This window comes from Protomyctophum bolini, assembly GCF_963924005.1.
Source record: "Protomyctophum bolini genome assembly, chromosome: 3".
Taxonomy (NCBI): domain Eukaryota; kingdom Metazoa; phylum Chordata; class Actinopteri; order Myctophiformes; family Myctophidae; genus Protomyctophum; species Protomyctophum bolini.
The window spans coordinates 37,036,875-37,325,232 of NC_137864.1; the positions used below are offsets into that span (position 1 = coordinate 37,036,875).

At 42.4% G+C, this 288,358-nt stretch overlaps 11 protein-coding genes across 14 annotated transcripts in view; 8 read left to right on the plus strand and 3 right to left on the minus strand.

Annotated features, from left to right (window-relative positions):
* LOC308312601 (alpha-1,6-mannosylglycoprotein 6-beta-N-acetylglucosaminyltransferase B-like) overlaps positions 1-43,603 on the plus strand; it is a gene marked incomplete at its 5' end in the record, with an annotated part of 137,918 nt that extends 94,315 nt beyond the window's left edge. The window contains 9 exon segments of the mRNA XM_080759265.1: positions 24,833-24,964; positions 31,322-31,455; positions 32,230-32,360; positions 35,219-35,377; positions 36,066-36,212; positions 37,083-37,199; positions 41,267-41,341; positions 42,120-42,403; positions 43,013-43,603. Of these exon segments, the coding sequence (XP_080615391.1) occupies positions 24,833-24,964; positions 31,322-31,455; positions 32,230-32,360; positions 35,219-35,377; positions 36,066-36,212; positions 37,083-37,199; positions 41,267-41,341; positions 42,120-42,403; positions 43,013-43,211 (1,378 nt within the window). The 3' untranslated portion in view covers positions 43,212-43,603.
* A 9,585-nt stretch (positions 43,604-53,188) lies between these two features.
* On the plus strand, positions 53,189-54,343 carry LOC308312402 (WD repeat domain phosphoinositide-interacting protein 2-like; the record flags this gene model as incomplete). Its single annotated transcript, XM_080759007.1, has 1 exon — positions 53,189-54,343. One exon carries the CDS (start codon positions 53,189-53,191, stop codon positions 54,341-54,343), a length of 1,155 nt encoding a protein of 384 aa, XP_080615133.1.
* A 56,376-nt stretch (positions 54,344-110,719) lies between these two features.
* Positions 110,720-117,763, plus strand: LOC308312604 (CCN family member 1-like). Its single transcript, XM_080759269.1, has 6 exons — positions 110,720-110,952; positions 111,601-111,817; positions 113,492-113,739; positions 114,237-114,378; positions 114,744-114,916; positions 116,415-117,763. Exons 1-6 carry the CDS (start codon positions 110,902-110,904, stop codon positions 116,718-116,720), a joined length of 1,137 nt encoding a protein of 378 aa, XP_080615395.1. The 5' UTR covers positions 110,720-110,901; the 3' UTR covers positions 116,721-117,763.
* A 363-nt stretch (positions 117,764-118,126) lies between these two features.
* On the minus strand, positions 118,127-125,426 carry LOC308312646 (ATP-dependent RNA helicase DDX39A-like). The gene is made up of 10 exons (XM_080759309.1): positions 125,321-125,426; positions 124,045-124,253; positions 122,544-122,671; positions 121,857-122,133; positions 121,569-121,687; positions 121,258-121,389; positions 120,607-120,716; positions 119,866-120,010; positions 119,240-119,387; positions 118,127-118,380 (listed from the first exon to the last, which is right to left on the minus strand). Exons 2-10 carry the CDS (start codon positions 124,250-124,252, stop codon positions 118,364-118,366), a joined length of 1,284 nt encoding a protein of 427 aa, XP_080615435.1. The 5' UTR covers position 124,253; positions 125,321-125,426; the 3' UTR covers positions 118,127-118,363.
* Positions 125,427-127,506: 2,080 nt separating this feature from the next.
* evi5l (ecotropic viral integration site 5 like) lies at positions 127,507-167,973 on the plus strand. Of its 2 annotated transcripts, XM_080760565.1 has the most exons (20): positions 127,507-127,643; positions 138,873-139,289; positions 143,353-143,542; positions 148,093-148,317; positions 148,442-148,516; positions 149,877-150,002; positions 150,258-150,401; positions 150,839-150,928; positions 152,453-152,550; positions 152,801-152,861; positions 152,981-153,034; positions 153,918-153,950; positions 154,396-154,536; positions 155,562-155,678; positions 156,594-156,734; positions 158,182-158,340; positions 159,769-159,915; positions 160,029-160,124; positions 160,336-160,431; positions 163,370-167,973. In XM_080760565.1, exons 2-20 carry the CDS (start codon positions 139,042-139,044, stop codon positions 163,694-163,696), a joined length of 2,568 nt encoding a protein of 855 aa, XP_080616691.1. In that variant the 5' UTR covers positions 127,507-127,643; positions 138,873-139,041; the 3' UTR covers positions 163,697-167,973. The 2 variants fall into 2 exon arrangements, with proteins under 2 accessions (XP_080616691.1, XP_080616692.1); XM_080760566.1 differs by lacking the exon at positions 153,918-153,950.
* Positions 167,974-168,527: 554 nt separating this feature from the next.
* LOC308312548 (N-acetylmuramoyl-L-alanine amidase-like) lies at positions 168,528-173,824 on the minus strand. The gene is made up of 5 exons (XM_080759167.1): positions 173,714-173,824; positions 172,195-173,061; positions 171,557-171,767; positions 170,219-170,516; positions 168,528-169,568 (listed from the first exon to the last, which is right to left on the minus strand). Exons 1-5 carry the CDS (start codon positions 173,784-173,786, stop codon positions 169,539-169,541), a joined length of 1,479 nt encoding a protein of 492 aa, XP_080615293.1. The 5' UTR covers positions 173,787-173,824; the 3' UTR covers positions 168,528-169,538.
* An 836-nt stretch (positions 173,825-174,660) lies between these two features.
* On the plus strand, positions 174,661-176,883 carry trappc5 (trafficking protein particle complex subunit 5). The gene is made up of 3 exons (XM_080759295.1): positions 174,661-174,744; positions 174,946-175,219; positions 175,956-176,883. Exons 2-3 carry the CDS (start codon positions 174,950-174,952, stop codon positions 176,250-176,252), a joined length of 567 nt encoding a protein of 188 aa, XP_080615421.1. The 5' UTR covers positions 174,661-174,744; positions 174,946-174,949; the 3' UTR covers positions 176,253-176,883.
* A 779-nt stretch (positions 176,884-177,662) lies between these two features.
* Positions 177,663-196,077, plus strand: mcoln1a (mucolipin TRP cation channel 1a). The gene is made up of 14 exons (XM_080757573.1): positions 177,663-177,845; positions 184,149-184,423; positions 185,630-185,797; positions 186,123-186,279; positions 187,256-187,337; positions 187,730-187,826; positions 188,661-188,760; positions 189,430-189,542; positions 190,280-190,429; positions 190,673-190,774; positions 190,872-190,994; positions 191,579-191,785; positions 192,302-192,432; positions 192,979-196,077. Exons 1-14 carry the CDS (start codon positions 177,812-177,814, stop codon positions 193,013-193,015), a joined length of 1,776 nt encoding a protein of 591 aa, XP_080613699.1. The 5' UTR covers positions 177,663-177,811; the 3' UTR covers positions 193,016-196,077.
* A 2,225-nt stretch (positions 196,078-198,302) lies between these two features.
* Positions 198,303-236,294, plus strand: prr36a (proline rich 36a). Its single transcript, XM_080759805.1, has 6 exons — positions 198,303-198,481; positions 214,908-215,632; positions 215,882-215,963; positions 224,952-225,205; positions 226,484-229,006; positions 231,704-236,294. Exons 2-6 carry the CDS (start codon positions 214,972-214,974, stop codon positions 232,891-232,893), a joined length of 4,710 nt encoding a protein of 1,569 aa, XP_080615931.1. The 5' UTR covers positions 198,303-198,481; positions 214,908-214,971; the 3' UTR covers positions 232,894-236,294.
* An 812-nt stretch (positions 236,295-237,106) lies between these two features.
* Positions 237,107-241,044, minus strand: cUnh19orf67 (chromosome Un C19orf67 homolog; the record flags this gene model as incomplete). Its single annotated transcript, XM_080759008.1, has 7 exons — positions 237,107-237,278; positions 237,933-238,094; positions 238,268-238,492; positions 238,736-238,836; positions 239,497-239,641; positions 240,616-240,823; positions 240,933-241,044. 7 exons carry the CDS (start codon positions 241,042-241,044, stop codon positions 237,107-237,109), a joined length of 1,125 nt encoding a protein of 374 aa, XP_080615134.1.
* Positions 241,045-247,284: 6,240 nt separating this feature from the next.
* The window catches only part of pkn1a (protein kinase N1a), a 79,712-nt gene continuing 38,638 nt past the window's right edge, over positions 247,285-288,358 (plus strand). For 2 of the 3 annotated variants that reach the window (XR_013963834.1, XM_080759892.1), the window contains exons 1-5: positions 276,256-276,355; positions 278,433-278,627; positions 280,314-280,419; positions 281,224-281,372; positions 283,527-283,647. Coding sequence is in view for 2 of the 3 variants with exons in the window: in XM_080759892.1 (XP_080616018.1) it covers positions 276,314-276,355; positions 278,433-278,627; positions 280,314-280,419; positions 281,224-281,372; positions 283,527-283,647 (613 nt within the window). In the remaining variant the exon portion in view is untranslated. Of the gene's footprint in view, positions 248,260-276,255; positions 276,356-278,432; positions 278,628-280,313; positions 280,420-281,223; positions 281,373-283,526; positions 283,648-288,358 lie in introns of those variants that run through there. The other variant, XM_080759893.1, reaches the window with a different exon arrangement.

Genomic DNA, 288,358 nt, shown 5'->3' on the forward strand with positions numbered 1-288,358 from the left:
TGTTTTTCATAGATCTTACTATGGAACTGCAATTCTGCACACATTTCCATAGGCTGTAAGTTCATGGTCTCACACCAACCCATTGTAATTCTACATCAATATTTGAAGTCAAAATGTAATTGCAGTGATTCATGGCAAACATTAACCAGATTGCATTAACAGTGTTATTCAAATACTAGCCTCGGTACCCAGGCTTTTATTTTCCTTCGCATTCGGCTCAAAAAGAAAAGCCTGGGGAAACGCCTGGGGAAACTTTGTATTCTGCTAACCAATAACAGTGCAGAGGGGCGTCAATCCAAATTTGGTGAGATCAGTGTTCTACGTTGTTTTCTACCAGGGAGGGGAGGGGAGGAGGTGGCGGGGGTGGGCGCTCAGATTGCTGAACCAATAGGATCCATCGCCATGCTCACGTCGGCACCAATAGGATTCTGCCTTGTATTCGCTGGCAACTGCGCCTCTAGACCAGAAACCACACAGGCTGGGCCAGGCTATTCAAATACTGACTACTTGTGGTTATAAACCATACCATGTTGTACACACAACACAGCACAGCACAGCACAACACTTTTTCACCCAGTGTCAATTATCTAATGTAATACTGGGCTCTACACTCCCTCCGCCAACCTGGGGAGAGCATGATGCTTCCTTCAATGCATGAGCATCCCAGCCACTTCTCTTCACCTGACAGGGGGTAGTTTGGCCGGTTGGACGTACAGTAGCGCATGGAAGGAACACGTTATTCCAACCACTTCCTCCGCAGACATTTCTGCGGCGTTGCTCAGAGTCGACTCTGAATGCACAACACATGCATCAGCTCTAGGCTGAGAGTGATAGTGATATAGTCACACAACGGGCAGGTCACAGTGATGCATAGATGTGTGTGTGTGTGTGTGTGTGTGTGTGTGTGTGTGTGTGTGTGTGTGTGTGTGTGTGTGTGTGTGTGTATTCTGCCTCTGCTGTGATGGGGCAGGAACACACCTCAGTCCCCGAACTGTCACTGAGCAGATGGATGGATTGATGAACGAGTACACGTGGAGAAGAAGGTTGACGGGAGATGGGGAAAGGATATGTGCTGAGTCAGTGGGGTGTGTGTGTGTGTGTGTGTGTGTGTGTGTGTGTGTGTATGCATTTAATTTGTCTTAAACTCTGGGTTTATTGCCCCACCACACCTCACTTCAGATGTGTGAGCTTTGTGTGTCTTGGGTAAAGGGGGGGGGGGGTCATCATCTTAGTGTGGGGGGAGCATGACAGCTTCAACTGATACATTTGCATGAAGCACCTGCTGTGCCGTAGCAAGTATAGCTGAGCATCAATTTGAATGCCGGAAAACGGAGCTCGGAATTGTCAGCAAGTCAGCATTTTTGATTAGATTGCTGACGAAGGGCAGAGTGCTCGTACCCATCAATGCCATGCATATAGCAGAGCCAAGCTCTTAGCATAGCAGCACATTTACTGCCCTGTGTGTCCATTCAATGTGATGTTAACTACCTACATGTTTGGCTATCGCAACCCATCTATCTGAAACGGTATTTACTGAGACAGCATTTTGCCTTGTTCAGCTGGGTTGTATCTGAAATGGAGCCAGTTAGTCTTGCAATTAAAAACATACCTCACACAGTGTTGCTCTGACAACCACAAGCAAAGCTAAAATTGTGATTCGGTGAATTGATTTTGAGAGGCGTGGCAACCTAATGGATAGATTTTAGGATGTAGTATATTTTTGTACGGTTTCTATAGTTGACACAAATGTATGTTAACAAGTCAGACAGAGAATCAATGCATATCAGGTGCTAACATGATAACAATCCACTTCTGTTCAATTCGACCTGAAACAAAAATGTGAATGCCATTTCGGAAGCATCATCACTGTCACCAATTTAATTTCCTTTTATTTTATTTCCGTTGGAAGACGACAAAGTTTTAGCTGTTGACACAACTGCATCTATACTGTCCAGGACCAAAGGATCTCAATAGCAGAGCAGGTAGACAAACTACAACCACTGCATCTGTGTAGTTAGATTGTAGGCTAGTTCACTAATAGTTGTATTATATAGAAATTTCACGAAATACCTTTCGTTTATGGGTAGGTTTCCTTCAAAACCTAGCTGCAGAACATTATTTTATGTGCTCCCAGGACAGAAAATTCAAGAATTATTCTGTCCTGGGCTCTTAGGGGTGACGTAGGAGGCTGCGCCCACGCCGTATAAGACGGACGTGGCTACGTCATCCCTCATTCGCTTTTCTTCTGCTATGCTGTGAGAACGAACTTTAAAACTTCCCAGTGTGTGCAGGGTCATATATCTCATAAATTCGGCCGAGAGACTAATTCTTTAGGACCGTGAGATCTCTGACACACTCTCGAAGCAAAACAGAAGGATATTCTTCTCGAGGAAAAAGGCCGAACTACTTTACAAGTGAGTTTTAGTCAACTTCGTTGCTACTCTTTGAAAGCTAGTAGCTCGCGCCTTTTTCCTCTCTAGCTAAGCCAGCTTTGTTAGCTTAAACGCTATCGATAGTTAGCTCCGCGCTACTAGGCAGCTACGCCTGTGGTATTATTATCTTCTACACTCCACGAGGAATATAAACCTGTGGGTGTTAAACACTCGGACTCCTCTCTCGACAAGCAACCATGTCGCTGCCGAGGGAACCCCAGCCCGAGGAAAGACGACGCCGCCGCGGAGGAACCGAGGCGCCGGTCGAAACCCAGAAGACATGTAGCACCTACGGATGCGGCAACACCATGTCTGGTAGGGACGGACATTCCGAGTGTATGTACTGCCTCGGCAGCGGCCACACCCGCAACGTCTTGGAGGAAACCGGTCCCATTTGTCCCCATTGTGAGGACATGAACGACGACATCCTAGTCAGCAGGCTCAAACGCGTCGAGAGATATTACGAAGCATTCAGAGCCCGAGGCTACATGGAAGGGAGCCCCGATAGGAGCCCCTCCCCCCCTCCCGCGAGACGGCCTAGGCAACGATTCACCGGGCAGGGACAACGGCCTACCCCGAGACAGAGGCTCGACTACCCGGGCAACAGAGCCCCAGCCGAGGCCTCCTCTTCAAGAGCAGCACCCTCCGACGCTAGTCGAGACAGGTATGCTAAAACAGCTTCTGCAGCGAAGGCTGACGAGGCTTGTGGAGCGAGACCCAAGGCCTCCACACGACAGCATGTCGTGCAGGCCACCATAGAGCGCCCACCCAGACAAACAGCTAGGCGCAGACAGCCTGCTGTTGCACCCAGCTACATGACGGACCGCCTGGACTACTCCCCAGACCGCCAGATGTCTCCCAGACGTGAGCATCGGTCCACCAGGGAGGAAGGGGAGCTTTGTGAAGACGAGCTACCTTCCTTCCAGGAGGCTTCCAAGGCCTACCACGTCCTGGACGAGGTCCATTCGGATGAGGGAGATGAGGATCTCTCCCCCGATGACCGCAGCGGCTTCCCCCGTCGCCGCTTCGACGACCTGGACGTCATGGATACAGGGGAGCGCCAGCAAGCGTCCCCGCCTCCTACACTCCCCATGGATGAATCCAACATCTATGATATTTACAAGAAGGCTTCCGCACGGTGTGGCCACATATGGCCCACCTCAACTGTCGAGGTAAAAGCATGGGACGGCATGACTGCTGACTCCGCCCCTCCCATAGCACCCAAGAGACAGAGGATCCCTCTAGCCACGGGCTTCGAGGACGCCATGATGCACGCCTGGGACAAACCCCTCCTGAAGGTGGAGCTTCCCAAGGCCAGCGTGAAGGGGCCCAACGACGTCCCACATCAGAGCCAGATAGACCTCGCCTTAAACGTCATGCCAAAAATGGACACGGCTATCGCGGCCTACCTGGCCAACCCAGCAGCTCCTAGAGTGGATCACCACTCCAAGGACCACCAGCTCATATCCAGCAGCGTGAGGGAGGCCTCAAAAATAAACAAGTGGCAGTACGGACACATGTCCCTCTCGGCAAGCGCTCTCAACGCAGGAGCACTTCTCCAGGGCTCTACTAAGCGCCTCCTCATTGAGATGGGACGGAAATCCATGCCTCTCCTGATGGCAGAACTGCCCGAGGACCTGGCAGAGCTACGCCGCCTGAACCATGAGATGGCCACTCTACAGAGGAACACCACTCACCACAACGCCAAGGCCATAGCGTGCTCCATCCTCCAAGAGAGATGGCGTTGGGTTGATCAGACCAGCGCCATCTCTCTTGAGACAAAGAAAGAGTTTGTGGCTGGAAATATCCACCCAGACAACATGTTTAAGGACGCTCTGTCCAAAATGTCAGATTCCATTCAGCAGCTCGAGGCCTCCACCAAAACCATGAAGGCGCTCGAACCACTGGCCAACCAGGCCGTCCCGGCAAGCCGCCCCAGGGCCAAGAAGACACCCTGGAAGGCCAAGGCTGACGACAAACCCAGGTCCCAGGACCGGAGCGGAGACAGACAGCGTCACCCTGCAGGACGTGGCAGAGCAGAACGCCGCACCTCTCCACCGCCCTACAAGGCCAAGAGCGCTCCCAGAGGCCGAGGCCAGGGGAAGCGCAAATGACCTGTGGCCGGGCCATCTTCCCCACATTCAGAGTTCAGGGCCAGAGGTGGGGATCACGGATCTCACCTCAGAGCCTGCGCTAAAGCGCTTAAAATGGGCTGTACACAGTGCTGTGAGCACTGCTGTACAAACCCAGAATGTTGTTCAAATGTGCAATTCACCACATGTGCCTGTTTTATGTTGTTCAATAAAGAAAACAAAAAAACAAAAAACACAAAAAACAACAATAAACCCAACTCTGAAGGGCTTATGCCCAGTGGGAGAGATAACCCACTCTATGTCAGCAAAGGCTGGCATAGGCCAACAAATCCACGCCAAAAAAAATCTTCACTACCAGAAAAATTCACTAGAGGGCGACATTTCACACATGATGAATCTCCCCCTAGGCAGGCCATGTATCACGCTGACAAGCACAGGAAATCCCCTGTCACGTCATCTGTCACAATGGCGGATATCCGGGGCTTCCCCATGGATCATCCGTACCATACAGACAGGATACAGACTACAATTCGCCTCGAAACCGCCCACCTCCAGGAGAATTATATTCTCGGAGGCGAGCGGGCACAAAGCAGCCATTTTACAAGAGGAAATAAATTCCTTGATGCAAAAAGGCGCAATCACAGAGGTGTCCCCCGATCAGTCAATGAACGGTTTCTACTCCCGTTATTTCTTGGTAAAGAAAAAGGGGGGCGGACTCCGTCCCATTCTAGACCTCAGGGCTTTGAACTGTCACTTAAAAAAACTGAAGTTCAAAATGCTGACGCCTCCTCTCCTCCTGCGCCTAATCCGCGAGGGGGACTGGTTCACGTCAATAGACCTGCAAGATGCTTATTTCCACATTCCAATTTACCCCCCGCACAGAAAATTTCTGCGCTTCGGGTTCAAAGGGAAAGTGTACGAATACACAGTCCTCCCCTTCGGAATGTCTCTGAGTCCGAGAGTTTTCATAAAATGCACGGCGGCAGCTATTGCTCCCCTGCGACAGCAAGGGATCCGTCTCGCAACATATGTGGACGACTGGATCCTACTTGCAAACTCTCCACGAGAAGCACTGTCGCACACACATCGCGTGCTCAGTCATCTCGCATCACTCGGGTTTTTAATAAACCACGAGAAGAGCATGCTTATACCGACGCAGTCTATAGACTTCATAGGCATAACGCTGAACTCAGTCTCATACACGGCCCGCCTGAGCCGAGAGAGAATACACGCAACATTGCAGTGCGCGGCATCATTCAAAAGGGGACGCTCGATTCCCTTTCATGCATGCCTCCGAATGGCGGGGCTAATGGCCTCAGCAGTCTATTTAATCCGCCTAGCAAGACTACATATGAGACCTTTCCAACAATGGATAGGCTCTCTACATGTACCAATGCACCGTCGCCACCAGAAGGTAATAGTGACGTCACAATGCATACTAGCCCTTCAATGGTGGTCAGACAGAAAAACCCTTTCAGAGGGCGTCCCTATGGGAAAGCCTCTGATCAGGAAAGTCGTCACCACAGACGCCAGTATGACAGGCTGGGGAGCCACACTGGAAGGATTTACAGCCAGAGGTTTATGGTCGGGGCCACTACGTGCCCTTCACATAAATTACTTGGAGCTTATGGCTGTCTTCCTCGCTCTGAGACACTTCGAGCAGCGCATCCGGGGTTGCCACGTCCTAGTCAGGACAGACAACACCACGGCCATGTGCTACATCAACAGACAAGGCGGACTCAGGTCCCCTCGTCTTCATCAACTGGCTCGGAAATTAATCCTGTGGTGCAACACACGCCTTCTCTCCATAGTAGCGTGTCACGTCCCAGGCCTTCTGAACACAGGGGCAGACCTGCTGTCCAGAGGACCTCTCCGCTACGCAGACTGGTCGCTACATCCTCATGCAGCATCCCAGGTCTGGAGCAGGTTTGGGAAACCCAGGATGGACCTCTTTGCCACAGAGGAGAACACGAAGTGTCCCCTCTTCTTCGCAATCACGGGACCATCAACATCGGGACTAGACGCTCTGTCACACCGATGGCCCAAAACCCTTCTCTATGCATTTCCCCCTCTATCCCTCATCAGCCCCACTCTGGACAGAGTGAGGACTCAGGGTCTGACGGTGCTCCTAATAGCTCCGTTCTGGGGGGTCTGGAGGTCGGAAATAACCCCTCTCCTCTACGACCAGCCGTGGAAAATTCCCCTCCGAGCGGATCTCCTCTCCCAAGCGAGAGGGGAGATATTTCACCCTCACCCCCAGGACCTAGACCTCTGGGTCTGGCCCGTCAAAGGGCGATGTTGACCGCCGTGGGCCTACCTCTGAATGTCATCGAAACGATTCAAAAAGGCAGAGCCCAATCAACAAGGGACCGTTATGACACAGCCTGGCGCGTCTTCGAGCAGTGGTGCTCACAAAGACCAGACCAAGTTGTCCCATACCAGGCCTCAGTGATCGACATCCTGACATTCCTACAGGAGCTCCTAGACAACGGTCTAGGCCTCTCCTCAGTCAAGATCCACCTGGCAGCAATTTCCGCTTGCCACCTGGGCCTTGATAACCAGACAGTGTGGAAGCAACCGCTGGTAAAACAATTCATGAAGGGTGTACGCAGGGAACACAGGACATGCAGATCCCTTGTCCCCTCATGGGATCTGTCCCTGGTTCTAAAGGCTCTGGCTACAGCACCTTTTGAACCACTACAAACAGTGAGCCTCAAGCTCCTAACCTTGAAGGTGGCTCTCCTGATCGCCCTCACGACGGCAAAAAGGGTCAGCGACCTACATGCACTCTCGATCTCCCCAGACTGCATGAGGTTCAATGATGGGTCGACCAAGGTCACCATAAAAGCAAACCCCGCCTTCATTCCCAAAAACGCTCTATCAGCGTGTGTGCCAGTGAACCTACAGGCTTTCCACCCCCCGCCGTTCGCCTCTGACGAGGACAGGAGGCTTAACTGCCTCTGCCCAGTCAGAGCCTTACGCATATACGTGGATAGACTGGCTCCCTTCAGACAAGGAAGCCAACTCTTTGTGTCCTGGGGTGCCAGGACCAAAGGAAAGCCCGTCACGAAGGTCACTATCTCCAACTGGATAGTGGAAGCCATCCGCCTGGCCTACACTACCCAAGACGTGGATTCCCCTCAAGCCCTGAGGGCCCACTCCACGAGAGGCGTGGCAGCTTCCTGGGCACTCTACAAGGGTGTCTCTATTCAGGAAGTCTGCACAGCAGCAAGCTGGTCTACACCCTCCACGTTCACCACATACTATAACCTAGATGTGGCAGCGCCTTCGCTAGCACACGCAGTCTTGGGTGCAGCGGCTCAGTAGAACATCAGGGCAGCATAGCGCTGCCTCCTGTTCTCCACAAGGACTAGGTTCTGGACCCAAAAAGGTCCGAGCCCCTCCCAAAAGACTTACCTGGGACCCACTGGAAGTTCAGGGAGTTCACGGGAGTTCATAAAGTCCCATAAACGAAAGGTATTTCGTGAAATTTCTATATAATACAACGTTAAAGGTTACTTTAGTAACCACGGTTGTATATATAAATTGAACGAAATACCTTTCGTGGAACGCCCTTCTGTTCTCTATAGCAGAAGAAAAGTTCCGAATGAGGGATGACGTAGCCACGTCCGTCTTATACGGCGTGGGCGCAGCCTCCTACGTCACCCCTAAGAGCCCAGGACAGAATAATTCTTGAATTTTCTGTCCTGGGAGCACATCAAATAATGTTCTGCAGCTAGGTTTTGAAGGAAACCTACCCATAAACGAAAGGTATTTCGTTCAATTTATATATACAACCGTGGTTACTAAAGTAACCTTTAACGTTACGGATGGTATCTTTAAAATGTTTGATCATATAGGAATAGTAATGCACGCACGCACGCACTAAGTAAATGCACTTAGTGACTTTCCACCACTGTGTTTAGGACATCAGTCATATCAGGCATTATGTGTGATTCAACCTCTGCACTTCTAAAAGTATCTGTCCCAGTGATACACATACTCAGAAAAGCTTTAACATTTGAAATATTCATCTTAAACATTTTCTGTGTATGTTTATTGTTCATTTATGTATTGTTTGATATGTAGGGAAGCAACATAACAGAGAGAGAGAGAGAGAGAGAGGGAGCTACTGTATGCATACATGCTGTACACATACATTTGGCAAGCAACATAAAGAGATAAAGAGAATGACTTTGTATTATTCTTCCCATTTTCTACATCTGCTTGTGGGCTTGTGTGTGTATCAGAGAGAGAGAGAAAGAGAGAGAGCAAGTCATGCACTTGAGACAGGGATTACACAATAATGACTTCATGGCAGGCCAGGTCACGGTAAATTATATGGAGCATGCACGTGACCTATAGAAAAACTGAGAGAGAGAGAGAAAACGAGATGAATATGCACGTGTGGGGTATAAGCATGTGTGAGTGTGAGTGTGAATGGCTTGAATATAGAGTCTGATTCTTCGTTGCCCCTCTGTATGAGAAAGAGAGAGATTAATGAGTTGAGGGAGCTTCAAGATGCGCGTGGGACTCTGTGCCGTGAAAGACAACAGGCTAAATGGATTACAACAAGATGGTCAGGGTCAGAGCAGTGCAAAGGAGGAGAGAGAGAGATGTAGGTGAGGGAAATGGGATCAGAACAAGTGAGTGATAGTGACCAGTGACCGCAGTCTAGAGGTCTTCAGGCGTCCAATACACGTGCTAATACACTGTAGCCTAAGCACAATCTACAAATTGTACTGTGTAATGTGAAATTACATGTCCATATCAAATAAATAAACATAATGTGATAGGTAGATTAAATTAAACTCACAATAGGACATGGTGGGTAATCACAATTTAACCTTTTTCTCATGAAATATGATAAAGTCCAAGGTAAACTGTTCACTGTTAGTTCAAAGTTCATTGCAGCTCTCAAAAACATATTGGAAAAAAGACTCCACAAACAGCTTAAGGATAAAAGACAGAGACTAAGAAAATAACTTTTTCTGTCATTTTACATGCTCAATAAAGTGCTCAAAAGTACAGCAAACATTTTGGTTGTGCGACCATCATCATTGCCACATGAACCACAGACTGACACCACGAGACTGACACTGATAGTCGATGTACTGTACATTCGGCAGTGTATCGTAGTACCTGGCGCAAGCTGTGTCCTTTGAGAGCAAATCGTCCTTGTCACTATTTGAAATTATGATGATTTGTGTACAGTACTATGAACATTTACTCAATCACTTATGATGTGGCTAAACATTACAGCTCATGAGTGTTGCACAAAGCCTGTTAACTCTATTCAGCAACAAAGACAGAACAACACTTGCATTCTAACAGACTGTGTAACATCTGTTTGTCTGATCAGACTTATATTCACAGCTCAGGCGTCAATGTGGACTAAACAGAACATTGATTTGTCAGCTGGACAAAAAAATAAAGGCAGATGGAGATGGGAGATGGCTTTTACAAAATAGGTACACTTCTGTGTGGCATTACGTCATATCCTTGGATATTTCTTTTACTTTTCTTCTGATGCAATATGTACACAAGAACAGTACGTGACCCTACAGTATCTCTACTGGTAGTACCACGACGGGTTATAATGGTAGTGGATAGGAGATGCTGGAGATCTAAAACTAAAATGTAAGTCTCTCTCCCTCCCACTCTCCACCCTTATTTCATTGTTCCTTTATTTATTTCCCTGCCTCAATTTCTTTCAAATTTTTAGTTTTTCTGAAATTAACACTGCAACATGAAGAATGCGCTACAATACAGTGAGCCTCCACACAATACACAGGGGGTGTCCAAACTTTTTTCAAAGGGGGCCAGGGGTAAGATATAAAAAAAGAGCCACATACATAATGCATAATTAAATAGCTTTTGTTTGACACCATTCAGAATGAGACAACAAGGAACAAGGAATCTTGACAAATTGTACTCTGGGAAATGCCGGGGTTACTAAAAAAAGTCAATGTAAAAATGTCCCATACTGTGGGCAGGCCATTCAAAATACAATTCAGGTAAGCTGTCCACTTTAAACACCCCTGCATCCATGGCCTCTAGCAGTGCACGGAGGGCAGCGTGCGTTCTACACCGTAGTAATAAATCTGAGGTATATAATTGGCATCAAATTCAGCCTCATTTCCATCATGCTATATACTGATACAGCCCCCACGGACAGGAGTGCATACTCAGCAAAGCATAGGGTATGCAAAGGGGGCGTATTGGATTTATCCTGTCGGGATTGCATGCCGTGTGTGTGTGTGTGTGTGTGTGTGTGTGTGTGTGTGTGTGTGTGTGTGTGTGTGTTAAACTAAAGAGGCCTCGTTCCTCAATGAGCCTTCAAAAAAATCCAAGGCAAAAAAAATACTTGACACACACGCACACGCACACACACACGTGGGTTCGATGGGCCTTTAGGTGACCCGATTGGAGGTGGCTTGATAGGAGGTGGAGGTAGCTGGACTGGAGGTGGAGGTAGCTGGACTGGAGGTGGAGGTAGCTGGACTGGAGGTGGAGGTAGCTGGACTGGAGGTGTGGTCCTGCTCATGAAAGCTCCATTAGAGGAAAGGGCTCAGCATGCATTCCCGAAGGGCTTGACTGATCAATCAGTCAGTTCCTTAAGTCTCGTGAAACATTCAATAGGCTGCAAAATGGGTAATCCCTGGGTGTTCTATTTTTACCTTTCTCCACCTCCACCTAATCTCATTTCTCTTTGTACTAATCTGTCTGTTTCATGTATCTGACTGTCCCTCAGGCCACTATAGTACATTCAGTGTAGAAATACAAATCCTGAGTGTAGCGAGGAGGGGGGTTATAATGGCTGCAGCCTGTTGGTTTTTCAGCAAGTCCTCAGGTTTTTGGAAGCTGTTCACAACTGCCATTAAATCCTTTACTACAAAGTAAAACCCTCTGTGTTCATTTAACTTGCCTAGTATAAAAACACACACTCAGAGTTAAATTTACACTGAGGATTTTGACTATGTAGCTTTCTCCCTCCCTGCTTCCATTCTCCATGGATGTCTTCTCATTTTCTCTGGCACCATGCTTCAGCCCTGGAGCCACTGGAAAGCTGCAAACCCTTCAGTCTCTCTTCAACCAAACCAACTGGACCAATACAATACGAAAACCTGTGATGGAGACCTCTCGGTCTCACTGTCTGTCTCCCTCTCTCTGTTTGTCTCTCCTCTCTCTGTCTGTCTGCTTGTCTCTCTCTCCCGTCCATCTCTCCTCTCTCTCCCTCTCCCTCATAGTCACCCCTCCCCTCTCTCTCTCTCTCTCTCTCTCTCTCTCTCTCTCTCTCTCTCTCTCTCTCTCTCTCTCTCTCTCTCTCTCTCTCTCTCTCTCTCTCTGTCATTGTCACCTGACTAACACTCAACCTTTCACACGCACGCACGCACGCACGCACACACGATGGCCCCAGATGAACCCAACAACAATCTGTGGGAATATAGCCCCGTTTGTGCAGCTCAGTCCAATTATACCAAAATGTCATGCAGAGATACAAGTTGAAATTAAGAGTCATTCCCTCGTGTGACTGCTGACTATTTCACTTACAGCTGTGTGGTGGCGTGAGGGCCAACGAGAGAGATTATATTGTTAATTTTTCTTCTCTTACACATTTCCATACCTATACAGTAATTGTGACAGTCAGAGCCATTAAAGTACATAATAATCCTTACACTTAGCGAAGGGAACAAATCTATAAGTTTGTTCCATACATTTCTCTAAAAACAATCACAAAAATAAACGGATGAAAAGTACTGTAGGTCAAAGAAAACAGCAGGGGGGAAGCTTAATTGCTATGAATAAAGACGAGGAAAGCAAACTGCAGACTCCCAAGCGGTACGTGCTTCAATATTTTTTGTTGTGTATCACAACTCTCACAGCACTTAGCCTGTTTCTTGGATGGGAAGTCATTAATGAGCGGTTTCTGCGAGTGTGTGTGTGCGTGCGTGCGTGCGATGTGTTCTCCTTTGTGAGTTCTGTATAATCCATCTATTGATAGCAAGTCTACAGGATTCTAAGGTTACTATATCCACTGCATGGTTGCACTTTAATGTCAAGGAAAGACGGCAGGGAAAGGGGTTTAGAGAGAAACAGACGAAAGGGAAAGGGGTGTAGAGAGAAACAGACGAAAGGGAGACAAAGAGAGAAGACAATAAATATGTTGGAATGCGATCAGACTGAGGCACGCTGCTGACAAAAGCCAACCCCTGTAAGCACAAAGCAGGAAGACTGATGTTCAAGGAAACTGCAAACATTCAAGAGAACTTTCCCACGGAGGAAAATAATAAGGAGGTTCAAAGTAGAAGTACATGTAAAGAAAAGAGAGCTGTGTGAAATCATCAGTGTTAATTGAGCTCTGGGGGACAAATTTACTAAGCCCTTTGTACCTCATTTCGGATGCATTCTGTCTTTCTGTGCGTAACTGATCAAACGTGCGCGCCAGACCAGACTGGAAATGCAGTTTACTTCATTTTAAGTGCACCTGTAGTTATAACTAATTGAGGACGGTGGCAAATAATGGAAGGAGATATTATGGTAAGATTGTAGTGACGAAGATGGCAGTAAATGCAGGAAGGAGACTGTGGAGAATCAAAGACAGAATTGACAAATACTCAAAACAAAGTCTATAGATCAAGCAAGCACACAATAATTACTTATTGACCTTGAAAATCGTTCCCATCTGACTACAGTTGCATGACTGTTGCCAGATGGGAGCTCTTTGCATCTTTAGCCTTCGCTATGTGCCATCTGGATGAATAGAATCTACAACAACAGAACCTGGAATATCACAGCCCACATTGTCATACTTGTCCCAGGTGCACACGCTTTTATGGTGCACAGATTTCCCCACAATGGTGTCAATCAACAAACTTTTGTGCCGAAACGTATGTCATCTTAAAATAAACGTGTTTTGCATCATGACTACGAGCTGTGCGACCTCTTCTTCTTTTTCAAGTTTTGCCTCCCAGGGTCGACACCTCCCCACTATTGGTATGCTTTTTTTTTCATTGAATGCTCCATGGTGGAGCCCTGGCCTATAGGACGGAGATGTCAGTCCAGTCCAATCAGATGACCAATGTCTAATATTGGTGACCCTATAGCATTTCCTCTATAGCGCTATACCATTAGATCAACATTTCCACTCACACACTTTACACACTTGACTACTGTATCGCAAAATCACGTGCCGAGATAAATCATGCTCTGTGTTGTATGGAGCCACCCCTTGACCTTTCCTCTCATAATTTTCAATTTCAATTGCAGAATGAGCCCCAGTGATTTTGATGATGCCATATGGCCTTTCCTCTAATCTTTTGCCTTTGGCTGTTAGTGAGGATTTTAGACTGTTAGTCTTGAGGGCTCTTGTCTTGAGGGCTCCACAACACATCCCCACCAGTTCACTCACAACTCCTCTTACAGTAAGATCTGCTTCAAACGCAGAATGTGACCGATGTGTTGATTGTGTAATTAATTATATTATGCTTTAGTAAATCAGATGATAATTCCGCTCACCGCAGGCCACTGCAAATCACACTCAAGTCACTACGCCTCTGATGCAAATCTGTCCCTGAGAGTGTGAAAATGCCCCTAAATGGACCCGTAAGGGTGGAATGAATCCACAAGGGTCCATCTGGACTGGACCCATGGCAAAGCAATGCTACTGCTATTTTCGAACATTTTGGACCAAAATAGCAACACCAGGGTTAAAGTTGATAAATGAACACTGAGGATTTTACTGTGTGCAGACTGTAATATTTTACATGGCATTATGCAACGGTGGATAGACGTTTTTTGCATTCATCCCTTGTATAAATCATGCAAGCTGTCCATGCACCTAAGTACTGTATGGGTTTAGCATAGACACAGTCTTAGCCATTACAGTTTACTATTAATGCCATGGCCATTAGCCTACATACTGTATGCATATGCCTATGATTCTGCAACTAATAGTAATGTGTCCGTATGTCCCAAGCTTTCTCTATATATTCTGCTAATTCAAATATTTCATGTTCAAAAATCCATTCTCAGCAGCTCTGCGTCACTTAGATCAGATCTATATTTAAAAATGTATATTTGATTTATCTGTTAAATAACTTTTGACGTAGCTCATGATACAACGGGCAATAGAAAATAAAATGGAACTAATTCTCAATATAATTTATCACAATAGGTGCAAATACGTTCTTCTTCTGTAACTGTAACCAGTCTCAAGGTGCAAGGGCAAGATCCCAGAACGAAGTTGGGCACATAGAGCTTTGTCTTTTGTAATGGAGCACAAACGTACTTTTCACGTAACAGCTTTTTATCGTAACAAATGTTCTCAGCTTTGTACAATATGTCCTGTGACCATTTGTTCTGATATAAACTAAGTATGTGTGTGTGTGTGTGTGTGTGTGTGTGTGTGTGTGTGTGTGTGTGTGTGTGTGTGTGTGTGTGTGTGTGTGTGTGTGCGTGCGCACGCACGTGTGTGTGTGTGTGTGTGTGTGTGTGTGTGTGTGTGTGTGTGTGTGTGTGTGTGTGTGTGTGTGTGTGTGTGTGCGTGTGCTGTGTTCACGCGCATGGGTATGTGTTTGATAGCTTGTACGCAGATACTGTATGCGTCTTGTGTGCATACACCCGTGCATTTCCCAACTGGATCCCCCTGGCGCCCGCCTTCACAGTCAATGTCTGCTGTTATTCTTCATGATTTAGTGGGATTTGATCAAAAGTTGCTGACGAGGAGAAACAAACGGGGCCGCCTGACGCTTTGGGAGACAAAGCAGGAGCAGGCTTCATTACCGATGTAATGCATATGCAGTGTGTGTGGAGGTGTACACACATATGCCCAGGAGCCAAGCCAGCTTTAGAAAGTTTAGAAAGCTGTCTCACTCATTCTGCCTCACTAATTCACTCTTATTACTTTGTAAAAAGTGTTCTACCCCTCTCATTCCCACCCTGCCATTTCACCCGCTTGTATTGTTCACCCGTTGTGTGCGCGTGTGCGTGCATGCGTGCGTCTGTGGACAGCTAATTCTGGCACCGCTGGACCGATCGGGGCTATAACTGTGCACACACACACTCTCTGGAGGCCAGAGCAGAAGCAGATGCCCTTAGTTGGCCTGTTATAACGCCATTAGCAGGCAGACTTTTGCCAAACACATTATTGGCTATACTCCTACAGATTTTGTCCAAATATCATGCAAATCGGTACACATCACATTATCTCTATAGTCATGGGATTAAGATGGATCCTTTATATTCTATCCTGATCGGCTATGATTGGCATTGAAGTTTTCCGTCATGTTGCATTTTCTGTGCATAACAGTTTTTACTACTATGCCTACTCCAAGCATCAAACAAATTGGGAGGGACAGCGGCCGGCATGTGCCGGCGGCAAGCAGCATATGTGCCGGCATGTGCCCGGCATGTGCCCGGCATGTGCCGGCGGCAAGTGGCAGCTGGCGGCATATTGCCGGTTGGCAAGCGTCAGGTGCCGGCATGTGCCGGTGGCAAGCGTCAGGTGCCGGCAGCCGCCGGTCTGTGGCGGATTAGGAGGCTTTGCCGCTGGCAGAGGAGACACTGCCACGGCAGAGGAAACACTGCCACGGCTGTTGTCGGCGGCTTGCGTGGCTGCTGCCGCTGCCGGAGAATGCACTCACTGCTTCTGCAAATTGGTACACATTATCTCTGTAGTCATGTGATCAAGATGTATCTGTTATCGAATGACATTTTGTTTGACTACAATTCACTTTCAAAGTTTACGTTGGGGCCAGTTTGCACGTAATACCACAAGCATAGCTGGATTATTTTCCCTTTCCTTCCACCTCTCTCTCAACTGCGACTTCTCATCCAAGAAACTTTCACTTATTTATTTTAACAGAGGGTGTTCCTTGCTCTCTCCATCTGTTTATGATGCCTCGTGGATGTCTTATCTAGTTCACCCTGCTGACGTTGCTGATAACTGGAGCCTGCAGCAGCTCCCTGCTGCAGCACCCCTGTGTCCTTGCTTGTTATGTTCCTTGCTATCTGCATACACGTGCACGTGTGATCATGTGCCTGTGTGTACGTACGTGTGCATGTCAGTGTGTTTATATGTGAGAGTGACACAAATGACACTGAAACTAAACCACATGCACCTATACTGTAATATGCATCCCATGGGCATAATCAGAAGCAACTGTTGAGACAGAAGATTACATGGATAAGTCGAGTGTCTGATTCTAATGTGTGCGTGTGTGCACTGCTATCATTTAACTAACCACAAAAGTAGAGGTAGGCCTTTGTAAGTTTATTAACTCGCCAGGTGTGTCATTCGACTCATTCCTTATCTTCCATTCTCCACCTAAAATGTAATTATCTGGTTGTGTGTGTGTGTGTGTGTGTGTGTGTGTGTGTGTGTGTGTGTGTGTGTGTGTGTGTGTGTGTGTGTGTGTGTGTGTGAATTCAAATGTGTGTGTGTGTGAGAGAGAGAGAGAGAGAGAGAGAGAGAGAGAGAGTGTGTGCGTGCCGTTTGAGTCTTGGGTTTATCAGTTAGAGCTTACATTTAATAATAGAGAAAGTACGGAGATACAGTTAAAAACAAAAACAAACTGAAGCTCTAATTTTCACTGCATGCAGTTCACTATGTTATGACTGAACGGCTGCCAAGAATAGAAGGCAGGAACAGAACAACCAGATGGTGAAGGACCTTCTCCTCTCTTTCATACTCCTGATGAATAAAACTTTGTTGCTGATTGAGTGAGAATAAGTAAAAACCATAATTGCATTTTGACATGTTACAATGGCCCATTTTATTTTATTCCTTTTATTCTATATTTTGTTTGAAATGTCTTATTCCATTGATTGCCTTTTTATGCCTCATGGAACTTGCAGATCTCTCTCTCTCTCTCTCTCTCTCCCCCCCTCCCTGTGAATGATTGTGGACATTAGGGAGGCTGAGCCGATGCAGCCTTCCTGCAATTATCTAAACGCTCTATCGCTAGCCTCCAACTTCCCCCAAGACGTCTTGCATGACAGAGACAGACATGAGACTGATAGGCATCTGCAGGCAAACAACATTCTGATTGGGTTTTCATGTCATGTAAGGAAAGGATTGGAATTCAGTATGTTACTGTAGTTGTCTTGTGCATGTGTGTGTGTGTGTGTGTGTGTGTGTGTGTGTGTGTGTGTGTGTGTGTGTGTGTGTGTGTGTGTGTGTGTGTGTGTGCGTGTGTGGAAACATGGATTGTGATGTAAATATATTCAGAAATAGATTTGGGAGGAATATGATTGATATGATTAACAGATCGTATTGTCTCATTCTGGCATTATTTCTCGGAAATAGTCTGGTGCTCTCTTGCATTCCAATTATGTTCCAGTCTCACGGTATGAATAATGGACAATATGGAATAAAACGAGACTCCCTGCGTGAACACATATATATACTGTATAGCGCTTAAACGCTTTTATTTTGAAATTGTCAGGCTTTCCTGTGGGGGGGACCTCACACACACACACACACACACACACACACACACACACACACACACAACATATATTTCGCAGAATATTTGCCTATAATAATGACAATTGGGATACTACAGTATACATGGCTCATGTTGTTAAAGGGTAAGACCACTTTTTGAGAGGTTTGGGTTGTTTTCTTACCTTATTATGGGCAAACTATTCCATTCCATGAGTTATTTCGCTCCGTTGTGTTGTTTTTAAAATATTTAAGAAATAAAAATAGTCGCTCATTGACTTCCATTGCAACGGGGAAACAGCTCTCAAAGTCACTCTTTTAGCACATAAACCAACGCAACAAAAGCTGATTCTGACAGTTTATGACATCAGGAAAACTCATGCGGTCAAAACAAGTCAAAACAAGACAAAGTTGACATTTGTTATTAAAAATAAAACCGCATGAGTTTTCCTGATGTCATAAACTGTCAGAATCAGCTTTTGTTGCGTTCGTTTATGTGCTAAAAGAATGACTTTGAGAGCTGTTTACCCACTACAATGGAAGTCAATGGACCCTATTTTTTATTTCTTAAATTGCTAATAAACAACACAATGGAGCGAAATAACTCATGGAATGTAATAGTTTGCCCATAATAAGGTAAGAAAACAACCCAAACCTCTCAAAAAGTGGTCTTACCCTTTAAGTGCTTGATTGATTGATTAATTGATTGATCAGACTAGATGTTTTTTTCTGAATAGATGCTCCTGCATGTACACACACACACACACACACACACACACACACACACACACACACACACACACGGATTTGTTCAGCTAATTGGAGGATTTAGATGTGTCCGACATGTAGCTTTAGTACCCTGGGGACACAGTAACCCTACAGCAGCCGTATTACCAGTTATAATAAGGGGTCATCACCATTCACCATGCTGGCTTGTGGTGGACATTTTGTAAAGATTATATTTTTGCCATTGACAAAATGAGTAGACAAACACATATAAGTAAAGAGCTATAGCCCTAAATGACCATTACAGGTCTGTAACTCAGATATGTATGGAACCAAATGGACCTCAGAGTTATGGGGGTCCTTGAAAATAAAACAGTGACATAGTCTGTAGTAGGGGTGTAATGATACATTTTAACGATACGTACCACGATACATAGTTGACGATACGATACATGGACAATATTGGTTCATTATGGCGATCCGATACGATATGATTCAATGATTTGAAATCGATACAGTAACCATTTAAAATACACTGACATTATTTTAAATTAAGTAATGAAACCCCTCTTTTTCATTCTTTTCTACAAATTGCTAAATACCATGCACACAAATGTAGTAATGATACAATCAATTAATTGCATAGCAAAACGATTCGATATCGATTATTTCCATTGCAAAACAATTCCATACGATACATACTGTAGTCAATGTTGCCGTTTTCATTTCGATATACTTCGATTCTTGAAATTAAAATCGATTGCCACGGACACATCTGTCCATGTACGGACATATTGATGACCCCTAATTGTTTTAACTATGCTTACCTCTCCTCTAGTCTAGACTAATTTCCCGGTTGAAATCATTTTGTGCTCCGTACAGTGTAGCTGTACTGTAAATGTACTGTATTGGCATTGCATACAGATAAATTGTAGGCATGTTCGGGTGATGATATCGCTCGGCTACAAAGCGTGTCCAGTACACTTGTTATGTATTCACAGATTTTTGGATAAAAGTGTCAGGGAAATTAAGTCACTATGTGATAAAAGCTGCAATCTACTCATAATGACATTTACTGTGTAATTATGTGTCATGAAAAGAAAAAAAACCCTAGTTGGACATTACAAATTTGAAGTGAGATTGCTGAAACAATAAGAAACCATTTACAATTAACTCAAGAACAGAATTATCTGACTCGAGAACAGAAGAAAACATACTAGGCCTACACTTCCAATTACAGTTCCAATTTGTTTACTACATCAAAGCAGCTTCCCAGCTTCTTCAGTGCATGGAACATGCAGGGAATATTATTCTCATCTGGCCTACTGTTTATTGATGTTTCAAAGCTCTGTTTGCACTCTCCTCTCTCTTCTTTTGATAACTGCTGACTGACATAATCTCTAGATATCTCTGAGTCATCTGTAACATGCTGTAGATTCTGTGGGGAACATAAGCCTAAAGTAAGCTTGTAGATCAGCTATTTTTGGCAAAGACATTTGGTCTGACAGAAAAAAGCAGTCCTACAAAGGTCAGATTTACTGACAATAGAGGGTAAATAATTATGATTGTGTAATTATGACCAGATTCATATGGCAGAGAAAGGTGCAATTTAAGACAATAAAGCACAGAGATGTTTTGTTTTTTGGTTGCCACATTTGTATGTGAAATTAACTATAAGAATCTTCTCATTTTGGATAGTAATTTATTATTATGCTATTCTTCTCTTTGACTGCTAATATTGGTTCAGTCTGTATATCACTAACTGCCTCCGGATGTAGAGGGGACTTTTATTTTGAAGACACCAAATGTTTATTTTGAAGACCCCCACAATTCACCCCAAAGTGAACCGGAAGCAAAATGTGGCTACCGTCTTTTATAAGTCATCAGAAGCGTTAATATTGTCACCGTGAGATGTAGTAATGAGCCACTAACATTGCCGTTCTGTTCAAACACCTACAGTAGCTCAATCTGAGCCTCAATTCAGAGAAAGAAATGTTTTAAGATCACGCTTTTATAATGGATGGATGGTCTATCATTTCATTGACAGACCACAGCAGAGCAAAGTGTTACCTATAGCGACGGGGACGCTGCTGGCCGGAACATTCTGAATCAATAAAAACCTAAAAACACATGAAACACGTCAACGGCAGCGAGCGCCATTGGGAAAATATCACATGAAACACAGCATCGGCATTAAAGAGTTAATTTTCACACTTAAGCTATTCAGATGTGGTAAACAGTGCAAAGTACTCAGGTCATTCACCAGAAATAAGGATGTTTACATTTATTGCTACGAGCACATTATGTCTGGACGTTTGTTCTTGATCGTCTGCCTTGAATTCCCGTGCATTTTTGGAGGGAGAGTATGACCTGATGAATACGACTGTGTCGTTTCTTGTTATACTTTTAGTTGGCCGGGGATTGAACCCCAACCTCCCAGTCTAAGGGCGGACACTAACCAGGCCAGTGAGCCCTATTTCATTCTCAGGCTATTTTTGAAACATAGTGCACAATTCCTTTAAACAAATGGAACGTTTTGACACCATGTCTCCCTTTTATCCCATCACTTTGCACTGCTAGTAGTTTGTAGCTCCCAGGATAAAGTGAGTAAAATATATTGAATGCCTTGGTCCCTGGCTATACTGTACGTATATACTGTACTTAAGCCAGAACCACTCCAAAGTAAATGTACCATAGCGATATGAAATTCACTGTGGTTGTGACTTCTAGAACAATTCCATTAACCTTTAGCCTCATCTGACGCAGGGGGGGTCAAAGTAAAAGCCACCCGACCACTCACAGGTCAGGCGTCCAATAACAAGCCTGTCGGTGAGGTAACCAAAGGTCTTTAGTCAATCAATGGGATAGAAACTGAGCCAAACTGGATGCTGTACCCATAGTCACAATTACACCTCTGGGTGCAATGGACGTTGTGCAGTGTGTGTGTGTGTGTGTGTGTGTGTGTGTGTGTGTGTGTGTGTGTGTGTGTGTGTGTGTGTGTGTGTGTGTGTGTGTGTGTGTGTGTGTGTGTGTTCATGGGTAATATTTATTTGATTCTAGTGTATTCTGAGTGCAAACAGAAAAGAGAGTGACATTCTCTTGTAGCCACCAGTCTTTTCACCTTTTTTCGCTGTTCAGTTCAGGCTTAACTAAACCGCTTAATTAAAACTTGTACACCGCTAAATGGCAGTAGCAATAGTTAGCACAGGCCACCATAGATTTGTTCTATTTTTTTAGAACGAGAGTTGTAAGATACAGTCTTAAGTCATGATTATAATGTTATCAATTTAAGCCCCTTTAAAAATAAGTTAAAAACGTCTTTGGCCTGGAGGCACTTTGCGAAAAAGAAGTCAAATAAGTTCTTGGCCTAGAATGATAAGCAACTAGAAAGTTCAGAAGAGTGGACATGTGTGCGTCTGCGTGTGCACGTGCGCGTGCGTACTGTATCATATAGAGTACAGTGTACTGTATATGATACAGTATGCACGTACTGAGTAGTGAGTACACTATACTACTACAGTTCATTACTGTACAAACATTTCATTCATCTAGATGCGTTTAATAGATTTATTGTGAGAATTTGATTTGATTCATTAGACGTCACTAGATATAGACTGCAGCTCTCCCGGCTGTAGAGCACCGAGTCGGTAACGATAGAAGTTGGAGATCCATGCCCCACCCAGCTATGCAATACCAGTTGTACCTGTGTCAGAGTACCGGTTCTGTCTGTGTCCCTTTCATGCCCATACTGTACTGTATATGGAGATTTCTGTATTATGTCTCTCCCTTATGTCAGGCATGCCCAAATATGGAGTATTGTGATGTCAGAACAGGCCAGCTCCATATTTGGAGCCTGGGCATGGGCCCTATTCAGAGCCCAGGCAGAGGCCTTTTGCGGCGGTTCTGGACAACCGTGGTTCCGACCGACTCGACACCGGGCACTGCACTCCCTGTGGGGGTGTGGAACTTCGTCGGTGGGGAGAACGATGGGGAGAACGGTTTTCAAGTTACGTGCATTACAGATGCACGTACGTACACACAAAGACATGGTGCATTTATAGATAGATAGATGATTAAAAGAAAAACACATGCTTTTCAGGGAAACGTCAAGGATTAAAGTCAGTGACTTATTTCCATTGCGGTCCTTGGTCTGAGACAAACCAAACATTGCAACATAGAACAGGCAATGCAACAAGTGACCATGCTATTCTGCAACATTTTCTCAAAGCCATACTTTTGTCGGGGGTATAGCAAGTTCCAGCTGGGTCGGCAGCGTGTTGGTCCAACTCAGCCTATTACTAACCCAGCTGTCCCTAACCTTACCCTAACCCTCACTGCATTACTAACCCTGTCCCTAAGCCTCACTGCATTACTAACCCTGTCCCTAAGCCTCACTGCATTACTAACCCTGTCCCTAAGCCTCACTGCATTACTAACCCTGTCCCTAAGCCTCACTGCATTACTAACCCTGTCCCTAAGCCTCACTGCATTACTAACCCTGTCCCTAAGCCTCACTGCATTACTAACCCTGTCCCTAACCCTCACTGCATTACTAACCCTGTCCCTAACCCTCACTGCATTACTAACCCTGTCCCTATAAGCCTCACTGCATTACTAACCCTGTCCCTAACCCTCACTGCATTACTAACCCTGTCCCTAAGCCTCACTGCATTACTAACCCTGTCCCTAACCCTCACTGCATTACTAACCCTGTCCCTAAGCCTCACTGCATTACTAACCCTGTCCCTAAGCCTCACTGCATTACTAACCCTGTCCCTAACCCTCACTGCATTACTAACCCTGTCCCTAACCCTCACTGCATTACTAACCCTGTCCCTAAGCTCACTGCATTACTAACCCTGTCCCTATAAGCCTCACTGCATTACTAACCCTGTCCCTAACCCTCACTGCATTACTAACCCTGTCCCTAACCCTCACTGCATTACTAACCCTGTCCCTAAGCCTCACTGCATTACTAACCCTGTCCCTAACCCTCACTGCATTACTAACCCTGTCCCTAACCCTCACTGCATTACTAACCCTGTCCCTAAGCCTCACTGCATTACTAACCCTGTCCCTAAGCCTCACTGCATTACTAACCCTGTCCCTAACCCTCACTGCATTACTAACCCTGTCCCTAAGCCTCACTGCATTACTAACCCTGTCCCTAACCCTCACTGCATTACTAACCCTGTCCCTAACCCTCACTGCATTACTAACCCTGTCCCTAAGCCTCACTGCATTACTAACCCTGTCCCTAACCCTCACTGCATTACTAACCCTGTCCCTAAGCCTCACTGCATTACTAACCCTGTCCCTAACCCTCACTGCATTACTAACCCTGTCCCTAACCCTCACTGCATTACTAACCCTGTCCCTAACCCTCACTGCATTACTAACCCTGTCCCTAAGCCTCACTGCATTACTAACCCTGTCCCTAAGCCTCACTGCATTACTAACCCTGTCCCTAACCCTCACTGCATTACTAACCCTGTCCCTAACCCTCACTGCATTACTAACCCTGTCCCTAACCCTCACTGCATTACTAACCCTGTCCCTAAGCCTCACTGCATTACTAACCCTGTCCCTAAGCCTCACTGCATTACTAACCCTGTCCCTAAGCCTCACTGCATTACTAACCCTGTCCCTAACCCTCACTGCACGCAGCACCACATTGTCGGACTAATGCACCGTTGGAATTAAGAACGGATCCTGTTCCAGTTTTATGTTCCTCCATATCTAAATGAGCATTTTCTCATATCAGTTATCATATGAAAATGAACTTGCAGAGACGTGAAAGTTGCTTGAGATTCAACACACTACAGTAAATATAATCGCATGGCTATTCTTAAGTTTCATTTTAATACAATTGACAGTAAAGAACATAATAATTGCATTGCATAATAATAACTGTGGAGAAAATATAAACACATGCCGAGTCTAACAAAGTGTATTGGGCATTGGTCGGTATTGGAAAAGATTTCCACAGATGTAAAAAGAATAAAGCATCTATTCATATAGGAGATCTAGCAGAGCCAACTGTTTCCGCAGCGTGACACCATATACAAATGTATAAAATAGGCCTCATGTGGTTATTTATCTAATGCAGGGATGTTTGTGTGTGTGTGTTGCAGATTCCTAGGCGTGCCTCCAGGCAGGGGCAGTTGCCCTCTGACGGGTCCTCTACCCTTTGACCTTATCTACACTGACTACCATGGCCTGCAGCAGATGAAACAACACATGGGGCTGTCGCTCAAGAAACACAAGTGAGTATATGCACTTTTAAACGTTTAGTATGTACTGTGTGTACTGTACCTGTATGTGTCTCTGTACGTGGGCGTTACGTGCGCGTGTCTGTGTGTGGGACACACGCACAATTGCACATACACATGATACTGTACACACACACACACGCACACACGCACACGCGCACACGCACACAGGGTGTAGCAGTCCGCATGATGCATGTTAAAGACGTCTCTTGCAGCCCCAGGTGGTTTGTAACAAGTCTTTATGGGTTCATCATGGTCTGGTTATATGATGCACGTCAGTGACCAGCTGTCTTGTCATAACTCACCCCGCTTGTTAACAGTTAACACACTGTGTCAAATACTCTCTCTCGCACACACGGGATCACATTTACAAGGCTTGAGTATACACTGGCTACTGGTCCAAATAGCCACTTGTGCTGTAGTGAGATTGACAGTAATGATGTATCTGCGTCTAGTAAACAACACACACACACACACACACACACACACACACACACACACACACACACACACACACACACACACACACACACACACACACACACACACACACACACACACACACACACACACACACACACACACACACACACACACACACACAGTCCAGGGTCATCATCAGCATATGATGCATTAGGGCGGGCCCATCAATCCTTCAGCCCACTCTGCCGGTAATCACACAGATTTTTATCAGGTGTGTGATTCAGTGGAGAGAGGGTCAGTTCCTTTTTAATAGTGCCTAGAAACTCCACACTAGTTTGTTCAAGGACATACAGTACTGTATGGTTGACAAAGCAGAGGAAAGCAGAGACAAAAACATGAATCACAACTAGGCTAATATTACACTCTGCAGCTACAGTAGAATGCATGGACATGCTTGACCCACAGCCAGGCGTGATCGCAAACTGCAATACATGGAAGCCTGTGGGAAGATGTCATGTTAGTTAACATGCACTGATTGAATTCGTAGGGAGAGGAGGGAAGAGGAGCTCTGTGAGACAGGGCAAGTCCTCTGACAGTCTAGACCAGGGGTTCTCAATGTTTTTGACTGGGGACCACCAAAAATGCTTTGGCCATGCATGTCTCAAAGGAACGTTTTAAAGGAGTAATTCACCCAAAAAAGTACTCGCCATTGTAGATCTTTTGTTATTGGCTTAGGAATGTGACAAAAACATCTCCATGAATTCAAGGGTTCATGGGGTGTGTAATTGATGCATGATAAAAAAGAAGAAATGTACGTTGTCTGCTCGTCAGAGGTAAATAAATCATGTGAAAAGGACATACAGTATATGTGTCATGGAGCCTTGCACCTAGAAGCATTGCTTCTCTAACCTGGAGTGTTGAGGCCTGAGGGTTGTCTGCTTTGGCAGTGCTCTCTTCTTCTCAGTGTGTAATTGATAGAAAATAAGTCATTTTTTGGGGGTGAACTGCTCCTTTAAATGCAGAGAGGGTGTCTGCGATACTGTAGTAGTGTATAGTTAAAAGCTTATAAAAAGCTCAAACACCCAACATAATAAAACCTCATGCATACACTGTTGACATAAATCCACACACCATAGAGACCTAGTTTCAACCATGGGTATAATTGCATTAAAAACTAACAATAGTTGCTATGGCAGGCATTATGATGATGACAATATGCGGTTAGACACTATTATATATGTAGTAGCTAAATATAAAACTGTACATCCCAATTATTCCATGCTAATTATTATGAATTATAATATTATTATAATTATTCCAACTACTGCCATGGTGGCCATAATGGCATAAAAAAAAGTACATAAAAAAAAGTCATTAAACATTTGATGAATAGGGCCCACTTTATGCATGCATAATTTAGTACCTGACTTAATCATACTTCACAAATGCAGACTATGACAACATGCAATAACATAGTCACCATGATAAAAGCCAATATACTATATACTAGCTGAAAAACATCTTTCACTTCGGTCTGCTGTGGTCCGCCGATGACCATTGTGTAGTTGAAATACAGACACCAACTTTGGGAGATTTTGAGAGAAAGATAGCAGGATAGTTGGAATGAAAAGATCACAACAGAGAGAAGTGCCAGGATGTTGGAGCATACAGTATACCTGACGATGCTAATCCATGTATATTTAAAATCTAATTATGACAGAGAGAAACATGTTACAGGTGAGATTAAGCACTGGTTCTCAACGTGACGTCTGGGGACCCCCGGGGGGTCCCCCAGCTATAGTAAAGGATTGTGTTAGGAAGGAAGCAAATTAATCTCTGCACCCAGTATTATAAGAGACAATTCCTCAAGACTCCTCTTTCAGTTGAGCGTGCCTTCTCTTCACGGAATTGATCCGTGTAGGAGAGTTGTCAGAAACCAAATGGACCCTTACACGTCTGTATGAGGGTCCATTTGATTCCCTTTGTACACTCTCTGAGTAAAACTAACACTGAGTTAAGTCATATTTGACCATGGAATAGATTGACTCAAGTACTTTGTCCACAACTGGACATTACTAGGTTTCTATTCTATTCTATTTCACACTGAATGTACAGTATAGATTGGGGATCTTAATGCATCAAAATGGGCAAACAATTTAACATACATACCAACTGGTACCCTCTCTCTCTCTCTCTCTCTCTCTCACACACACATTTACAAATCTACAAAGATATCTACAACACTCCCTGTATATACCACAGGAACACAGTAAACCCATTAAGGTGCTACAGCTACACGCCAATAAGGATTCAGTAAAATTTACAACCCAATATATAATATGTTACACACGCCATTGATTTGCATTGATCCACCATACGGCAAGCAAACTCCATTACGTTTTATCTTTCCCCCTAATGATATTTTCCTCCCAACAACCAAGCATATTGCCACACAACTGCTTCACCCATTCATCTCAACACAACTCCTTATGCAAAGATCCCCAGAGGTATAGAAGGTCAGTGCCGTGGGTTCCCACCACACACACACAGACACACACACGCACACACACGCACACTCACACTCATAACCATACTGTACGTATACGCACACGCACTTTCTGTCTGCTTCATCAGGCCAGACCTGACTGGTTGAGCCCTATTAGCTGAAAGGCATCATTAATCAAGTCCAGAGCTCTGGGGAACTTTAGCTTGCTTTAATTACTTTTGCTTTATGTTACCCAGGACGTCCACGTTCATTTATTATGCCTGAGGAACGCTATAGGTTGTCCTGTGCCTGTGTGCGTGCGTGCGTGCGTGCTGTTATGTGTTTTTGTACACGTACATTATGTGTTGGACTGATAAAGATTCTGAAAGCCGATAGGGGATATAGCCTTAAATCACACCAGCCCATCTGATAGGACTGGTCTATTGATTGGTTCTGCATGCTGAATGTACTGCTCCGATAGAGGTGGACAAGGGAAAATATCTCGAATAATAGACATATACTATATTATACACCATACAAAATACCGAAAAGAAATGCCACATTTCTAAAGGGCAGTCCATACTCTCTCCGACCACCAAACTTTTCGTCGGAAAGCTCCGGTACAACTACAACATGACGTCACTCGCAACTTCTGAAACGTATTCCTCCTAATTTTTGTTCGGAAAGCTGCACTCCCAGATGTTGTGACTCTCCGAACTCTACTTTGGAGAAAAAATAAAAGTCTGATCTTTCCGAAGAAAAGTTTGGTGGTCGGAGAGAGTATGGACTGCCCTTAAGACACAAGTGTAGCCATGCAGGAGCGATGTTGCTATACACTCATAAAGTTGTTGTTGTTCAGGTTGGTTGGATAGTAAGCTCAGACATTATAACATACTGTAAGTCAGTTCAGCATAGTGGGACCATTTTGGATCAGTAGAACATGTTATTTTCATTTTACCAGTAGCATAGTAACACAATAAATGTAAGCTATTTAAACAACAATAAAACAGATTTTAAGTCATCTAAACTCCTTTAAAAGTGTTTGTTATGCCCATGGAGCCGACCACCAATCCATATGGGCATGGAGCCATATGGTGGCCCAAACTACACCAATGATCTTCGCCATGCAACTCCTTGCAACCAATCGGTTGCGAGTATACTTACATGCAACCATTATCCCCTATGGCAGTTGCAATGAGTTACATTGGTGCGACATGTTTTGTACTCCATATGTACTTTTACTATGTACAAGTACAATTCTGGACTTTTACTTGTAACAGAGTAATTATACTGTATATTGCAGTATTGATACTTTTACTTAAGTAAAAAATGTTTCCACCACAGGTGATAACACACAACTCTGCCATCTCCCTCCCAAGGGGACCAGTGAGCCCGGCTTTGCAGCTATTTAACCCAGATTAGAGCCACACTCTGATGTCCTGATAGATATTCAGCTCAGCACTATCCCCTCTGCTTACAATCTTTCACTGCCCACCCCACTCCCTTCGAGACCTGTTATCTAGCGTGTAGGAAAAGTGCCTGCTGTTTTGGAGCCAAAGGAAGGAACAGAGGAATTGAAGTAAATTAAGTAAAAGAACAGGAAATTCTCAAATTTCAGTTCAGAGCAAACAAAAATTAAGAATGCAGAAACACGGGAGATGTTTTAGGGTATAAGGTTAATATATTAAAAAAAAGGTATATTTGAAAAACAAAGAAGAGGTCCCACACACTGTCAGACACTGACTTTATTTTTGCTCTTGTGGCAAGTGTCTGACAGCGTGCGCTGTGCGGGACCATTTCTTTGTTTTTAAAAGATACCCTTTTTAATGCTCTATTGCCCTACGCACCTTTGATGAATTGAAAATGGTGGGCCCTATTGTAAGCAAGTGTAATGCTTTATGGGATCGTCCACTCACAGTTAAGTTTTTATATTGAGTTATACTTGAAATGTACTGTAATTCTGCAAACTGTTAATAAATCAATCAATCAATCAAACCTGTCACTAGCCTTTTGAGGTGTGCATCAGCCTTTTGCTATAAGGTCATCATCTGTGTCAGAAGTGAACAGATTGTCGCTATCCAAGTTTGGGGAAACTTTTGGTCCCTTCCTTGCACTGGTACAACTTACAGTTCCATGCCGTTACAGATTGATTGAGTTTAAGCCAAAATTGGACACTAGGACGCAAGTTCCCTTGTAAGATATATCAGATATGTCAATTCATAACTTTGATTCACAAAGTGTGTCACGGAAACTGTATCTGAAGAGCTGGTATCCTTACCACCAGCCTTGTTTATCAAATGTTTTGATGAACATTGCACTCATGATTGTATAGGAGCCATGATTGCATAGGAGTTTTTTGCTGACGAGGATATGCAATTGCACAAGGCTCATGATGCATTCAGAAAGCAATGAAGTGGCCCTCAAGAGGTATGCCATCATGGTAATGAAATGTGCGTAACTCCCGGCAGTCTCTCTCTCTCTCTCTCTCTCTCTCTCTGACAAACTATACTCTCTCTCTCTCTCTCTCTCTGACAAACTAAGATGCAAACACACATAGATGCATGTAGGCCTGATGTTATTTGCCAGCAGAGAGGCTCTGGCTCACTGGACTCTGAAGTCTATTATTTCGTTTTTGTTAATCCTCCTGAGCTCATCGAGTTGCCTGGTTTACTGTAACATACTCACAGCAGTGGCACGCACGCACGCACGCACGCACGCACGCACACAGTTTACTGTGTCCTTTCCACTAGTGCCACTGATGTGAATGTCATGTGTGGGTTATTTTTGGTTTCTATTAAATGATGTTTCTCTCATTGTTCAAAAAAAGTAATTTGGGCTCCCGTTTCTATTGTAGCCTCTTGTTGTCAATGTCAAGGGACAGCACTGAATGACAAAAACAGAAAAACTGAAAGAGTCAGTGTAATTTATAGAAAATGGTTACCGGTATATTATATATATTGGCAGATTTAGCCGCGGTTGCTGCGGATAACCGCGGTTGGCGGATGGTGCGGTTAATATAAATAGGATGATATCATTAATGCGGTTGGATAACGGGTACGTTGGGTTATGAGTTATGCCCTCATATATTTCCATTGTGGTGTCCCAAGCCAGTAGAGACCTGCGGATGGCGGATTTAACCACGGTTGGCTGATGGTGCGTTTAATATAAATAGGATAATATCATTAATGCGGTTGGATAGCGGGCGGATAATGCATTTGTGGTTGTGGTTGCGGGTGACAAAAAACTCCATCCGCAGGTCTCTTTTTGCATCCATGTCTACCAGGTGTTGTTAGTACATTACGTTTTCATCTGTAGTGTTCTGACACGATGTCACCAGTCAATGTTTTAATTGTTGTATGTTGTATTGTTGTATGTTCACTGGCAACGAATGTTACAGTGAAGGAAATATCACTGAATCTCGAATATCCCACCTGTCTGCTTAGGTGTCATATCCGGGTGATTGACACATTTGGAACGGAGCCGGCATACAACCATGAGGAGTATGCTACCCTGCACGGCTACAGGACCAACTGGGGCTACTGGAACCTGAACGCTAGACAGTACATGACCATGTTTCGTAAGTCTGGAACCTGAATGCTAGACAGGACATGACCATGTTTCGTAAGTCTGGAACCTGAATGCTAGACAGTACATGACCATGTTTCGTAAGTCTGGAACCTGAATGCTAGACAGGACATGACCATGTTTCGTAAGTCTGGAACCTGAATGCTAGACAGGACATGACCATGTTTCGTAAGTCTGGAACCTGAATGCTAGACAGGACATGACCATGTTTCATAAGTCTGGAACCTGAATGCTAGACAGGACATGACCATGTTTCGTAAGTCTGGAACCTGAATGCTAGACAGGACATGACCATGTTTCGTAAGTCTGGAACCTGAATGCTAGACAGGACATGACCATGTTTCGTAAGCCAGTCTTTCTGGCAAGTGGCAACTAAAAGTAATTTAGTAATTGTAAAAGTTTTTTGTTAGACTTGGTTCAACTTCAAAATTAGTTTTCACTGGGAGGCAAGACAAGGACAACGCTTTTTCACTAATAGCAACAGCATTTGTTCATTACAACCCTCAATGTTATTATACTTTCCATTTGCTTCAGACATGCCTCAGACTAGACTGCTACGTGCGCTGGCTCATTTCTACATAATAATATTGCAAAACAATCAAAATCTCCCAGCCAATTATACAGCTGGAGTCACTACTATACAACAATGCTATTATTGCTATTGCAGAAGAAGACAGTGACAGCTAATCTCTCTCACTGAATTTGGCAATGAAAATGAACAAAGATAACTTTGTAACAAATGCTATTTTGTTGCACGCACGCACAGCTCACACACCAGACAACTCGTTTATGGGCTTCGTGTCAGAGGAGCTGAATGAGACGGAGAAGAGGAACATTCAACAGAACAAGGTCAACACTATGGCAGTGGTGTACGGCAAGGAAGCTAGCATGTGGAAGGTACGGGTGGTAACACACGTGCACGCACACACACACACACACACACACACACACAGACAGACAGACACACACACACACAGACACGCAAATGCAATCGACACATGGCCCCTGCATGCATCATTTTGTGTGCACACACACACACACACACAGACACGCAAATGCAATCGACACATGGCCCTTGCATGCATCATTTTGTGTGCACACACACACACACACACACACACACACACACACACATGCACATTCTGTGAGCCTGCACATTGACACCAACATACATGCGCATTTGTATGCAGGCACATAAGCACAAATGTCAAATGTCACATTTTATGTATGTGCCTGAAATATGCAGAAAGAAATACACTAGGGGACATTTTCTGCTGTACTGAATCAAAACAAAGGGGAAATTAAATTCCTATTGACAATATATGGGCGTATAAATGAAAGCCATAAAACACATGAATCCCCATGCGCATTCACATACTGTAGCAAGCTATAAGAAACTAACACAACAATAAGACACGTGCTACAGTATACTGTAGCAACCCACCCAATCAACATGAGAACATTATAATGTTATGTAAGAACAAAATCTAGAAATTGCCACGGACAACGACAGGTCTCAGCTGCAGACACATTTGTACATGTACGGATATAGCTACGGACATATATTGATGACATTTCTGAGGAATGTTAACAGCCCTAGGTTGGATGACATGCATTTTGCGTATTCCATCTTACCCAAATCTCTTTAGACTGGCTGTTTTCACAGAATGTTTTACTATTATGTACAGACAGTACAGTATACAATGTTTGCCTATTATGACAGAACAGGTTACACTATATGGTTCATGTAAGCGGGGACTTAGTGGTACAGTAGAACGCACAATACAGCCTACTCAACATCTTCCCGCAGCTGTGCAAGTGACCCTTCATTAACGACATGAACTCTGCCTCTCTTTCTACATCTTGTTTTTACACAGGGATAGCAAAGCATATGAAAATCTAATCAAACACATTTTTATTTAAACACTATCTGTCTCTACAGTGTAGAGATGGTGTACTGTAGAGTCTACACCATCTGTCTGTCTGCAGTCTGTCTACTGTAAGTCTCTAAAACTATGTTTTGCTTATTCTCCTACCAATCTCTTTCTGTCTTTGCATGTGGGGTTTCGTTGGACGTGGCTGGATTGCCCTCAGCTTCAGGTAAGAGTCTCCCTGTTCCAATCCTTCATCCATCTTATCTCTGTATCGATTCATACCACCATATTCCCCTTGTTCATCATCTTATCATCTCATCTCTACACCCGGCCTGTTCCACCTAGATGCAAAAGTTACTCCGTTTATTTTTTAAACTAAAATGTGGGATGCATATGGGGTCATATTCATGCCAATAATGTGTATACTGTATACCATTTGTGTCCCAATGGGTTTTCCTTATTCCTTAAGGTTTTTTTAAATCAGTACTGGCTGAAGAGTCAAATTTGACATTTCAAGGTCTTGTGAGAAAATACATTTGTGGATGGGAAAACCGCATTAGCATTGCTAATCCAACCCAAGCTTAGTGAGGTTATGGAGGGCATTGCCCTGAGCTCCACATGAAAATACTGTCAGTAAGGAGAGGTAAAAACACACACACACACACACACACACACACACACACACACACACACAGGCACGTACAGTATACACATATACACGCACGCACACACACAATTGACACATGGCCCCTTCCATACAAACACGCACGCACGCACATCTGCATTACTATACTTGAGAAGACATTTTGGGACACAGACTTAATGAATGTATAGGGTAGCAGATCTACAAGCTCTCAACATGCTGCAATGCATTGTGGGCTTACAGATATTTATATGATGTGCAGCCTGCACACGCGTGAGCGTAGGCTACAGATGATCTCGTATATGCCCGGGCCCAAATCCAGGTTATGAACTTTGCCACTCTCCAAAGACTGTGTTTCTCTTACTGCTAATTCAGATTGTCTGCTGCACTTAGCGCTTCAGCTAATCTCCTAATTGGCTGGGAAAATCCTCACAGGGGACGCTATTGATCGTTACAGCTGCCCGGGGCCACACAGCAGCACAGCTGCTACAGTAAGCTGCTTAGCACAACTAGCCCGTCAATATTATGGCTTGGGGGTTATATGCTCCATTCACACCACTGTGTTTTGTTGTTAAATGGTAATGTGCTGTTTTTATCAGTCACTGTTGTTGGCTTTGACACAAGCGTGCCCTTAAAACACACACACACACACACACACACACACAGACACACACACACACACACACACACACACACACACACACACACACACACACACACACACACACACACGCACGCACGCAACTGTCAGCTACCCTCTGTTTGTTTTTCTCATTTGGAGCAATTCACTTATAAACCCCACAACAACCATGATTTCCTGAAAGTTATCTTTAAATGTATACGCACCTATAATTGATTAAAATGTACAGTACGCTAAGAAACAAATAAATCCCCATCGATTCACGGGATATACTGTATGACGTGTTAGATAATGAGTCTGACACAGCGTCCTCTGCCAGAGGCCAGTGATAGGCGGGAATTGAGTAATCACAGTCCAACCTCTTAAGATAGTAAAGGAGCTCTTACAGTAGAACAATGAGAGAGTAGGAGACAGGTGTTTGTCAGCCCAGGGGCCATGGCTGTAACAGTATGTCTCTCCATTAGGAGGACTACTGTGACACAGAAGCTATACCATCTCTGCTAAGAGGATTTGTACATTATGGGTGTGTTCATAAACCATTATACAGCATATACTATAGTTATCCGCTCGTCTCTCCCTCTCTTCCTCCCTCTTCCAGCAGGGCAAAGAGGGTTTCCTGCAGATCCTGCACAGATACATGGAGGTCCACGGCACCGTGTACTATGAGACCCAGAGGCCTCCGGAGGTGCCGGCCTTTGTTAAGAACCACGGCCTGTTGCCACAGCACGAGCTGCAACAGCTGCTGCGCAAGGCCAAGGTAAGGCACCCAACCAGTGTTGGGCGAGTAACTCACAAATAGATTGAACCAATATTTTATGATAGAAAGAATGAACAAGTTTACTAGATACTGCTACATTTTCTCTCCCTGCTCAGCACAATTTGACAGCCAGGGAGATAGATAGTAGATACACATTATCAACCCCCCATGGGGAACAGAACTAATAGCAAACAGAGCATAACAACAACCAGGAGTGCCTATGCAGAAGGAACGCAGGAAGAACACAGACTGCAGTGTTAATGTGTGAACCTACTAAATACAATTAGCCAGATATGAACCACATCAAACAGTTCTGCATACATAAGTGTGAATAAAACAATCACCGACCATTGGTGTCTTTGGAGGTAGAACCCAAGAGTAGTCTCTGTTGTTTAAATGACTGAAGCTCCATTCCTTTTAAGGTGCTCCTAATCAGGTAATGAGCAGCCATTTTGCTGCTGCATTCTGGGAGATGTAGTTTCTGAGGTCTGGGATGTCATTTTGACCATATTTGTGGTCCATTTCTGAGTTTTGACTCAACAATATTATTACTGTTTTGGAATTTGTAACAAGTTCTACTTCTAGTTACAGGGGGGACGTAATAGTAATACACTGAGATACCTGGCTTGTAAATCTGCTATTTTTGGTTTAAGTGGTTAACCTGGTTTCCTCCATTTCTGTCTATCAGCTCTTCATTGGTTTTGGCTTCCCATATGAAGGCCCCGCCCCTCTGGAAGCAATAGCCAATGGCTGCATCTTTCTGCAGCCCAAGTTCCGCCCACCCCACAGCTCACTCAACCATGAGTTCTTCAGAGGCAAGCCCACTTCAAGAGAGGTACAATTATATTAGTCCGGCAACCCTGTGCAGGCGATAACTTACTGATGAAGTCATTTTGGCTATTGCAGTTTTGAGTTGTTGCAGATGTATTCGTTCTCAATACATCTGCACAATTGTTGATTTCATCCACTAAAACTATGACGAAAAATGTTTGTCGACTGACTAAATCTAAATAAAAACTATGACTAAATATAGACCTAATTACAATTTCGGGACTAGTGGAGAAGAGATCATTTTATGTTAGGTTGCGCTTGGGTGTTGCACTCTGAAAATAGCAGATCTACAAGCTCACAACACTGCGATACGTTTTGAGCTTGTAGATCGGCTATTTTCACCATGCAAACAAATGTAAAATTAGGCATTACGACAAGATCAAGACCCGCCAAAATACGACTAAAATCTTAAGATATTTAGTCAACTAAAACTAGACTAAAGGTAAAACATTTCAGATGACTAAAATATGACTAAACGTAACAAAATCTGCTGTCAAAATTAACATTGATACACACCCACCCTAATGTATTCACACTATCCATTTGATTACATTTCCATTTGATTAATTTGTACACTCGCATAGTTAATTTAACACTGTGCATCCATCATTCAGTATGGTAATGAAATGGCTTTTTCCACACACACTCAAAAATGTAAATGTAATCAGTAAAGAAGATCTCTTATTTAGCAGTACATGTACATTGTACAGTATGCAACTTAAAGTGTGGGTGGCGGTTGGAAATGTATCACAAATGCAGACGAGAGAAAGCCGATTCTTCTCCACCTGGGCAGCATTTGTTGCATTTTTTAACACACTCACGGTCTCACCCCAACGCTCCCTGGTGCCCCAACGCTCCCTGGTGCATTCTCTAGGTGTCTTCCCAGCATCCGTACGCAGAGCAGTACATCGGCAGGCCTCACGTGATGACTGTGGACTACAACAACTCTCTAGAGTTTGACTCGGCCATCAGAGAAATCATGAGGACCAAGGTACTCTCTCTCCTATGCAGTGTTATGTAGCTAAGTACATTTACAGTACTGTAACATTTTTAGGTACGTTTACTTTACTGGAGTATTTCCAATTTCCAATACTTTTACTTCTACTCAGAGGCAAATATTGTATACTTTTACTCCACTGCAGTGCATTGACATTTTTGATTGGTTATGTGGGCAGAAGGTCAGCGATGACAGTGGACCTCATGCAGCAACATTCTTCTTAACTTCTTAGAATTTATATTACGTTTGGCAAGAAAAAAAAAGAAGAGCGTGAAATATGTCAACTCTAGATGCACCAAATGTTCTTAATATCCAAATCTGCTCTTATCTACAGTATGTGTGATGAATAATGCATCCCACTTCATGAATTGGAGGAGCATGGCAGTTAGCATAGGAAATGGCCGTCTGGGCACGATAATGTGCGTGCGTGCGTGCGTGCGTGCGTGCACATGTACAGTATCTCTCTTTCACTCTGATGTCCTGTCCTGTCAGACATGATACGGTTCAGCAGCGATGGCTGGCTTTGCACTCATATCTGTCGTCAGACCACTGACTGGAGGACAGCTGACAGTAAACCTCACCCTTCACTCAATACAACATCTCTCTCACGCACGCACGATGCACAAATCTATACATGCACATGCATACCAGTGCAGAAACATACAGTGAGTGCACATGCATACTCAAACACTGGCATGTGGCTTCCTAGCAAAGCATGTGCGAACACACACACACACACACACACACACACACACACACACACACACACACACACACTGTACATAGAGACCGATGTGCTCCCATTAAGCACAAGCCCTGCCAGGCACTCAAACATTAGTTCTCCTCTCAAACCTATTTAAACATGCAGGACAGGCACTTATACTCACACAAACCAAAACTAAAACACAAAGTGGATCACATCCATTAACTACAGCTTGCACACACACACACACACACACACACACACACACACACACACACACACACCTGTGTGGCTGGCTAGCCTTCGGCCCGTGACCTGTGGGAGCAGTCCGTGCTCAGTGAAGCAAGACAAAGCAATCTCTGGCAGGCTGACGCATCCTCTTGTTCCAATAAATCTCTCCATCTTTCTCTCCTCTCATTTTTGACTGCCCATGTTTCACTTTCTACCCTTTCTTTTTTTTTTTTATATATTTTTATCCCACGATTTTGTAACCCATTTTTCACCCCTGTGTCAATCATCTACTGTGATCCTGGGCTCTACACATCCTCCGCCAACCTGGGGAGAACAACGGACTTAACTCATGCTTCCTTCATGCTTGAGTGTCCAAGTTGCTCCTTTACACCTGACAGGGGGGAGTTTCCCTGGTTGGACGTAGCGCGTGGAAGGAACACGTTATTCCAACCAGTTCCTTTCCCCTCCATCAGGCGCCCCGGCTGACCAGGGGGAGGCTTTCTACCCTTTCTGTCTCCCTTTGTCTCCTTTCTGGCCCTTCTTAGTCACTAGCTGGCCCGTCCAGAATCGCTCTTTCCGCCAGTCAGTCTCTCTCTTTCAGTTCATTCACCCTGTATACTATGTTCTCTCTCTATCCTTCCTTTTCCCGCCGCCTTCTATATCTTCTATACCTTCAAACCGTTATTGTCCCCCACCTGATTAACCATTTTAACCTGGGACTGTTTAGGGAATATCAATATAGCCGAAAACCTTCCCAAATGTTCACAAAAAAAGGTTTGTTTATTTGGTTGTTTGTAATTAATGAAAGAGAATAGTTACAGTGGTTGATATTGCAGTGCGTATAGTCAGTGTTGCTGCATTATTGGAGCAGGACACGTACAGTATTAGCTTGTTTTGAAATTGGCATAACTGGAAGCTTGATTTAACTTTGGCGATTTTCTTAATTTTTAGTAATGTAGTTTTTTTGCAGTTCTTTCCAACTTGAAACATGAAGTATATTGTTATTTTGAAATCAGTAAAGGGCAGTGTTTGCAAGACACAAAACAACTTTTGGTAACACGGCTTAAACCCCCAAATTGACACTTTGTTGTTGACACCTTTAAATTAGGCTATACTGTATATATTATTTATGCAACGTTTCTGCAGAAAACAGCATTGGAATATAAGGCTGCGTAGCTATCATTTCTGTTTGTCCTTGCACTCAACTCTGTCCTAGATAATGTAGCCATTGTTGGTACAGTACAATGCCCTTCATGAATTTGAAAGCGGCATGTTGCCTTATAATGGTTTGATGCTTCAATGTGTTTTATTGGCTGTTATTCAGCTTCCTCGTGTGTGCACGGAGCAAGCAAGCCCTGATACACCATGGGGCTGTGTAAAGCAGGCTTCAGCATGGTGGGTTCTGATTATAAGGGATGTCACACTGGTTGCCAGGAAAGAGAACAGGCTCAGCCTTGTTGTCATCAATATGTAGGATCTCCGGTCAGTATCCTGGAATGGCACTGGGTGGCTCAACACTGGGTGGCTCTACACATCGACAAACTCCCTTCCCTTTCGGCTGCGTGTTTCAGCTTTCAGTCTTTCAGGGAAATAATATTCGTCCCACATGACAACCACTCTGCAGACATGCTCCAGCTGAGACAGGATGTATTTGTGAGAACACTTGCTGTGCGTAATCAAATAATGTCTTAGCAGCACCAGGCCATAGCATGTTTACGAGAGCAGCCCATCAAGTACTGTACTGTGGGTGTTGGGTGTATTTTCTTGTGAAAGAAGTGGTCCATCTAACAGCCCACCAATCTGACTTTGTACCAGTTCTCAGCTTGCCCATTTGCGACAATGCTGGTGCACATGTGGTTTGAACAGTCGCTGCAATGGTTACCACTGGACGCATCTAAATAGAACCACTGTTGTATTCCTCGTCCTGGAAAATGTGTATGATTAGTCACCAGAATCAAGATCATAGGCTGTCTAGAACCAGTTATTGCTCAAATAACAGCGTGTGTCCATTTTGAAAAATGGACAAATCTGCGATGGCCCTATAGCCAAAAATGTTCCTTAGGGCAAGCAATACAAATCTGCCAAATGTAATTATTTTATCGTAAAGTGCGCGATTCTATCAATATATCGCACTAAGCCGCTGGGCTATAGTCATTTGATTTTCATCAGATTTGTCTGTTTGTATAACGTTTCCAATTCGCATCAATCCCAGCTTTCTTTTGCCTCTCCATGAGTTCTTCTTCAGCTAGCTGGCTGACCATATTGATCTGGGCTTTGATTTAACATTGTCGATCGGAGCTATTGAGTGGCGTGTCATTTAGAAAGGTGCGTCTGAAGCTGTGAAGGCAGTTTGTGTTTGGTATTGAATGATTCTGGTCGAGGGAAATTGTCTTCCCGTTTGTTCTCATTTCTGCCGATTTAGGCTCATTTGAAATGATCCCCTCCATAAGTCATTAGTCATACAAAGAACTGTTTGTTTGAAATATCACAATGATAAAGTACTTTACGCAAAATCGCAAATCAATTTATTTTCATTATGCACAGACTAACGACTAATGAAAATGAAAATTAATCCTTTTTTAATTTCATTTCCAGCTCAAGATAATAATTTTACTTCCAGTATTGGATTATTGAATTTGAGTCATTGTTTTGTTTTGTTTTTTGCTTTTTTATTCTAGTCAGTCAATAGATGAGAATTGTGTGTATTATTTGTATTAGTTAGAAACAGTGCAGATTCACTGTAATTATGCCAATAGAAGGCTGAATTACAGCAATGGATGATCTATGCCATGCAAATAGTCCTAATGAGTTTCTGAGCAGTTACATATTGTAATTAAGCCTGACAATAGAAATCCATCTGCTGAAATTAATGAGAACTATAGACATTTTATTGCAATTAGTGTGAACAATCAAGTGACAGGAAAAATGCTTTAACATGTATGGAATGTGGAAATTATGATTCTGATTACGTGTGTATGTGTACGTGTGTGTGTGTGTGTGTGTGTGTGTGTGTGTGTGTGTGTGTGTGTGTGTGTGTGTGTGTGTGTGTGTGTGTGTGTGTGTGTGTGTGTATGTGTGTGTATGTGTGTGTGTGTGCTCGTGCGTGCGTGCATGCGATTCTTTGCAGGTTGAGCCATACTTACCATACGAGTATACCTGTGAGGGGATGTTAGAGCGTGTGCACGCCTACATACAGCATCAGGTATGCTCCTGTCCTTATGTCAGTGTGCAAATGTATTGCACACTGACATTTGACATTTGCTAATTGACTGTCTCACACACACACACACACACACACACACACACACACACACACAGACAGACAGAGGTACAGAGGAAGGGCAAGTACCGGTACTTTAAATCTCAAAGTACCGGTACTTGTCAAACAAAGTGCAAACTGACAGGCTCTCATGTCCTCCGTCCTTCGCCTTCTTGAGCTGCAGTTATGGCTCAGGCTCTAAACCCCAGACTATGTTGTCAGAACCACGCTGATGTCTGCTCTTAGCTGTTTCATGTGTCAGACCGCCACGTCTCACTTAACTGCGTCATGTCTGCCCTGCCTGTGGTGGGATTCATCTCTGTTAACAAGCAGTGTGATGTTACCGTGATATGTTTTGTCGTCTGGTCTGGAGGGTTTTTTGGTGCATTTGTGTGTTTCGTGTGTGACTTTCATTCAATGGACATTCTGAGACATCCTCAGCCGTTTCTATGTATTAGTCAAGAAATTGTGATTATCCCTCTGGTTACCAAAACTCAATTCAAATAATAATAATAATAAGATAAATAATAATAATTACTATGTAAAAATCAACTAAAAGCATGCAAGAGTGAAAAAATAGGTATTTTTTGTATTTAGCTCTGGAATTTGTTTGACCAATCACACTGCTTTCTTGATTGACACATTGAATGAATGACAAACATCCTCATTAATCGTACATTGCACCATAATCAGGTAATTACACCACATCCCTCCGTTCCAGGACTTCTGCACCCTAGAGCCTCAGTTCCATGAGGCCAACTTCTCTAAATCAGGGCCTGGTGGCGGCAACAAGATTCCGGGGCCGTCATTTGTTCCACTGCCCAATTCCACAGCCCTCGGCTGGGCACACAATGTGACAGCTCCTCCTGCCTGGCCTCCTCTCAGCTCCCTCAGGCTGCTTGTGTCCCGGGAGGGCCAGTCCTGCGTGGAGGCATGCCAGTTGGCTCGTCTGGTCTGTGAGCCTGCCCACTTCCGCTTCATTAACAACAAGGAGGCCCTCCGCCGGTAAGTCCATTGCCTTAGGCAACCTATCAAATGCCTGCTTGAACTTGTAATGTATTCGTCACACTCTCCCATAGAGCAATGTCATAACACAGCCCATACATTTGTAGAATTTAAGCCGAGCGAGTTGAAAGATAGAAAAATACATAGAACGCACATCCCCTGTGCCCCATTCACTCCTTGCAGTCTCAGAGTCTGAGTCTATCGTCCTAAGGCAAGGCTACTAGTGGTTCCCATTATCAGTGGTACTTTACAAGGCACCTCTCTCTCTATCTCTCTCACACACGCACGCACGCACACACACGCACACACACCCTCCCTCCATCTATAAATTCATACTTGCCTCGTTCTTTTAAGAAAATCCCTAATCCCTCCACTAAAACATATTTTACCTCGTTCTGTAAATTGTCAACTACAATGAGGTGATGACATTCTGTCCTACCTGTTCTCAAGTCACTCTCGGGTTTTGGTGTCAAGGTCAGACCACCTCATGGCTACATTTAGTAGCACCAACTGGGGTCATATGGGACAACTTACAGGAATAAGAGACTCTTTACTGTAATTCAACAACATAATACACATACTCTCTCTGTCTCCATGTTCCTCCCTCAGGCTGGAGGTCCAGTGTGACGTGGTCGACTCAGAGGTCAATCACATTCTGCCCGCCTTCTCTATGGTACGGAGGGAGTGCTCTCTGCAGCGGGATCCCCTCCTCTTCAGCTGTGCAGGACACTCGCCCAAGTACAGACGCCTGTGTCCCTGCAGGGACTTTCGCCACGGACAGGTGGCGCTGTGCGCAGACTGTCTATGATTATAGGAGCTGTGACACCCCAGGCGGGTAGAACGCAGGTAAAACGGAGAGAAAGAAGGTACATACATAGTCGGTCTGTACGGGCGAAAAGGGTTCACGAGAACGCAAATGAAAAAGACATTTTGACAAAGTAAGTGATTCCCTAGAGGTCCAGGAATGAGGAATGTTGAGGAATAGATTATGTTGGAATGTCGATGATTCGCCATGTGCTTGGGTTGAAAGGGCGTTGAATTATATCGCAGACCACAACTAGTCGATGCTAGTGAAACGAGCTATGAACGGAGGATTAGAAAGAAGGTTTGTTGACTCCCTAGCATGAGGACCACATAATCAGGTGCTTGGAAATCCAGAGAAACGTATTACACTGGAGGAAAACGTCTGAATAGCTTCTGGGACCGCAGGCGTTTTGTTAAAAAGAAAACAAAAAAATTAAATAAAAAGGCCTGGGCAAACAAGACAGAAAAAGTGGCATAGGAGTGGGAGTGAACCTTGTATTTCTCTAACCAATAACAGTGCAGAGAGGCGTTGCTTCATATTTGATGACGTTAGTGTTCTCTGCTGTGTTCTATCAGGGAGGGGAGGAGGAAGGGGCGGATGTGGGCGGACAGATGGGTGAAGCAATAGTATACAGGATGTTCGCCGGCATCTTTCAATCCGCCACTCTTGACCAGAAATCACACAGGCTGGGGCAGGCTAACGTCTCAATAAGCATCCTGCCCGCGTTAGCCCCCCTGACCACAGGAAATAACTGCTACCAGGATGTCAGCTGATGTTCCCCACGTTTCAAATGTGGAAATATATGCTGAACAGACTAATCCTAACACAGAGGTGAATAAGTGAAGATTCAGTACAGTATTGGGGGGCCAATTTCATGCCGTGACAACTGACAAAGTCTTCAAAATACCTTGACTTGGGGAAAGCCAACCGCGGGTCAATATCCAATCTCCGCTTCTCTCTCTTGGGCTCTGTGCGTGGACATTGGACAATGGATGATGGACAAGCAGATTATCTGCATCGCTCTTTTCCTCTCCCCCTCCAGTGATGGAGTCTTTTATCAGACTAGAACCAGAGTCTTGGGCATCCTCACAGTCAATGCAATCATCTCTGCCTGGAAAACAAAGGTGTGTGTGTGTGTGTGGGGGGGGGGGGGGGGTGAAAAAAGATAGATGATTATTTTTCAAGTGATTGTTATTGTTTAGCAGGGCAGAGCATTTTTAAGGAGCCACCATGGGCTTTGTGATGAAAATTAATAAGATGAAATAAAACAAATCAGTTGAATGAGCTGGGTGTTATTCTTTCCTCAGTTTGTCTCCACCAAGCCGAATTCATGGGGGAAGAGTATATCTTTTGCACTTCCGTCCGTGTGTCCGTCCATCAGCTAATCTCCGGCACCGTTGGCCCGGTCGATGCCAAATTTGCACACACACACTCCCCGGATGCCTAACCTCTGGCCTAGATTTTCCAGAATGGCCTGTTATAGCGCCACCAAGAGGCAGACTTTCACATTATTACCCATAACAGCACCAATCTGTGTCCACACTCCCTAGAGGCCATGGAAAAACGTTTGCATTATTCACATCTGCCTTTTATAGTGCCACCAGCTAGGCCGACCTTTGTAAAACTTACAAACTTAACTTTCTTATATTACTCCCTCCGGATTTTGGCCAAAAATCCTGCAAATTGGTACACATCTACAGTCATGTGATCAAGACGGATCTGTCCGATATTTCATATTCCATCCTAATTGGCTAACATTGTCTTCCAAAGTTTGCAGGATTCATTTTGAACAAAAAGCCTGAAATCATGAACGCAGCGTGCACTTTAAGGGAAATTGAGTCCCCATTTACAATGGGAAACCTGCCTAGCAGCGAGCGGCTGTCCCATCCGGTCTGTTGTTGTGGTCGGCACTTTGGAACATTTTTCAACACTACAACAAGCGATTACACCATTTTAAAGTGGATTTTCATGAGAAGTGGTCTCACAGTGGTCGGTTCCACCAGTCTAGCCTGAAAGACAGGCGTAAATTGTCGGCATTCAAGCTGTAAGGGGGATTTTTCATGCAACCCTTTTCACATTGGCCACCACCGCAGGTGGATTTTTGCACAACAATCTTTTGGACCAAAATGCCTCAAATCATGAATGTGAACATTCAATTTCCATCAAAAGGCGTAAGAAGAAAGGGCACCCTTTTCACACATTGGCCTATTAGCGACACCAGGAGGCCACAATAACCTGACCTGGTGGAGACCTGTGCTCCAAGGAGCACTTTTTTTTTCATTCTTCTTTTACCTCTATCCAGACAGGCAGGCATCCACCCACCCACCCATAGGGACATAAGGTATACAGTATGTGGGATATTTTCCTCAACTGGATGGATTAAAGGCATTGCTAAAAGGTGAAGAATGAAGCGGAGCCGGTGGGGGGATGAGGGTACAGATCAGATATTATGCTGGACCCCCAATGGGACAGGGTCTGTTGGGCGGATATGGGAAGGGAAGACAGTGCAGTGCTTTGCTCCCAAATTGGGATGCTTAGACAATCTAGCACAGTGGTTCCCAAACCACTTCAGGGGACCCTTTTTTAAGATTTGTGTTGTGAGCTTATAGATCAGAATTTTCTTTATTATTATGGCAGATTAAAGAAGAAAGGTGACAACTTTGAAAAGAAGAAAATATATATTTCTCTGTACTGTGATTCTGTGAAGCACCTAGATCAGCATATACGATCTATATAAGGCACTATACAAATACAAATAATTATAATCAGTATTATTATTTTGCGAGTGAGTAAAGGAATTTATAAATTTATTTGTTTTCAACATTTGAAGTAATAATAATGGATTGCATTTTCATAGCACTTTTCTAGGCACTACATGCTTACTCAAAGCGCTTACAATTCATTCTTGGGATGTGCAGCGGCGAACAGTCAACGCCAGCGTCCTCACTTCCCACATTCACACACCAGTGTCAGTGTCTTGCCCAAAGACACCTGTGAACAGGAGGAGCCAGGATTTGAACCACCGACCCACGGATCATTGGACGACTTGCTCTACCTCCTGAGCCACAGCCGCCCAAGTAACCTTCAAAAGGTCATGGTGGTGGTGATAAACACAAGGTTTCTCTAGTTTAAAACAAAAGTTAGACTAACACCAGTTACTCTGGTGTCTCGATATTCTGAAAAGTCACACATTTTAATTTTAAACATTATTATTATTACCAGACATATTCACCAAGGCAGTTGTCCGAGATCAAACTACACCACAGTTGAGGAGGACGTCTTTGTAATAAATAGTTATTTGATTAATTATTAAACTGTAAGCTGCGTGCGTGCGTGCGTGCAGGGACCCAATTGAGGATGCTCCGATTTGGAATCCCAGCAGAATACAATGTTCAATGAATAATAAAGTGTGAATGCAAGAGTGCAACAATCAATGTATCATTGACCCACACAGGCATGGGGGAAAAAAGTACCCGAATTCAACAACTCATGCTTGATTTCAATTTAACGGCCAAGTCGATTTAAAGTACAATTAATACTTTTAATGTCCCTGGAGCCCAATTCATCAATCTGCTGAAAATGATCATAAAAGCACATGGGTCCCTCACCGTCCCTGTGCTGAAAACCTATTCTTTCCAAGTCTGGGGGATCATCGAGGTCCAGACAGTGTAAAAGGTCTCAAATATCAATTCTACCTGTAATCTGTGATGTTATTAAGCAACTTGTTCTTAAGCATTAAAAGGTTAATTACTTGAGATTCCATGTGTCTGCATGTTTGTGCGTTGCAGAAAAAGTGAGAGATTAGCCCACATACCACACAGAACATACATGCATACATGAATCCCTGAAATACAGTCAAATTAATGGGCACAGATGTAATACAAGTTACAACCTACAGCAGGTATATGTTATAGTCCTACATTGTTTTAGTAAATTGAATTATATATTTACATGATCATTGTTGAGTAGGATTCATACCATTTCCAAGTCACTCTGGATAAGAGCATCTCCGAAATGCCTAACTGTAAATTGAAATATAGCCATTGTATCTTGATTGTACAAGAGAAACACATTTGATTTTTTACTTTAAGCAAGACATCACTTCCTTCCTTGACCAGCTCCAGACAGCAGACTGACTGACTGGGCCATTTCTCAGCTATATACCCCCTGGCTCCTCCCACAACACAGGACCAAATGATATGACATGTTATAGTCGCTCAAAACGGTCACAAAACACAGATATATATATATTTCAGTTCATTTGAGCTTGTAGCTCTTTTATTTCGCAAAGTCTTTAGTTTTCTAAAGTCCTTTTAGAATTCCAATGTCCCTCGGCGACAAGTAATCCTCCCCATCCGTAGACAGGAGTTGGTTTGGCCCAAATTGGCCCGATTAGTGTTCAGCTGAGCTGTCCCTATTTAAAGTGACAGGACCCATATTGCAGAAATATGATGATAGCGGTGTGTGATCTGTTTGCTGCTTGCTTATAGTTTGTCCATAACTATTTTTTTTTACAGTCTATGGTCCATACCCTACCTAAACAGTGCGCTATACTGAAAGGCATGCAAATGAGCAAACAGACAGTGACAGGGTGGGGTCACACTCAAGGTGACTTTCAAAGTTTAGTCATAGCAGGTATTACCAGATGGAGATATTTTTTAGCAGCTGTTTATACTTTTATTGGCCTCCATCAAAACCAGTCTAGGCGAAACTTAACATATGGCTGGAACTTAATTGCATGGATAATGTGGAAGATTATTGAAAATATTTGTTAGACGGATACACGGTGGTATAGTGCGCAGTAAAATGGGTACTTTTGCTTTTGGTACTGTACTTTAAGTACAAATTGTATTGATACTTTTACTTAAGTAAAACATTTAAGTACTTTATCCACCACTGCTAAACGACTAAGATTACCCTCCCTACCCGGCCTCCCACCCATGAAGGATCTAGTATTTGAGGAAAATATTCATTGATTTTTAAAAGCTGTCTTGTTCAAAATTCTTTAAGGAATAACAACAGACACCAGGTTCATCATGTGTGACTAAAGCTTTCATTCAATATTGCAATCCAGGGTTTGTTTCTGTTCTCTGGCAGCGGGGAGCTTAAATGGCTCTGGTACCACATACGTTTAATCTTTATTGCGACCATAGGTCTACTATGAAAACCTGCATCTACTGTCCGTTGGTTGGTCACGCCTCGTGACATCACACCTTGTGACATCACGCGTCATGACAGATATGGCCACGCCTCGTGACATCACGCCGTGTGACACGTCACGCCACCATATATGGCTGTCTCCATATAAGAAGATCACAACACTGACCTCATCAAACCCTGGATACATGGAGAAGACTGGATCATCACCTAGATCTGCATATACAGTATGGAGCCGGCCAGCATCTGACCTCAAACACTTAGATCTCCATATATGGAGCTGACCTGTTTGGACATTCCTTCCTTCCTCTTGTCTTCCTCTTGTGTCTCCTTTTGACTGATACCTGTCCATTCAAGCTCTAGACAGGCCCGCCCCAAAGTTAGTAGAGTTAGTTATAGAACAAAATAGTATGTGGGTCTTGAAAGATTACTAAAAATGCTGGCAGTGGCTGCAGACTTTTCTAGAGAAACTAGAGAAAAAGTGTGCTTAGCAAATATAGTTAATATACTGTACACCGGGAAGGATACCCCAATGCTAATAGCGATGTGTAGAATGCATCCTCAGAATGTAGGCTACTACAGCTCCATTGTATGGAAACTGCACCACCCACGAACAGAACAACCTATACCTACAGCAGGAGGTGCCGTCAGCCGAGGCGTGGGAGGTGCCGTCAGCCGAGGCGTGGGAGGTGCCGTCAGCCGAGGCGTGGGAGGTGCCGTCAGCCGAGGCGTGGGAGGTGCCGTCAGCCGAGGCGTGGGAGGTGCCGCCAGCCGAGGCGTGGGAGGTGCCTCCCACCAGGAACTGTACAAAAAAGGAGAGGCACCACTCTTTACACCTGTAAACCTGTGATGTGCAGTGGTGGAAAAAAGTACTCCAATGTCAAAGTATCAATATGGAAATACAGGCCTGTGGTGAATGTGGTTATATGTCTGTTTCTTGCCCTTTCCTGCCTTGTCTTAATTTGAAATAGGCTGTATGGTTGAATATTTATTTGTAAGTAGTCAAGCTGTTTTGAAATTGAAACAAACTCACAGGGATTTGAACATGGATTCGCTGTACTGAGAAGCCGACCCGACTACACCATCACTCACAGACTCGTAAATATGTCTCTTAGTACTGATGTTCATTATTGATAAATATAACAGGAGATTTTTTTGCTAGGTATTGATTCAAAACAGAGCACTCCTGCAAACTTTGGAAGCCAATCTTAGCCAATCAGGATGGATTATGAAAAATCTAAAGGCCCATTTTGTTCAGCTACAGAGAGACTGTGTACCATTTTTGCATGATGTTTGGACAAAATCTGTATGTGTACTGTCAATAAATGTGCAAAAATGGGCCTCCTGGTGGCACTATAACAGGCCCATGTAAAACAATTGGGGCAGAGGTTCAGCTCTGGCATCCAGGGAGTACATGCAGAGTTTGGCTCAGAGTCAAGCCAACAGTGCCAGCGATGGCCGTCCACAGATGGACACACGGATGGACACACACACACACACACACACACACACACACACACACACGGACGGACGGAGTGCAAAACATAGTCTCCCATGCCTTCGGCCTGATGGAGACAATAAGTCCAGAAGGGTTAGAACACCAAAAGGGGTTCCCGCCCAGAATGGGATAAGGGTACGTAAGCCTTTCTTTGTGTGCGTGTGTGCGTTTATGCACATGTGCGTGATGGGTGTGCATGATGATGACAAACACCCTCCATCTCTTTGTAGTGTTTTTCCTCATGTCTCCTGGTGGAGCTGTAATGAAGCCACCATCCCTTTGAAGTGGAGTCAGAGGATGGATTCTCTGCCTCCACTAGGGCATGCGGTCAGATCCCCACTGGACTCCTTCCTCACGTGGAGTTGGAGTGGGCTGTGAGTTATCTCTGCCTCCTTTCACTTTTCATCTCTCCGTTAAAACTCTTTCACTGCCAGAGTAAATCATTATTTAATTCACCCAGTGCCAGCGATTTTCCGTTTGTCCTTACCTTTCAAGTAGTCACAGAATATTTACATCCACTACGATCAATCAAGGTTTCTGGGCTTTGTGTCGACAGTCGAGACTTGCTGGAACTATAATGTTGAATGATGAGCTGTAGTCCACAAACAAACAAATGTTGTCATCCAGCTGCCTGTCATCCAGGTGAGAGAGGACGGTTTGAAAAGTCGATGGATCTGTTTTGGCGGAATGCAAACTGCCATGGGTCCAGTGAGTGACAATTCTCCAACTATACATACTTCCCCCTTTTTTTCTTAAATTGTTCTTCTTTTATTTTGACGCTTGCTTGAGCAATGTAGCCTAAACATAAGGTTTTCTCATGCCTATAAAGCTCCTTTGAAATATGTTCAAATAAATTAGAGGAGGCATGTGGCCTACTGGCAGCACTCAGCGGTCAAGCTGCGAGATAATGTTAATCAATGAAGCCTTGATTGGGAGCTTTTGAAAAGTGTGCAGACTTTTATTTTGTATCCTGTCTTGATCCACGGTTGGTCCTGCACCTGCCGTCCAGCAGATGTGTCAGTTGTATTTGTTCTGGAGGTTGTTGATATGATGTCATGACATCACACCATTCTGTTCAACTATATCATACCATACCATACCATATCATTATCATACCATATTGTTCATATTTTATTTTGACGCTTGCTTGAGCAATGTAGCCTAAACATAATATGTTTTCTCATGCCTATAAATCTCCTTTGAATTGAATTGAAATGAGACATAAAGGAGACAGAGAGAGAGTGAAATGAGACATAGGAGAGAGAGAGAGAGAGAGAGAGAGAGAGGTTGGTGATGGTATTCCCAGTATTGCAACACACACGTGCGCCCACACTCAAAAGCGATAAAAGTCAAATTATCTCCCTGCAACACTGTGTATAATGGCTCTAATAGCTCTGATGGCTCTAAATGGCACTGTAGTCACATTGCCACATTTGTCACAGTACCTATCCTTAACTCATGTTAAATGATCCATTTGAGGTTGACAAACATCAAAACAAAGACGGGTGGAAAATAAAAGCCAAGTCAAATGTGTCGCCTCTGAGGGTTTATTCAGGAAAAACCCATTAATTGTCTCTCTGCTGTCTTCTCTTATTTTGAGTGTTTTTTTAAATGTGGAACAAAGGGTGAGAGAGCTAGACAGAGGGATTGTAGAGATGACAATTAAGTTCTCTCTGCCCTACAGTATGATGCAAAAGATAGATAATGTTTAAGATTCTTCTGTGTGGCGATGGCACTGGAACTCTGGAAGGCCGGGTGAGAGATCTTCCTCTAGGTATTTACTCGTGAATGACAGTTACCATATCATACCATCATGATCAACCCTACAATCTTTAACACCCCACCCTGGGGGTCCTGACCCACAGGTTGAGAGCCACTGGTCTATAGCTCTGAAATAAGGTTTTTAATTACACGCATTATTAGGAAGTTGCATGCGTGTGTACGTGTACATAGAATCCCAATGAAAACAAACACACAAACAAATGTGCGCCATCTGTACAGTATTATGCATGATCTTCAGGCTTCAGAAGACAAATTATGTAACCTTTTTCATGTCCACCAGAACAATGAATTATCTTTAATTCTGCCATCTCACTATCACCAACCCCAACTTCAACCTCTTTAAATGACAATCTATCATTTCAATTAAATAATTCTATTGTTATGGGTGTCACTGCACTTGTTAAGGTAAAAACTATCTCTTGTAAACAAAAAGGACCACATGGAAAAATCTGTACAAATCCAGAAAAGAGAATGCCGGAAGGCTGTGAGCAAATAGCAACAAGCTAAATCACAGCGAGATCTGTCATCTCATCTAATAATGTCAGTTGTATGACATATTTATTCTAAAGCATGACTCCAAATTTGGGTAGGGTTTCAGCAATCAGCACAACCACAGCACCAAGTGACTTGAGTTAAATGTTTGCGAGATTATGTTAATCAATGAAGCCTTGATTGGGAGCTTTTGAAAAGTCTTAGGCCTCATTCCACGTACCAAACACCAATCATTTGTGTTTGATTGCTGATTGCTGGTGGTGTTCTGCCCCTCGTCAAACCATGTGACTCCCATTGGAAAAGCATTGTGGTGGCCATAAAAAAACGAGGCCTTAGTGTGCAGACTTTTATTTTGTATCCTGCCTTGATCCACGGTTGGTCCAGCAGATGTGCCAGTTGTATTTGTTCTGGAGGTTGTTGATAGTCCCATGATGTCATGCACCTAGTGGCATGAGCCGTTATTGGTGAACTTTTGAGGGTACAGACGACATACTTTACCGACAAAACCTATTACAGACGTCTGTGTACTACTACACTGTGATCGATTATGTAGTATTCTGCCATTATGCTGCCATTCTGTGAACTGTTGAAGGTCACTTTTTTATGCTCTGTGTTTTGCCCAGATAAGCTCTGGTGTCTCCTCTGCCATGAATCATCCACAGCAGTGTTTGGCACCAGAGTTTCATCCATGTTTTGACATGGCGAGTCCGTTCCACAGAGAGGTCGTTTGCTATGAACATTCAATACCTGGGCTGGTGGCTTTAAGACTGCCTTGTGCACCACATCACCCACCAAATATAGGCAGTCTACCCGGTCACAGCGCGTCACAACATGACATGATGTTGTGAGCTTGAAGATCTGCTATTTTTCGGTATACAACTAAGTATAAATCACGCATTAGAATTCACTGGTGGAGCAGCAGCCCTGCTGAAAAACAACAATCACTGGAACAAGACTAAAGAAGAAGCGACGGAAGCCTTTGATCACAGTCACAAACCTCTGCCTTAACTGCTGCTATATTTCTCAGCAGAGCTTAAATGGTGTCGAGCTCATGAACCTGGCCAGTCAAAGTGGGGATGCTGGCAAAAGCCAGCTCCTCTTTGCCAACTTCAACCAGGACAACACATTCTTAGCTGTTGGTACCAAATCAGGATACAAGTTTTTCTCCCTCTCATCTGTGGACAAATTGGAGCAGATGTACGAATGTAACACAGAGGATGTGTGTATTGTGGAGCGTCTATTCTCCAGCAGTCTAGTGGCTATCGTCAGTCTGAAGGCGCCCAGGAAGCTCAAAGTTTGTCATTTCAAGAAGGGAACAGAGATCTGTAACTTCTCCTACTCCAACACCATACTGGCTGTCAAACTTAACAGACAGAGGCTTATAGTTTGTCTGGAGGAGTCACTGTACATCCACAACACCTGGGACATGAACGTCCTGCACACCGTCAGAGAGACCGCACCCAACCACACAGGTGTGTGTGCCCTCTCCATCAGCAATGATAACTGTTACCTTGCCTACCCTGGCAGTGCCACGATAGGAAAGGTCCAAGTGTTTGACACTGTCAACCTGCGGGCGGCTAACATGATCCCAGCCCATGACAGTCCTTTAGCTGCATTGGCCTTTGATGCTAGTGGAACCAAATTGGCTACAGCTTCGGAGAAGGGTACAGTGATTCGTGTCTTCTCCATCCCAGAGGGACAGAAACTCTTCGGGTTTCGTCGAGGAGTCAAGAGATGTGTGAGTATCTGTTCGCTGGCGTTCAGTATGGAGGGCCTCTACCTGTCTGCCTCCAGCAACACAGAGACGGTCCACATTTTCAAACTGGCGACGCAGAAGGAGAAGCATGTCCCAGCGGAGGAGCCCACCACATGGGGAGGGTACTTGGGGAAATTGCTGATGGCGTCGACCACCTACCTGCCAGCCCAGGTCACAGAGATGTGGACCCAGGAACGAGCCTTCGCCACCGTACGACTGCCCTTCTCTGGACACAAGAACAGATGTGCCCTAGCTGTGATCCAGAAGATCCCACGGTTGCTAGTAGCGGCCGCTGATGGCTACTTGTATCTGTACAACCTAGACCCTCAAGAGGGAGGAGAATGCACACTTGTGAAACAGCACAGGATAGACGACAGCACCGAGGCGCCCAACAAGATTTTGGAGCAGGGATCACATGATCGCTCTAACCCTAATCCTAACCCAATTTAACCAGGAATTTCAAATTGATTCTTTGCTCCATGTTTGTGCCACCTTCAGTTGCGTGACAGAGGGTAACAGCAGTGTAGTTACACACCAGCCTTGAACAGAAGCACAGAGTGAGACAAGTGAGCAATATTATAGCAGAATAGTGGGCGAGATGTTGACATAAGTGGTTGCTCAAGTAGCACTGAGTCTTGAGCGTGGCTGACACATGCAGTTACTTTTCTGACACACTTTCCAGATTGGCTGAGCACTCCAACAAACAGAACCAGTTCCTTAGCATGTGCTAAACATTCTCCTGCTGAAGCTTCTCATTCATTACCCCGGCCGAGACACATGCCTAAAATGCGGAGAGACAAATAAAACTAAAAAAGTTGACACATGCTGTAACAATTCCTCTATAGGACCCTGAGCAACACCCGCCTTTCAATACTTACAAGATAGCGTATCCATGCGGATTAAATGCTGGCATCTTACAATGTTTTACGGTGACTGTGTAGTGTGAATGTTAAGAACATTTTACTCTCCTCTCCTGTCTGCAATGCATTCTCTCTGTTCTCTCTGCCCATAAAATAGGCTAAGACAGCTGCCATGGGTGCTCTGAAATTGCTTTTTCTCTATACTTTTTTTCTGTAAATATTGCCAACATTAAACATAAAACTATGCTGTGTAGCAAAGTGCAGCCAACACAGATGGTGGATAATAATGGCACAGCACCCAGCACACAATCATACTTCATCATCCTCAGCTTTACATTGAGTGTTCCCTGAAACTGCGGGGGTGTATTTGCATGTTATTGTGTTGTGTGTAAACAGCATATGGTGTACATGCACATTTGTGTATTGCTCTACTGAAATTCAACTGGTGAATAATATGATTGAATGTCACTTTATTGTTTGCTGTGTTTTAGTGAGGAAGACAATTCATAATTTGAGGCCTTTTGTTCCAAAACGAACCAATTCTGCAAACTTTGGAAGCAAAAAGTCAGGCCAGAGGTTCTGCTTTGGCAGCCAGGGAGTGTGTGTGTGCACTGTTTTACCTGCGGGCAGGCCAACAGTGCCGGAGATTAGCTGTTCACAGACAGATAGACAAACAGATTTCGGCCTGGTGGAGAAAATCAAAAGATTACAAAGAGAGCAAGTCAGCAGTCAACCATATCGATGGTCCAATTAGAAATTCAGAATGTCCACCGTACATGAATCATAATGTGTTTTCAGTTATATCATATTACTTTATAAGCGTATCCCATTGTGCACACATCTAGGCTTATCTGTGAGCATCTGTTTTTGAGCGGTGCCTCCGCTCCATTACGGAACTATATCCGTCCGTCTGTATGTCCGGACATACCAGGGTGCCGGAACCGGGCCGGCACCCTGGATGTTCTGTTCTGTACACTACAATACAGTACAGAGCACAGTAGAGTACAGTAACTATAATAAATGTATAGTTGCACCGTTCAGTTCACAGTGTGATTTTTTGAGTGCACATGACTTTAAGTAAGAAGTAAATTGTTAGCGCTTAACCATAACTTTATTACTTAATTAATGTTGACCTGAAAAAACATTAGATCTATTTTTATCCTGCATTCTCTGTGGGGTTTTTTGTTTTCTTTGTTTCCTTTTTTCTTGCTGATGTGATGCTGATTTTGCACTTGAATTTGATAAACGCCTAAGTTGTTATGCTGAAGTGTTACTTTCTCACTTTCTCTCTCTTTCTATGTTATTAATAATCTACTTGAGAATCCCTTCTTTGTACACCGTGCCATCTATTCTACAGTAACAGCTGAAATCCTGTGATCTCTCTGGAGACTTGCACACACAAGATGCACAAGCTTGGGAAACTTAACAAGTGTTTCAGGATACAGTCCACTGATGGAGGAAGCATCGTCTCCTCCACATGCCAATACTGCCAATATCACAGACACTGAACAAACTTTAGCCAATGCCTTAGCTCTTGGCTTTAATTGGCAATTCCTGCAATCTGATTTGTTTAATGAGTCATGTTAGACTCATTTAAACCAATTGGATTTCAATCTTGATGTGGCACAGATCTGATTCAGGCTAGATTTGTCTGCCAGTGTAAATGGGGCCTAATAATAGCATCCTTGAGACGTTGGTTCTCTTTGTAAGGAATGCTTCTTTCAGACTGTGATCGAATGTACATCCCACTTCCTAAACTAAACTTTAAACACACACACACACACACACACACACACACACACACACACACACACACACACACACACACAATACACACAATACAATTGTATCACACAGCTTTCACTGACCCGTGGGCAGGTGACGTCCTCAGAGATTACAGCTAGTTCCTGTGGTGAAGTGTTTCAGTGGAGCCTGAGAGAGGCCGGTCCATCTCTTTGCAGTTTGCACTGGCAAAGGTAAATTGATGCTATCGAGGTTAAAGGTCCACTTGAGCCTTGATAACAAGAGGCATTCCTGCAAGACTGCCTGCTTGATGGAAAGGAACAAAACAACCCACTGGCTGCACTGGATTGATTTAATGTAGACGGAGTGGAGAGTATAGGAGACTTCATGAGTAAATCAAGAAACAAGCGCACATCTCCACCAGGATATGTTCTCATCACATTTGTCCAGATAGAATGTGGAGCAACCAAAAATGATTGAGTCTACGACCTACGATTCAATAGTTACATGAAGAGGTTATGAGGTTGATTTGAAAGATATTCAGGGAGTGACTTGCACAAGACATTTGGCACTAATTGGTAGTTTGCAAGATTAGCTTTAGACACTCACAGAGCTCACAGACAGGGATGAAAACATTAGGATAAGGCGTGCCTGGTGGAGACTATAATGTTAAAAATATATTGTAGTTATGGATGGTGTGTGGGTGGACAATTGCACATTTTCAGTATACACACTGCAGCTTGGCTCCATCTTGTCTAAAGCATTGTGAATGGTAGAAGAAGTGAGGAGATCCCTGTGTGTGTAGAATACATGACTCAGAGCCAGTGAAGTGTGAAACTACACTGTAAACATCTGAGTATTAATTTCACTCTGAGTGTAAAAATGGATTCCCTTTTACCTTAGCCCTGAAATACAACTACAAATATAATATTCCTTTTGTACAATCTTTTCTTTCTTTCTTTCTTTCGAAAACAAAACGTCAGGCTGACACATTTTGACACATTGCACTACAGTGTGGGGTTTTCTTGTACTTATCTCTACTCCCTGGTGCTCTCCCACCTTTGTGTTAACGCTGAGAACAGTACAGGCCTGAAAGCTTGACTCCTTCGGTGAGCGGTCCAGTGCTTCCGTTAGGCCGAGTGTGTCCTGCCATGGTGTGGGTCCACTTGTCCCCTTAGAGGGAAGTATCACTGCAAATGCAATACAAATGTATTCATTAACCTTCCATGCGAAACACTTCCATTTAATTTCTGCCCATATAGACACTATTTCCCCCCTCAGCTTCCTCGTGTCCACGACTAATGAGAATGGTTTAAAGCAGAGCATACTTTACAGTGTTAAAATGACAGTCACACTATATAGCATACCTTGATAACATATAAGTTTAATACTGAATATAACATTAAAAGGGTATAATCTCTCGAGACAGAAGGGTAACACTGTGATAACAGGGTGTCGTTTTATAAATACATAAATACATTGTGAAAGCACTACAGTGGTGTTCCACCCCCCGAGAGACCTGTGCAGTCTACATACCAAGGCACTTGAAGCTGTTAATCTCGTGGTGGCACAACACCTTACGAAGACAGTAGAGTCTCTTTTTTCCCCATATTATGACTACATTATTATTCCTGTGACTGCAGACAGGTGCACAGTTGGGGTCCTTGGAGGCAAACTGCTTTAGCACTTTCTCTTTTCTTTTTGTCCTCCCCATCTATATTAATCTCTCTTAGCAGCTCTGCTGAAATGTGGCCCAGTTTGTGTGACACAAAGCCAGAGTGTTACAAATGACTGTGATCTCCTTTAACACCCTTGAAAATGGGGAGACAGCCGTATTATATACCATGAACAGTGCATGGGCCCACAGAGGGCTTTGTTATGTTGTCATGGTAACCACTGGGGAAGAGACGCAGAAAGCGACAGACAGGCACATAGAGAGAGACGGAGATTTCCCTTAGCAAAACAAACTGGCTGCCTTATTAACTGTTATCAGACCTGAAGCGCGTACAGTAAAATGGTCTGTGGAGACACTGTGGGCATCATACAGTTGTAACAGCCGCTGGCTGTATTTGTTATTATGTTCGATTAATAGTGATAATTAAATATAGAGCTAATGCTATTATATCTATATATATTTATTAGTAGGCTTGCTTAGCTGTACAGGTTATTATGGGGTCGTCTATTATTGCCTGGTACTGTTTGTTGCTTCTGTCCCCTGCAGATGATGAGTGACGTGTCCCTAATGTGTTGCCTGGCCTGGCCTGGCCAGGCAACACATTAGGTCTCAATCTGCTCAGTCTGCATTCTAGAGTAAACCTATACTTGAAAAGAAATTCACTCTATAAAATAAAAATACAAAAAATAAATATATACTATATTCTTTATTTATGGAGGACTTTTTATGGAGAAATGCTTTACCTATACAGTAATAGTTAAAATGAGAAATAAATACAATGTGTGCAAGAGTGCCAATGTGAAATAAAAAACGTTGAGAATCGAACAATATAACATTAAGGCAAGGCTCTTCGACAAAAGCAAGCATTAAGGAGAAGAAACCTTCAATGGTGCAAAAATAAAATAAAGGTACCCTTGGGAAAGCTCCCTAAAGAGGAGCCCTTTCTCAGGGAGGACAGGTGTGCAATAGGTGCCGAGTAGGCAATATTTAAATAAGGAATGTATTTCTTGCTTACTCTGAAGTTAAAATCTTCTACTCTTCTTTAGCTTACGGGCTGTTTTTGTGGCATTCTGAGGTAGTATGTGCACTATGAAGTGTGGTGTGGTCTTTCCATTACCTTTCACTGTCATTATCAATTTCATAATGATTGCGACATAAAAAAGATAAGAAAAAACAAACTGTTCACGTTCATTAAAGCAATGCAGAATCTGCAGTCAAAGACACAGTACAAACGATGTCACATACCCACAGCTACAACAAAAATGTACATCCCAAAATCACACACACACACACACACACACACAAGTAATTTAAAATTCCCTCAGCACTACACACGCACACACACATTCAATGTCAATCCATATAAAATGCTGCAGATAAATTCACCCACCGCAGACCAATAACTCACACGCACGCACGCACACTCACACACACACACACACACACACACACACACACACACACACACACACACACACACACACACACACACACACACACACACACACACACACACACACACACACACACACACACACACACACACACACACACACACATTAATAATCTGAACTACAGAGACACCAACAAAAGCCCCTGAATCTCAGTGACAGGAATTTGTATTAATAAGCATAGGTGTTTGTGTTCCTGCAGGGGTGAATGGCATCTGCCTGGCATACTGATGGCTTTTACAACATCTCTGTGCCATTCCCACTCAGATGGTGTTATGCACTCCTTTTGGCCCCCTGCAGATACTTGCCCTTAATTAGAAGAGCAGAGTAGGCTACTGGCACAGTAGGAAGTGTGTGTGTGTGTGTGTGTGTGTGTGTGTGTGTGTGTGTGTGTGTGTGTGTGTGTCCGTGGGCACACTGGACGCGTCAGGAGTGTCAGAAGAAGCTGAAGCCCTTCTTCTTCGTGGGGTTTTTAGACAGCTGGTGGATGGAAAAGAAGCTCCACCTCCGCGCCCGACGGACGCGGAGGAGAGCGCGTCCGTGAAGCTGTCCGTCGCGTCCGTCGGGCGCGGAGGTGGAGCTTCTTTTCCATCCACCAGCTGTCTAAAAACCCCACGAAGAAGAAGGGCTTCAGCTTCTTCTGACGCTCCTGACGCGTCCAGTGTGCCCACGGGGTGTGTGTGTGTGTGTGTGGTCTCATACTTAATGAACTGGTGGGCGTACCCACATAAAAACAACATTTTAACAAATACTGTACACTTTTTTGAAACCTCCTTATATAACAATAAGAACTGATGATCATGTTTTAGGGTGGAAAAAAATCACGGCACTCCATCTTTAAAGGGCAGACTATTCCAGGGCCTAGGAGCAGCAGCAGCAAAGGCACGGTCGCCCCTACTCCTAAGGTTGGTCTTGTGAGCCTCCAGGAGCAGCTTGTCTGCTGACCTCAGTGCCCTTTGTGGGGTGTAAAGGACCAAAAGTTCTGTTAAATATGAAGGGGCCAGGCCATGCAGGGATTTATACGTAAATAAAATAATCTTAAAATCTATTCTATAAGGTAACAGGGAGCCAGTGCAGTTCAGCTAAAACCGGGGTTGTGTTCTCGCTTTGTTGTGTTGGTGAGGAGGCGAGCAGCTGCATTTTGCACCAACTGCAGGTGCTTGAGTGATGCCTGGTCGATGCCGAAGAGGAGGGAGTTGCAATAGTCCAGTCTGGATGATATGAAAACGTGTATTGCCATCTCCAATATGGTTTTACCGTGGCCAACAGTTGTAATTGAAAAAAGCTGCTTTTAACTATGGAACTATTGTGTTTATTGAGTGTGAAGGTACTGTCGAAGGTGAAGCCAAGGTTTTTGACGGAGGAGCGAATTTTTGAGCTGAGGGTGAATGGAATGGTGTTATTTATGTATGGTGTAGTGTCAAGGCCAAAGAATATGTTTCGTTTGAGTTCAAGTTTTAAAAGTTTATCTCCATCCAAGAAGTTATGTCATTTAGAGTCAGACATTGGTGGTGAAAATGTATTTACAACTATTAAAATTACTCCATCTTGTGTGGCAATATAAATTACATGTATATTTGCATTCATGTATTATTTATTGTAATTCTAAAAGACTTCTGTCAAACAAGGCCTCATAGTTGTAAAACACAGCAGTGTTTATTTTAAGCTGCTGCTTAAAGTTTAAGTGAAAATAAAGCGCTCATGATTCCGCTGCTTCACAAGGAATCTCGGGAAAGCTGCGCACCCCTCCGAAGTGGCTTTGTCTGAGGCTTACAGGTCTTTAAAAGTTTAAATAAATACTTTCTGAAACGTCTATGGGAATAATGAACGGGAAATTATCTCCCGGGCCGCTCAACTGGGTCGGCACAGACGCTCTATTGCGCCCATGCAGGGGTGAGCTCTAGGCCGTGATTGGATGCTTTTGCTTTGAAGAAGAAACGAATGCCGCCCACCACCACCAATTACACTATGTGCTAATGTGAGCTTTGTGCTAACCTTGGTAACATCATATTGAACTTGTCTTTTTGGGTCATTTTATGTGGCAATTAAGTTCAGCTGAGCTGTGTGGTCCACAGCGTGGGCTGAGTTTTGAGGCCACAGAGATTGGAATAAAAGTTTTAAAACAGAGAGAGACAGACAGGAATACAGAAAAATCCTGTTCTAGACGGAAAGGCCCCTTTGGTGCCATGCCTTAAATCTGGTATTCCTGACTCTACATTTCATAACTCTTGTAAAGTTTAAACTTTGACCAACAGACCAATGATTTTACACAGTGTTCTCACCAAGAGGGCGCATCATGCATAGCCCATTTCACCATTTGACAGAAATCCAGACAAAATACAGTAGGCCTATTAGTTTTTATGAGATGTGGGTTGCATAACGAGGATGAAACTTGTTCCGACTTGTTTGTATGTGCTCAGATTAACAAGGATAAATGATAGATTCTCTACTTATCCCTCTGTGAGTCCATTCAGCATTGAGTGATGGTCCTACTGCCTACTGGGAGATGAAGGCAGAGGATGTTCTGTGCTCTGGATCCCATTCCGTGCGTGCGTGACAGAGAACATACTGTGTACGAGAGCCCATTTTCAATGTGCCATCTGGAGGACGGTTCTTCATGAGCCCCAAAATGCTGATTCCACTGACTATGGGTGGGAGAGGAAATAAGGACACTAAGTCCCTCCAGCCAGCCAGTCACATTACCATTGACCAGACAACCTGCACCAGATAGGAACAAAAGGTTTCTCAACTATTATTTGTAGTATTAGGTGTCCTTAATAACATACCAAAAGTTTACCAAAGTTAGACTATATAGCATGGAGATAGTGTGCTTGTGCAGCAGAAAGAAACCCCTATAACAGTTGCAAGAAAGTTTCTGAGCCATGCAAGAAAATTATTAGGTATATGGTCACATTGATATAACCCCCTATAAAACAAATTGCTCATTGATGACAGGCAGTCATACAGTGTACACATCTCTGTGGACTTGCACATGGACCTGCACACACACACACACACACACACACACACACACACACACACACACACACACACACTCACACACACACACACACACACACACACACACACACACACACACACTGCTCTACAGCAGAAACATCAAGGAATTGCACCACCCTCAGTGTCTGTTCACGCTGCTGTACCTTCAGACAAGCGAGACCACAGCATCAAATGCCAAACAAAGGAACAGTTGTCATGCACAGCAGGTTGTTAAATTTGCTCAGGCCTGTTGCCATGTCAGTCTTACATGCTTGGAGGTTCAAGAAGTCACAAGAAGAACTTCACAAAGGGAATGTGTTCGTTCACTCTCGTCGCAATGACGTAATTTTATTCGTAATACCTTGGCAACCGTATAGTGTGTGCTGCCTGCAGCCTTCGATCAACCAGTCACCGAAATGTTCTTTCAGTGAGCCTGCTCTGCAGTCCAGACAGAAATACAATAAAAATGTATTGCAGAAATAAGTGGAAGGTAATGTCGTGTGTGCCTATCATGCAGCTGTTTGCTGAAGTGTGTAGAGCAGATGGACCCCATGCAGGAGTCTAACTGTACATTAGACCCAGTCCATCACACACTATCAGCCCTCTGCCCATTAACCAGCTGAAACCTAATTAGAATGGGAGCAGGCACACACGTGCACACAAAACACACACATGCGCGCGTGTGCCTGAAAAATCCCCTCGTGGTCTCATCAAACGCCTAGCTATGTGAATCAGTTCATGTAATAGTCATGTTCTGCTGCTGGAGATTAGCATAAAGAGACAGAGGGAGGTATATCTCTGTGTGTGTGCGCGGTCATGGGTGTGATTTCTGTGTGCTTCTCTCCATGCAGCAGCTCTGCTTGGGGCAGCGCTCGGTCATGCAGGCCGCAGTGATTTCTCTCTCTCTCTCTCTGCAATAATATCTAAATGTGTACCCCGTCGCATGGCAGTGTCGCCAGATTTTGCGAGAGAAATGTCCAACCAGGTCTATGAAAACAAGCCCAGGCTATTTGAAAATAGCTGATCTATAAGCTTGTTGTTTTCCAAAGAAAATGTTTTTTTAAAAACACAAATCTTGTATAGAGAGGGGGGGGGGGGAGGGGGTGAAAATGTTCTAGAGCAACTGTTTCTAAACTATACACACAGAAACAAGCCCCAAAAAACCGCAACCCGCAACTACCAAAAGTAACTTTACTGAAAAACAAGCCCAAAGTCGTTTATAATTAGCAAAACTGAGTGTCGCGCTACAGAAATAGCAGACCTACAAGCTCCCATGCAAGCTTGTAGGTCGGAATTGTTTTGCCGCATGACACATACATACTGTACCGTATAACAAAGTATCAAGAAGGTGCAGCAGCTCACAACATGGCTGCCTCCTTCCATTGAGATCAAAGGACAGGTAGCGCCATCTTGTGAGGCCTCGTGACATTATGCCTACATATATAGTCACGCCTCGTGACATCACGTTTCCATACTGTATGTCACGCCTCATGACATCACGACTCCATATATGGTCACGCCTCGTGACACGTCACGCTACCATATATGGCCATCTCCATATATGAAGATCACGACACTGACCCCATCTAACCCTGGATAACCATACATGGAGAAGACTGGATCATCACCTAGATCTGCATATCTGGAGCCGGGCCAGCAACCATCTGACCTCAAACCCTTAGATCTCCATATATGGAGCTGACCTGTTCTGACATTCCATGTTGATTCTCCCCACCTGTCCTTCCTGTTCTGACATACCATGATCTGACCTCATCAAACCCTGTACACTCAAGACATGCTCCATATATATATATCAGTACAGAATTCATTCCATATGTTGATCTGACCCCCCATGCCAAAGTGCCAGCGTTCACCCAGCAGTCTGCCGTCACCCAGGGCGTCTTACTGCTATTTAACTTTTTAAAACTCACATTACTGACACCATAGTACTGAGAAGACTGGTGCCATAGACTGGCCACGTGAATTCCAACATCCACATAATGGAAGCGTGTTTGAGTTTGAGTTGCCTGGTGAGAGCGACGGATGCTCATGCTTCCTTCTATGCATGAGTAATGGATTATTTTCACCTGACAAGGGGGGCTTTCCCTGGTTGGACGTAGCGCGTGGAAGGAACACGTTATTCCAACAAGTTATTCCTTTCCCCTCTCCATCAGGCGCCCCAGCTGGCCAGGGGGAGTCAGTATAGAGACCAGGACGGGGAGAACATGCAAACTCCACACAAAAAGGCTCTTTTTCCCCCGTCACTTCCCTCTCACTTCACACAAGTGTGATTTAGTTTTACAGTTTGGCCTCGACAAACCCTGTGTGGAGCTGTGTGAGAGAGCAGACGGTTCTGTGCACACAGTGACAGCTGGCAGGGGAACGTTGTGTCACAACAACCCAGCCATCTTTCAGAGGGCTTCCCACAGCACATTGTGACGGATGTGTCATTGTTTACAGAGCCTCCAACACAGATCTCTGGAGAGACAGCGGATCTCGCCCTTCCTGGATCTCTGTGGTAGACATGGAGATGAATGAATGGACATCGACAGAAAAAAAGACAGATGGGTCTGGATCAGAGGTTTTCTACCAAATGGACCCCATGACAATTACATCAAAGCATGTGTTTTTGGAAGGGTGAGCTGAGAAGTACTATATGGTCATGATGAAAGAGGCTTCAGTTGACGACCAGTATTGTGTAATCTAACTACTGTGTAAAAAAAGTAATGAGAAATCCATATTCCATAATGGTCAATCTTTACACTTTCAAAGTTAAATTAACACTCAGGAGTTTGATGTGTACTGTAGCACTTGCACTAGCCTCGACGACCTTAGTGGTGTATGCAAAGGCTAAACTTATGTAACGTAGAATAGGTATAGCATTTCATGTAGATGTAGCATTAAGCGGAAGCGGGGATTGAACCCGGGGCCCCAACTCGCCAGACCAACTGGCAACCTGTCATGCCAATAGGAGCTCGATTGGCAGGGCTGTTGTGGGCTAGGTCTTGGCTGGGGGCTACATAGACACAGCACTATAGTGTATAGTACTAGTTCTTATTAGCTTCCTTATGATTCTTGATGACTATTTTTTATGTATTTGATGTATTGCCATGTGTTGTTCTTACTGTTGTTCTTATTCTTACTGTAAATCGCTCTGGATTAAGAGCGTCTGCAAAATGCCTAAATGGTCAATTGTACTAGGAACAGTTGTCATGCACAGCAGGTTGTTGAATTTGCTCAGGCCTGCAGTTGCCATGTCAGTCTTACATGCTTGACCATAGATACCCTCCCATTCCCACACTGTATATAAAGGTAGTACCAGGTAGTACCTGGGACTCTGGGAGCTGTAGTTCCAATGGAAAACAAAGAATGATGATCACTTGGTCCCACATTTCACAAAACAGACCCGAAAATGGAATGTTTGTCCCGAACTTCAAATGGTAAAAGCAATGCCTTGCATTTTCAATAGCCTTTTTTCATGTTGAGTCATTGATACACAGTATATAATTTAATTTGATATAATTTATAATTATAAAATGTTGCTTCTTGATTATTGGTTGTAAGTCGGTTATGGCTAAAATGACATGCAGCTAACAACATTATACAGAACATATTCCATACTGACAACAGCAGGTGGATAATACCCTAGACAGAGATACCGTCTAATATTATTGAAATAAATAAAAAACTAAAGTAATTGAATTTCTGCTGAACAGTTCTGACCTGGTCAGCCTAAAACAACCATGACACGGATGCCATTTGTGAGGCCATTTGTCATCTGTTGTTGGATAGTCTGAATGTGATGCATCCAGTCAAAGCCATCCTCGCTGTCTCAAGCCCTGGCTAGCAAACAGGTCACCTGCCCATCTGGACTGGCTGGCAGTACCCAAATAATTAATGTGCCATAGATTGGAGGCTGGCCATTTGGGTAATATGCCAAAGCAATTAAACAGATTGTATGATCAGGGATTGATATTGAACCCTAAAATAGCATCCACAGAAGGTTTTGCATATCCCCAACATTCTATTATGGAGCGAATCAGAGTTTGTTTTACAATAAATGTTTCAATAAGAATTTACAAGAATAAATCATTTGTTTATTTAGTTTATTTAGTAGTACTAGTTATTTTATTTGAGGCAAAACATTCTATGTTGTGTAGCACGAAGCCTCTCTCTCGCTATCTCTCTCACTAGGGAGTATAAGAGCCCTTGATAGTGACAAGTGGGCAAGGGCAGGTTTGAGTGGAAAACATCCATGATAGTCTGATTCATGAACTCATCAGCAAATAGCATCCCTATTGTTGAGGGAACATTTGCCAAAGACAGCCGATCTACAAGCTCACGTCGCTGGTGTCGACCGAAAACAGAGCGCACCAAGTATTGAGTGAACTCAAGTCCGTATTACTAAGAATAGAGGGTCTTAAAGTGGTCAAGTCCATCACTCAGTGCTGGGCATTATGGTGGAAGTAGGGGGTGTTTTGCTATGAAAATATATACCTCATTCATTTTCTTGTCTGGGTTTTTTAATTCTACAGTATGTGTATTTCAGTATGTTCCCTATAGTGTTCTTATATGTCCCTGTCTGCCCCAGCTGTTTCTCATTTCTAATGACCAACAGTCCTTGTTGGATCATTGTCATGTGTTAGGGACATGTTTCCGTTTGTTTGAGAGCTGTCTTTGTCCGAACAACTCAATAAAAATAGTTTTATTGTTTGGTTCTGTCTGTTCTGAAAATGGTTGTTAGTGTTAATACAGGATTTTAATGTTCATACTTAATTTTAAGTATGAACATGGTTCAAAAGAGAATCAAAAGAACACTTTCTTTGACATGTAGAAACTGTGGTTTCTAAGTCCAAGGATTACTTGATCTCACATGCTGTAGATGGGACCCAGTGGACCTCATTTAAGGCAGGCAGGAGAAAGGGCCAGCTCAGCAGAAATGAGGTTCTGATTCCCCTCAGGCACTGCAGAGGCCATGCTATCAGAGGTTACATTTTCTCCTTTTCAGTTTTTTATCTATCTCATACTTTTTGAAGTGCTTCCTGTCTTCCTTTTTTCATATTCCCTGCCAACAAACAGTGCACAATATGTACTTTAAATCAAGAGCTCAGCACACATACGCACGTACACACACAAACACGCAAACACACACACACACCACACCACACACGTACAAAACACAGCACCTGCGGTTACGAATTCCATTTATATTATGCATCTACTGTAATGATTGAAACAGGATAAATGTTGTAGTGAGTTCACAGGAAATACTGTAGACCTCACAAATACTCAAATTAATCCTCACAATATTATAAAAGCTAAGTTTAAAGTTTTAAAATATTTGTAATTTACTAGTAGAACATGTATATCAGTGCATATCTCCTTTCATTTGATAAATGTAGGCCTACAGCAGTAGTGCCTGATGAAGGCCAACTACAGTATGGCCGAGATATTGTAGCCTACCATGTAATTCTTCCTGTGTTTTAAAGTAAACTAAGCACTTATGAGTATGCTCATGTGCGCAACCCACTGTTTTGAACTGGTGCCTGTTGGCTCAGCCAGTAAGCACTAAGCAGTGGTGGAAAGTAACTAAGTACTGTACTGTCTCAAGTACAATTTTGAGGTACTTTACTTTAGTATGTCCTGCAATTTTCAAAACTTCTAATCCACTACTGTACATGTACATCTACAGTATGATCCAAATATTGTACTTTTACTCCAATTATTACTTACAATTATTTGAAAACTTTAGTTACTATAGTTACTTTGTAGATTTTGATTATTATTACAGAACATACATTAACCACCAGCCCTATAAACATTTAGGCCATTTGAAAATAACCGATCTACTGACCCATAATTGTCTCACATGTCTCTCCTCTCTCTCTGGCCTTGGTTCCCTTACTCTCTCTACATTGATATCTGAAATGAAGCATCACAAAAAGAGAAATGTACAGTAGGCCTACATCTGACACCTCACCGGGTTCTATGTTCCCCGTTTACCTAACCCTAAATCTAACCCTAAAGCCCAAACTACACCAATGCAACTAGTCGTGGCTCCTTGCAACAAAAACAGTTTTAAGGACACTGACCAATGCAACTCCTAGTGGGGATAATGGCTCCATGCAAGTACATGCAACTACTCTCAAACGTTTGGTTGCGAGTAGTTGCATGGCGAATCATTGGTGTGGTTTGTGGTAAAAGTGAGGAGAACCCGGGGAACATAATAGAACCTGGGAACATAGGGATGACCCCCACATAAGCACAATATACAAACTCCTTCTCTTAGGCCCATGCCCATGCAACTCCTTGCAACCAAACGGTTTTGAGTAGTTGGATGTAGTTTGCATTATTATCCCCAATGGCAGTTGCATTGAGGTGACATGTTTTGTTGCAAGGAGTTGCAAGGTTGGTCCTAACGCTAACCTCACACTAAACTAATGTTAACTGAGATGAGATAGTGAGCTGTCCCGTTGGTCCTTAGCGCTAACCTCACACTAAACTAAAGTTTTTTCGGATTATTGGGACGTCGTTATAATGGGAGGTCGGAATTATGAGCGGACCCAGATGAGATTCTCTGAATAGTAAAAACATCTGATTTTATCCTATGCTGTAACATAAAGATTTTTTCTTTTTTCAGTTCAGTGTTTGATATTTTACACCTCCATTTGGGGCCTCATTGCTTCAGTACATTTGACACGTTCATTGAAGGAATTTGAACCTGTGACGCTCCTACCCTGAGTGTTAATTTCACTTTGAGAGTGTACAAATGGTGCAAATTGTACACTCCGAGTTAAATGAACACCCAACTCCCTGAAGCCCACTACATATTTTATATCCTTTATGTTTGTACATGTGTTCACAAAAGCGAACAAGCATGTGCTTTTGCATGCACGCATGCTCATGTGGTGATACAAAGATGCATACTAGATTATACACACGTACGCATGCTCGCGTGCATGCGTGTGCACACGCACACGCACACACACGAAAGCTATTAGTGTTCAATCTGTCTGCAGGGTTGGAAATGTCAGGACACCATTATGGGGCGACTGTATTGTGGTCTTGGCTCGGCTCACCTTCTGTATTTCCTGTTTTTCGCAGCAGGTGGAAGCGAGGCAGAGATGCCAGCCGATTCAGTGTTATGGTAATGTTCATTTTGATAAGGCAAAGCAGCGCTGCTTGACAGACAGGGTCCCAACAATAGGTGATCTGGCCCCGTGGCTCTCTTAGCCTAGCAGGGCAGGAGCACAAAGCACACATAATGAGAGGAGATAGCATTGTGATGGAAGGGCTGCAGATGAGAGAGGCAAAAGTAATGTTTGTTTGTGTGTGTGTGTGTGTGTGTGTGTGTGTGTGTGTGTGTGTGTGTGTGTGTGTGTGTGTGTGTGTGTGTGTGTGTGTGTGTGTGTGTGTGTGTGTGTGTGTGTGTGTGTGTGTGTGTGTCTGTGTGATATTTGTGAGTCAGAGGGAGAGAGAAAATATATAAGTGTCTGTTAATCAATCTGTAAACTGACAGGCAGCCCATTACCAACGCGTGTGTGTATGCGTGTGTGTATGCGTGCGTGCGTGCGTGTGTGCGTGCGTGTTGTAGAGATATACAAAGCTTTATAATGGGCTGATCAATAACTCATTTTGGGGTGATGAAACAGCAGTCAATACCACCCACTGTCTGCCGCATATACCGATGACAATCACTCTGTCATTCTCTCTCTCTCTTTCTTTCTCTCTCTCTCACACACACACACACACACACACACACACACACACTTCCCGCCTTTCCTATTTTAAATAATCTTTCTGCTTCCCTCTTATTAGCTTTTCTCATAAGTTGCTCAGGTCTGGAAAAATAATAAACATAAAACATAAAAACTTCAATGTTTCTGTTTGCTCTCTATCCCTCTCTCACTTTCAATGAGACTGCCAGACAACGTCTCAATCAGTTTATTAACCTCGAGGCTCACTCAGCCTTTTTTAATGTAACCACTGTTACCAAAGACTTACTATTACTATCACTATTACTACCACCCAGTTGGACAGGGGTTCCCAAAGTTGAGGTCTGGACCCCACATGGGGTCACGGGACACTGATGGTGGGGTCGCGAAAAAATGTTGGGTCATCAAAAATATTTTACTCGCCTGAATATAATTCAACAAAATAATTGAAATATACAATGTAAAAATGATTTTAACCATGATTGTTACAAATCCTCCATAGCCCTATTAATACATTAAATATGTTTAGGTTGCGGGCTGAAACGTTTAGGAACTCAATAAAGTTTATATAATGCAGAAGAGTAAGCTCAAGATAGTTTATTTTGTTTACTATTGTCTGTGTATATGTGTATATGTAAATATGAATATGAGTCAAGGACAGGGACAAGACCAAAAGGTAAAAGTAATACATAGAAAATACCTCATTGTCCCAGAACAAACACTTTTGACAATGGGCTCTATCACACATCAGATAATAAATGATTCAGAGCTCGGTGATATCGACGTGAGATTGTTTTCCGCAGTATACCTCTACTCTGTGTGCAATGTGCTGTGTATCTATCCTGGGTACATCAGATATGATACAGATATATCCCTGGGGTTGTATTACAGAGATGCTATTATTGAATACAGTGTTGCTTCTGCTCCGTATGCCTAAAAGCACCTGGCTTTTCTCCAGCTGAGATGCACAGCTCATAGTAACCCAAGCCTGCAGGCCAGCATCGGAGGAGGCTTACCAACTCTCTTACCGGAGCCTCCAAACTCTTACGTTTTCCTCCTGCAGAGAAAATATGCCACCGCCTGACTAAACAATGGCAGAGCGGTTGTCTTGGTAACAGCTGTACAGCAGGCCAGCATGGTCAAAATAATACCGTCATTCCCGGGACCCGGGGTTGGTAGACGAGCCTTCGTTTGCTTCGTCGCTGTGTTTGTCAGTGGCGGAAAATAACTAGATGTACTTAAGTACTGTACTTACTTAAGTACAATTTCGAGGAATTTATACTTTACTTGAGTGTTTCCAATTTCCAATATGTTTACTTTTACTCCACTTCTCAGATCCAAATATTGTACTTTTACTCCACTATATTCATTTAAAGAACTGCATTGTGAGCTTGTAGATCAGCTACTCGTTAGCATTGTGAGCTTGTAGATCAGCTATTTTCATACACATTTTTCTTTATTTAAACTTGTTAAACAGGACATTCTGCATATTGAGTACTTGAGTAAGTTTTGGTACTTTAAGTAGGCTACATTTTGATGCAGATACTTTTGTACTTTTACTCAAGGATATTCTTCAAGGGACTTCTACTTGTAACAGAGTAGGCTACATCTGCATTGCAGTATTGATACTTTGTAAAACATGTGAGTGCTTTTTCCTTTTCCATCACTGTTCATAATCATTACTGTGTTTGTACTATGTGATATCATTAGCTGGCCAAGGGAGAAAATATACATTAAAGTCTCAGTGTTGATGTATCTGTACTGCAGAGTTGCTTACAGTTCAGCACCAATTGCCTGACAAAGTACTTGGCAAGGATCCAATATGGTACTGTATGTTGAGTAGAGGCATTTTGTTTTTACCATTAGTCATTTTTACTGATCATTTCTAGATATTATAATAACATGGGATTCTATCCCTTGTAGTAGTGAATTATGCTATTCGTCTGCATGACGTGTCTCTCTTGATTTTAGGTGTCATATTTCAAATGTTTTAATTAGATAAAGTAGCAGGAGACAAACGATATCACCAAAGACATGCCAATGATAATTTATTCTATATTTCTTTCTGTAAAATAGATTTAGAGTACTTTGCAAGCAATACATCTTCATTTTATTTATATGTTATTTGTTTATATATTATCTGCACTCATTTGCTAGAAGAAGAGTTCAGTCAGATACACGTGATGTTTACATGTGCACATGCTCTATTATGTGGCTGCTGTGTATATACGTACCGGTATACTGGATGTGCAATCTCCACTGTGTTAGCTGGCTTGGGACACAGTTGGTCCTCTTGCTGTCAGTCATCTGAAGGTTGCTGTGTTTTTGCCGCCATTTGTTTGTTTGCTTGCTTCCCAGCACTACAAGTGGGCACAAAAAATGGGAAGTGAGTTGAAGCTTTAGCAAGGGAATAATAGTTTTAGTCATCAGGCTAATCAGCTTAGTGATAAAGTGAAGAGCACAATACAGACTAGATACTGCTTGTCAAGCTATGGTACGCATGGAATTAATGGCTTTTGGCTTTTTTGTCATTAACCATTATCAGTAGGCTACTTGGAGGCTAGTCTATGACATCACGAAGCCCCAACTTGGGAGACTTCGGGGATCTCCATGTATAAGTGTTTCTAACGATCCGCAAAGCTGATCGAGAGTGTCTATCTCTCGATAGACACACACACATGCAGTTACGTGGATCTACTGTATAGTTAGAAGATGTGTTGCATAACACCCTTACGCTGCACAACTATAATCTTATAGTTTCACTATAAGCTATAGATTGTATTGGAAGGACAGACCGCTTTCATCTTTTATGCCCCAGACAAATGGAATAAACTCTAGGACTCTCTGAAACTGGACAAACTGGTCTATATAGAGACATTGTAGGCACTACGTGAGGATGCATCACATAGGGACTGTACCTGCTTTGTGTAGCCCCTGTATATTAGCGTTATGATGTTTTTTTAATATTGCATGCTCACTATATTTCACTTTATGTAAAATTGTGTTATTTGTTGGGTTTTTTTGTTTGTGTCCCAAAGATGGGACCCAGTGCTTATTGGGGGTAAGTCCCTGCGACATACTAGCGTCATGTCCAGGTGGTGTACTTGTAGCTGCCTCACGCTACAGAAACGGGAGATAGGCTCCTGCATTATGGGCCTCATGGCTCGGCAAGGCTTACTTACAAGCGGCAAACTGTCTCAGGTAGCAGAAACCAATCAAGAAAATAGGGGTTGAATTGTAATCTGTAGAGTCAGAACCCTGGCGACCTGTAAATACACTGCTATGGAGAGGTCAGAGGCAGAGGTTATTCTGCTTAGTGACATATTAACCGCTGTGGAAGCAACCAACCTATGTACTTATACAGGCCAGGGTAAATCATTCAGAGTGGAGTAGACTGGAGAGAGTGCAGGCTGGAGGTTGTGTAATCAGACATTATTGCTGTAGGAATTGTCCCAAAAAGCATCCTTGAATTCAAGCACTTTTTCACTCCAATGAAAGACAAGAAAACTGATGAAAATTGGCCATCTGTCAGTGCCTTTTCAGTTTGAGTGTGCATGGAGGCGAAGATTACCATCCCAACTGTCGCTAATCAAGGTTTTTCTTTCATTATTTATTGACTCTTGATATACACATCATCAGTGATCTTTTGAAGGTGATTTTGATACAGACTACTGCTTGGGAGGGGTATTATATTTTTAATGTCACATCACAATGTAATTATAGTTTGCCATGACTTTCATTCAGTAACATGCAATTGTACAAGATTGAAAGAAAGATTAAGACAGAAGAGAGCGAGAGAGAGAGAGGGGGAGGTGTATTGCAGCAGGAGCCACATATACACACTTTACACATTAATCTGCAGTGCAAGCAACGGTATTCATCAAGCAGCCAAACGTGTTTCTTGTCTTTATTAGTGGTTTTGGCACCCAATCTATCTGGCCGCCGCGCGACAGTGATGGAGCGGTCTTTCTCAGACAGTATAAAATCCTCAGGGTTCATTTCACCCTCGCAAGTCCATTTGGGTCCACTTTTACACTCTAAGAGTTAAATAAACACTGAGCATTTTAATGTGTGCTTATGCAGTGCAGGAGTGGACCGACCCATGTCTTGTGACTGGGTTTTATAACAAGAACTCAACACACAGAGAGAGAGAGAGAGAGAGAGAGAGAGAGAGAGAGAGAGAGAACAGACAAATAGATTCATTTCATTACAGAACACGAGAATGAGAAAGAAAGTGAGATAGAGAGAGGGAGAGAGAGAGATTTCATTCATTAAAGAATAGTGCAGCAGAAATAAGTTCCCACAGTGACGGATCACCACGACAACCACTTTTGATGTTCCATGTGAAAGGCTCTATGCATGAGGTACCTACCAACCCAGTCCACTGATCAACATAATATGACTATACTGTATATTAAGATATGCTGCCCATGCAGCTCTCTTACTCATGTAACCACGCAGGCCTGAACTGGCCACTTAACGTACCAGACATATGCCTGGTGGGCCAACCCGTAGTGGTCACGATATGATGCCCACATGCAGATATTTTTCATATTATAAACATACCACGTGCAAAAGAAAAAACATTCATATAACTTTAATACGAAGATATGTGCCAAAGCAGTTTAAAATCAACATTGGATGTACAAAATCTTCATTAAATATTTTCTGAAAAATAGCCGTTCCAGTGAATTCTTCTATAGAGTCCTGTTTTGACACAATTGTAGTGGAGTTTTCGCCACCTTTAGCTTAGACTTTTGTTGAGTGGAGTAGGGGACTTAATCAATGTCTGTATCTATTCTGTGTTCCATTACTCTACGCCGGAGTCCCAGTGACCCGCGGAGAGGAGGGACACGAGAAAGACCACGAGAGTGGTCGACAAGGGGGAAATGACATGGACAAGAAGGTATACCATACATCACTGTCTCCAGAACTCACATGCCATGCAGGCACCACAAAGACGTATGACACCTCACACACTGTTATATCAAAGCTATATTGATGGATGTTAAAAAATATATATATATATATATATATTTTATATTTTTTATGGAGGGACAGACAGTAGGCTGACAGGAAATGGGGAGAGAGATGGGGGGAAGACATGCAGTAAAGGCTGTCGGGATCGGGAGTCGAACCTGCGGCACACTGCCAGACTGGATTACCAGCAGAGGTGCCTGTACCACTGAGCCATGGCCCAGGCCTATTGATGGATGTTTGTCTAAGCTAAGGGAAGTGCACAGATAATGAATTACATTTAGTTATTCAGTACATTGTGACAGCACTTCTGTTTGTTGTCTAATGAGGGAGAGATGTCTTTGTACACGTCCTCTCTGGTTTGATGGGGCTCTAACTTACAGTAAGTGTCCCTGCGGGCAATTATTCTGATGAATTCCTTCTCTCCTCTGGAATTGCTTTAAAAGCTAATAAACACCACGCTAAATTTGTTGTGCAGAAGTCGCACCCGTGTCAAAACAGCTCCATCGGCCAGTAGAACCTAGTCTCACATAGCCAGACTACTATTCCACAATCTCCGAATGCTAGTGTATATAGAGTCTGGAACTACACTTATCCGTTTGTCATTTCCGTTCACAAAAATATATTTTAAAATAACTTTAGAGCTTTTTTAAATTTCCATTTCTGCTAAGTTGCAAGCTAAATATGCTTAGATGATTTCTAATTATATTAGGATAAAATTGCGCGACTGTAAAGACGAAACGGAAGTGGGGATGAGGCTCCACTTCTGCTTTATATCTTACTAATGATAGAACTTCCGTTGGTTCAGACTGTATGACGGAAGCATTTGCGAGAGGCAACATTCTGGCCACGTGAGACTAAGTAGAACCTGACATGAAGGTATCGCAGGGTGTTCTGGAGCACCTTGGGACGGAGGGGGAGCTGTCAAGTCTCTTCAGGTGCACACCACCTCTGATACAGCAAACCATCCATAATACCCCTTACTATCCTTATACAGTACTGCCTGCCAATGCGGACCATCTGCAGCGCTGCGTGTCTTCAGAGAAACGCTGTCATCGTGTCAGTTCTGACTGCAGTCAAACCCAACTTGCTGGACTCAACCTTGACCCGCCCAGCGCTCTGGACAGCTGGCTGGGTCGATGTAACAGTGTCTTGGCTGACTACTGTTGTGAGTGGCTGTGCCTGCCATGCTTGCAATGGAATGCTGGCATTATTAGTCTCCATTGCTATGGCAACGCTGAATGACTATTGTCCCCATAAGCCCATATGGACATGAGCACGTACATATGGACGTGAGCTCCCCATTGTTGTAGCCAGTGGTGGAAAAAGTAATCAAAGTTATTACTTAAGTAAAAGTATCAATATTGCAATATAGAACTACCGGTACTCATCTGTTACAAGTAAAACTCAAATTCATATATCCTGTAGTCCATTGTGACTGTGAGTAGGCCTATATTTATTCTAATTAGCAAAACTGGTTTAACAATGAAACGAGACCACACACACACATGTTTTTGGAGCAGGACAGCTGGATGAGAGTGCAGCCCTAGAGCAGCCCTACAGTTGGTTGCTACATGTTAGAAACAAGCTCCCAGAACGGCTGTCCAACAGTGAAGCTAAAACTGGGACTGCAGCACGTTCATGGAGGTGGACGGACGTTCAGTGATGTCAATGCCAGATGTCAGATCAGGCCCGGCGCCACGGGGGTGCCCAGCACCCTCCGTTCCAAATTCTGCACCCTCACTTTTATGTACATACAGCATAGTTTTACTATATAAAAATTAGATGTGCACCCTCGCCATTTTCAAATGCCCCCTCAGTCATTTCATCCTGGAGCCGAGCCTGTGTCAGATGTCAACCCTGAGCTCAAATTTGAGACCGATCTCAACTTTCGCTCGCTCGAGCCATTGAGTAGTCCCGCGTTACCAGACTGTTGCCTCTTGCAATTTCCAAATGCTTCCATCATACATGTAAGATATAAAGCTGAAGTGGAGCCTCCTCCCAACTTCCGTTTCGTCTTTACAGTCGTGCAACTTTATCCTAATATAAATACAAATCATCTACGCATATATAGCTTTCTGCTTAGCAGAAAAGGAAATACAAAAATAAAATGTAAAGATATTTTTAAATATATTTTCATGAACGCAAATGGCAGCTTTCTTACTCGGATTTCGGGAGGTGTAGTTCCAGACTCTATATAGCATTCGGAGATTGTGGAATATATGTCTGGCTACGTGAGACTAGCCATGGAGTTCTTCCGGGTGCTTCAAAACACCACTGAGCAACTTCCTTTCATATGACTTGAAATTACTTGCTATTTTATTTTATTTTTTTCAAAAGGGCACATTGCTGTCCAGACGGCAAGGGCAGGTGGTGCTCTAGCACCCCCTAGTGTCTATCTGTGCACGCCACTGGTTAGAACGTTCACTTTGTGGCGACTATGGACGTCTTGCTAGTTGCTATAACAAGGCAAATGGATAATGTATTCCAGATAGAATGGTCGTGAACTGAGAGCTAGAAAGGCTTCGTCTGAGCTGTTTCGTTTGGACTTGGAGTTGTGTAATGAATAGAGCTAATATATTCTTGTGTAGATGTCTTTGTCAATTAACGAGTCAGTGAGCATGTGTATGGCATAGCAAAAGTCCACATTGATGTCTACCAATTAACAGAGTGAACACCAGAGAGGCATGGAGCTGTTTACTGGGTTGTTCAAGTGGACCTATATGAATACATCCTGGTTACACAGGCAGAAGAAACTGAGTGGATTACACACAGAGCTAATTGGCTCACCGGAACTCTGTAGAACAAAGGTCCCTGCCAATCAGACCTCTCTCCATCTACCTAGCATGAACTCAACTACTCAAGGCTAATAGGCTATTTGGTTTCAATTAAGTTATTCAGTCATTTAGAGACATATACAGAAGAGTTATTCCTTAGTTATTGTCAATTATGGTGTCACATAGCTATGGTGTAAAGTGGATCATTATGGTTCATTGGGCTTATTCAGATACAGTAAGTGCAGATTGTTATTTACTAAATTGTTTTTTTAGATCTAAACTTGTATCTGTTTCCATAATAACTAACTAAACAGAAGGTAACTGTATTTATTTTTAGATTTTGTACAAACTGTCAATTAAAGTGAACTCTGAGGAAAATCATTTATTGAAAAAGGAGAACACATTTATTGGAAGAGAAAGAAAAGCAGGTGCACTTCCAGATAGATACTGAGCTTGGTTAAGGCAGTGGCCTTGGTTAACTCATATAAACCACCATACTGCCCTTGGTTACGGCAGTGGCCTTGGTTAACTCATATAAACCACCAAAGTGGAAAAAGAGGCACTCCAAAATAAAAGATGAAAGACTGGATCAGATGCAATTTCTCATATTTTATTGAGAACGCTTACGCGTTTCGGCAACAACCTTCCTCAGAGCAGATTTATTATTGGGACGTTTGTGAGGCATCCCAATCGTTCAAGGTAAGGTTGCCCAACATTTGTCACTACCAGGCAGTGGCATAATGCCCTCCTAGCCGTAACATTAATTTATTAAGGTTTATGAATTAAACCCATGCCTAACCTTAACACTGGACTTTGGTCACTGTGGACCTTTTCTATAGGGTGAAACCACGCATTGGTTCAATCTGCAGTTACACCAACATGTACTGATGGCGGTTACAGCTCTGGGCTAAAGATCTGTGGTCATTTAAAGTTTAGACTCAGTATAAAAGCTACACACAGTAAATTACTGTATTGATAGCTTTCATTCGAAAACCACAACAGCTCCGATTCCTAGAATGCTGAGGATATTTGGTCTGCAAAAACTATTCTCGCATACGTTTACAGAAGCAACTGTTGCAAGGCTTCATTACAGATTGGTATTGGCAAAAGGCTGTATAGAAGACTAATTAATACCTTTGCCACTGATCCTCCACCTACTGAGGACGTCCATCACAGTCACCGCCTGGGCAAGGCCCTCGGGATCATTAAGGACTCCTGCCACTCTGCACACACACTGCTGCCATATAGCATACAGACTAGGATGGATCTCATATCAAGGTGTTAATTAAGCAATATTACACGAGAGTGTGCGCTTTACTGTCATTAATGAGCCTGGCACACTTGCATTGCTGCAGGAATTCGAGCCGATAGGCGGGTTCCGTAGGCAGCGCAGATGTGCAATTAATGACAGTAAGCATGCAGTGAAGCACATCCTTGAGTGGAATATTGTGATTATACAATAGTTACCCTTAAAACAACACGTCAACTCAATTTCATTATGACTAGGATATACAAAAAAAAACATAATCTTTTAATGACAGATGTAGCCACAATGACCGAAAACATCACATGAAAGGTGCTAGCCACACAGCCGGCTCTGCTCTGGGAGAGCAGCGAAACTCAGCACAGCTGATTTTTATGTTTTGATTAGGCGTTCTGTCATGCTCTAGATGGCTAGAATCAGATTGCTGCCACTTTTCCCCCAGTGGTGAACAACAAATAATTTATTTGACTAATGCTGCACACACCACTTGAACTTTAAGCTGCTGCTGCTGCTGTTATTCTTGTTCTAATATTGTATTGATTTGTGTGCTGTGTGACTCCTTGGAATGTGTTGCACAATGGAGCCATAACTATACCGTATACTTCATTGCTACTTAACCAAGACCCTGTTTTGTTCATCACTCTCTAAGCTAACGGGTCCTTGTGCTAAAAACTTAAGACTGATGCTAAAAAATCTGAGGTTCCCAACCACTGGTGCCAGTCCACAAGACATATATATCACCGGTACACGAGAAGGGAATCCCAACAGTGAATCTATAACCTTGCATCATCAGGATTTTCCAAACAGCTGCCTTTGAGTGCCCCGCCCCCCTCCCCCCAGGACATTTGCTATTCAAGGAAAATATGTAAATATATTTGTGTGCCAGTTACCAAACAAACACACAGACAGACCATGATGCATGTCATAGATGGGTAGAGCCTCTTGAAGATCGAGCAACACCGCAATGACTCCGTCCTCACGATGCGACATGTTTTATGTTCATGTGAAATAATGTGTGTAGGCTATACGATTGTTTTATTGAGAAGACCATAATTAAAGGTTTGACTCGTACAAGAATAATCCCTCTCAATCATCATGGCCCCCGAGAAGTGCATTGGAGGTGTCAGTATCTTCAGGTACCACTGCCTGCCTTTGTTTGATCATTTTTCATTGTTGTTATATCATTTTTCATTGTTCATTTTTCAGGATATTTCTGGGCGTCAACCTATGGTGCACCTTAAATTTGTGCATTTGTGTTTTGGGAGTATACTGTGAGGGCAGAGTCGGACGTTATCCCCATTGTGAAAAACAAACAAATGTTTTTACATATTTTGATTTGAATAACAAATTAATCATAATGTAAATATGATCACTGTGGAGGACCTTTACATATCCAGCATGACCTTGTTTGTGTGACTGTGTGTGTGTGTGTGTGTGTGTGTGTGTGTGTGTGTGTGTGTGTGTGTGTGTGTGTGTGTGCGTGTGTGTGTGTGTGTGTGTGTGTGTGTGTGTGTGTGAGTGTAAAACACTTTCTGCAGCACCTGTGCTTAATGCCATACACATGCGCATGTTTTCCCATTATAGATAACGGTACAGTTACACCATTCTTCTAGAAGTCACTTTTCAGAGGACAAAGCCATTACAGTAATACAGTCCATCCCTCTATGAAACACGTCCTTATGCTTCCATTGACAGCTCATGTGTGACCCGCCCCGGCAATAAGAAATAAATACCTACTTCCCCCGCGTTGCTTCTTGACCACAATTCCCTTTAATAGCCACTCGACGAGACCGCACAGCTCAAAAATATCACTCCAGATACAATATAGCCGCAGCTGCCTAAAGCACCTATTACACCACGGTTTCCCAAACAGTGGGTCACGGGACTCATTTGTGGGTCACGGACCACTTTTTGAAGTAAAAATCACACTTTCTTTTCCTACATTTATATACACATATATATTTATATATATATACACTTTTTTTTTAATAAAAAAACAGTCAGTCAATATTGTTTGATACATTTCACTAAGGCTTTACATATTTATTTTTCCATAATCATAATCAACAGTCTACTGATTGACAACCAGTGTATTAGAGCACAGTGTGCAACTGTGCATTCTGTGTAGAATGCTGCTCTTGCTATATAAACTCTATTTTGATTATTGCTCTATTTTCAAATCAGTGGAGAGTTGAATGCACTTCTTGTTTACTCGGAAGTTCAACTCTTCTGCTTTTCTTTAGCCTACAGGCTGTTTATTTTGTGGCATATTCTTAGGTAGTATTACGAAAAGCGTGCTGTGTATTTGCATTACCCCGCCTCAGTGTCATTAATCATCTATACTCGCCTGCTTTATAAAGAACATGTTAATTAGATTAAAGCAATGCAGAATCCCTATACGCTCACTAAGTCAAAGATGAAATGCAAACAACTTTCACATGCCCACAGCTACGAGTAAATTTACATCCCCACATCACTACACACGCACGGACGAACACACACACACACACACACACACACACACATTCAACTATTTGTCATATACCAATTTGCGCCCAACCCGATAACTGCTATATTTGGAGTTCCCAACGACGACGACGAGGTACAAATCTCGCCAGAAATGTGTAAAGGCTTGGTCCCCTTTCATTGAATTCACCCTTTCACTATCTTTGTAAAGGCTTGGTCCCCTTTCATTGAATTCACCCTTTCACTATCTTTGTAAAGGCTTGGTCCCCTTTCATTGAATTCACCCTTTCACTGTCTTTGTAAAGGCTTGGTCCCCTTTCATTGAATTCACCCTTTCACTGTCTTTGTAAAGGCTTGGTCCCCTTTCATTGAATTCACCCTTTCACTATCTTTGTAAAGGCTTGGTCCCCTTTCATTGAATTAACCCTTTCACTGTCTTTGTAAAGGCTTTGTCCCCTTTCATTGAATTCACCCTTTCACTGTCTTTGTAAAGGCTTGGTCCCCTTTCATTGAATTAACTCTTTCACTGTCTTTGTAAAGGCTTGGTCCCCTTTCATTGAATTCACCCTTTTATTATCTTTGTAAAGGCTTTGTCCCCTTTCATTTAATTCACCCTTTCACTATCTTTTGATGCTGTATCCTAGCTGTTATAAGTGTTTCCTACATGTCATTTTTCTGTTTCCTTTGATTTCTAGAAACGATGTACACTCTTAACTATTTCAAAGTTTTTCATTTTTGCTTGTCATGTTTTATAGTGATAATTGGATGTGTGGTAACCTATTTTCCTTTATCAATTGTACTACTGTCTGGTTAGAGTCTGGTTGGTTCACTGTGTAGCCCGTTAATCTAGTATTCTATTTTATTATTTATTATTTTATTAATTTATTATTTATATTACCAGTTTTTAAATTTTATTATTATCGTGATTTATGGTTTTATTATTGTTGCTTTTGTTGGATGACAGTTTCTGAACTGCCACAGCCCTCCTATGAGACACAGACAGAGTAGAAAAAAATTGCGCCTTTAATTCTAATTATACTATATGAATCCATAACACTAATTATACACTACGTATATAATAACAGTTTGTATCCCCATACGTACGTGTGCATACCAGCATACGTTCGTATACATGAATATATTGATGTGTGTGAATACACATCCTTACAAACACTAATAAAACAGTATATTTATATATGAAGCAACCACTTCATATGTATCAAACAGTGAGTTCAAAAAAAATATTATAGAATATTACTAATATTGTATAACTATAATACATTTATTGAACATTTTATATATTGTTCAAATTCTATTTTGTCCATGCGATCAGTTGATTGATCAATTTGTTTCTTTTCACTCTGTTTCATCTGTGCTAAACCATGACCAAGATAAATAAACTACACACACACACACACACACACACACACACACACACACACACACACACACACACACACACACACACACACACACACCTGTCACAATGATTACATAATCGATATTTGAGATAATGATAGCAAATATTCACTCAATCGTTTCCATGTTGAAAAATGTACATATACTTTCAAACATTTTAGAAAAATAGCAAAAAAGCAGATCTACAATCTGACAAGCTTGTACGTCTGCTGGAAAGTTCTGGAAAATATCGAAAACTGTTTGGAGACTTTCAAAAACTAATTAACAAAGTTTGAGAAGTTTGTTAGACATTTACAATTTGCAATGTACTAGTCACTAGTGCTGCTCTTGGGCACACACACACACACACACACACACACACACACACACACACACAGATATGCAGATCCACCCGTAATACACAGCCACTGAGACACACACCGGATGCATGCGTATGAGGAGGAAGTGCGGCACACTGTGCACAATACCAGGTGTGTGCATACATAAATACATCACACGCACACACTTTCTACTTCTACCAAACATAGTCTCGCGTCAGATACAAACTCATACCCACACACACATACAGTATACACACGTGTATATCCAAATACACACAAACACACGCATGCACACACACACACACACACGTGCGCGCAGTTGCCACAAACAGATATGCAGATCCACCCGTAATACACAGACACTGAGACACACACCGGATGCATGCGTATGAGGAGGAAGTGCAGCACACTGTGCACAATACCAGGTGCGTGCATACATAAATACATTATACACACACACACACACACACACACAATTAAGAAGACCAACATTTCAAGAACCAACCTAATAGAGAGATGCCCATCTGCCAATTGCCATTGGGGTAAACCTATTATTAACCTATAATAAACCTATAATAGTCTCGTCTCAGATACAAACTCATATACCCACACACACACACACACACACACACACATGTATCCCTCCCAGGCAGCCTGAGTCAGTCTCCAGTGGGCTGACCTGTCCATTCCAGCCAAGGTCGCCAAAGCGACATGATGGAGAGCCTTGCTGAAAACATTTAGCCAGCTTCATTACTTCCCCTCCCCGGGTCCTACGGGTATGTGTCTGTGGCGTGCGCACCCCGCATGTGCACATCTCCAATCCCCGGGAGCAGAGAGGGGCTGTGACATCAAGTGATTAACAGAAGCCCTCTCGTCAGGGCTATCAGAGCAGGACAGCTAGCGTCCGAGGGAAGTGGACGAGGAGGAAAGAGAGGAGGGAAGGAGAGGCAGGGGAGAGGAGAGAAGGGCAGTGGTGGAAAACGTACTCAAATGTTTTACTTATAAGTAAAAGTGCAGGGGCCATAAATATGTCCGAACACGGACATATATGTCTGTGGCGAAGACTTGTCTACTCTGTGGCATATATTTTAGATGTTACATAACATTATAATGTTCTTATTTTGATCATAAGACCCAACTAGTGATTGTCAAGTCTCCAGATTTTCTTCACAATGTGTATGACATTATTTACAATGCCACTATGGCATAATATGAGTCCACTTGGTTCTCAAACATTTTGTTTGCAAGGATATTAACACTGAGAGTGTACAAATAGAACCAAATGGACGGGTCCATTTGGTTCCATTTGTACACACTCAGAGTTACAGACCTGTTATGGTTATTCAGAGCTATCTATTTGTGTTTCCGGAAATATTATTCACGGCTAATTGGAATTTTGACAAAAATAACCACCACAAGTCAACCCCTGATCAAGTACAAATACTTTGTACTAAGTTTAAGTCTGGAAATCAAAATATACTTGGGTAAAAGTAGAAAAGTATTGGCATCACTTCACTTAAAGTACAAAAGTACTCATTATACAGAATTACCCATTTCAAAATGTATAAAAACCTTTTGAAAATAGCAGATCAGCTTGTTTTCAAATGGCCGAAATGTAAGGGCTAAAGTGGGTAATGTATGTTTTGTAATAATAATCCAAATCTACAAAGTATAGTAACTTAAGTTTTCAAATAATTGTAGTGACTAAAAGTACAATATTTGCAGTATTGGAAATACTCAAGTAAAGTATAAATACCTCAACATTGTAAGTACAGTACATGAGTAAATGTACAAAACATTGAATATTACTGTATCATCTTACAAAAAGAAAAATATATTGTGGATATTTCAAATGCTTGTAGTCCCATTATTCTTCTGTTAGTTTTGTATATGCTGTTTTCTGAGTTGCTGGAATGGCATAACCTAATGCATTGGGTTATGCTGAAGTTTTCCCTTTGCGTCGACTTTGGACATACTGTATTCGCAGTAAACTTGACATTGTACTTGGAACTTGAGTGAGCAGCATACAGATGAGGCTGCAGGTACCTTGGAGGTTAGGATACGGAGATGCTATGAATTTCTAATTGGACTCGCCTACTGATGTTGCGTCATGACCCTGACCAGTGACCAATCTGTCTCATCTACGGCTCTGCTGGGCAGAGGGCAGCAGGTGGCAGAGGCACTCCAATATACACAGCTTTCTTAACCCATTTAGACCTGAGGTCGATTCTAAACTTGGTCACTTCATTTAGGCAGTGTTATTTTTATTTAGTTTTTTGCAGTGTTATATTGTGTTTGGTTACAGTTAATTCATCAGCTGTTCTTTAACTCAGTCTGTATAACCTTACCCTTGATATTTATACATATAACTAATAGTTAAGTGCCTCTAGTAAGTTGTATATGTTTTTAGTGCACTGAAACAAATTCCAATCAACTCTGTTGACATGGTAATAAAGTCTTAAATCTTGAATCTCTATTTATTCTATGTGTTCTTGGCTTGACACTACTCAGCCTGACTTCATAGATGTGGGGGTGTGTCATTATAATTAGCATCATTGCAAACAGCGGCTATAGTTCATTATTAAAACTTGCCCCTATCTGTATATAACACGCCTATTCTCATACCTGACGAAGACCAGGGGTCGAAACGTTGTCATCCTTTATAAAATAAAATTTCCAGTGGGAGCTACTCAACAGTGGTGCGGACAACTCTCCTTCTCCGATTCTAAAGTTACCTTCAAAATCCTGACCTAATCCTGAAAGTTTCCTGAAAAGACTTAGGTCCAGGCCTCAGTTTCCTGAGGCCTGTTCTAATGCCTAGTTATTTTTGTGTGCCAAGATCCCCCAAAATTATGTATTTGACCGTGGACCACCATCTGATGTTTTGTGGCATGTTTTGGACCCCTGCCCCAGAAGAGAAGAATAATTAAATCATTCAAAGTTTTCAAGATTTTTCAAAAGTGTTAGCAGATGTATGCTATTTTTGAGAACCACTGTTCCCAATGTTCTAAATCCTAAAAGTTTTCAGAAAAACGTATGTGCTATCCCGGTCTTCATGGGTTAAAGGCAGAAACACAGTCATCCTTCAAACTCAGCAGGGGCTTAAGGGGCATACAGGGACATAGTTATGGACACGGGACATGGTGTGTTGTGAGGGAGTGTGCACGTGTGTGTATGTGTCCACTGTAAGTGCATGCATGCATGCATGCATGCATGCATGCGTGCGTGCGTGTGCATATTCGTGCATGCATACATGCCGTACTGTATGCGTGTGTGTGTGTGTGTGTGTGTGTGTGTGTGTGTGTGTGTGTGTGTGTGTGTGCACTAGCTGTTTGTGTGTACATAGGATCATATTCTATTTCTGTGCCTGTCTTCATGGGCTCTCTAATGGAAGGTCCACGTCACACAGCCTCCTGGGGATGTGTTACTCGCACACAAAGACTTCACAAGTCTCCATGAGCCAATGTTATCTTCTAGCATGACAAAAATAGAGCCTGCTACGCTTTTATTTCTGTTCTGACAGTACGTTATATTTCACAGCGTGTGAACGCTGCACGAATGGATCATTAACAGAAGATTAGAGGAAAGGAAAATGACAAAACAGCGACGGCAATTATTTATTCTTTTTTCAACGTGTCACTCACTCATTCTCGCAAACTCACTCTTTGTCACTGTCACTGTAGTTTAGCTCACACAGATGACTGGCAACACTTTAGCGAACTCAAACTGTGGCTGACAAAGTGTAGGGTGGCATTTCCCCAACAATTCCCTCACCCCATCAAACCTTAGGCAGCTTAATACAGCTGGTATCTATTCCTCTCTTTGCGGTGCTGTATACTGTATATGCTTTAATGTCTTTGGTGTAGTAACGGGCAACCTTGGTGACCTTGCAAATGAATATTTTCAAAGCCAATTACCCACAATCCCTCACGGTGTGATTAATCATTATGAACGAGCCGGGAGAGGTAGCGAGATGAGACGTTTCTTGGTGGCATATATAATTTATGCACGTAGCCTACATTTCACTACCTTACCTTACAACTTACATGTTCATTAATCAAGTCAGTTCATCATCCGTTTCTCTGTGACGGAATAAATTACGTGAGAGGCCATGGAGTTTGAGTGTGGTGACATGAACATGTTCCGTGTCATTGAGAAGTCGTGGTTGAATATAGCTTATTGCTTATATCACTAATTCAGTGGTGGGGAAAAAGTACTCAATTGTTTTACTTAAGTAAAAGTACCAATACTGCAATGTGAAAATACTCTGGAAGTCCGGAATTCAACATTTAAAAGTGCAAAAGTACAAAGCTATTGGTATCAAAATGTTCTTAAAGTAACATAAGTAGAAATTATCCAGAATGTCCAGCAAGCTTTAAAATGAATAAAATGTATACAAATCTTTTTAAAATAGCTGATCTACAAGCTCACAATGCATCACATCGCAACGCATTATTTTCAAATGGCCAATAAGGCTGAAGTACAGAAAGAGTGAGTACAGAAAATTGGAAATACTCCAACTAAACCAAAATACCTTAAATTTGTACTTTGTCCTACTTTACACCACTGCTTATTTCATGTGGTTAACGGTGGGGCATGTCTAATTAATGGAGTCATTTGCATGTATATACCCTGAACGTGCTTTGCGTTTTACAGGACTGGCGCGCGGTAAGGTTGTACCCTCTTGTGAACCGTGGTTAAAGTGAGACAGCGTTTCAATTGCTATGTTCTACGTTGTAGATTTAACGACTGCCGTTTTGTTAATCCATGTTCAGTCATCCTGATACACGTTAGTTATTCTCTCAAATCCTGGCAAGGGGGGGTCTATGGTTTATTGTGATTCATGCCCATGTCCTCCTTACGGTTACATGTCTCCGACTGCCTGCTGACTGGCTGATGGTTTTAACTGTAGCTGTTCTAGAACCCTCGAAAAGGACTAAGAAAAAATACATAACTTTAATCATTTCAAGGATAATTGTTTTTTCTCTCTCTCTCTCTCTCTCTCTCTCTCTCTCTCTCTCTCTCTCACACTCTCATTCTTATTAATCCTCTGGCCCTAGTAGCTACCGGTATTCTTAATTCAATAATTCTTTATTGGCTTTACATTTATATTTCGGTAAACCGTGACACCCCTAATCTACAGCACTATTGTTAAATCTGATGTTTGGTACTTATTTGAGTTTAATCAATCAATAATCAATCAATTTATTTACCAGTGTGCTCCTCCCTCTCTGCCTTTAAACAGCTAGCGCCTTTAACAAATAAATATTTTCCCTTGCTAATTGCAGTCAGTCAGTCAGTCAGTCAGTCAGTCAGTCAGTCAGTCTCTCTCTCTCTCTCTCTCTCTTTCAAGCAGAGTCTAATCACCTGCTTTGATCAGGCTTAATGATGCTCATCAGGACTCCTTGTGGCCCCGTGTTTACGTTGTCATTATTCATTGCATTATGTTATTGTCTTGTCATGCACATGAACTGTTCAACCTTTATGAGTTAACAAGACACCAAAACTACCGTTGCGGCGGTCTAACCTTTCATTATATTGTATTTAATTACAAAGTTATTTTATAGATTAAACAGTCAAAACAAAATATGACTAATGTCTTCACTCTCAAGCCATGGGGAAATAAAATCTGTTACAAACCTATCATTTTTTAAGCTCAGTTTTATGTACCCGGCATCATCCCTTATGTACTCATAGAGGAGACAATAAAACAAAGCTCATACAATAAACCAAGTTTTTCACCTCTGGAGAGGTGTTCTATCTGTGCCATGGTCATGTAGGATCACATTATAATATAGTCTAAATAAAACATCGCACGCATTTCCACACAAACACAGAGCACCTCTTTTTCAATTTTACATCCCATAATGTTCTCCAGCTGAAAGAAAATGTCTATCCAGCTTCAGCCAGAGTGATTTGAGAGAGAATAAGCATTTATATAAGTCAATTTTCAGGGGGGATGTGAATTTATTCCAGCCATAGTGGGTCCTTCTACTTGAACAGACTGCCATCTAACTGTGACTGTATTTTTAAAGGTCTTTTGATGTGTGTCTAATGTGTAATATATTTTGTCCTTCAACGTTGACCTCAGGATTAGCATTAAGCTTTTGTATTATTATAGCTTGTTGGCGTGAATCTTTAAGCCTGGTTTGTACTTCGTCGTATGATGGTGTTGCTGTCCGGAAATAGCCGATCTACAAGCTCACAGATAGTCACTCAGGCAACACGTTGTGAGCTTGTAGATCAGCTTTCTTCGGCGAGCAGCATTATAGTGCGATTAGAATGCAAACACAAAGCCTGAACCCCCGTGAGTTTACCTACTGTTTTCAGAGGGGAGGTTTATCGACTGTTAATGTGATGTGCTGCATTTACTTTGAAGGTTATATAGAGTCGAGGGCCGCTACAGATCGTGTGTGTGCGTGTGTGTGTGTGTGTGTGTGTGTGTGTGTGTGTGTGTGTGTGTACATCTGTGGTTGTGTGTCTTTGGGTTGCCTCTGCATGCTAAGGCTAAACAGCAGGCATATCAGTAAGGTGCAGAGAGTCCAGCCTCTTATCTCTATCCTGAATTATGCAGCTGACCAGGGGTCACACATTCAGTTGACCTCACACACACACACACCCACACACACACACACAAGTGCATGTACGTGCTTGTGCACGTGTCTCTCTGTTGATTACCGTTGCTGTGAGACCCCAAGAGTGAGACATGGACAGAGGGAAGAAGTTGTGTTCTACCAGAGACCAACAGCTTTCACTGGCAACCAAGACACGCTATTTGTCTGTGCAAATAGCATGTCATGTAGTTTACAAATGTATAATTAGCATAGTCAAATAGCCTAAAACTGGTTTTCTGGTGTTCAACACAGTGACCTCAGAAGGAATAGATGCACACGACTCAAGCTTCTAGATGCTTTGAGTTCAATAATGATGTTGGCCATTTGCTTTTAGTTGGTTGTGTGCGTTCCTAGAAGATGGGAATGGCTTGAATTGCTCACACTAGGCGAGTCATACAGTCTATGAACACAGGACCATCTTGAAAATGTGCACCTACTGGAGGGAGAATCTATGTCGCTCCTTGTCTAAGGGTTGTAATTTTCACTCTGAACTAGTGTAGCCTCTGCCCGGGAGGCGAACCCGGGTTCCCCATTCCACAGGCATGTACGTTACCAGTCGACTAAAGAGCCATGGCCCAATGGGCGAGTAGCAACGTAGCACCGTATAGCCTACAGTCGTCATCCACACCTGGAAGCGTGTCCACGCGTGCGAGCCAGGAGCTAGGCTTGACTGACTGTGGGGACCTCAACCCCAGGGAGACTGACGGAGCTGTCGACTACTAGGTTAAGGTCTGTGCCACCCGGGGACATACATGTAGAGGTTACCCATACACGCTGCTGCTATCAATTTAGTCTCGGCCGGCACATACGTTACCAGTCGACTAAAGAGCCATTGCCCAATGGGCGAGTAGCAACATAGCACAGTATAGCCTACACTAGTAGAACATTATTCCTACTGAGTCTGACATGTATTTGACACGTCATTACGGACGAGACCGGAAAAAGAGGTGCGGCCTTTGCACTTAGAGGCAGGTCCACGGCCGTCTTGAGTGACAGGCTGACAGCCAGGCAGGCACACAGGCATTGCTGTTAAGAACATTACACAAGCGATCCGTTTTTAACATAATAGAGTTGTTCAGGCATTACTTTTTTACGTTTTTTTACGCGAGGCCCTCATATGAATGACATTACACAAAAGATTCGTTAAGGCACCTCATAAACACATGAGGTACCATAGCATGTTAGAAATATTGAAAAGTTTTCATTGGGTTCAAATGGAAGAGTTAAATCATTTTAAAATACGAAATAATATTTAAGCTTGTGTAATCAATGACGCTTATGTGATTTGCCTGCCTGGCTCTTAACATCGCGTTACAACAAACTGACAACTTCCAAGTTCCAATGCACATACGAGGAAATCAAGAAATCACTTTTGTCACGGCCCCTTGTCACGGTCTGTCTGTCTTTGTGTGAGCATGTGTGGGCGTAGTCTTGGTTCCTGGCTTTCCAGATTGGCACACCTGGCTCTGATCATCTAATCTCACTCACCTGCCTGCCATCTACAAGCTCATTCTGAAAAGTTGCATATCTACAAACTCATCATTTGTTTAAATAAACACCCGTGGACTTTGCCCTCATTGTCGTGTCTGCATTTGGGTCTGCCAGTTTGGTTAAACGTGACAACTTTGGCGTTTCCATTCGCATTAATGTCTGAACAACTCTGTTATGTTAAAAACGGATCACTTGTGTAATGTTCTTAACAGCGGTGCCTGCCTGCCTGGCTGTCAGCCTGTTACAAGACGGCTGTGGGCCTGCCTCTAAGCGCAGGCCCACAGACCAGACAGCCAGGGAACTGGTATTGAGAGGGCTTCCATTTCAATACTGGGAGCAATCAAACCCAAGGATTTTGGCCAGTAGCGTTAGTAGACAAAGTTTGATTAGTAATGAGGTAATAGTATAGATTAACTTTCTTACATCTGCATTAGCAAACTATAGTTGAGGTCTAGTCAGTGTGTCTTTGATTTTACCAAACTTGGTTAATAATCCCAATATTATTTTTTTCCTCTCAGTCTTATAAATGGAGAATCTGATGTTCAGCATTCTTATGACTGCCTTTCCTTGTGTGTGTGTGTGTGTGTGTGTGTGTGTGTGTGTGTGTGTGTGTGTGTGTGTGTGTGTGTGTGTGTGTGAGCGTGTGTGTGTGTGTGTGTGTGTGTGTGCATTCATAGTACTGATTCCGCCTTGTGGTTTCCTGCCAGATGACTACAAATCATTGACTACAACATGACGAAAGTTACCATCCACTCCCGATCAGATCATAAACCCGAAATTGAATGCTGGGCATGTGCCAAATCAGTGACACTAACGGAGTGACATGTAGCGGCCAGGCATTGCTCTTGCCGATCTGTATTACTAATTACGCCTCACATAAGTGAAACCATCAGCCACCATGACACTTGATTGAGGGTGTCAGCGCTCTGTGATGAAACGTGATTAAATGTTCCCCCCGTCATGAATTCTAATGGCTGTCTGTATGGATCCTGCTCCTCACCTGTAAAGTCAATCGTCCACCCAGCAAGTAATCTAGAGGAGGAAATTACCTGCGCTTAACATTAAGGTCCATCTATCAGAGCCTTTTGTGATACTTAAATGGTTATCTGATTCACATTGATACTCGACGAGGCGTGCGATCAATTGCCCACACTTGTGAGCAGCAATAACCCAACCACCTGAACCTTTGGTCTTATCGTAATGGGCACACATTCTACAAGCCCACAACGTGGCCTGCACATGGAACAAAGGAGGGGGTCAAAGATCGACAAAGTATTAGGTTTTTGAATGGATATTTGATTCACATTGTTAGTTTTTCCAGGTTTACAACCCACTGAGCATTTTTCGGGCTATTAGACATCTAAAATACATCTAAATGACCATCTAAAACTGGGTTATAACTGGTCTAAAAGTGAAAGTTTTTTAGATTAGACGTTGAAACCATGTCATTTCAACAGCATTAGACCAGTGGTTCCCAAAGTGGGGACCGGGGACCCCCAGGGGTCCTTGAGGGAGTTCCAGGGGGTCCCCAGCTAAATGATAGTTAGGAAGTTGGAACCACATTTGGTTCCATTTGTACACTCTCAGAGTTAACTCATTCTGGGCGGGAACCCCTTTTGGTGTTATACTTTAGCTATTGAAAAATGGCAAATCTACAAGCTCATACAAGCTTGTAGACTTACTATTTTTTTTTAAAGAAAAACTATATCATGAATATGTGGCGCAAACCTTTGAATATATATTCTTTCAGAGCGAACATTTTTAACTCAATCTTTGCTTCAGGAAGGTCCCTGGAACAACATATTTTCAGATGGGGGTCGGCCAATTACATATATATTTGGGGGTCCTTGACATGAAAATGTTTGAGAACCACTGACATAGAAACACGGGTTTTCAGAAAACTCAGGATTTAGAAGGCATTTGTAGAATCGTCCTCAGGTCTAATTAAATGGGTTAAATTAACTTTGATTTTAAATTGGGGGTCCCAGAGATAGAAATGTCATTAAATGGGGGGTCCGTATGACTAATGTATGTCAAACTGGGGGTCCTTGAAATTAAAATGGTTGAAAATCACTGCTAGAGCTGTAAAAAATATTCTCTTATGAGAGTCCCTTGCATATCCCTTTATGAAAAGTCCCTTTTCATATTGGGGGTCCGTGGGCTGATTAGTGTCAAATTAGGGTCCCTTGGCATGAAAACGTTTGTGTACTAGACAGTCTATATAGGGGGAGGGATCAGTGACGCGTTCGGTAGGATTTTGGCTTATTTGGGCACCATCTTCCTGCCTACATGTAGGCTAGTAGGATGCTAGGCTACTTGGCTGCCAGTCTGTAGTTCGTGAGTTTGCTTGTCAGTGACGCTGGTGTGTACACTGTCACTGCAGTACACCATCTTCCATCTCTCCTATCTTTGACAACTCTTCTACTCTATGGCTCTGGATCGACGGTGGTATTATTATTATTCGCCGTTAGAAAATGTTCAGGTGTTCTGATCTGATAGCCGCCTCGCCTCCCCTCACGTCAGTTCTCAATGTTTACATCTTACTTGACGAGAAGACATGTGGACATATCCTTACCAGGGAGAGGGAAAAAAAAAAAAAGAGTGATCACACTTTAACAACAGTTAACCCATTTAGGCCTGAGGCGGATTCTAAAAATGCCTAAATCCTGACCTAAGGTTTCTGAAAAACTTCAAATATTTATATAGCAGGCAGCATCAAAAAAATTACATTTTTGAATACTGTACATACTGTACAGAACCCAAAATGGGTTCCCGGCCTGAGGGGGTAAAACACCAAAAGGGGTTCCCGCCCAGAATGGGTCAACGTCTAAATCCCAAACCACACCAAAGGGTCGGGTTGGGACAAAACGGTAGACCACACCAAAGCAACTCATTGCAACTCAATGAGTTGCATTTGTGTGGTTTACCTTAAATACTGTTTTGTCCCAACCGGACCATTTGGTGTGGTTTGGGCTTTAGACCACTATAAAATGTTCATTTTTAGACCAGACCGGTTTTTGATGGACTTCTAATATCCGACTATGGCTCACTGGGAAGTGGGAACCATACCGCGCAGAGCACATGGGCACATGGATTCCTTCTCTTTTCCTGGGATGGTGATTATATATGGTTCAATAATGTGAAATGCTGACTTTTCAAACTCATTTAATCCCTTAAGAGGCAGCCTTATATAGCTTTGGTATTAACCTGCACAGCACTATGATTTTGTTGTTCTACACATGGGACGTAAACAACACAGAACTGAAAGAAAAAGCAAACCTCGCGTGACAAAACCTGCCCCCCATTGCAGCAAAACCTACCCCCCATTGCAGCAAAACCTGCCCCCCATTGCAGCAAAACCTGCCCCCCCTTTGCAGCAAAACCTAAAAGCCATGAGTTTGCAATTACAGCTGGACTGCACCTTTCGCTCATACTGGGGGGGGGGGTACAATGGGTATTGCATAAGTGCAGAGCATTCATTTCCAACTTGGATCATTCCCAACTTGCATCATTCCTGCGTAGCCTGGTGCCCCCAAACAGGCACCTGTCTAATGTATATCATTTGTATTGCCTGGAGCTAAGTATGGCATATTTATTAATAACACATATTGCAATGTTAATAGAATAGCCTTTTCCTCAGCTGACTCTGGTCCTCTGTGTTGTGATACTGATACTTTGCTTGCAGGGGTGAAAAAAGGACAGGCAAATTTTGACTATATGCAGGAGGTATGTAAATGTGCCTACAGAGGCATAAAACCTAGTCTAAAAGGGATATTTCACTTTCAATGTGTGGGGTCATTTTACTACTCAGGCTTTTGTGAGCACCACAGACCGTTTTTAAGTTGCTTGATACTTACTTTATACTGATGGAAAGGTTTGTGAGGGTGTGCACTTTTTTTATTGTATGGTGTTTGAAACAGAAAGAAAGAAAGAAAGAATTCCATCAAACCTTTGGAAAGAAAGTGATTTGTCTGTCCTGTCTCCTTATTTACATAGCCTTGCAAAGGAACAGGAAAGACACTAAGAGTGTGGGAGGGGTCGTCACGACACTGTCAGCACATTTCCTTGCTACTCCCATATTTTCATGCATATGTTTTTACCTTGTAAACATGCTATGATGCTTTACATAGCTGGCTCCTACACAGGAACAGAGAAAACTACACAGGGGGGCCAACAAGCAGTGGGAGGGGTCATCACAATACTCCATCGGTAAACTTACTGAATCTGTTATTGTTGTAAGTAAACATGCTTTACATTATGAAAAGAGTATGGAAAGCCTTTCTGAACCAGCAATAAAATGAGCAGGAATCCCTCTCCCATGCAGTGCTCATTGAGGGGTACCATCAGTGAAAATGGAGAGAGCCATCATCAAAACTGTAATTTTGTCCGCCGTCTGCGGAGTTATTGGAAAGCACGTCTATGTAAGGGAAGAGAAAACTTGGGAGGAAGCTCAGGCTCACTGCAGACACCACTTCACTGACCTGTCTCCCATCAGCAGTTACAGAGATGAAGACGACCTCAGAAAGGCTGCTACAGTTGACATGACAACAGCAGACATGTATGTTCATGTTCTTTTTGAAAGTGGAAGCTGGATTGGGCTCTACCGAGAACCTCAGAACCTCACTGGTTGGAGGTGGTCCGGTGGGGGATATGCCATGTACCAAAACTGGGCATATGGATATCCAAAGTACATTGGTGTCACAGAGCGTTATTATGGAGAATTTAATTTCAATGTAATTAACACTAACCCAAACCCTGGTTTTGGAAAGTTTAAGTGGCACGATCATTCCAATGATAGGCCCAGGCCATTCTTTTGCTTGAAGTGGACCGTGGTGAAACAGAATAAGACGTGGCAGCAGGCTATGTGGTACTGTAAAGAACATCACACTGACCTCGTCAGCTTGTCCTCGGAGACAGAGGTTCTTCTGGCCCAGCGGGAGATCCAGGAAGCGACCACCAACCACGTGTGGACCGGCCTGCGTTACTTTGGAGACGGCTGGCTGTGGGTGAACGGGGACCCTCTGCGTTACGAGGCATGGCGCCGTGGAGACCAGGACCACCAGTGTCCAGTGTGGAGTCACCGCTGCGGGGCTCTTGACAAAACAGGACGGTGGCGGAACTATTCCTGTCAAGAAAAACTTCATTTCATCTGCTACTGAGTCAGACTCAAAGGGTCTATAGCCAGGTACATTTTTGTTAATTGTAAAAAGGAGGTTGCTTTTTTTGTGTTAATACACATTATAATGTCACTCTCAAATACATCCTTTTTTGGCTCCATTTAACATTTTATGATTATATAATCTGAAATAAATCATATGGCTCAACTAGTGTAGTGTGCACACCTAAGAAGACATATCTGAAATAGGATTGTAAACTCATACTGTTTAATACTATATATATAAATAATGAAGCACTGTTGGTTTCTGTGCCAGTTACACATGCATGAACAAACTTAAGTTAACCTCATAATGTAAGCAACCACCAGTGTCATTACTAAAGGTTGATTTATGCTTCTTTATGCGACAGAGTCATGCCGAAAATAGCACATTGGCCTTGCTCGGCACGCGACTCTGGCATACATCAAAGTTTAAATTGGCCTAAACTCCGGAGATGATTGAGTGAATATGGGTCAGGTGTGGACGGCTCTATGTATGGCCAATAACAAAGGCAGATGGAACTCCTTCAGTCATCAGTGGTTGGAGAGGTGCCCTTGTTCTGACAGTTCCCACCACACTCTAAATAAAGCAAATGTCTCTCTCATTGTCATGATGAATAAAATATGGTAGTGTTTTTCTGGTGTACATGGATTTTAATTGAAAAAATGAATGTCACCTTAAAGAGGTCTGTGGTTTTTGTGACATTATGACACATTATTAAAGGGAGTTTTTATTGTTTTGATATTTGTAATTTTTCCTTAACCACTTGAACTCTCTAGACTTCGTAAACAGGACCTCTGTTGGCTCTTATCCAAATCTCTTTGCCCAAAATAGCTGATCTACAAGCTCAAAATGTGTTGCAACACGGCTAATGTTCCACCCAGAATATGGATGCTGGAGTTCAAGTGGTTAAAAATAACTTTGGGTGTACTGTAATAATATACAGTTCAGCAATTCCATGATGAATACTGTCGGAAAAGCGTACGGACCCCTTAGCAGATATTTCTCCAACTATTATTGACATACTGTATCTCACATATTTGAGATATATGGAATTATGTTTTAGGGAATTGTATATTGACTGCTTTCCAAAGCTGTTACTTGTATAAGTTGTATTTGAATACAACAACCGTAATACAACAACCACTTGGCTGGAAGGACCCAGAGATGGAAAAGTTGCGGCAATTAAAGCAGTATCTGTACATCTGAAACAATGCAAGGTGCTTGTGCACTTTCTACTTGTGATGCAGACACGGTGCATGTTATTCCAGCGCTGAATTGAAATGTCTCACGGGGCCTCCATCGATTCAAGACATAAATGCATGGCCTATCTGCCTCCGCGGAGAGCTTGACTGACAGTTGTCGGACAAATAATCACCTCACACAGCCTGCTTATCTTCCACTCAATAGTGTCATTTGACATCATCAACACCCAGCCATTAACCTAGTTTTTTTGTGTACATCCACCTCTAGTCGCTCTCCCATAAATCTTACCGGTACATTTGACTCACGGAGCGATAGGAAAATGAAGAACTACCTTGGGTTCTTAGGTTTGTCCTCTCCCACCAAGAAGACCTTGACACTGGGTCAAGCAATGAAAGTATATTATGAATCATCCTGCTTGCTAGTCATTCATCTCATGTTGTTAAAAGTTATTATACTCTGTGGCATTGTGGGAAGTAAACTATAGGATTGTCACATAATCATCTAATCGCAATTATTTGAGATAATCACAATTGTTTTTGTCATAATCGTGTCCATGTTGAAAATTGTTCATACATGAAAAAGCTGAAATAGCAGATCTACAAGTTTGTTAGCTTGTATAGATCAGCTATTTCCGCTATATTTGCCAGTAATTTATTATCTTATGTTTCAATTGTTTTTCATATCTGCTCTGTGCACTTTTTTATTACAGAAACAGTCATTTCATTCATATTAAAAGTTCCAATTTCCAATGCCAAAAACACAATTAAATCGTTAATCACAATAATTTGTGTGACAATTGTCAACTTAAATGTTTAGTTGTGACAGCACTATAGTGGGAACATACTTTTGATTTCTCTGGTGAGGTGACACATACTGTAGTGTAGTGTACACACTACACACCGGCTGTCGTGTAAAGAGAACAAAGGAATCCATCAATGTGCTTTGCCTCCAGGGCACCATATCACTTTCAGCACTCTCAGCATACCGTATTATATCTGCTTCCTAAAAAAGAACGTGTAAAATCAGCTTTGCCTGATTGCCTCTAATCGTATAAAATCAGCTTTGCCTCTAAAGAACCCTTCACAACCATGCACGACCTCACTTTACTTTTCCATATGTGATTCCCTCTGCCTCCCCATTATAACTTTGTTATTTTTACAAATAAAGCTGGGAGCAAACTGTGTTCAACCACATAAGTCTGCTCCCAATCTTTTCTCTCTCTCTCTGTCTGTCTCTCCATCCAACATCCCTCCCCGTCTCTCTCTCACCCCCCAGTATCACTTCGTTATTTTTATACACAATGCTAGAAGCCAGTGTTCCACCTCAAAAGTCTGCTCCACTACTGGTTAGGAAGCCTATTTCAAGAAACCATTGTGTCAACATGCCATGTGTGCATGAGTATGCCTAGACCTAATCGCAATTATTATTTGTCAATCGTTTCCATGTTGAAAAATGTCTATACATTTTCAAACATATTTAAAAAAATTGCAGAACTAGCAGATCATCACAGATTACATCGTTAATCGCAATTATTTGTGTGACAATTAATCATCAACTTAAATGTGCAATTGTGACAGGCCTACGCGTGCACACACGCATTATCTTTCTACATCTACAGGTTGGTGTATCCATCTTGTGATGGTGATGAAAAGCCTTTCAGATCCAGATCAATCATGATCTCCACTGATCACACATGCCTACATATGCAGTTTATGCACCCATGTGACAACATTAGAACATCAGCATGTACTCACTTTGATATGATGACAGACATATGTATTGTTTAATCAGTGGTTTCCAAAGTGGGGTCTGGGGACCCCCAGGGGTCCTTGAGAGTAATACTGTACAATCAGCTATTTTTGTGTGTGTGTGTGTGTGTGTGTGTGTGTGTGTGTGTGTGTGTGTGTGTGTGTGTGTGTGTGTGTGTGTGTGTGTGTGTGCGTGTAGGGGGTTCCAGGTGGTTCCCAGCTAAAGCCTAAATGATGGAGAGTTGGTAACCAAATGAGTATAGATATTTAACTCTTGAGAGTGACCCTCACCCTACGGGTCCATTTAGTTTCATTTTACGCTCTCAAGAGTTACATTATTGTTAAACATCTGCATTACTTAATTTGAAAGACGTCTAGTATAGCCTATACACAATTAGAATGTAGAAGAATTCTTATTTTGAACAACGCCTGTCTCTCCTATGGTGCCAACATCAATACAGCATGAAATTGTGGACAAAATCCTATCCAACGGCAAAATAAATATTCTTTTCAGATGCTGAATAAATAATAGAACCCATGTTCTAGAGGGCCTCCTGCAGAGCCGTATAATGACCTTGCTTCAATTATTTTGGTTTCCAAGTGTTCACAAATCCAGACACTCCCAGACCAGGCAGGGATTTGTGTGAATTCGGTGTGTGATTGGATTCCTCATTTAACCCCCATATGTCATCTGAGCCAGAATAACCTCCAGTAACAATGAAGTTAAATGGTCCTCTTTAGAGTGACGCTTCATTTCCTCTGCAATTTAAATCTGATGAGCTTTGGGGCTTTGGCTTCGCCACAGTAGCCAGCTCAACGTCTCACTCTATTCCGGCCGACAATGCAATGTTCCTCCTCTGTTCCTAAAACAAAATAAAAAACCCGTCCTGGGCCTGTCGGGGCGTGACAAAGCGAAGCTGGGGAGCTTTCCAAGGGAATTCCAGCTACAGCCATGCAGCCAGAGAGGCAAGCAAATGGGAGCCGGCTGAGGAAGCTGAGAGGTGTCATTTGTCTTCATAAGATCCCCATGCATAAGAGTCAAGAGTGAGCAGAGGGAAGGGAAGGAATGTGTGGAGAGATGGAGAGAGTGAGAGTGAGAGAGAGAGGGGCGATGAGGAATGGAAGGAGGCAGGAGAAAGAAAGAGATGTGGGTTATCTGTAAATGTTGCAGACCGAGATAGCTGTGTTAACGCACCAGCTGTCTGTGGCGGGTTGGAATGGTTGTCGGCCCCACCAATCACGTTTGGCGGGGCCTCGTCACAAACGACCGGGAGCTGGGAGATGGGAACGATCAGCAGGGTGTGTGTGTGTGTGTGTGTGTATGTGTGTGTGTGTGTGTGGGGGGGGGGGGGGGGGGGGGATGGGAAAAAAGAGGAATGGAATAATTGGTGAGATGAAAGGATTGTATAGAGGGTTTGGAAAAAAGAAGAAATGAAAATAGCATAGCTGAGAGGGCAGCAAGGAGGGAAGTGGTGGAGAGGAGGGGGACGAGATGAGGGTGACTGGGTATAACTATAAGGGAAGAGTGAGGCAGTTGATAAATAGGCAAATGATGGATGGAAGGGAGGCGGTTAATAGAGTGATTACTTAATCATCCCTGAATGATTTGTTCTTTTTTTTGTGTGTGTGTGTTTTCCTCCCTCCAGCATAATTTAATGAACAAGAGTTGAAAGATAACACAGGGAATGTCTATTGTGTGTGCGCACATTGCACAATCACAATGCTGGAGATATTGCAATAAAACAAGGCTGTACACAACGCATTCATTTATGACAGATTAATACACTTGAAAGGCTGATGCTGATACATGATCCAACTATAGCAAAAAGAGGAATATTTAATAGCGTGGTCAGTAGAGAGAAATGGACAGTAAATATAGTGCATATATTCTACTCCAAATCCAAGCTAAGTTTTCACTCACACACTCACCATTCATTCATTAATAAGAATGTAATAACAGGTCAGATAGTAGGGCAGGGTCACCATAAATAGCTTTCTGACCAGTGTCAAGTAAAATAAAAACCCTGACAGGAAGGTTGAGCATGCACCGCTCAACATCAGGGTTTATAATAAATCTGGATTCTGGTAAAGATGGGCTGAAATACAAACAAATGCATGTCTTTCGGTGTGTAGTAGTATGTGGCTCCACCTTGTGGAGGTTTGAAGAAAGTACAGTAGAGACAAGAAAGGCCTGAGCCAGACAGTGGCCATGTGGTTAGAGTGTCCGCCCTGAAACTGGGAGGTCGGTGTTCGAACCCCGGCCTGGTCATACCAAAGATCGGGTCATACCAAAGATCGTAAAAATGGGACCCAATGCCTCACTGCTTGGCACTCAGCATCAATGGGTTGGATTGGGGGGTCAAATCAACTAATCAAAACGATTCCCGAGCGTGGCACGGCTGCAGCTCACCGCTCCTTGGATGCGTCTCACCGCTCCAAGAGATGGGTCAAATGTGGAGAACAAATCTTACTGCGGTAACGTGTGACAAATTGTACGACTTTGAATTCAAGCTTCCATTTTGATGAATAAGAAGAGAAAATTTTAACAGCAAAACACTGACACCACATAAGACAGGAACGCCCAAAAACGTCACATCCGGTTTTTTACCCTGGGCAGAATTTTCTATGGCTGCCAATGCGACTTTTTCCAATCCTTAATCACATACGGACAAACATCTATGCCGATAATATCTAACTTGCGGAGGTAACGTGCCTTGTCCACGGGCAACAGATCTTTCAACGTATGGCATTGCAAATACGTTTGATAATCGCTACTCTGCGCAATATTGTTTTGGAAATGCCGCAAATTGCATTGCAGTGAACGAGAGCAAATCACAACTTCCCCTGGGGGTGGTGACTCCGCCCTGAATACGCGTTGTGGTGTCAGTCTATAGATATTTCTGGAACCCATATAACTAATTTCAAATGAACAGCACTATTGTCCTATGAACCTGGCTGTCACCAACCTTTGAGCTGTGCATCGGCCTTCTAAAAGTGAATGGCATTAAAAAAGTGAGTTATTTCAGTTCTTTAAATTGACACTAGGGGGAGAAACTGTCCCAGAAAACATTATCCAACTGTGTTGTTGCCCTATTCTGCAATACAAGTCCTATCCTATCCCCTCTTTTCATTCTAGCAAAGCTCTGCAGGCCTGCACACTTGCAGAGCTCTGTGAGTTTTAACTGTCAACAGAAGCCCTATAGCCTATCAATGCCATATTTAGTGACTATGATTTTGCACATTATTTGAGGTAGTCATTCTGCAAATGCACAAAGATAGACATATATGCATAAATACGGCAGGGAGGGTTATATTTTGTCACTGCATGTACTCCTACAGGCTGGGGTGGCCCTGCCAGTGGAGTGTTGGGCAGGAGGAGTAGGACGTTTTCCCGGTGAGGGCTCCTCACTGGCACGTGAGCCAGCAGTGACAACAAACAAATGTTGGTCAGGAATTAATTGGCTTAATGACTAAATTGTGGAGAAAGGGGCCTAAAAGGCTAAAGACGCGCACACCTTTTCTTTTCCCATTCTCTTTCCACTGTAGGAACTATTATTAGAAATTATTTAAAATGTTCCATTCACTCTTTTCTCCATGTCTTCCCTCTCCGGGCCCACAAACCACAACTTCAGACCGTCAATTGGATAATTGCATTGAAATTATGTTATACAACATGAATTGCTTTACATCTAAGTATAGTATTTCTGAAGTATATGACTTTAGAAATTTCTCATTAAGTGTGTGTGATCTTAAAAGCACAAGCGGTTTATATTCATTTGAAATACCTGGGGTCTATATGTTCTCGTGTGAAATACCTCAGACTGCCAGAGCCCCCATTGGGACAGAACAGACCTCACTCCACCCTTTGGAAAAGCAAATTATTAGGCTACCATGAAACACCTGTCATCCACCTCTCTCTGGTTCTCACTCCATGCCTCGCCCCCTCCCCAACAATCGAACCCTGTGCCCATACTCTCACCAGTGGTGCTAAAAATGTAACAGGAAATTGTGAAATTATCATCAGTGCCAGAACTGTGGGGGGAGCGGGGCATATTTTATATTACACAAATCTCTGATCTGGAGCAGTGCCCTGTATGCCAGGTGTAAACAATCAATTCTGAGGTGTCAAACTGCGCTTAATGCGACACCTCAGCTCCATGGATTTGTCTATACTCATGAAGGATTAACACATGTCAACCAATGTCCAGCCAGTAGTTTGATATGTCGGACAGACAGACGGACCAACTAGCTGATCAGCCGACACCTACAGGTTGACAAGTGTCAGTAAAGTTATATGAAGCAGATGGCGCACCAGATTACCATACTCCATGCATTGGACACTACATGAATCTTAATATTTACTGTAGTTTGGACATTGTTGCTACCTCTCTTCATCAGAAGAGGAAAAGAATGAAAGATACAATACAGATACAAAACATACATTTTTAACTACACTACACTAATAATAATTGTAATAATCATAGTAATAATTTGTGGGTATGATGCATGCAAGTGTTTTGAATGACACCAAGTCTTGGCTGACGTGATCTATTCCAATCCATTTTTCAAATACCAACTTGGCACACCATAAATTAACACCATATGCTGCAGCAGTGATTTTCCATTTAGAAAATATGCTGCACTGTGAGGCAATGCGTCCATAAGTCCGACCTCCCGTTAGTCCAACTTACGTGGCCGGTTAAGACTGAGGTTAGGGTTAGTGAACTACGTGGCCGGTTAAGACTGAGGTTAGGGTTAGTGAACTACGTGGCCGGTTAAGACTGTGGTTAGGGTTAGTGAACTATGTGGCTGGTTAAGACTGAGGTTAGGGTTTGGAATAGTGTTAGTATTCGGTCGGACTAAAGCCCTAACCACACCAAAGGGTCACCATGCAACTTATTGGGTTGCATTGTTGTCACTAAAAGACAATCCTGAAAGAAATGTTTGTTTTTTCAGACTAGGCAGGGCCGGTCCTTAATTTTCGGGCCTGTTGAAAACTCTAGTAGTCTAGTTTAAGGAGAAGGATAAACATAATGGAATGTAAAGTTAACTCAGAACAGGTTCTGCCATATATCTATATACTACTAATATTGATGACATCAGGGATCTCCATATATGGACTTAATTGTGACAGAAGGATAAACCTATATGGAATGTCAACTCAGAACAGGTTCTGACATATATCCATATACTACTAATATTGATGACAACAGGGATCTTTATGGGCTTAATTGCGACAGCAGGTTGCATTTACAATGACATCAGGGATCTCCATCCCTGATGATATCGCATGATGTCACGAGATCTGGGCACCATATATTTGGGCTTTCCCCATGTATGGGGATTTTGAGTGATACACTGACTGACAGACAGACAGGAAGTTCACGATTCCATAGTTAGCTGCGGCGCAATTAATCTGGTGTCAGTGAGGTTAGATGTAGAGTTGCTGGCCGGCTCAATATATGCAGATCTAGTATGTCAAACCACGTAAGGCTATTCAGGGTTTGTGATCTTCATATATGGAGATCCAGGTGATGATAGTCAGCTCCACATATGGAGATCCATGTGTTGCTCCAACTTGACTCATTTGCAAGTGTGACTCGCGTTTGGGGCAACCACACTGGTTATCGTGAGATGAAGACAGCCATATATGGAGCGTGTCACGAGGCGTGATGTCACAAGGCGTAATGGATTGGCAATCATATATGGAGGCGTGATCGATATATGGAGGCGTGAATACAAATATTCACTTTCCTACATTACTAGATGAATGGTCAGGGACCACATGCATAGACCAGACCACAAGTGGTCCAAGAATCACCAGTTGGATCCTTGGATCACCCTGGACTAGAGGATTAAAAGGAGCCAACCATCAATCAGCAAGGTCATACATGGTGTGGAAGTGGGTGAATCATCTCACCTCCTCCTGGGATAGACTGCCTGCCTGCCTGGCTGCCTGCCTTCATTTAGGTCAAAACACTGTTTCACACACACAGACAACTGCATCCTGCCAAGGGATAATTTGGAAAGAGTTTGCTGGGAGCTAAACCAGTTCAGTGGGTATCGCTGCGTGGCTTCTGACTCCCAGCCAAAGGAGAGGAAAATATACAATATTATTGTCACACATATTTACAGCCACAAGTTACACCTGTAACGGCAAAGGCCTTGCTGGAGACACAATACATGACCAAGCATGAGTGGTTTTAGATGTTTTGTGTTGTTAAACATGTTTAACTGTCTCCAAAAACATTTTGGTAGGATTTGAACACCTATTGTCAGAGGGGCCAAGGAGAGGAATTGGAAGTCCATTCTGAAAGATCTCTGAATTGTCTGAGTTTAGAAACCAACACATGTTCCAACTTCCTCCCTCTTCATTAAAGCTAAATGGATGAACAATTTGCAATTTGTTCAATTTCTGCATTCATAAATCTGTTTGCAGATGTATTTGTCTATTTGTTTGTCCGTGATAACTGTAATTTAGCTGCTTGACCCAGTGGTGAATCACTGATCTACATTATGCATGTATATTGATATCCATGATACGATAACCAGCATCAACTACTTTATCAGAGACTGACGTCTGTGCACAAAAATATGAGATGCATGTTCTGTTCCTGTTCATTCGGTTCTTATCCTTGTTTTCATATATTCTGGGAATGTCACATATCCATTGTCCAATACTGTATATTTCTCTGTGTGTATTAAACTTCAGAATGTGCCGTGTTCGTAGAGCATAGTGTCACCATGTTCTATGTGCACGCATCTCAACTGTAACATCACTAACCACCCCTTGTTAGATGGAGACTCTTAAGGGACCACTCGGGTGGTTAACCAAAATCACAATTAACAATACATTTTTATCAGATTTGGATCAAATTTGGCAGATGTGTAGGCTACAGTATTATGACAGAATAGTTTTTTCCCCGTTTTCTTTTCGTATATCAAAGTTCAAGGTAATAGCTCAAGGTCAAAGTATAGCTTATGCTTATAAATTGGAGGATGTGTAGAAATGTCCATGGATGACTACTAGTCTGACAGTTCAGCTGATAACTTAATACCATTTTAGCTATTGTTTTAACACACCAGTGACACTGATATCTACTAGCATTAAGGGTCCATTGGATTGTAGCACAAACAACTACACTAGCGTGATGATGTTTTATGAAATCATAGGGCTGTCACAATACACATTTAGGTTGATGATTAATTATCACACAAATAATTACAATTAACGATTAAATTCTGTTTTGGGCTTTGAATATTAGAAGATATGAATACAAAATATTGCCTCTTAAAGCTGCTATAAGCAATAATATGTCAAAAATGTAATGACCTTTTTTTGTATTCATACAGTAGAACGCAGACAGTAGAGCACTCCCAAAAACATTTAATCTCTGTGACACATTACATCTAGGGGCTGCAATCTGCATTTAAATATTTTCCTAGAAGCTTTGTCATTGGTCGATTTGCCTGTCTGCTTCCTGATTGGTTAGTCATTGCGACCAGGTTTTTTCGACCAATGACAAAAAAAAAATTAAAATTAAAATTTTACTTACATGTTACATCACATATTCCTAGGCATCCAACGTTGTTCCTCATTCCCCCATATAGTCCTTAGGCCGGGTGAGATATCGTTGCCCTAAAAATGGACAAGACATATGTGGTATCATCTTGATGCCCATCCATGGTACAAACATCAGAAATGTGCATAAAAGTGAATAATTTTGGAGTTTAGATAACAATGAATTATATGGTTTTGCATAATCAGACTATACCCCTAAAATCATATTCAGCTGCCCTTCTGAAACTGCTATCACACAATTTAGCACTCCTGGATGTCAGACGTCATCATAATAGAACAACAAACAATTATACTTCTTGTAGCCATACCGGGAAATCCACAATTAGTCCTTAGGCCAGAGGCCTTATTATCGGATATTGTTGCCATAAAAAGGGACAAAGCGACAATGTGATTTTTGTATTGCTACATAGTTTATGAAATGATGTGATAGCAATGTTAAAATGGCAACTGATAACTTGTTTTTGGCCCTTACTGTTTCTGATATATGATGAAAAAATGGTATATAGTGAAAGGCATAACTCAACGACTAATGGACCGATTTGGATGATTCTGGGGTGCCGAGTTGATTTAAGAGGTGACTGAAGCAATTAAAGTTCAGGGTCATGTGTCAAAGGTCAATGTCAAGGTCATTTTGCACCCAAAATGTCCTATAATACTACACATGTCTTGGATTGGTTTTGATCACATTTTCTCCTGTCTACCTCTGATTCGGAAGCCGTAGATTAACGTTGCACAGGTTGTGGAAGAGCACCCTCTATCGTAAACACTGAAAACACCAAATTACGTTTATATTACGTCAATGGCTGTATTGAACTATGTAACCTCTTCATCAGAGGCATCAACTATAGGCATTGAATCTTCCTCAGGTGCTTGGTTTGCAGAGGTCTGTAAATCTCAAACCATTGCTGAGACAACTGCAGTTAGGAAGCTTGCATACTTGTGCACATTTACCAGCCAAAAACTCAAGGACTACATTTGGTGCAGGGGCTGTGCACATCCACTGAATTGCTAACTTTCCACCATCAACAGTTGTCCATCCACTCTGTATGGGATCTGGTGCAGATGGGTGAGTCTGCAGAGAGCATCTCCATATTCTAGTCTGGTAATTGGCACGGAGGGCATGGAGAAATAGACATTCTCTACATGGTGGGAGTTGACTGGAACAACTCTCCTCTCCTGGCACAGAAAAGATGGTAGCAGATCTCGTTCACGTCACTGGAGGTGGTCCCAGACAGGTACCAGCTACAAGTGAACTGCTGCAGTCGGTCAAAGAGCTCTGTTGAAACATCCCAAGTCTGGCCAAGTTGTTTGAATGTCTCTTGAAAATCAGAGTTTTTCTTCAATAACCTCAGTGCATTCAGATTTCCATGACCACAATGTCACATCCTGTAAATATGTGACAGACTCTCACAGAGGTTCTCTCCAAAACCAAGGCCACAAACCGTGTGCGGTTTTGTGTACCACACTTCTGATAGATAGGACAAGGGATGTGTTTTTGGAATGCTAAACAGAGAACCATTTCATCAGTATCTATTCTCCAGAAGTAACATAATACAGCTTGTGTGTGTGTGTGTGTGTGTGTGTGTGTGTGTGTGTGTGTGTGTGTGTGTGTGTGTGTGTGTGTGTGTGCACTATCTCTAAGTTAAGCCTAGTTGTGTGGTCCTCTACTCGTTTATTACATGTTTTCCTGAGTTGCGTTGTGTGCTGGGGTACAATCTTGAGTTTGAGAGTTCCTGACTCTTCAAAGTAATATCTAAATGGTTTCTACATCTTCATAAACCCATAAAAAGACGTATCATTCAGAAGTTTAAGATGTACCCTGTTTCAGAGAGGCAGGTATTGTGGATTTTTCCGGTATGGCTACAAGAAGTATAATTCAGCATGTCTGTTGTTCTATTATGATGTTGGTCATGCCCATCCATGGTACAAACATCAGAAATGTGTATAAAAGTGAATAATTTGAGTTTAGCAGTAAAGCAGCTTTAATCAAAAAATGCACAGGGCAGATATGCAAATAACTGAAATAAATGTTTATTCATTTCATACTTTAAAAAGGTAAAGATATTCAAACTAGCTGATCTGCAGTGACGTGTTGTAATTAAGCTTATCTTATCTGCTATTTCTACTTTTAGAAATAACATTTCTTGAACATGGAAACAATTACGACGATTATGACAAAATAATTGTGACTATCTCAAATAATAGCTATTAGACGATTATGTAATAATTCTAACTATCCAGATGTAAACCTAACTCACCCTCGTGAGAAACCACACATCCTGCCAACTGAAGAAGAACCAGTTCTATACATGGGAGAGATGTTGAACTTTTTACCATCTACCGTAGGGATAAACAACTACACCTCTGACAAATCTGACATTCAGACCTTTCATATCACATTTCATACATTCTTTCATCAAAGGGAGTCTCTGTGTTGGGGTAGGTGGGCTGGAGGAAAACCTAGTGGTTGAAGAGGAAGCAGGGGGGGGGGGGGCAGTCAGTAGGTTTTTGGTCTGAGCTGCCCTTATAACAATAAGCTTGTTTTTACCCTGACCTTTTCCATTCTTTCCACATCCTCATATCCTCGAGTCGTCATGCCCATGTCAGCACCGTGTGGTTTAGAAATAATGATCAGAATTAACGGCTAGCCCATAAAAAGTCGAGATGGAACATTCAACAGAGTAAAACAACCAAAGCCCATGTTAAAATAATGTAAATGCAAGCTAGAATGGCCTTATGTCATGATCGTGTGTTGCCCATCTCAGGCCACCAATAGGCTACCTTATTGTCCCTTATCCCTTCTTACACTGGGTCCATTTGGAGCCCTTCAAAGAAGACCTAAGGCTTACAGGTCTGAGTGCACAAATGGAACCAAATGGACCGGTTCAGTGTGCTCTCGACAGACTGAATTCCTCTCCATCTCCCTTTTTTGTTATTCTTTTTCTTTTTCTTACTGGGGTGGAGGTCTTATTAATGTTACCGTGCCGTCTGGCTCACTCACCAACCAGCTGAGTATATTTACCTTGGTGTTAGACGAGCGGTGGCCACAAAGGCTGGAATGTGTGTAAGTGTGACTTGAAAGCGCAGGTTACATTTGAGTTTTTAACCCATAAAATAAATACAGAGTGTCCGGAAAGTCTTTATGAATGGCTGTATTCATTCCCAAGCACGCCCCTAATCAAGTCAACTCCTAACGCTAAGTTCGCTCCTGTTCTAACTCCACCCATTAGGAATGTCTCTGGATCGCTGCCCGCATGTTAATTGGGTAGACATATGACGAGGGGCGGAGCCTGTCCAGCGACTCGCTGGTAGGATATATAAATTAGGAAACCCAGTCACCGTTATTACAGAGAGCACTAAACCCTGGCTCAAACCCTCACCCTGGGATAAGGGGACGGAGTCAAACTTTGATACACTTCGACAATTTCTTGATTTAAATCAAGGGAAATATATGTAGTGACTGTGCTGACATTCTCTCTTCAAGTTTGTTTGGGACGAATAGTGTAGGCTGTATTATTATTATTTCCTTTTTTTTGTCACAATCATGGCGTTTATGCTGTATCTTGCACTCTCGACAATGACAGTCATCAACCAGGTAAGATATTTAGATATTTGTGATAATCACATTAATACAGAGGAAGTGCCATATAGTGTCTGTCATCTCTAGCTGATCATGACAGACTGTATGCTAAAATCAAGACTAGAACTGTTTATTAAACTAGGATTTCTAACACTATAGACAGGTTAATTCTTGTTGAATATGATTGCTTTGATTCCTGGAAGAACTGCAGTGTGTTACAGTGTAGTGCTGTTTGACTCGAATCATAATTCAGGAGGAGATTGTTTTCTGTCTAGACACCAAGGTCCAGAACTGACTTTGGCTATACTGTTATCCACACACCCCACAAATTGCCACACTGTATTGAGTGATATTAAAGTGTGACCCTTTCAGTATTGTTGGGAGTTCAAAAACAGTCACAAACCTATTTATTGTACAATCTACTACCTGAACACTAATCGAAATCTATTCTAAACTAATCAACTTTTGCTTAAATATTACTAGTCACTCAGTGGAGTGTAATAGTAGTTAAGCAAAAGTTGATTAGTTTAGACTAGTCTATTACACCACCACCACCACACACACATACACAGCGTACACACTTCACTGGCTGAGATTTTGATCCTTCTTGTAGAACTGGCATGAATAAATTCTCTCGCCTTTTTTCCCTCGTTATCCCTCCAGGTGACTGCCAGCTGCCCGGCGGTGTGTGAGTGCCCTGCACAGCCCTTAATGGCATGTCCGCCTGGAGTGAGTGCCATGCCAGACAGCTGTGGGTGCTGCAAGGTGTGCGCCGCACAGCTTAACCAAGACTGCAGCCCCATGATGCCTTGTGACCACCACAAGGGCCTGGAGTGTAACTATGGCAATGATGTGACCACGGCCTGGGGCATCTGTCGAGGTGAGGCGCGAGGAAATGTAATGTGTGCGGGCAGAGGGCTGTGGGTGGGTGGCCACATACCTCTAGTCATCAAAACAATGTGAATCCCTAAGTAAACACTAATAAACTTCTCTTGGTACTGTTTACATTTAAGTAAATATAGCAGTGGGGGACGAAATGACTTTATAGCTCTGCCATGTTAATCATTATAACACAGTACATTGAAGTGTGAACAGTGAATATGATGGTTGAAGCATGCTGTAGTCATGTGACATGGGCACACAGCCTTTTCAGGCAATGTACGTAACTTTGTTAATTCTCAACAGAATGTTTATAATTTCCATATATTTGTTTCTTAAAAACCTCTTATTAGAGATTTATATTGTATTTGTTTATGCCATGCCTTAAGAGAAACATACCAGCTCAGTGGCCTTGTGGTTAGAGTGTTCGCCCTGAGACTGGGAGGTCGGGGTTCGATCCCCGGCCGGGTCATACCAAAGACCCTGCGACATACTAGTGTCATGTCCAGGGGGTGTACTTGTACATCAAGCTGCCTCACGCTACAGAAACAGGAGATAGGCTCCTGCCCTATGGGCCCCATGGCTCGGCAAGGCTACTTACTTAAGAGAAACATGGAGCTAGGGAGGCGATATGGCCAACAGGTTTCCCCTGTCAAGGTTCAACCATGTGTTGAAACTGAAAGTCATCAGAACATTTAACACTGTTACCACTGACTGCCCAGCTGGATGGCGGTAGGGGTATTTTACTGTGTAGTGAATGTCTGATGAGGAGTTAAAAATACCCCTCCATGCCATGTGAAGACAGCTCCATGAATAGCAGTTTATTTTCAAAGCTTTGGTGACAAGGAGTCTGTCTCTTCCTGTGATATTCTCCTGACCCGTATACCTCTCCTCATCCTAGCTAGCTTTCTGTACCGTGTGAGGTTCTGTGTGTGCTGGTGGTATCACGTTATTCTGTGTTTGTTTGTCACGAGGCAGGGAAAACATTGCACAAGATGACTGGTCTCTCCACCGTTGAAACAAGAGAATGTGACAAATACCTTTCAGACATACTCAGGATTGTCAGAGTCTCTGTTCTGTCAAAAGATCCCTTCAGATTTCAAAGCACAGCCTTGTCCTTAGAATCTGACAGACATGCTAAAAATCATGTGGACATCTTTGAGATACCAGACATTGCATGGATGATTCCCAAAATATCCATATTGCTCATCATTTTAAAAGAGACATTATTGATACGGTTTCGTTGAAAATGTAAAACACCATAGGCATTTAACCACTTGAACCTGATTTATACTTCATAGTGGTGTTGCATGGCAAAAATAGCCTATCTACGAGCTACAAGGAAGAGGGTATGCGCGTGACATCATCATCATACCCGGAAGTTATGTGGGAACGCCTACTGAGTAGCAGAAAACTACTTTCTGGCCTTGACAGCCCATACATCCAAACAGAAAAGTCCTATTTGATTGCATTAAATTACTTTAAACAACATTAAATTCACTTTGTCACTCACTTTGTCACTCGATCTGCCATTCACTTTATGCATGCGCATACCCTCTATTATGTGCATAAAAGGTTGTATAATTAATTTGTATTTATTTGTCAATTCTTTCAAACGTCATACCTATAATCACATGCTTTATTTACAAGATGTGCCTTCACCGTGTTTTCACAGCAAAATTGGAGGGCCGGACTTGTGAGTACAATGGCAGAATGTACCAAAATGGCGAGAGCTTCCAGGCTGGCTGCAAGCATCAGTGCACCTGCATAGATGGTGCTGTGGGCTGTGCCCCTCTCTGTGACAACCGTCTGCCCCCAGCGTCTCTCTCCTGTCCTTACCCACGGATGGTCAAGGTTCCAGGGAAGTGTTGCTTCAGTGTCGACTGTCATAAGGACATCTGGCGCCTGCCACCTAAACATAAGGTTTGCTTTTATCAACTCTTTATACAATCTCCATCCATTTCACATGAGATAGAAAAACATTTATATATACACAAACGTCTTAAATCCATGTAACAAAATGAGCAGCCTGATTTTATAGCTTTTGTTCAGGGGGTTATGTGCATTAACTAATGGTGGTGGATTAATAATATGGGTAGTATTATGAATCATGGGATTGATGTATACTGACAATTTGTTCTATAATCAGATCACATAATCAGATCACATATCACATGTAATACTCCCTAAATACGAAAACAACATTATGTCATGTATAAAAGGCACATTGAGCCAGTTCAGAAAAGAAAAATCTGCCTTTACAACAAAGCATTCTTAGAAGTTAGAAGAAAATATTTTCAATTTACTTTGATTCAAGCGAATGCACAACATGCAATCATAACGGCAGGATTCTGAAATCACTGATTTCCGTTGTATCTTATTATTATAATTATATGATTATTATTGTCCCTATATAACAGATGCCTCTAATATGGCAACACCAGTCCAGACCTCACCTTCCTGTACCACACCAGCCAGGCAATGAGCTGGCACTGGGAAATGAGTTGGCCCAACACAACCCTGAGGGCTGGGAAAACAAACAAGGGTATAAACAGTGGCCTGGTAAGATTGAGAGCGAGTGTATTATTCATTGTCTCTGTTCTTTTTATTCTGCGATTGTGGGTAGTTTTTTCAGAGGTGTAATTTTGAGCGTGTACATCGGTTTTACTGACACCCCTTAAAATCTTATAAGCAAGAGGTGCATTCGATCATTTGTGCTAACAGGGAATGCTGTCCCCTAATTGCCCTCTGGCAAATTACAGCCCATCCCCATACATACTGTATATATGCCATACATAGCATGTCTCTGTTTTGTTTTCACCTTTTTTGTTTTCTGCCACTCTACCTCTGTGTGTGTGTGTGTGTGTGTGTGTGTGTGTGTGTGTGTGTGTGTGTGTGTGTGTGTGTGTGTGTGTCCTTCCCTTCAGTATGGAACCATCTCCAGTGTGTGGCTCAGACAACTGACTGGTCTCCATGCTCACGTAGTTGTGGGATGGGTGTGTCGTCACGCATCACCAACAGCAACCCCCAGTGTAAGCTGGAGAGAGAGAGAAGAATATGTACCGTACGCCCGTGTGAGGGCGTGACCCCCCCAACAAAGGTGAGTGAAAGAACTGAGGTGGAGACTATTCCGGAGGGCGTACTACTTTATCGCCACTGTAGTGCAGAAACCATGTCCCTCTTGTTTTCTTCATAAATGAAAGTCCTATTTTATACTTTGTCATGATGACAGTGTTGTGCAAAAGTGCAGAAAATAGCTGATCTACAAGCTTACAACACCTCACTATGCAACACGCTGTGAGCTTGTAGGAAAAGGCAGCTTGCAACGCTATAAGGAAAATATCTCTGCTGTCAGGGAGAAACCACCTAACTCCAACTTCAAAAATATATATTAAAAAAATTGTGGTTTCCTCCCGACAGCGACGATTTGCAAAATATTAGGTCAACTCCTGTATAAATAACTACCGTCCGTAAGCAGTCCTAAGCTTGTAATAACATGGCATAGCTTCCTGGGATGTATGTCTGACAGGTCCAGGAGGAGAGTGGACACAGATGATTGTTGGAGTGGATTAACCATTTAAAGGAGTAGTTAAGCAATAATAATTATAGAAAATTAATACAAAATAATTTGATGACCAAAAGTAATTTTATTTTGGTGAACTACTCCTTTTTTGATGGGTTAAGCCCAATATACTTTGACATTCTCATGGGAGTAATAGTGCACTTATAATGACATGCCCAAATAGGGGGTTAAACTGGGTAAACATTAATTCTTTACATTATATTTACACATGCACAGGGATTCTAGTAATTATTTTCCATTCCTAATGGTCCCTGTGCAGAGACCACAATAAATTATTTTGTAACATTACTTGGTACCCTTGGAGCATGAACCAAATTGTGGACCCAAAGACTATTTCAACAGTCTTTGAGGTTAGAAATAACACGGAACTTGGATTTTCCCTGCTTAGATAACAATAATCAGAGGCTTAAAAGACTGCTTGGTTATGTCCCTGTATAAATGTGGTCTTTGCACTAACATAATATTCATTCCAAAGGATAGAGATAATCTAAAATACTTTGTGGAAGCCAGGTTCTACATCCAGTGGGAACTGAGCCTTTGGTGTTTCAGTGGCAGGCAGGCGCCTTTTTATATATAGTCCCCCACCCCTGGCATTCCTGCCAAGCAACTGTCCATAGCTCAACCTTGTCCGTGTATTCAGAACGAGGGGAAGTGGTACATCTATATTAATCCTGTTGGACACAAGGCAAGCTGTGGACGAATTCTCTCTCTGACTGCTTTTATCTGCTGTTTTAATGAGTTAAAACCGTTGCTGCTAATGAGTGTATAGGAAGTGAGTGTGTATACTTAATGTTTAATAGTCAGCTTTATATTTAATAAATGTCAAATCAATGCATTTATTTAATGTGAAATTATGGCTGTTATGGAAAGGTTTAATGCTCAATTGATGTTTACTGAAATCCATGAAATGCCTTTTTTACAGGACGTGATTTTCCTATTCCTAATTTTTCATGTTCATATTTTCATCAGCTGACCAGAGGTCATTGATGTGTTGTCCTATTTTATCTTATTTTAGAGAGGAAAGAAGTGCACTCCAATCCACAAAGCACCGGAACCCATTCGACTGTCCTATGGAGAATGCCTGAGCGTCCGGCTCTACCGGCCCAACTACTGCGGTGGGTGTGCAGATGGGCGTTGCTGCTCCCCGCGCCGCACACGCACTGTACCGGTGAGCTTCATCTGCCCCGATGGCGGGCGGTTCCAGAAGTCAGCCATGTTCATCCAGTCCTGTAAATGCAGCGATGACTGTGGCCATCTTAACGAAGTAGCACTCCCACCACAGCACTGGATGTATGGTGACACACACAAGTTCATTGACTAAATTGCGTGGGGAGTTTTGCCTTGTTGAATCAATTAACTCAGCTTTCTTGATGAAGGAAGATGTTTATGACAAAGAGCCTTTTTGCTCACCAACTGGGTGAAGACCCTGACTACAGGCTGCTAACCTGCCAGTCATGACTACAGGCAGGAAGGGCTTGCTGCGACTGTGAAGTGTTTGTTCACTATAATATAGGCAAACTAAAGTGTAATAGGTGTGGTTGAAGTGGATTGAAATGTATACCAGTCCACTCCTGTACAAACAGACACAGGTCCTAAAATAGAGCCTTGAAGTTCCTTCGACTTCTTGAACGCTGGACCAATTGCTGGGCCGGATGTTAAGGGATATTTTCAGGTCCTCAGCCTAACCTGTATGGAGGAACAAGACAGCAGTAACACAGTAGCATGGTCCTGTACTTCAGCAGGCAGCTGCAATATGCAGTCACCTACATCAGTAGCTCCAGGGATTGTATGTTGTGACATATCTCACAGTGTGAGAGTAGTGAATCAAAATTGACGAGCCAGAACAGGCAGAAAGAAAAAAAGAATCGCATTATGTGGAAAGAGTCCCAAAAGGAGCATGAAGAAAAAATCACAAAAATGTCACTACTTTTTGAGGGGAGCTAGCCCCTCCCATTTCCAGCTTTTTGTGTAAACACAAACGTGAGTACAAATTGTGATTGGCCAGAATGAGATGTATGATAAGAGCGCCCCTCAGTTCACACAGGTGTGATTTTTTACATACTAAAGTACACAGTGTACCGTTGTTGGGAGTTGTTTACAGTGTGCTGAAATGACAAGCCATCTAAAAGTAGATTTATGGATGGTAATGAATGATAGCTCTGCTCCTTTTAGCCTACGGACTGTTTTAACTAAAACGAGCACTATCTGGAAACGAGACAAGTGTCCAGCTAAGACTGGACCAGTACCAGGTCCTTGGAACATTTCCTTTTCTTTCTTTGCATCAAATGCATTTCAGATGTCATACATGAATATTTCTTTACATGAGCCTTTTAAAGACTGGATTCTCTAAATACACTCATTTCAATCAAACTATTGTCCTTGACTTTTATGTTCCATTCCTCACACGTTGCTTTATATCTATCAGTTAGTGGGTAAAGCTATGTGAACCTGTGCTCAGGTTTCATTCGTGTTTTATTTTAACTTGACCAGTTTCAAATTATCTCATTTGGCAACGCATGCAATGTCAATACACAGAAGGGAAATGGAGACATGCAACATCTTCCTGCCACAGTGATACTGCCCCCTGCTTGTAAGGATAATGGTGTACCTCATAAGAGAATAAGACCACTGCAATATTTGCTGTATGTTATTGTATAAATCCTAACCATAGTAAATGATGTGGTTTAACTTAAACCAGATTAAGTAAATCAACACAGTAAAATAATGTGATATAAAAAGGTTTTTATTCCGTTAACCAAAAAAAAATACAACCACGTTATAACAAGGAAGATTATAACAACCCTCCGAAGACAGGATCAAATAAAAAAAAAAGGTTTCATGATTATAAACTTCAAAAGGGAGACTGGGGTCAGGACTTTAAAATAAACACACATTTTCTGTGTCTACAAATGCACACTGAGAATGAGGGCCACACATGGATCTTCAATGAGGAAGACTTCAGATTCATCTGGACTGCTCAACTGAAAATGAAGAAAGAAGGAGAAGAAGAATGTTTTTCAAAGCCAACAATGTAAAAGCAATATTGAGAATAGATAACAGCAAGAACTGGATATGAAACCACCCTTAAAATGACAGTATTGTCTCTCCTGCAGTTATGGGAAAACAAAACACTTAAATGACAGTAAAATGGTTTCTCTCTGATCCCCGACTTGATATAGGTAGTAAGATGAACCCCCTCCAATGTCAAAGAAGCAACGCTTAGCAAGTTGGACTGGGTTCAAGTAAAGCCATAAACAAACATTGCCCTGCAATGGTTTTATTACTTCTCCGCTATAATTTTACAGTGAATAGTATACTTCTGGCTTCTTACTCATGGAGAATAGAAGCTACAGATAAAGATGGCATATCAGGCCCCTGTGTTCTAAGTTCATAATTTAACAAAATAATTCCTCTTAGGTTGGACTAAATTGCTTTATTTTGTTTCTCAACCGATTCCGACAGGACATTAGGGTAGATTTTTTTTTATCCTGGCTAGTAGATCTAATCTACTCACTGCAAATACCCTAAATTTGCCTTAATCCAAGATGCCACCATTGACAACCTAAATTTCATTATGCTACAAGTAGCATGTGTCGTGTCAAACTAGAGTTTTTTTTTTTCATGATTCTGAATCTATTCCATGCATTCGTTTTGCATGAAAAACACTCCTTGGACTAAATTTGGCCGTAGCCAGCCACCAAATGTCCCCAAAATGGGCTGACCTCATCACATTTGTGATGAAGGCAATGGCCGTTTTTAGCCCAAGAAGTGTTTTTTGTCAATGGTATCTTGGATTTACGCCATTAAATTATTGGATAGCTTCAATCAAGTGCTGCTTACTGTATGTGGAGATGTCAATCTCCTCTGGTAGCTCGGCTACATTGACCTCAAAGCGGTCCTGCACATCGTTCAGAGTCTTGGCATCCGTCTCGTCCGACACAAAAGTGATGGCCAGGCCTTTAGTTCCGAATCTGCCAGCACGGGCCACCTGGTGGAGAAAGAAGATGGAGGTCAGAACACAAACTGGTTCCTTTGGAATGGGAGCAGAAATGTACCAAACTGAAAAATAACTTCTAAAAATGAATAAAAAGAATTGTCTGTCCGTCTTTAACCCATTAAGACCTGACAAAGGATTCTACAAATGTCTTCTAAATCATGACAGTTTTCTGAAAGGTCCATGTTTCTATATCAGTGGTGTTCAAACCATTAATTATACAGTATGTAATTGGCCAACGACCCCCATCTGAAAATATGTTGTTCCTAGGATCCCCCAGAAGCAAAGAGGAGTTAAAAACGTTTACTGTGAAAGAATATATATTCAACGATTTGTGCCAAATTCAAAAGTTTAAAATAGTGCTAGTTTAAAAAGCTAAAGCGACACAGCTGTGTCCTCGGGTCTAAATGGATTAAAGGCATAAAAACTACACAGACAGCCTAAATAGAGAACATAGAACTGCTGTACTTACTCTGTGAAGGTATGTGTCTGAGTCTTCTGGCATGTCATAGTTGAAGACGATGTTGACCCGCTCGATGTCCATGCCTCTGCCAAATAGATTGGTGGCCACCAGGATACGTCGCTGGAAGTCCTTGAACTGCTGGTACCGGGATAACCTGGGTGCGATAGGTTACATCATCAAATCCCAAATCACACAATACAAAAGATGGTTTGCTTTTATTTAGCTATGAGAGCGTAGAGCAGTGGTTTTCAACCCTTTTCATATCAAGGCCCATCATTTATTCGGCATTTGAGCCACGGCCCAAGACTCTCAGACCCAAAACGAAAGAATAAGAAAATCTGAGTAATAATTCTGTTCTAAATATTGTTGCTGTCTGGATACATACAAACAATTTTCAAGGCTTGATTACTATCTATAAATCAGTGCTATTGAACACGCTTCACATCTGTGTGTAGACTAAAAAAATAATCACTCCCGTGTGAACCGAGTGGTGCAACTCCCCTCTCTCTCTTGCTTGCTTTTCCTTGGAGTGGTTGCACCACTCAAAAAAATATTGAACCAATGAAAAGTATTAAAACCACCTAACTCCACTTGAGATGTCTTTTCATTTCCTAAAATATGAACATTTTGGAGTTGGATGGTTTCTTCCAGGCAGCAGAGATATATACTGTAGGCCTACATAAAGGGCAACATTAGTGCTTTCTGTTTGGAGAAGTTATGAAACCCAGTGTCCACTACAGCTGTCCATACCTCTCCTCTTGAGCCATGCCTCTGTGGATGGCAATGGCAGGGAAGTTTTGCTCCACCAGCAGCTGGGAAAGGGCCACACAGCGCTGCACGGACTTCACAAAGATCACCACCTAAATAGGACGCGCAAACAGTAGAACAGTATTGTGTTATGCATTTTCTGACATTTAATCACTTAAACACTGTACTGAAAATAGCCAATTTACAAGCTCACAACGACTCACAGCACGAGGTATTAAGCTTTTAGATATGCTATTTTTGGCTCAAGTTCTCCTCAGAACCGGAATACTAGAGTTCAAGTGGGAAAAAAGTATCCCTTCTGCACACAAAGATTTGTGTGCAGATCTGTAGTAACTCTGAGGACCCTCTTTTGAAGACCCTCACACTAAAGAACACAAATTTCTCCTAAAAAACACTTTGTGAAAACCGCTTCACTTTAACATCAGGCCAAGAGAAGCATTTCTCCTGACCAAACCAGTCAGAAGTGGGCTGCAGTGAGGTAAACTGCAAACACTAAATGCATTACAGAACTGCTGTAGCTGGGTACACTGGCGTACACAAACTAACATCAAAAGTAAAAAATGTGCACCCATAGAAAACCCCAAATACCGTCTCATATGTGTTAGTCAACAGTTGCCAGTTGTGTAAGTGTACCTGGTTGAACTCGAGCACATCAAGAAGGTCAAAGAGTTTGCGATTCTTCTCACTGTCCTTCAATTTGCAGTAGTACTGCTGCAGGCCGTGGAGGGTGAGCTTGGTCTCATCATCCACAAACACCTCCATGGGCTAAGGAATAGAGGAGGAATTCTCATTAGGGATGCAAATTTAAAGGAATCTTCTTAATCACTTTGCAATCCAATAAAACCACAGAACAGACAAATGAATATGAGATAATACCGTCTTCAATCAAATCTAGAAACAATATAGCCCCAAACAGTACTTTCGGTACAGCGGCCATAACTCACATCTTGCATGAACTTGCGGCAGACCGGACGGATCTCCTTGCTTAGTGTGGCACTGAACATCATGCACTGCTTCTCGTGGGGTGTCAGCCGGAAGATGTCCTGCACATCACTCCTCATATCTGTGAGGTGGGGGTTCAAAGAAAACACTTAATTCATACTCTAGTCTAGTAGAATGCTATCACTTAATAAATTAGACATTGGTCTGCTGCTGAGATTTCTTGCAAACTATCCAATATCATCTCCTGAAAAAACGCTGAAGAGAATTGATCTTTCACAGGCTCCACTCACCCAACTGTTCCAGCATTTTATCGCACTCATCAAGAACAAAGTGTTTCACATTTTTCAGGTTGAGGGTCTTATTTCGGATGAGGGCCAGAATTCGGCCTGGTGTGCCTACAACAATGTGGGGGCAGTTCTTCTTCAGGACGTCTTCATCTTTCTTGATGGCCATGCCACCAAAGAATACAGCTGCCTTGACGTTGGACATGTACTTGGAGAAGCGCTCATACTCTTTACTGATCTGGAATGCCAGCTCTCGTGTGTGACACATGACAAGTACAGATACCTGTTGTGAAGAAATAAGAATTATAAATAAATTAAGGGCCATCTAAATACCTTTTAATAAAAAATGACGAATATGAACAATAACAAATAAAAGGCTTAAATAAACATGAAACATGAATCATGTCGTGTCCTATACCTGAAACGCATACTTTGAAATTGGTTAATGCAATTCTATGAAAACTGAATAATTTTTTGCTAAACGGGGCATTCCAAAGACTTTAAGCATCCAGAAAGAAAACACCCATCACCTGGCTAGGACTTTTGCAAGCTAAAATGTCCCTGATTTAAGTTTTGGCTGTGTAACAGCTTATGAGAGGAGAATAAAGGATCTGACTGATCCGAGATGTAGCAAAGGAGCCAAGGACTAGACCTGGTTGAGCAATACAAATAAACAAGAGTATGCCAACTCACCTGACCATCCACTGGTTCTATCTGCTGCAAGGTGGCCAATACAAACACTGCCGTCTTACCCATACCAGACTTAGCCTGGCACAGGATGTCCATGCCCAGGATGGCTTGGGGTATGCATTCATGTTGCACTGAAACAAAAGTGGCACTGCTCATTTTCAAGTATCACACAGATTAAAACATTAGATATGTTAATGAGTCATTGAGTCCTAGAATTTATGCATGTAGACCAAGGAGCCAGCCCAAGACCACTTCTCCAGTCTAAAGGGCCTTTCAAACGTGAAGCGATTTAACACGCCTATAGTTCAATTTCAATGAAACCTGCGTTTTTTTTCTGTATGCGCGGCGAAGTCGAGGGGCACCATCACAAGCGTATTTACGAGAGCGCGGTCCCGTGAATTTGTTGTGCGCGTGCTCATTTCGTGCACACACCCACGACTAAGGGCCGATTCATAGTCCTATTTTAGAGCGGAATAAAAGTCGGTTCGGCTCTGTAGAGCCTACAATGTGACGTCATTTGAGGTTGGGGGGGGGGGGTACCGTCCTAAAGTCGTCTCTTTGGTGTTACTGAAATTTTCTGACGAGCCGAAATCATTTCGGCACTACAGTGGTAAAATAAGAGTATGAATCGGCCCTAACCAGACCTGGATTTAGCTTTTTTTTTACGCTTGTGTTTATGCGCCCCTCTAGAACAGACCTATCTATAGCAGACCAGTCCTTGATCCATGCGACGTGTGCGTTCATCGGTTCACTTTGAAAGGCCCTTAACTCCATCTCTACCCGCCCCCCCCCACACACACACTCTAGTATCATTGGAACACGCACACTTTACCTCTCATCAGAAGCGTTTACATGGCGGCAGCGTCGCAGTGCAAAGGCACAAATTAAATCCAAAATGTGGATGGCAGAAAATCCACCAAGGACAGCGATCCAAGAATCTGATTTATGGCGGTTTGAAAATCTAGTGTCAACGTAAGAGTTAACAGCAGCGTTGTAGAGTCAAACTGTCAGCCAGCGAAGGGGCAGTTTTGAGGAAGATAATCTAAATAATTGGTTGATAAATAAATCCACAACTATTCTGAATCTGTACAACATCCATCCTCACGCTTTCCTGCTGCACCAACAGCTTGTTGCGTATGTACACTAAGATAGACACTAGTGATTGACCCCAGTCTGTCCAACTATGAGACCCTTCTTTAGTCAGTTCTCCCACTGTGATCACAGTTGGCAATGCCAATTTCTCCCATTAATCTCCCATCACTGCGCTCGCTGAAGTACGCATTTTTATCTGCTGAAAAGTGCAAAGTGTGCAAACAGTAAAACCCTCAGTATAAATTGAACTTCAAGAGTTGATGATACTGTGTGGAAGGATTTTACAGACATGTGAGCAGGTTGGGGAAGAAACCACACGTGTGGACAACCGGTCCAGCAGCAGGCCCACATGAAGTCACATTTGACCTAATGCGATCTAAAATGAGTTTGCTGATCTCCAAGAAGTATTCACCTTCTGAGGGATGCTCAAAACCACAGTCAACGATTGCACGGAGAAGTTCCGGTTTGAGCAGGAAGTCTCTGAAGCCAGAGCTGTGGATGGAGACGTAGGAGCCCTTCACCTCCTTCTTGCCTGCAGGGGCTGCGGTCTCAACAACTCCCTGTGGCTCCTCGTCTTCTTCATAATCCAGCAGCTCGTTGTCGACATCGGTCTCAGCCATGCTGTCGGGGGCGAGAAAGAATAAAGCATTTAATATTTTGACATACGATAGTGTTGCTCACTGAAAAGAAAATGTGATTTTCACATTTTCAAAACAAACAATCTCATACTTGCCCAATGAAGACTCCTTTTCGAGTTGAAACATTTGGCGTTTTAACTTTAATAAAGTGTTGATTTTATATCCGGCCTCTCCTCTTTTTTAAACTTTGAGTTATCTGATTGCCGCTCTTTCTTAAACAATCGGATAGGGTAGGGACTGATTTATTTAATTACAAGCATTGAAATACCAGTCATAAAACGGCAGCTGCGGAGTAAAATATTTTTGGTTAATTTTGTAGTAGTTAAATTACTACACAGTGTGTTCTACAGTTTAAGTCATTTGAGGTACTTGAGGTAGTTGCATTAGAGATGTGCATCTGAGGGCAGGCAGGTCATGCCGTTACAGACGTGCCAGCTGAGGATCTCTCTCTCACACAACTTTATCTGGTTAACAAACATCTGGACCTGGAAGGAGGACGACGAATCTCCATCCATCAACAGGTAAAAAATCTTCTTACACTAATTAAAAACGTGACGGCTGGATGTAAGCAATTAAACAGTGATTTAATAACATGGTATTACGCACGGCAAACTCCCTCTTCCATTCATAAACAATGGACTCCGGCGTCCTCCTTCCCCTCATTCAAACTCACACCGCTAGTTGGCAAGCTAGCAGCTAGTTAGCAAGCTAGCCGACAAAGAGCCAGGTCCTTTTAGCTCGCCAAACAATTACACGCGAGAAATACCATCATATACGGTCCGTTACAGGGTCGGTCAATTACATAAACCAACTAGTAAATACAAATACACACTCTAGTCTAGAGTACACTCATTAGCAGGTTTCAACACGACTAACTGCGACGTGACAACGGCAAACTGAAGGTACATGCTAATGGTTAGCCGCCGATAAATTCTACCTCGCGTTCATTCACTGTTGGTTAAAAGGCAGCTTTCTTCACCCTGAGGCGAAACGAAATGTTATGTACCGCTAACAAAGATCGATAAGAAAAGTACATGAACTAATGGTTACCTTGAATAGTTTTCTTTATATGTTGCAATGCTTAGCTACACGCTGAATAATATCGTGAGCTAGCTCCGTGGCGTTCTTCTGCCTCTGTAGTAGTAGGATATACGCTACACACTCACTGGCATTACTGCCTCCTACTGGTGTTAAGGGTGAATTCGGCTATGACGCTTGGTTCAGTTCAGCTGTGGTTCTTTTCTCGATCGAGGATCTTAATTTATAATGCTCATAGTATTGATATTTTAGAATATTATTTTATTGTTAGATAGGATTTTGTACATTATGTACATATAGTGTCATGCTGCATTGGTGTGTGTGATAGAAGAGAATAAGAGATACAAGACAAACAAACTATGATCAAACTAACGTAACGCTGACGTTTAACAATTATAATTTGTATGCATTGCATAGACTATGACTGTAGGTCATAGGTCAGCACTCAGTCTGTCACACACATCAAAATATATGTAGTATCAACATATGACCACCTGATGGCAACAAAGTAAATAGAATCAAAACGTCAAGCTTTGAACTCGAAACTTCAGACGGAGAGTGTATTGATTTTTAAACACTTTTGAGCCGGTTTCAAAGGAAAGGAAAGGTACTATGTTTACCCAGGGTAACTGGACTAAGCATCAGATACTTGTTTACAGCCAGGCCCTGCTTTATATAGAATTTAGTTCAGATTTTCACCTGGGCCAATTGTCTACAAACTTCAGTCATTGGTTAATTATTTTGTGTTTATTCTTTCACATGAATTACTATTTTGTTATGTTCTCACACATTTCATTAATTTGGAAGTCAAATTCTTCTAATTTAAAACACTAGAGTGGTGCCTGCGGGAGCAGTGCCCGTGGGAGCCTGCAGGGCAGGGGCCCTGCGTGCGTGCCCAGGCACGGAGCTCCGGGGACCACCTAGTGCGCCTTCTTACCTGCCTGCCGGGTTGAGTCCTCCAGGCAGACTGCGTGGACCCCAGTTTACCTCTTAATGGTTCCACGTCCTGTTGAACTCTCTCTTCCAACTTCTTTTTAAACTTTCCCTCACGGTACTTGTCCAATTTATCATTCTGTTGAGCTGGTCATGTCATCGTGATGTCATCGTGATCTCAGCAATATCCCCTTTTATGCCCATATATGGAGTTCTTTGTCAGGCATGCCCAAATATGGTTTCTGGTCCAGGCATATGCCTTGTGATGTCAGCCGTGGCCTGGGCATAGGCCTTTTGTGGCGGTTCTGGACAACCGTGGGTCCGACACCGGGCACTGCACTACACTCCCTGTGGGTGTGTGGAACGCATGGACTTGGTGCAGATATAGGCTTGTCTTGTCTTGTCTAATAAAACGATTCTGATAGATACTTTCCAAGTCGGCGTCCAGATTCTGTGAAAACCTGTCTCTAAAGAAGAGTGAACTCAAAAAGAGTGTAATTTGTTTCTATATCAAATATAGCCATTAAGCTATGGGCTGGCTACCTATGCACTGAATTAGGCTAATACCGCGTAGGCTATATTGCGTGGTATATCAACACTGATGTTCTTAAAGCTTCTTAAACAAAAACAGAAATAAAACCTTAGAATGTCAGCAACAAGACACAAACAAATGAGTATGATATGAGTATGAGTAGTAAATGAGTATGATATACATATTTTATTTTAGCCATGCAATGACTTTTTTTTTCTTTTTCTGGGACATTCTTAGCTTTATGTTATTATTTTGTTGCTATACAAATTGACAAGAATACACCGCTGTATGACACCTGTGAGTCCCGCCTTCTAGCAGAATAAAGCTGAGCAGTCATTGGTCCATATTGTTGTCGCTATAAGCGGTCAGTGCATTTAGGGCAAGCCATTGGTTACTGACGTGCCAATCGTGTCCAACCTCGCAACGTGATTGGTGAGCCCCACCTCGTAATGAAGAGACGACCAAAAAACGCCATTCTGTGTGATGTTCTATTAATGATTGATACTGCCTTCTATATATAAACTGGATGACTTTTTAACCGTCTTGCGGCTATCATGATATTCAGGAAACATCTGTACAAATATCTGCATACATTGATTGAGCTCCACGCGCGGACAGCTGTTCCATCCAGTCCAACAGAACAGAACAGATGTCTGCTGCTGCGCTGGACGTTGTAATAGTATCATCCGGTCGGTGTGTGTGTGTGATGTGTGTGTGTGTGCGTGCGTGCGGCATGAAGGGCTGCTATAGAGTCTATTAAGATTGGTGTTAGTCTTACTATTAGCTGATAATAACCAGCACCTTCGGCATTCGTTCATGGGTAACCGGCCCGGGAGTAACGACTTTAATATGGAAAGGGAATGGCTGCAGGTAAGTGTTGCAATTTGAGGTTTCTTTTTTATTTCCACGGACATATCGTTGCTGTGAATGTTTTAGTTGGAATTTCTTCTCCGGGGTATCTATGCAGACTTGCAGACCTGTGTGTCGTCATACTTCGCCGTACCGCGGCGTCGCTCGCCGATCTAGAAGCTCACAACGCGTCGCGATGGGGACGCGGTGTGAGCTTATAGATCCGCTATTTTGGGCGAACGACACCGTCGTACGACGGGGTATATAAATTGAGTGTTATAATACAACGGAAGAACAAAAAAGGCCCACATGCATAAAGCTATATAAAAGCACGCACCAACACTGATCCCTTTTATTTAATAATATACAGCGAAATCCCAGTATCAGCGATAGCGGCTTCAGCCGACTGTCACATTAGCCCATGTAAAATTCCACTGGTCTTCGATGCTGTAGCATGCCACGAGAGACACGGCGCGACAATATCCATACATATCTCATTCTCTGAAGCAATGATGCAGTTCAGTGCTGTTCAAACGACGGCCTCGTTTAAATGTTACACACAATCACGTTGTGAAAAGCAGCCGTCTGGGACATGTTTACTAGGCCGGGGCTGTAGTGTAAACTAGGGATGTCATTGTTGTTAAAGCCATCCCTGCCTCAATGACTGCAGCGTCTGTAGAACAACAGGCCTACAGACTGTAGGCCTGTTGTTCAGGACAGACTACACATGCATCAGCATTTTGGCCTTATACACACTACACTAGGGCAATGTGATTATGTGAATGTGTTTATCATACACTGTACTGTACTGTATGTGTGTGTGTGTGTGTGTGTGTGTGTGTGTGTGTGTGTGTGTGTGTGTGTGTGTAGCCTATATTGTGTAGGCGTAGGTTGCATGTATAATCTTATTGTCATTTTGTGTGCCCCCTTATTTTGGCCCTCTCAGCAACATTGGTTAATCTCCTTCTCCAATATTATTATTTAAGCCAGCCAGAGCCATAATTCTTCACTATTAGTGAAACTTAAGACTACTAACTAAACTACCGCCCTATTTATATTCTTATAGCTCCATCTCGAAAGTGATGGAAAAAAATGTCTATGAACAGGTTGAAATTATCTTGTCACAAAAAAAACGAATTCCAATTCGGCTCCAGAACTCCACTGACACATGCCTCCTTTATTTGAGTGACCACATCAAACACGAGGTGGATGCTGACAAATACTGCGGCATGGTCATGCTGGACATCCAAAAGGATTTTGACACTGTGAACCACTCCATACTGGTTAACAAGCTAAAAGCAATTGGTTTTGATAGCACATCAGTGAGCTGGATGCAATTCATTCTGCAAACTGTTAATAAATACTTCAATCAATCAATTAATCAATCAATCAATCAATGGATTCCACTCTAGCATTTGGGTTTAGTAAATTGCTGAATACAGTAGTCAAGGTGGGAGATGTAATGTGCCCCAAGCAAGCATCATCTTTAAGGAAGTTAGTATTAAAGCAATTCATTGTCTGACTCTTATCTGACCCTTATCTGACTACAATGAAAGGCCCCATGACCAACATTTAGTGCTGACTGCTGAGTGGTGGTTGATGATATCATTGGGTGAGATAGATTGAAAGGTTCATTTCAGACACCATTAAAATTCACTCACTATATTAGAACTATGTATTTTGAACTTCAAAGTCATTCGTAGAATTGTCTCAGGTCTTTAATGGGTTAAGGAAATCAATCACAATGATCATGTTTTGGAAGCGCCGCATCATACCGGATCAATGGAGTCTTCCTATAGGCTGTGTATATTACACACTCTCTCTCTCTCTCTCTCTCACTCACTCACTCACTCACTCACTCACTCACTCACTCACTCACTCACTCACTCACTCACTCACTCACACACACACACACACACACACACACACACACACACACACAGTACACACACACCAGGTGACACACATCACGGCAGCCTTGTTGTTGTTATGCACTGGAAAGCATGTGTGAGTGAGATGTAAGCTAATAGGCCCTGGACAAAATGTCAAGACAAACTGTGTGTGTGTGTGTGTGTGTGTGTGTGTGTGTGTGTGTGTGTGTGTGTGTGTGTGTGTGTGTGTGTGTGTGAGAGTGAGAACAGATATGCCCATGTATGATGTGCATGACTGTGTCAGTTTCTCCAACTGAAACTACTGACTATCTCAGAAAGGACAGAGTTGTAGGAGCAGGGCTCTCACTTGCAGCGTCATTCTTGTTCTGTAGTATCACTGTTGCATGTTCAGGTTTGTTGTGGTTTGGCACACTGGGCTGTTGGCTATATATAGTCTACTGGTTGTTTATTAGTTTGTTATCACTGTTGCCCTGAACGTTTCTAGGATGCCTTTAATAATCTGTTTGTGAACAACAGAGGGTTATTAACTTATTATAAGTGTCACCCTCAAATAGTAAATGGTGCATACTGCATTTATAGTGCCTTTATGAAAGGCGCTTTACAATGATTGTGCACCCATTCACACACAATCATACACCGATGCTCCTAGAGACCTAGATGCACATGCACTATTTTCAGAGGTCATTTGATCTGCATTTATTTCACATACTAAACAACTTTAGACTTTGTACATCCATGGAAAAAAGTACAAGCATTGTTGGGGTATTGTAAGCTTTGTAATTATGAATGATTTACGATGAGGTGTGCATGGAGACTGTCTCTTCAGGAATCAGGATTATGATTAACCACATGAACCCTACCATCCCTATTCTGAGCATGTTAGGCGAACAATCAGCCAAAATGAATGAACACTTGGCAGAAATTGCAGATCTATGCAGGCATTGTGTTGAGTTTGCCTTGTAGATTGGCTATACCAAGGCAGATTTGAAAACCGTTTGTGAAAGCCATTGAGGCCTGACGTGCCTGTTGTGATATCAGGTTTAATGAACACTGACTCCCTCAAACAATTATCTGGTAACATGCTGTCGCCTGCACTACTTCACCAATGTCAAAGGTATTGCAGAATTATGGGAGTATTAGTAATCAGTCTGTAACTGACCATAACATTGCCACCATGCATAAAAGGGGTAGTGTTGATTTAGAGCAGGGGTGCCCAAAAGGTAGATCATGATCTACCAGTAGATCACAAAGTACAAACTACTGAAACTAAGGTGACTTGATTGATTGTCATCAAAACGGTCAGCTGAAACCCACAATACAATACTTTGTTTTCTGGTATTGTATCACAAATGTCAGTAGCATTGCAAAGTTATACTGTACAAGAAAACCCTACCAATTAACCATTTCCCCCCTGTATTTCCCATTCCAAGTGCGTTGCCGCTATTCTAGCTCTGGTCCATTGCTCTAATGCCGTTGCATTTAGAGCTATGTTACCGATGACTTCCGGGGCTCGCATAAATGCAGACCAGCCTCTCATATTTAGTGTAAATAAAAAGAACGTTTTTGCTACTCACCATTACATAGTACTTTTTGGCCAAAAAGTAAAATAGCTCTAAATGCAACGGCATTAGAGCAATGGACCAGAGCTACCGCTATTCCAAAGCCGCCTCACGGGGGAATTGTTTAACTATTTTCAGCAATTGGATAGTATTTTTTTTGTTGGGTATCTTGTCATTTTGAAAGTAGCTCTCAAGTCTAAAAGGTGTGGGCACCCCCGATTTAGAGTCACATATCAGCTTCCCCTTTTCGGCTTAATTTATTCCAAATTAAAACGTGTTTTATCAAAATATCTTTGTAAATGACTCTCCACCAGCCGAAGACATGGGGAGAATATGTTTTGCACGTCTGTCTGTCTGTGTGTGTGTGTGTGTGTGTGTGTGTGTGTGTGTGTGTGTGTGTGTGTGTGTGTGTGTGTGTGTGTGTGTGTGTGTGTGTGTGTGTGTGTGTGTGTGTGTGTGTGTGTGTGTGTGTCCAGCTAATCTCAATAGACCTTGAATTAATGAAACAATTAAATTAAATTAAATTTATAATTATTATATTATTATTATAACTGCAAGTGATTACATAATTTAAAGCACTATGTAACTTTCCTCTTTTGAACCAAGTTTCGCTCAAGTCCTGAAATTGAGCTAATAGAGCTTGCTCAGAGGATAAATTGAATCTTGACCATCAGGTCAAAATTCGTGTCAGATTGTATAAGTAACATACTCTAGTACTCTACCATACAGATTGGACATTTTATTCATTAAGAAAACATAGAACCACTATTCAGTGTTCATAGCAGGTTGACGCATATCTTGATTCTGTATGAAATGTCAAGATGATATTATGGGTACGGAAAATGTGATTCAGATATTACATTAAGTGCCTGTGGAGCAGTGATGATGATGATGATGCTGTAAATAACTACTAGCAAGTTATTCTCACCAGCACTGTGATGTAATCCTATTGAGAGATTAGAGAGTGATTAATGTGTATCATTGTTCTGTACTGTATTGTGTAATATATTTTACTGGTATACTCTGATCTGCCAGGATTCCTTCTGTCCATTTCTGTGGCTACACATTCAGTGGTCTCGCCCTTACTGCCTTTTCTTTGGCATGTTGGGTGAAAAGTTTCAAAAACTGGAAAAAAAATAAAATAATTGCAGATCTACAAGCTCACAATGTGTGGTGATGTGATGCGTTGTGAGATTATATATCGTCTATTTTTGCTATTCGTCATACAACAAAGCGTATATAGGCCATAAGGCAATGGGTTTTGGATGTGTGTTTCAAAACACCATGGAAGAACTCTATTTCAAGACAGTTTCCAGTTAGAGGGGCAGCAAATCATCTGCTGAAGGATTTGCACCTAAATTAAGAACAGGAAAGTCTTAGTCATATTATACACAGTTCATATGGTTCATTCAGGGAACCGTCCAGGACCATCTGGGGAACATTTGTCGTCAATGCCATTCCAATTGCCCTAAATGCATCTCCTCCTCATTCAGGCTTAGTGACTGGGAACATTCTCATTGGATATGTCTCAGAAAACATCCGCTGCATTAGCGAACAGAGATCCGCCAATTAAATTATAATATTGCATACAAATCGCTTAGTAGAGGTAGGCTGTTTGGAAAACAGATGGACCGTAGTAGCTATAATGACAACATGGGCTAACTTGCAGGCCCAACATTCTCACAGACCTCTCAGAGTTAATGGGCAACTGTTCCCATCGCAAAGATAGATGAACATAAACCACAGAGTTATTTGTGCCTTGTCACGTTCAACAAAGTATGACTCTGACAAACTGTTGCGTAACCTCTTGGAGGTCAGCTTTCAGCCTGCATAGCCTACATTTGTGTAAATGTCAAGACATCACAAAGGGCTATAATGTATCATGGGTGGCACACTGCATGCATGAATAGCTTGCTTGCTTGTCATATCACGTCCCATCATCTTCTGGTGGTTGTTGTTGGTTTTACAGATTGCCTCCAGGGATAAAATATAATCACACTCGACTCATGTGAAGTGAGGGACGCCCACTGTGGCTGCCACATGATTTCAGACTCACTGCCACTATATACATTGCAAGACATGAATGCAGTGTTATTGTAAATAAAATAAAATAACTATTTATACTGGTTACATGACATCTCACGTCGTCATTTAGTACCATAAACAAACATTTAAAGTCCATAGACTTGGCTGGCAATTTTGTTTTAAGTGCTCTATACAAACAATAAAGTCAATAGACTTAGCTATATGACGTAATTTCAAAAGCCATGCATTGGAGGGGCTTGCGCCCCTCAAAAAGTATCTAAAGCATCAGGAAAATGCATTCTCAAGGTGGTGAATTAAGCAATGATAGCCCACTAATCCCAGACAGTTCATATGTGTTAATGCACAGCCACAGACAGACAGTCATGAGATCATGAGTTGCAACAGGGAAGCCAGAGGAGTTGCCCTTGATGTCAGTGGTGGAATGCTCTAATAAGGGCAAGACACAAATTGTGTATGTATGGAGTTGGAAATAAATAATAGCTTACACCTGGTATTCATTTAAATTTTCCCAGATGTATAATTAAAAATCACACCTGTGTGAAGTGAGGGGCGCTCTTATCATCGTACATTATCATATATCATCTCATTCCGGTCAATCAGAATTTGCGTCCTCAGTCCTCACCATCAAGTTTTGTTAGGCAATGTTTGTGTAGGACAAAGTTTGTTTTTGCACATACACTAAAAGCTGGACATAGGAGGGCCTCAAAAAAAACGAATGTTTTAGTACCCCTTTCCCCCCCTCTCTTTTGATTTTACAGGTTTGTTAAAGCCTGTAAAATCAAAGGATATGGGGAGATAGGGAGAGAGAGTGGGGAGAGTGTCTGCCCTGCGATTAGGAGGTCGGGATTTGATCCCCAGCTGGGTCATACCAAAGACTCTAGGCGCACAATGCCTCCCTGCTTGGCACTCAGCATCCCTGCATCCCAGCATCCCTGCGACATATTAGCATCATGTCCAGCGGGTGTAATTGTACATCAACCTGCCTTACGCTACATAAACACTATAGGCCCCTAGCTGCACTATGGGCCTCATGGCTCGGCATGAGTTGGCAAGTTTTGAGGATGGAAAATGACTTGGCTTTTGGTTCAGTGCTCTGACCTAATAATGAATAGGCCCGCCCTGCTGGGGAACATGAATGATATAACTTCTAGTTAATCGTATTTTGTAAATAAAACACACTTTCTGCGTGTATACTCAAGAAGGAGCATGGCATGCATACCATGAGGGAACGGGTGTTGGTAATGTTTATGTGGACTGAGTGTTTTTCTTGTGGGGGGAGGGGATATTCAGAGGGTACAATAGTACTGTCTGTTCTTGTGGACAGTGAGAGCTTGGATGCACTTGGGCAAAGCTGCTGCACAATGCAATAACTGTTTTACAATCCATACCGGTTTAGAAGAGACCAGAATATGCACACAGCGTGGTAATAGCCACAGATGTTGTGACTCACTGTACTTAAGGTGAATTGGACACTTTTCACAACTAAGGACACACTCAAATCCATTTCACGTCATGTAGTATGCTGCATTATGTTCTAAAGCAAAATGGAGACAGACACAATGGCTTCATAACTTCATAATGAAGCAACCATGTTGTGCCCCCTCTGGGAAAGGGCAGGCTGCATTTCTCTCTCCCCCATATCACATTTTGATAACATGACGTATGTGATAACTTGAAAACATATGACATTGTCCTTTGAGCGAGGACTTCACTCGTATACGATTAAGTAAATGTTCTGACTGAGTGGAAGAACCATTATCATGACTCACCTTTTTGGAGCCTGGCCTGCATTCAGTGACATTGCACTTGTTCTCTTAAATGACATCAGGACCCATGCTTTTGTATTTATCATTTAAATCCTCTATACTGGGTAAAGTTGACCTGAGTGGGCTCTGTACTTGATGTGCTCTTTTTCCCTCTACACCAAATCCCTTTGCCAAAAAAAATCTACAAGTTAGTATTTTAGACCACTGTACAGATAAGAAGCTTCTTTGCAAGACTCAATTCAACTGATAAGGTTCATATACCTGTCACAATGTTATGGTCACAATTCTATGGTCATATACCTGACTTTCTGTGTGTGTGTGTGTGTGTGTGTGTGTGTGTGTGTGTGTGTGTGTGTGTGTGTGTGTGTGTGTGTGTGTGTGTGTGTGTGTGTGTGTGTGTGTGTGTGTGTGTGTGTGTGTGTGTGTGTGTGTGTGTGTGTGTGTGTGTGTGTGTGTGTGTGTGTGTGTGTGTGTGAGATAAGGGCTACCAACTAAACCCTAGGAGAAGCTCTCCTCATCCTGCTAAATACCTAACTGACACTGACTTTGCTGATGAGATCGCACTTATCAGTCAATCATTGGAATACGCTCAGGCTCTCCTTCAGTCTCTTGAGCAGGCCTCCAACTGTGTTGGTCTTTATCTCAATGAGAAGAAAACTGAATACGTAAATATATGCAAATCCAACAATAACCACATTATAAAAACACATAACAACACTCCTCTGAAACAGGTTGATGACTACAAGTATTTGGGTTCATATATATCTTCTTCCCAAAAGTACTTTCAAACTAGGAAGGGTATGGCCTGGTCAGCCTGCAATGACATACATAAGATCTGGTCATCCCAGCTTAGTAAGATGTTAAAAGTAAAATAAAAATATTTAGGAGGACCGTTGAGCCGATTCTACTCTATGGCTCCGAGACATGGACTAGAGAAACGGTTGGATGGCACTTACACCCGCTGTCTAATGAGAGCACAAAATCTGTCTTGGAAGAGCCACCCATCGACTAATCTAATATACGGCAACCTTCCCCGTGTTTCTTCACTAGTCCGATCAAGAAGAACACAGTTTGCCGGCCACGGCTACAGAGCTGACAATGAGGTTATATCTTCCCTTCTTCTCTGGAGTCCTGCCTCAAAGCAGGCCAGAGGTAGAAAACTGTCATTGCCTGATGTCATCACTAGGGACACATGCATCAGTAAGCAGGAACTAGGGATGGCAATGAAGGACCGGGAAGTCTGGCATGGCATTGTGAAATCCATGATCTCGACCGCGGTCAAAAAATGATGATGATGATGTGTGTGTGTGCGTGTGTGCCTGCATTGGTGTGTGAGTGTGATTGAATACTTGAAAACCTCCTTTTTATTTTTATTATTATTATTGTTGTTTCTTGATACACCTTGCTTTTCCTTCTGCCTTGTTTCTTCTACAGTACTTTTTTATCCGTCTTCTCCTTACTTGTATGTTGTAACCTGTGCCACCTCTGTAATTTAGATAGCATGTTATTTAGACAGATGCCAGGTTCATTTGATGACCTGGTATCCGATAGTTTGTATGTGTAATCTTTTCATTATAATGAAATCAGTCTGTTCACTGATCTTTTCTTGGTTTATTTATGATCCTAGATTACTGTAGACATTTCAGTTTGCACCATCTGCATATTATTATATTGGAAGTCAATACTAGTGTGTCAATACTAGTGTGTGAGGCATGGGCGTGACAATGCGGTGACGACAGTGCTTCTGATTGGCTGATTTGACCAAGTGTTTGGTCTCATGGACATCTTAATGGTTCTTTTGATTGGGCTGGTTTCTGTGTATGAATGCAGCGCTTGTGTTGTGCCTTCTCCAGTGTCATCCCCATTCATACTGGTTTCAGGCCCTATCCCTCTCTCTCTAGCTCTCTCTCTCTCTCTCTCTCTGCCCTCTGTCTCCTTTTTCTCTGCTCACCTCACCTATTCTCACTCTATTCTCTTCTATTCTCTCTGCCTCTCTCACTGTCTCAGTCATGCTAATACATGCATGCTCCTTTCGACGTCAGGAATAAAAATACTGTTTCGGACGTGGTTTCCGAACTAGGTCGGACAGTCAGGTCATCTAGAACTTGGGTGCAGGAGCTCTGAGAAAAAGTTCTGAGACTGCACATCACAAGTTCTGAATGATGCCAATTCACCTCCCTTTCCAAAAACATCAGAAAGATCATGCATCAGAAAGAGCCTGAACTCTTCTTCAGTTCCTCTTTTGTTTTGAGGGGCGCCCTATGCCCAGCTTTCCGGGCTTATGATTGGCTGATCAGTACCCCATAGCGATGATTTGATTGGCTGAGCAAACATATTTATAAAAGTGATAAAAGTGAGGGCAGAAAAGTCACTAAAAGTGCCTGAAATGACATTTGTCATGATTTGATTGGCTGAGCACGGAATGTGATGTACAATGATGTATGATGATAAGAGCGCCCCTCACTTCACACCTCCTATATATAGCTTTTGTCCCCACACGTCTCATATTTGCCATTGACAATGAAAGGAGAAATTAGGTCAAATGTCCACCAAATATGACGTAAATTTAAACAACCAATCACATAAATTCAGTTGTTCATGAGATGATGTATGATGATGTATAATGATTCACTTCACGGGAGTGATTTTTTAAGTTATGCCTCTTTGTCAAGTTTTCTTTGAAGTATTCTGTAAGTGCATGTCTGTCTGTCTGTGTGTGTGCGTGCGTGCGTGCATGTGTGCGTGCGTGTAGTACAGCAGTCCGCTCCACAGGGTCCTCCCATTATCAGAGCTGTCATCCATAATGCAGACAAACAGACACATGAGTGACTATTATGGCTCAGCTCAGCATCAACTCCCCCAGAGCAACAGTATCGCCACTGGCTTCCTACTGAGAGAGGCATGGTGGGGGATGGAGGGAGGCAGGGATGGATGCCCCCATCCATCCCTGCCTCCCTCCATCCAGAGAGAGGGGTAAGGAGGAGAAAGATTGGGGGATGGGACATGAAGGGAGAGAGCGAGGAAGATGGAGAAAGAGAGAGACACACAGGGAGAGAGAGGAAGATATAGGTAAGAAGGGAGAGGGAGAGTTGTTTATCCATGTCGATGGGGAGAGCTGGGGGAAGCTCTGCCTTTCGAGGCCTAGCTTGCTATCTAGCGTTAGCTGGTAGAATGTTGCACATTGAGCAGCATGCAGAACCCGCTGACACACCATACACATATAGCCTGTTTAAATGTCTCACAGTCCTTCCATGCATGTCCTTTAGTGATTAGTCAAACATGCACTTCCCTCGCTCTATTTATCTCTTCAAGACCACGTAAATATAAGCTATGTTTTCATGTGTTACACGGAATACACGCACACTCACACACATACATACACACACAAACATGCACACACATGCACCACGCACACACACACATGCACGCACACACACACACGCACACACACACACACACACACACACACACACACACACACACACACACACACACACACACACACACACACACACACACACACACACACACACCTTCTGTGCTTTATCCGAAAATGTAATTATAGTTGTTGTTTTTTTCCATCATCTTAAATTAAAAGCCATTATCTTTGTTGCCTTGAAAACATGCCTCAATTTGCAAGAGAAGAAAAACTGTTGACACTTGAAACCGTTGTTGTAGCCAGCCAGTCACAATACATCATTTCAATCACTCCTGCAGCAAGGGCAAGATCCAGAATAACTCCTGGACAATTCACTCATTACATGTACAGTATTTGAGAGTATGTGACAATCCTTTTTTGTCAAGTACCGGTATACATCTTATATATTTATGTCCATGAGGCATTTTTCACATCACTAAGAATTATATTATGAACAAAGATTCCACCAGCGTAAATTATAATTTGTTGCCATACGGCGTTGCTTGCTGAAAATAACAAGATTTGAGTCAATCTAATTCTCTTCATCAACTTTTTTATCTCTGTGACAGGTTTGAGGAGCTCTAATCCTGTTGGCTCCAAGGCCAGCAAGGCGGCCTGCTAATCAAGCAACAGCCAGCCTCGGCGAGGGGGTTAGGGTTAGGGCTAGGACGGAGACCCTCCTGCAACCTCCCGTCACACTGCTAGTGCTTCACGCCTTCTTCCCCAGCGGCCATCGCCATGTCTACACCAAGCGCTAGTCCAGAAAGAGAGGATTCTATCAGGGCTCCACCCGCTCAGTTGAGCTGCCCCTCCTCATCACCCCCCGGCATGGACCAAGACCCCCCTTCGATTGGTAGCCCCGTGCTCAGCCCGGACTCATCTTCCCACGATGCAGTGCTCTCAGCACCTGCGGCCTCCCCGGCAGACTCGGAGAACCTGAGTCCAGATGAACTGGAGCTGCTGGCCAAACTGGAGGAGCAGAACAGGTGAGGGCTCCCGCTGTTGTGGTGTGGCTCGGGCGAGGATTCTGTTCAATTGATTCTGGTTTAAGCAATTGGCACCGGTGTTAATTTTGACAGCAAATTTAGATTTACAGTAGTCTTCAGTCTTTTGAATAACACACCATTTAGTTTTAAATTGTTTAGTCTTCGTCTAGTCTTAGTTGAATACGGTAAATATCAAAATCTTGTTTAATTTTGACAGCAAATTCTGATTTAGTCTTCATTTCGTTTTTATTAGTCCTATTTAGTAATCTGAAATTGTTTAGTCTTAATCTAGTTTTAGTCAACAAAATATCAAAGATCTTTTAGTCTTTTAGTCCTAGTCTTATACTCAACAAAATTAACACTGAATGGCACCAATGAAAAACAGGTTGAATGAAATAGCTCAATAGTATACTAGTGCTTAGAGGCTTAGTTCAATCTAAAAAACAGGTACAATTGTGCTATTGCGGAAAAAGCAATGCAGGGAAAGTCAAATAGACCTTGACATTATCCTAGTAGCTTTGTAGCTGAGGCAAAACATTGTGGGATACATAGCAACCATTAACTATGTCCTTCATTTAATTACCAGCCATGCACAGAGCACCCAGTGTACAATCATCAAAGAGAACCTCTCATGCCATCTGCAGGCAGCGCTTGACCTTTCTGTGTACTTCTGCACCTGATTATAAGAAGCATAAAATATGTTGAACTTAAAAAGCATGACTAATCAGTCTAATCTTGTGGTTCCCAAACCTTTTAGCTCAAGACCTAAAAAGAAATTAGATATTTGTCGGCACCCAAACTAGTGGTGAAAATAGCAGATCTACAAGCTCACAAGTCGATGCAATAAAACTATAAAATATATCTATGATCACAAAACATCTGATTCACAAATTCACAAACAAAATGTACTACACACATTGTGCTTGTCACAGACTCCTACAACCATAACCTACAAACCCATTTCATTTTTGGAACGCAGTGTATTGTGGAAATACAGGCCATGGCTCTGCAGGAGCCTAGTTGTCTATAAGAGGGTGGGTCTGTGTGTGCACACTGCCAGCAGGCCAAATAAGCACCTCCACTAGCGGCTTTGGATGTTATCAGATGATTTCATCTCCGTCATCAGCCCTTATCAACAGCATGCAACGCAGCCAGAATGGACATTTCCACATACTGACGTTGTTGTCAGCCATTGTCGACGTGGCGTTGGTCGCGTTGTCAACCGTAAGCCTAAATCTAACCCTAACGTCAGTTTTAACCAGCCATGTAAGTCAGTTTCACCTGGTTTTCGCTTCAGCGCCAGTAATTTCACTTCCGCATTTCCTAGTCGCCTACTCACGGTAGGCAGTATGTGGAAATGTCCATACTGGCTGCATTGCATGGTCCAGATAAGAACATGCTGGTGATTATCAGTTGATAACATTCTAAGTGGGTGCCTCCGCCTCCTCCTTCCTCCCTTTTGAAATATTTAACTTAAATGTCATGAATGGAAGTCAATAGAGCAGACTGAAACCTTGTTTCTTTGCCAATTTAGATTTAGGTCAAATTAGAGCCTGGCAGCCTGCATGCATATTGTTATTGAACAGCATTACATGTGAAAATAAAAACTAAAGTTTGTATTCAAACTCATATCTCAAATCATATAAAAGTAGATAAATGTATCAAATTCTATCATGACTTTCATTAAAAAGTATTAAAACATACACATCAAGTTCACATAACTGAGATAAAAGGGGCTTCTCTGTGGCGAGAAAGACTTGCATGGTTGTAAATCTCAGACAGGGGCTTGACTGGGCATACCAATGTGGTCTGTTTTCCTGAGAGTGGTGAAGGTTTAAATAAACAGAGATGGGCACAGACAGACAGTCTGGCATCTGAGATGGGTTCTATAAACCCAAAAGTGCTCATTGTCTTGGGAGAGTCATTGAGTGATAGCCTGTGATGTTAAGCTCTGACCCAAAAGTAGAGTAGTTCACCCAAAAATGTACTTATTTTCTATCCCCATGAAGCCTTGAATTCATGGCGATTGTTTTGTTTTTGTCACAATCCTAAACCAATAATGTGATGAGCGGAGGTGATCTGTGATCTGGTAGGAGAGTAAGGAGACTCAAAGAAAAGAAAAACACTGTCTCCAGGAATTCAAGGCTTGGTGTGTGTGTGTGTGTGTGTGTGTGTGTGTGTGTGTGTGTGTGTGTGTGTGTGTGTGTGTGTGTGTGTGTGTGTGTGTGTGTAATTGCAATTGATTGAAATGTATGTTATGTTTTTTGGGTGAACTACTCCTGAACTACTAGCACTTTAAACCAAACACAGGATGTCTGGTTTATGGTTGCAGTTACAGTTAACAAACACATACTGTACATTTTATTGAATAGATCAGGTCAGCCAGGACTTGCATGCATCATATCCAGAAATTATTACTATGATTAGTGATTGCGACCAAAGGTCACAGATTAAGAACTTGCAAAACCCTTTTTGACAGAGAGAGAGAGCGGGGGAGGGGGGGGGGCATCTGATATTAAGTGCAATAGACATAATTACTTTTATTATCAGTTAAGATTGTGGAAGTATTTACATTTTATTTTGCTATGCCATTTAGAGGGTGCAAAAGAAATAGCCACTGGGATAATAATAATAATAATAATAATAATAATAATAATAATAATAATAATAATAATGGGATAAACATGAAATGGATGTGTGTGAGGCTATGGTTTCAGTGCATAGTAAATTGGGTCTGTGTGGTCCAGATGCATTAAACAGGTGTCAGCGGTCTAGACTGTGGGTAACACAGGTGCAAGGAGAGAACTCACACAGTGCTGCACCGTCAGCCAGGATATGTGATCCAAGTAGTCAGTAGTGGTGGTTCCACATTTTAGTCAGAAGAGGTGGGCCAAAAGAGTAAGACATTATACACCATTGCTAGTATAAATAGGATTTAAAACCTGTGTAATTTGGGTAATATCCTACATAGTACATAGCATGCTACTTATTTGTCACTCCCTCAAGTGTTTACTATTGTAACTACCTGCTGAGCCCAACTGTGTCCATCTGAACAAAAGTAGAGGTAAAATGAGGAGTGGGTTCACTGTTCCATATCAGACACACACATTGGAAACAGTAGCCAGATTATTAGATAAATATCTAATAGGCCTATTTGTAAAGGGCCTTTCAAACGTGAAGAGATATAACGCGCCTATAGTTCATTTTCAATAAGACCTGCGTTTTCGCGCGGGGCACTGGGAGTGACAACACAAGCGTATTTACGTGAGCGCGGTCCCGTGAATTTGTTGCGCATGTGCTCGTTTCGTGCACACTCCCGTGACCGTGACTCACCAGACCTGGATACTGTTTTTACGCTTGCGTTGTTGCGCCCCTCTTGAGCAGACCTGGAGGAGACCTGTCGTTGATCCAGGCAACAACGCCTGCGTTCCTCGCTTCCCGTTTCAAAGTCTCTTTAGACTGTAACATCTGAGGCAATGGTGAAAAGTGGATAAGCATTTGTGACAGATGAATTATAAATTGACCTCCTTAGACCAACCACAGACTTTGAGAATTGAGGGGTGCTTGTCCTTTTGAAGATTACGTCATATGGCAGCCAAGTCTATGGGATGTTTAGAGCACTTATGGCGTGAATCGTTTGTCAGCCAAGTCTATGGACTTTAATGTTTATTTAGGGCACTAAATGACAACGTATGAAGGAAAGAAACAGTACAACTGTAACCAAGCAATGTGGGAAAAAGCTTTACAAGAAACAGTAAATTGAAACAGCACCGGAGAATTAATAGAAGAATGAAAGGAGCCAGTATGGAAAAAGGAAAGAAACAGTACAACTGTCCATATTCTTGGCCACCACCTTGTCATGTAGCAGCCAAGTCCCCCCCGATGTACACCTCACTTCACACAAGTGTGATTTTATTATTACAAGCCATCCAGACTTTCTCTGGTGAAACAAACCGTCACTACACTTGTTGACATAAAGACGGTGGGTCTGACCATGTGAGACTACAATCAGTGGGACATCATCACCTCTTACAGGGTGCTCTCTCGGTCTCTCCTCACTCAGGCTGCTGGAGGCAGATTCCAAGTCCCTGCGCTCCATGAGCGGCTCGCGGCGAAACAGCAGCGGCTCTCTGGTGTCCAGCTCCTCGGCCTCCTCCAACCTGTCCCACCTGGAGGAGGACACCTGGATCCTCTGGGGACGCATCGTCAACGAGTGGGAGGAGTGGAGACGCAAGAAGGACAAACTGCTCAAGGTGAGTGTGACAGACTATGGATTACTGGTATGGATTGAGGGAAAACTGCTAATTGTGACGATAGGAAGGAATATCAACAGACCTATCAATAATTAATTCACCCCTTTCTTATATTATTTAGTTACTTACTCAACCGGGCCATGTGAAAAGTGATGGTAAAGAAAAGAGAGTGTTTATCTCTTGTCAGAATATTTGGACAGTTCAGGTGATGCTGCTATGCAGAGGTTTGGGTGGCCAGCTACACCTGCAATGGAAAAAGTATTACCTGGCTGGTACCAAAAGCTTGTACTGTACAGTCGAGTTGAGTTGAGTTGAGCTGGTGCAATGCAGTGGAAATGCACAACCAGTGATACTTTTCACTCAGTCAAAGGAGTATCCCTCCTTAGCCAAGGGAGATATTAGCACTCTGCTACACCTGCAAACTGGACCGGACAAATCTGCAAACAGAAAAGCAGTTAGAATTGATTTAGCAAAGTAATGTTAGTCCTTGATATTGTTTCTATATTTAGAAACTTACCAGCTATGCTGGTAGCTGGCACATGAATATATAATTATTTATTTCATTTATTGAGTGGTGCTATGCACTCCTATGCGAAGCTACCGGTATGTGTTTATCTATATATTTTTTTTTATTAGATGCAATTGTGAACAATAGCCAAGTAATACATAGTAAATACATATCCATTGGCCAATCAAATGGTTCACTGCAGCTCAACAGTCAGTGTGAGGGGTGGTCAGGAGGAATACTGGAGAACTCGGGTCGCCGACTCTTCTTCATCTTTGCCGAGATTTCTTCCCCTTTCGCCGACTCTTCGTCACTTTCCGGTCCGAGTTCTGTCTGAGAACTCGGACGGACTTCTCAAGACAAGTCGGCAAACCGTGGAGAATATTCGGCAGAATCTGAAGAAGAGTCGTCGCGCGGCGAATCTTCTTCACATTCTGCCGAATATTCTCCACGTTTCGGGGAGAATATTCGGGGTTTTCTGCAGCTGCAAGTTTCTGAATGTTAGCTAATGTGCTAACGATGCTAAAGCAACACAACCAAAACATACGCTAACACTGAGGAGCTAAAGTAAACAAACAGACGCTAACACTGCTGAGGAGCTAAAGTAAACGTGACGTTGTTGTGATACTGTATAAAACAGTGCAGTGGCAGATAAATGTAATGTAAATGTCTAGCCTACTACAACAGTACAGAATAGGCTAACTAACGAGATGCAAATATGCAAAATTATATAGCCCGCAGCCTCGAATGCAATTGATCATCACTTGGTATGCTAAGTCGAGTGATCTACCACACAGAGTTCATGTTGTTGTTGTAGTAACGAGATGCAAATATGCAAAATTATATAGCCCGCAGCCTCGAATGCAATTGATCATCACTTGGTATGCTAAGTCGAGTGATCTACCACACAGAGTTCATGTTGTTGTTGTAGTTCTGTTGTAGTTCTGAAAATGCAAATGATCAATCACTGTTCTAATAGACCTACTCTACTTCCTGACTGAATTACATCTGAATAGCAACGATGATGATGATGATGGCTACACATATTTGTTCTAATAGACCTACTCTACTTCCTGACTGAATTACATCTGAATAGCAACGATGATGATGATGATGGCTACACATATTTGTTCTAATAGACAGACCTCTCTATAAACGCCAACCCCAAAACGTTCTAAGCGCATAACCAACGGGACGTCCATACAACGTCCATACGACGTCAAACAGACCTCTGTAAAGTGTAAACCCAACCCCAAAACGTACGTCCAGGTCGACGTCCCAGCCAGACGTCCATACGACGTCCGTACAACGTCGTCGAGACGACCTGACAGTCAAACTCAGGAGACGACATGCAGACTCAGTCCGTTGCAAAAAAGACGTCCATGTGACGTCCATACAACGTTGACAGGACCTGCTGCATTGGGATAGCTAAACGGAAACGCTTTCCCGTTCATTCTCTACGGTAGTGTGCTGAACCACTAACGGACGTAATTACATTTCTAACGTAACTAACGAGATGCAAATATGCAAAATTATATAGCCCGCAGACCTACTCTACTTCCTGACTGAATTACATCTGAATAGCAACGATGATGATGATGATGGCTATCGCACCCAATCTCAGCACCGTCGACATGGTGACAGACTTTGAGTCAGCGATTTGGCGTGCTGCGCAAAAGGTTTTTCCTGATGCTCGGATGCATGGCTGTAGTTTCCACTTCACCCAGGCTCTGTGGAGACACGTTCAAGACCTTGGCTTGGCAGTGGCCTACAAAACCATACCACGGGTCAGAGACTACCTCAAGATGTTGTCTGCCCTTCAATATCTTCCCGCCCATGAGATTGAAGGTGCATTCAAGGTGCAGCACGTGCCTCAGACGAGCTGCAACCCTTCGTTGACTACATGCGGTCCACCTGGATAAGTGGACTGTGGAAGCCAGAGGACTGGTGTATGTACAAGCGTGCCATCAGGACGAACAATGATGTCGAGGGGTGGCATAACAGACTAAATCGTAAAGCACAGAGAGCAAACTTGCCGCTTTATATGCTCATCGATTTGCTGCACAAGGAAGCTACCTTGATCAACTTCCAGCTGCGTATGGTGTCAGAAAAGAAGTTACGCCGCTACCAGCGAAGGCAGACAAAGGCTACACAGGGAAATCTGTCCCAGTTGTGGAAAGACTTTGAAAGGGACAATCTCACCATCATGGACATGCTGAAGAGTGCCTCTGAAGTGAATGGCCCAGTGTGGAGATGCTAACTACAACTACAACTACACTGCAGCTATTTTTCACTTTCAACTTTTTCACTGAAACAGTGTTTTTGTACATATGAGAACTTTTTGAGAACTTTTTGAGAACTTTTTCAACTTTTTTAACTTTTTTCAACTGTTTTTGTACATATGGCAACTTTTTTCTTTAACTTTTAGATAGATGCGACAACTTTTTTCTATTATAGTATAGTATATTTTAGTATAGTATAGTATAGTATATTTTACACTTAAAACACTTATGTTTACCTTTTTTCTATATATTTTGTAAAAACTGTTGTTTCTATATTTAAATAAAATTCATTACATTTGACCGTACATTTGACTCTTGTGTTATATTCTTGTGAAATATTCTGATGTGACTGTGAAGTATTCTGATAAGATATGCAGACATAGAGAATAATAGTTTTTACTATTTACATCAATATAATTTAGAATAATCAATTGTTGATCATCATCATTGTTGCCAAATATGCCAAATATGTCATTAGCAGTAGCCATCATCATCAAATCAGACATCACTACTCTACTTCCTGACTGAATTACATCTGAATAGCAACGCTAACAATGATGATGCCTTTATGTCTTCCGTCGTTCAGCCACTAGATGGTGTATTGGGTCAAAAGTTGGGACCAATATGCTCCGCTGTCAGTTTACAAGTTGTCAATGCAGAGAGCAGACGTTTCGATCCTTGTGATCACCACAGGATCATTGCTTGTGATTTATGCTTTCCTTTTCTGGCCGAACGAGGCGATCATGTTTGGACATCTATGGACAGCTATTTTGGACAGCTATTTTTCGTGGCACATTATGTTTCATCACAACAACGTGACATTCGTCACGTTTACTTTAGCTCCTCAGTGTTAGCGTCTAAGCATTAACATTTCAATGGCCGAGGGTCGTTAGAGTCTATTGTTCCGTGTTGTTGTTATCGCACGTCTAATGGTTAGACGGTTAGACATGTGACAACGCAACAATAGGAAGCCTGCAGCCCAGTAGGATTTTGACAGAAAGTAACACTAACTTAGTGTTAGGCTACTTTCTGACAAATCAGGCGGCACACCTGGACATATCAAAACACTGGGCTAGCTATTCATTGAAAAATGCGAGGCCCTGTGCTTTATAATTTGTTAATCCACAACTATACAAAAATCATCACATTTCTATCTAGGACAAAGAGCAAAAATTGCTCTTTTGCAATGTGAAAGAAATGCCACCGAATTCTTAATTATTTTCCTTCTCTATATGGGCACACTTGTGAAAGCTGAATGCTTTTGCATGCTATTATTGATCTGCTGTCTGATCAGCGTGCATGATCATTAGTCAGTAGCTAGATGCGCGCTCCAGTGCCGAGATTTCTTCCCGTTTCGGCGACTCTTCGTCACTTTCCGTCCGAGTTCTCAGACAGAACTCGGACCGGAAAGTGACGAAGAGTCGGCGAAAGGGGAAGAAATCTCGGCAGAATCTGAAGAAGAGTCGTCGCGCGGCGAATCTTCTTCACATTCTGCCGAATATTCTCCACGGTTTGCCGACTTGTCTTGAGAAGTCGGCAAAAAGGGTAAATCCGCCGAGTGTTCTTGTTACCGTCAGGAGATGTCTGTGAGCTCTGCGTTTAAAGGCTTGAAGGCCGTTGTCTGTGATGGAGTCCACTACATGTTCTGGTAGGCTGTTCCACACCTGAACAGCAGTGTGGAGAAAAGTTCTGTCCAATGTCCGTGTTACATACATACACTCTCTCTCTATCTCTCTCTCTCTCTCTGTCTCTTCCACCACCAGGAGTTGATTAGGAAGGGGATTCCCCACCACTTCCGGGCCATAGTGTGGCAGCTGCTGGGCAACGCCACGGACATGCCGGTGAAGAACCAGTACTCGGAGCTGTTGAAGATGTCGTCCCCCTGCGAGAAGCTCATCCGCAGGGACATAGCCCGCACCTACCCAGAGCACGAGTTCTTCAAAGGTCAAGACAGCCTTGGCCAGGAAGTATTGTTTAATGTCATGAAGGTGAGAAAGCAGGACCTTAATGTTGAATATTCATCCATGAGCTTCAGTCTTGGTGCAAAGGTTTTCTGAAAAGTCAATATACTGCCTGTCTGGTGAATTAATGTGTGTGTGGGTTTTCTTCCAGGCATATTCACTGGTTGACCGGGAGGTGGGATACTGCCAAGGCAGTGCATTCATCGTCGGCCTGCTGCTAATGCAGGTACGGTAGGAATGATGAGGATAGTTCATTTTCATTGAGATGGTTTTGTATCTTATAGATGATGAGATGAGATGAGATATACTTTATTGTCCCACAAGGGGAAATTTGTCTTGGGCAAAAGTGCAGCAGTACATCAACGACAGGTATAGTATCACAAGAGATCAGTACAAAATTGCAATCAGAGAAGGTATGAATATAAAAAGAGTATAGAGAGCACATCCCTATTGTGAAGGCAAACGTTGAAGGTCTCACATCCTGCATATTTCCACGTGCCAAAAATAGACGATCTACAAGCCACAATGTGTCGCGGATGCGGTGCGTTGTGAGCTTGCAGATCAGCTATTTTCAGCATGCTCACACGTCATACGACGAAGCATAAGTCAGGCTTCACTTTGTTTTTAGCCGAGGCGATGGACACATCGCTCCTCGACGAAAAATGAACAGTTAATGTAAGGGACAGTAGGTCGGGACATGGTATTGATAAGCTGTGAGATTGTTTTGGTGGCACGTTATGTGTGTGTTAAATCAAACAACAAGTTTTCCTCAGTGTTTGGGACATGTTCAGAGATGTGAGCTCCAGAGAAATGCACAGCAGAGAAAGATTACATTAAAGGTAGAGTAAGTGATTTCACTCAAAAAACCTTAAGTTTCGTTTTTGGCTGTGGGACCTAAGCCTTCGTCCAATCAGGATAGAGAGTCAAAAACGAAACCTACGGTTTTTTTACCCCCAGGGGTTAACTGGGGACAGGGAGGAACTCCTTATATGGTCAGCACACTCTATAGTAGAGAGGATTATCACAACAAAACAAAAAAAGAAGTGATATTTGAATTAAGTGAAATCACTTACTCTACCTTTAATTTGGTGTGTTGGACTCAGGTTTATTATTCTTAGCAGGACCGGGCTGGACTTTTGGCCCTGTGCAATGCTTTAATGAGCGAGATCCGAACTGTAATTACCCTAATTTAAGTGAAAATAGATTTTTGGATTTTAATTTCTTTATCATCTTCCAAACCAAAAAATCTGATTCTGAAGTGTGTCTCTGAGTAGTGAATGTATATATATATTTTTTTTTAATATTTTGTTTTTATTTTCATTTTTTTACAAAATACACAGAACGCCCGTCCACAACCCTCCCACCTCCCCACATACATAGAAGACAACACAGTTAGAACATAATCACAACAATAATACACAAAAAAACCCACATGGAAAACAAACAAAATAACTAAACTAAACAAAACAAAACAAGAGACAAATCTACAATACAGAGAAAATTGTTTCCGGAAGCAATCGATCTAGACTGAGATTAGTGAATGTATATTTGATGTTGTGAATATACTGTCTGCCTATCCTCACCAGATGCCAGAGGAGGAGGCATTCTGTGTGTTTGTGCGTCTGATGCAGGAGTACCGGCTAAGAGAACTATTCAAACCCAGCATGGCTGAGCTGGGCCTGTGCATTTACCAGTTTGAGTACCTACTACAGGTAAGAGAGCTTGTGTACTGTGTAGAGTGCATTTGATTTGAATGCAAATATTATCCACAAGGGGGTAGCAAGTATCCCACTTCTTTATCTAAACATGATTGTGTGCCTTGGTTTTTCACATTGTGTGTTATGTGGCTCAGGTGTTGATCGGCCATGCCTCTTCCTTTTGCTCGTTCTTTATCTCGTGCGTGCTGTCTTTCTCCCTCTGTCTTTTGGTCTTTCTCTCAATTTATCTTCTCATCATCCGGTCCTCAGGAGCAGCTTCCAGAGCTAAATCTCCATTTCCGCTCCCAGAGTTTCCTCACATCCATGTATGCGTCCTCCTGGTTTCTCACCCTCTTCCTCACCTTCCTCCCAATGCCTGTTGCCACGCGGATCTTTGACATCTTCATGTATGAGGTATGACACACACACACACACACACACACACACACACACACACACACGCACGCACGCACATACACACACACAATTTTAGCTTGAAGAATTAGGTGCTTGAAAAGCGCCATACTGACGATCGTAGTCCTAGTGATGACCTCAAACTGCACCTGGCAGTTATGACTGAGTCATTCTTGTTTTACCACTTGAAACCTAACTTCCCTATTCTTTGAGGAACATTTGCAGGAAATAGCCGATCCACAAACTCACAACGTGTCACATTGTGACACGTGAGCTTGTAGATCGGCTATTTTCAGTGAAGAGATTTGAAAAAAAGACCAAGCCAGATCCATCTCAGGTCAAGTTCAGTAAATATAGAGAGTTTATGTGGTTATTTCTATTTTATGTGTGTGACATATGTTTTCTTAATCGTGTGCCTGTGCATCACATCCCTATAGGGTCTAGAGATCATCTTCCGTGTTGGCATGGCCATCCTGCAGTACAACCAGACTGACCTCATTCAGTTGGATATGGAAGGCATGTCACAGGTACCTACCTACATACCATACCTACCTACATACCTACCTACCTACCTACCTACCTATCTACCTACCTACCTACCTACCTACCAACCAACCTTATTCATCACAGACAACAAAGTAAAAATGAATTATAATGTAGATTTAACATCCCCCAGTCTGACTCTGATCATCCCGATTGAGTCAACCGGAGGAGGAGTTGTACAGTGTTATTGAGGCAGGCAGAAAGGTTCTCCTGAAGTGTTCTTTGGTGCAATAGCCAATCCATAGATAGCCTTTCGCTAAAGGAGCTTCCCTGCCCTGCCTTTAGATTCCTTAGCAATTATCCAGAATAACCAGGCCCCCTAAACCCGGAACAACGTTGAGCACTCTCTGGCTCACACCATCAGCATTCCTGGCGTGTATTTGACAGCTTTTTCTTCCTCTCTAACCTTGAAAACAGCAAGAAAGTAGACTAGAAACGCTGCTTCCCTTTTGTATCATTCCTTCAGTTCACCTCTAGGTGTCACCTTTGGTTTAGTTTTTGTCTCTCTAGTTATTAGTTTGATGATCTTCATCATTGTTTATTATTTCATTCAGTTCACTGTGTTTCTCTGTGTATTTTGACCAGTTCCTTGTGTAGACTTGAGCTGCATCCCTTTGCTTTTCATGCAAACCTTGAGCTCTCAGAGCAAATGAACGCTTGATAAACTTTTAATTAGCATCGCTTCAAGGGTCGTTTATGTCATTATGTGCTTTGACAAACTGGGTTGCGACAGGCGGCACCTTAGATGTTCTGCCGAGACTAAGTTACACACCAATTACTGCTAGTCAAATCATCAGCAGACAAACGAAATGGAGCCAATTGTTGAAAATAGAGCAGTTAGTTATGTATTTATATTTGTATGATGACTTAAATGTCATTCCACTCTGCTGCACATGCAAATACAAAATCACTCACTTTGAGGGTGTGGAAGCTGGCCTGCATAATGTATGAATAGGACCAACATTTTGTGATGCGAGACAAAGACAACATCATCAGGTTTTATTGGGGGCAGCCCTGAGGGCTGAGGGGTAGCCTTAAAACCTTGCAATGTTTACCTTCAAACCTGCCTCCTGCTGAGCATCTCTCTGTGCCTCGGGTCTGCTTGCCATTGTCCCAAGCAAGTGTTGTTTGGAAGACTGAGGAAGATTCACTATACATTTACATTTTCAATTCAAAAAACATACATTAAAATTCCTTGTATATTTGGTAGTGATTCCAAATAAATTCTCAATCGTGTCCTAATGATTTAGATAGGTCACCCTACTTGTGGCAATGTTTTTCACTATTCAACCAAAGATGTGGTATACTTCCAGGAAAGAAAAAGTAGCCTTTGACTGACTTCACATGGCACCATTTTTATTTGACCTGTACAATCTTCACCAAAAAAAAGCCTTATTGGTTTTTTTACGTGGCAGCTCCCAGTCTGGGATAAAATATGAATGACGTGCTTTGTCCCTCTAATCCCATCTGTGCCTCTCTTTGTGTCCCTGTCTCGCCTGTCTCTGTAGCATTTCCAGAAGGTGATCCCCCACCAGTTTGACAGTTGCCCAGACAAGCTGATCCTCAGGGCTTACCAGATCAAATACAACCCCAAGAGGATGAAGAAGTGAGACTGTTTATTATTCATCTGACAGCTAATTTGCTTTAGGGGAGAGAATGCATAATGTAGCCCAATGGGACGCGATGCTATTGTACTTGTATTGATTGAGGTTTGTGGTCTTTGCTCCTGTATGATATGGATGGCCATTTTGGAAACACGTGCTTTTGTGAACTAGCATCTGGGTTGATCTTTTTATTTTGCAAAATACAACAGTCAATTACTGTTTTATATTTACACTGCTCGCTTAATTCACCAGGCTTGAGAAAGAATATACCACAATTAAGAACAAAGAAATGGAAGAGCAAATTGAAATCAAGGTGGGCTGCATTCAAATTGTTTATTTATGTGTTTGTGCACTTTAAATAAAAGAGACATACGTTTTACACTTTTGGGAGAATAGATTAAATGCTCTCTCTTTCTCATATGCACATTTCAGAGGTTGCGTACAGAGAACAGGCTTCTGAAACAGAGGATTGAGACTTTGGAGAAGGTAAGAGATGGGCTTGATTATGTAAAATGCTCACATAAAACAGGTTAATGGAGGACATATTGGAATTAGAGTGGCTATCAGAATGCTCTTCACATTAGGAAGAACTTTGTGTGTGTGTGTAGCAATTAGATCATTTTGCATTGCTGCCAGATTTGAATAACTCATTCCGTTCAGCATCGTTTGTGCAGAAGAGCTTGTCTGTCTCTGTATGTAGTTTGTGTGGCAATGGTTGTACATTCTAATAAATGAGCCAGCCCATTTGTACAATACAGCCTGTTTCTTCTGTTCTGTGTACTGTAGCACTGTAGCACTGTAGTCAAGGCAGTTTTGCTATTTTTCAGCCTGATGTATGCTTTTATACAACTTGAACATATTTCCAACGTGTTGGCATTAAACGTTGGCACCTTTTCAGTTTAAGATAATATACATTTTGTCCACAAAGAATAAATCAGGCTTCCCTCTCCTATTCACTTTTACTCAAGATCTGTCTTTTCTCTGTGATTTGACACAAAATTCTTCTTTTTCACAAAATTCCAAGGGTACGGTACGCTCACACCGCGCATTTATTCTATCTAAGAGGGCAGATTCTGCCAATGCATTTCAATGGGAATGGAGCATTATTTTGTTTGTTTGTTATTTTGCAAAAAATGGTAAATGGCAGCAAACTACTTCATTCACATTTGAAATGCATTGGCAGAATCCGCGCCCTCATAGGTAGAATAGAAGGGCGGTGTGACCGTGTGCTCTCATTGAGTAAAACTCCCTTTCTCTTCAATTTCCTCTCTGGCTTCCTGGTGGTTTATCCTCCCCGTGGGTGCCGCAACCTTTCTGTCACTTTCATCTGTTCTTCATCTTCCTCTTCCTCTCCTTCGTGGTCTTGTAGGAGAGCGCTGCTCTGGCAGACAGACTGATACAGGTAGGAGTATTGACTGATCTTCCTGTCTACTTCTCCTCTCACTCCATTCTTTTCTTTTTGTTTCCCCCTGCACCAACAACATCTGCAACTCTGCATGAGAGAATGAGTTTTGTTTTGCTTATTAATCCTTGTTCAAACGTTGCCCTCCGTAAGACCCACCACCAATCCCTGGCTGCATGAAGGAACTGTGAATGGCTATTTTCACTTAAACACTGTGAGCGTGTAGATCTGTTATTTTCAAAAGATTTTTATACATTTGAAAACTTCAAATGGGACATTCTGCGTACTGAGTACTTTCACTTTTGGTAATTCAAGTACATTTTGATGCCAATACTTTTGTACTAAGTAAATTTTGAATTCCAGACTTTAACTTGTAAAAGAGTACTTTTACATTTCACTTAAAATGTGAGCAGGTTTGCAACCAGTGTGGTGCTGTCTGTTCCAGGGTCAGGTGACGCGGGCGCAGGAGGCAGAGGAGAACTACGTGATAAAGCGGGAGCTGGCCGTAGTCCGGCAGCAGTGCAACACGGCCAACGAGAGTCTGGAGAAAGCACAGGACGCCATCCGAGAGCTGCAGGAACACAAGGTAAGGATATGTGGCATTATAGAAAAAAACTAAAAGTGTTGTTGATATGTCTTCAGAACGTGAGCGTTTAGCCTGATAAATAGTGGTGTTCAAACCAAAGTTTGTCGTTTTAAAGAACTCTCTTGAACTGTGTCTGATGGGAACTCTTCGTACTGTGATTCTCACAAGCCACCAAAATGAATCACACCACCACATTGGTTTGCAAGAAAAGGGAAGGGTTTTTGTTAAGACATCCATAATGTCAAGAAACGTTATTCATGAAACGGTGTGCGAGTTGTCACAAAGTGTGTTGCTTCATGTGGTTAGCGTGTTCAGCATGAAGATGAGTTCAATCTCTATCATCTGGCATTGAACTATAGCCTCGTGGACCACAGGCCATTTGTTTTCAAAAGGGGAAACAAAGCCTGGGCAGGAAAGCTGGCATAGTGGGAGTGAACCTTATATTTTGCTAAACCAATAAGAGTGCAGATAGCATTCTAAGAACTCACTGTTTTTGCATCAATAAAATAATATATCAATAGGCACTTTTGAACCATCCATAGTCAACCTCTTGAGACAGATGGAACCGTCCCATAGTGCACATTATTAAGGTTACACATATACGGAGATGATATTGAGAAAAAGGTTTCTATCCACATTTACCAAGAGCTATGGATTTACTTTGGGAAGTGTGCATAATTACCATCCCTCGCAGGAAATGCATAGATAAACCATTATCATCTATGACTATGAGTGAGCATATAAATGATAGGTTTTCATTATCAGTTTATGTATGACATCAACTTCATCTTTATCTGCTACAGTACATCAAAACATAAACAAGTACACAGATCTGATTCAGACTAGATTTGGCTGTCAGTCTGGACACACAGATCGGATATGGTCACTTGCAAACGGCAGTGTGAAAGGTCGGGCCAAAATAATCAGATTTGAAATCAGATTTGACTTGATGTGACTGCAGATTAAATGGGGCCTTTTGTTGGTGGAGAAATCACCCCATGTGACATGAATGGTGTTCCTTTCAGTACACGGATGAATTCGTGACCGACCTCCAGATGCAGCTGGAGCAGTCCAGGCTGCAGGAGGCGGAGCTGCTGGGAGCGCTGAAGGAGATGCAGGACAAGGTGCTCCACCTCGAGAAGGTCAGTTCACAGAAAAACATGCACGTGGCGGGGGTGCGTCTGTGTGTGTCAGTGTGCAGGTGTGTTTTTTTTGGCAGTGAGAGCTTCCAAAATGCGCACAGTCGCACGCATGCGCGCGCGCGCATGCGTGCGTGCGCACGCACACACACACACACACACACACTGTCGATACATACACACACACACACACACACACACTGTCGATACATACACAGAGGGGTAGAAAGTAAGACAGAGAGCAGAGAGCAAAAATTGTACAGTAAGGGGCGATTCACACTATGGTCCCAGGTGCGCACTCGGGACCCCTTGGCAGATGTTGTGGTAGTGTGAATGATGCGTACCGTTCCCGGGACACCGCCCGTCTCCTGTTGAATCTGCGTATACGCGCAGCACCGCAGTATGCACTGATCTTATTCTGCGGACTACACGTGGCTCTTGGGCTTTGCTTGGCATAGTTTCCAAAGTAAAACAAAATAATAATAATAATAATAATAATAATAATAATAATGCTAATGCTAAAGTAGAATCCATAGCAAACTAATATCAAACACGACACTGGAGCACAGAACTGACTGACACAGTGAATAGCAGGCAGGCTGACAGTGAAGTAGTATAACGGCAAAGAGCCAAAGAGGCAATGCAATGTGTCTGGATTTATTGGAGACAATGTCGCAGAGTTGATGGTCAGTGTCCGTGCGCGCCAGCCATCAAGCACACCGCCATCTGCAAGTGTACCCGGGTGCGCTGTTGAATCTCGGGCAATGTGATTCATGGCCATCGGGGACCAGGCAACCGTATTCGGAATCGGTTCCAATGAAACGGATTCAGTCCGTCTCAGTGTGAATCGCCTATAAGAGACATAATGGGTGCTTATTGATGATTATGCATTTTAATGTTTAATGTGTGCCCATCCAGAGGAGCAGCTGCCTGCCTGACGAGCACAACGTGGTGGCTCTGCAGGAGGAGGTCAAACAGCTGAAACTGAGGGAACTGGAGACGCTGCAGTCCTTCAGAGAGATGCAGGACTCCATCACTGAGCTCAACCAGCGCTGGCAGGTACTGTAGGTAGCAGGCCCACACACACACACAGGTGATGCAGTATACGTGCAAACGCACGTCCACACGTTAACTCTAAGCTGGGTTTTCACCGACTACGTTTGCTTTGTGTCGAGATTTTGAATTCTCTGGACTAGAGACAAAATGTCGCTCATGTGGCATGTTGTGTGCAGTTGGCAGTTAAAATGTGTCACTTTGTACCAAAACCAAACATCCTTTTCCCCGTTCTGCAAACAAAGCCCAGCTTAATAAGCTGTCACCCTCACAGCTAGAAGGTCCTGGGTTCGATTCCCGCTGTGGGCGCTGGGGGTGTGTTCTCTCCTCAGCGTCATCGGTGCCCATACCCTAGGTGGGGTTGGCGAAAGGCCCTTTCTGTGTGGAGTTTGCATGTTCTCCCCGTGTCCCATACGCCCAGGTTATAGGTAAAACATGCAGTGATCCTGTTCTCTAAACTGCCTCTGCTTGGCCAGCCGGGGTGCCTGATAGAGGCGAAAGGAACTGGTTTGAATAACGTGTTCCTTCCACGCTCTACGTCCAAATGGGGGAAACTCCCCCCTGTCAGGCTTGGACTTCTCATGCAGTGAAGAAAGTATGAGGTCAGTCCATTGCTCTCCCCAGGTTGGCAGAGGGATTGTAGCGCCCAGGATTACATTCGATAATTGACACTAGGTGAAAAGATGGGGTTACAAAATAATGGGATAAAAATATATTCCATGATAAATCACATGCAAGGTCTTTTCAGTCAGGTCCTTATTTTAAGACGAAAATGACCCCGGGTCGTGAACCGTCAGAACCGGAGGTTCTAGATGTATATTCTCCTACGATATTATTGTAATTCACCCGAAACATACATTTTGCAACCACGATCAGCGGTGCTTTAGTTATCGACCGTGAATAAAGCTTGTTTTGATTAAAACGGAATCTGGGGCCCAGACAGCTCAACCGTCTGGGCACCTAGGCTGCTAAGCCAGCCTGACGGCGTGCCGCTGGCTCGACTCCCGATCCCGACGGCCTTTGCCGTGTGTCTTCCCCCAGCTCTCTCCCCATTTCCTGTCAGTCTACTTTCAACCTATCAAAAAAGAAATCGTAGAAAACAAAATCTGAGAATAGAAGAATCAGAGATAAAAGCATTTGAAAAAACTGGAAACAAGTGGAGGTAGATGTGGTGGCCGACATTTTCTGTTTCATTTCCTGTTCAGACTGTATTTATTGATGTCTGCAGTGCTTTCAGTCTGCTGCCTCAGCAATACATGGATGCTCCCTGTCCTGACAGACTTAGTTTCACATTTGACCATTTCTCAGGCTAACAAACAATTGAGTATTCCTTTAATCTTGTTTCATTTCATTGCAATTAGTTGTTACAACTGTTTATTTATTTGTTATTCTTTGTATGTCTACTTTGTACACAGATAAACATACTTTACATTCCCTCCTATGTTTTCTCCAGCAACACATGTCCCGGGGTGGGGGGAATTGGAAGGAATCCCCTAAGAAGAATGCTATGAATGAGTTGCAGGACAAACTGATGACCATCAGACTGAGGGAGGCTCAGGCCCAGGCTGAACTCAGAGAGGTCAAACTGAATGTCTTGCAGCTGGAAAGCCAGGTTGGTGATGGCTATCATTCCCTCAATTCAACAAACTCATTAAACCAGAGGTTTTCAACACTTTTCATATCACGGGCCATTATTTATTCTGCATTTGAGCAACGGACCACCACTGTTACCAACTCTTCATCATTTAGCTGGAGAGGACCACTGTGTGGTCCCTGGACCACTGGTTGAAAACCACTGCATTAAACCCTAAAGGCTCATACATACTCCAGTTTTTGGTGATAGCTTATCACTGCGGTGTAGTTGTTAAAGGGTTGGAAAACTACACCATTACGCCAGTCGCGGTGATGATCAGCTATCACCGCGGACACAGACCCATCTCTCTGTTTTTACTATCAGACAAGTCTTTTCACTCTGGAGCTATCACCCCGTTCACTGATTGGTCTAGAAGTTGGGTAAACCACAGGGAGGCGGGGTCAATCCGCAAGTATGATGGCCTCAACTATCACCTAAAACGGTGATAACCTATCACCAAAAACTGGATTATGTACAGCAGAGTTGGGTCTAACGAGTAACGGAAAATATCGTTACTGTAACGACACTACTTTGGTCGGTAGCGAGTAATATAACGACACTACTCCTCCAAAATTGATAATCACACTACAGTTACTGGTCGCTTTAGCGCTGCCGTTACTCGCTACTTGCGTCATGTGGCTGCTTTCAGCAGTGTTGCTTTAGAGAATAATGCACACAACGGAGATGAGTTGAACATGAACACTAATTGTGCGCTGGCAACGCAGTACGCAGTACGGACTAGAACATGTCAAACCGGTGTCAGATCATCAGCAGCACAGCATTTTTCGTTACTGTCGTGGACTCGTAGGGTGGCCAGACGTCCGGTTTTAGACCCACCTTTCCTCCTCCCAACTCAACCTCTGGCCGGACACGATATTTTATGGAGTAACGCAAAAGTAATGTAACGAGTAATGTAACTAGTTACTTTCTCCAGGGAGTAATAAAGTAATGTAAGGCATTACTTTTTTCAAAAGTAATATGTAATATGTAGTGCCTTACTTTTATGAGTAACGGACCCCAACTCTGATGTACAGTATGAGCCTTGAGGGCCTTATCTTGTGCGCCACCTTACCCCTTATGCCTAAACCTTTTTGGCATTTTTTTTACTATTTTGAAAAACATTTTAAAATTGTTCAAATAGCCGATCCACTTCAACATCTTGTGAGCTTGTAGATAGGCCATTTGAACTATTTAAAAATGTTTTTCAAAATAGTAAAAAGTGCCTAAAAGTAGCCATATAAGCATGTATAAGCAAGATAGCGTTGAAGTGTAAAACTGGACGTCAACACTGGGGATGGCCTCGATCGTCTTTCTCTCTCTGATTTCTGTGACTTCCCTCTCTTTTTCTGCGCTCTCTTCCACTCCCACATTCCATCTCTACCCTCTGCCACTGTTCTCGAATTCTAGAACCAAATCCACAGCAAGTTGATTGGTCGCCACGAACAGGAGCGCTCCGCCCTCCAGGACCGCATCCAGATGGTGTCCAATCAGAACAAAGGCCTACAGACCCAGCTCAGCGAGATGAAGAGGAAACAAGCAGAGTCCGACTGCAAGGTTTGAATGGAGGCAGTGTTGAGTTTGACGGCATATTTTGACATAGTTTTAGTCATAGTCTTTTGATTAAAATGTTTCTTGTGCCCACTCTACCTTTCTCCTCATACATGCAGAGTAAAGAAGAAGTCATGGCGGTGCGATTAAGAGAGGCTGACAGTATGGCCGCGATGGCTGAGCTGAGACAGAAGATGGCCGACTTAGAAATACAGGTGTGTGCGACTGTGCGTACATGCATACATCCATGTGCTCATGTGGGTTTGTGGGCGTGAACGTATGCAGTTAAAAAAATCGCACACCATTTTAAAAGTTCTTAAAATACCATATTAATAGTGCGATGTTTCAAGCTACATACCGGTAGGTCTTCTTCAGGTACGAACGCTCATGTGCGTGTGTGTGTGTGTTGTTTACTCTATCTTGCAGAAGGAAGAAGGGTTAATCAAGGGGCAGCTGAACCACTCAGATTCCAGACAGTATATCACCCAGCTCCGAGATCAGATCTCTGAACTCAAGAATGAGGTATGAGTCATGACAAACTCACACAAGGCCAAGGGCACACACTAAACTTCACTACTGACTTTATTCCCAGTTTACAAGTAGTTGGAAAATAACAATGAAATCTTACTATCTGCGGTTTACTTACTATCTGAGTTTTTCTAGTATACATAAAAAAGTAGCAATTTAAAAAAAAATCTAAAAGGAACGCTAACGTTGTGTGTGCCAATAAAGAAATGGAAACTGGAGTACTTTGTACTTTTTTGCATGTGCTACCTTTTTGGATTTTTTTAAATTACCAATAATCTATCATACTAATCAGTCATATTGATTCAGACCAGTTGATCAGAGACACTAGAATAAATTTAAATGAGAAAAAGAGGTTGTGCATCAGCAATAGTTTTCAGTGGAGTGCTAAACCCAGATCCAGTATACATCCGGAAACCGGAAGTAAAAGTGGCTGTGTAATGTCTCACGCGATGTTCTAATTCATCCGAAACATAAATAACATAAACAGACTTTTCAGTTTTCTGAAAAATTGATGTTGTTATAATATAGGTTATTTAAAGTTAAAATCTAAAATGAGACAGCTTTCTTGGTTGTAACGGGTTAAAGACACACAAACCACACCAACAGAACTTTGTCACATAAGCTGCATATTACTTCAGATGAATTTGTCCAAGTGTGCTTCGTGAGAAGAGGGGCCAAAGTTCTTGCAGCTCCTACCCACGAGAACACCATTCTCACCTCACAAGCCTGCTGTGAACTCTGATCACGACAGTCTGCAACAGTGTGAAAGCTGTTTCACACGTTGAACGCCCCTGATGCGTGCGAGTAACCCACAATACTCACTCATTTAGGAGTAGCAGTGCTACTCACTGCTGTTCATAATCATAACAAGATTTAGTTTTTGCTATCTACATGAAGGTTAGTGACACTTGCGTTACTACAATGGAGATCAAATCACTGCAGTAGGCCTAGTATAGGTTCTGGATGACACATACCATCAGTGTTGACGTATAATTAAACATCTTTGTGATTTAGCTTGACTTGGCAAGGCACTGAAACAAGAACTCAGAATGTATGAGTTTTCAAAATCCCTTGAGTCCATTTTTACACTCAATCAATGCTGAGGATTTGGGTCTAACACTGATAATTTTATTGCGCAGTAAGGTTGTCGTCTAATGAATATTTCTGCGGTGTAAAAATACACAGAGAGAGAGAAGGAAGACAACAGCCATTGTCAATAACAGTTCCATTGGTTTACCACAGAAGTCCCCCCCCCCCCCCCTTCACACCCCTCCCCCACCCAACCTACTCTGTGGGTAGCCTACCCCAATGCATGATGGGATAATAATGTATGTACCGGTACCTTATTTGACATGAGTAAGTGAAGAGCAAGTAAACCAATTTACAATTTAAGCATTTAGCAGACGCTCTTAATGCAGTACATTAAGCAAGAACAAAAAGCATGGCAATACATTACATACATAAAAAGTAGTTATCATGAAACATGCGTAAGCTAAGAACATAACAGTGGAATATCTATATAATGAAACTATACATACTATACATATATACTATGCTATACAATTATGTACTATGAAGTGCTATGACTATATACAATGCAGTTCTAGTGCTGTCTACATAACAATAAAATGCTATAAGTCTGTATTAAATGCTATCTAAGTCTACAAACCCACTACACCACTCAGAAAATACACCTATACTACAAGGTGTACTCTATCTAATCTTTTTTGCTGTTGTCTGAAGGAATGCTTACAAGATGTAACAAAAGTACAACCTTGAACCTTGAGGAGGCACAGACTGGTGGCTGTCTGTGTACTCATATGAAAACTTTATAAACACAAACATGTATATAATGTACCACATTGGACAGAAATGATCTCTGGTCTGGTTGGTGAGAGACCACATTATGCTCTGATTGAGTTGTAAAGCTCTTGTATATATGAACCTTTATTGAGAAAGGATATCCCCTTGAGATGCATCATCTCGTTTTCGAGGGGGTCCAGCAACATACAGTAAATACAAGACAATACAACAAGTACAATCATACATACATAATCGAGGACAAAACAAACAACAAAGCTCTCCTAAAACTAGCTGCTCCCATCCCACCTATTCACCCACAACATGGTATCGATAAGTCAATATAGTATAGTATACAAGATGATGAACATACATCGGAAGAACATCAGGCCGAGCATCATGACAGACGTGAGAATGCATTAACAACATTGTCAATACATCATAACAGAGTACAAACATGCACTTGAAAATAGTAAATAGTAAATAGTAAATAGTAAATAGTAAGTAGAACATTTGCCACATGATGTAAGGAGAGAGAGAACAATCCGAACAATAGGAGGCATTTAGAAGCAGGAGCATGGTATTTGGAGATGGGTAAAGATAGACACTTTAAAAATATTGAAGGAGTTAATGGATCTGAGGGAACTGGGGAGATTGTTCCAGTCGACACGACTTGTTGTCCTACTCATACTCATACTCATAATCATACTGCCACCACCTGATGCAGAGCGAAAATACTGGGGTTCCCACAGTTTTTGAGAGACATTTTCTCATCAGCTGATTGTTTTATTCCATCGTGGAGGCTCACGTATCAAACAGAAAAATCACTATGATTAAGCTCCTATATCTGCGTGCCAGAATTCAGTCTGATATCCTCTGGCAAGGCATTGAGGGATGAGGGCTAAATTTAAAGAGATGCAGGCGATCAGGACTTTGTTTGGTATAGCTTGCCTAAACACATTATTACACTTATTCTTTACTTATCACTAACTGCAAGGAAGCTTGCGCAAAGATAATTTCACCCACTCCTCCTTTGGCGTAAACCTACATTGACAATACAATACATTGAAGTTGAAGGAGGAGGAAAAACATGAAGAATTGAGGTTATGATTCCATCCCTTCTGTAATTCAGGTGCGGGAGCTGCGAGGGCAGAAGGTCGGCCCCGGCTCGCGGGTCAGTGGTGGCGGAACCAACGACTACCAGGACCTGTGCTTGGCCAGCCCGGCCTCTGTGGAGGGGGACTACCTGAGCTCGGACGACGACCTCCTCCCCAGCCCGCTGCCGGCCGGCGCCCTGTACCCGGTGCTGCCCGGCCCCCGCCACCCCTCGGTCACTCCTCTGGACAGCGAGGGCAGCACGGACAGCGAGCCGGAGGAGCGGCTGGTGCGCGCGCATCAAGACCACCCGCCACCGCAGCTGTACGGCAGCATGGTGTGTGCCGAGGGCCCGGAGAACTGAACGCTGACGCCACGGTCGCCGCTAGGTCTTGGCGTGTACGGATGGAATGAAAGAGAGGCAGAGGTGCTGCTGTTTCATACAGGACTGAACCGACACTTTAAACTGGCACTGTGCTGTATGCCGTGTTCTCCTCATCCTGCTCCTCTCCTTCTTACGCTTCTTCAGTGATTCTTTCCTCCCTTCCTCGATGCAGACGTACCGTCTGCTGGACCTCTTCTGGACTTTGTTACTCGTGTCCTCAGTTGCATCCCTCCGCTTTCTGTCTTTCTGTCTAAAATAATCTATAGTTTTTGACCCTGTGACCGCTGAAGGAGGCATGAAGTCAATGCCTCTATTCTTCACACACACACACACACACACACACACACACACACACACACACACACACGCACACACACGCACACACACACACACACACACGCACACACACACACGCCATACCAGGACAATGACTGAAGCAATGCACACATATTCATATATCCATAAATAAATACCCAATAAATACTCAAGCGTTAAAGGAGAATTCTGGACTAATTTCTAACAGCAATCTGATCTTATTATATCCAACAACCAGTGGTAGGCAGAAAAAACAAGAACCTTCAGAGAGCATGCACGCTGGGTGCACGCTGGGTCTTATGCTGCTTTCACACTGGCAGATGCAAAAGATACAAAGTTACAAAGCTACACAGCGTTTGTAGCTTTGTATCGTTGTACCTGAAGTTGAAACCAGCTAGCTCAACTTATTTCATGTCATATCTTCATGTTGCTGGCTTCCATTGAAAATGAATGTCAGACTGTATCTTTGCATCTCCCGTGTGAACGCAGGATTATGCTCATTCGCCTTGTTAAAGAAGCCTCTTTGGGACAGAACACTGTGCAACGACTTAATCAAGCGATCAAAATGTAACCTAAGATTTAACCTAAGACCCCGCGTGCACGGTCAGAGCTGTGCTGTGCTCTGGATGTTATGTAATTTTTCACCTGTACCACTAGTTTTTGGATAAAATAACAACAGATTAAGGTAAGAAAACGGCTAATCTGGAATTCTCCTTTAACAAAGAGAGAGGCTTGAACTGAACAAACATGGCTGTTCATTTCCTTTAGATGTGAAGCTAAAAGGGACTCACTTTCGCCTCTGCAAAGGCTTTGGTGAAAAACGATCATGAGGATGGTGGAATGGGATAGATAGTGGATGAAATATTAGTTTTTTTTTACTTGATCAGTTTGTCATAAACTGATCAAGTACGAGATGTCGTCACCCCTCATTTTCTTGTCTCTAAGTTTCTGCCATTTCCCACCTCGAGCAGAGATGCTGTTTGGCTTACAGTGGACTCCCAGTTCTTTCTCCATATCTCGGTTCCATTCATGAGGGATGACCCGCGAGTCGTGTCTGCTGTCCTCAAGAACAAAGGAATCCCCATCCACTGTCCTCTCAGTGCACAGGACAACGATGGACAGAGACCGAGAGAGGGAGAAGTCAAGAGAAGGAGAGGAGCGCTGTATGGAAGTACACATCAGTATTCAGTATCATAGAAATGTCACTAGACATTTATAAATGACTTTCATAGCAATTTACCATAATTAATATGTGTATCGTCCGTGTCTATTGTACGCCTTGAGAATTAAGAAGGCAAGCAAATTATGGTTAAAAGAAAACTCCATCATGACCCAGAAAAACTCATTGTTGCCAAATCCTTTTTTAAATTATTTATATGTTGTAATTTATTTTGGTATTTTTTTGTTTTTTATTTTTTTATATATATCTAGATAAGAACCATATATCTATTGAGATAATGACAGAGGCCAAACTCTCTATTATTGGTAGAGATCCCACCGTCCTTTGTGCCAACACAGGCCCTGCGGCCAGGGTTGCTGTGACGAGACGTGTTTAAGAGATGGAGAACGTGCTGCTATCGTTTTGATTTGACTCCTTCCATTTTGTTTTCCTGTTGTTTTTATGTTGTCAGTGTGAGGTGAACAGGCAACCTCCCTTTAACCTTGTTTTTATGTTGTCAGTGTGAGGTGAACAGGCAACCTCCCTTTAGCCTTGGGAAAAAAGTGTGACAATTATTTGAAAACCAACCCTGCAGTGTTATAGAGCTAAATACTTACATCTTGCATATGGGTGTCCATATTCTGAGTCCTCCTGGCACAATAATGCCTTTTTAGATTTCTTGATCATTCTGATTATAAGACCTTTGTTTTTCTGAAACTTAAGACAACCGAACACAATTTAGCAGAAACGGTAGATAAATGTGTTTGCCGCAAAACTCAATTGTTATCATGGTATATGTTGGGAATTATCGGTGCCCTTTGTATTAACAAAGCATTTCAAAATAGAATTGCTGAATCACCAATACAGGTCATTATATCAGTTTAAAGACAATGCTTGGGTATGTTTTGTAGTATGTGCCATTGAAAGCGGTAGGGATACCAAGAGAAAACCTACGCTTATTATGAGTGAAGAGTGTATGGGGAAACATATCAAATAACACATTCTGACTACAAGAGTACAGTAAATCTATCAAAGATTATATACAGAAATATGACTGGAGAAGAAAAGTAAAGTATGCCGAGCTGATACACATACTGTATAGCTGTGAGTGTGTATAGTTTATCAAACAGGGTGTCAAATGTAAAGAGCAGCTGCTTTTTTGCACTATAGACCAGTCTTCTGTCTGACTCAGATCTGCTCACAACATTAAACAGGGAGCATTTTTGCAGAGGTAAAGTGTGGACAATTAGAAAGGGATGCAGGGTGAGATCTTGTCTAGTTTTGACTTTTCTAGAACAGTTCTAGAATAAGAATAATTATTAATGATTAATTATTCATATTGTATGCTCTAAAGCTTGGGAGCAACCTGACTTTGAATTGCTCATTTGACCACTGTGGGAGGAGATGAGTTCTCCAAAGGCCTGGAACTTGCTTCATACTTTTCAATGTTACATTAAGTGTTCGACTGTATTTTGAAATGCAATAAAACAAGGAAGGAATATTGACAACTTAAAGTAATTAGCAAACAAGCTAGATTCTAGCTAATGAGGATGTTGGTTTGCCCCATATAGGAACAAAGAAGAAAACAAAAGTAGTCCCTCAGCATCTGATGCAATACAATAATTTCTGTGTCACGCATCATCAAATCAAATTATCATTGCAAATAGTAAATACTAGCATTAATGTCAAAATTGATTGTAAAGATCTTTGCAGAATGGGCGTGTTTTTCGGAAAAACTGCGGAAAAACATTCTGGAAAAAGTGTGTAGTGTGCAGGGGTTCAATGTCTGATCTCCCTACAGTATAAAAGGTACTTGCATAATATTTTTTTAACTTTTAGACAATTAGCTGATGCTTTTGTCTAGAGTAACGTATTTATACCCGGTTAGGGTGGGACCTACTTTGGAGCATGGGTCGGTTTTGGCCAAACTTTGCAGTTGGGAATTTTTGTGTTGGGTTTGATTTCTAACATACATAGCAGTCGGAAAAATGTTAGTGTAAATGGAAGCTTGGACATGTACAAAAGGTCATTCCATATCTGTCTCAGTTTGTGTTTGGATAGATTTCCTTGGGTTCAGGTTTGGTTAAAATGTTACACCTGTCATGAGGTCTCATGTGGATGTAAACCCAATGTTATCAATCAACACTAAAACTAACAGTAAACTGCTGTTCAGTGATGGTGCTCCGTACTAGCCACTGTCTAAATACAACTGTATCAACTGTGACAGAAATTTTGATATGTTTGTGAATTCCTTTGGAATATGGTAGCCTACTGCTTGTCATCATTACTTTTTTTTTTTAATGATTACCGTTTCATTCGCTGAACAGGATTACATGAAATGAATATCATACTGTGCCATAATTGTAGGTAGATTTACACGCAATGTGGCACCGCTACATGTACAGTAAGCTTTCAGTGACAAGGAAGCCCTCTCATTTAAATCATCATTCAATGCCACTTTTGTGCAGAAAGATTCTGCACCCCCCCCCCCACCCCCCAAGCACATACTACAGTACAGGCCACTCTACTTTCTTCATGGTAAACGATTGAAATAAGATAATGCAATGCAAAACACTGAGAATTCATCCAGGCTTTATTCATCCCAGTTCATTCTCTGAAGTGCTGTACTGTATGTGACGGCCATTTTGGTAGCCATGCCATCATGTTCCAGAACATTGTCCACTCTCTTGCAATTTTACTGATGTTGTTGTCAAGTATATTAAATGACAGTAAAAAGACTATATAAATGACATAATGTGATTAAAAACAAGACGTTTCAGTGTCCTGTATCCAATGATTGAATGATGCAAAATACAATTTAATACAACTTTGACACTGCATATTCAGAGGCCGCCAGCTCAGTGATGTTGTCGGTTGTTGCTTTGTGAAAACGCTAATTTGGCCTTTTTGTCTAACCAAACTGCATTTTAGGTGAATGAAAACTGACTGTCAAACTCCTACCAGGGGTTTCAGAAAATCTGCTATCGGTGTTGACATGTAGTCAGAGTTAACTGCGTTTTTGTGTTGCCATGTCATAGTGTGTGCTTGAGCTTTTGGCTTGTGACGCCATCTTCTTATCGCTTATCTGACCCTGGAGTCGTGTCAATGACCATATACCAGTTGGAATAAATAACCTTTTAGACTAATTTATACTTTGTCACATGACCGTGTTGCATGCCGAAAATAACTGATTTCAAGCTTGAATGAGGCCACTCTACTGAGTCGAGTTTTTCAATATGCGTTTTTTATTCTCTGTCAGACAGCTCTAAACCAGAAATATCTGAATGTATCCCGCCACTTGTATAAACAGAAACAGCCATGCATAGCTTGTAGAGTTGTTGTAGTCGAGTCCACACAAAGTGAGTCCAAGTCAAGACAAGACCAAGTCAAATTAGGGGCAAGACCGAGACGAGACAGAGCAAATGAAGAGTCTGGACTCGAGACTGAGCTTGGTACTGGCTTGTGTTGTTTTTACACAGCATGCTGTGACAGCTGTTGGCTGTTTTGATTATGTTTGATTAATGATTATAAATATATATAGAGCTGATGCTATCATATCTATATATATATGTATTAGTATGCTTGTTTAGCAGGTACTAGGTTATAGGAGGAGCGCCTATTATGTTGCCTGGTACTGGTTGTTGCTTCTGTCCCCTGCAGGTGCTGAGCATTATTGTCCCTAATGTGTTGCCGTCCTGAGGAGGGCCTGGCTTGGAGCCTGATCAGCCCTCGGATTGGTCCTGTGGCAGCTCAGGCCTTGCTTCCTGGACTAAAGCTCACTCTCTGCCTGGACTTCAGGGTGGGAACACTGCTGCGTGTGGTGTGGGAGCACTCCAGCGTGTGGCCTTCCCTCCAGCCGACTGCTTATGTGCTTTATTATGTCAAGTTTAGTTGTAGTTCCATTTGTCTGTGTGTTAGGTTGTGTTGTTTGCTCATCACTCATGTAAGTTATTCCATAATTCTGGGCTCACAGAGCCATTCTGTCCATCATTTTGTGATGCACTAAGCCACTTTGTAAATTATTCTGCATTGAGTATTAAAGCAAATACTCTTTTATGAGCCGTGTTGTTCTTTCATACATGTTACGGGCAGTAAAACCCCTAGACTTGAACCGTTTCGTAACACATGCCTAAAGCTCCAGTGACACGGTTCCAAAGCAGGGGTCTCCCCAAGTTGTAGTGGCTCACTGGATAGGCCTGGTGATCCTCGGACGATAGGTGGGGTTCCCAAAATTAGGGGAGACATGTCCATCTGAAATGCGAATTGAATCCTTACCTCACAATAGCTGTCTTACTAGAGGTACTTTAATTTTTAATAAATGTTTATTCCACTGCTTTTGTGTCTTGTTCATTCTTCTGTTATTGAAGAGTCTGTTTCCTGTAAAAATCACAAGACGGGAAATTAGATGATTATAGTATGACCTACGCTATTATACATTGTATACTATGTTCAGTTATTCAAAGGGATTTCAGTTCAAAGATTCTTAACCACAGTTTTAGCTTGGCACTTAGATGTCACCAGACATATCTGTAGGCAGAGTGGAGATCTCTGATAGTCTGTCTACGTATGACTACATTTTACCCAGCAGTGTGAGCAAACGTGGGGTGCAATTATTAGGGGTTTAACTTTAGCTGCAGGTGCAGAGGATCGAATAGAGCGGTGGTTCCCAAATTTCAAGAACAAATAAAGAAATTCGACATTTGCCCCCCACCCAAACTAGTGAAAATAGCAGATCTACAAGCATGTAGATCTTCTTTAACATTTGTTTTCTAATTTATGGAATTTCTTCATTATTTCTTCATGAAATTACTGGGGGAAAATAATTTTTAATAACACTTTTAGTTTCCTGTTTAAACAGCTCTATTGAAAGCTGCACTTTTTTGTCTTTAGATGTTATGGTGACCTTAGTCCAAACCTGTCAGGAAACACATCACTGAATCAAAGAACAGAACAAGAATACCCTCATCTGCCTCACCATACACCAAGTGTTGTTAATCTACAAATTAGTTCAGGAAATCCTTTCGTACCCTGAAGTGTTCCCATCTGCTGATCTCTGCATACAAGGCATCCCCTGGGCAGGACGTGTAGTTCACCATTTGTCGATGTCCATGGATAGTGAAGTTGGCAGCCAGTCTCCCTCCATCTACTGCGCACTGGATGAGACGATGGCGCAACAGGTTCATGGAATAGCGAGATGGCAGGGCGGAGGAGTAGTTGCCGATGATTGACACGCCGTAGCCGATGGAGTTGTGCCCCTTGGTGTGTGCACCCATGAATTTCCAACCCCTGCCCTCATAGACATAGCCGTCAGAGCCAACAACAAAGCTATGGGCACAGAGTGAGTAATGGCACACAGATACATTGAAATGCTTTCTAACAATACTTTTCAAGGATCTTGAATAGAACATTTTTAAGCAACAGATATCCATCCACCCCCTACACCCCTTCCCACACACTACCAGTACCAGCTAACATGATCTGTTCCTTCCTTCCCCACAATATTCTTTGAATATTCTTTGAATTATTTTCCCTCCTGGATCCAAGGTATGGAATGACCTACGGTATGGAATTAATGTCTGTGTAGATTTGTGCTTATATACTGATTTATGATGACATTCTTAACATTTGATATTCATGTATACACTTAAACATGTCTTGTTTATTATTACCTTGGGAGAATTGGTTTGAGCTCAGGTGACACTATAGTCACTGCTCATCTTTCTAGCCAATCAGTTATATGATCCTTCCTGTATAAAGGTACATACCCATTTCCTGTCATACTATTCCTGAAGAAGATCCTAGTGATTGAAACGTTGAATTTTAATAAACCAGTGGAGCTGAGTATTACCAGTCATGTTGCAGACTCTATTCTCTATTCTCCATGGAATGACCTCCCCCTTGGGACTGCACTCAATTCCCATTTTTCACCACAGTCGAAAAAGACTACACCTGACCCACTAGCCCCCCTTATTATATCACATCTTGTTGCCTATTTAAATAGATTCTAGTTATGCTATATAGTCTTGTAAAGTACTTACTTGTTCCCACATGCTATGTATAATCGTAGACAAACTGTATTGCTGTATGTTCAAATGCTAGGTTTTATGTTTTGGTATTGTACTTTGTAGCAATTCATTTCTTTGTACCCTATTTACTTGTCTAGTTACCCTATCGTTTTGTTGACTAGGGTCTAGGGACTAGGTTCCCTTTCAGTGCTGACCTGTGGTTAGCCTACACTATAGTCTATATTTGACTGTTGGACATAGGACAGTTTCTGGTTCCTGTTTACCAGTACCCAATCTGAGAACCCATCGTCAAATAAATCCTTTATTGACGGAGTCAACAGTCTGTCTCGAGAGACTAACCTGTACCCAATGTCACTCCAGCCACGGTCGTCCTGGTGGAAGTGCTGCATTGACCTCATGTCTCTAGAGCACTCTGGGAAGGTCAAACAGGGTGAGGCTGGCTGGTTGGTGTGGTGGATGTACAAGAAGGGAAGTGGCAGGGACACTGGAATAGGTGTGTCCCGGAAAGGTTCCGCTCCCCACTGACACCGACGGATGATGGGAGGGCAGTCTGGACAGAGGAGGAGAAGATGGTAGTTTGGTTTACCGAGATGCACGTGAATCTACGTCTACATCCGAAATATAACACGGCACAGTTTCTAAATTTCTAAATAGGCTACTACTACTACTATCAGTAATAATACATACATTCATTCGTTTTTTCTTATGCATTCCAGACTAGAGCTTTTAATCAGTGACCAGGAAACATTTGCATAAACCTGTGCCAAAAACGGACCCCAGGGCCCGGACTGCTGGCATAATGGTCCGGGCACCTACTGTAAGCTGACAATGCAGCCTGACAGAGTATCGTGGGTTCGAATCCCGATTTCCTGTCAGTCTACTCTACTGTACTACTATCAATAAAGGCAAAAAAAGCTTAAAAAAAAGAAAAAGGAAAATAAATAAACATACAGTATATATCTTTAAAAGAAACTGACCCCAGTATTTATGGGCAAATTGCTGCACTCCGGCTTTCACAGATTTCTCAACTCCGTCATCAAAGGCAATCCATTGTGTCTTCTCCAACTTCCAGACTAAAGCTAGCGTCTCCATCACCTCCTTCTCTGTATCAGGTTCTAGAATGGATCTGGAGATCTGCCTTCGCCTGGGGCTAATATGGCTAGATATATCATCAAGGCCCTTCCCTTCCTGAAGAGTATAACTATAGTATCCCGTCAAGATCTGACTGAGGTTCTGAGGCTGTTCAGAGTCAGGCAGATTGCTGATGTCGGTGCCCAGGATGAGTCCATCCATGCCCCCGTTGATCAGAGCATCCGTGGCCAGGGAAGGTGGATGAGCCAGTTTGAACACCTTGGGATGGGTCATATTGTCCCAGCAGCCATCAGGCCCCAGGCGATTTGCAGTTGGGAAATCCTGGAGGCTGAGGAAGGACAGGCCTAGGTTTCTGGCTAAGGTGAGTGGAACAATCCCCATGGCTGGCGCCGTACCCTCCATTTGAGCTTTAAGTCCTGCCTCAAGTCCTAGTAGTAAGGGTGCTAGGGCTACGGTGGTGCCATCTGGGACAAGAACCACGCCTCTTTCCTCTCCGTGGTTAGTCACAGTATGATACATGGCCTTGTCGAAAAAGCTGAAGCTTGAGCAATTCAGGATGGCCGACTCAAGTGTTTCGATGTCACTGATGTTGTTCGAGGCGCCCAGGAAGTGGATGGTCATCGCGTCATCGTGACCTGCTGTCCTCCGCAGGGCTCTGACCAGAGCGAGAGGGGGCAAGCCTGGGTTTGAGACTTCAACCTGTGCCACAGCTCGGATGAAATTCTCCATACTTCGCAGGTGAAACCCTGGCCCTGACATGCAGAGCAAATGGAGAAGAAGAGAAAAACAAGTATTGCAGGACTTAAAATGTAGACATGTTTGTATATCATTACACTGCAAAATCCTGAATATCCATTTAACCTGTAAGGGAGCTAAACTAACACAATTGTAGTGTACATTTGAATTTATAATTTAGGTATTTAGCAGGCACTCTTAATCCAGGGTGATTTACAGTAAGCAAGGACAACACAAGGTATATCAAATGCATAGAAATAGTAATTTAGGATCATAGGTAAACCAAGACCCTATCCTCAGTCTAATAGTAGAATATCCCCCAAAAAAGAAAATCAATAATCAAGTACAATCAATAATAAAGTACATGGCATATTGAGTGCATATGTAGGTCACACCACATATCTCAAGGGAGCTGAAATAAAATAAAAATTATTATATTGTCTTGTTACTGTGGATAAGTGACACATTAACTTCATTTTGACAGGGAAACACTATTAGCACAAATAAGTACAGAAATTATGAATATATATGTTTGCCTTTATAGACAACAATCAACATTAACAATGCCAGTAACACTACATAATAAATACATTATATTTAGATAAATCATCTAAATGTTATAGTTGATGCTATAAAACTTGTAAAATGGTTTACATGAACTGAAATTACCTGTCGGTCCGCTGTAGACACTGTTGCATGATACAGTCAGGATAAAGAGGAACCAATGTCCACTACAACTCATTTTCAGCTGTGATTGAAAATACAAAGAAAATTGACAAAATTAAAAATGATTGAACCTAGACAACTACAATGAGATCAGATTTATCCCACCCCACTACTCAATAACTCAGTGTAAGGCATGGAGGAATTTGTAACAATCTTCTGTAGGCTCTCCAACACGTTCCGTTGGCCAGTAAAGTAGATCACTCTCTTTGCAACTTCACAGTGTGTGTGTGTGTGTGTGTGTGTGTGTGTGTGTGTGTGTGTGTGTGTGTGTGTGTGTGTGTGTGCGTGTGTGTGTGGTCCCAGAGTGGGTGGCTTACTCTTTGTACACTGATGGTTCAAAATATTGATTAGTGCAAGGTTAAAGTGTGTCATAGAAGAAAAATAGTTCAGGTCTTCTAGTTTAGCCTAACTACAGTGTATATTACATTTCCAAATACCATACATTATTTAAAGTGTATATTTGCGTATACCTTTATGTCAAGTTCACTACATTTTTCTTTATAGGCTAATTAAAGTCTTCCATATTGTTCGACACAAATAATTAAAATGGAAGATACTGTGTGCAGATCTGCACGTGGTGGTTAATTTTTACCAGCACATTGGACTTGTTTATTTGTTTAGTGGTTAGGAAAGGAAATACACTGTTCGAACAATCTCAAAAATGTACTTTGACAACATTCTAGATCAGATTTAGACCCTTCTGAAGTCTCAGAATGGATCCCAGAATTACAGTAAGAATGAAAGTATTAATCATAATTATTGTAAATTGTAAAATGAAATAAGACACTTAAGAATTTGTAAGGTAGCTTAATTTTCAACTCTGGAAATCATGCCCATAGAGTAGACAGTTATCTCTTCTCGAGTCAGTATGAAATGCCACGTGACTGTGACGTTTACGCCCGGAACAGGAAGTAAAGTGAAAACATTGGATTAGAAGAGAGCTTGGAAGTGCAATTGTATTGTATTACAATTAAGTAAGTAAAACATATATTTTCAGTTTTATGCGTACGCCAACTGGTCAAATAAACAGATAATGATTTGTTCAAATAGTCTAAAGTTTGAATTGCGTTATTTTTTTACGTAAACAACATTAAGCTAAGGCTTGCATGCTAACGGAACACAGTGCATTTGTAAGTGTGTTTTCCTGTCGTCCATCCATGACTGCTGGATTATAGAAACATGGAGACTCGCTTCACGAGGGGAAAGTCCGCCATCCTGGAGCGGCCTCTGACCCGACCCAAGACCGAGGTGAGCGTGAGCGCCTTCGCACTGCTGTTCTCCGAGATGGTCCAGTACTGCCAGAGCCGCGTCTACTCCGTGTCCGAGCTGCAGGCCCGCCTGGCGGACATGGGCCAGGGGGTGGGCGCCAGCCTGCTGGACGTGCTCGTTCTACGGGAAAAGAATGGCAAGAGGGAAACAAAAATACTAAACATACTGCTCTTCATCAAGGTAAGACTGGAGCTTCGAGGGGGGTAACAGGATGGGGGGCACCTCGATAGAATTGGCTATTTTGTCCAAAAAGTAAAAAATAAATAAATATATAATTGGAAAATGGTCTAAAATAAAAGTATATCATTATGATTACAACATGACTAGTACAATGAAGCGTCATGTGAACCATGGGTAGAACATGCTCAATTGGTTTAATATTTCTACAACCTGTATATATTTTGATAATGTACCGCGTTCACAAAGTACCTTTCCCTTTCCCTTACAGAGAGAGAGAGATATATTAAAAAAAAATCTTAAGTAATGTAAAGTATACATGATGTGTGTTTACCCAGGGTAACTGGACTAAGCTCAATAACTTGTTTACAGCCTAGATGTGTGATGTGTGATGCAAATAGCCTGCATCCTGCATCCTGCAATCACGTCCCCTGGGATGCAATACTGTACTCGGTACTGTACTCTAACGTTGTTGAAGTAGGACTCATAAAAGGTCACTGGGACCCATCTAAAAGACATTGAAATCCTAATTACATCACTCAATTTTACTTTGAGGTGCCCAGGAGACATCTGTCTGGCTATAAAAGGTATTTTTGGGGATTTCAAATTGATGCGATCGGGGACTATAATTGTGCTTGTTCTCAAGGGAATTGTTGTTTTTATGGTAAAAGAAAAGATGTGCATGCATGTGTGCAGTGAAATATTTATGACCTTCTCCTCTGTGCTCAATGGTCCACAGGTGTCTGTGTGGAGATCTCTGTTTGGCAAAGAGGCAGACAAGCTGGAGCAGGCCAACGATGACGACAAGACCTACTACATCATAGAGAAGGAGCCCCTCGTCAACTCCTACATCTCGGTGCCCAAGGACAACAGCACGCTGAACTGTGCCGCGTTCACCGGCGGCATCGTAGAAGCCATCCTCACCCACAGTGGCTTCCCTGCCAAGGTCACGGTTCACTGGCACAAGGGCACCACGCTCATGATTAAGTTTGACGAGGCTGTCATCGCCAGAGACAAGGCCCTGGAGGGCAGATAGAGGATGTGTGGGGATGGATGAGGTTGGTCATTGATGCCCTGTTAAGTCAAGTGACATTAGAATTTTCAACAGAGTAAATACATCTTCATTTATCATCATTATTATTATTGTTATTATTTTAATCTATTTTGGAGCGGTCTCATGGCACTTTTAGGAGTGGCTATATACTGGGGATCAGGTGTGGTGTGTGTGTTACTATAATAGACATAAATGGCCGCTAGACCAAACTAGACCAAACCTGGTGACCTGCTTATCCCTTAACAGCAATACAACGGAATTGCCAGATTTATTTGAAAAGCTGTATCCCAAAATCTGATCTATTGCTGTTGGCAGCAATGAGCAGCAACAACAACACACGCAGGGTTAACCAGTCACCTGGTTTAACCCTACGGATAAAAATAAATTAAAGAAAAGGATGATGGAAGCATTTTCCATGGAAACTCTTCTAGTTCCTCATTGTTCTTGATTAGTTGTGATCCAATGGGAGTCCTGATGCAGCCACAGTTGAATAATGTCAGTTGTGTGTGTAAATAATTAGTAGTATACTGTACTTACTTACATTATTTACACACACACACACACACACACACACACACACACACACACACACACACACACACACACACACACACACACACAGAAAATAGCCTGTAAGCTCAGTGTGTTGGCTGTTTCTGCTATTTTTGAAAAGTTGACAATTGTGATTTTTGCTGTCTGTATGTAAATATGTCTTTCTATTTGGGAAATTTAACTTGAACAACATGGCATGCCCAAGGAACGTATTATGGTTCCCAGGAGTGCCCGTTTTATTTCTTGGTCATATAATTCAACATTCTGTTATTGTGTGTATATGAGATGTAACAAATACAAATTTGTTTCACAGGTATTTCAATTTAAAATACTTGTGGCATCATTTTAACATCTACTCAGGGTTTTATGTGTACAGTGCAACCCGTGGCAGCTTTGAAGTTGCTTGTTCATTATCTAGATATTTGATATGAATTAAACCTATTCAACTTCAAACTCCATGTTAACCATGTCCTTGACAACACACATTCCTGGTTGGGAGATTAAACCAAGGAAGAAAAACAATTAGAAACTGCCTGGGGTTCACACCCCAGTAGTAGATGTTAAAATGACCCCCTGTGTGTTAAAGTGAAATTCCCCTTTAATACCATTGACAATGGTATCAAAAGACAACCCTGAAATAAATGCGTGCAAGAATATTTTTTTGTGTTGTAAGTGCTAGTAAATAGTAATGCACCAAGGTGAAATAAATAAACAGAAAAAAAAACACATTATTTTGCTTGGAGCAGGGAGAGGAATGGGGAGGGAGGGAGGGAGGGGGATGTTGTTTCTGTCTGTGTCACATGGTACAGCCGACGTCACATGACCAATAAGGAAAAGACCTTCAACGTAGTCGGCAACAATGAACTGAGCTCCGCGTTATGTCTGGTCTTTTATCGATAGCTGTGTCTTTGACTGTCTTCACGGAAACAAGTTAACAACAGCTGCTTTAATGTTATTCTGTTTACATATATTTGTAAGAGTTCGACTTCATGGCTACGACCGGCAACCGCGATGATGCCCCAGGTATGATGACATGGTTTTCTACGGTCCCTCCTTTTTTGTTTTTGCCAAAATACCAACTTAAACTAAACTCGTAGATGTATTTATCGATTCGAAATCGATAAATACATTTACGAGAGTATAAACTTAGCCCTGAAAACATGACTCTCGTATTATAATCATCATGGCAGTCATGTTTTCAGGGCTAGTATAAACTAAACCTTAGGCTAATGACGTATTTGTATTGCTCCTTTACTTATGTTGTTTAATTTATGCACGTCTATAAAAAACAGTCATTGGATCAACCACTGGTGTATAAAACCAGCATAATAATACTGTCAATGTTTTGGGAAATTCTAAGTTCACTATGACACACCACCTTATGTGTTACTACTGTCCTTAGTAATGACTCAGTAACTCCTGTGTTTACCCCTGAACCATTGGAATAGCCTACTGATGACATTTGAAACTTTCTTGTGAGTTATTGTCCAATGTCTAATTGAGGAGAAGCAATAGCATGGATATAATACAGTTTAACTACTGTCATCACTTACCACTTGAGTAGAACTGTAACATTACCCCCCCCCCCCCTCAAATGATTGTAAGTAAATAGCAAGGCTGTCCTGAGCATAGAAGTCCTGAGTTAACTGAAAGAGGCTATTGTTTTAGATGCCAACTAAGAATCAGACTACCCCCCCTCCCCTTGTCCCTGTTGTTTTACAGCTAAGCTACTCTCTCGCGTGAGAAAACGTAGGATTTCTCATCCATGGTCCTGCATCCTTCCCTTGAGGCATATTAATTGTTTTACAGCCATGTGATTTATTTTGTATTGGCTTATGTAATGCACAACAGTGTTGGTCTGTCTTATGTCCAAAAACCAGTGCAATCATTATTATAAAAACAAAAAAAGGAAAATCAAAAGACAACAAATAGTACATCTTTTATGTCGGTTTTGCAAACTGAGCTACAGCCTAGGACACCATATTAATACATCAATGTGGATTAATTTGCATGTAGCCTAGCTATCTTTTATTCTATGTTGATGAGATGAAAGGTAAAATATACTTACCTGAATTATCTATTTCAATTATATTATCATCCTTTGCATCCAACATATTATTTTAAAGGTTGCATAGTATTTGAGGTACCAGGATAGCTGGGAAATTAATTCAACCTTGAGTTTATGAAATAGTATTAATAATTAATATTTAATATTCATCTCCTCTCCTGCGCAGAGGAATCAAAGATATTTGTGACAAATAAATAGGCTACTTAGCTCCATAGGAGTTAGAGAACTATGAAATCACAACACTATTATTTGCAATTGCGATATGTGCTTGTAGATCGGCATTTCTTTTAAAATAGCAGATCTACACTCTAAATGCATCACAAAGCACCGGCTATTTTGAAATGGCTGAAATTAAGTGGTTATTAATGTATGTTTTGTAATAATAATCAAAATCTATAAAGTAACTCTAAAGATTTCAAATAAATGTATTGGAGTACAATATTTGGATCTGAGATGTAGTGAAGTAAAAGTATTGGAAATTCTCAAGTAAAGTACAAAATACACATGCCTCAAAATTGTACATAAGTACAGTAACTGAGTAAAAGACTGTACAAATATACACCACTGCCCATATATGTGCAATTTTTGTTATATTTGGTGTGACTTATCTGAGGCAGATCCCTTGGAGCAACAGTGTGTCTTCAAATGTGGGAAAAACTGTAGCCTACTTATGTCATAATTTGGCATTTTCATAAGTATACACTATACAGTATATGTTTTATTAATGTTGAAGAAGGCTATTTACATAGTTTGTGATGTCAAGAGTGTACTCCCTATAAACAAATGCAAGGATCCTTATCAATATGCATTTAATTTAACCTTTACAGTAGAGAGAAGTGAATTACAAATGTAAAAGCTAGACATTTACAATAAAGATTTATAGGCTACTATTGTACTCTGAAGTGCTGTCAGTACAGTATGTACAACTGGCAATTTCCTCCAGTAATCCATTCATCAGTGTACACAGTTCTATTCTGCTACCTGTACAATCACGTTTTCAAACAAACATGTAATTTTAAGTAATTTTCTTAAAATTATATGTCTTTCACCAGTATACCTCGTATATGAAAAATACATCTGATACAGTTGTCCCATATCTTTTGCCATACGCTCTAAGGTTTAAGTAGGTCATATTTTTTTCCGGTAAATTCTGGTAACTACCAAATTCTGTACATAATTTGCTAGAATTTGGATCAAACCAGCATCCTTTTAACTTTTGTTGACATGTTTTCCTAACTCGGATTGGCAGTATGTCTAATGGGTGGCCTAGAGGCTAGTGCTGCCTGTAGACTGGCAGATCCAGTCAGTGATAGAGACCTGTTGATGGACTTACCGTCACGCTAGCTTGAATGACACATGGGGAGCTAAGTCTGCTGTCACCATTGGCGCTACAGAGACAGCAGTGAACCAGAAGGGCCAGATAGTTCCACAGATTTATTCAGCTTGATTGACTCTATCTCCATAAATATCAGTGTTGTTGGCACGGAAAGGTGCACGCAACCCTTTTAGTCTGGCCGATCCCTGTCGGCCGTGACCATTGACAAGCTTCTTATTTGTGAAGCTTGTGTCATGGTGACACAAAATGTTAAGTGGCTATCGTTCTTCTGGCTGTTTGTCATTCTTTCACCTGTTCTCTTTGTCTAGTAAACTAGAGCTCACCACCTCACCTGAATATGGGCATATTACCAAAGACTAGAGGCTGTTATTAATGTCAGCCCTCAACAGCTGTACTACTAAATAGGAAGTGATCCTTCTGAATATGGGTTTGATTTCTCTTGCAGTCAACCTCATGAAGTTTTTGGGTTAATTCAGGGTTCTTCCACAAGTATCGAAGTATGGAATTAGATTGTAGTTGTTTCCATTTTCTAGGTCTGAAGTCTGGACCTGTATGGAAATAATAAGAACATATCACACCTGTGTGAACCGAGTGGTGCAACTCCCCCCCCCCCCCTCTCTCTATCTCATTAGCAGGCAACAGTGCAGCACTCTCTGTCTCTCTGTTTATGGCACAACAGCGCCCCTACTGGTACTCATTCTCGTGCTCATTAACGTCATACATTGCTGTTCCTTGGAGTGGTTGCACCACTCCAAGGACTCCAACACCACCTCCAACACCACCAAAAAGAGTAACAACTTTCCATACTATTGACATATAACTACCAAATCCACACATCCTCCACCATTAGTTGAAAGAAAATGTGGGTTTCCCAAACAACACTTCTTACACCATGGTGTAAGAAGTGTTGTTTGGGAAACCCAGCCATTGATAGTGATCTTACAGTAGATGACTTTATGACCTAAAGTGCCCTAAAATGCGCTCGCCGGCGCGCGTCCGAGAGGGAATCTACAACTCCACTTCCCAGGCTGAATTAGGGGCTCAGCACGTCCCTGCTTAGAAGAGAGTAATTGATGACAAGAAATATTGAGTTGTGTATGTACAACCCTGTATCAATCTAAGCAATAACCACTTCCAATCCTCACAGAAATCAGTGTTCACTCTGTACAAAGGGAAATTGGGCAGTTTCTCTGTGCTGTTCTTGTGAACATTCAACCTGCACTGCAGTGCTTACTTCTGTTGCTCAGCCACATTCTACAACTGTCTGCAGTTTATTGCCCCTCAGTCACACCACAATTTGTCCTATCGCTGACTGTAGACTGTGAAGATTGGTACAGTCCTGACTCAACACACAGTCAACATGTTATCCTTCCTGTCTCACGTGACGTGCTGACTAGCTACTAGCTAGCTACTTATTTATTCTTAAATTGACCCTTACAAGAATTGACACAGATAATATAAACACCCTAATAAAATAGTGTTCATGAGGAAAGACATTTTCATGCACAGGTCCTTGATTCTATAAGGTTTGTCTGGAGTAGCTACAGCAGGAGAATAGCGTACATATTTTGGAATGACGTCTACCTAGAATTATTTTGAGGTGTGTTGTTGAGCTACTGTCACTAGTACTATGATGACACATTGCAACTGTGTGTGCCCTGGTTTTGTCACAAAAATAGCCTTGGTGACCTGAAGTCAGAAGCCTAGTGTAGTAGACCATTTGGCATCTATCTACAAACAGATAGTATCTGTTTCTCCCATAGCTGGTTTTCCTTACACTCCTTTTTCCTTTTCTTAATCATTATTCTCATCATAAGATTAGGGTTTGAAATTCACTAGTTCAATTTTGGCAGCAGCAGCAGCAGCACTGCACATATTTTTTTTGTATTATTGTTTAGTTTTTTGTTTTTTTTAGCAAACTAAAGAAGTGATACTTCTTACCACTAACACACAGGTGGTGTCTGTGTGTTAGTGGTAAGCTAATTCCGCTTGGTGCATCCACTGGCTTCAGTGACTGTCTACTAGGCACTTGAACACCACCCTGATTAGTGTCTAAACCATCCTACATTTGAACACCACCCTGCTAGCAACCCTGCTTAGTGTTGGAGAGTTGACAAACCTCATCAGGAGTCAGGACATGGTCACACAGCACTTTTATCGTACATAATGAGGGCGGATTCTGCCAATGCATTTCTATGGGAATGGAGCAGTTTGCTGCCATTTGCGGATTTATGCAAAAAAAACAGCTCCATTCACATTGAAATGCATTGGCAGAATCCCCCCTCATAGGTGGAATAAAAGTGCTGTGTGACTGTGCCCTCAGGCCAGGCTTCCAAGAATTGCCATCTTTAGCTAACTAACCATCCAAGGAATTTGCCAGGCTAGTATCTTCTACACTGGTGTCCTTATTTACCAAAGCTGGCTGACCTAGCAGCACAACAGTTGTCTATAGGATTTTAGGTCTATTTACAGTCGCACAGTAAAGTAAAAGTTACTACACAGTATTTGTGTGAAAGTCTAAAACATTTCAAGAATGTTTTTAAATGCCAAATGGTTCTTCATCTGAAGAGGGAGTCTACTTTTTAGACAGTTCAGCTTTTTAGTAATCGACCAACTGTTAGAGATTGAGGAAAATGTACAAAAACATAAAGGAAAAATAAAATCATACCAGACTATAAATATATACCGTGTGCATGAATGCATTCATAATGTACACTATAACTTTAAAACTAAGCCTATAACCCCTTGACTAATGTAAGTCAAGGGCATATAACTATGCTGTACTAAACATGAAACATGAATTCTTCAGTTATCCAGCGGCTGGGGTCTCACCTGGCCCGACCTGGGTTGGTTAAATATGAACATACTGTATGCTGACTGTATGGTGAGTGTGTGGATAGGAAGAGACAGCTTGAAGAACAGGAACAAAGGTTGTCACTTAATACCAGAGGGGATAAGAGACTAAAAACATACTGACTGTATGGAGACTACGTGCAAAGGTGTCAGATTGATGAAAGCTGGCAAAAAACTTGACGACAGGACTGTTACATAACATGCAGTGTTGGTGAAAGGCCCAACACCCTATGTCCCTTTAATACAGTGTCAGCAATTCAAGCTAAGGATAACCCTGTTAGTTCTGAATCTGAGGGAGATTGTTTTAGAACATAAAAATAAAAAATAAACCCTGCAGGCTGCAACATTGTTTTATGATGGTCAGAGTTGGAGCGCTAATGGATGATTGATGACAAGGCCAGACCAGTTCATCATAATTATGCATTACGAGTCAAAGTGTACAGTAGTTTCTCAGGCTGGCCATTTAGAATTACAGGCAATTGTTTGTGGTCCATTCTTTATTTCTTACTATTTTGATGTTTATGTTGTGGAACCGAGATTATTTTCAAGGCAACTGGTTGTTTTTTAATATCATATGATATTGGCCTTCCTCAATGTATAAACCTTATGTCCTCCTGTGATCACATATTCCATCAAGACACACGTGCACTGGCCGAAATTGACCATCCTAATAGATGACTTAAGTTGAGCATCATGTACTTGGATGGATGTACGTAAAAAAAATAATTTGGCCTGACCATCGTTATGGGTTATCCCACGTAGAAGTGAGGAAATTGCCAGCCAGCCCATGTCCTTTTCACATGGTTTTATTTACCTCTCACGGACAGATGGCTGCGTTTCAACCAAACAGGTCTTCCTCTGCGTTGTACTACATGGAGCATGTAGTTGCGCATTCCTTGACAATCAAGAAAGTAGTCTTCGAGATTATATGTTGTTTGGGACTAAATTGATGGACGGAATAAAACGACCAAATAAGGCCAATCTTATAGTCCCACCTCTAGCAGAGCTAGAAAATGTTAGGGAAATTATGCAGGAAATGCTTCAACCATCTCTTTTTCTTCTCATTTAGAAAGTGACAAAGAGTCTTCTTCGCCTGCGGCTCACTATGTCTCAAGCGACAGTGGCTGCGAACACGAACACAACCACCATGGCACCAGCCATAGCAACCATGGCTTTCCCACCACGACGGCGGATCATTGGTTGGGGGCGGAGGGGGAGGAGGAGGCTCTTCGCAGGAAACTGAAATACTTCTTCATGAGTCCCTGTGACAAGTACTACGCTAAGGGTCGCAAACCTTTCAAGTTGGGCCTGCAGTTGCTCAAGATCATTATTGTCACTGTGCAGGTACTGTATTATTTGTAGTATTTGTATTTATTTTTTGTGAGAAAGATAGTGGAAGAGGAAAGAAAAAAGGGCAGGATGATTTTCATATTACTGAATGTCATGTCATACAGCAATTCACAAAAAAAGGAAATGAATGGAGTCAGAAGTGTACAGTGCAAACATGAAGTACACCAAATACTGTATACCAAAAAGTACAGATAAGAGAAGAGTAAACATAACGACAAGCAACTATTAGGAAGAGCTCTTTAACACAAAGCCTGCAGGCTTGCTTGCTAGAGGTTTCGCAACATACTGCCCAAGGCTTTTTAGTTTTTACTTTGTTTAACAGAATATCTGGTACAAGGTCTTTGGTTCTCAGGTCAAAAGTGAGGGAGCTAATAACTCCCACCTGGCGTAAAACGATTGTCTGTTTTCAATACAAATTTCAGCAGAAAGCGCAAAGACGATACTTGTTGGGTTTTGGGGCGTTTTGGGCTGTTGATTCAGTGACCATTGCCTCTGATGGCTCCATATTACAGGGGCGGCGGTGGCTCGGGGGTAGAGTGCCTGGATGGGAACCGCAAGGTTGCCAGTTCGAACCCGGGCTCCCCCAGAGTTACTGTTGAAGTGTCCTTGAGCAAGACACTGAACCCCTAATTGCTCCCGATGTGCTAGTTGGTGCCTTGCATGGTTTCCGCTGCCATCGGTGTGTGAATGGGTGAATGTAATGCACAATCTATGTAAAGCGCCTTGGATAAAGGCGCTATATAAATGCACCATTTACCATTTACCATTTAATACAATTGCAATCACTGGTAGAATAAAAAATACTTGTGGCTGTGTTTGTTTGGGGACCGAATGACACACACACACACACACACACACACACACACACACACACACACACACACACACATACACACATACAGTACATACAATGTATACGTGCGAACAGACAGTGTACAGAGAAAGGCAAACAAACTCATTACAACTGTGAGTTCCGCACTCACACTTCCTGCAGCTCAACTATCTAGTTTTGATTAACCAAGAACATTTGGGATCATGGTCAATCATAGATTCATAGTTAGTCTTTTTCCCCCTCTCACTCCCAACTCACCTAGCTCCTGTCTCATTCTTCTTTTCTCTGTCTTACTCATCAATCCCTCTCTCAATCTCTTGTCTTATCCCCCCTCTCTCCAATCACTTTCTGAAATATTCTCCCTCCAGCTGGTGCTTTTTGGTCTGAGTAACCAAATGGTGGTGACGTTCAAGGAGGAGAACACCATGACCTTCAAACACCTGTTCCTCAAGGACTATGACGAGGCCTCTGATGACTCCTTCGCTGTGTACACTCAGAGTGATGTCTATGATCACATCTTCTACGCTGTGGACAAGGTTAGCACCACTAACAAAATTAACCTCACATTGGCATGCAAACCCTGCCTGCACCAACATCCACAAAGAATCCAGTGCATCAAACCTTATCACCAGGTTAGGTCAAATTGGGCAGCAGTGTCTTAAGAGGTAAAGTGGTCGCCTTAGAATCTGAAGGTTCCTGGTTTGATCCCCTGCTCCTCCTGGCTTTGTGTCAAAGGGTTCTTAAGCAAGACACTGAGCCGCTAACTGCTCCTGATGGTACCTTGCATGGTGTCGGTGTGTGGGAATGTGAGCATTTTAAAGTGCTTTGTTTTAGTTGTTATTCTTCCTGTCTCCTCCCCAGTATCTGACATTACCAGAGACCACGTTGGGGCGCTACGCATATGTCTACGATGTGGGCATGAATGGCAGTGCCCTCTCACTGTGCCAGCAGTACTACAAGAAGGGAAGCATTGACCCAGCCAATGATACCTTCAACATAGACCCTCGGGTCATGACATGTATGTATATCTCTTTTCTGTTTCTCATAGCTGTGTTCAGAACATAGGAACCATGTTTCTGCTATGAGTGAAGTAGTCTGCTATTTTATATGTGTATTATATAATGGATAATGTCTGGTTAGCTGGTCATTTTTGGGAGATAATTCACAGACAGGGTGATTAACCACCGACGCGAAGCAGAGGTGGTGTATAGTATCTCTCTCCCTTCCTCCTTCCCTCCCTCTCACTCTCCTTTGCTCGCTGACCGAACTCTCCCTCTCACTTCCTCTCTCACCCTCTACAGTCACCTACCCCCTCCCCGTGTCACTCTCCCTCCCGATTTATGCTGACGTTAACTGTAGGCTGTAGCCCACATCTTCATTTTATACTTGATAATATTCCTATTACAGAATTTATCCATTTAATTTTAGTTATTGGCATAGTTGGCCACAGGGCAACCACTCTATTGTCATTGTCATTTTATTGTATGTTTCTAGGGTAACTTCTGACATGATATCATGTGGGTCTATGGTGTTTTCCATTATTATGTCATCATGCTGATTCCATAATAATATATGGGGTCTATGGGTTTTCCATTATTCCCTTTATTATGATGTATGACATGACATGTCAGCATCTCCACAATATAAACCCTTGTGATAAAGAGTGAATATTTTCAGTCTTTATCAAGAGGAAACCACACTTCTGGTTTACTTTGTGCAGTATTCTTTATTTTTTCATCAAGGTGAAGTTAGATTTCCAGTTAGCCTTTGTTCACCTATATTTATCAACCGAAATTACTGCAGTTTCATTACTGGTAAAGATGTTACATAACTTTAGAGTTCCCCACTTCCTCCATTGTGTGAAATTTCATCAAATGAAAACAAAACAATGGAAATCTCCCTGATCTCCCGAGTCTACAGTTTTCTCATTTTAGGCTTTTTGTAATTGTGATAATTTGTACTGTAATGACTCTACTCTCTCTCTCTCTCTCCAGACTGTATTGGAGTGACCCCTCAGTCTGCCCCCCCTCCTGTCCTCACTGATAGCTACAAGAACTTCACCCTCAAGTTCCACAAGTAAGGTTTCATTTGTCACTAGCCTTTCCTTGCTAGTACACCCCCATTGAAGAGACTATCTTTGTGTAGTATCTGCTTTCATTCAATGAGGTACTTATCTCTTTCTCACACACACACACACACACACACACACACACACACACACACACACATACGCAAAGCCATGTGCATGTATGCAAAAGCATGCATACAAGTCACCTACATTTTGTCGCTAATCTACAACAAAAAAGGATAGTTCCAAAAATTATCAGTTGAGTGGTATGACACGCTGACGAACGGGTGAGAATTGAACCTGCTGTAGGTTAAAATGTTGTTAAGCCTTACTGAGATTCTCCTGTCTGTCTGTGTCTCTTTGTCTCTCTCCTCCATCCCTCATCTTACTTATTCGTTAGACTCATTAATGTCACCATAGAGTTCCAGCTGAAGGCCATTAATATACAGACCATCATTAACAATGAGATCCCTGACTGTTATACATTCTACATTACGGTGAGAGCAACACACACACACACACACACACACACACACACACACACACACACACACACACACACACACACACACACACACACACACACACACACACACACACAGAGTGACAGAGGTAGGACTGTTTGATAGTATGGAATTTAAATTGATGTGGTGCAATAGCAACATGCCTTGGCGGTATGTAATACTGTATATAATATCCTTGAGTGGAGAAATTCTCAGTCAAATTATAGTCATTGGATTTATCACTTCACAGCATCTATTAATTTGGGGAAAATCTATTATAGTGTTTGAAATGTGTTTGGGGGCTGTGGGAAAGAAAAGAAAACAGACATTGTAGGAAGGTAAAACAAAACACATATTTACTCCATAACAAATATTTCATTATGTTTGGGAAACTCTGTCTCGGGCTGTCACTATTACAAATGTAAGTTGACGATTAATTGTCACAAATAATAATGATTAACGATTTCAGTGTGTTTTATGCATTGAATATGTTTGCCTTTTATAGGCTTCATAATCACAAATTGCACAGATATGACAAATAACAAAGAAATATACAAAGAAATCATCACTGACGCAGTTAAAACATTTTAATTACTTTTTTATATATTTTTCTTTCCAAACATTTACAAAATAGATGCAGATCTGCTATTTCTGGTATTCTTTTTTAAATGTTTGAAAACGTATGGACATTTTTAAACATGGAAACGATTGACGATTATGCAAAAATAAATGTGATTATCTCAAATAATTGCAAATAGGTCGATTATGTAATAATTGTGACAGGCCTATTAACGTCGTAGTCTCTGCTGGTGCTCTGCTGTCTTACAGATAGTCCTGGACAACAAGGCTCACAGTGGTAAAGTTAAGATCACTCTGCAGAACAGGGCCTCTATAAAGGAATGTAAATATCCCAACGTCTCCGGCCATGGTGAGACACAGTCACAATGCGGAAGTATGCATGAATGTATTGAATAATCAGTAGTATATGATGCCCGTCAGTAGCCTATATTTGTCATAGTTTATTAGTATTACATTGTCTTGTGCTTTATTTATTTTTCATTGAGGGACACTATTTATTCATTAATCCCGGTGCCACACTCTTTTCAGTGCATACTCGGCCGTGTAAAGTGTCCCGTGTGATCGTTACTTCATAACTTCATAACTACTTCATCACATTTTGTGACCACGATCATCAACGCTTTAGTTGTGTTCAGTGAATAAAAGCTTGTTTTGACCAAAAACTTAATCTGGGAAAATCTAAATACATAAAGGCAGATGGAGGTGGACTTTTTCACTTTCGGTTAATTTCCTGTTTACTCAGTCGCCTAGCAACCCAGAGCTATTCATATGGTGGTGAAGAGCGTGATCAATTAATCAAAAGACGTCCAAACACGCCCATGGCACAGGATGATATAAATTTGTGTACACAACCAGATATAGCCTATGGTATTGTGTAGTACAGTATGTGCTGTATAGAAGTGTATTTATAAATTAAACACACACACATACATTTAAGAGATGTATATGTACTTGACATGAAGAACATGCAGAAATGCGGATGTATTTTGATGAAAACATGTTGGTTGGTTTTTCTCAGGTATAAATTCCGGCTACACACGCTTGGCGTTTGATGTGGCGGTGGCCTTGGTGTGTTTGCTGTCGTTGCTGCTGTGTGGACGCTCCATACTGCGAGGCATCATGCTACAACATGTAAGGATGCTTAGGATGTTTTTGACAACTTTGACAAGTTTTGACATACAATTCTATATACAAACACAAATAATATGCAGGGACATTGATTGATTGATTGATTGATTGATTGATTGATTGATTTATTGATTGATTGATTGATTTACTGACTGACTGATTGGGACGTGAGACTGAAGATTGCGTAAAGAAGCATCCTTTTGCTTTAGTTTTTTAGATAGGATCATAGGATAGTAGAGACACTGAACTTGACAGAGAGGGGAAGGTCAATTCTGAGAGTACCCCTTGAAAAGAAGATTAATGTAGTGTAAAACTTTTTGCAGAGCTGAGGAAATGGGAGAGCCAATAACACAGTTACGTTAGAGCGTATATTTCGTTTACTGACCGGGTCAATCAGCAACACATTCAGCCAACTGTCCCCACTCTCAACTAGCTATGGGAAGTGGGATTTTAATTGATTGATTAATTGAAACTACACAGTTTATCGAGAGGATCCTGTATGTCGATCTCTAGTAATTGGTTAGGGAAAATCAATTTCAGACTGAAGGATTCCCCCTAAGCCTAGGTTAGGGGGAGAAGATGAGTAGATTATGGACTATAAGGTTAAATTGTGTTATAAAAAGGGTTTTTACAGTCCTACATGGGTTGTTTCTGATTGGATGTGTAACAAACATCTATGCTGTTTCCCTACCTATTCACTACTCTCTCTATCATTCTCCACACTATCATCTCTGTTTCAGGAATATGTTGAGTTTTTCAAAGATAGTCTCAATCGTAAGGTGATGGCAGGTGACCGTTGGGAGTTCATCAACGGCTGGTATATCCTTCTCATCATCAGCGATATCCTCACCATAATTGGCAGTGTGATCAAAATAGGCATCGAATCCAAGGTTTGTCCTCTTCACGCCATCTAGTGGCCATTATGTGCTACTGACTTTTTACATTATTGTTTTGGAACTTCAACAACATGATGTGTTACACTCAAATATTGTGATGAGCGGGGTCCACAACTTCAGTATATCACCTTGATGTACTACTTTAGCCATTCTTGAGCATATCAACACCTGGGCTACAATTGTACATGTTACTTCCCTGTAAAACTACAGTGACTATGTTGCTACTTTTCCTGATAGACTATGTCTGCCTACGATTTGTGCGGTATCCTGTTGGGCACCTCCACGCTACTGGTGTGGGTTGGAGTCATTCGCTACCTCACCTTCTTCCAGAAGTACAACGTACGTTACAGACTCTTTCTCCGCCAACCGTACTCTCAAACAAACATGCACTCGCATGATTCGCAAATTGCTGTCTAAGACGTTTTTCTGCCCATAGATCCTGATAGTGACGCTGCGAGCCGCTTTTCCCAATGTGATCCGGTTCTGTTGCTGTGTTGCAGTCATCTATCTGGGTTACTGCTTCTGTGGTTGGATTGTTCTGGGACCATACCATGAGAAGGTTTGACAGCAATACCTCTCTTAAAAAAAGGAAAGAAATTGTAGATAGTTCAAGTGAAGTCTGACAGGAAAGAGGGAGAGAGAGACGCGGAGAGACATGTAGCAAAGGACGTCATGAACGGGACTTGAACATGCAACGTGCTGTCAGGCCAGAGCCTATATGTGGCATGCGCCTGGACACCAGACGTCCCAGTTTTAGGCAAACTACTACTACTACTAATAATAATAATAATAATGTAATGTAAAATTCTAATTGCAAATTGCCCTATATATTTTTTCCCCTTTTTTAGCATGTTTCTTGTTTCTCAAAATCTACTGAACTTTGACCTAATGCATTAGTAAGGACCCCATCTGACCACGTTTTTCTGCAATTAACCATATCAACAGATCGACATGCTCACACAAGCTTGCTATTTTTGGCCAAGGGATTTAGTGTTGAGGTTAAAAAATAGGACCAGACATTGCATATAACCCTGGGGGACCCTGGTCAACTAAGTACATAGGGATAAAGTGGTTAAGGATCACATTTCAGCTATGGAACAACGGCTTACATTTTCCATAAACGTATTTTTTATTGCGTTGCAGTTCCGCTCTCTGTCCATGGTGTCAGAGTGCCTGTTCTCACTCATCAACGGAGACGACATGTTCGTGACGTTCTCAGGCATGCAGGAGAGCAACATCCTAGTGTGGGTGTTCAGTCAGATCTACCTCTACACCTTCATCTCCCTCTTCATCTACATGGTGTTGTCGCTCTTCATCGCTCTCATCACGGGGGCCTATGAGACTATCAAGGTATGCTTCCTGTTATATTATACATTATCTTTTTTGATAGGTAGTTTATTCGTTCAGTTTAATCATGCATGCAATGATTTCAGAAAAGAGCAATTATTTTAGCATACCGGTCAATCGTCAATGTTGAAATGTGTCCATACATTTTATTTTTTTGTCAAATACGTTTGACAGGTTATAAATTGTTGTGCAAACATAGCAGAAATAGCAGCTTACAACACATAACTTTGTGATTCCCTTGTTTGACCTGAGGAAGGGCCAAAAAAAGGTGCTTATTGGTTAAAAACCCAGATGTGTGTTTCAAAGGATATCCTAGGTTTGTTTTCTTGCAAGACAGTAAGCGGAGAGGAAATCGAATGGGAGACCTGTGTTAGTCCCACAGGTGTGAAATTCAGTTTCAGCTTCAACCAGCTGATGGCTCATAGTTTAAGTTTATGTTTAATTAAGCATGAAGTTAGCAAATAACATGGTATTTACTTAAAATGACATGACAAATGTTTCCTCTACGACTCCCACCAGCACCAAACTCAAGAGCCGATGCACATTACGGACCTGCATGCCTTCATAGCGGAGTGCACAGACACACCGAGCTCTGGGAAGTTCAAGGGCCTGGAGACCTCTCCCTGCTCCTTCTTCTGCTGCTGTGACAGGTTGGTGGCAGTGTTCATTTCGTCACCGAAAAATGTTCGGCCACTACCATTTTTCACCGACAAAAACGCAATAAAAACTAAGCTACTATGTTGACTAAAACTATATAATATATAACTGACAATTTCGTCAACAAATAAAAACTAGACTAGAAATGTTAGGGAGGGACTAGTGGAGAAGAGATTCAGTAGAACTAAAAGACAAGTCATTTTATGTTTGCTTGGGTGTTGTGCTCTGAAAATAGCAGATCTACAAGCTCGTTGTGAGCTTGTAGATCTGCTATTTTCTAAGTGTTGATATGTCGTCCACTAAAACTAAAGCAAAAACTTTTCAGATGACAAAAATATTACTAAAACTAAATGAAAATGTATTCAAAATTCACTTTACTATCAAAATTAATCCTGATCCATTAGTAGACTTAACACTGAAAATATATTTTTTTAGAGTTGTTTCTTCAAATAATGTGATGTTTTTTGGTATATGTCTTTTTTAATTGTTATTATTGTAACATAATTAATAACCCATGCCATGTGTGCTTGCTGCTGCAGAACAACAACATATGAGGATGTCCTCCTGGTCAACTGAAACGTGTGACCTCACCTCAGTGATATCACTGACGCCCCCTCCTGGCCATAGAGCGCGCCACAGTGCACACTCCTGACACACTCCCATTGTTTCCCGGATACCAAACCCGAGTCCTAATCTCATCAACGCTTCTGTGAAGGACGGCCCAGTTCACAGGACTGGCCAGTTCACAGGATTAACCGGAACCGGGAGGAGTGTGTAAGCAACTGTCAGGACCGGTCCGGGACTGGTCACATCACATAGAACATGTACTAGCAGAGCACAGTGTGGAGGCATATTGACATTGATGTCTGCTTAATTGGTTCTGTGTTACCCAGTCCATCCAGTGAGGATGCATATCGTGATACATTTCCGGCTTCTCCTTTTACTGTTCTCTTGACTCTGACCAGAAATGGACCGACGGGCAGCACTCCCTCTGAAGAGTATTCAGTGGCATCATGGATGAATACTGCAGAGACATTGTGCAGTTTCATATTGTAGACAATTGTTGGCCTAGCAGGACATAATACAGTGTTTCACTTAAACAGACTTAAGTTCATCAAGATACTAAAAGTGCCTTGGGAGAATCAGAAGGAGATGGTGTGCGAAGGCACAAAAGCTTTTGAGATTATTTTTATTTTTTATTTATTGAGCATCAAAAAAATTGTTCTTTTCATTTTCTCCCCAATTGCCAGCCATGCCTTTCCACTTTTCGAGTTGTCAATATTTCAGAAGATGATTATTTATGATTAAATACTAGTTGTATAACTAGTAGTTGCATCAGTAGCTCTCATGGAAATTGCTGATTGGCGCTTACACTCAGAATATACATTTAATATGCTTAGCACATTATCCAATGACACGACTGCCAAAACACATTCACTGCCAAACAATAGATGATTTATGTCATGAATTATGAAGTGCGATACACTGACAATCAAAACACACCTGAAAATGGTTTGTTGTTCTGTTTGGCAATGTTTTGAAAAACATATGGGGCAGTATTCCCTCATTTTGTAGTCTTTGTTTAAACAGAAATAACTGCGATGCCTGGCATTGAAAGATCATCTTCAGAATGATATTTCAAACAGTTATGGCAGCAGGTCCCAGTTCTCCTGCAGAAGTCCCCTGTTGGCATGGCTCAAATATTCTAGATCTAGTGCTACGTCTATTGCTGTTCTTTGAGTCATTGAGGTCATCTTTTATTTCTTTTCTTTTTTCATTTCTGTTTTACCCCTCCTGAACTCTTCCAATTATATGAACAAAATGTTTCTGCAAGCAATGATGTCTGGGTCACACTGACCCACAATGCTTTTAGGCGTCTTGCTATTTTTCTTTGTCTGTCTCATAATGATCTCTCATTTAAAACTCTTAACTAGTGCCTGCGTCTGAACAGCATAGTTTTATTTCGTTATTTCTATGGAGCATGAATAGTATGGAATACATTTATTATCCAAGCATAGCTGGAAAATGCACAAGAAGATGAGTCTTCAGAACATTTTTTATTATTACTATTATTGAGAAATGTATTTCTAGTTGTTTGTTTTAAAGAGAGGTTGAATTATCCTATGCTGCCTTTGGACTTCCGTCTTTACCTTGTCGTCGTTCTAGGGCCCTTTTCCACATCTCAGGCTTCTGCTGGCAAAACTGGACAATAAAACTTGATGAAAACACATTTTTAAATGTATATGAATGAATTCATTATAGATTTAAACTGACCACAATAACAACAGCAAATGTTCTAGTCCATATGATCCTGATCCCGTTCTCTTTCTTGGATACAAATAAGAAAGCCTTTATGGTAACTATCTTGTTACAATGTCCAGTAGTTCATTATGGTGAAAACAATACTAAAATTAAGTTTTCTCAGGGGAGTGCTAAACCAAAAATGATCTTGCAGGAGCAACATGAGAACATTTGGATTATTATTTTGTTTTTCAACTTTTACCAAATTGGACAAACGATTCATTGTACATTTTAATGAGCTTTGTGTAGCATTACACAGTTGTATTACTAGACCTTTGTTTGAGCTTTGCTGCATCTGTCTGTTCTTTGTGACAACCAACCAAAAGATAGAAAAAGGAAGAAGTCTGCACACCGTTTTAAAAGCAGACTTCTCCCTTTTTCTACAGTTTATTATTTTGTGCACCCGTTGAATTGCCTGGGATGTGCATGCACCTCCTGACTACTTTAACCAACCAAAAGATACCATTGCAAATCCACTGATTCAAAGGATTAGTTTCTTGGTCTGTTCTCATATGGGCATTTTAACATTTCAATAAGCCTTTAAAATCAACCACAGCAAGACGGCATATGTCATAATTTAGCAGGGAGGAGAAAATGCTGATGTTTATATCTTAAATTGGAAATTGCCAATGGTTTCATTTGGGTGCAATTCCTTTAAGATATCAGAGGAGGGTGCAAATGGGTGGAAGAAGACCACATGGTCCTAAAGGATAATATGTTATTGACCAAGTTATCCTTAGGTGGTGGAATAGAAGTTATAGTAGACTGAATGAATTAAAGTGAAATCTTGATTTTTGCCCAGTCCGGACAACAAAAGCTTGCAACAAACAAATACATAATCCAAATGGATTTATAGATCGATTTGAACTAGAACACAAGACCATTCTGCGTAGGTCAGTTAAATGGTACAGTTTATTTTCACTTTTCATTGAGAAATCCTTTATTATTGTTCATCTTCCTAAGCGGCATTTGGCAATAGCTGTACGTACCACATCTTTGCTGTTAATTTACTTAATTGCTTATGCTCATACATTATGTAGGCTACCAATCTGCTCTCTCCAGCACTCCTGGCTTATAGCCTGTTTTAGTGATGTGCATGCATGCATGTGCATATGTGTGTTTGTGCACGTGAGACAGCAAAAGTTTACAGTTTATCCTTTGGAAATATTACCTCATTAACATGCACAATAGATTATCTAATAAAGTATTGTATTGTACATAGTTAGCTCTTTTTGTGCTGTATTATATTTTCAATGGACTGATCTAATATTTGTTAATGTCATTTGGATATCAACTTCTTTTGTAAATAAATGTGTGTTCCAATCTCTAAATTCTGACTGTGATTGTGGTTCTGGCCTTTTATTCTAGCATGTCAGCAGAAATCTGCAAAATGACGACAACAGTGAACCAGCTAGCCTCTTTGTATCGGAAATAAAACTAGTGTGTTTGTTATTATCCTGTGCGTGTATCTACTTGGCTATCTGTGTCAATCTTACTGTATCTGTGCATGTCTGTGTGTGGGCCTGCAGAGTTTGCTTTGGCCCACAGGCAGTGTGCGCAGCTGTCCTTGGTACAAGGTGTGTGTGCTAGTGGGCTTTGGGCAGATGGGTGAGAGCAGACCACAATAAAGAGATTGTTATTCAAAACAACCAAGAAAGGCCTTTAGACTATCATTGCATCCCATTTTCATGAAGGCTTCATAACAGAACCACACCCTTCTTCATCATCATTACTTAGAAGTAAGTGGCTGGGCAGGAAGAGGGGATTTAATAGCCTTGGTTTCTCTGCGATGTATAATGGTGGATGTGTCATTAGAGTCTGTTTTACTAGTTTAATAGTTTACTGGTTTTGGGTAGGGACCCAGAATGGGTCACTGAGTCACTGACCTACTTAGGTCCCCATATGACAAGTGCCATGTTTTCTGAGAAAGACATTCAACAGAGATTCTTTGACCCATATCACCCCAAAACAATCTACAAGACGTATGTGTCATAGATATTGTACATAGAAAACCCCACCACTCTAGCTGAGAGTGGGGGCGGAGCAGTGGGGGCGGAGCAGAACCAACAGGCAGGTTGCCTGTTGGTTGGTCGCCAATAATCTGCACACCTGACCTGAGGGATATATAGGCCTAACTAGGCAGCATACAAACATACCCTATTACCCTCACTGAGAGGTTCTTGCAGCACCACAACTCATATGTGCCTGCCCGTATACTGAATATTAATGTAAGTCTGCCTTCCCTATTTATGAAATCATAACACTGCCATTTTCCAACGCAAAGATGTGTGATAATCCAGCAGAGTTTATACTGAACCAGTGAAATGCAAGGGAGCCAGAGTTTGGGTCAGGATTTTTCCTTTCATCTTGGCATGGGGCCCCTGCCGATTGGAAAGACTGACAGGCTGCTGATGAAACAATTGCCAGAGTCCTGAAAAGCTGGGAGAATGATCTGGTCGGGCAGACAGACTGCATGACTCATACACTCACAAATCTCCCTTTTCTAACTACTACTCAGTCGATACACACGTTCTCTGAGTGAAACGCATTATGGAATGTATGGTGTAGGCTATGTATTTTGTATATTGTTAAAGGTTTATGTATTTTAGGTAACTCCTCACAACTTTAGTGCAGGGGAACTTTAGTTTAGTTTCTGTCGAACAACTTGTGCTCCTGTTTATATTGTTTACATTTTCTCTTTGTTGTGTGGGTTTTATTCCAGATAAACCAGTTGATGTCAGACTTCTCAGCCCATTCATCCCTTATTCTCTTTTCACCATTCAGTCCCAATAGTCTTTTTATGTTTCACTCTTTTCATTGATTTCTATTGTGAAGTCTGCAGCTGCAGCTCAAAGACAGAGAGAAAAGCATTCAGCTCACACAGCTATTGTGGCGTTGTACCACAGCAGATTAGACACTGTACTATACCTATTGATTATCCCATCATGCATTAGTTTGAAAAAAAGTTGTGTGAGTTGTTTACTTGTTGAGAACCAGTTTAAAACTAAGAAATAGTCTGTATTTGAATACTTTCCCCTAAAACAATCGGCCCATGGGGCTGCATAATAATATTTCCAGTGTAGGCCTATCTTTATTTTGGAAGCTATGAAGATATTGAAACTGGCAAGGATGAGTGATGCTGATGAATTTGTTGATGAATTGAATACACAGGACTACAATGGAAACAAGCCCCTAGGGATTTTTGTGTTATTCTTTAGCATCCTTTTGTATCGTACCACTGTATGCAAACTGTAAAAAATAAAATTAATTAAGTAGGCTATTCAATCAATCAATCCAAATGCCCAAATGCTTTAGTCTGATCTGACGGTTCTGACCTCGTCGACCCTGTTTTGAATAATATGACCCCCTGACTGTTTTGCATAATCACATCTTCATGTTTTTCATTGGATCGCGGCCGATCCTCATTTCCATCTTTTGACGACGCTTCTCCTTCAATTCCCGGCGCCACAATAGTCAGCTCACTCCCCCCTTGGAATCCTCATGTGCTGCTCTGCTAGTCTGCTGGACAGCACACACATTCAGCCCAGTGTTAGTAGTACCCTGCCGCCTGCTCCTGTCGCTCCTTGGAAAACGTTTATTGTTCGCCCCCCCCGCCCCCCCCCCTGAAATAATTTACGTCTCTCGCGACATATTTAGTGCATTTCTACCCAGCGCAGCATTGAAAGGGTGGGACTGTTTGTTTTCTGCCGCCACAGTGAAGCGTGCCTGGACGCCTTGAAGGTAAAGAAATACTTGTTTGTATACATTGTAGGATTGTAGCCACTATAGCCAGTAATATCAGCGTGTCGAAAAATATTCCCCACACTGGTGCTCCACTGAGGTTACATAGTAGCCACAGTAGGTGGCCTCTGTCTTCCTAATCCCTATTCTAGCGTTGTTGTAGATCGGCTATTTTCAACGTGCGACCCCCGTCGTACGATCAAGTAAATCAGGCTAAAAAATGCCGTCCTCGCTTTTTGGGTGGATGTATTTGATGTTTTTTATCATAGCATGCATGGCATTCAACGTTTGGACGGTTGCACAAACACACACTCGAGCTACAGCGTGTTGGGAACGGTCCACAATGATGACCATGCTTAATGTTTTATCAACTGTGTATTGACAGTCTCTACTTATTCCACCATCTTCACTCATTCCCGTATGGTGATGCCCCGGCCTGACGTCTATTGTTCAGACTGAGAGGCTGAAACTGGGCCTCATAACAACTACGCGTGTGGTAAACATGGGGTAATGTAGCGTAGTGTGATTGTGTCCTGGAGCCTGTGCCCTGTGCATTGCTCACTGTCATCCATGTCTGATATCTTGCCCAAATGCTCGCCTGCCAGTGCCAGGCTGCCAGCCTGAACCTTTTAAAAGAGATGGTCAAATCTTAAACGGACTCATTTTTACATTTTCTCGCCCGATTTTATATTGAGTAATTTAATTGACACTTCAGCGTCAGTTTTGGACATTGGCTATTTACATTTTTGCAAACCTTTTTTTATAAACAAACAAAATAAACATGCGCATAAAATGCAAACCGAAAATGTGCATTCAACGTGCTAAATGGCCCTGTGTCTGTTTTAACCAGTTTCCCAAGATTGTCATCTTCATAATATATTACACCTGTCACCTGACTTAAGTACACAGTGAATTTCACCCATGACAGAATGGCCATTTTGATTTTACTGATGGGAAAGGGACAAAAAATTCAGGAGTATCGGACTATACCGTGTCTGCCTTCACCTGTCTGGAGATCCTAGTGATACTGCCGTTTGTTTTGGCTCAAACTCTACATTACATAATACATTTTTGGGGGGAGGAAGAGCAAGGGTGTTGTGGTGGATGTGCTGAACGTTCTTGCTCCAAATGGACTCCCAGGCACCCACTGGGGACTGTTGCCCATCTGCCCCACACTGATACCACCATGGTGTGACTTGCTGTCGGGTCCCTCTGGCCTCATTGCTTTGTTTATATTTAGTGTAGCCTACACCTCAGTTTCCCTTTCCTCTTCCCAAGCCTGAAGCTCACCAGGGGACCAACTCAAAATAGTTGTTTGGCGGTTCCTGTAACCTTGGAATGCATGTTTCCCTCTCAGAAGCCATACACACAGCCGGGCGGCTACACTGCAGTTTCAGTGCAATGTTGGACCAGTTGCACTTGTTCTATCGATTCAGTTTATTGACTACACTTTTGCCACCACTTATCCTGTCTTCTTCATGCATTTCCGGTATGATGCCCTGGTGGTGCAGACAACCTTTTAGCCTTTCTGTTCTGAGAGGCTTAAACCGGGAAGAAAACAACTATGCTTGTGGTAAACCGGGGGTAATTTAGCGTGTGTGATTGTGTCCTGGAGCTTTTGCATTACTCACTGTCATGTCTGATTTGAACATTGTCGTATATGTATAAGCAAACTGAAGGGAGGAAACTTACAAAAGACATGCACACCCAAAGTTGGGCAGGTGATAAGTAGAGGTCTTCGTGGGTCCAATTTGACGGGCCCGTACCAAAATGGACCCGTGAAAATTGCACCCCACTGCTAAGTGGAAAAATAACAACTAACTAAAAGAACGCAAGCTTGCACACTGTGTGCTCCAGTTTTTGAGGGGGCTAGCCCCTCCTATATCCAGCTTTTGGTGTCTGTCCACAAACTTTGTCCTACACAAACATTAAATTAACATTAATTAAATGAATTGTCAATGTACGATGATATGAGCGCCCCTCACTTCAAACTTTTTTTTTATTGCACCTGACCGTGTCTGAGTGTTTCGTTTTTAGGTAAACAAACTAATTTTATACCGATTCAATGCTGTTTTTTGTTGCTACATATAACTTTATTATCATATCAAGACCAGTTTCTAGCTTGTGATTTCAGACATTTATATATTTTCTACATAACATCTCTACATAAAATACCAATGACTTCCCCACTGGGGAGCATGTACGAGGTGACACCGCTGCCAGGGTGTGAGTTGTCACTGAGGAAAGTGATCATCACTGGTAGTGGGAGGTAGCTATGTGTGAAAGACTCCCTCGCTTCAAGACCTCATTTACAGTTGTTTATATTTCCCTTTCCTCTTCCCAAGCCTGAGAAGGGGGTGATTTGTGATATACTGATTGGATCATTGGAAAGCAGAAGCTGCAATATTCCATGGGATGTTTTTAAAAAGGGTCTGGACTCCTATCCTGACTAGGACTAGGGCTGGTGTACTGCTATCCCCCCCCCCCCCCCCCCCCCTCTACCATTTCATTTTAATTATGGCAGGTACGCTATTCGTATGCGTCAACAGTACTACTAGTACGAACTGCTGTCCTGCTTCTATCTAATCTATTTTGAGTTGCATAGTCATGGAGTGTGAATTGACTTCACGGTCCTCCCTTTTTTGAGTCAGGAATGAGTGTGGTGGTGTGCAATGTGCAATGCAATTAGGTACACCGAAACATCCAGAATTATATTAATTAAACCCAGGACTGTACAAAATGGACACAAACTGGCAAACACTCAGGATTTTATTTGGCAATTTGCTTCAAGCCCAACTATGAAATGCAGATGGTTGACATTGCAACTTGACTGCCATGGGCTCCTCCAAATGTCATTCACTGACTTACTGTATGCGCCACGCCACCTGACACTCCCATGTGTGATAACACTAATGTGTTTAGTGTCTTCATCTAAGTGCCGAAGCTCAATACCTCACACGTCTTTTGATAAGTGGCTTAAACAAAGATTTTCTTTTGAGCAGTTGACTCAGGGTATTTTAAGTTTCAGTTAGAACCACCATTGGATGATGCATTGGGCGAACCGCTGATCTCTTGATTCCCAGATGGCCTCTCTACCCACTCTGCTTTGGTCACCTTATACACCCTTGTTATGAAATGCGAAGATGAAGAATAGGCTACTGTGGGATGCATCATGCATTCCCCATTTGTGTTGTGGATGCTCCAAGACCAGGTGTGTTTGACTTCTTTCATAATTCTGCTTTTGGTATCTTATTGTTTTGCATATCAAGCATAGTTCCCAAAGATGAATGACAGCAATTGCTGTAATACAAAGCTCACCAGTACACCATCATGGTTCTATTGGTTTACATTACAGGCTTTGTATTTCTAATGGCTCCACATCCGTTTTTCCCCCCTTCTCTTGTCCTTGTAATAAGCATGAGAGTAACAGCTGTAGGAGGATGATCATGGATGTTGGGTCAGGAGGTTCAAATCCATTTTCCTCACTGTGGTCCTGCATACAGTGCATAGTGAGTGGATGATGTACTTGACAATTATAGGCTTTGATCCTCTCCCACTGCCGGCCTGCCTATTATCTGTCCATCTACTACCATTAGATCATGCTGGTTGCCCGTGCTTGGGTTTGATCTAGTTATTAAAAATCACTCCCGTGTGAAGTGAGGGCCGCTCTTATTTTACAACATGGAGTAGATTAGGTTAACTATGATGATGTGAAACAAAGGTGATTAGGTGATGTAATGATGATGTAAAACAAACGGTGTCAAAACAAACTAATTAAATTATCTTTCTTGTTAATGGGATTTAGTGTTTGTTAGTGACTAAATAAACATTCATTTCTCTTCATTGTCAATGGCGTTTTTAAAACGAACATTAAACCTGTATATAGGAGGGGCTTGCGCCCCTCAAGAGTGAGCAGACATTTGGCATTTATTTTACGAGCATTGTGGAGGTTCTGGCTTGATCATATTATGGAAAAGAGACGGCAGATATTTGGGCAATTCTTTTGAGGGTTGTGGAGGTGGTTTTCATACCATAAAAGTTTTCAGTTCATTTAAAAAGTAGCATTCATTAAGTTTAGATATGTACGAAAGGAAAAGATGACGCAATGAAGTGCCATTGAAATATGTGCTCCATCAAGCGGGTGGTATTCAGGTATTACAGGTCTGTTTCAGTTGCATGTATAGTTTAAAACACATTTTAGTTATGAAACTGAGTTACTGTTTTTCCAGCCCCAAGAATGTAATACTATTTGTAGTAATATAGCTTAGAGATTGTATAGAAATCATCTGCAACTGCAAGAGTTAATATTTATTTTGTGTCCACATGGAGTTACCGGTAAGTCAAGTTGCATTTCAGACTGGACATCAGACTGGACAGAGTCACTTCTCTCAAGATGCTATGCTGTCAAAATCTGAAAATGGAAATGGCAACTCTTAAGTTCGCAATCAATGGAGAGAATTTCCATATGGCTGGAAATTGGCCACTTTTGTAGCCGGCACCCTTTTTGCAGTTCCACATGCTGGGAAACAGAATATCTGCTATTCCCCTGCTCTACCAAAGGCCAGTTTAAGTATTGCAGCACGTTTCATCATTTGGGTATTTTGTTGTGGTTCTTGACTGTCCAACATCCTAGCATTGGCAGTGTTGATTTTGGCCATGCGGCTATGGACTGGTTGAATGGTGCTGTAACTATCGTCACTGTGGTTTAGTGTCTGGCGGCATCCTTCCCATTAGGATAAAGGAGCTGTAGAAAGAGACTGCATTTTCAGGCTTTCTGTCTGCGTCTGGCATTCCAAGCACTGTAATTATTGAAAGAGTAGTTCAGCACTTTTTTCCCCCAATCTGTTTTCATCAGCTTATTCTTTGGTACGGCATTGAACTCCATCCCAAAGAGGTACTTCATCTCATCTTTATCTCATCACTCAAGGCTATTAGTTCTTTCTCCCCAAATAGAGGGTATGTGCATGAATAAAGTGAGTAGCAAAGTGAGTTTAATCTCGTTTAACGCAATTGGATAGGACTTTTCTGTTTGGATGTATGGGCTGTCAAGGCCAGAAAGTAGGCCACTTTCACTCAGTAGGCGTTCCTGTATAACTTCCGGGCATGATTGATTATTTCACACACATGGTATACCGTCTGTAGCCCTCAACATTTAGGCTACCATATTTGAAACTATATAATGGGATATTATTTTCAAGCTACCGAGGGTTAAATACAGTGAGTTGTAGTTTCCTGTGGATGTAAGGATGTATTTTGGGCTGGCTGGGCATATCCTGTTAAACGTTAGTCTACATGGTGAAATTCTCAACTAGAAATGTTTACTCGGAGAATGGCGATTGTAAAGATACAGGTCAGTTTTTGAGTCCATCTTTACACTCTGGAATTGAGTCAACACTGAGGATTTTAATGTGTGCTCTACCTCTCTTCCCATGAGGAAGACTATCCTGTGTGTTTGGTAATTGAGAGTGTTGTGCATTTGGCATGGTGTCAGACCGGTAGGTGAGATGAGGTGTGGGTTCAGTGGCCATCTGGCCTGATCTCACCCTGCTCACTCAGAGGCTTTCTGGTGGTAACTGATCCCACCCATAGGCTCACAGGATGACATCGACTCTCTGCCTGTCTTGTCTGACAAACCGGGAAGCTGCACACCGAGTCTAATAATCTAGCAAGACTCTCTAGACTGCCTCATCCAACCATCCTTCACAGAAAACCACATTTAGCTTGTGTTTATCAACATGAAAGCCTATTCTGGGGAGGTGAATATTCAACGCAAAAAAAAGAGATTGATTTCTGAATGAAAGTCAAACGTTCATGACAAGCTCCTCATACGCATTAAATCATTCATATTTCAGCACATTCTTTACATGCACCCTATGGACCACAGTGGAAATGGTGGAGCCATGGGTTGTCTAGTCTAAAAATAAAGCATTTCATGGAAACATGGGTTGTATTATGTGTGTCCAAACTAAGCTATTCATAGACTAAGACAAATTGCTGATTTTGTCCTTTATCTTCTGTGTTTCATTTTTGGGTTGGGGTCATTTTTGTCATCACTTTTATGTCCATCTTGAATGACATTTGGCATTTGTAGAATCGGCCGCTGGACCGAATGGGTTAAATGGGGCTTAAGTGGTTAATTCATAATGTATTTTTATTTGTAAGGATTGATCCTGGGGGAGAGACTAGACTAGCTGAAAACGCTTAGGACCCCCTGATCTATTTTCTCCATCTCTCCTCAGGCTGCCTAAAGTGTCCATGGTTAGTGGAGTGTTTTTGGGCAAAGCCACTAGTGTCTGTCAGCTGCTCCTCTCCCCAGCTAATCCCCCTGCCGACCCGCCCTCCCTCCCTCTTACCCTCTTTCATGTCTTCCCTTGGGGGTTGCATGGTGTGCGCTGTGTAGACAAAGGGGCAATGCCCCACCCCAGCCAATAGCTACTCTATAGACGGTGCACGCACACAAACACATGCAGAACATTCTGGTAGGTTTTATTTTAGTGAAAATTACAAAGCACAAATCCTCAGTGTTCATTTCACTCTGGACCCAATGTGGAATTTACTGTGTATCCTTAAAAAATACCTACTATTGAATTATATTCTAATGGCATTCCTACATTTTATGATGAATTGTATTGCATCACCCTGGTCCCTGCCCTCTTTAGCCACCTAATTGGACTAGGCCTCAGGTGCTTCTTGTTGGAAGCTTAGCCAATGTTAAGCAGATTTTGTAATCCTACTTCCTGCTGAATTTTGAGATGACTCCCACGCAATACGATCTGCGCATGATTGCCTTGCCATTCCTCTAGTCTAAAGTCCGGTTTGTTATTTTAACTAACTTGTACTTAGCACCTGCTCATCTTAACTTGTATTTAGCACCTGCTCCTCGCAGCATTATTGAGTGATACTGGTTTAGCCTCACTTAGCACATGCTCAGTGTCTCGGATGGAATTGATTGGAATTAGCTGCCAGTCCAACTCAATCCTCCCTAATGAATATTCAGTAGTTTTGCATTGCTATAGCATATATTATGGACTCTGATCCTATGGTCGGAATCGGAGAGAGCATTGAAATGCAGCTAGTTGACTGCTTTCTCCTGAAATCTCCATATTGGTCAGTCTGTGTGCATTCCCTCACGTTTATATACAAGCTCACAATGTGTCGCATTGTGAGCTTGTAGGATTGCTATTTAGTATTTTCAAAAGATTTTTATAAGCTTTGAAAACTGAGTACTTTTACTTTTGGTACTTTAAGTACATTTTGATGCAAATACTTCTGTACTTCTATATTGCAGTATTAATACTTTTACTTAAGTAAAATCTGTACTTTCTCTACCACTGGTAGTAGATGAATGTACGGTAACATGTGTTAACATTTAATGCATAGCCAGGATTTTGCTAGGGTTTGTGTAGTCTTGTTATCCTAGACAGAGTTATAGGCTATAGATGCCAGTCAGCAAGATCGCTGAGGATTAGTGTGAGAGCGGTGTTCTTTGGAGATAAACGTGCCGTGCTTGGCTGTGTGTCTCAGTCTTCCGTGATTAATTCACCACAGAAAGAACAGATGCCCCTCCCACACACACACACACACACACACACACACACACACACACACAGACACATACAATCCTCCATGAGGAAAGCAGTGGATATTAGGGCTGTTAACATTCCTCAGAAATTACACTTTAATATTGGTCTTAAAAATTGGCCCAAATATCGAAAAAACTCCCCATAGAAGATGACTTGTTGTAAAAACATGATGCCAGCGGAAGAGGGACAGTGCATATTCAATACAAAATGTATTTAGTTTTTTCTGATTCACTCAAAAATAAAAATAATAAAAAAATATAATCTTTTAAAATCTTTTTTTTATATTCAAATATAAATTTGTTCCCATAATCAAGATTTTACTAGTAGTATGCATTCTGTATTCTTCATTTTCTGCATGGCAGGGCAAGCATGGGACATTGGGGAGGCACATCAGAGTTATGCGTTGTTTGGCCTGTCCCATTAATTAATTAATGCATAATATTCATAGCCATATGAATATATAATGTGATCAGTCCCCTGCCCTCACCACTACTGTAAGTCACTGGTACCTGGCGAAGAACACGATTACAAAAGTGCAAAAGGTTACTTTTCAGGAAATTGAAAACAAAAAACAAATTCTAAATATAGTTATTACCACATGCTTTTCATTGATTACATATTTATAAAGCGGTATAATGAAGTATGACTATATGAAGCATAGAATAGAACATATATTTATTTATGAAGAGATGCACTGTTTCTGCCCGACAGCGACTATATCTAGTAGTGTATGTTTTATTTTTGTTTTCAGACATGCGTGTCTGAGAGAGTGCCATCTTCTCCCCACCTCATCCTCACGGCTCACGGCATCCTTGTTTTGTTTCTGCCAGTCACACTCTTGTTAAAGACAGAGGTACTCACGGAGGCTTGTTGTTAGGACTGGAAGCAGAGTTCTATGGGGGCTTGTTGTTTGGCATGCTGAGGAATGTGTCCGCTACAATTTCAGGCTGTGTTGTGATGTAAACACTAATCCAGTCATGTCAAATCATCAAACTGGGGACTGTAGATTTTTTACTCTGTAATACAATCGATATCAAGGTTTGCTCAACCTTTTTTAACGTGGTATGGAAACAAAAACATGCCACACATTTTGGCAGTGCCATGACTGCCATCCAGATGCCTAGACCACCAGTAATTCTGCGTTGCATGGCTACTGATGGTTGACGACGTGCATCATTCAGATGGTGTTTATACGTCATCATTGATCTCTGGCACAACCTGCCAAACCTCCTGACAATTTTTGCTAGTCTTTTAACCACTTGCGTAAGCCCTACACCTGCAGTATACTTATAGCTGATGCATGCATGACATGCCCAAAATAGAGATGCCAGTGTTAATATTAAAACAAATTTATTTTAGACTGTACTAGGCTATTATGTGTTTGCCTTTCTGCAGAAGCAGAACTGAACTTGGTCATGAGAGAAAGATGCTATTAAGCAGGGTGCTTTTACTGCTTTATAGAGTTTGTGTATTAAGTACTACTAGGTTTTATGTGCACTTGGCTGAGCCTCTCCATTTGGCAAGGTGTGCGCACGTAGCTTCCACTTTGTGTGTGTGTGTGTGTGTGTGTGTGGGGGGGGGGGGGGGGAACCATTCAGCTGCGATGCAGTAGAAGGGACAACACTACCTTGTATGGTCAGATGGAAGAACAGGCTGTCACACAGCGCCCGTCCATCCTGTCATACTCCCAACTTATTTGCTTTAGCCTAGCACCATACTTATGGTCTCGGGAATCTTGCTGGCCTAAGTATGAGACTGAACAGACATCTTTGAACGTAACAACAACAAATGTTACATTTTGTAATTTGAAAAATAAGTGTCCTTTTAAAAAAAACTGAACCGTCATACATTTGTTTAGCACGGACAAGACATGTGGTTGAAACCAGACCTGTGGTTGAACCAGTTATATTTAAGTGTATCCTGGGCATTTTAATATAATTTTAAACACTGTTCCTTCCCTTTCCACGCAAGAGTGGAGATTATAGACATAGATCTTTGTGCAATATTATATGCCCCACTTCTTCAGGAGCACCTTGACTGGTTTAAGACCTTCCTCCTTTTATATAAACTTTACTGGCCTAGGCTGCTTTCCTTGCCTTGCGGTATAAACCAACTACTCTTTCCCCAGGCTCCCCCTCGTTTCATTCCAACTCTCCCGTCTATCGTTCTGCCATGCTCAATTGCATGCACACACTCGCACACAGACATGCACGCTCACAATGAATACGGCCTGTGTTTCTTCGCGTGTGTCCCCCTCTCTCTCCCTCAGCTGGACATGAGAGTAAGTTAATGAACAGACAGACTGAGGGTGTTCCATGTATCCAGCGCTGTTGCAGCACAGTCTACCAGCACTAGCCTGTGTCAGGGTCAGCAGAGCCATCAGTATCATTGTGGCCATATTTTGCAAGAGAAATGAGCAACCAAGTCTATAAAAACAAGCCCAAAATAAGCAACTAACACATTAGCACTTTAACCCTATATAAATCGGCTATTTTGAAAATAGCCGAATCTACAAGCTCTCAATGTGTGGCATCGTGAGGTGTTGTCGGCTTGAAAGTGAACATTTTGAAACTGTGTCTGTGACGTGTGTGTGTGTGTGAGACACATACTTTCATAACTTGGAGTCTTGGACACATAGGCCCTCACATAATGCTTCATGTCATGCACCCACACCTTCAGAGTCCATAGGTCTCTCACACTGACACATTCCCTCTGCACTCTGGCTCTCTCTCACACACACACACACACACACACACACACACACACACACACACACACACACACACACACGGTGGTGCAGCTGTCTCTGTGCAGCCCCGAGGAGCCAGAGAGGAAAGGCAGTGGAGCTGGAATGTGGATGGGTCAGATCTACTCACTCAGGCTCCGGTGCTCTGGGCGTTTGATTCCATTCATCAGCTTTACCACAGATGGAGCATTGAAATGACTAGAGGCCTAATTTATGCTTCTGAAAAAAAGTGAAATGCTTTTTTCCCCTCCCCCTCCATTGACAAGACGATATGGTGCATGTCACTTTTTTTAAAACAAATTAACTCACAGTAGCCATGTTTAACCTAGTGACTGATGAGCATGATTGACTGATTAATGTATTATTATCATCTACTTGGTCCCAAGCGCATCTCAAAAGCGACTGGGTAGATTGTCATGGAATTGCATCTTCATGCTCCCTGGAGGATGACCTACTGATTTTAGTGACCCCATGATCTTTCTTCTAGCACCTAGTTCAGTGAACGGCTCTTTCAAATGGATATGAAACTAGAGGACAATATCTGACTCCAAGTCTTAATATGAATTACTTGGGGAGTACAAATGCAGTGCTACAAGTTTAAATGCCAATGTGGTCAGTCTGCTAACCGTGTGCGGATAGGACAATATTGTTGGTCTAGCATCACAGAAAAGTGAAACCAAGAGTCACTTGTCCAACGGACAAGCACAAATTTAATACACTTGCCCGGAAAGATTTATTACTTGTCTCGCACAACAGGACAAACAGGACATTTTTAACCTGACTAATAAGAGTACAGGGCTCTAAAGGACAGTCGGTTCAAACCATGTTTGTCTAGTTGGTTGTAAGGAGCAGCATAGACTGTAGTGGGTCTTTAATTTAGACATTAGCCTTGTTAACCATGGCATTTGAACAGCAGTCCTGGGTGAATGCACAGACAACATTTAAGCCAAAGCCAGCATCAGTATTCAAACCACCACCCAAGCCTGTATTCCCTCAATGTGCACAAAACAAGGCCCCTGCCTTTGAATTAAATCCCTCTCCAGTCATATTACAAAGGGTATTAGAAGTGACCCATTTGCCTCACCCCACCGACGATGGCTGGATGTGTAGTGGCAGTGCGACACTGATGGGCCAAGACAGATGTAATTAAACTGCTTGAAAGAGGGAATGACGGGATGCAGAAGGCTACATTTCTTCAGCTGAGAAAGTGTATTGGAAATACCCAGCAGCCTAGTTCAGTAGTCAGTTCATTCTAGACTCACACTCTTCCATAACAGGCTTTGGCTCTACTGGCTAGTGTGCACACACAGCCATTGTCTCCTCTCCCAACTTTTTCAGGCCACATTATAGCAGTGAGGGTCTGCAAAAAATGCTTGCTTTACTTAGTAGAGGATATTCAGAACTTATCCAGAACCAGTCCTAGTGGACTGGCCACTTGACATACAGGGCCACGACCCTGTATTCTCCAAAATATATTGGAGAACCAATTGAAGTCTCCCCCGACCCAGTCTTTGGGAAACGATGAGCTAAATGACTTACTTCACGTACTTTATGTGAGGACGAAGGAGGAAGTACTCTGACTGTATAATATGCATGGAATGCACTAGATTAGAACATAAAAATGTACACTGTTTGAGGAGAGGTTGAGTAGGAAGAGATCCGTCGCTACACTGCATTATGAGCATGTGACAACAACTGGGAACTTGACGTGATCTTCATTGGTACTTTTGTTAAATGGTATGCAAGCAGAAAATAATACAGTTCTCAAAGCTTTGCTGAAGGAATTTATTAGCATCGAGGTTAACGGGAATGCACAGAAAAGATGTTAGACGGAATTAACTAGGACAGTACACCGATTCTTACATCAGACTTTAGAAGGTCATTAGATTATGCCATATATTGAATGCAGTCTGTATTGCTCTCTTGCTCTTGAAGGTGTGCGTGCACCGTGCAGACAATAATTGCGGTATAATCGGGACCATGTTGTCTGCATGGTACTAGGTTGGTGGGGGGGAAAAATCGATTCACATTTTTTGTTTCATCTTAGAAATACTGACGATGTATATGATGCAACCTTTTACGGTATATTGTTTATAATTGTTTTAAAATGTTCTAGTATTGGCCTGGGCCATGGCTCAGTGGTCCAGGCACCTTGGCTGGTAATCCAGTCTGGCAGTGTGCCGCGGGTTCGACTCCTGATCCCGACGGCCTTTACTGCATGTCTTCCCACCCCCCTCCCCCCCATCTCTCTCCCCATTTCCTGTCAGCCTACTGTCAGTCCCATGAAAAAAATATAAAATAAAGGTGAAAGCCAAAAAGAAAAATAATCTAGTACAAAAAAGCAAAATAACTTTCATCAAATTGCAATAATCCCAGAATCTCAATATAATTAAGAATTGCAACACAAATCGAATGATCATACTAGACATCGAGGTACGTGAATTGTCCCAGACCATGTTTGGTGTATTATCTCGTGGTCAAAAAACCCTGGCTTGGATTTATTCAAAAAGATAGTACTACTGTAATGGCTTTATTCAAAAAGATGGTACTACTGTAATGGACCATATTGGATATTATTGGTTGCGCACCGAAAAAAGTGTACTACAAACTTAAATTCTTTGACAATTTGGTCTGCAACACCTTGAAGTGTCTCCAATTTTTTTCTAGCAGATGTGTAATTGTCTCTTGGCGTTATGCATATTATGCTTGCTTTGCAGTCCAGTTCTTCAACTCTTGCAGTACATTCTCCATTTGACTCACTGTAATAATGTCATAAAGCATTTGTGTGCAAACGAATGGGGTTTAGCTACATGCTGAGCCATCCATGTCTCCCTGTGCTGTTTGACATACTGTCCAGTTGGCAGCTGGTTGGTGATAATGCCTGTGCTTGACTGCTTGCATCTTGCCATAATGCAAAGGTCATCTTCTGAGGAATGTGATTCATGGTGAACTCGGCTAATCCCAGGGCATTAGTACAGTAGCCAGCCTGGCAGAGCTATGTCATGTAACTGACATTGTCACACATTTGAGCTGTCATCCCTTTGCCATGTGTCTTTGGCACATTTGTTCACACCCCGAATGCCCGGGGGTATTTGTAACCATTAAATCAGTGTGCCCAGCGATTTTCAGCTACGGAGCCCTTTTCAAGGTGCACAAGGCGCCATCTTGTAGCTTGTAGCTAGATGTAGCCAAAACGATCGCCAGGCCTGAAAATGAAGGCCCGGCCCTATCTGGGCCCTCATCAAACCCTGTACACTCAAGACACTGCCCCCGCTGCCACCCTTAGATATCCATATATGGAGCTGACCTGTTCTGACATTCCATATGTTGATCTGACCTCATCATACCCTGTACACATTTGACCCTACCTACCGCAGATGGCAAAAGTAGGTGCTTTTGCCATCATCCAGGTAGTTAATCAAAATTATGCTAAAAGCTTCCAAGTCACTCTGTATTCTGGAATCCGGTAGAGGTGATGAATGGCAAATTTGTAATGGTAGCAACTAAGGAGACCAACTGTGGAAGGTTGCCAAGCCCCAACCGTGCATGTACAAGACTGATTATAACAGTTTTTAGCGTAATCCTCTCCACTCTTGATTTACTGGTTCTTCGACTGACATTGTCCTATATACTTTTGATTGAATAGGTCACTGACAAGTTGGTCCGGTAGACTAGAACAGACATTCCTATTTATTAACCCATTTTGAGCGGGAACCCCTTTTGGTGGTTACATACATTATGTTATAATTTAGCTATTGAAAGATAGCAGATCTACAAGCTCATAGCGCGCCACCGAGTGGCGCGCTATGAACTTGTAGGTCTGCTATTTTTGAAAAATCGTTAAAATGTGCCTCAAATCTTTCCGACAATTGTCATGATTTAGAATAAATGGGTTAATGCTGTCCGTTTAAATGCTCTCCTCTGGATCTCCCTCTCGGGCAGGAAATTAGAACCGCAGAGAGGCGAGGAGTAGACAAACTAAACTGCAGGAGGGAGAGGAAATGGAAATAAGGGGGAAAACCCAGAGCATAATGTCTAGTACTGCTCTCATCCCTAACTGAAACTCAGGGGCAGGATTCAGTTGTTCGTTGTCGGAGATTAGGGGGCCAGGGGCTTTCAGTGAGTCGATGTTTAGTTCCTATATTTTTGGGGTTGTTGTTGAGCTGTGTATTCGACTGTTGTCGGGACCAAACTCGCCAAACGAGTTCATCCAGAACTAGCAACAAGTGGCCTGTTTGTTCGTTGATGAAGACTGGCATGATGTTCTGTTGGCCCCAGGTACATGGGGGGCCGACACAATGAGTCCATACAGAGATTTCATTTAGCAAACAGAAATATGAGCTGGGAAAGTAGCTATGTTTAGGGATTTGGGAACCAAGTGTGCAAAGCTGTGGTATCTTGGATGTTAATGTGTAACTAGCGAGGCCCAGCTGAGGTGCCTGGCCTGTGGATATAGTTTACCATAAATTCTTTGATTGAATGCTTTATTAGGTAGAAATGTAAACACTAACAGTACAGATTACAGTCAAACACTTCTTAAAGGATAGCATATCATATCACCGAAAAAGGAGGTTGTGGTCACATCTCATTTGTAACCTTTTACGGTAGATCTGCACTGCTTTTAACCTTTTTGTGGACATTGAAAAAACCTTTTGTTCAACAGTCTGCAGAAGCACCAATTAATAATTAGTTTTGCTTTACAGTGTGGAGAGCTTGACAAATATAACTCTTGTATGTAGGAAATGGGTCTCAATGGAAGCTGAGTCATGTCATTCATCGTCTGCGTTAGAATGTCATGCAGAAATGATGGTCATGATCTTAATTGCCTGTGTTGTGAGAACATTCCTATTTATTATATGGTATGGTTATTCTCACTTGTGCCGGAATTGACACATTTAATTGAAATTTGTCACAGTTCTCAGTCCATAGTCTTACATTTTTTATTTTTTTCCATAGATTTCTTCCCTCTGAATTGAGATCTTATCCTACCTCTCTTCCCTCTTGGTCCTTTCCCAAACGAGCCTGTTGGTCCCCACAACACCCATCTGTGTAGCTATTTACTGGAACAAGACCTTGGGAGAGGAGGAGGGTGGAACCAAGTGACTGTAGGGGGTTGGCAGAGGGTGTGTGTGTGTGTGTGTGGGGGGGGGGGGGGGGGGGGGGTGGCAGCAGCAGGCAGCTGCGGTTGGTGTCAAGAGAGTGGGATAGTTGAAGGTATGGGGGTGAGGTATGATGGATGGAACAGGCAGTTGATGATCAGCCAAAGATGGGAGACTTTAGCGTTCCTTATTTTATTTGTCTGACTCTAGTCATATAACAACAAAGTATATTATTATTATTATTTGGTTTTACCACTGAGTGAGAGAGACTTGACTGAGGTCAGTGGGGTCGACCAACGCTACTTACTTGGACCCCTCCCCCCCTTTGTCTTCATCCAAACTGATGTGTAAGCTGTCATTGTCCCCTATTAGTTCAAGCGTGTCCGCTGGCATTGTCTTTTTGATGGCGTTCATCATCACGGCGGTCGCTCATAAATGGGACATGATGGTGTGGGTTTTCAAATCCCTTTCAGCCGTCCAAACCACAGCGTTCCCCTCTCCCAAATGCTGGAAGGCATTTTTAAAGCGCACACACACACACACACACACACACGCCACATTCTCCATAGTCATCAGTCTCTTTCCCGGACTATAAAATGTGCAGCAGACTTTATGCACCAGTGCACCTCTGTTGTGGTTTGTTAAACTATTCGTTCATTTTGTTTGTTGAATTCCCACAAGTTGGTCTTGTTATCATAGTTGTGCTACATTGATGAACCAGAGAGCGTTCAAGACTCGGGTTGAGCACAGCAGATGTGTTTGCGTCTATGAGTGCACTCTTCCTGTTTTTCAAATTCCCCCCAAATTCCTTGGAGGCCCCTTTGCTTAAAATTACGCTTCCCTTGGCTTACACTGACTGACTGTCATGTGACTTATTTTGAAATGTGCACGTTGTTAAAGGCTTATTTTTCTATATATATATATATATATATATATATATATATAATGTAGAGTTAATTTTTTTTTCATCCATCCAATGTTCTTTTTCTCTTCTGCAGGACACTGAGGTTCATACAGGGTGTGGTCTGGGTGTGTACCAGTGAGACAGCCACAGACTAGGTGATGAAACCAGATGGTGCGAGTGCTCCTGATGAAGAAAACATGGAGCCCACTGAAGTTCTAGCAGGAGAACAGCCCTCGTCTCTTCCTGGGGCACAGGAAGAAGTGACCAGACAAACCACAGATGCACCTGAGGAGTTGGCAGTGCCCCCGGTTGCACAGGAGATCAACAGCAAGCCTGCAGCTGTAGACTCAAGAGGCAAGACGAAAGCGCTCTCAACTAAGGCCACATCTGGCGCAACGAAGACTGGAGCTTCTGGAGTAAATTCACGACCGGGAGCTGCCTCAAGTCGTACAGGAAATAAAGTTTCCACAAATAATTCCCCGGCAAAGAAAACTACCACTGTCAGGACCCAGTGGTGGCTGACAGAGGTGGCTGACAAAAAGCCTGCTGGAACTGCCAGGACCACCTCTGCTGCTGCTTCTGCCACTGTAGCCAATAACACCAGGCAGGCAAATGGCACCACAAAGAAGAAAGTGCCAACTGGCCCATCAACTGGCGCTAGACCACCCGGCCCATTAAATGGAGCTAGACCACCCGGCCCATTAAATGGAGCTAGACCCGCCGGCCCATTAAACGGAGATAGACCCGCCAGCGCTTTAATTGGAACTAGACTAGGGCATAGCGGCATAACTTTCAATGGAGCTAGACCCAAAACTGCAGGTTGGTCTACTCTAAAACATTATTATCTTAACTTGTAGTAACTGAGTTGCGAAAAATGTTTAATTATTTTGTCTGTTTTAGTTCAGATAGAAATGCCTGCTTATGTGGTTCAAATATTGGATGCCAATTTAAAATGGTCTTTTGAACAGACTTATTCAGTTTTGGTACTATGCTTAACATCCATTGTAATTTGTTAATATAGAATCATTCCTCCATGCAATGACAATTTCTTGCTTTCCACTCTTCCAGCTCCTGCTAGCACCACTGTTCCAAAACTCAGCACTTCAACCGTACCCAAAGCTGAGAAGGCAACTGGTCTCAAGACAAACAGGTATGCCTGCCAGCCCATTGCACCATCAAATAATTCATATTGGGATGGAAAACGCCTCAATTCATATTCCGTCTCTTACACAATTTATTTCCCCTCTGAGGTCTTGCCTCTGAGGTCATTTATGTCTTCCCTTAGTTAGTAGACATGAATGGCTTGGTTTATCACGACACCCTGGAAGAGATAAAGCAAAGAAATGTGTCCATTGTGGCATTACTGCCATTATTGGGTTGGGTTTCGCTTCAAGGGTTGAGTCATGCTTGCAGAAATAACCTGAGACAGAGGCCCTTAACAGTCCCAGTGATACTGAAGAACCAAGGCTTTGTACCAAGAAGGCCCTCTGGCCCATAGACTCAGACACTAGTCATCGCCCCCAGGGCAGATTGCTATTGACGGCTTAAAACGGTAAAGATTGTGATGTTTCTTTGATAGTACTGCCATGTTACGGCATAGCTCTGCTGGAGTCATCTATAAGATGGTCTGTGTGTCTGGTGGTGGGGGTCCCCCAGTTCAGATATAATCTTTGGGATGTTGTGGTCAGAAAAGGTTGAGAGCCACTGTCGTAGACTACTGATGTTGTGTTGTGTACATGCATTTCTGACATCCACATAGGAGCCACACTGGGTTTTTATCATTTTAGAATAGCTCCACATAGATGTGGAGCTGTATAATAGAGCAGTATAATAGTCATCAACAACAATTGGCATAATCATGCAAAATATGTCATGCTAATGTTTTGCAATAACATTTTTACTTTTGCTTTAATCTGGTGGTGTCTTCTCTAGATCACTAGAGTAAATGGAGTTACGCCAGAGTCAGATCCATTAGAGCAGATCGGACAGCTTTTCACAGGATGCACTATTCTGCTTCGAGATGCCTGATTTGATTCTGGGTCCACCTCACTTCCTCTATAATGCTCTCTTATTAAATAAACAACAAAATGGCCCTCTGACACAGCACAGGGGTGTTATGTACTACTTTCCTGGCCATAAGTGAAAGTCTCCCAGATGCCTTTTCCATGTTTCAGCTATTTTTTATTCTCACACACACACACACACACACACACACGGCTTCACCTACGCTTACTGTATGTTGTTACACTGTCATACTCTTATTTTACATACAGTGCATGCTCTTGGAAAGTTCCGGTTTAGCTATATGTATAGAGTGACCTTCCTCAGCTGGTGTTTTCATAGGTTTCTGTATTGGATCTGTCAGGAATGGTCCTTATTCAGCAGGTACTTCTCTTTCTCTCTCTCTCGCGTGCGCGCTCTCGCTCTCTCTGCACGTGTGCGTAGACTAGTTACCTCTTCATCTTTTGAATAATGCAAATGTGACATTTTGGGTACAGGAGTTCTATTACCATGGCATATGATGCCTTTAAGTAATTGGACATTGTTCCCTGCTGGAACATTGACATCAGGCATTTGCTTCATAAGTAGACAGACATACATGGATTCGGCATGATGAATGTAATGTGTCAGATTTCATGACACGTCCGTGTTAGTGATGTGTACTGAAGGTTCCACAGAGAGATGTGTGTGCTTCCCGTTTGGATGTTCTCTCTTTAGCCACAGAAACAGTGGTGTGCATTTCTTTGAAACCTAGCAAACCGTGGCAGGTGCGCTCACGTCTGCTCCTCGGAAGAGCGAGGAAATGAGAGCCACAGACTTGATACACTATCTGAATTGCATTTCTAGTGGTTCTTTCCATAGGAGTTCTCCAACACCAATCTGTAATGAACAATCTGCAAGGAACTATAGCAGCCTCACGGTGACCCAGCTGCTATGCATGACTGGTTTAATGTATCAGTGTTCTTGCACTAAAAAGCCTTGCTGCAAAATGCAAATGCATTGACTACTGTACAGCTCTGCAGCAGCAGCACACCTAATATACCATGCACCCAGAAGGCCAACGAAAACGACTGTTCTCATCAAGTATTAATATTAATTGCCCAAACGGGAGAAATGAAAGCTTATTGGGTTAGAGGAGAAAGGATTAGATTTTACCAGAGTGATTGCTGTAAAGCGGAGGTGAGATTTGAAGAGTGAACGATCGTGAAAGCTCTTCAGAATATATGCACCAGGTTTTTGTAGCTCAGAGTCCGAGGGCCTAGGCTATGACTCTTATGATAATGAATGAGTGGGGGTTCATGGATTTAATGTACCCATCAAAGAGGTGAGGCTTTTCCTATGACAGGCTGACAGTGTAGATGTGCAGTAAGGCACACACACAGTGAAATGCAACATGGCACGTTCTACGGCATAAACCACACCAATCATTTGCCATGCAATTTTAGTGTCCACGGATGGTAGATCTCACTAAAGTACCAACCAATCAGTAATCGCATCCCCCTGAGTCACGGATGGATTTGAATTGGTTGTATTGATGTATGAGACGGGTGCAGAATAAAAAAGCCTGATTTATACTCGAGTGTCAATTTTCAGTGCACACAACAAGAGCTCGTAATTATCAGCCTTTATGTTGTGCAGTCTGGGCTGGTGTTAGTTCACTGTCAGAGCTATCTTTCTGTCCAACCCACCACTCCTTCCCTCTCTTCTTCTCGCATCCTTTCATTTGCCTTGCCTGGCCTGCATACAAGTGCATACACTAGTTCCAGGCATTTGGCCAGCACCCCCTTGAGCCCTTTTCCATTCTCCCCTCCCTCTATCTGACCCTGACCCTCCCCCTCCATAACCATCTATAATTTTGTGGTTCCCAGAGACTCCCACTGAAAGTTAAAGAGTGCACTTGGACTTACAATTGGTTCTAGGATTAAGTGGAGCAGAACACAAGGTTCGAGTCATTAAGTGAACAATTGCTGGAGACGTGGAGATCAAGGATGATTTTACTTGCACGTCATTTTGTTTTATTATAATCCTCATTTTAACCACTTTCAACTCTGTGTCCCTAATTTGGAAATGTCGTCATTATACACAATATACAGTACAGGTGTTTTTAAGGGGCGCTAGCCCCTTCTATAAACAGCCTTTGTCCCCACACGTCTCAAGATTTGTCATTGACCACAGAATTCCAGTCAATTGTCTGCTAAATTTTGTCCCTGCCCGTCTCAAGTTTTGCCATTGACGATGAACGGAGAAATGATCCGCTAAATATGACGTAAATTAAACATCAAAACATTGAAGGGAAAATGTATGTCCTATATAAACGAGCCGCTCAGCTAACCAATCACAGGCAACATGCATTCTGATTGGCCAGTATGAGATGATGCATGATGTACGTATGATAATAAGAACTGATAATTCTGCTAAATATGATGTAAATTAAACATCAAAACATTAAACGCCTTTGACATTGAAGGGAAAACTTACTTCATAATATATGTAAACGAGCAAATCGGCCAACCAATCGCATGTTGGTGGGGGATAAGGGACCACCTTATGTAGCAATGTCAAATGTCTGCTAACATAAATTGATGTACGATGACACGTACATCATTTCACACGTGTGATTTTTATTTTTTATTTTTGCCTCTAGCCCCTCCAATGTCCGTCTGGCTTTAGAAATGACGTCATAAACAAACATTAAAAGTAATGTTTTGTTTAGGGCACTAAATGTGACGTGTGGCAGAAAAGTCTATGGACTTTAAATGTTTACAGCAGTTTTACATTACCAGGCACCCCTCACTTCACACGAGTGATTTTTATTAAACTAATAACTAAAAGGGAAAATTCACAAGCTCACAACATGTCATGATGTGACATATTGTGAGCTTGTAGATCGGGTATTTTCCCCACTTGTTGTACAATGAAGTAGGTGGATAAATATAGTGGGAATGGTCTTCAAATGGCTTTGCTGATCTCATCGTACTGTGAAGATATTTGAAATCGCACAGCTAAAACTATCATCCATGTGCTGAAACATAAATAGGTCAAATCCTTTGATCCCTGTGAATAAACGGCAACAAGGAGTAAATAAGTAATGGTCTCTTTTTGGGATGTCCGTCCGTTAAGAAATTATCTCAAGGTTCACTTTATTTGTCATTTCACATGTTTGCACATATAAAACGAAAATCGTACTCCGGACCAGCAGTGTATATTTAAAACCTACTAATAAAAAGAATAAGCATAACATCCCAAAGTGCAGTGCATTAAAACTGAGCAGCATATTATAAAATATATTAAAAACCGCTAAAGTGCATTTCATCTAAATATATTAAACCCTTAACAATGAATTAAATATAAAATGGTGAAAGTTGCAGGTATATAGGTCTGACATGAACTGTGAGCTTACCATAATTACAGTAATGCTTAATCACATTTAATTCAATTGATCGATAAGGTAATCAACTATCAGTGACTGAATTAATCGATAATTTGAATCCCTGGTGTCTTTCACCCACGTTGTTGCAGCCTTCCCCCTCACTTTTGTAGTACCTTGCCTACCTCTCATGTCCCCTTGGGAATTAAACCATGTCATTTCTCCCCACCAGTCTTGGCAGAGGAGGAGGAGGAGGATTACTGTCCTAAGCACAAACAAACCATGGCATCCATCATGGTGGCAGTACTCTGTAGCTAGCCACGGCCTCATGGGAGCCGCTGCCTCCCGTCTGCCCATCCGTTGCTAGGCTCAGCACTGACACTTAATCTAAACCCTCCTCTTTATTGTCGGGGAGATGACTGTAGGCCAATACATGCCCCAGGAATGTGTGCTGGAAGCTGGAGCAAAGGAGCTGGTCTTGGATGGCTTACAAGCCAAACAATGTATTGTATGGGGGTCTCCCCTTCCATTAGCTGTTCTGCAGGGGGGCCCTTGAACTTGAAGGGGGAAAGCAAGCGCTGGAACAGCAGAGTGTTGGTACTGTGTCTATACTTGGTGTATTAGTGTACTTGGCCATGTGTACATACTGCCCTGTGTTTGTCTACTTGGTGTATGAGTGTACTTGGGCATGTGTACATACTGTCCTGTGTTTGTCTTTGACTTGATGGAAACTGAAACTAGACTGAATCTACACTCTAGTAAAGGGGTGTGAGTGGACATTTTGTGTTCCAGCTGGGGAAATGTTTCAGTTGAATGAATATTATGCAGACTATCTCCATGTATATTACAACATTTTGGATGCACAATATAATCTGTAGCATATCGAAATTGGCCATAAGAATGCCATATTGGATCGGTCTCAAAATAATAGATTATTTTCCCAGATATTGATGTCACAATAATAATGTATGTCTCTTTTGTTTTGTGTATTTCTCATGTTTGAAGGCAGCGTAATCAGAATCGGTATCTGCAGATATAACCCTATATCGGTCATAATTTCATAATCGTGCACCTCCAATTTTGGAAGAATACTGCAGTAAGTTTTTCCTTTTCGGCATTGTCATGCAGCATCACACTGCTTAGCATCTTAATGGTGCGGTCTACAGCAAAGCGGGGCCAGTAAAAAACATTCTCGACTGGCATCAGTGACTCATCAGTGCCTGTCCCTGTGCTGACCTTTGCCCTCCGGAAGGCCTTCCGATAAATCATTAAAAACCGTAAATGGCGGTGTATCTCTTTGCATTCTCCCATTAGGGTTATTAAGGGTACGTCACTATTGATTTAAATTCATTGTTTGGCAGAATGTCATGCAGCAACGGCACCCTTGGAGCCACACAGAAGGAGCAGTGTGTACTGTACAGTATTGGTATAAATCTGTTTGTACCCCCTCATGGATCAGATCATTGTGAGCTGTGAATGATCAAGACCAGGGCATTGCGAGGACTAGGGTTATTTGAGGTTATTAACATTTGTAACTGCTCCTTACCCTCTTGACATTCCCCATGTCTTTATTCTGTAATCTGTCTTTTCATCCAGCTTCACGCTCTCTACCCTAGAGGAAGTCGTTCTGTGTTGTCCCCTGTCTCCCGTTATAATTGATTGGTTCTGCCAATTCAAATTCTCAGCATACTGCAGGAACATGAAATATCATGCAATCAAATGGGCAGCTTATTTCTCCTGCCCCCCCCCCCCCCCTCATGTTGTTCTCCTTGCCTCCGTTCGTCTAGCCATCCATCACAGCTTCACATTTTTCGTCTTGACTGACCTCAATGATAAGCCCTTCCCTCCCTTTCCATGTCCACCTCCATGTCATTGTCTTCCTGCCATAGCCTGGGAGGTGTACCATTTTCTGGTTTATGATCCAGACGGAACCACCTTACTGGAATAAGATTTTTATCATCCAGACATCTAGTCTAAACCACACCTAGAACGGATCACACGGGCGATTTAGGAACACAGACCAGGCTTTCCTCCGAGGTGTGAAGTCTGGTGACGCAAGGTTATTCCTGCCATTACTCGACATTCATTTTTCATCCAGTGCTACTACTAATACCCTCTCCTGAGTGTCAAATGCACCTTTCAGCAGGCTTATCCTGCGCTTCCCGTCACCACAAACAACCAAAACACTGCTGGTCTAATATAAATGTATCCGTAGCCTGTGAAATTAATACTCCCAACATCTGCCCACGTATCGTTTGATCAGGAGGAAACAAAAGGCCGACAGTACACAGTGTGGGAGAGGCATCCGAGCTCGGGCATGCCACTGCCCTCCATCTGTGTCTGTCTGTCCATGTCGGTACACGTCCGCATTGTCTGTCTCGCTAGCAGGCAGTGCAAATCCCAAAAGAGAGGACAGAATGGGTATTGTAGTAATTGCTGGTTGAGCCACGGTTCAGTAAACCGGGTCCTGTGCCTTTTGTACTTTCTGTGTGTACTGTAAAATCGGTTTTAATTTAATTGTGTACAATTGTAACAAAATGAACACTGATATTCATTAAAAGTACTGTTAAAACACAGACCAAATGAATGTCCCACATATATTGATGTTTTGGCCATTATGGTTGGGCAGCAACTGTAGGGGGCTACTGTTACTGTAAGGGGAAACGGAATTAATGCTTGCCAATGCACTGTCCGCTAAATGTAGCAAAACTAATGTGTGCTTGGAGCGGAGCTAATACCCTACTCAATTTAACCTACTCTCTTTGCATGCAGGTTAGTGCAGTGGGATTCAGTGGATTAGCTCTCATTTAAGATCCAAACCAGACGATAAGACTAGCCTCTTATCTCACTGGGAGTGAAATGCCACCCCGTCGAAGTGTCGTGACTTCTGCCATTCTCTTGTTCCACTCTGCTTCAAAGGCCGCCCAGCCCTTCACCTCCACAGTCGCGCCCTCTCCAGCTTATCTTCATTCGCTGCTGCAACCCTGTGATTCTGATCCTCCTCCGTAATCATCACCATCCATCATTCTTTCCCCTCCTCTCCCTTGTCTGTCATTTTCATCCTCGTCTTCCATCAGCTCTCCTCCCCTTGTCTGGCGACTCCCTCCATCCCTCTCTCCATCATTACTCCTTTTCCATTGTCGCCCACCATCACTTTTTAGCCTATCCTGTTCTCCTTGCCTTCTTCCACACTCCCTCTGCCAACTTTCTTTGCCTCATCATTCTTCTGTAACCTATTTCACACTGCTTTCCTCTCCTCTGTAACTTATTTCACACTGCTTTCCTCTCCTCTGTAACCTATTTCACACTGCTTTCCTCTCCTAACATCACTCCTTGACTTCTGCTCTCCTGCTTCTTTCCTCTCCTAAAATCACTCCTTGACTCCTGCTCTCCTGCTACCATCACTCTTTAACAGTTAATCAAACTAATCAATTAATTATAAGCAATAATAGATCATAGATTTGTAGGAAGAAAAAAACCCAATTGGAATGTCACTTTCTTCCCCATTGCTTACAAAAGTGAAAATAAATGGCAATTTTTTTGTCTCGCTTAATTATATTATATTGATTATAAACGATAATAGATAATCGATTTGTAGGAAGGAAAAAAACAATTTGACTGTCACTTTCTTCCCCATTGCTTAAAAAATTTAACGCTAACAAAATAATCTGTAGTGCAGCCCTACTCCTTTAGCTATGCTCTCCTTCACTGCTCCTTTCCATCATCCTGACATTCATCCCTCCCTCACTCAGTGGGCGATTAGAACAGGAATAAAAGCATTACTGCAGAGCAGGAGATGGATGAGGGATTTGGTAATGCTTTTTCACTTATCTATCACCATTTCATTTGTGGCCTAAATCAAGACTGATTAAGCCAAGGTGAAGGTCTGTTGATGAAATGGTGAAAGCTGCGTCAGAGCAGTTATCTAGGTGTACAATGGCACATATCATTAGTTTTAATAGGAATGTCTCGCCATTGATTGAATAGTTTAATAGACCGAAATGTAAAATGGCAGCACAGTACAGTCAAACACTGGGTCTAAAAGGGATAGTAACTTGATCATTACTGTTTTTTGTGATTGGTGTTTAGTAACTTGTGTGCCATTTCACAATTGTACAAGCACATTGACGCATACAACCTTGCGGTCTATGCAATAAATGTATTGACATGACATGAAAAAAGAATAATAATCCAATATCACAAACAATAACACTATGTACAGTAGCCTTGCCGAGCCATGAGGCCCATAGGGCAGGAGCCTATCTCCTGTTTCTGTAGCGTGAGGCAGCTTGATGTACAAGTACACCCCCTGGACATGACGCTAGTATGTCGCAGGGACTTACCCCCAATCCAACCCTTGATACTGAGTGTCAAGCAGGGAGGCACTGGGTCCCATTTTTACAGTCTTTGGTATGACCCGGCCGGGGATTGAACCCCAACCTCCCAGTCTCAGGGCCGACACTCTAACCACAAGGCCACTGAGCTGGTAGACTATGTACAGACTGGAAGAAAATGATCACCTGTTTATCATAGAAGTGATCATTTTGTCTCCCTCGCCATGTCAATCAGAAATATGCTCAACTCACTCACACACACAAACGCACACGTAGGTGCGCCGCACACACACGCTAGACTAGAGAGCCGTTACAATGAATCTCTAATATTTATTTTTTGGTGGTGTCCGCCTGACCGTCATAAACTTACCCATTACAAATACAATTAATACTGTGATCTGAAAGAAAGATAACCTATTTACTACTTTTTCTCCAGGCCCACCACTGGTACTAGACCTCTATCATCCACAGCCCCGTCAAAGCCCACCACAGCCCCATCGAAGCCCATCACAGCCTCGCCAAGGCCCACCACGGCCCTCTCAAGGCCCACCACAGCCCCCTCAAGGCCCACCACAGTAGCTACAACCAAGCCCTCCACCAGACCGGCTGCTTCCAGAGTCACCACAGCACCACCTGCTGGCAGGGCCACAGCAACACAGCCTCCAAAAACTAATGCAGTTGCTAAGAAAGGTACAGTGAAAGATGTGTGGATGTTTGTGGTATATGCACGGTCTGCTTCATACTGGATGAGTTGTTCTACCACTGTCTGCTTCATACCGGATGAGTTGTTCTTGAAGAATCCAGCTCTTGCTAAATGTAGCAACCGTCCATGCACAGAGCCTGGACTGGGTCGACCGGACTGGGTTTTTCATGGCCGATACTGATTAGTAGTGATCAAAGAGACCGATAGCCGACTGATTAGTAGAGACAGATAGCCGATATTAAACTGCAGGGATCTCCTATTTAACATAATTTCTTATAAATTGAACTGAAAAAAAAATGAACAAAATACTATACCCTCAAATGTTTGATTCTATCAAATGCATCTTTATAATTAGCTCTCACTTAGCAGTATTTCTTATATTATAAAAGGACGAAACGGTTCCCCAAAGCTTTTTTCCCCTGTAAAATGAATTAATAATGACAAACTAATCAAGCTGGTCTCTTCAATTCAGCAGCACCAGGTTGTAAAGCAAATGTCCCACCCTAGCACCAATAACGGTGTGTCTTAACCCATTTTGACCTGAGATCAGATTCTAAAAATGTTAGCTAAAGCATAACATAATGCTGATTGTGAGCTTGTAGATACGGCTATTTTCAAATGGCCAAAATGTATATTGGGCTGGAGTAGTCGCCCTGAGTGGCAAGGACGGAGTTCTCCGTTCTATCAATTACTAACGCTCGTCACCCAGGACGGAGATTAATAAAATGACGGAGATTTATTGATATCGACAATCAACGTCATCATTAATCATATCTCCCGTTGTTGTCGACCACCTCGGGAGTGTTTTGGCTAAAGCTACATCCGGGATAGCGCCTGGTCCCTCACTAAATGTGCTCCGCTGCTATTCATCGCTGGGCGCTCTGATTTAATGGATTAAATAACCCCAGTTCAGGGTGTTGATGTATGCTATGTATTATGTAATGATAATCAAAATCTACAAAGTAACTAAAGTATACTTGGATCCAATATGTAGTGGAGTAGAATTAATGTATTTAAATTGGATGGAAATTCTCAAGTAAAGTACAAATGTGCTCAGGTACAGTACTTAAATAAATGTACTTGTTACTTTACACTTTACACCACTTAGTAAATTAAATCAATGACTACTGCTTCATGGTACAGTATTTTTGTTGAGGTTTTGCTTTCAGAAAATGCATTTCATAATGTGAAATATCTTTGTCACTCTTCATAATTCCATTTGAACAATTAATGAATGTTAGTCGTTTTATCTCTCTGCTCTCCAGATGTCAGCAGACCGGCTTCTGCCACAGCAGCTAAGAGACCAACAATGGCAACATCAGCTGCTACCAAAAAAACCGAGCCTTCGAAACCCTTGGCGGCCTCGTGCCCTATCCCTGCTGCCAAACGCCCACTTCCACTCAAGGCAGCGGAATCCAAGGCGGCTGAAACCAAGGCAGCTGAAGCCAAGCCAACGCGGACCAAAATTGTGGAATCCTCAAAGCCTATGGCCGCAAAGAAAACCGCCTCACCCGGACCACGGCCCGCAGCTAATAACAGACTGCTCCTGGGCAGGAAACCCTCTGCTTCGCCAGCTAACAAATCTCCCAAGTCCCAAGCGAAAGATGTCTCCAAACCCACCGTTACTGTTCCACCTTCTGCTGCCAGCAAGGAACAAGAAGCCCCGGATTCTAGCACTGCTGTGGTGGCAACAGTTGCTGGTGTTGTAGCAACGGCAGCAGTAAGCAGCGTTGCAGAGTCAACAGAAAGGCCAGTTTTAGCGCAAGGGGGAGTAGAAGCTGCGTGTCCAGAGGTTCCATCCCTGACCCCATCGGGTGCAGAAAATGTCCCCTCCGAAGATTCATCCAAAGACTCTCCACTGGCATCTTCAGCAGCCGACACATGCCTGCCCCACAGCCCCAGAGGGACATCTCCAGACCTGGGCCTGTCGGAGAGTACGGCTCCTTTAATAGCTGCTGCGGGGCAGATCTCGGTTGAAGCTCCCCTCTTACAATCAGCCAACCCACCAAGTCCTGAAGACCCTCTTCACCCTACAGCAGACCAAGACCCTTCAACATCTAAAGCCTCTCCGTCAGTAGCAACTGTCCCACCATTGGATGTTTCTTCCTCGAATCTAAATGAGGTAGAAGACGATGAGGAGGAAAGAGAGGGAAGCCAGCAGGTTTCCGTGTCGGAAATGAGCGGCACCACTCAGCCCACTGAGGAGTCCCGGCCCGGGTCGGCTGGTCCTGTCGGGGGTGCAGCATGGAGGGCCGGCAGCGCCCTACTCTCTGAGCTGGACTCTGAGGAGGTGAGTGGCAGCCAGCAAGGGGCGTCAGAGCTTAGTGCTCCTGGCGTCCTGGAAGGAACGGAGAGCATGGACGACCTCGGAGATGCAAGTCTCAAGGGAGCGATTGACATGGAGGGGGCTTCTGCCGGCTCCCCCGACTTTGAGAAGGTTCCCGACATACCAGTCAATGACTTTGAGGAGGACGATGAAGATCGGGTGTGTGACATGGATGTGGGCTCGGAGAGGGCAGAAGACCGGCAGGAGCACAGACATGACAACGACGTAGATGAAGATGAGGATGAAGATGTGGACATGGCCAGCGAGGGTGTGACAGAAAGTGGGCTCGAGAGCTATGGGAACGCAGATGAGGATGACTTTGCAGAGGATGAAAGGCTTGACAATCTGAACAGAGTTGCTCAGCCGCCACCACCTCCACCTCCACCTCAGCTGCCCTCAGCCCTGGCTGCTCAATGGGATCAGCCCAACCCATTCTCACAGTCCTTTGAGCCCCAGCAGTCCTTACAACAAGCTGCCGTGCCATTTCAGCCAGGTGCAGTAGGCCTCGTCCCAATAAGTCCTACAGAACCTTTACAAGCAGACTCTGAGACTCCTACCCAGTCCCCTGCTGAGGCCTGTCTAGAACTGGGCACGGCTTCCTTTGTACCTCAAAACCATCACTCTCCAGTTCCAGAGGAGGAGCCACTGAAATCGGAGGCCAACATTTGCATGGCTGAATTTGGCCCGTTGCCGTGGCACCCAGGCCCGGTACCGTGGCATACTGTCACCCCAAATCACCCCTCTGCCCCTGTCGTCTTCCAGTCCAGCACCCACGCAGGCCCAGCCCCAATGCTCTCCCTCCAACATGACCCGGAGGACCAAGACCTGGGAATCCACCTGGAAACGGAAGACCGGGAGGAAGAGGAGGCCGAAGCCGAGACCCTCCCGGCCGATGATGTCCTGAGCGGACCTGCCACCGCCCCCACGTCCAACCCCTCATCTTCTTCGACCACGGAGGATGAGGCCAGCGACACAGAGGGAGAAGCCCAGCTGGAAGTTCCACCTCATAGGCAAGCCATTTTAAACGACACCTTCGAATTCCAGCCTCCACGCCAACCCATTCTATCTGCTGTAGAAGAAGCAGAGGAGGAGGAGGCGGCCACCCCGCCGTCTGCAAACTCGGCCGCCTCTTACGGCTTTGACACGATGACCACATACTCAAACTCTAATGCCGCGTCCACGGGCGAGAGCTGCACCAAGAGTCCTGGTGTCTTTTCCCTGGAGGAGCTGCCGGAGGAGGCCAAGGCGAGTCTTCCAGAACCCCCGTTTTCGGCCGAGCAGCACTACATGCAATGTGGGAATCTGGCGGACCTGCCCGAGAACGCGGGGACTGAAGGATCTGGGACCAAAGTCGCCCCGGACCTGGCGCCATCGACCCCGCAGCACCTAGAAGACGACCCCGATGATGCCAAGCCTGCCTACTACTCGGCTATCTGTGAAAAAACTGAGAACTCTGTCGCAGGTAATGTTCCCCAAACCCCTCACAGCCCACATAACTCCCCCTCCCTCCCCCAGGCCCCATGTGACCACCACTCTCTCCCAGACCTCCCTCATAAAACTAGCTCTGGCTCTCCTTATAATAGTTTGTAGTGGAATTCTCTGGGGTGGATGTAATTCAAATTAAACTTAAAAGATAAAGGGTGGGGGGGGAGCAGCAAACACAAAGGGAAGCAAAAAAGAGACATTGAAATTACAGCAGTGGTGCTTGACTATAACATTTCCATTGAGTATATGGCTTCAACTCCTGTATGTGCAATAGCTACTACTATTTACGACTACAGTGTGCACCTGTGTTCTTATATTAACCAGTCACTTTGAAATGGCATGGATTTTGTTTTTTGTAAAATATATTGTAACAATAGAAATATGCAATGAACTGTTGGTCTAATGGAATGAACTGTTGGGTCTGTATTTTACTGAACAGATCAATAACTGAATAATATTTGAGTGTATTCTTTTAATATTTGATGTCCACCATAATTCCTTCCCCTACCCATTTCCCAACACTCCTCATCTCTTCTTGCACTTTAAAGTTATTATAATACACATGACAATGATGAAGATGACTATGTGAAGATGGCCTGCAATGGTGTGACAGAAAGTGTCATCCTCATGCCCCCTAAACTTAAAAATTTAAATAAAGAATAGATTTTTTTTAAACATTATTTGCTCTCTTCCCGTACAGTTTTATTAACAGTGGAAATGTTGACATTCTCTGTGCAAGTCAAGACACACATCACTATTGACACTGGTACACTACTGTCTTAATTTGTCTTATTATTGCAGATAATTACTTGCAGTAAATCATATAGCCTGAGCTTACACTGTAGGCCCTACAGTAAATGTCACCATATTGGGCCACACTTACATTTTGGCAGAAATTCAGTAGTTTGAAAGAATATTTTTTGTCATGTCTTGTCTTTAATATAATCCCTAAATATAATTATACAAATAGCTAATTAACAGCTTAGATTTGAGAGAAGTTGAAGGACATATTAAATATTTTAAGATGCCAACACACATGAGGAGAATAATGCATGAAAACCACTTGGAGCACTGTTTGCCAACTGGTCTTTCATCATCACTGTAGCATGCAGAGTGCTACAGTGGGTTGTTGTTGCAGATAAAATCACGTGTCACAATTGCGTGTGTGTGTGTGTCCGTGTGTCCGAGTGTCCGACCAATCAATTAATCCTGGTACCACTCATGAGGAGTCTTGGTGAAAAATAAACGTTATCATGATAACTAAGAGAAAAATGGCCAGACAGATTATGATTGAGAAGGATATCACTTAACCACAAAGTATTTTTCGAAGAGTTTTGAGTTTGACACAGATTAAATATTTTCTTTTGTGCAACTCTTTATATTAAGTAATGGCGAACTGGACATGAGGGTTGAGGGAAGCCTTTATGGTGTTCTCACCTGCCAATATTCTCAGCTGTGATCCTTACAGTACGATAATCTCTACCCGTCCCATCCCATGGAAGACATTTATCTGGAACCCACTGTGCCAGGTCTCATTCCATGGGTGCAACCAGCACCTCATCAAAGCATCAGTATCTCCAGCAACAAAGACGGCAGATATCTCATGGTCCACTGTCCCCTGTCTCTCAGTGTACTGCTGTTTTGTGTTTCCTTTCTGTACTCCAGGTTTTTATTAAAATATTTTAGCTTTTTTGCAGCATGTCACCAGAAGTTATACATGCATGTCACTGGTTAAAATGACCTGCATTGGTTTGTTCTGGTTTGTGGTTAACATGTTTCTGTAGCTTGGCTTTAGGATTTTTTATATTCGGTGCTTCTCAAACATTTTCAAGGACTCCCAGTTCCCAAATTTGGCTGTGAAATTTGTAATTTTCCAAACATTTCCTAGATTTGCAAATGTACAAGCTCGCTATTTTTTCAAATAGGAGATTTGAGTTAGGTGACCGCAAAGTTTCATAGTTAACTGAGACCTTCGGTCGCAGTTAACATTGGGATGGCATGTTTAGTTAAGTTTATGTGATGATGTAAATGTTAAGTTTTGATAAAGTGAATTTCTACTTACGGATATAAATATTCAGTCTAAAGCCAAGCTATTAATCCAGTTCACATGATGTGACATCAAATGTGCATAAATGCATGGAGAAAACTCTTTGTCTTGCATGCTCACTGGTTGACTAACTAAGCTTCATTCACTGTTGACTGTTATTGCGCACAATAAGCTTTACTTGGGTCACTTGTTCATGTGACAAGGTAGTGATTGCATATACAGGATGTTTGGCCGCTGTTTTTGGGACTGGGTCTCGACTGAAATGGTCAATTGTGATTATGAGATCAAAAGAAATGGCTGCATAGTCCCTCTGCTTCAATTTCCACTCCAGTCACTTCAAATTGCAACTGTCACTGTTTTGCTGGTGTTATATTCTGCATTTAAATTATACTGTACCTGCATCCATCTATATACTTGACCACTTGGCAGACCTTTTTAAGCACTGCATTTAAAAGGCTTCCACTATTCTTTCAGTAATGTCTTGGTTATGAACCTCTGTTGGGCTGCTCTGCCCCGTACGTACCCCTCTGCTTCTACCACACTGCACTACTGTCCCTCTGCCTGACACTTTTATAACGCACCATGCTGTCATGATCTTCCTTCCCCCGCTTTCCCTCTCGCACACAGGGCTCCGTGCACTGCCACGTCCACACTGCCGCGATCATTCTGCACACCCCAGACCCCTCTTCTGCGACATGGTCAAACCCCTCTGCAACAGCGTCAAACCCCACTACGACGTTGTGAAACCCATCTGCGACATCATCAAAGCTCCCTCCGAAGCCGCGACGCTGCCCAGGCTGAGCTGTGCGGACCTGCCGCCCAGGAACTCTGGCCCGCATGGGGCGGTCAGTCCCCAGCTCTGCAGGCTGGAGCAGCACCAGAGGAAACTGCTGGAGCTTCAGCAGCGTAGGGAGCAACCGAGCAGGCCTAGCCAGGAGCACAAGGAGGCAGGGGAGGAGGAGGTGCTACAGGGTGGCCAGAAAGAAGGGGACGAGGAGGAGAACGATAAAGAGGAGGTGAATGGGCAGGAGGACGAGGAGACGAGGGCGGAAGAGCAGGAGGTGAGGCAAAGGGAGGATTTGGCGGAGCAGAGGAGGGATCTCCAGCTGCAGCTGCAGCTCCAACAGGAGGAGCTGCAGCAGAGGCAGCAGATAATGCAGTGGCAGCAGGAGCTCGAACAGCAGCAGCAGCCTCATGATGTTGACCAGACGATAGTGCTGCTGTCTCCCTCTTCTGGCCTCTGTACCATCTACGAAGCCTTTGAGAACAGTGATGAAGATGAGGAGAAGGTGCCAGTAAAGGTGTTAAAGGCAGAGCAGAAGGAGTCCACCGAAGAACCATCGAACACAGACCTCGGCAGCGGCCGAGAGAGAGTGGTGTCTGACGACAACGGCCGAGACTCTTCTACGTCCTCCCAGAGCTCTCCTGTCCCAGACTCCCCCCGGAGACACGCCGACCCCCGGCATCCCCACATCCTCAGCCCCCTTCAGGATGAAAGTCTCTGCCTTCCTCCTCTTCAGTCCCCGGAGCGCCCCCCACCCCTGGACCTCGACTGGGGTAAGAAAGTTGACATCGTTCAGCAGCTCATAAACCAGACACTCCTGCTGACCGGAGACGGCTGCTCCTCCCTCCTGCTCCTGCCGGGAGGTGCGGGTGGCACTCTGAGCCCCCTGGAGAGCAGCCTGTGGCCCAGCATGCTGCCCCCGCTCACGCCTCCCTCTGCCACGGTAACCTCCGTCAGTAGTTTCTCCCCGGAGGCGCTCGGGAGTTCTCCACAGGGAGAGTGGACAGTGGTGGAGCTGGAGACTCATCACTGAGGCGTTATGTCAAAAGAGAAACCTGATCACTCCTTACACACACACACACACACACACACACACACACACACACACGACAGAATTAGCTTTGGAAGCACATGAATTCAGGAACATTGAAACTGTTTATATAGTATACATCATGTATGTGGTACAGCTAATATGCACACCTGCACCCTTGATTTAATAGATACCGCTAATGGGTTTGATACGTACAGGAAAGCACAATAACCTCTCTAAAGGATACTGCGCAAAGCAGACACCCATGTTAACACTTGATGGAGCTTGACTAGCAACTGTTTTTTTTTTTTTTTCAAAGTATGCATGCAAACCGACCAGGATGCCAGAAAATGGTGTCGCGCATAATTGATGATAGATGCATCACAATACCACATTTGTCTCCGACTTAACTCTTACCTCATCAATGCTGGCCCACAAGTACTGCAATCACATACTGAAGCTACGCTAGCCTTTCATGCAGATCTACTGACTTGCTGATAAAAATGCTTGCCTTTCTCATGTCAAATCAAGGTGCCACAGACACACACACACACACACACACACACACACAAAGTGCCAAATAGGTACTAATTTAATTGATGGCCTTGGTTCCATTACTTATTTTTCTTAGCTGTTCTTTTAACTGTAGCCAGAATGGCACACTTAATTAAGAATATTTCTAAGTGAGCTGAAGTATTAGTATTTCAATTTTACACTGGAGCTCGAGTCTTGAGTCTGCTGAAGGTCTAAATCCTGCTTCCCAGGTGAATATGCACTTGGTAAATATGTTGAAGGCTATTTACTCTAATGTTACCGTTGCTAGTTTTATCACTGGGTATAATTAAGACATTTGACTGAGGTCAAAGAAAGTACGCAGCACAAGATTGATCGAAGAACAAATCCTCACTTTTTTTTAGTATAGATTTAGATTTAACACTGGACTCACTGTGTTGCAGGAATGGTTATTATTCATCATAAGATCATTGAAGCACTTTCCTTCATTCAAGTATTCACAAAGCTACGTTTACAATTTGCAGAGATAAATTAGCAACATCATAATGGGCCCGAAATAGATTGCGAGGTAGGCCTTATCTTGCAAGCGGTGCTGATAAAATTCATGTTGTACAGTTTTGAGTTCAATTTGTTTCCACAAAGCGTTCACAGCTAAATTATCAACATTCTGTTGCTCATCTGGCTATCAAATTACAATTCAGGCATATTGCAGACGCTATTTATCCAGAGCGAGACAAGATAATACATAAAATACAAAGTAATGCATAAAATGCATAGAAATAATCATCTAGAATCTAAAATATACTAAGAACCTAACATCCGTCTAACAGTAGAATAACTGTACAATGAAACTATAGGTATACACTATAGAATGCTATGTCTACATAATATGCTAAAATGCTATCTAAATGACATATTTTAGCCTTTGCATACATGCCTGCAAGGTAGTCGAGGCTAGGGCAAGGGCTATGAACTTGAATCTAATCTGACTTTGCACATCAAGTATGGTGCTGGTTTGAGTATTGTTTCTCTGTTTTTATATGATGTCATATCTGTAGAGAAGTGAGAATTGAGTTCCGAGGATGACATTAACCAAGATGTTTTCCAGGAAAAGTGTCCACTGAAGACTCTTTTAGTAGATGGTCATTTACTCTGGGTTGAACCGTTACTGCTGTGAGGGGTATGGTGTATGGATAGTTATGAAAGGGAGAAGACATTAATAGGGAGCATATTAGATGGGGAGATGTTACTTTTTGAAGAATGATTATTGTCGTTAAAACTGTGATGAGAAATGGGTATAGGAGCTTAATAACTACTGTTTGTCACTGTCCCTTATGTGCACATGTATCAGATTACTGTCATTTTTAAATGTTCCATATCAGACTACTGTCATTTTTAAATGTTCCATTAGTTGATGTCGATGCTCTTACGAGGCGGGATCACTTCCAGAGCTAAATTTGATTTGCTGTGCAGTGACTCGATCCGTTTCATGACACCCATGTAATGTCATACCCTGGAAATGTGAAATTGGTATTTCGCTAAGCTCATTGTCTATTTGAATAGTTTTAGTTGTGTGCAGTCAGTCCTCTGAATTGATGTATTTAGTTAATTGAATGCATAGTTGAAACGGTCTATTCAATGAGCCACGTATGAAACTGAAATGAAGTCCTCGTCCAGCAGGCAGCACCACAATCTAATTGACCTTTGAGAATATATGACCCTTTCTCCTACTGAATCTACTGTAGCATATACCCCAAATGCCCTAGAACCATTTGAGGCAGTGGTTTTCAACCTTTTTCAAGTCCCATTATTTATTTGGCATTTGAGCCCCGGACCACCATTTGATGAAGTGTCCATTTGGGGGCCACCTGGAAACTCCAACGACCACTGGTTGAGAACCACTGTTTTAAGGGCTTGTAGTGTCCTTTGGTAGGCATTTACCAATGTATTTGGTACATTCCAGTTGTCAGGGTCTGCAGCTTGCGCTCCCTGCTGGGCACATAATGCACAACATATCTTGAGCTGGACTTTTTTTAATTGTCGTTTTTATTATGTCTATGTAGTGTTACTGTTGTGCAAATGTGTATTGTGTACATTATCATTTTGAAGGGGAAGACTGCTGAAAACCTCATCACTGTAATGAAGGGAAATCTCCACTGGAATTTATTTTGTACTTCAGAAAGATGTATGTTGGATGTCTTAAGTCATTTATACGATTTTATAAACGGTGAATGAAATGAAGGATATTTGTTGCAAATGGCTATTTAGTCTGCCTTTCTGGAGCTTATTTTAGAGATAGATTAGCCTGGAGGGTCTAGTGTGAACATCAGGTAAATGTTTCCATGCCAAAGAACATGGCAATTGGCAATTAACTTGATGGGAAGAGTTGAGCGGTTATATGGGTAAACTATTCTTGCAGATAGTTTTATTTATATTAATTTGTTGTTATTTTAGTGGTCTTTTGGCTTTTATTTGATAGGTAAGTGGAGAATGGCAGGAAAGGGAGAGAGTAGGGGAGTGATATGCAGCAAATGGTCCGGCTGACTGTTATTTGAGCCCATGTGGTACATGCCCTAACCATTGGGCTATCTCATCGCCAGCTTAAGTTTGGTATTTTCAGTTGGCATCCCATTACATAATTTTGAAAATGACAAAATAAACCTATAGTTGTGTGTAATTTATTGAAAATGAAAGTGGCCTGTGTGTACTAATTTAATTGACTGGATATACATACAGTATTTGTCAAAACAAATGTGGGAATTCCTCTTTATGGGGCTTGGAATCATGGCAGCTTGTTTAAATATGTTCCACTTCTCTTGAATAGCAGAGATTTGTCACTGGTGTGTAATTATTTCAATGCATAATTTGAGAATAAAATATTTTTTTCATAACCAGTGTCTTTTTATTATTATCCAATTTTTGTACAAATTTGAAATTGTACATGGAAAAACAATATTATGAACATTATGAAAAAGGCCTCAAACACGTCGCCAGAAGGCACATCAAACCTGGAACATTGGCACACACAAATGTAAAACATTCACATTTACAAGGAAATTATTTAAAAGATTAACAGTCCAAACAAGTCTTGGTACATCTTTACAAATGTAATTGTATAAAATAACAATATGAATAATATGAACAAAGCAACAAATTGGAGTACCACAAACATCTAGAACAAAAGGCACATAGAACCTGGAACATTAATTGGCACTCCAAATTTAAAACCTTAATTTCCAAGGAAATTATTTAAAAGGTAAACGGTGTAAACAAGTCCTGATACATTCTATCCTAAGTAGTGCAATTATACACAACCATTGCCTGTGAAGTCATGGTCATATGACTTGCACATGACTATTTGTAAACTATATTATATATAGTGAACTAGATGCACATGTCACACATATGGCTTAATGTGTGAGGCCCAGAAACGGTCCAAACCGTTTTAGTACACCTGCTGTGTACTTGGCCTTGAAGATAATGCTCTGCTCTGCACGGTTCACTGTTGCTGACACAGGCACACAATTCTCAATTTCTCACACACACACACACACACACAGACTCCATTCTCCCTCACACACAGCTACACTGTAAAATTTGGTTGCATTAGTCAACTCTTGTATTAACACTCAGGGTTTTACAGCCACACACACACACACACACACACACACACACACACACACACACACACACACACAAATGGTTAAGTCATTTCAGTCAGTTCAGTTTGGAGGATGGTGCAGCTGTTTTTCCCTGGCGTCTCCTCGAACAGCATGGCCAGCAGGCAGTTCGTAGCATGGTGGGTTGACGGCTCCTCCTCGCTGTCCAAACTCAACAACTTGTGGTATCTGCCTTGCGGAACCTCACATAAGATCCTGGAACACAATCGGATATGTTACCGTTCAGCTTTAGGCTGAAAAACATGTTCGTTACTGCTGTGCATCAACAACTTGAACCCTTGCATCTCTACCCTATTCTGCAGCGAACATTCCATGAGAACAGGAAATTTCCATTTCCGCAATTTCCGCAATTTCCATTTCCGCAATTTCCTCAATTTCCATTTCCGCAATTTCCATTTCCACCATTTCCGCAATTTCCATTTCCGCAATTTCCTATTCAGGGAATAGGGATACACAGTATGTCTTTCATTTGCATTGCATCTCCCCCCCCCCCAGCTTTTATTTTCGTTCGAGTAATAGTACAACTCTAATAGTATTACTTATAATAATGTAATTAAAGATAACTTCATTCAGATTTATTTATTTTTATTTCATTTTCCAAATTTTTTTTTCTTCTTTTTTTTAGATTTTCATTGGTGGGCCAGTCATAATGGTCCCGCAGGCCTGATGTGGCCCGCGGGCCTGAGGTTGAGTATCACTGCCCTATAGGAATTGGACCGTTAAGAGGAAACCGTAAAAAACCTAACGGACTCCAAACCTAGTCATGGGTGAAAACGACCCATTATTTCCAGTACAGTATATTTCAAAGGGTGATATGGAGGGATGAAAATACAGCCGAATGGAACGTACCAGTCATCTATTGTCTCTGTCTCTCGGTTAGGGTGTGTCTGTATCCACTGACCAATGGTCCACATTCTCACTACGCCACCCATGGCAACGATTTCCTCTTCACCATTTTCATAATTGATCTGTGTGTGGAACTCAGGAGTGTCCTCATAACACAGGAAGAAACTGAAAAGGCAAACATACACATACTGAGTACAACTGTTATTGTACAATACTACAAAAACACACCTAATTATTTTATTGCTATTATTTCATTTCATTTTTTTCTTGTCGAGGGGACGAACCGATAATGTTACTCTCTTTGACTTTCAGAATGGGACGACAATAATTGCACTCACTATTCTGGGTCACTGACTGTATCTGTCTCTTCCTCCATTGGTTCTCCGTGGTGATCTGGGTCCGTCTGCAGCAGCAGGTCGTTTCTGGGCCTCTCCACGTTCCAGCGCATGCGCGTGTACATCCCGGTGTCAGCCAGGGCATCGTAGGGCACCGGCCCACAGTAACGGAACATGGTCACCAGTACTCTGTCTATCTGACACTGGCCAATGTAGAAGTGAGACAGGCTGAAGGAGAGGAGAGAGACTGTTAGTTAGACTGCATGAATAGGGAAATAGGCAATCTACAAGCTCACAGTGCATCACACCAAGTTGTGAGCTTGTAGATCAAAAAGTTGAAAGGTTGAAAAGTGGTTCAATTCTGCTACTTGAATAGACATTACTTAACCACTCGAACACTAGCATCCCTATTCTTCTGGGCAAGTCATAAATGCAGTTGCCAACCTAAAGACTCTCTAAGTGAAATATCACCTATCAGGTTTGGTCTGATCCAGAGATAGGATGTCGTTGACGGCATAGTACAGCACCAGCTGCTCCAACCTCATACACAGCTGTTGGGAGAAGTCTAGCAGCTATGTGCGTAACACACACACACACACACACACACACATACACACACACACACACACACACACACACACACACACACACACACACACACAAACAGTGACAATAATTTGGTCAGTTAAATCCGGGTATTTCGAGACAACTGAGTATAAGCATAAAAATCATGATAGTTTAGTTTAGATTAAGTGCCGAGTCGGTAGAGCCTTTGACGTCTGACGGTGTTTTAACAGCGGGTGATTTGTCTATGGGAGCCGGCTAGTTGAAAAGTGGGCGGGGGGGACGATGTTGGAAAAGAATGGGTGAGGTTCTGGTTCGATAGCGGCACCTCCAACTCAGTGTATGATAAGACAAGCAGTAGGCTGCAGTAGTGGGAGCTGAGAATTGTGTGTTAATGATGTGGCACTCCACCTGAGCAATCCATCTCCCTGGTCTAGATGCCCTCGTTTCGTTGATATCGACAATAAGCCACTTTGACTCTGTTTAGTCAGTTACTTAAAATAAAGAGTATTTTTTCAATAACTGGATTAAGAACAAAAAGACTCAAATTGTGCAGTTATCTAAAAACAAAAAACAAACAATGAGTGATATTTCCTTAGGAGGTCAACTGCATCGGATGTAAGAGTAGGTCCTGGTCCACACACACCACCTGTGGTGAGAACACGTACTCTTGAGCAGATGTTGGTGGTTGGAGGGGTGTCCAGTGGCATGCGGCTCCGAGCCGTGGATTCCAGGTATCTGAAGTAATGCTGAGAAGTGTGCAGGAGGTTTCGCACCTTATCAGCAGAGGCCTCCTTCTCGGAATGGTCCTGGCTGCACAGAACACTGACAAACAAAAATGTTTTTTTTCTTTTTTAAATCCTGAAGCAATCCCGACAGCAACGATGTAAAAATAGTGACCATAGGAAATAAAACCATACAAATTAACCATCAGTTATAGACAGGTAATGGACGGTTATTAGGTACATTTCTAAATCGTATGAGTATATTCAGTTTCGGTCACGTTGCAAGAGATTCCAATTTAATTGAAAATGGTGAAATGTACTGTAACTGTTAATAAATCAATCAATCAATCAGTGTTGCAAGAAATACTATGTGGTTAATACAGTGGTGTTGTAGTTAATTTCACCATCATCAATAATAGCAACTCTAGAGCAACTCTGACCTACAGAATTGAGAAATTAGTTGACCATTAATCTATGGTGGAGGGAAACAGTGTACCCACTACAGTGTACCCACTACAGTGACTGAATCGTTAGACTCTATATGTTTATTAGGGTTAGATTATAATAAGGTAAGATAATAATAGCTGTAGCATTATGTAGTACTGTAATACCCCCTACCCTTCCAGATCTGTCCATACTGTGTACAGACTACAGTCATATATATAACCTTCTAATCTTTAGCTAGGAATCAGTTAACACCACAATATCAGGTTCCACCTGCATAATACATATATTCAGATGATCTAGTGTTTGTGGCTGAAGTAACCTAATATTCAGATGAAGGAGTTCCAATCCATTCCTTGATTTTAGCTAAGGGTTTTGTGGATACAAACTCCGTCAGGAGGAGGCATGGACACAGTGGTACAGAGGGGGATTGATATGAAATCTGATGACAGTACAGAGTGCTCGGGATATTTAATATGAATTCAGTCTGCGAGTGATCCTATTATTGGGAATGCTAGAGCCTATACTATAGAGAGGCTATTCAATTATTCACTCAGAAATCAGCCATAGTTACAACATTGCCACATTGGTATAATGAATTAGTTCTTCATTCACTACCTGAGGCTGTTACCAAGGTCACTCTGCAACTCATCAGCTATACCAATCAGGAAACGGAGATGCAGTTCAAGGTGTAGAAGTTTGCTATCCATCAGACTGATGTCTTGGCATGAGGACGCGACGTCACAGATCGAGCCGCACCCTGTCTCTTCACCACACGGTGGCAGCCATTCGTCGCAGGAAAACTCCTTGCTATTTTCCTCGAATTCTAAAAGGGGATTTTAGTTGTCTAATTAGAAATAAGGTTACACAAACAATATAGCATGGGACATTATTTAAATATATTACATGAAAATGCAAGTATAAGTCGATTAAACCTTTGAAGTAGCAGTCCCAGATCTCCCCGCCGTCCTGGGACTGGCCTTCTGACGAAGCCTCTGCGTCTGGGGTCAACAACTGGGCCTCAGATGCCACTTCTCTCTCTTCCATGTTTACTGTACCAAGGTGATCTGGTGACTAAATCGAGCAGACCATGTAGGCTAGCTATATTTTAGCCAGACCGCACCAATGCATGCAACTCCTTGCAAAAACAACTTTTGACGCCAGACCGGTCCACCAATGCAACCCATTGCAACTGGGCATAAATGGTTGCAAGCATAATACTCGCAAATATTTTCATGTTGCAAGGAGTTGCATTGGTGTGATCTGGCCTAGTGTTTAGCTCTGAGTCTGACCCCTCTCTATACTAGGAGCCTAGGAGGGGGTAACTAAGTTTTGCAGTTGCTAGGAGCCAGGAGGAGGACGTCTAGATAAGTTCACGGTAAAGTCATGTTTAGCGTTGTTTATGTTTAGTTTTCTGTAGGCTACATTAAAGTTTAACAGAGAGACGAGATGAGATGTGCATGTGAATAGATCCCCATTAATTTGACAAACCTCTTTAAAATGGAGTTTAGAGCCAATTATCCAAAGATACTCACTAAAGTCAAGCCTCTTGGTCGGTGATGATGATGCTGGGGCCAAGTGATGCGCGCACACTACAGGTGTTGCGTGGAATTCAGTTCCCCACGGATTTGTGTTCCCACCTAGGCTAGCCAGAAACGGAAGTCCCTCCTGGTCCGACTCCCCGTCTTTTCCCTTGATGGTAAAATGGTTCAATTCCATGCCATAATAATGCTGCCTAAAGGGAGTACATTTTGACTGGGGAACACATTTCAACCTTAATACTCGACCTAAACATGACCCCGCCGGGCACGCCCCCTGTTGATTTATTATATATAAATATAACAGTTTGTAGAATTACAGTACATTTCAAGCACAAACTCAATACAAAGACTGTTAACTGTGGACGACCCAATTAAGCATTACACTTGTTTACAACAGGGTCCACATTGTTCAATTCATCAAAACATTTAGAGACATACAAATAGACACTTCTATGTAGTTAAGGAATAGAACAGGAATTCATCATAAAGGAAGAAAAAAGGGAAAAGATACATATACAGTGAGGGGAAAAGGGGGGGGGATTCAGATTTTACAGAGGCCAGTTTCGAATTGCATGCCATCCGTAGGTGCCCTTTGAGAGCGGTTTTAAAGGAGTCAAGGGATTCACATGTCTTAATGACTGTTGGTAGGGCGTTCCACATTTTGGTACGTGGCATAGGAGCGAAAAGAATTTAGTCCCTTGTTTGTGCCGAATCTGGGTTGTACATGGTTTGTTGCACTCCCTCTGGTGTTGTGGGTGTGGACTTCGTTTACATTAAGAAAGTATTTAGACAGGTACATGGGTATCTTGGTGGTGTATCGAATCTTGTGGACCAGACCCATTGCAAGATGCTGTACTCTGTCGTCGTCGACCCTAAGCCATCCCAGCCTGTCAAAGTGGGCAGGGGTGAGGTGGGTTCGGGGGGTGAGGCCAAGTAGGAGCCTGACCAGTTTGTTTTGGGAGGTCTAGAGCCTTGTTTTAAGGGCCTTTGAGGTGCTGTGGTACCAAGAGGTGGATGCATACCGGTAGTCAAAGAAACCTTGTACGAGGGCTCCTGTTAAGGTCTTCAAGGTGTTTTTGTTGACCAGTGAGGAGATCCTGTAAAGGAATCTTGTTCTTTGATTGACTTTTTTGATTACGTTGGTGGCCATTTTATCACCGGAAAGATTGGCCTCCAGGATGGAACCTAGGTAGGTTTTCATCTTTTCGTGTGATAATATTGTCACCCACTCAAGCCATCTGCCTTGCTGAGATTACTATTTGATCCGAAGAGAATGGATTCAGTTTTTCCCAGGTGTAAGGATAGTTTGTTATCAGCGAGCCAGGTGCAGATTCTACCGAGTTTCAACCATAGAGTATTAAGGGTTTCAACCTGCAGTTTGTTCCTGTCCGAGACCAGCAGTGCTGAGTCATCTGCGAACAGGAAGTTGCAGACACAAGCTGATGTCATGTCGTTAACATACAAACTACTAGTTTCACTGGAAAGTATTTGGATGGTTGGTGCAAGGAGAAGTCACCACGCTAAATATCATAACTGAAGTTGTGGACATTGAAGTGATGCACATCAGCGTCGGAGAGGAACAGGCACTGTCAGATCAGTTACGCAACTTTTGGGAAATCGAATCCCTTGGAATCCACATGAAAGAAATGCATTCTGAGAAGGAAGACATGGCAGTGCATATCCACGGCTTCACAAGCCGTGCATTATTGCATATCCACGGTTTCCCAAGCCGTGCATGCCTATTCCCACTATAGGCTGAGGAAGAAATGCCACTTGACAGTTTTCAAATCAGCCTCATGGTGGCGCTACAACAGGCCAAGTTGCGTCTCACACACACACACACACACACACACAATAGAGTGTAAGATAAGACAAGCCATGTGTTTACAATTACATCCTCTCAGTAGACCTTGCATTGAGCTGTGGCCTACTTTCCTGTGCTTTTTTCTGCAAACTGTTAATAAAGTATTCAATCAATCAATTAATAATTTAATCAAAGTTGGATTGAATCAGTGCCACCATTCATATAGTGAATGGCAGATCGAGTGGCAAATCGAGTGGCAAAGTGAATTTAATGTTGTTTAAAGTAATTTCATGCAATGAAATCGGACTTTCTGTTTGGATGTATGGACTGTCAAGGCCAGAAAGTAGGTTTTTGCCACTCAGTAGGCATTCCCGTATAACTTCCTGGTATGATGATGATGTCACGCGCATAGGCTACCCTCTATATTCTGGATAATTGTGACCGAAGGTCGCAGTTAACTATGAGACTTTGCGTTTTTTGTCACGACACCTAACCCACAATCCTCGTCACTCTCCCCGTCAATCACCAATAGAAAATAGCTTGAACTAGTGCTGGTTGCCTATAGGTTAGCAGTGGTGTCCGATTAGAACTTAACCAGGATGCTTAACCGTGTGACAGCGTAGCCTTGAGCAGACCACTATATTATCCGACTATGCTTTGTCACGATGATAGGCCAATCATATCTATCTGTATATGGGTTTTGCCACATCGATCTGATGTCAGCAGCTTGCACTAAGTCAGCCCGGACCAAATATAGGGATTGTCATACTAGACATGTCATATAACCCAATGTGCAACTCGGATATCTCCATGTATGGAGACTAAATATCCGGTGAGCAACTTTCCCATATCCGATAATGGGAATGGAAGGCTTGAACAGTATGCGGTCGGCCCTTCAAGCCACCCCGATACAAGCGTACCAAGGCTTGAACAGTATACAGTACGTCAGCCATTCAGGCCACCCCATTGAAAGCGTCCCGCGGCCCGCCACCCCCAGATTTCTGTGGAAATCTGTACAATATGGGCAATACAGCTTACAACACGACTTCACAGCTCCTGACCCTGGTGTCTACAACACAATGCCACAACTACGGAGTTGTGACGGCCTAAAGTTATTTGTGCAGCCGGTGAAAACTAGAGTTCTCAATAGGTCCGAAAATGAAGGCCCAGCCTTAATCAAACCCTGTATATTCAATACACTGCCCCCGCTGCCACCCTAGATCTCCATATATGAAGCTGACCTATTCTGACATTCCATATCTTGATCTGACTTCATCACACCCTGTACACTCAAGATACACCATATGTCCAGTGCACCATAAAGTTAAACAATAACTTGAAGGTTAAGTTTAGGTCTCATAATGTCATTGATCATGCATCCTTTAATATTATTTTAGACCATTTTCACATTTTGGAAAAATATCAAAGCAGACCTATAACTGTTATTGCACGCACGCATAAGACATACATATTCAATTATCTAATTACACTGTGTCACTATCATGTAATAGGGTTTCAATAAAGTGTAACATACTTGGCCAATACTTATAATTTGATATTCCACTACCTCCATCCATCCAGAATCCACTAAGATGCATTGTATAAACTTCTCAGCAGCTATATAATGGAGTTGTTGGTGAGTCCCATAGCCCCAGTTATACCACCTGTCGAGTACTACTTGCTGTGGTAATTTCTTGTATAATCAATAAGTTTATTGTCACATACTGTAGTAAAACCACTGTTTATAAATGACATTACCTCTCATTCTGGCCAATCACAATGTGTACATCACTGAGGATACGTCCCAGGTGCATCCATTTATGTATGTATTTTGTTATAGTTCTTCTATTTATAGTGACTCATAGGAATAGACTAAGTGACAACCAGGAATAGTCTGGTGACCACCGGAGAGACGGGTGGCAGCCGGAAATTAGACGGCACCCGGGAGCAGTATGGGTTAGCGCCCCAGCCTGTGTCTTCCGTGAGGAAGAAGCCCAACAAACCCACGGTGAGGCCTTTAGGAGGGCCATGCAAGCCTCAAGCGGAGCCTGCGGCACCACCAAGGGCAAGGTGGAGCCTGCGGAACCGTTGCGGCTTGAGAATCCACCATTCCTGAATAAAGTGCCTGGTGCTGGGAGTCTGGTGCAACGCACAGGGCCTGACCTGGTGAGAGCAGGAGTGGACCTGGTGAGACGTAGGAGGGGCCCGGACAGGTGTCAACCCACAGAGCCTAGTCCTTCCATGTGCCAGAATGTTACCTCCCAGTCCCGGCAGAGTAGTTCAGGAGGAATGGATTGTGTGGCCCTGGTTTTTCCCTAATGGGACTTATCGAGGGTAGCTACTGGGACGTAAGTCGGGACTTGATCACTCCCGGCTGGGTCACCTGAGTGAGGGGTATGATGTTGCGAGACCCGAAACCCCGATGACCTTGGGATACATCACTGAGGATACGTCCCAGGTGCATCCATTTATGTATGTATTTTGTTATATTATGTGTCCTCATGTTTGTCTTCAATGTTTGTGTTTACACAGACCCTCAAAGCTGAGGCCTACTTCAGAATCAAAGAAATTAAATTGAATTAAAAATATATTAAGAGTGAAGAGAGCCTACTGTCAGCTGTCCAGCAGTCCAAATATTATTAAATTAAATGTCAGAATGGTAGACCTGAGGCCTGAGGCCTACCATTGCGTGGCACATCTATGCATGGAATGTCTATGTTCACAGGCTTCATGTGCGGCCTAGAGGGCAGCTGAGCATGTGCAGCACCATACCTCTTCGGCTCTTACACCATGGTGTGTCCTTTGGGAAACCGGGTATATCTCTTACTGAGATATAACAAATATTACATAGGCCTACAGATATCATATAATTCCATCAGCTACAGTGAATCATACATACAAACATGAACATCAAAACAATTTCAAGAGAAAAACTAAAACAAAATATAACTGCAGAGGTGGTTTAGAGGTTCAAGCCTAGCTGAGAAGTGTTTAGTGTTTTAACAGTGTCTGCTATAACCTGCTAATGGCCATGGCCATTACAGATAACAAACAGGTTTTATGAATATCAGACGGCCAAATCATTTATGGCCAAATTTGTGACGGCCAGTCGGCCACACACTTTTTTCAATGCTGTCATCATCCCCTACTCTTTCACTTCAATGTTTTATTCAATAGAATTGATCATGTAATATATCATATCATAACCTATGTTGTTTTTCAACAGCTTAATTAATGAAGCATATCCCCCCAAATAGTTGTACATTTTAACTACATTGTTACTACTAGGCTTACTACCAAAGACGCGCAGTCTGTCTGTCTGTCTGTCTGTCTGTCTGTCTGTGTGTCTGTCCCGCTGTTACTGTATATGTGGACCTGGCCCCTTTTGTGCCCATATATGGAGCTGAGTGATTGCTGATGCAACACACTCCATATTTGGAGGTATAGCGGGACAGACAGACACACACACAGACAGACATGATCTGCTAGGTCTCATAGTAAGTGCTCACTGCATTCGCAATCACTGCGTTTGCAATTATACATTGTTATGAAACATATCCTGACTGTGATTTTGTAATGATTGGCCCTGACTGTGATTTTGTAATGATTGAAAAATGTATTGTCTGATTTGTTATACCACGCCCCCATTTGTTTTTTAGCACCCCCGGGCCCCTAGTCGATTTTAACACTTTAAAAATGTGCTAAAAAAATAAACACTATTCCAAATTTAATCCTTAATAAAATGCACATTAATGTATGAACCCCCTGGCCTGGATCATGGATGCATCATGATTAAAGAAAGACACAAGACACTTAACTGACGTAATCAACAGTTGGTTTATTAGACGCGGTCACGTGACATATTTAGGCGCGTACCCGCAGCCAGTCTACCAACCCAACAACGAACGAATGCGCCGAGAACGCGCTGCTTGTCTAGGAAAGTGTTGTCGGTGTGTGTCTCCTCCCAGCAGCAGCAGGCGCAGCCACAGCCAGGCAGCCAGTGTGGTGATGTTTGACTGTCCATGAATCAAGAAGAACGGCAATATTTTTTATAAACCATTTATATTTCTTTCTCTCTGTGTTTCGAAAAGTCAGTGCGATATCCGGAAGAAGAAAAACAACATTAGACCGCTCTCTAGTCAGTCGGAAAAATGGGCTTGTGTTGGAGTGACAGGCGGCTTTGTGGCATGTGATACTGTGTGTGTGTGTGTGTGTGTGTGTGTGTGAGTGAGAGACATTTCGCGGATGTTACTACAAAGGAGAAGAAGACACTTTGTATCAGCATACGTTTTTTGTGGATCATCAGCAGCAGCACTCTGTGCAGAGCTGAAGATGAGTCCTGGTGCTCTGTTTTTATTGTGCTCTTCTTGTTAGCTGTGGTGGAATAGCAGGCGACCCAGTCGAGCAGCCAGCCCAGAACAATGACTATTCGGAAACCAAATTGTTTTCCTGGATATTCTTCTTCTTATTTGACATTGCGTGGACAGTGATCTGCGTTTTTAATCCTGTTGCTGTTGGAAGAAAGTGTCACAAGTCACAACTAAACGTTGTCCAGACAGACGTTGGTTGGGGAGGAGGTGGATCACCAACTCTTGATTTGGGCAGTGGCGCGTTCTGGGGCAAGCGATCCAACAATACGGATTATCATTCATACGTCCTGCCTGCCTTTGTGTGACTGTGAATGGAATGTATTAAGTTCATAATATAGCACTTTGCGAAACGGGTTACTGTATTAGTTTACATCCCCTTTCCTCCCCACTTGTTCTGACATTATTTAGGTTAAATTATCAGGAAGTGTCGGACAATCCCTGATGTGCCGCTTAGCTGCTATCTGAAACTGTCCGTTACTGCAGAAGACACGAGCGCGCAACCGTCGACCCGGGGCCGGACGAACAACGAACGATGGCGAACGATGAAGTAAGTTCATTTAAGTTGACCGTTTTTTAATACTTTTTCACCCTCAGTGCCTGCTGCGCTGCCAGTGCTGCGTGTGTTCTGTTGTGTGTGCTCCAAATGGCCATTTGTGAGAACGTCTGAGCTGCGTACACACAGTATATCCACTTAACTTAAAGACTAAAGCAGACTTAACGTGGGGTGGTGGGACAGTTTGTTTCTTGTTCTAGTTATTAATGAAGCATGTGACACTTGTGGCAGCAGGCAGGGCCCTCTGGGGGGTGGTGGTGGTCGGGGGGGGGGGGGTTGAGCTGCAGTTGTTGGGGTCACCTTGGTGCTTCTTTACCAGATTGGGGGTGTGTGTGTGTGTGTTCTGTAATAAGAAAGTGTTGTTTTGAAGATGTTGGGAGTTAAAGCTAGGGCACACACAGGCACAATAGTGGTTGGTGTTTGTAACACACACACACACACACACACACACACACACACACACACACACACACACACACACACACACACACACACACATAAAGAGGGCATTACTAGTTCATGGAAGCATTAGCGAGCATGCCGTGTGCAGACTGCTTACATGGCGTTTTACAAGGGATGACTGTGTCATCATGACAACACTTGCATTTGCCTGATGTGTCATGCAAGCGATAAGGCAGTGCATGTTTATCATCATGCCCCCCCAGCCTCCAGAATAAAATCATTAGAGACAGACCGTCGAGGGAGAAGAGCCACTCTGAAATGACTGAGTGAACCAGGTTGACAGTAGTGCTAGTGTATGTCAACTGAAAAGTGACAATACCAGTGTACAATGGGGAGGTATGATGAAGCATTTGGCAGTAGGACAGTCCACCTGTTTTCCCATGCAATTGTTTTTTCTTCTTCTTTTATTGGCATTGCTTTATTATTTAGACAGTGTTGTAGAAATACATGGAACCTATACTAAGGCAGAGAGAGAGGGGAGAAACGAGACATGCAGGGACAAAACAGCAGTTTGATTCAAACCCAGGTCCTCAAATCAGAACTCACAAAGACAAAGAGCATTTGGCTAACTGCACTATGCACCCTTTCCTCATGCAATTCCCAGTGCAAATCAATCACACTTGTGTGAAGTGAGGGGTGCTCTTATCATCATACAATATACATCATCACATTCCGTGCTCAGCCAATAAAATCATCACATTCTGTGCTACAGACGCACAGATGCAAAAAGCTGCGCCCCTCAACAATTAGTTGGAACTGGAAGTATCACCATATCATTTTTGTAATGCTACAAGAAGCCAGCATTTGTTATCTCATTCTCCACAATTGCAATTAGCTGAGCAAAGAGCAAGTGGAAGAAGGTGAACATTTCTCATTGGCCAAGTGTAAGTGGCTTAAAGCCAGGTTGCCTACAGTAATAATTGTCTGAAAATGTCATGCTTTAAGTATGAGGAAGTGGCTTTTCTGTGTTCCGCCTGGTTCTTGCCAGTCTAGTCTCCTGTATGCTTTCATTTGCCTATTGCACTGAAACAGAGGTCACTGACTTATACAGACTCGTGGGCTTAAAATCTTCTTTTAGGCTTGCTGTTTTACCCATAAACCAAGTATGCAAGTTATTCAACAGTTCTCTGTGCCAATTTTAAGTGTATGTTATATTTTTCACACTTGAGTTCAAGTCTGTTCAATGACTAGACTTTATTTTCACTCCTAGAAGTTTATGTCAGGAAGTCATAACCCCACCATGTGTTGGTTGTAAAAAAAAAAAAAAAGGCAAAGTCTGTGCTCAATTATGTATCCTACTTAAATACACCATGTCTTCTGAATGCTTTTAAAAGCTTTGTACTTCTGGGTTGGTTCGCCACCTCAACTATGGCTAATTGTAGCTGTTGGTGCCTTGATGTTCCCCAGTCAGATAGCTTGGCTAGTTAACATAAATGGGAATGTCTTTACACACATTAAAGAGGTTATTTCAATCTGTGATCGCTCACGAGCGCCTGCACATGACATAGCGCCACCACTAGCTAAAGATCACACTTGTGTGAAGTGAGGGGCCCCTCACTTCTTTAAACAAACATCGTACTCTGTTTATTTAAAGTGGTCTAAACAAACTTTAGAAAGCACCCCACATGATGTCACGTGGGGTGCTGTTTTCTTTACTTCATTAAAAGTCCATAGACTAGTTGAAAGCCAGACGTTGGAGAGGCTAGTGCCCCTCAAAAATCCACAGCACATCCCTCCCTGCAACTAGTGCATGACGGTAGGGTTGTGTCTTGAAAGTGTTCTTTACACATTGCACCTTTGCAGGCAAATGATCATTGACTGGAGGTTGATTAAATCCATTTCCACTGGCAAAATCTGTCATATATTGGTATTATACAGTGTATATATGTGCATTCTAAACTGTGATTAGAAAGTGTTCTTCTATCTACACACACACACACACACACACACACACACACACAGTATATTCCCCGAAACGTGTTTCGTGGAATTCGTTCTTGAAAGTTAAGTAACAGACACTGGGAGAGGAGAACGCAGCTTTGACATTTCATCTTTTCCATACTGGGGCTGTTTATCTTTTGCCCCGTACCAACCCTCAGCGGGCTCACACACTGTTATGTAGAATGGCCAAACAGACGAGGATGATGGGAGAAGAAAAGAAGGAGTTGGAAGGAAGCCCCCCCCCCCACCCCCACCTCGATCAATGTCATTGTAAGAGCACTGAAGTGTGGAAAAGAAGGGGAAAGGGCACTCAGTCGCCACTAGTCTGAGAACACTGGAAACTATTATTCCCTTCTCTGTCACAAGATCTTACCATACTGGATTCTCAGGGTTTGACTGAAGAAGCACTTAAGTTAACTCTCCCTTGTGTGAGTTATTATCCTATATAAAATTTGGAGTAAGGAAGGACGGCCGGCAGACCGTCCCGCTGGTGACCTCTGACGTTCACGTCACCATGACTCAACCATAACCATATAAGGAGTTCCCAATAGAGCGACAAAGTCCTGTTGTTATCCCCTGGTCCCAAGGGGTTTGCGGAAGGTTTTCTCTATGGAGAATAACATGGGATCTTAAAATCGTCTCGTATAATAATAATTGTGGTCGAAACATAAACAAACTCTCTCTCCGATATTGTCGGGGAGGTGTGTCTGTATCGTTTACGACAGTCAGTCACTCATATTTGACACAGTATGTTTCTAGCGAAAATGTAACTAATTCGGCAGCAGTAACATTAGCGATTTCTCGCAGTCTGTTGATCTTCATATATATTATTTGCCGACTGTCTTCTGTCATTGTTTCTTTGTCATACACCTTTTGTGTGTTTATCACTGTACGTCACACCATTGTTGCTCTTCTACACATTACCTGTACTGCTGCTGGTCCATATAGTTTCAGTTTGTGTTCACACATATAATCTATCAAGTAGAGAATAGCCCACTGGGCCAGAGAAGATGCTGGTAGGTTTTGTCAAATGTAACTGATGTTGTACCATGATGTTATAACACAAAGTGAAGTCTTTGCTCTTTGCTCTATGCTGCCTTTTTGTCTATGGTGAGCTCAGCTTGGGTCCAGATTCACACCCCAAGTCAAGAATCCAGGCGAGGTACTTGAAGTATTGCCGGGGTGGGGGTGGCTTTGGCATTGATGGACATATTTGAACTTGAAGGGATCCTACTGTATATCCTACTTGATAAAGTCAACTGAGCGAAATACTGTTTGTTTCAGGCTAAGCATTTCAGGTGACACATTTTGGAATGCAACAATGTTTGCATATGGTTTGTGTCAAGTATGTTTTGGAATCCAGTGCATATTATAATAAATGTCATCCAAGACAAGTATATTATCCTCTTATACCTATATAGAGAACACGGCTAATTGGTAATGGTCCTACATTGCAGTGTACTGTATGGCCTCGCAGTGTGCGGCCGTCTACCATTTCTCACATTTTCTCACGCATCAGATATGAGGGATAAGAGGTTTATCACACATCGTATATCTATACATCACATGCCTCTGGTTGTGGACGGGAGGCAGCAGACCGCAGTGGCGCTCTGCAGCCTCTTCGGTCACAGCGTGCCTTTTGTTCACCCCACAGGAAGACTGGATGCAAAACAACCCCAATAGGAATCTGAACCAAACTGCGTCACGCTTCCTCATTGAGGTCAAAGGGGAAATGAGCAAACAAGTGGGGAAAGCTGCAACACAAGTGTTGGTAATAACTTATCTGTACACCATCATGTAAGGGAGTTGCAGTGGTGTACTGTAAAGTAACTACGTAGATTTACTTAAGTACAATTTTGAGGTAATTCTTTTTTACCATTTCTAATTTTCAGTACTTTTACTTCTACTACATCTCGGATGCAAATATTATACTTTTACTCCACTACATTTATTTGAAAACCTTAGTTACTAGTATTTAAACAGACATTAACCACTCCAGCCCTATATACTGTACATTTCGGCCATTTGAAAACATCTACAAGCTCACAGTCACTCTCAAATCCCAATGTGTCAATGCGACACATTGTGAGTACTTTTACTTTTGGTACTTCAAGTACATTTGGATGCCAATACTTTTGTACTTTTACTCAAGTACATTTTGAATTCCAGACTTTTTACTTGTAACTGAGACTGAGTACTTCTATATTGCAGTATCGGTACTTTTTACTTAAGTAAAAAATGTGAGTACTTTTCCCACCACTGTTTACAGGGAAGCTGAACTGCACAGCTGATTCCCCCAAATCACCACATACTGTAGTAGTTTCATGAAATGCATACACAGCGGCAGACACACGGGGGAATTCATGGGGATACTTCCCATAAGCCGTTGTATGACGTAATGCGACTGTTATGCACATATCTCATGCTTTTCTCAGCACTGCATTTTGGCCATGTCGACAGACAGAACCCAAGCTAATACATTTCATTACAGAACATTGGAGTAACTGAAGACCGAGAAATAACCAATGCACTCATCGTATTCAGTGTACAACATTGGTTTGCTCAAAGACCAAACAAAGTACAGTATGCTTTGGAAAAATGGTTGGCAATAAGATCCAGTGAGTTAGTAGTCAATAAGCTAAACATGCAAGGCCAACAATAGGCTACTCATCTCTAGACATTTGCATAATCGTCTAATCGCAATTATTTGAGATAATCACGATTCTTGCATAATCGTCAATCGTTTCCATGTACGATCTATGTAAAATAACGGAAATAGTTGATCAACAAGTTCAACACATAGAACACGAAGCTCAACACTTACAACGCGAAGTGACGTGCTGCAAGCTTATTGATCAACTATTTCTGACATTTTTACACAACTATGGTAACGGCCCCTACTCCTCTCAAGAGGTACAGCAGCACAGTGGTGGACGAGGCCTGTTGGGGCCTGAGGGTGGAATAGAGGCTAAGGGATCTAAAGGCTGGCCATTATGCTGATGATGAGGCTCTCTGACAGTAGCAGCACAATAGGATCTATTGTCTGACACACTGGCAGTCCAGATCACATTCACTTCGCCTGTCTGTTCACTTCCCCATATCCTAGCTTGGGCAGACTCGAGGACCACACCCTCAACTATCCGACCCAACTAGCCAACCAACCAACCAACCCCCACGCCCAGTGGTGTAAAGCCCAGGCCACGAGTGCTGCCTTGTGTGTGTGTAAAAAGAAGCCAGCTCATATTGTTTGCATATTTGTAAATGCGCTTTCAATGCTTGTCTGGATATCTGTCTGCGTCTACTGCAACGCTTCCATGGCTTCAAACGGGTTTTGTCATTGTTTGAGTGGACATTCGATGCATATTTGTGTGGGACTTTTGACATTACAGTACTATATCTGATCTGATTTGTGGTGATTAACATACACTTAGGCCTGTCACAATTATCATCTAAATAATCATCAATTATTGTGTCATAATTGTATCACTTTTCTTTTCTTACGAGGCAAACAGAAAGGTATTCTATATTCATATGATCCAATGTTCAATGCCAAAAACACAATTAAATCGTTAATCGCAATTATTTGTGTGACCCCGGCAGTGCACCATCCCAGGGTCAGGGAATTCTGTAGGTTCTCTCCACTTACCACTGGCAGAAATCCTATAATTCTCTTGTCCTCATAGTGACACGCCCCTGTGTTCCAAATATCACCATCTCCATCCTTTCCCCCTACCCATCCCACTTCTTAAAATGAGATGATGAGAGTGCTGTGAGCTTGTAGATCCACTATTGTCAGGCTACCCAGGTTCGGCCAGCGATCTGTTATTATATTCCTAGAAGTCAGTTTAAAATGAAGCGGTCACGGGAAGCGCCTCCCCAAAACAAACACAGCGTGTTTTGAGCTGCAAAGCTTGGTCTGAGGGCCGACATACCACACCATGCACCTGATCAGCAGCAGCAGCATTTATTCATGATAAACTGCACATTGTGCACTGCTGCATTAACAACTTTCCTGCCAAAGCCAAATTTATATTCTCTACAACGCGCGTGCAACTGTGTACGATGAACAAGTGAACATAAACCTAGATGAACCCATTAAGACCTGAGACCGAAACTACAAATGTCTCCTAAATCTAGTTTTCTAAAACGGTTTTCTGAAACACTTGTGTTGCTATATGAGACCTTTTTCATATCGAGGACCTCCAAAATTATATGAATTTGGCTGCGGACCCCTTCTGAAAATATTGTTTTCCAGGGACCCCCAGAAGCAAAGATTTTCTTTCAAAATATATATATTCAAAGATTTGTTCGAGATCTTTCAAAAAATAAATAGCCAATGTAGACTAGATGATATTATTTTGTAACTCTAATCTAAAATGACACGGATAAAAAGTAAAAGTACGATTCATTGTTTGTTTTGTTCTTCACAGATTCGAATGATCACAGTATTGTACCGGGCAATAATTGTATCGCAATGCATCGTTGCATAGACATACTATTAGCCAGCTGGACAGCTGGTGGCCTGTGATGTACAGAGAAACATGACAGTGTAAGACTGTTCACTTTGTACTGTCTGTGAGGCAACCTAGAAGTGTTTTGTTTAATCCACCATTCCTCTTGCGCCTAACTCCAGCCCTGCTTTCAGACCGTAACCTTTCTTCATTATGCCATGCAGGGCCACTTGACCAGAAACATTGATCCCAGGCCTATACAACTCAGCACTGCTCGACTATTTAAACAGCCTGCCACTTAGGGTTAACTATCTATGTGTATGTGGCCACTAGGATTGTGTGGCAGCACAAAACGAACAACTCTAATGTAGAGAGAGCTACACGAACGGAGTTCTCTCATTAGCCAGCCAATAAAGCTAACAAGCAGTGGGTTTGCTAATGGGATCGTTATCTTCAGTGACACAGCCTCACATTTAGAGGTCTAAAATAGAACATAACATGCTCCCAACAGCCAGCTCCCTCTTACTGTCTCAGTCCTGTCTGGTCTGAGATGGATTGTCTTTCAGACTGCTTTTATGCCAGCAGAAAATACATCTGTACTTCTTAATTAAAGATGCAATCAGCAGTTTACGCATCTATTGCAAAACAGATTATTTCAACTCTAGAAACTAGACTATGACATTGCATTTGAGTGAGTACTGGAATGTGGTGAAAGGGAAGTACAGCTATTTAATATGATATAGTGTGTGTGTGTGTGTGTGTGTGTGTGTGTGTGTGTGTGTGTGTGTGTGTGTGTGTGTGTTTTGCAAAATTGCAATATGGATTGAAATATAACGATAGATCTGTATCTAAACTTAAATATCTCCATTTTGGGGTGGGGGGGGATCACACTCGTCTCGTGTGAAGTGAGGGGCATTATTATGTGTCCCTATTTTAGAGGGGAACATAATAAGGCAGTCATTCAATACAGAAGACATGAAATCATTTTTGTTTAATTAATGTTGGTCAGATGAACTGTGTCCCTCTGACCAGACTACGGATAAGCGGTTGAAGATGGATAGATGAACTCAAACTGTACTATTTTTCTACCAAATTAGCCCTATCAATAAGTAAAAAATACTTAGTACAATGTGAGTGACTGGCCCTATTTGCCTTAATCCTTAGTTTGCAAAGTCACTATCATGTAAGCCCTGCTACAACGCAATGTTTTGATGTTTCGTGGTGGTTGTTCCTGGCGTCCCAGTAGCTCAATTTGTTAGCCTACTTAAACCTGTAGGGATACGACTGTATATGCAGAGAAACATGGGATGATTGTCTTGACACCCGGATATCGGGGTCCCAAAAAAAGAATGTCCCTTCACACTCACAAAATGGGCCACTAATGGCCATTTATTTTCTTTTCTATTTAAGCTACCACTCTAGAAATTTCTACTTCTCTTGCCTTTAGTTTTGGCACAATCTGACCCACCATACAGGGTGATTTCCCCCACATTAGGGGGTCGGCTATCAGACAATTTGAACAAAGCGGAGAAGGAAAACGTAATGGGATCAAATGTGTCCCCAGGGGTCACAGCAGAGGACAGCTACACATTATGAGAAGGAAACACTATTGTTTGGTGTACTGGTTAAGCCTTGTTCTGTGGGACTTTTCCTCAATGTGACCCAATTTATTATTTGAAGCTGTAAAGGAAAATTTCAACCCCACAATGTCACATTCAGTGTGGGAAATGAACACCAGCCCTGTTTAGCCAGACGCTGCTTTATTTTGTCTGTGACTGGAGATCCTGTTAACTCTATCAGCCTTTTATCACTGACTGCCTGTGGCTAATAAGACAGTGAAAGGTAGTCACTATTGGCCAATCGAGTAAACCGCCAGCATGGTTTCTGAATGTAATAGGCTTTCACAGTGTGTGAGAATTAGGGCTGTCATGATTACATGTAAACACCAGTAAACAACTATTGTCGACTAGGTTTACACACCATGACACACCACCAGAATAACTAACTGTATTGGATTTCTGTGCTGAGATCAATGAGATCATCCAGTCATGCTCCTGGCAGTTTTATGTTATGGATCAATAGTGTTGTCCAATATGAACCGTAGTCACTGTACAGGTCTCGCTCTACAGCAGCTCCAGCTCTGCCGGAGGACAAGGTACTGTACTTGGGGTCTGGGTAGGGGGTATCGTCGAGAGATCTGCCTTTTCAGATATATTGTATATCATGATACACGGAATGCACATTCTGTGATTTGCAATTCTATACCTTAATTTATACTTCCGTAGAACGACGGTTTCGTTGGCCAAAGATAATGAGTATTTTCCACATCGCCCACCCCTAGGTCTAGGGAGTGGGGACTCCCAGGGATCCATGTGGGGGCCCCCGGCAACATTACAAGAGTTAAGTAATTGAGTTAGTAATGGTATAAAAATAGTTTCAGATGGTGGTCCGTCCGTGGCCAAATGCATATTAAAATCGGGGCTCCTTGACATGAAAAAGTTTGAGCACACACTGACTAGGAGACCAATGTTCTTCGGTCTAATGTCTAATCAATAGTTGTTTTGGGAGAGAGCAACAGTTGGGTGTCCCCCCTGTGTAAAGTGATATCCACTTCTGTTGTATGTATCCCCTCCCTGGCTCACTCAGTCTCCCTCCCTCCCATTTCTCCCTTCTGAGGCAATACACCAGCTGGTCTGTCCTCCTTGTCTCCCCTCCCCTGCACGCCTCTCCTCACTTCTTTCCTCCTTTTACTGCGGCCTCCCCTATTTTTCCGCTCTGGGTATGGTTGGACCTCAGGACCGTATCATCCACTGGGGATAATTAGAAGGGAGAGGCTAGGATTTAATTTCTTTTGGCCCCCAAAATAGTGCTATTGGTGCTTATCAGTCTTCAGCCAAGGAGACATCTCTCTTAGTCCAAACTTCCAAGTACAAGTTTTTAACACTTTTATAACAGATATTTATATATATTGGCAGATATACTGCATGATATTCCATCTGATGCATTTCTTAGTATTTGCTTGGCTTTTTCCTGTCATTGGGAAACACCTGTGAATGCCATTACAGTGCACTGTGTACTATATTCGCAGTAAATTACGACAGTATACAGTGACAGTTTTCAAGGGGGTCCACACTGAATGTGTGTATTTTCTATTTTGTATCATTTGAAATCTAGCAGGCAAATATTATGTTGATAAGATCTTGTTTCAAGTTGGACTTTATCCAAGTTTGTGCGCGTGTGCATGCGTGTGTGTGTGTATTCTCATGCGTCATAATGAGAATACACAAGTGTGGGTGTGGTGTGTGGAGGTGTATAAATAGACTCAGGGACTTATTAAAGTCTCACTCTAAACAATACTTACTCATTAGAATGGGCTGAAGATCAAGTTACGCTGATAAGAGTCTATTGGGAAACCCTTCAAAACGAGGTGAAACGAAGGCTGGAACAATTCTTGTCTTGACCTGTATGGCTGAAAACGATGGTGAGACAGAGACCTCTGGGGTCCACTTCTGAAACATGTTTATTCTGTTATAGCCTACATTATATATTGCAAACTTCTGTAACAACTTCCCAATACTAAGAAAATCCACTTGCTCAACTTAGAATTTCCGAGCGTTTACTTCATATGAACACTTATATTTAACAATTTGGGTGCTGGGGAATGTTTCAGAATAAACAATAAAAAAAATTTTTCAAGTTGGTCAAGTTCCTGAAAAGCTCTCGGTGCCGAAAATAGCTCTATCCACCTGCCTTAGGTGGCCGTGTAGTGGGTGTGTGGAATCAGGTGACCGTTGAACTGACAGTTAAGATGAGAGGGGGAGGGGAATGCCGTAACATTTGACACAGACAGTTTTCAATCTTAAAAACCGGTTTTGTACAACTGCACCCACTGTACAGTGAACTGCTCTGTCTGTCTCGGAAACAGAGAGAAATGTCAGCACCAACTTCCTGATCGTATGTGCAAGTGCACAGAGACAGACAAACTCAAGTGAAGAGTAGCCTACCGGTATCTGTATTCATTTCTGCTGGCACACCCAATGCCCAAGTAGGCACAGACGACACCGCATGACATTTAAGGCATACTTTATGCTTGGTTACACACCCGTTTTCGGCACTGTATAATAGCAGATATACAAACATCTGCTATTGTCTGCGCACAACCCTTGCTCACAATGAACCATGTGTAAATCAAGCATAATCTTTGTGATAAGCAGTCAGCATCACTTTCTGGCTGCCTAATCAATGTCACAAGCACTGGATGGATGCAACGGCTCCTCCTGGATATGACATATGCACCCCAAACACGGAAACGATAATGTAAAATAATTGCAATCAGGCGATTAGCTTATGTAATCATTGTGACAGGCCTAGCAAGAGGACACACCTGGCTCATGAGATTATAACTTTTGGGAAGTCTTCCTTGTGTATGGTCAATGACACAAGTGGAAACAAGCTGTAATCATACTGAAACCAATATGAGTGGAACATTTATCTTTTGCCACTATGGACACTACTCTATGGAATACGAAATTGTCAGATGAGAATAGATGTCTTAACATGTATTACTACTGTGACCTGCAATAAACCATTTATTCCATCTGGGTCAAACCTCCTTTAATCCAAGGGCTGTCAGGATCATGGCATTTTAGTTGACGATTAACTTTCATACACAATAAGTGTGGTGATTTAATTGTGTTTTTGTCACTGAAAATGGGAACATAATAAATAAACATTGCACAAGCCTATTATTGAAATGACAAAAATAAAAAATAATAACAATAATGTTATGCTTTCAAGATTTTTCTAAAATAGTGAAAATAGTTAGTCTACAAGCTCACAATGTAATGTATTGTGATGCATTGGGAATTTATAGATTGTAGATATTTTGTACAATGTATGAACTTTTTAGAAATTGTCCAAAATAGGAATGGCAGGTTGAAAGTGGCTAAAAGAACATAGAAAACGAGATGGACATATGACATTTATTTCTGTTAATTTTATCCTGCTTTTTATATAGATTCATGTAATCGATTCTTAGTTCTAACTTCTAACATATAAAATAATTGTGATTAGCAGAAATAATTCTGATCAGACCATTATGTAATGACAGGCCTACTTAATCCCAGCACTAATCCTCTCCGTGTAATTCGATCACAACCCACCCAACCAGCACTTTATCACAGCTCCCATCTTTTGTAATTAATTTAGTAAGCCTCCACCTCCTTCACACCACCAACATGTGCTAAATATGAGAGCATCTTCATCTACTCAACCTGTCACTCTCTTAAGCTCCATTATGGTTTAGAATCTCTCTGTGATTAAAAAAAGAATTTAATAGAATGTGTCACTTTCCACATTACCCATATGCTCATTTTATGAAAGGTGTAATCAAATGTAATTCCAATATAACCCAAAATGTATTTATGATGACTTGTTTCTTTGGCGTATTTCTTTCCCCACCAAATGATGTAATGGTCTGGCTCAGGCCTCATTCACACGTGTCAAACACCAATCAAGCAAATGTTTTTTTAGGCCACCACAATGCTGTTCCAATAGGAGTCACATGGTTTGACCAAACATTTGTGTTTGATTGCTGGTGGTGTTCTTCCCCTTCTCCCATCAAACAAAAATGTTTGGTCAAACCATCTGACTCCCATTGGAAAAGCATTGTGGTGGCCTAAGGCTTCGTACACACATATCAGACGAACATGCTCTGTGCTGTTCGTGTTTCAATGCTTTCCAATGGAAGTCATGTGGTTTGACCAAACAGAGCATAGCACAGTTGTTTGTTGTGTACGAAGCCTAGAAAAACTACCAAACATTTCCTTGATTGGTGTTTGATATGTGTGAATGAGGCCTCAGGGTGTAGAGTGGCCGATAGAGCAGCCGGATGCAAGGTTCCCAGTTCGATCCCGGGTTAGTGTCGAAGTGTCCTTGAGCATGAAGACTCCGAACCCATAATTGCTCCTGATGTGCAGGTTGGTGCCTTGCATGGTTTCCTCCGCCATTGGTGTATGAATGTGTGTGTGAATGGGTGAATGTAATGCACAATCTATGTAAAGCTTTTTGGATTACGCAAAAATAATTGCAATATACGTTGTTATACCTTTCAATCCGGGAGTTACCTCTGTGTCTCATTAGTTGATGCTATACATGTAGCAACATATATTTTTATTTTTTATTTTTTTCTTTGTTTTCAGAAAACCTAGGTTTTTAGAATTGGCCTCAGATCTAAATGGGCTATACAAAATGAAACTAACAAAAATATCTCCACTACCAAACAAAATGTCCTCATTGTTAGTCACTAATGGCACAACGTCCACCACCTTAAAAACCACCAGCCGATGACTATAAATACCTCTCCCACATCTATCAACTGAGCCACAGCCGCTGAGTGGAGCTTGTTCCAGCAGGTTCCGGCAGCATGCAGTCACACAGAGTGACAGACCTGTTCAGCTGGTCTCCACTACTGTTGCCACACCTGAGTATTTGTTTTAAGCGTTGTCACTGCAATCATATTGCTCTGCTTTTGTTTCACTGTACAGGAGTGTGCATACTCACTCTCATAACAATTATATGATGCACTCCTTGCAGCTTTTCATCTCTCTCTCCATCCCCCTCTCTCTCCCTCGCATACACACAGACATTTCTACTGAAAATAGCACTTTTTCACAAGCTAGTTTATTTTATGTTTTTTTTTTGTTGTGGCTTTCGCCTTTATTTTATATATTTTTTATGGAGGGACAGACGGTAGTCTGACAGGAAATGGGGGAGAGAGATGGGGGGAAGACATGCAGTAAAGGCCGTCTGGATCGGGAGTCGAATCCGCGGCACACTGCCAGACTGTATTACCAGCCAAGGAGCCTGGACCACTGATCCATGGCCCAGGCCTCAAGCTTGTAGTTTTCACTTTTTTGAATTTTTTAATTGATTAAGAAATGTTCGATTATTATTTATAATAGATATGCATTAAATAAATTGCACCCCATATTCAGTAGCTACCAGTAAGCATGCTCCCAGCATCTGTCATATCAGCTGTTGCTCACGTCTCAGCTCAGTGCGTTTTCATACAGACAGAACCACTCACCTGGAAAACTAAAACCTGACAACTTGTACTGTGACGTCTGTACTGTCTCTCCGTCGGTTCACCTATGCCTATGGGCTCTATGCACACACTCCATTGTGGAAAGAACTTGGGCCCCTTCCCAACTTCCTTCACAGGTGTTACCGATGATACTAATGAACCCACCGGAAACACACACCAGTGGGTCTCAAAGTGTGAGTGGGTTTCAAATGGACGTGTACAGGTCTTACAGGTCCATTTGGTTTCATTTGTATGGGGGTCCTTGAAATTAAAATATTTGAGAACCACTGAACAGAGCCTTAATTTGTATGGGTAACACCTGTGAAGGAAGGAAGTAGAGCAGGGCCCAGGGAGTACTAGAAATAGTTATTATGTGTGCATAGAGCCAATTTGGTCCCAAACCTTATCTCAAAACCTACATGCTGGATTCACTTCATGAACTTCTACGGGAGAGGGAAAAAAATCAAGTTTTTTTGTTTTTGTTGAAAAAGTCATTTTTTGTGCATTTAATGTACAGTACAATCATTGGCTCAGCAGTGCCACGTGGCCTAGTAGTGTGTCTGTCCACACACCCCTATGCACAGATACATTATGTTCACATGACTTAACCATGTATTGGTTTGACACACACACACGCACAGCAGGTTATAGATTCATGCAGTCCCTACTGTCCCTAAGGGTAGGTATGAGCCAACCGATGCCCAAGCATCTGCCCCGATTGCCTTCATAGAAGAAATGTGCCCTTTTAAATATTACATCATTTCTCTCTTAATTTACAATAGGGAACCTCCTCCCCTCGCAAAACGGTGTACACGGCCATGTCTGAGGTTTCTGACCAAAAGTAGGACAGTCATGTATAGTAAAAAAGAAATCACTTGGGTTCAGGTGCCAGTTTGCCAGAGGTGCCAGTTTGTGCACAGACCATTATGTTCCTTGTGAGCCAGAGGACTCTGGTTTGAATCCAATGATAAAACCTTGTTTATTTCCTCCATTCGTCCTCTCCACTTCTCTCCCTTTGGCTGCAATAGTGAACTACTGACGTTCAGTACAGCAATGGCTGTATGCCAAAGATATGCTTTCAATGATCTCTCTTCCTCCCTTGACCATATGCTGCTGCTGACATCCACCCTTTCTCTGAAATTAATCATCTCTTTGTCTCGTTTCCTCTCATAGTTTATGCTTACTTTGATTGTTTTTTTTGTATGTATGCATTTTCAAATTAATTCAATTACTTTTTAACAGCATTATTTATTTGTTCCATTCAGTTTCTTCGTCCATGTTGCAATCTCTCTCTTTGTGTATCTTTCTCTGTCTATTATTCTCTCATATCACTGTATTTGTCAGTGGACTTATCCTGCCTCCCAGTGAGCACGCACTCTCACATGCTCTTTTATCCATCAATTGCTTCTAGCATTGAAAACCTAACCCACCAGTCCCCCATCCACCCTCCCCACCTCCCTTCTATTTTGCTGGCCATCTCTCCCTCTCTCACTGACTCTACCATTCCCTTTTTTCAGGCGGTACATCTTTCTTTCTTTGTCTGTCTCTGGCTCTCTCTGCTTCTGGTAATTTATTTCGCTCTCTGCTGAGATGTTCTGTCTGTGTCTCTTAGGGATGGGTGGTGTAGGTCCCCTCCCCTATCCTGATTTTCTCATCCTTGGCTCTGAAACGGGCACAAATGAAAAGTCTGAAAGAGAGGAAGAGAGTGTAAAAGCTTGGGGCGTCAGAAAGTGAACGAAGGTAGCTTCAGTTCAAATGCAAAAACCCAGCATGAGTTTGGGGTTTTCCCACAGCCGTGCAGTGAGTATGGAGACATATGGCCGTGTGCCTTATCGCAGCTCTTAACAGTTTGTCTGTTAGTTTGGGCATGAACCTGTCTGTGTGTCTACCTATCAGTCTGTGCGTTTATTTTGCCAATTTATCTGTGTCTGCTATAGGTCCAAACTAAAAGGCTATCTGTTGCTGAGCAGGTTTCATAATCCTAGGTTTCATAATGATGTTCAAAAGACACTAAAATATTAAAAGAACTATAAATATTTTTTTGTACAGTAGAGTGCATACCTCAAGCAACACTACATTTGCCAAGATATGCCATTTCCACCTTAAATATGAGTGATTATGTTATTTTTCCAAAACTTTCCAGACCTTTGAGTGTGACTGCATCCTTAGTCCTTTTCAACCCAAAAGTGAATCATCTCTTCGGGGGAGCCTACTGAACATTCCCACAAAGTGTCATGAAAATACAACCATCTGTTCTCAAGTTATTCTGCTAACTGACAGACCTTGAACTGTATTGATCTACTCATACTGTAACTCACATCGATACCTTTTGGGCGGAGGTGAAAATGTCAAATCATGAGAGATTTTAGACTTTCTATCTGGTAACACTGTTGGTGAAAGAAAGACGTACATCTTGAGGATTTGATTCAACTACCGTAGTACAGTGCCGCAGCACAGTACGGTTCAGGGCGTGGGCCATCATTCCGAATGTTCTGTACTTTCAGAGCGAGCCAGTTCTGGAGAACCACTCATTGGATCCACTTCACACTCAAAACACTACACTTCTGGTCCTCAGTGATACACCCGCTAAGAGTGAAGTGAACGGCTTTAAAGATATGCAAAGGACATACACATTACACACACACAGACAGGCATACATTCAGTACATATACTGTAAATATACATACATACAGAGATTCCTGGAATGTATGTAGATAGATGGTATAACAACACTATTCCTTTTAGTCTCATCTGTCTTTTCCATAATCTGTTCTACAGACGAGAGGGACATTGATCAGGCAAACTGTTCTCTTCCCTTCTCTCTACGTTTGTTTCTTCCTGCGTCTCCACCCTGCCATCTCTGCCCTGTTTCATTTACTCTGAGACGAGTCCCCCCTTTATCGCCCCCTCCCTCTTCCCTCCCTTCCTTCCCTCCCTCCCGCTCTCCTTTCTTCCTGCCAGGTTCGAGCTGCTGTCACCCCTCAGACATCTCAGGAATGCCTCCAGATGTTTCATTAAGATGATTCAAGTGCACAAACACAGTGAAATCCACAATGTTAATTTAACTCTGGAGTGTGTAAAAATGTGGACCTTATAATGTCTATTTGTAGAGTTAAACCACCACTAAGGGTTTTACGGTGTTCGCATGCCACACACACACACACAGTCACACACACACACACACACACACACACACACACACACACACACACACACACACACTCTCTCTCTCCAGTGCGCTTAGACGGTAGCAATTGTACGTAACCTTTTGCTCCGAATTCCCCTTTCTGAATCATTCTTAATGCAGTCCTGTCACTTTGAATTCTAAGCTTTCATTGAACTACAAACGTAAAGTGACATGGGCATTTCAGAGAAAGTCAGTCATGCGAACAACACCACATCCACAGTGAAGACACAAGCGCTTGCAAACAAACAGACACAGGGCTGTTTGCTGCTGGAGAAAATTGTCTTGCAAATTTCCAGTGGTCTTCAAAATAAATTTAAGAGGGCCATGTTTTTGATAACCTCATTGTAGGACAAAATATTAGTAATATACTGATGCAAATTCTATAAACTAAAATATATATATTTGATGTTTTTAACCACTTTCAACCTGGCATCCTAGGTAAACATTTTAAATCTCTTTACGTTTTTTCACTAACACTTCAAAATGAAACAATCTCACAACGCGTCATGTCGCAACGTGTTATAAATAATAACACATTATGCTTATAGGTACGTTATCTTTGCCATGTATAAGCTACAGGTGTGCGATGAGTTTGACTCAAAATAGTTATAAAAACCACTTTTGGTGCGTATCCTGGTGTTCAAATAGAGTCACTGTATATAGACAAATCCACGGAGTGGTGCCCTGCAGGCCAGCTGTAGGCAATCAATGCTGCGGTAATGTGTGACACCGCAGCTATTATTGTGCCCAGGGCAGCCCTCCACTGATTGGTCTATGGATACTTACACTAGTACTGACCAGCATACAGTACGTCTCTACCATGGCCTGCTCACTGGGATTAGGTGGTCTAATGATATGTGTGGCCTCAGGCGCGAGTCACTAATTGTCGTGCCATTTGCGTTGGGCTGCCCCCTCCCCCGCCCACCCGCCTCCTCTCCTCTGGCCGCGACCACGCGACATACCAAATATAATATAATATACAATATAATAATATTATATTATATAATTCGAGGGGGGGGGGGGGGGGGATTGCACGGCAACTGGTACGGGAATTAGTCACTCGCGCCTCAGGCTGATTGGCAGGTGCCTGACCTGTCGAAGGTATCAGATGATTGACAGGTGTCGACATACTGTAAGTACAGTAAGTCACAGAGGAAGAGAGTAAAACGGTGTGGGGGAAGGAGGGGGGGGGGGGGTTGTCTGTCCAATTTGTCGTGTTGAGTGCAGGACAGGTATCGGATGATGATTGACAGGTGTCCGATCCACTCACTGACCTAAGCATGTCTGGAACGGACATATGGCTTGCTGTGCTAAAGGACCCATACACGCTGACTGAAGATCCGTATGTGTGTGCGCGCGTGTGTGTGTGTTGGGGTTTCGGTTGGGCTGGATGGAGGTGGGTGTAGTGTTAGTGTGCACACACATTCTTTCAGGAGGGTGAGGATTCTCTTATCCGTAGATATTTTCCCATGAGTCACCAGCATCTGTCTATCTTGTGTCTTTCAGGAAAGGCCATAGTTCAGTTGTTATGGATATGAAGCTCGTCTCTGTTTACATTCCCACCTGGGAATGTTTGTACTTCAAACCTCCCTGGTTTTCTCCGTCTCACTCTATAACTCTCTCCGTCGTTTACTTTCAGTGTTTCGGCTGGGATAAACACACAGAACGTGTGTTGTGTTGTGCTAGGCTAGCCTAGCTAGCAGTTAGGAACCACCATTATAATTTAGTAAATGCATATGCAATGCTGTATGTACGTATGTCAATGTCTACCAGAATGTGCTGAACATAGTGGCCCACCTATGCACGCCTCTAGTCTAGGTTGCCTTTGTTGATTATTATCGTCACCAGGCAAGGCAGCTATAACTGAATGGGTAGAGAGGCCGCCTGCCTGGGAAACAGCAGGCTCCCTGTTCGCCCCTGGACCCGGTCTTTGTGTTGAAGTGTCCCTGAGCATAAATGATCTATTTGGGCTTATATCTTTGCAATGCTTTGGCGTGTGTGTAAAGGCAGCTAGGGCAGTAACCAGTCCTGACTCCTGGTTGGCCCGTGTTCAGCAGAATGAAACGACTCTTCCCTGACATGCTGCTCAACATGGAAGTGAAGGAAGAGAGGGAGGAATGAAAGATGTATAAAGGCCCACACATACACCAGTTTATAATATAAACTGTGATAAGGTGACCACCGCGGTGGTTGGGAAAACTACAACATGGCGTCACGCCACGGTGATAAGCGACTCACCGCTCACCCGAACACATCTCTCTGTTTTTTACTAACCTTATTACCTAAAACTGGAGTATGCGTGAACCTTTTGTCAATCCTCCACATGTACTCCTGTCCGCTCAGAACTCCTTCCGTACTGCAGCAATGTTTTGACATTTTTGATGGTGTGTGTGTGTGTGTGTGTGTGTGTGTGGACAAAGTGATGTGAGTGGAGCAGCTCGAGGGTGAGCCATAAAGACCGGTGATTGGCCCCAATGTGGTAGATGAGAGTCAAGGGTCAAACCATGTCCATCTGTTGTGTCCTCATTCTCCAGAGGGGCGTGGTCATTACAGCTGTCATTCTACCCCGCTTGTTCTTCTTAAACCATTTATTTATTCCATTGTGTGCTGTTTGTTCACTTCTCTCTTCTATCCTTTTCCCTGCCTCTTGCTTCTTTTCCTTTTAGTGATTTACATAAGATGGTTGCACACTGGTGTATTTTTGTTGTTTTTTTAATTATTTTCCTCTGTGTTTTGAAGATCTGAAAGTAGTAGGTTATCACTAGCTGTCAGCCTGTCACCAACACTCCACTAGACTAGAATTTTTTTTCTTTTGTCTCTGACTAATGTATTGTTAAACTGAAAACTACAGTATGTTGAGTATCTTAAATGTTTTGTAGTGAGAAGGGTGGGCACTTATAAGCTTTTAGCTTCAGCCTATGCCTTTTGATCACCTTCATGTGCTGTTTTCTTTCCCTTGTTGATGTATAATTTGGTACTTGATATATTGTGAACAAAAACTCACATTGTGATAAACTAAAACTAAAACTAAACCCCACTAGACTGAAAACTGATAAAATCGACCCCGGTCCGAAAAAACGTTATACGGACGAAATATTCGGCAGCAGTGTGCAAAAGTCATTGACATAAAGTGACGTAGATTGTTTTTTTTAACGTCCTCCGAAATTCGCTCTGATATTCGGCAGAGAAATAACATACCAGTGTGACACCTTTACTGTCACACAATCATCTTGAGAATTCAAGTAATGAAAATAAAACCACTCCAATTTTGTTATCAAGGAGGTTTTCCCCAGACGGCAGCAGCAATCCCCTAACTGATTTACTTTCACCCCTCTCCCTCTCTCATTGTGGTGTTGAACCTAGTGTCCCTGTTCTGGGGCATGTACACATTTGTAATAATCATTGAAAATGGCAGGCGGTGGTGGCTCAGGGGTAGAGTGGCTGCAACCGCAAGGTCGCCAGTTCGAACCCAGGCTCCCCCAGAGTCAGCGTCGAAGTGTCCTTGAGCAAGACTCTGAACCCCTAATTGCTCCAGATGTGCTGGTTGGTGCCTTGGATGGTTTCCGCTGCCATCAGTGTATGAATGTGTGTGAATGGGTGAATGTAATGCACAATCTCTGTAAAAAGCCTTGGATAAAGGCGCTATATAAATGCACCATTTACCATTTAGACCTCAGCTTGTACAAGCTGAGATCTTGTAGTTCTCGTGAACCTTTTTTCTGCAAAGTTATTTGGTGTAGAGGAAAACGATTTGGTTTGGAAATTAGGAGGGAGCCATTGTAGAGTGTAGACCCCCTGAGGGACCCGTACAAGGTCTCATTGTTTGAAAGCGTTCTCTCCTCCTCTTCTGCCTGTCCTGCAGTCATTCAGTTTATTATGTGTAGGAAATGGTCATTCATTCCCAGTTCCCACCAGGTTTGTGTTTTTCACTGTATAATAGTCCATGGCAGTGGGAAAGGACCAGAGGGAGAGACATCAACGTTACTGTAGTAGGTCAATTAACCATTAAACCCTTGTATAATTCTTTGACCAGGGTCCCCCAGGGGTCTGTACGGGTCCACTCTTTTTACCCCCCCTTTTTTGTGGGTTGGCTATTTTTGGTTGAATGTTCACCTAGTATGACATGCCCAGAAAAGGGAAGCTATGGTTCATCTTGTGGTTAAATAAAGAAAGCATTTCCCTACTCAAACCTGTCAAAGGCACTGCCTGGCGTGATTGAGTGAACATCATTTTATGCTTCTTTTGTATACTGTGTGTGTGTGTGTGTGTGTGTGTGTGTGTGTGTGTGTGTGTCATGACTTTGTGTCTGCCCTTTGTGTGTGTGTGTTGTGTTTATATTGTGTATGCCAGGAAGTGGGAGTAGAGCCAGAGAGCTTGTGTGTTTACCCCAGCGGGGGGCCCAGGCTGTGCTCTGCAGACCGTCTACTTTCTGTCCGTCTGTCCCCAGTGTTGCCATGTCTGTTTAGTCTAAGCGACTTTGGTCTTGTTTTAGTTTTTTGTAAAGTAAGTTGAGTCGCGGGTTATTTTCTAAAGTGTAGTTGCTTATTTGGGCTTATTGCTTCATGTTATTTAACCCCCAAATTAATATGCATCTGTCCGCGAATCCCCATCTGTTGTGCCAGGGATCCCCGTATAAGATTTGTGTATTTAAAATGTAGCCAATGTAATACAGTAGTTACTGCGTGCTCATGTGTCCTATAGTTGCTTCTTTTGGGCTTGTTTTCATACACCTGGCCGCTTGTTTCTCTTGCAAAATCTGGCAACACCGTCTGTCTGTCCCTCTCAAGCAGAGGCTCAACGCGCTCCTCCGGGACGCACAGTCACAGTGTGACCATAGGTTTGGCTTTTCACAGTAAAGTTCACAGTAAAATTAAATCCTCTGTGTTATTTAAACTCAGAGGGCCAGATTCACATCGCAGATTACGCTCATATCGTGAGTGTACGGACATTTACAAGCATTGCCACGCTACGTGTGGAATTCATGAACTTGAACTTGGCCGTGACGTTGGCAGACGTTGGTCGTAAAATCCGCTCATTTCCAAGTCAGCTCAGAGGGTGGTGTACCAGGGATCAAGCAATGCGTATATGTATTTAGAATGCTTTAGTCTTCATGCTGAATCAATTAATAGTCCCCAAACCTCAAAAAAGATATGTATGTGCCCAGCATTTGTCAACACACACATACATTAAAGAAGAAAATGTGTCGACTGCTTAGCTTATGTTATGCTGATGCAAATTCCACTGGTTTGTATTTGTATTTATTTTGTAGACTATGTAGTTGCATTCAGAGCTGAATTATTAGGTCGCTCAGCATGTTGACAGAGACTCAGCCAATTAAAGTTTCACGTAGGCCTAATGATTTAAATAGTCTTTGCTGCATGAGCACCTCTGCCTCCATTTGCGTCGTGGTATTCATTTATAATAATGTATATTGATCACATGGATGCCACACACAGAATAGCCTAATAATAACTCTTACCTTCATGAGGAAACGGCTATAGTTAGATCGAATGAAATCTATAGCTTTTCCGACGTTCAAAAACGGATTAATCCCTCAAGAAAAAAAAAGAAAGAAAAAAATGCCAAAACTGGTCCGGAATGGATTAAGTCTGTCCTGTGTCCATGTTCATTATTCCATTTGCTTTCCGAATCAGACGGTGCAGGGCAGGGAATCAATCACCCCAGTAATCAATACATCAAATAGGCCTAATGAAAATGATCAGATTTAAATTTTACCTCTGAAAAGGTGCAGTGCACAATTCATCAGTAGAAATGGCTTTTATAATATCATTGCCGAGTTTTAATATAGCATTTGGTCGTGTGGTTGAACTGTACAAATGAACTTCTTTCTCATTATCGTGAAAGAACTTTATTAACATCATTTATTTTTGACGTTCAGCAAGGAGTGAAGCAATCGCGTGCCAAAATAAGTTGGCAAGTTGACAAGCTCTATGCAGTGCTTCCAGGCCTGGTTCCGTCCGTTTCGTTTATGATTATATATAACTTTGCTTGATGTCCGTGCGAGAGACTCTCCTGTCAAAATAAACTGCTCTACAAGCTCATGCAGTGCATCGCGGAGCACCGTGTTCACTGTTGTAAGCTTGGGGATCTGTTCATTTTGCAGGCTGTGATGACGTTTTTCATCCGAGCACAGATATTTCCTGTTGCCTTATATGGCGTGGAATGGGCGTGGATTTTCGATTAAACTAGGAGACACCAGGCGAATCGTGGTGTAAGTCATTACACCACCTTTGGTGAATGTCACGTGAGCTTGATCGGACTGATTGATACGCTATCATTATGCATTTAATTTACACCTGGTCGTATTCTCGTATAGTTCCGTTGTGAATCTGGCCCAGAGAGTGTACAAACGTAACCAGTATATATAACATTTAGTATACTTTTTTTACACTCTTGGAGTTACAAATGGATAAATTAACACTTTACAATTTATCAGTATTGTGTGAATAAAGATGTCTTTCTTTTTCTTTTCTTTTTTACAATATACGCATTTACGTTTAAATGTAGTGTATGTATATAGAGAATATAGGTGTGTGTGCTTGCCTGGGAAAGGAGCAGATGATGTCATTACGCAACGGAGGAAGTTCAAAGATCACATGTGTACATGTGTGTGACATGTGAATAGAAGAGTTCCGTACTCCTGTGTGTGACCATTCTTCCATTCGGAACAACACAACACAATAGAGGACACAGAGAGGTACATTATTCTGTGTGGTTTAAGCCTCATTGTATGGACGCTACGCATGTGTTGGACCAGAACAGATAAATGGTTGAATGGTAGAGCGAATAGTTCCACAGATCTACACCCTCTACAATAACAAAACACTGTCCTCAGTCAGTAATGAGCCGGGCTGCATGGACTCATTCTAATAGTTACACAGATCTACACCCTCTACAATAACAAAACACTGTCCTCAGTCAGTAATGAGCCGGGCTGCATGGACTCATTCTAATGTCCAGGGAGAGAGGTGTGTGTGCAGTGCACGCGCGGCATACACACGTAGAAGTTATTTGACTGTGATTTATGTCTGGGTGTGTGCATATGGACACGTTATGCATGGTTGCACGTGCCTGCCCCACACCCCTGCGTGTGTGTGTGTGTGTGTGTGTGTGTGTGTAGTAATAGCATTGCTCCCACGACCACACCTTGATCTTTATAGTGTGTGTGGACAGTACCTCTGCTCTGAAAGGGTCATTGTCAGTCACCAATAAGAGAATGCCGCGCAACTGACCTTCCGTACAGGGGATGCCATGGTAATAATATATACACACAGATGATTGTCCTTACAGCGGATGACATGCTAATAAATGATTACGCTCAAATGTACTTTGCCGATGTTCTTTCTTTCCTCTCCATCATCCAGCCTTTGGGCTGCTCTTCACCGCTCACACAGTGTGATTGAATTAGCCTCCGATAGCGAGTCTAGCGACGCTATCTATTGAATTAGCTAGGCATTACTTTCCCAGAGACGGATACTGGATGTCCCTCCCTGGGCTAGCTAAGCTAACAAGCTGTACAGTATGTATTGTATTATAGCGTGAATCATTCCTGATGGATAGCTGTTGTCACTAACAAGTTTTATGCACGGTCAACAGCTTCCTTCAAGGATATATTTTATGTTGCCTAAGCACTCATGTGAGTGTAGCAATATGTGTTGCATCAGCACTTTGATAATAACATACTTTCAAAACGTATTGTGCACATAACTTCCGGCCGGGTATGATGATGATGTCACGCGCATACCCTCTATTAGGGGTTCAGCATCTTGCTCAAGGACACTTCGACAGTAACACTGGGGGAGCTCTGGGAACCTTCCGGTCCAAGCAGCCCCATACTGGATTAGAAATAAAAGGACCGTGGCAGAGCACATAATCTCAACACATTAAATCAACTGTAATGTTAACCTCTCCACCTATGTGTTCAGTATGTGTGGATTATAGATGGCATGAGGTAGAGTAATCTTTATGTGATGACACACAGTTTCCATTTTGGTTGTACAGCAAATTCACCATCCTGCACCAATCCATACAACACAGCTGGATTGCAGATTAGCAGACAAACTGTACTGTATCTGTACTGTACCTGTAGGCCTGTCACAATTATTACATTATTGCCTAATCGCAATTTTGGTGTAATCGTCATAATCATTTTCCATGTTGAAAAATGTTCAGATATTTTAAAAAAATAGCAGAAATAGCAGATCTACAAGCTTACAACGCATCACTTCAGCTATTTCCGCTATTTTTACATTTTTGGGAAAGTATAAAACTATTAAATGTGTTTTTGTGATGTGATTTCTTTGTATATTAAGTTATTGATCATATCTGCACTGTGCAATTTCTGATTATGAAGCCTAAAAACCAAAATGATTCTGTTCCAATGTTCAATGCCAAAAAAAATCATTAATCGCAATTATTTAATTGTCAACTTAAAAATGTAATGTTGACAGCCCTATATACGTGCCATGGCAACACACAGTTCTAAGGAAACCATTAAACATCACCCCCCACATCCACTATCTGTGTGTCTGTAGTAGGAGAATCAGGCCAAACGTTCAATTGGAGCACTACAGTTTGCTGGTCTATGGTTGGCTTGCCTCCACACGGGAGACTGAGTGATGGGGATGGTGGGTGCAGGGCACACACACACACACACACACACACACACACATAGAGATGAGAGAGGGAATGAAAGACGCAGTAGGAGAGAGAGAGCAAAGGATGGTGAATTTTTGCCATATTTAATTCAAGCCATAGCAGCGATGTGGCCATCATCATGTCTTGATTCCAAGCAGTCTGTCTGTGGCTTTGAATCACTAAGCAGCCAGATTGTGAAACACCGTAGCTTCTAAAAAAGATGCACTTTTGCAAAGAAAGTCAGCATCAGCGAGACACACGAGCAACACAGTGTAAATGTAAAAGCAATGTTTCTGCAGTATCGTCAAACACATGCTTTGAGCTTGCTTTGGGTCCACTGACTTGTGGCGAGAATATTGCAGTGAATATTAAGTTGCTGGGTCTGATCACCCAAAGTAAGCCTGGTTGTCTCTTCAACCTCATGGGAATGTCTGGATTAAAAAAATAAAATCATTTTTCCAATTGCATAGTGTTGTGACATAACATTCCTCTGATGTGATATCAGAGGAACCATCCTGGAACCCAAATTGCCCCCGCTAAGCCAGATGGGTCTGAGTGTGAACTTGGATGTATTGAGTCACTCCTTCAGGTTCTGTTTGGAAACATGAGGGCGTTGACCGCTACACCCTCAGTGAAAATGTATCAGTAAGATTCTGTGTTGATTTAACTCGTAACAGCTGTGTACAATGGATAGTACATTAACATACACTATGTTATATACATTATAATATTATACCCATGTGAAGTTGTATCATGGCTCGTGTGTGTGTGTGTGTGTGTGTGTGTGGGGGGACGGAGCGGGGCGGCCATCAAAGCTGTGTTAGCCTCCTCTGGTGATGTCACTGTCTTCTCCTTAATCCTTTCATCACATATTTGAGGGGAAACACTGGGCAGCAAATTGCAAACATTAGCCCCCACTGCTATCTTATCAGCTGGCAGTGGCCATTGCACCCACCGGGGCTGGCTACAAGTGGTTAGCTTAGTCTTCCTGCCTCTCCTGTAATGTGAGCTGACACAGCCAGTGCCAGGATGTGATATCTCTCTCTCTTTCTCACAGAACGCTTTTGCTATCACTCAAGCCCAAAAATAGCAGATCCACAAGCCCACAATGCATCGCAGATAGAATACTTATTGTGATACTTATTGTGAATACTATTGTGAGCTTCTAGATCTGCACTTTTTTGTTATGCGACATGATGGAGCATAAATTATTCATTCGTTTCTTGCATGCTTGCTCTCTCTCTGTCACTCATTTTCATTTGCTCTCTCATCCTCTCTATATCTTGTAGTGTGTGATTCCATAATACCCTAATGATTAGGGTATTAGATAATTGCTCCATTCAGAGCCGTTGTATCTCAAGACAGGATAGTGTTATCATTAAATTGAAAGAGGGTTCAAGGGAAGTGAGGGGTCAAGCAGACGGTTGGAAGTCCCTCCCATCCTTATTCCCTGGCTCTGATCCAATACTTAGAAAACACACACATCCTTCCCTAGCTTCCTTTCATGAGGTTGTATCGCTGACCCAAACGAACGGAACGCAGAGGAAAACAAAGGAGAAGCTGTCATGAATTGTGGCCATGCAGAGGAACCAGAATCATCAATGAGCACACGCAGCCTCGTGAAAACCTGCCATTGTACAGGTTAACTCCTTCAGACCCAAGGCTGGAAAAAACAGACAGAAACACACACACACACACTTACCAACTTCTCTCAAATTCCAAATAAAAATTGCAGAAAATGACAACTGCTAAATAAGTTTTTCATCCCTTGAATTATGGAAAGAAAATATTAAATAATATACATTCTATTATTTCATAAACCTCACATTACTATAGTGTTTCAACTGAAGAGTTCTTAATGTTGTACTACTACACTGTATTTTCCAATGAGCTTGAGGACAGAAGCTTTTATACTTTTCCTCGTTAAAATCAGATGTGGGACAGGTGATCACCTAATCAGGAGAATGAGGTGTGCTTGTGTTGGAACCCAACCGTGTTGCCCTCTCTCACTGACACCACCAGACTTGGAGAGGAAACAGGAAAGGCCTGAGAGTTTTTGGTGTTGGGAAGGAAATCCTGTTTGGAGGCGTGCCCCCTCCTCCCTCACTTCACTCTCTAGATGTCTCTATCGTCTTCTCTTTTTTATAGTTTTTCCCACCCCAAAAACCCTCATTTTGCTCTCAGTGTGGCTTTCGCTACAGGTCGAGCTTGGACACGTTGTTCTGTGCTTTTTGGACAGTTTGGGTCATTGTTTTTGGGGGAACAATGTGTTGGCACGGAGACGAGGACGACGAGGACAGCTCTGAGGTGAACAGTTGTTGTTTGTTTACTTTCTTGTGCCTCTCACTGTGACTGTGATTTCTAGTGATTCCTTCTCTCACTCTCTTGCTGCTCTCCTCATAGTGTGTCCCTTGTCTCTGACTTAGGTGTTGCTAGGTGTGACTGAGAGACTGTACTTGTGATTGGTTTTTATTACGAAACGGCAGTGCTCTCTGTACCATGCTGCTGGTGTAAACTGTCGACAGGGAGATATTATGTGGTAGTTGACTGTAGCTGTGTGTTTTAATGGTACTACTGCTTGTTCTTTTACAACCTTTTTTTTAAATATACAACTTGAGATCAAGTACTGACTGAGTGACCGGAAGGAAGTGTGATAACAAATTAAAATAATATTGGCCATCCCATAGCCCCCTGAAACACACGTGTGCTCTGTCAGAGGCATAACGAATAGTATTCTTAAACTACTGTTTCTATTGTAAATATATTTGAACAGTGCAGAGAGGTTTGGTTTGATTTCCTCCTCCCATGTTGTTGACCGTTCACGTTGGCCTCATCTCTACCCTCATCTTCTCCCTCGCTGCTCACTATCTCTTTCCTCTCATTATGGCTGTTATCCTGCCCACCATCTCTTCCTCTACCTCCCTGCTAGCTCTCACCATCTCCCCATAACAGACATAGTAGTACTATACTGGTAAAGGTTCATAGTGTGGTAAAAGTGGCCTACATATTTGATGATATATATATTTGGTATATATTTTAAACCACATGGGCTACGGCCAGTGTCAACAGTTGTCATGGGTGAACATTCATTTTATCGAAAATGGCTTATCTACAAGCTCACAATGTGTCGCATTGCGACCTGCCATGAGTTCGTAGATCGGCTATCTTTGACAAATCAATTTGGTGTAGTGTAGACTAGAGCAGCGGTTCCCAAACTTTTTAGCCTGTGATCCAAAAGAGAAATTTGATGTCTCCCCAAAGTAGTGAAAATAGCAGATCTACACATGTCACTTCGCGCCAAGTTGTGAACTTGTAGATCGTCTATTTTACTACTACTTAATCATTTGTTTCTAATTTATGGATTCTTATTCTTATTAGATTCTTTCTTTGATTTCATCATGAAATTACTGGAAAAAAGCTTTGAATTTTGTCTTCAATTCATGAAAAACATGATTTTTTCAGAAAGTTTTAAAATAACAATTAAAAACTAAATGTAGGAAACTGAAAATAAAGGGACCCATAAATGTGTGTCTGCCCACAAATGGGTCCCGACACACTGTTTGGGAAACTGTAGACTAGGGGGTCCATGGAAAAAGTTGATCAAGTACCTTGATCAACTTCATCGATGAACTTCGATGAACTCTTTGTCATTATTTGTCATATGATACTTTATTGTTGGAGGTCTAGTTGTTGGCTTTGTCATGATCATGACAAACATTTTTCTTGCAGCAGCACCATTATGTTGGTGGTAACAATTCATATTCACCGCTCAGAATATGTTTGGAGTCACGGTGATCATACTAAGGCTTGTTGGCTCAAGGCTCATACGTACATAGTCTGGATTTTCGGTGGTTAGGTGACCACCGAACTACAACATGACGTCACGAGCCACGGTGAAGAGCAAACCACCGCCACCGCTCCAGCCCTTCTCTCTGTTTTTACTCACCACCGCTCAACGTTATTTCAGCTCCGGTGGTCAGCTCACCACCGGAGCGGTGGTCACCTCACCACCGAAAATCCAGACGATGAATATGCCTTAAGGCTTCTGGCTTTCCTCCGAGGTGGAAAGCCTGGTGACGCTTTGTTTACTTTGCCACTCGATGTGGCGCAAATCTTTGAATATATATTCTTTCACAGCGACCATTTTTTACTCAAATCTTTGCTCCTGGGGGGATCCCTTGTATAACGTTTTTTCAGATGGGGGTCCGCGACCAAATAATTTTCCTTGACATGGAAAAGGTTGAGAACCACTGACATAGAAACATGGGTTTTTCAGAAAACTGTCAGGATTTAGGAGACATTTTAAAATTTTCGACATCAGACCACCATACGCATATCCTATGTTAATTTCTGTCTCTCGCTCTCTCTCTCTCTGTCTGTGCAGAGTGACCCGGGCGGGCTGTCGGTTCTGGAGCAGCTCGGCATGGACCAGAGCTCCGACTTCTCCGACACCAGCATGCAGCAGCGGCTGGACGAGGAGCGCGAGAAGATCCGCAGGGAGATCCGCAAGGAGCTGAAGATCAAGGAAGGAGCCGAAAACCTGCGCCGAGCCACGACGGACAAGAGGAACGCACATCAGGTATGCCATGCCATGCCATGCTGGTGTACAAAAACGAGTCATTTAAGTTGACAATTAATTGTCATAAATATAATTGCGATTAACGATTTAATTGTGTTTTTTGCATTAAACATTGGAACGTTACAATTTGTATTTCTGTTGGCCCTTGTAATTACAAATTGCACAGGGCAGATATGACAAATAATTTAAATATACAAAGAAATCACTGACACATATAATCTTTTTAATATTGTTTTCTTTCTAAAAATCTTTACAAAGTAGCGGAAATAGTTGCTGCTATTTCTTTTTATAAATGGAAACGAGTGACGATTATGCAAAACTAATTGTGATTATCTCAAATTATTGCGATTAGGGGATTATGTAATAATTGTGAAAGGTATATTATTGATGTGTTGAACGGGGCTCACTGTAAATTGGGATGGATTTAGATTGATTGTCACGTGTTTTCTATTCTTCCTCCCGTCGATGTGAAAGTGTTCCCAATTATGTTGTTCACCCCCTGTCATTTTAGGCTCTCAAGAGTTGAAGATCTTTTAAGGGTCCATTTAGTTACCAACTCTCAATAATTTAGCTGGGGACCACCTGGAACCCCTTCAAGTACCACTGGTGGTCCCCAGACCACTGGTTGAAAACCACTGGTGTAGCCAGCCCTTTACCCTGCACTAGCAGCACTAAGGTGGATGTGGATGTAATGCAGCCATTATATCAAATGACTCTGTTTACATCCTGCTATTACATTTACTGTAGCTGCAGTGTCATACAATATCTGCTTAATGGCTGGAACATTGCCACATTTTGCTTGACCATAATCTCTGAAGAACAGATTCGAAGAGGTTGCTGTTTTTCCTTTTGCTTTTGCTGCTGTTTCCAGATTTGCTTGACCATGGCACCCTGCAGTTTACAGGGTCTCTGATCAAATTTCCACAGGCTTTGTGAATATAAAGCTATTAAATCATAGAGGTTTTACAGGTTGGTTACACACTGATCATCTTCAAAGTCAATCACAGTGGTACCCATTCTTTATGATTGTACACACCAGTGTTGCGGACTCTGTTTTCTCTTCCTGGTTACACAGGTGGACCTGATGTTAGAGATCAATTTGACATTGTTATTGTTAACCACTTAAGCACCTGTTTTGCCTTGATCCTTCTTTTTATTTTATTTTTACCTAGTATTCCCAAAATAGTAATGTAGTATCTTTCACTTCCTGCCTTTGGCTGGACAGTTGGTGCAACAATGTATGAAGAGGACATAATATTTGTTTGTAGCACCAAGTACAACCTGTTACCTGCCCCTGGTGCTTGTCAGTTGTCTAAGTAGAGGGCCAGCTGAATACCCCTGGTGCTTGTCAGTTGTCTCAGTAGAGGGCCAGCTGAATACCCCTGGTGCTTGTCAGTTGTCTCAGTAGAGGGCCAGCTGAATACCCCTGGTGCTTGTCAGTTGTCTCAGTAGAGGGCCAGCTGAATACCCCTGGTGCTTGTCAGTTGTCTCAGTAGAGGGCCCGCTGAATACCCCTGGTGCTTGTCAGTTGTCTCAGTAGAGGGCCAGCTGAATACCCCTGGTGCTTGTCAGTTGTCTCAGTAGAGGGCCAGCTGAATACCCCTGGTGCTTGTCAGTTGTCTCAGTCAGTAGAGGGCCAGCTGAATACCCCTGGTGTAAACCTGTGGTCTGTGGTGTTGCCTTCAGGTGGACAGCCAGCTGCGGAGCTCGAGCCGGCGGCTGGACAGCCTGCACGCTCAACTCCAGGAGCTGGACGCACACATCGTGGTGAAGGGTGCAGATGACAATAAAGGTACGGTATATGAATGATGAAACAGTCACTGGTATAATGGATTTGTATGTAGAGATTTGAGAGGGGCATAAGCTCTAAATAAATGAAAGCTCACAGTACGTATATAAGAAAGCCATCAGTCTGAAATGGCTACAGGTCACACCACCTACCAAGGAAGATTGGATTACAGTAGTCAACGAGATGGCCTCTATGGAAAACTTGACCCTCTCTCTTAGCCTGAGGGCGGAACAATATCCAAGGAACTGGAAGAAGTGGACATCTTTATTGTATGTTGGGAAATGTAGCTCATAATTTGAATTGAAACTTAATTTGAAAAAATAAGTGTGAGGCGATGCTTTATGGCAGTGGCTATCAAGCCTTCTCATATCACGGTCCATTACTCTGAATTTGAGCCATGGACCACCAGTGGATGAGATTTAGCCTCTCAGACCCAAGACTTAGAATATTTTGTTGTCGTTGGATAGGATTTTGTCCACAATTCCATGCTGTCTTGATGTTGGTATCATAGGCGTGAATAACGGGCTTTGATCAAAATATAACAATTATTCTATATTCTCTAATTGTGTAGACTTCTTGTAAATTAAGTCATGCAGATATTTAACAGTAATTTAACTCTTGAGTGTAAAATGAAACCACCATTTGGTTTGATTTTACACTCGCAAGAGTTAAAGAACTAATAAGGATAAATTTGGTTACCGACTTTCCATCATTTAGCTGGTGCTTTATGGCAATACATTCATTAAAAAAAAGGAAATATCTAAAGAGTTGTGATCTTTCATTTCTCATCTTTCTCCGCTCCGTTAGATGAGTGTCCTCAGTCCCCGGGGATGGAGAGCCGGAGGTCGGCCCACCAGAACCGCATCGCTGCCTTGGAGAGACAGCTCAACATCGAACTCAAGGTCAAACAGGGAGCGGAGAACATGATTCCCATCTACGCCAATGGATCCACCAAGGTACAGCACGCACGCACGCACACAAGTTACCATGAAGGTGAAACAGGGAAATGTGAGCTTAAAGCATGATTTTTCTTAGTTGTGTATAAATGAAAGGTGGCAGATTTACAAGCCCTGTGCTTTGTGAGCTCATACATGCAAAATGCGTGTATCAATGTAGTATCAATTAGGCTTTAGCTGAATCTACACAAGTGAATAGCATAATCCTCCCAAGTGAAGGGTGGTATTTTAAGACTGAAGAAATCTGCTGCTCTGTTAATATTGAGGTGTGCATGCACGCACAGTACACACAAACACACACACACACACACACACACACACACACACACACACACTACACAGCTGTGAATAATGCTGACTCATGTGACAGTGTCCTCTATCCCATGGATCCTCCATCCAACCTTGTCTCTCTCTCTCACACACACACACACACACACACACACACACACACACACACACACACACACTGTACAACCCACCACTCCCCCACCTACCCTGTATTATGCAGTACTCATCTCACCCCCACTTACCTGCAATTGGGACTAGTACAAGGCCTGAAATGAAGCAAGGAGAAGAGGTATAAAATGCCTCATCTTTAGCATTAACCTCTCCTCTCTTCGGTGCTGGAGACGAAAACCAAAGTCCTACTGTGTAAAATTCTGATCGTTCATTTTATCTTGTGTACCAAATGGAGCCGTTACACTCCCTGAGCCACTTAATGGATAAATTAAGTTAGATTTTTGCGTTGGCTATTAAAAAATGATAGATATACAAGCTCACACTGCAAGCTTTTGTTGTGCATGTGCTATTTTTCAAAAAATCTTGAAAGTGAGTGTTTTAAGCATTATGTTCTACTTTAGCTATTAAAATAGCAGATCTACAAGCTCATATCGTGGCCCTGAGTGCCGCGCTACGAAAATATGTTGTTCCCTGGAACAACATATTTTCAGATAGGGGTCGACGGCCAATTACATATGTTTTTGGGGGTATACTTGACATGAAAATGTTTGAGAAAGACTGACATAGAAACATGGGTTTTTCAGAAAACTGTCAGGACTTTAGAAGGCATTTGTAGAATCGTCCTCCGGTCTAAATGGGTTAATGGCATAATCCAGAGCAGTTATACTGCGTATCGGTCTGTAATGGATGTGGAAATACATCAAAAACGCTTGCCAATGCATTCTGTAAGATAAGATAAGACCTTTATTGATCCCGCGAGGGAAATTCAGTTATCAAAGGCAGCACAGCTGTGTGTCGGCAGAGCTCGGGAGCATCCAGGCCAATGGTTCTCAAAGTGGGGTCCGGGACCTCCAGGGGGTCCCCAGCCAAATATATATATATATATATATTTTTAAGAATTGTTTTTGGGTGGGAGGGAGAGAAGGGTAGAGACAAATTGTTTATTATAGCATAAAATAGTTTAACCACTTTAATTCTATATACTGTAACTGTACATAGGCTATTTGAAAAGAATTACAAAGGGGCGTTTGCGAACTAGTAGATCTGCTACTTTAAAACATTTGTGTTGTTGGCATGTTTTCAGATGGGGTCCATGGCCAAATCCATTTTAATCTGGGTGTAATCTGGAAAGTGTCTACTTTAATTAATAAAAGTCAGCTAATTTGCCCTGTACAATCCAGGGTTATTATAGCTTTATATTTGTCTGTTGTTTTGGTTTCTGGTCTAGTTTTTAAATTAATTTAGTTTTAGTTAGTTTCATGAGAAAAATAAAGGGAAGCTCCGCACACTCAGATTTGCGCACAATGAATGTATTTATTTAGCAAGCTTTCGGTCTACTGACCTTCTTCAGGCATTTTAGTTAGTTTAAAAAAATGTTCTACTTTTGCTAGTTTCAGTCTATTGTTTAACATTATTTAGATTTTTTTTTGTTTCAAATGTATATGACTGAAGTGGGTAATGTATGTTTTATACAAAGTAAAGTAAGTAAACTAAAGTTTTCATGTATAAATGTAGTGGAGTAACAGTACAATATGTAGTGAAGTAAAAGTTCAGAAGATTGGAAATACTCCAGTAAAGTAAAAAAGAAAATATGTCAAAATTGTACTTAAGTATATTACTTAAGTAAATGTACTTGTTTACTTTCCGCCACTGCTTCATGTTTGGTGTCATTTTTGGTGTCTCTGGTCCAATCAGGATAAGAAGATGCTGCAGACGGCCCAACAGATGCTGCAGGACAGTAAGACCAAGATTGACATCATCCGCATGCAAGTCCGCAAGGCAGTCCAAGCAACGGAGCACAACGATGACACACAGGGTAGGTTGGACAGGTTGACTGGCTACAAACATAGCTTTACGGTTTGGCTCGCTGACTGACCTGTGGGTGTGGAACAAGTTCTTTAAAGTGTTTATGGGGTTGAAGGTACCAAGCTAAATCTGGCGTGTTAATTGAACTGAGATGAGGCTAGCATCACTAAAACTTTTAGCTTTCTGCCACTCTTTGCAAGTACACTATAACCTGGTATCAGACTTCAGGCTGGTAGATTTGCTACCCTTCAAAGCCATGTGTTTGAGCTCAATTCATGAATCACTGACCAATAATTTAATCCCCCCCCAAAACACGCCTCTGTGTATGTATACGTTCAATAAACATAGCAAACATAGTAAACATTAATAAAAGCAAACCAATTCATAAAACGAATACAAATGAACGATTAACTAATTGCAATTAATGATAAATTTGACTGTGGTCAAATGTTCCATCAAAGGTGTGTGTTTATCTTCCCTACATACAATGCATTAGTCTTTGTGTGTCTTGCACAACAGACAGACATGGTAGTAGTGAAAACAGATCAATAATGACCCAGCCTAGCGTCTCCTCTTTCACACCACTTCCTGCCTCCTACACAGTAGAATCCTCAGGGTTTATTCTATGCGGGAGGTATATTAAGTAATGCACCCGTTTTAAAGGTTTCATGACATTAACTTTCATTTATGTCGTCTGGGATTGTCATCTGGGATTTTCTCTGTGTGTTCTGAGGCCTTTTGAGCTGCAATGAAAAGACAACACAAGAATGAAAAAGACAAAATGCCCTCAACAGTGACATCTGCTGGCAAATTCCTATGTCATTATGGGATTTGCTGACTGTTACATCACAGTCCACTGGAAAATCAGAGCACTTGTTTGAGCCAGAAAACCTTGCCCCCCCTAGTGGTGAGAAATATAACTTCTGGGAACTCAGATTAGAAAACCACAGAAACTCTACTGAATGTTAAAAGTTAAGGTTTTTGGGTGCAATTGAGCTCAGAAAACCTAAAATAAGAAATTACAAAAACTTTTTTTTATTTACCCTTGCATCACAGCCCCCATCCCTCAGTCTACTCGAGCCCACAATGAGGAGAGAGAAGCGCTATAGGGGCTGCATGAGGTGGAGTCCGATAAATGAGTTTCCTTTTCAGACTGACAAAATGGGGAGTGGCGACAAAAAAATGACTGTTCAAAGAAAACTATTACAAATAAGTTGGCAGCGTGTGTGTGTGTGTGTGTGTGTGACTGTGTGTGTGTGTGTGTGTGTGTGTGTGTGTGTGTGTGTGTGTGCGTGAGTGTGCGCGCACAATCGATACCGTCAGGAGAACGATGTCTAACAGGGCTTTGTGGCCCGTAATGGCCTCGGCTGGAAAAAATTCTGATTAATAGAGGTCAAGGAAGATCATTGGCCTGGAAAAGAACATGACAGGAACACGAGAGACAGATGGAAGTAGTGGTGGAAAAAGTACTCACATTTTGTACTTAAAGGAGCATTCAGTGATTTGGGTGATTTGAAAAAACAACCTGGTCCGCCCCGGTAACAACATGTGCACATGGGAAGTACAACAGGCCAACAGCACGTGCACCTAGGCCCGCCCCACTCAATCATGATTGGAGGAAGGGGCTCACTGGGGACAGGGAGGAACTACTTATATGGTCAGCACACTTTATAGTAGGGAGGATTATCCAAAAAAGAAGTGATATTTGAATTAAGTGAAATCACTGAATATACCTTTAAGTAAAAGTATCAATACTGCAGTGTAGATATACTCTGTTACAAGTGAAAGCCCGTAATTCCACATTTACCATGTTGGTCTCAAAATGTACTTAAAGGGTAAGACCACTTTGGAACATGTTCCTAGCAGATCTGCCGTTTATAGAACGAATGTACCGGTATGCTGTGAGCTTAGCTTGTTGCTAACACGCCATCTGCATCCACAGTTCCTAATAAAAATGGTGAATTTTTATTAGGTTAACATTTTTAGAAGAAAAAAAACGTACGAGTTTCGGTGATGTTTAATCTATATTGTTTTAGATTTCTTGTCCACATTTGAAGTTACATCATGACAAGGTAACTACACAACACAAACCTCTACCAAAGTGGTCTTACCCTTTAAGATTTGCTATTTTCAAATGGCTGAAATGTATATAAGGCTGAAGTCTATGTTTTGTAATAATAATCTAAATCTACAAAGTAACTAGTAACTAAGGTTTTCAAATAATTGGAGTGGAGAGAAAGTACAATATTTGCCTCTGAGCATGTAGTGGAGTAAAAGCATTGGAAATTGGAAATACTCAAGTAATATACAAATACCTAGTAAATGTACTTAGTTACTTTCCACCACTTGGGAGAAGGAGGGAGAAATGGGAATTGATGATAAACGTGGGAAGGAGGGAGAGAAGTAGAAGACAGAGTACTGTACGTACAGTCATACAGTAACTGGTGAAAGGTTTTAACCACTTTCAACCTGCCGTCCCTATTGTTATGGACATTATTGGTGGAAAATATCAAATATTTTCAAAATATATGCGACACGCTTTGAGCTTGCATATAGCTTATTTTCGCCGCACGACACCGCCATACACCATAAGTGTACAATAGAGCTTAAGTGGTTAAGTATAGTGTATTCCCTTTGGGGGTAGTATTATTTTCCTGTCTGAGATCATGGGAACTGATGGACGTAGAGACAGATTATGAAGAGGTTTTGAGTAGTTGGTGACCATTTGGGTGGATTACTATAAGAGCTTTTCAAAGGCAGGGCAAAAGATCATTTTAAGTGCAGGATATTCAAATAATGTCATAAAAAAACCCATAAAAAGAATTATTTTTTTCATTTTCACATACACACACACACACACACACATTCACAATAAATATGTTTTAAAAAGTCTGGAAAATCTGCCCCGCCCCAACATTCAATAATCATCCACTCACCAAACGGGCTTAGTGTATGCATAATTTATTCAATCTCATAGCGTTGTTGTTCGCCAACGAGGAAACGAGGAACCTCCTACGGAGTGTACATTTGTGATTTCACCCCTTTTCAACAACAAATAGAAAGTATTTGTTTGCTATCCTTCAGCTTTCACTGGCTGAAGATGGAACTTCTGCAGTGGCTCTCATCCACCTTGCAAACACACGTAAAGGGATATTTAGCTTAAAAAGGGTAATTTTATCGTCTACTCAGGCTTTTGTGAGCACTCCGTGAGCACTTTTAAGTTGCTTGATTCAGTATTTAGATATTTGATATTCATTTTAGCTTCATGTTGCCCCCCTTTCTTTCTATGTTTTTCTCTCTCTCTGTCTCTGCTCTCCAAGCTAACCAGTTTCTCTTTCTCTTTCTAACCAGTCTTTCTCTTTCTAACCAGTCTCTCTTTCTCTTTCTAACCAGTCTCTCTTTCTCTTCTAACCAGTCTCTTTATCTTCTAACCAGTCTATTTTTCTCTTCTAACCAGTCTCTTTTTCTCTTCTAACCAGTCTCTCTTTCTCTTCTAACCAGTCTCTTTCTCTTCTAACCAGTTTGTCTTTCTCTTCTAACCAGTCTATTTTTCTCTTCTAACCAGTTTGTCTTTCTCTTCTAACCAGTCTCTCTTTCTCTTCTAACCAGTTTGTCTTTCTCTTCTAACCAGTCTCTCTTTCTCTTCTAACCAGTCTATTTTTCTCTTCTAACCAGTCTATTTTTCTCTTCTAACCAGTTTGTCTTTCTCTTCTAACCAGTCTCTCTTTCTCTTCTAACCAGTCTCTCTTTCTCTTCTAACCAGTCTCGCTTTCTCTTCTAACCAGTCTCTCTTTCTCTTCTAGCCAGTCTATTTTTCTCTTCTAACCAGTCTCTTTCTCTTCTAACCTTGCTGTCATTTTCCCACTCATTCAGTCAATAAGGTTCAATAACGATAACAAATCTGTCCCTCATTCCACAGTGTGTATTGTGTGTACACTCCACTAGACAGACAGTTTCCAGGCACCACACCACACCCCACTAGGGTCAGCAGCAGGCAGAGTCTGAGCTCCAGGCACAACACCTTATTAGGAGATTGTGTGTGTGTGTGTGTGTGTGTGTGTGTGTGTGTGTGTGTGTGTGTGTGTGTGTGTGTGTGTGTGTGTGTGTGTGTGTGTGTGTGTGTGTGTGTGTGTGTGTGTGTGTGTGTGTGTGTGTGTGTGTGTGTGTGTGTGTGTGTGTGTGTGTGTGTGTGTGTGTGTGTGTGTGTGTGTGTGTGTGTGTGTGTGTGTGTGTGTGTGTGTGTGTGTGTGTGTGTGTGTGTGTGTGTGTGTGTGTGTGTGTGTGTGTGTGTGTGTGTGTGTGTTTCCTTTCCCTCTCACAAATCAAGTTTTGCCCAACTCATTCGATTATTTATCAGTGTCACAAACTGATTTCACCCAGGCTCTCTGCCTCCTTTCTTATTTGTTTCTCCTTTCTCTCCCCCTCATGTATGCATTACATTTAGTTTGACTCAGTTCTGCAGATAAATATTATGTGAAAGTAGCCAAATTACAAGCTCGTTGTGAGCTTGTAATGAGCTTGTAATGGCTCTTTCTTATGTAAGATTTTACAATTTGCCCAATTTGGTATTAAAAAGGTTGTAAACGTCCTTACATTTTAACTTCAGAAACGTGCAGATAGTATACCCTGTATACACTTAGTTTGGGAACCGTTGCCTCTGCTTCCCCTCTCCCCCGTCTCCTCATTTAGCAGCTCCATTTTGGATACTGCCGTGACTCGTG

Excerpts from the sequence above, each read along its gene's own strand:
- prr36a (XM_080759805.1), top strand. The coding sequence starts at position 214,972 with ATGAAACCAGATGGTGCGAGTGCTCCTGATGAAGAAAACATGGAGCCC. Across the intron at positions 225,206-226,483 it reads TAATGCAGTTGCTAAGAAAG|ATGTCAGCAGACCGGCTTCT; the intron begins GTACAGTGAAAG and ends TCTGCTCTCCAG. Across the intron at positions 229,007-231,703 it reads AACTGAGAACTCTGTCGCAG|GGCTCCGTGCACTGCCACGT; the intron begins GTAATGTTCCCC and ends TCTCGCACACAG.
- trappc5 (XM_080759295.1), top strand. The coding sequence starts at position 174,950 with ATGGAGACTCGCTTCACGAGGGGAAAGTCCGCCATCCTGGAGCGGCCT. Across the intron at positions 175,220-175,955 it reads ACATACTGCTCTTCATCAAG|GTGTCTGTGTGGAGATCTCT; the intron begins GTAAGACTGGAG and ends AATGGTCCACAG.
- LOC308312548 (XM_080759167.1), bottom strand. The coding sequence starts at position 173,786 with ATGAGTTGTAGTGGACATTGGTTCCTCTTTATCCTGACTGTATCATGC. Across the intron at positions 173,062-173,713 it reads TGTCTACAGCGGACCGACAG|GGCCAGGGTTTCACCTGCGA; the intron begins GTAATTTCAGTT and ends TCTGCATGTCAG. Across the intron at positions 171,768-172,194 it reads ATTTGCCCATAAATACTGGG|ACTGCCCTCCCATCATCCGT; the intron begins GTCAGTTTCTTT and ends TCCTCTGTCCAG.
- evi5l (XM_080760565.1), top strand. The coding sequence starts at position 139,042 with ATGTCTACACCAAGCGCTAGTCCAGAAAGAGAGGATTCTATCAGGGCT. Across the intron at positions 148,517-149,876 it reads TCGGCCTGCTGCTAATGCAG|ATGCCAGAGGAGGAGGCATT; the intron begins GTACGGTAGGAA and ends TATCCTCACCAG. Across the intron at positions 158,341-159,768 it reads TCTTGCAGCTGGAAAGCCAG|AACCAAATCCACAGCAAGTT; the intron begins GTTGGTGATGGC and ends CTCGAATTCTAG.
- LOC308312604 (XM_080759269.1), top strand. The coding sequence starts at position 110,902 with ATGGCGTTTATGCTGTATCTTGCACTCTCGACAATGACAGTCATCAAC. Across the intron at positions 111,818-113,491 it reads GGCCTGGGGCATCTGTCGAG|CAAAATTGGAGGGCCGGACT; the intron begins GTGAGGCGCGAG and ends GTGTTTTCACAG. Across the intron at positions 114,917-116,414 it reads GCGTGACCCCCCCAACAAAG|AGAGGAAAGAAGTGCACTCC; the intron begins GTGAGTGAAAGA and ends ATCTTATTTTAG.
- mcoln1a (XM_080757573.1), top strand. The coding sequence starts at position 177,812 with ATGGCTACGACCGGCAACCGCGATGATGCCCCAG. Across the intron at positions 191,786-192,301 it reads GGGCCTATGAGACTATCAAG|CACCAAACTCAAGAGCCGAT; the intron begins GTATGCTTCCTG and ends GACTCCCACCAG. Across the intron at positions 192,433-192,978 it reads TTCTTCTGCTGCTGTGACAG|AACAACAACATATGAGGATG; the intron begins GTTGGTGGCAGT and ends TTGCTGCTGCAG.
- LOC308312646 (XM_080759309.1), bottom strand. The coding sequence starts at position 124,252 with ATGGCTGAGACCGATGTCGACAACGAGCTGCTGGATTATGAAGAAGAC. Across the intron at positions 120,011-120,606 it reads GGCATGGCTCAAGAGGAGAG|GTTATCCCGGTACCAGCAGT; the intron begins GTATGGACAGCT and ends TATCGCACCCAG. Across the intron at positions 119,388-119,865 it reads CAGACACATACCTTCACAGA|GTGGCCCGTGCTGGCAGATT; the intron begins GTAAGTACAGCA and ends TTTCTCCACCAG.